The sequence below is a fragment of the Erythrolamprus reginae genome, chromosome 3, assembly GCF_031021105.1.
Source record: "Erythrolamprus reginae isolate rEryReg1 chromosome 3, rEryReg1.hap1, whole genome shotgun sequence".
NCBI classification, from domain to species: Eukaryota; Metazoa; Chordata; class Lepidosauria; order Squamata; family Dipsadidae; genus Erythrolamprus; species Erythrolamprus reginae.
In genome coordinates this window covers 38,559,708-38,808,702 of record NC_091952.1, presented here as the reverse complement: position 1 = coordinate 38,808,702, position 248,995 = coordinate 38,559,708, and the positions used below count along the sequence as shown (strand labels likewise).

At 41.3% G+C, this 248,995-nt stretch overlaps 5 protein-coding genes and 2 long non-coding RNA genes across 9 annotated transcripts; 6 read left to right on the top strand and 1 right to left on the bottom strand.

The window, feature by feature from the left end:
* The first annotated feature begins 33,523 nt into the window (after positions 1-33,523).
* ITCH (itchy E3 ubiquitin protein ligase) lies at positions 33,524-115,741 on the top strand. Of its 3 annotated transcripts, none has more exons than XM_070744862.1 (24): positions 33,524-33,609; positions 61,030-61,120; positions 71,551-71,692; positions 79,670-79,794; positions 80,903-81,040; positions 89,155-89,197; positions 90,000-90,163; positions 91,415-91,640; positions 92,969-93,064; positions 94,102-94,276; positions 95,387-95,447; positions 96,866-96,950; positions 97,650-97,778; positions 98,364-98,436; positions 99,638-99,709; positions 99,865-99,953; positions 101,894-102,053; positions 103,038-103,171; positions 104,947-105,087; positions 105,812-105,932; positions 107,336-107,440; positions 108,376-108,472; positions 112,516-112,588; positions 113,105-115,741. In XM_070744862.1, the coding sequence occupies exons 2-24, from the start codon at positions 61,051-61,053 to the stop codon at positions 113,202-113,204; spliced, it is 2,619 nt and encodes an 872-aa protein (XP_070600963.1). In that variant the 5' UTR covers positions 33,524-33,609; positions 61,030-61,050; the 3' UTR covers positions 113,205-115,741. The 3 variants fall into 3 exon arrangements, with proteins under 3 accessions (XP_070600963.1, XP_070600965.1, XP_070600964.1); XM_070744863.1 differs by lacking the exon at positions 33,524-33,609 and adding an exon at positions 60,534-60,550; XM_070744864.1 differs by lacking the exon at positions 61,030-61,120 and having other exon boundaries at positions 33,570-33,609.
* A 6,179-nt stretch (positions 115,742-121,920) lies between these two features.
* On the top strand, positions 121,921-136,013 carry DYNLRB1 (dynein light chain roadblock-type 1). The gene is made up of 4 exons (XM_070748825.1): positions 121,921-122,023; positions 130,033-130,108; positions 133,801-133,968; positions 135,652-136,013. The coding sequence occupies exons 1-4, from the start codon at positions 122,021-122,023 to the stop codon at positions 135,693-135,695; spliced, it is 291 nt and encodes a 96-aa protein (XP_070604926.1). The 5' UTR covers positions 121,921-122,020; the 3' UTR covers positions 135,696-136,013.
* A 5,513-nt stretch (positions 136,014-141,526) lies between these two features.
* On the top strand, positions 141,527-178,915 carry MAP1LC3A (microtubule associated protein 1 light chain 3 alpha). Its single transcript, XM_070744860.1, has 4 exons — positions 141,527-141,941; positions 157,388-157,443; positions 173,330-173,436; positions 177,857-178,915. The coding sequence occupies exons 1-4, from the start codon at positions 141,902-141,904 to the stop codon at positions 178,017-178,019; spliced, it is 366 nt and encodes a 121-aa protein (XP_070600961.1). The 5' UTR covers positions 141,527-141,901; the 3' UTR covers positions 178,020-178,915.
* A 3,508-nt stretch (positions 178,916-182,423) lies between these two features.
* On the bottom strand, positions 182,424-207,013 carry PIGU (phosphatidylinositol glycan anchor biosynthesis class U). Its single transcript, XM_070744859.1, has 12 exons — positions 206,793-207,013; positions 205,032-205,096; positions 202,759-202,818; positions 201,578-201,640; positions 198,820-198,929; positions 197,629-197,729; positions 195,841-195,938; positions 194,380-194,534; positions 192,465-192,608; positions 189,314-189,438; positions 188,186-188,328; positions 182,424-185,143 (listed from the first exon to the last, which is right to left on the bottom strand). Exons 1-12 carry the CDS (start codon positions 206,920-206,922, stop codon positions 185,030-185,032), a joined length of 1,308 nt encoding a protein of 435 aa, XP_070600960.1. The 5' UTR covers positions 206,923-207,013; the 3' UTR covers positions 182,424-185,029.
* LOC139163765 (uncharacterized) lies at positions 188,412-197,988 on the top strand. Its single transcript, XR_011558522.1, has 2 exons — positions 188,412-189,460; positions 197,395-197,988. It is a non-coding gene; the product is annotated as an uncharacterized lncRNA (long non-coding RNA).
* On the top strand, positions 206,836-215,915 carry LOC139163764 (uncharacterized). The gene is made up of 3 exons (XR_011558521.1): positions 206,836-207,110; positions 209,748-209,871; positions 213,677-215,915. It is a non-coding gene; the product is annotated as an uncharacterized lncRNA (long non-coding RNA).
* A 21,106-nt stretch (positions 215,916-237,021) lies between these two features.
* Positions 237,022-241,007, top strand: LOC139165618 (adenosine receptor A2a-like). The gene is made up of 2 exons (XM_070748824.1): positions 237,022-237,663; positions 239,313-241,007. The coding sequence occupies exon 2, from the start codon at positions 239,524-239,526 to the stop codon at positions 240,604-240,606; it is 1,083 nt and encodes a 360-aa protein (XP_070604925.1). The 5' UTR covers positions 237,022-237,663; positions 239,313-239,523; the 3' UTR covers positions 240,607-241,007.
* The last annotated feature ends 7,988 nt before the right edge of the window (positions 241,008-248,995 follow it).

Genomic DNA, 248,995 nt, shown 5'->3' with positions numbered 1-248,995 from the left:
AGTGTCTTCCATTTGAAAATAGAGTTAACTGCCTTCTGATTAAATGCTGAAAAAAGGAGTGTTCAGACCAGAGAAAACTATTATATTTGAGAACTCTTCTCCATATCAATCGCATCTCTGCTGAAACCAATTGCAAATGAAGTTGACATACAAAATGTCTCTGTATATATGACTTTATTGTATTCTGTAATAAAACCCGGTGTTTCTCAGCCTTGGGAACTTTAAAATATTTGGACTTCAAATCCCAGAATTCCCTAGCTGAGAAGATAACAAGGTTGAGAAAAAGCTTAGGTCTACTGTGACTCAATGTGTAGCATAGCTTGTCCACACATACATATGGGAAGATATCCTTAAATCGGAGTTAGCTACTTAACAACAGTATACAGTAGTTTGCATTTTCAGCTATTCTTTTAGGCTATAGACTTGAAATTTCCTAATGATTTCCCATCCAAGGAATACTGTATCCATTCCCAATCCCACTTAGTTACTGAGATCCAAATTCTAAGATTCTGGATTCCTTTAAAAAATAATTTTGTATATTTGTTCTGTAGCGCTTTATAGGAAAGTTTGTACAGATGACACGCAGAGCCATATCTGCTGGCACATGAGCTGTTGCTGTAGCTCAGCTCCAACATGCATGTGTGTGCCAGCCAGCTGGTTTTTGGTTCACACAGAGACTCTGGGAGGTGTTTTTGGCTCCCAGAAAGTCTCCAAGGGGATGGAGGAGGGCATTTTTACCCTCCCCAGCTCCAGGAACCTGGGGAGGGCAAAACACAAGTCTACTGGGCCCAGAAGTTAGGAAACAGTCCATCTACAGCGTCCAGAGGGTCTCCAAGGAGTAGGGGAAGCTGTTTTCACTCTCCCCAGCAGTGAATTATGGATATGGGCACTTGCACATGCGCAATAGTGCGCACTTATGCTATTTCGGCACCCGACGAAAAAAAGGTTCTCCATCACTGTTCTAGAGTCTCAAGATCTTTTTTACATTTTGACAATCAAAGCTGGATGCAGTATTCCTTACCAAAGCATTATAGAATGGTATTAACACTTCATGTGATCTCCATTCTATCCCTCTACAGTCTATTGGTTTATTTTTCAGCTGCAGCACACTGCTGCCTCATATTTAAGTGATTGTCCACTACATCTCTAAGATCCCTCTCAGAAATATTACTATTATTACTACTGTTGAGTCAGATATTACTATGTATTCTTTACCTGTTTTTCTTGCCTAGATGCAGAACCTTACCTTTTTCACTAATTATCACATTAAAAAAACCTAGAGATCAGTGGTAGATTTTGGAAAGGGTTTTAAGAAAAAATGAAATTTAGGGATCTCCATTTTTCAAGTTTTTATATATATATATATATATATATATATATATATATATATATATATATTTATATTTGTTTTTGTAGATTTTCACGGGTACAGGTATGACGGTCTTGGTATATTCGGGTTTCTTCCCGTGTAGGATTTGGAAATTTCTGGCGACGTTTCGATGAGGTCCCACTCATCATCTTCAGGCTGGTGTTTCTGTTCTTGTTCTAAGGCGAACACTGCGAGACCTAAGCTGCCTTCCTTCTATAAATACTGGTGGCTGGGTGTGGTTTGATGGCTCAGCAATTGCCTGCTGTGTAGAAACTTCCTGGTGAGTCAGTGGGGAAACATCTGGGGTCGTTGATGTAGCTGAAGTATGCTGATTAGTTAATGTTTGTTGATTAGGCGTGATATCCTGAGTAGTTGGAGCTTGCAGGATACTTGATTGTTTTGCAATATGTGTTCTGAGTCTAGTTTCTGTTTTTATGGCTGGGTTACGTTTGAGGGCTGGTTTCCAGATGTCTGGTAGGCGAGAGGTATCATCCCGCTTGTTCATATTTTGGGGATGTTTTTCTATCTCAATGGCTTCCATTATTATTCTTTTGTTGTAGTGTTCTGTTTTGGAAATTAATTTAGTACTGTCAAAATCAATTTCATGTCCTGTAGTTTTGAAGTGTTGGAAAAGGGAGGAGGTTTTTTCTTTTTTCCTTAATGCATTCTAATGTACCCGTGAAAATCTACGAAAACACACACACACACACACATATATATATATATATATATATATATATATATATAAATGTTATGTTGTTTAGGTTGTAATTAAGGTCCCTGCTGCTTTGGACTTAATTTTAATCCTTCTGGATAATTTGGATTTTTAAAAATTCCTGAAATGTTTTTCTTTAAAATGATAGCACTTATCCTCTGCCTAAACGTGTTTGAAAGTAGTTTGCACTTGAAATGAGAGAACAAAGAGAGAGAAATTTTGATCCACCCTAAACTGCTGCACATATCCTGAAATGACAACAATCCATTCATTACAGGCTATTCAAAAAGGAAAAAGAATAGATTGCACTTTGTAAGCAAGTTTACACTCTGCTGAAGAGAATGGGAAAACCCATAAAATGAGTTCAATTTCATCACTGCTTGGACTCCTGGAAGGAGTTGCAAAGTTCAGAAGTCAGGAGTTGTGCTTCTTGTTTTGCAAGTGAAGAAATGCAAAACAAAGCTTTCATATTGGTTTCACTGCAGTTGAGCAGGAAATAAACTCACCTTTCCAATATTGCCAGAATCTTGAGAAAATAGAGAGTTATTTACAGATTGACACAGAATCCTGTTCAGAAATGCCAAGGGCAGTACATTGATTTCTCTGATGTGCTTATATATATGTCAGTGATGGCAAACCTATGGCACGGGTGCCACAGGTGGCATGCGGAGCCATATCTTCTGGCACGCAAAGTGTTGCCCTAACTCAGCTCCAACCTGCATGTTCGGAAACTTCAGATCGTGCAGAATGCAGCTGCGAGAGCCATCATGGGCTTCCCCAAATATGCCCATGTCACACCAACACTCCGCAGTCTGCATTGGTTGCCGATCAGTTTCCGGTCACAATTCAAAGTGTTGGTTATGACCTATAAAGCCCTTCATGGCACCGGACCAGAATATCTCCGGGACCGCCTTCTGCCGCACGAATCCCAGCGACCGGTTAGGTCCCACAGAGTTGGCCTTCTCCGGGTCCCGTCGACTAAACAATGTCGTTTGGCGGGACCCAGGGGAAGAGCCTTCTCTGTGGCGGCCCCGACCCTTTGGAACCAACTCCCCCCAGATATCAGAGTTCCCCCCCCCTCCTAGCCTTTCGTAAGCTCCTTAAAACCCACCTCTGTCGTCAGGCATGGGGGAATTGACATTTTCCCTCCCCCTAGGCTTATAAAATTTATGTATGGTATGCTAGTATGTACGATTGGTTTCTAAATTGGGGTTTTATAAATTAATTAAATATTAGATTTGTTACATTGTATTATTGTTGCTGTGAGCCGCCCCGAGTCTGCGGAGAGGGGCGGCATACAAATCTGATAAATAAATAAAATAAATAAATGTGTGTGCTGACCAGCTGGTTTTTGCCTTGCACAGAGACACTGGGAGGGCATTTTTGGCTTCCAGAGAGCCTCCAGGGTGCTGGGGGAGGGCATTTTTACCCTCCTCTGATTCTAGTGAGGCTTTTGAAGCCTGGGGAGGGCGAAACACAAGCCTACTGGGCCCACCAGAAGTTGGGAAACAGGCCGTTTCCAACCTCCAGAGTACCTCCAGGGGGTGGGGGAAGCTGTTTTTGCCCTCCCCAGGCATTGAATTATGGGTGTGGGCACTCACGCACGCATGATAATGCACGCTTATGCTCTTTCGGCAGGAAAAAAAGATTTGCCATCACTGATATATGTTTTACCAACTGATTCGTCTTATTGGGAGAGGGGTTGTTTAAAAATAGTTATAAATTCACCTACACTTCTCTTACTTATATGAGAATGTTCTTCCCTTACAAGGGACTTTATGAAAAACATACTGAATTATAATATTTAAGATATGAGGCACTATTAAGTTTGGGGAATCCTAGGAATGCAAAATACAAAAGAGTCATTGTGAGCGGTGAATCCCAAACAATGCAAATAATACCCTGATTCTACTGGATGTAGGGGTGTTATGCTAGATGAAGATGAACCTAGAAATAGATGACCTCTCTAGCTTGTAGTGTAAGTTAACAGAAGTAAAGGATGGTAGATAATGCAATCAAAAAATCAAAATGGATAAGATCACAAAAGCAAGTTATGGAGGTCAGAGCTGACTTACTAGTACTGTCCGAATGCAAACAATGCAGGAGCACTCTCCTGAAAAAATATTCTGTATTTTTTTTTACTGTTCTTGTTTAATTTGTTGGAAGAAAACTTGCTGCCAGTTGTTGCTTTAAACAGCACATTCTGTGAAAATTACAATGAACGCACTATGGTTCTTGCATTTATTTATTTTAGTAAGGAGGTGCCCAAGGACCTCCTTACTAGGAGGTCTTGATTTATTGTAGAATTACATCGGGAATCATTCTGACCTCTACACATATTTCAGTTACCGTACATCTGTGTGTATATCTGTGTAAACACAGTTACCATACATCTGTGTGTACACGTTGTGTACACAAAGGATTGTACACAACACAAAGGATTGTTCCCATGAGACTTATCTAGATGAAGCAACCAAAGAATTTTCAGAGTGATGGAGAAAGCAACAGCGGAATTTTGCATCGCCTTTCAACAATAAAATCATCTTTAAAAGATCATGAAAATAAATTCTAAAATAATACTACAAACTGGGGGAGCTAGAGTTAATTAAAACCTGCCTGTCATGTGTTTTAGGATTGTTATTGATATCCATATTGATATCATATCCAAGTCCTTATATTTTGATGTGTTTTAACTATGTTTTAATTTTTATTTTGTAGGCTGTCCAGGATCTTTGTAAAATTACAGTAGATGGCCATAACGAATCTACCGCATTTTTTGGAGAATGATGCACTAGAGTATAAGACACATTTTGGGGAGTAAAATAGGGAAAAGAATCTGCTTACCAGGTATTGATCTGGCTAGCGTCCTTAGTCTGGTCAGCTTCAGTACATTATTTAATCCCTTGGTTAAGGGCTTAAAAAAATGTATTCTGAGATTGCAAGAAAGAGCTTGCAAGCCAGTAAGAGATGGGAACATCATTAGCACCTGGAAAGAAACAGTCTGAGAAGTAAAGCAAGGGAAAAAAAACCCTACAAAGACAGGGTTTGGAAATATTCCTTGCAGAGAGTAACAATGAAAGAGCTTGCAAGCGGGTGAGAACTGGGAACATTAATGTTCTGTCTGGGTCACTCCGGAAGCTATGACCAACCCAAAAAGATAAACCAGACACACCGGTAGAATTCAAATACAGTTTTATAATGTTAAAGAGAAACGAAGCTAACAGAAAATATCCTTACGAAGCAGGAAAACACTGGAACTCCAAATATATACACGAAGGCAATTGTCCATGCATCAATATAGGATTCTTGCTGCCAAGACAAGGCTGTAGATAACAGACATACACCTCCCACGGGTCTTCAAGACTGCTGGGCCACGAGCTAGGAACAGAAACGCCGAGAACACAATGCAGGTTACAGTAACTCCAAACTGATAACACTCCACATGGCTTCAAGGGTTTGCCTGCCTTATAAACCCTTCCCTGCTAATGAGGACCACACCCAAGCCCTGGTGTTCCTTATTCAATGCTGATAATATTTCTTCAATTGATCCTTCCTTTGATCTAGACGTCTCTGTCGCATGTTAATGACAGCTTGTGCTTCGTCACCTAATGACTCCAAAGACTCCAAGCTACTGGCTGGGAGAGCCCCCTCCCCGGGGTTCCCATGCTGTTCTTCCTCGTCACAGTCCTGACTATACTCTCCCCCGTCCGACTGCCCAGCCCCCTCCTCTTCGCTGTCATCCTCCTCCGGGCATGGAGCCAGCAGAGGACGCAGCTGGTCTTTGATCTGCCTCAGGCTGAACCACAACAATTAATAGCACCTGGTTAGAGTTGGAAAGAAATATCTGGAGCAGTAAAGGAATTTTAAAAAACTCTACAAAGGCAGGTTTTGGAAAACATTCTTGGCAGAGAGAAACAATGAAAGAGTTTGCAAGCGGTAAAAGCTGGGACCGTTGTTAGCCCTGGTTTGGGCTGGAAGAAACTTATTCGGAGCAAGTTAGAGCAATTAAAAAAAAACCTGCAAAGACTTAGGGCTTGGAAAACATTCTTCGCAGAGAGAAACAATGAGAGAGCCTGCAAGGTAAGAGCTGGGAAGATCGTTAGCAGCTAGTTAGGGCTGCGGGGGGGGGGGGGGCTACATTCAGAGTATAAGATGCACCCAAATTATCAGCCTCTTTTAGGAAGGAAAACAGTACGTTCTTATACAATGAAAAATATGGTAATATACAAAGTAATATACAAATGTCCTTTACCAAAGTAAAAATATTAGTAATATGTTGCCAGAAGTTAAGCTGTACCTCCTCACATATTCCTTACTCAATCCAGCTGGGGTGGAGTGTTCTTTAGGTGTGTTTGCATTGTTGCTTTTATTTTGTTTGACCAAGTCAATGTTGATAGATGTGAATACTGCTGTGACGTCAAATAAGACCATTATTTCTTTGTCATTTATTTTGACGTTTTTAATTAATGGGAGCTAAATGGCAAGCTCGGAGAGCAAACCACTGCCAGGACTGTAGCTTTTTAGAAATCAGGATAATACTGCATCACTAGTTATCTTTCGATTGAACCCATCTCCCTAATAACCTTGGTGGATGTTGTGGTTGGCTCTGGCCCAGCTCCTGCCCCAAGGAATGTGGAGGTGGTTGTGGGGGAAACATCCACAGGTCACAGGTCTGTTTTGCTTCTGATAGAATCTCCTGACGAAGGCTCCTCTGACGAAGGAAGCATGAGTAGCAGGGAAGGGGAGAGTTTGGCAGACAGCCCAGGAGGAGATCAATCATCCTTATCATCCCTGGATTCTGAACAAGAACTTATGACAGATCCACGCATGCGTAGAGTGATGCATAGGAGAGAACAACTGAAGGATTATTACAAGAGGTAAGTGAGGCCACCTGTGGTTGGGTGGGGCTGCTGTAATTAGTGCTACAGATAAAAGATCAGTGTGCTGGTTTAGCCTTGTGGCAGTTTATCTGATTCATAGTTTTGTCAACATTGTGGTTTTTGCTGTTTCCCTGTTCAAGTTTGTGTGTGGACTTTCTGGACTTTAGAATTGGACTCAATTTCCCAGTTATTGGGTGAGAAATTGGATTGCATTTAACCCGTGCCTTGTGTGTATCAGAAAATCCCTTTGACATTTGAAAAGGGAGCTGTTTCTGTTTTCTGTTGATAAAGACTTTTGGTTTTCCTTCTATCGTGTGGTGTGTGTCTTTCTGGACTAATTACCCTGTAATTACGGGTGGTTGGGACACGCCGGCAGAACAGTGGACTTGTTTTCATTAGCTGTGCCACTGTATAACTGTAAAGGCTCCATGTGAGGGGTATGTGATGCTATGTTCTCTCTGCTCTGCAATCAGTTTATCAGATCATTTATATGTTGTGCCTTACCTAAAACATGTAATTTCTTACTTTCTGTGATTTTGAGAACAGATTTTGGCACAGTTCATTTCTGGCACAATTAATGTAGTAAAAGTCTTGCTTCTATGTTACTACTTCCTAAAATGAAAGTCTTACTACTTATTACTACTAAAATGAAAGTTACGACAAATGAAAACAGATGATAGCTCCTCAAAAATAACTATATTAACTTGATCTTTCAAATATTTTTATTATCACTCTTCATCTTCTGAAATTGGGTCAAATTTAAAGATATAAGGACACAAATCTGACAACAATGTAATGAAGTATTACATGAAACATGAGTTAGATTGTATCCTTGTATCCTTATGGTTTATATTAATTGCTTCATGATTGCTTATTTGTACCCTATGACAATCATTAAGTGTTGTACCTCATGATTCTTGACAAATGTATCTTTTCTTTTCTGTATACAGTGGAACCCCGACATAAGAGCTGCTCTACTTAAGAGCAACTCGAGATAAGAGCTGGGAGGGGGAGAGATATTTTTGTTCTACTTACAAGCCCAACTTCGAAATACAAGTGCCAAGGAGCTGTCTCCTGAAGTCAAACGCTAACTTCCGCGTTCGGCTTCAGGAGACAGCTGCGAAGCGGTCGCGCGCGTGTTTTAAAAGGTTGCAGCCGGCCTGGGGGCTCAGGGGGGTGCTTGCAGCTTTCTTTCTTGCTCTTTTTCTTTCTCTCTTTTACCTTCCCTTCTATTTCTTCTTTTCTTTCTCCTTCCCACCTTCTTCCCTCCCTCCCTCCCTTCACTCATTTCCTCTCTTACTCTCCCCTTTCATAAGTTTCCTTGCTTCCTTCCTCTGTTCCTGTCCCTTCCCCCTTTCTTCTTTCTTTCTTTCTTTCTTTCTTTCTTTCTTTCTTTCTTCTTTCCTTTCTTCTTTCTTGCTCTTTTTCTTTCTCTCTTTTACCTTCCCTTCCTCTATTTCTTCTTTTCTTTCTCCTTCCCACCTTCTTCCCTCCCTCCCTTCACTCATTCCTCTCTTACTCTCCCCTTTCATAAGTTTCCTTGCTTCCTTCCTCTGTTCTCCTGTCCTTCCCCTTTCTTTCTTTCTTTCTTTCTTTCTTTCTTTCTTTCTTTCTTGCTTGCTTGCTTGCTTGCTTGCTTGCTTGCTTGCTTGCTTGCTTGCTTGCTCTTTTTCTTTCTCTCTTTTACCTTCCCTTCCTCTATTTCTTCTTTTCTTTCTCCTTCCCACCTTCTTCCCTCCCTCCCTCCCTTCACTCATTCCTCTCTTACTCTCCCCTTTCATAAGTTTCCTTGCTTCCTTCCTCTGTTCCTGTCCCTTCCCTCTTTCCTTCCTTCCTTCCCACCCTCCATCCATTCATTCACCCATTTCCTCTCTTGATCGCTTTAAAGCCGGGCCTGGTGCAAAAAGGGTTGGGGACCTCTGTCCTACAGGATTGGGTGGCAGAGGAGAAGTTGAACATATGTAAATTTAAAAGTTTAAGAAAGTTTACAAGTTAAGTGAAAGAAACTTCATTATTCATTTATATGTACATGTACATTTCTTCATTAAAAACATGTCTTTCTGCATAATTTAGACTAACTTTGTGAGTTTTTTGAGGGCTGGAACCAATTAAAATTATTTACATTAATTCCTATGGGGAAAAGTCGTTCGAGATAAGAGCTGCTCGACTTAAGAGCCCAGGTCCGGAACGAATTAAACTCGTATCTCGAGGTACCACTGTACTGAGAGCATATGCACCAATGACAAATTCCTTGTGTCCTATCACACTTGGCCAATAAAGAATTATATCCTATCCAATACAATCATTTTAATATGTTAAATGCCTAAGCAGCAACAAAATGTTTAATCATCAAATGAAAAAAAAAACCTATGTCAACACCAATCACATATTTGTGGTGAGTGTTTAACAATTAGGTGGCTACTACATATAATACTACAAATTTTTCCTTTGATAGAATATACCTTTGAATAGTGTTCAGAAACTTCAGATTGTGCAGAATGCAGCTACGAGAGCAATCATGGGCTTCCCAAGGTATGCCCATGTTACACCAACACTCCGCAGTCTGCATTGGTTGCCGATCAATTTCCGGTCACAATTCAAAGTGTTGGTTATGACCTATAAAGCCCTTCATGGCATCGGACCAGAGTATCTACAGGACCGCCTTCTGCCACACGAATTCCAGCGACCGGTTAGGTCCCACTGAGTTGGCCTTCTCCGGGTCCCGTCGACTAAACAATGTTGTTTGACGGGACCCAGGAGAAGAGCCTTCTCTGTGGCGGCCCCGACCCTCTGGAACCAGCTCCCCCCGGAGATCAGAACTTTCCCCCCACCTCCTTGCCTTTCGTAAAGTTCTTAAGACCCATCTCTGCCGTCAGGCATGGGGGAACTGAGACATCTCCCCCGGGCCTATACAGTTTATACATGGTATGTTTGTATGTATGCTTGCTTTTAATAATGGGGTTTTTAGTGTTTTATAAATTATAAGATTTGTTCTTACATTGTCTTTGTTATTGTTGTGAGCCGCCCCGAGTCTACGGAGAGGGGCGGCATACAAATCTAATAAATAATAATAATAAATAATAATAATAATAACCAAGGGAACGCTAAATTGGGCTCGCCGATGCGGCTCATGAGTGCTTGCAGGGCCAGCACGATTTTGCTTCTGCACTTGTAGAGACAGCAAAATCACGCACAGAGCTGCAGTTGCGCCCGTGTTTCCTTATTCAAAAAAACCTCGCTGAAACACGGCCGCACCTGCAGCCCCTTGCACGATTTTGCTATCACCACAGGTGCAGAAGCAAAATTGCACTAGTCCCGCAAGCACTCACGAGCCGCGGCGGTGAGCCCTAAATTCCGGCTAGCAGCCCACCCCTAAATATAACACATAAAATATATGTATGGATGATCTTTAAAACATGGGCAGGTCGCTTTGGATATTTTTAAGTTCAAGACTGGCTGAAGGGGCAAACATCAGCATCTTGAAATGAGTTGCAACTGTTGGAGAAGATTACAGATAGAGAAGTCTAGGTTTCAAGTCAAGTTAAAAATAAGCAGACTATTCAGATGAAAGCGCTTAGTAGAGTATTTTCCTTGCAGGATTTTAAAGGAGACAGAAAGTAAGTTGGAATTACTATATCATAGAGACATATGCCCTTTTGTCGCTCTCTTTTTCTAAAACTCAAAGCACGTTCACCAGGTACACACATAGTGCTAAGCCTAATGTTAGAATTTTATATTATTGTGTTTTATGAACCCAGAGATTGTAATTTGTCAATCATATAGGAAATTATAGCTTAGTTAAAACCAGCCAGTTGTGATTTATTAAACAAATCATGATTACACAATGCATTAATGTGAAGTGCAAATACAATAGTTGAATAAATGCTTTTCCAAAATAGAAGATCCAATAAGAATTTATACAAACTTAAATAGTAATTTTGTGCGGTATAATTAATTATGTTAAGTGGCTAAATTCAACAATACAGGTTAATATAGTGTTGGGTAGTTTGTTATTCAGTGTGTGTTGCAGAAACCAGCCATTGCTTTTGTATGTTATATGAACCAGACCAATGTTTGTAGCCATTATATAAGTAATTATAAGTAGGGAGCATAATATGTTACGTGAATACAAGAATTATATATTTATAAATTAGGTGTCAATTTTCACATAATTACAAGAACTTGACTTAATACCTATAGCAGGCCTGTCAAACTGGCGGCTCATAAGCCAGATGTGTTATGCGTAGGCCATGCCCACCCAGCTCCACATTGGCAAAAAAATGTGATACATCACAATTCGTCACATGGCACAATCGAATATGACACCTGGGCTCCACTATCTACTGAGATGAACATAAGATATTAGATTAACTACTATTACCCCATTTCTTTTAAGTATATCTTTTTCCTTATAATTACATTGAAGAAAATTTTAGTACAGTACTATTGAAGATTGCAGCCCCGCAAGTCCTACTTAAAAATCTCAGAGTTGTGGTAAGATCTATTCGCTGGAAATTCCAGCACAGATTTTATCCATCAATATGGATCAATAAACCACATTAGATAGGCTTGGCTTAATAGGTTCATAGAACATTCATGCTGACTCCTGCCAAGCACTGCATTGTTTTCTAAAATGCTTACAAGCAACTGCTTAATAAACTATTCCAGAGTTTTGCACAATATCAGTATCAGGTTAATTATTATATGGAAAATCATGTTTCTTCTCCTTTGTGATGATAGGATCATTTGTCCTTGAATTTTATTGCACTATGCATACAGTACTCTCCACTTTTTTCCTAAAGTTGTAGTAAAGAATTTTACCTATATAATTACAACCTGCCTGGAATCTTGGGAAATCAGAGATATGTCAAGAGATGACTCAATCAAACACACACTTATTTTCTCATCATCTCCACCTCAAACTAGAAATTTGAAATAATATATTTCTAAATGGGAACCACAATATACAAAACACTTCTTCCACTCCAATAAAAAGAGGATTTGCTTAATTCCACCTCCCTCAAACATTCCATCTCACACCTGACATGGAAATATATCTTGACTCTTCAGACACTTTATTCCATATTTGAGAAGTAATTTATACCATACATTTGTAGACAAGACCTAGCTAGCAAAATTACCTTTTCCTTGGAATAATCATATCAAATGACCTAAGTGCCAAAGCCCACTACAACAACATCGCCAAAAAGGCTTCAAGAGTTGTTAACCTAATCCTACGTAGCTTCTGCTCCGGTAATCTTACACTACTAACCAGAGCATACAAAACTTTCGCCAGATCAATCCTTGAATACAGCTCATCTGTCTGGAACTTACACCGCATTTCGGACGTAAACACTCTAAAAAATGTCCAGAGATACTTTACTAGAAGAGTTCTCCACTCGCAACAAAATACCCTATACAACTAAACTTACAGTCCTAGGTTTAGAAAGCTTAGAACTACGTCGCCTTAAACATGACCTAAGCTTAGACCAGGGGGTCGACAAAGTTGTTCAGAATCTAGGAGCCAGCCAAAAAATTTAGGAGCCAGAATTTTTTTTAAGCAAACTTGGTTTTTTGCCGAGTCTCCACCTGACATCGCTTTCACCCCCTCCCCCCCGGCGCAGGCCTGGCTCCGCCGAGCCGGCTCTGCTGTACTCCCGTCGGGATCCGAGGGGAGACCGTTAGTCAGAAACCGAAACAGAGAAGAAGGAAAGGGAGACCGGGCCGGGGACGCGGGGGAGGGGGGGAGGGGGGGAGGAGGGGTTACTGGTCGGAAGTCACCGCGCACGCGGCCGGAGGAGGAATGAACAAAACCTCACGCCGGGAGGGGAGGGGCTTCCGCTTCTCTCCGAAGGCGGGTGAGCGGCCAAGATCGGAGCGTCTGTGTGCGGTGGGGGGGAGTGAAGGGGTTCGAGTAGGAGGCGGAATGGAGGCAAGGGGGGGAGGGAGAGACGCACGCAAGCGCAGGGGACGCTGGGAAGAGCAGCTCGCTCCGAGGTTGATGGGCGGAGCTACGGAAGCCAAGATGTACCATTTCTGGGCGTAAACACAAGGCGGGAAAAATATACTGTATACCAGTGATTTTCAACCTTTTTTGAGCCGCGGCACACTTTTTATATTTACAAAATCCTGGGGCACACCACCAACCAAAATGACACAAATCTAATAAATAAATAAATAAATAATAAATAAATACAGTACATACATACATACATACATACATACATACATACATACATACATACATAAATAACCCCCTCATATATACAATCCCATGTAACATCCCCTTATAAATACAGTCAATCATCAATCATCCCTCCTGAAATTTATACCACTGTCTCATTTATGGGTACCTCTCCTGTCTTTCCCCCTTTTCTCTCTCATGTTTCTCATTTCTCTCTCTTCCTCCCTTTTTCCCTCATTCCTTCTCCCTCTCACTTCTCCTCTTTTTCCATCCCTGTCTCTCTCCCCCCTTATGTGTGTGTATGTATACACACTCCAACCATTTCCAAAACCAGTTGAGGGCTGGGTTTTTTTTTCTCTTTTATCCTTTTCAAAAACAGGTGTGGGCTGGGGGGGGGGTTTCTTATTATTTGGATGCTTTTTACCATATGCTTCAAGAATCACCTCTCTCTCTCTCTCTTTTGTTTCTCTCTCCTCTCATTCTCTGCCTCAATCATTTTATCATTTCTCCTTTTTTCTCCCCTTTTTGTTCTCATTTCTCTCACTCTCCTTTCCTCTCCCTATCTGTCTTGCTTTCTCTCTCTCTTGCTATCTTTTTCTCTCTCTTGTTCTCTTATTTTCTCTCTCTCTCTCTTGTTCTTTCTCTCTCTCATGCTTTCTCTCTCTTGTTCTTTCTCTCTCTGTTGCTCTCTCTCTTATTTTCTCTCTCTCTCTCTCTTTCCTTTCTCTCATTCCCTCTTTCTCTCTATCCTTTCTATCTCTCACTCTTTCCTTCTCTCCCTCCCTTTCTCTCTCTTTCCATTCCCTCTTTCTCTCTATCCTTTCTATCTCTCACTCTTTCCTTCTCCCCCTCTCTTTCTCTCTCTTTCCTTTCTCTCATTCCCTTTCTCTCTATCCTTTCTATCTCTCACTTTTTCTTTCTCTCCCTCCCTTTCTCTCTCTTTCCTTTCTCTCATTCCATCTTTGTCTCCTGGGGCTGACTGCGCCTGCCCTGCACCCCCCACCACGGAGGGAAAGCATTTGGCATCGGCACCGCCAAACCCCCCCCCCTCCACAAGCAGCAAAAGCCTCTGCGACTGAGCCGGAAGGCAAACGGTGCACCCCGCCGCTTAGGCTTTTGCTGCTCCTGGGGGGGGGGAGGATTTTCTCCTCCCCGCCCCCCCGGCAGCCAAACGTCGCTGGTGCAGGAAAGCAGCGTGTTAAAAGGCGCGCTGCTTTCACGGAAAACAAACCCGGCTTTCCTGGCAACGGAGGATGACAAGCAGGAAGAAGCGGGGTGGAGCAACGCCAGGCTCAAGCAGGCAGCTTCCGCGCGTTTCTTTCAGCGGAAGAGGAGGAGAGGGAGCGGATCGGGTGGGACGGGGGCAGCGCCTTCTACTGCCGGCGCCTCCCCGCCCCCGCCCCCCCCCAGGCAGGCAGGGGAATGGGAACTGCGCGCCCATGGAAAAGGGCACGCAGGGGGGTATTTTGGGGTGTGCGGGGTAGCGGCGGCGGGCAATAGCCGGGGGGCGGCTTCTGCAAGTGGGAGCTCCAGGGCTGAAGCCTCAGCCCTGGAGCTCCCACTTGCAGGAGCCACCTCGCGGCACACCGGTTGAAAAACACTGCTGTATACACATACAGTACAGCAGGCAACATTTTCTAGGCGCCAGACAACATTTTCTAGGCGCCACTGGCGACCAGGCGCCTGGGTTTGTCGAACCTTGGCTTAGACCATAAAATCATCTGCTACAATGTCCTTCCTGTCAATGACTACTTCAGCTTCAACCACAACAACACACGAGCATACAACAGATACAACCTTAATGTAAACCACTCTAAACTCGACTGCAGGAAATACAACTTTAGTAACCGAGTAGTTGATGCCTGGCACTCACTACCAGGCTCTGTAGTATCATCACCTTACCTCCCCCCCAACTCTACCCTTAGACCAGTGTTTTTCAACCAGTGTGCCGTGGCACACTAGTGTGCCGCGAGACATGGTCAGGTGTGCCGCGAAGCTCAGAGAAAGAAAACAAGAGAGAGAGAGAGAAAGAAAGAGAGAGAAAGAGAAAGCAAACAAGAGAGAAAGCAAGCAAGAGAGAGAGCAAGAGAGAGAAAGCAAGCAAGAGAGAGAGAGAGAAAGAGAGGGAGGGAAGGTGGGAGAGAGAAAGACATAGAGGGAGGGAGAGAGAAAGCAAAAAAGAGGAAAGAAGGAAGAGAGAAAGAAAGAGGGATGGAGAGAGAGAAAAAAAGAGCAAGGGAGAGAAAGAGGGAGAGAGAAATAGAGCGAAAGGGAGGAAGAGAGAGAATTTTTTTGTTCAATATTTTTTTAGCCGCCCCCCCCCCCCTCCACTCAATGTGCCCCATGGTTTTGTAAATGTAAAAAATGTGCCGCGGCTCAAAAAAGGTTGAAAATCACTGCCTTAGACTATCTACTGTTGACCATAGTTCCCTCTAAGCTGAGCAGTGAGCAATCGCTCACTTAAAAATCATCATCAACTCAGAGTTTTCCAAACCTGCCCAGAAGCCGAGAGGGAAAGAGTGAGAGGGAAGGAGAGAGAGAGGAAGAGAGAGAAACAGATAGAAAAAAGAGAGGAAGGAAAAGAGAAAGAAAAAGAATGGGAGTAAGGAAGAGAGAAAGAAAATCCAAATCTAGTTTGAAACTAGCTCAACTATTTAAGTGGTATTTTGATATTGATAGAGTTGCCCTATTATGAGCTCACTGTTATAGACACACAGTACAGTAATTTATTTTGAAATTCTCTAAGGCAAAATAGGGTGGGTTTTTTATTTGTTTGTTTGTTTGTTTGTTCATTCATTCAGGGACTGCCGCTCAGACACTATACTTTTCCGCCCACCCCCCAAAAAAATTAGAGGGAACACTGCTGTTGACCTATCAAGATTCCTAAGAGATCAGTAAAGGGCGTACATAAGTGCACCAACATGCCTTCTGTCCCCTGTCCTAATGTTTCTTTTTTACTAGTATCATGCATATAAATATCATTATATCTTTGTATACCACCAATATGTACTTTTCAAAACAAACAAACATGTAGAAAACATATACCGGTATACACAGGAGATCTTCCAATTCCAGAAAAAAGAATGAGAAAGAGAGACAGGTTTACTCTAGGATTTAAGTTCTTCAGACTGTCTCTTTTTGAGTCAACAGAGATTTGAGTAATGAGAGTGGAAGACCACAGCAGAATTTTCACATACCCTGTTTTCCCTCCTCCTCCTCCCCAAAAATAAGACATCCCCTCCCTAATAATAAACCCTATTGGGCTTTTGAGGGTGGCAATAAGACCAAGATTCAAAAAATATATAAGATGGGGTCTTATTTTGGGGAAAACATGATAGCAGTTTTCAAGCTACACAATCTATTAACTTCTAGCCTTATTACAAGTAGTGCTCAGTTAATGGCCGGTCATTTTACATTTTACAATGGAGCCAAGTTACAACAGCAATGGAATATGTGTTTTATGGCCCATCATAAAAGGTAGTGCTACCACACACCCATACGTTCACTTGATCACATTAAACTGGCCAATTTTATGACTGTTGTTCCACAACCAGATGGCCCCAATTAATGACGGGTTTTTTGCCAGTCTCCAGCAAAAAAAGCCCAATCAAATGAATAGGTTCACTTAACAACCATGGTTTTCACTTAATGGTCATGGTGTTCATTTAATGGTCAACATATGAAAGACTGGAAAATTACTTCCAGTCACATGGGTCCCTTGACACAAGACTGCAATGACTTACAACTGTAATTTGGGGTTCAATTATAGTGGTAGGTTGAGGACCTGGTTATAATCTTGCTACTGAGATAAGCAATAAAATCCATCCAAATTTCATAAGATTGTGGTTCCTGCCTCTGATGTCCCATTAATTGAACATGATAATTTTTTGTCTAATATAATAATTGAAGAGGCCTTGTTAATTCGCAGTTCAATCAAAACACCAAATTCAATCTGCAAATCTGTACTTTTAAATAAAAATTAAATAATTCTTTATTTTAAATCCTTTTATTTTTAACTTTATAATTAAATAAATAAATACTGAAAGCCCAGCCGTATAATTCTTCAGGGGTTTTTAGTGATGGTTTTTATTTTCCCCACCTCACACCCAATAAAGTGTATACTTTTTAGATGGTGTCATTTCCTTTTTAAGACACCAGAAAATTATCTCTGTTACCTACCAGTAGTATATTGGAGAATCAGACATTACTGACATACTTGCAATTGCTAGGTTAATTACCTGTGCTTCTCTTCCGTTGTATTTGTTCTTCGGGAAGTGATCATTACATCCATCCTGAAGAGAAGACTTAGGTGTTGTTGTTGTTTTTTAAAATTAGAACTAGGTCTGGTGTTGTTGTTTTTAATTCACCTGAAAGTGGGCAGAGTAGCTAAAATGGAATGTAAAATATGCTTATTAACTGAAGTAGACCCAGAGACAGGGTTTTGAGCAATCGGTACTTTTATTCAGCTCAGAGAACAAGTGACAGCTCAGCAAGGTAAAGTGACAATTCAGCGAGTACCGACTGGCTCTGCCGGGAGAAACCGCTTCTTTTATACTTTTGCGGTTCCCGCCAAAGCTAGAGCCGGCCGCGTCTGAGCCAATCAGGAGCGACTTCCTGCTTGGGCTCAGACAGCGCTGGAAAAGAGGAACAAACTATTTACAGCGTTACAAGGTAGCCATTCCAGGATACAACACCCCTCCCCTCATAGTTGGACTCATCCATCAAGAAAGCCATGTGACGAAGTCGTCCAATCGGTGAGGCCTCCGAGGCTCTCGCGCTGACCTGCGCAGTCCAATTTCTCCTTCGCCACTGACTGTGGAGGATGGCTCGCCGCTGCTCTCCCGGTGCGGCGGACTTGGCCTGGCGGGCCCAACGAAGGCTTCGGAGGACGAGGATGGCTCGGCGTCGCTGGATGGTTCCCCCTGGCCCGATAAGTCTCTTTGCGTGTTTATTAGTTCGGGCAATGTACTAAAGTCTGTTGAGGGGGGAGAGTCCAAGTCAGCGGCTTGTTGCAATTGATTTTCAGTTCATTTCCGAATGTGGTCTATGTGTCGTTTCCACAAACGACCATCCTCCAGTTTAACAACATAAGTCTTGGGTGCGTTTTGCTTAACAATAATTCCCTTCATCCAGTTTACATTTCCATCAAAACATTTTACATATACATTTTGTCCCAAATACATTTCTCTTTCTGGTTTCATACACATTTGGTTATTATTAACACAGAACCTTGGATTTAACCTGTCTAATGGTGACCTCAACTTTCTTCCCATCAATAACTCTGCAGGGCTTACATGTGTGTGCGAGTTAGGGGTAATGTGCTGGGTTAATAAGAATTGGTCCAAGTTCTGTTGCACATCCCCAGGGCCTGACCTGTGCAATGCCTCCTTTGCCACCCTTACGTAACGTTCTGCCAACCCGTTAGCCCAGGGCGAGTAAGGCGAGATGAGGGCATGCCTGACCCCTAGGCCATCTAGGAATAATTCGAATTGCCTGGCTGTTAGCTGTGGCCCATTGTCAGACACTAAGAGATCAGGGCAACCATGGGATGCAAACAGTCTGCTCAATACCTTGATAGTGGCACTTGTGGTTATGTTGTTCATTGCTATTATTTCCAACCATTTGGAGAAGGCATCAACCACTATTAGAAAGTACTGAGACCCCACTGGGCCAGCAAAATCAATGTGGATCCTAGACCAAGGACCAGCAGGCTGTTCCCACTCAGCCGGAGTTGTTTTGGGGGGACTGGGCCTTGACTCTTGGCATGGGTCACACTTTGAAACCCAACTTTCAATATCAGCATCTAGCCCTGGCCACCATAAATGCCCCCTTGCTAGGCTCTTCATCCTGACAATCCCAGGATGGCCCACGTGTAACATTCTGAGTACCTTTTCCCTTAGGCGTTTGGGGATGATCACTCTATCCCCCCACAGCAAACAACCTTTTACATATGATAATTCAAGCCTTTTGTTTTTAAAATCACACAATTCAGGTTTAACAATATCATTTTGCCATCCCTTTAGAACACAGTTCACCACTTGTTTAAGGATTTGGTCTTGCTGCGTGTGTGCAGCTACCTCTTTTGCTGTGGTTAGTGGGTTTTCCTCGAGTTCTATCATTAGCACATCTGTGGCAGGAACAGGGTCTTCTACTAAGTCTGCTATGGGGCATCTGCTGAGGCCGTCTGCATGATTGATTTCCTTCCCCCCCTTGTGGGTGAGCTCATACTGATACCCTGAGAGGAAAAGGGCCCATCTGATTAGTCTTGGAGACATAAAAGGTGGAGTGGGCTTGTTGGGGGCTAGCAGGCCTAGTAGGGGTTTGTGGTCAGTGACTAGTTCAAAGCTTCTTCCAAAAATGTAATTGTGAAACTTTTTTACCCCTGCCACTAATGCTAGAGCCTCCTTGTCTAACTGGCTATAATTCCTCTCCGTGCTGGTCATGGTTCTTGAAAAGAATGCTATTGGGGCCTCTGTCTTATTGGGTAGAACGTGAGCTAAGACTCCTCCTATGCCGTACGGTGAAGCGTCGCACGTGAGCCTAATGGGTAGGTATAAACCAGGCATGTTTGGGCTAAGAGAAAAAATCCACTCACCATCAAGTCTCATTCCCAACTGTATTCTCTGTTAAACAATTTTATTACATTTGTAGTTATAAATTCATTTGTTTTTATAACTGTTCAATAACTGGGTATACCCAACACATTTAGCCAAACCAAACAAACAGCATTTACAGGCATACAAGCACATAATTTATATTTATATTCTACCTTTCAGCCCAGAGAACATTCAAAGCAGCCAAGAAAACATTTTTAAATAAGCATTTAAAAAAAGAGGAAAATAGCTAAAATTGGTAGGTACTTATTCTACCTGGAAAGGTCTGGTTGAATAGAAAAATTCCATATTCCAAAAGGAAGAAAATTGAAGTGTATCAGAGTTGACTCTCAGATCCTATAGTCTTCAATATTTTTATTTTATTTTAATTTTATTTATTTTTATTTATTCATTTGTCCAATACACAATACATATGGAAGAGAATAGACATGAAGTAATATATATAATGATAATATGTAAAAATAGAGGAGAAGATATATGAAAGGAAGAAAATATATATGATATATGAGATAAAGGAAAGACAATTGGACAGGGAACGAAAGGCACACTAGTGCACTTATGTACGCCCCTTACTGACCTCTTAGGAATCTGGAGAGGTCAATCGTGAATAGTCTAAAGGAGAAATGTTGGGGGTTAGGGGTTGACACTATTGAGTCCGGTAATGAGTTCCATGCTTCGACAACTCGATTGTTAAAGTCATATTTTTTACAGTCAAATTTGGAGCGGTTAATATTAAGTTTGAATCTGTTGCGTGCTCTTGTGTTGTTGCGGTTGAAGCTGAAGTAGTCATTGACCTGGTAGGATGTTGCAGCATATGATCTTGTGGGCAATACTTAAATCGTGTTTTAGGTGCCGTAGTTCTAAGCTTTCTAGACCCAGGATTGTTAGTCTATTTTCGTAGGGTATTCTGTTTCGAGTGGAGGAGTGAAGGGCTCTTCTGGTGAAATATCTTTGGACGTTTTCAAGGGTGTTGGTGTCCGAGATGTGGTAGGGGTTCCAGACAGATGAGCTGTATTCAAGAATGGGTCTGGCAAAAGTTTTGTAGGCTCTTGTGAGTAGTGTGAGATTGCCGGAGCAGAAGCTACGTAGGATCAGGTTAACAACTCTAAAAGCCTTTTTGGCGATATTGTTGCAGTGGGCTTTTGGATTCTTTTTGCCAATGTGGAGGGTAGAGCATTTGTTGGTTGATATTTGAAGTTGCCAGGTGTTATTACTTAGATGAAGAGGTTGTTGCAGCTGGGTGAGTTCACCAATTTCAGGAATGAAGACCACAAGGAGATAGAGCAACACAGGTTTATTTGTGCGCACAGGTTCAGAGTATTCATGACAAAGTTTGAAACCCGGGTTGTGCCGGAGGTGAGATTCTTATACCTTATATGACACATGGATGACCAAGACACGTCATCCATCTGACAATAACAACTTATAGATAATATTATATCCATATATAGAAAAAGGAGAAGTTAGAGAATAAAAATCACGTAATCGGAAAAATATAAGCTCAATCTGTCATCTTGTAACCATATTTTACACCATCTGTTACTTTCTTATCTTGTGACATGTTCCTTGCGTGTTTCAGTAAGCAAAGGGATTTTCTGGAGGTTAGTGAAGTGTAAAAAGGGGAAGTTAGTAAAAAAGTCTTAGAGTGTTGAAATAATGATGAATGTGAAACAATGATTAATGTGAAGAGAAATTCAGAATATTGCCAAATTTGCATGTGACGTAAAATTGTGTAGGATAGCTAATGCTGTGGAAGACAGAAATAAAATGAAAAATTATCTCAATAGGGTATAGAAATGTACTAAAAGCAGCACAATGAAATTTATCTGAGGCAGGTGTAAAATACTTCATTTAGAAAAAAAAGCAAAGGAATTGGTATAGTTTGGGGAAGATTTGGCTTGGTAATACTTGTGAACTCAGTCATAGAATACCCTGTTTCCCCGAAAATAAGACGTACCCCGAAAGTAAGGCATGTCAGAGGTTTTGCAGAATTTGCTAATATAAGGCCCCCACCAAAAATAAGGTGTAGTCAAGTTTACATACGGTACGGTGGAAAAACATATGGTACCGTTCAAAGCTGTTCATAGCGGTACCGTAATAATGTGGCATCCCCTGCTGGCCCCTTCCATTGCTTTGTACCGTCCAGTACAGCAGTCACAGTCTGCTGCTATCTCACCGCCATTACAGTCTCCACTACAGTGCGTAGACTGTAGTTCCTCTGGTGGCCGGTAGCTGCAATAGCGGGAGTATACTGTTGTACCATATAAGTGCCGTCGTTTGTGTGTGTAAGTGACATAATGACAGGTACCGTACCGTAATCAGTGTACCGTATGGTACACTTTCTTTGGGGGTGTCAGCTTTTCTGCCTGTGAATTTGTCTTATTTGAGAATTATAAGGCACCCCCCTGAAAATAAGACATAGCACATCTTTTGGAGCAAAAATGAATATAAGACAGTGTCTTATTTTCGGTGAAACACAGTAGTTGATTGCCAACTAAATGCGATTCAGCACCTCTTCTCAAGGGTAGAAAATCCCAGCTCTCCAATTGTTCTTCATAAACATTTCCAGATCACCTTCTGTGCATTTATTCACATTTGTCTGAATCTGTCTTTAAAGTATGGTGCCTAGAACTGGATAGAATACTCAGAGGGATTTAATTCATAATTAAAATAAATATTACTTCCCATGATTTGCATTGACACAAATATATTTATCAAATCATGAGAAGTAATATTTATTTTAATTATGAATTAAATCCCTCTGAGTATTCTATCCAGTTCTAGGCACCATACTTTAAAGACAGATTCAGGGGAGTGAAATGAAGCAGGACAATGCTCTAGTTAAAAGTGGAAATATTTCTTTCTAAGTTTATTAAACAACTTTGGCTTATCGTGTTTATAATTTAAATACCTTTTCAGTCAATTGAAATTCTGAAAAGGAAATTGTTTTTTTTACACTTTGTATCGGCTGCATGAAATAAGTACCGTAATCCCAAACTTCATAGACTGGAAGCCAATGTTCTAATTACAGTACAGTGATACCTTGTCTTACAAACTTAATTGGTTCCGGGACAAGGTTCTTAAGGTGAAAAGTTTGTAAGACGAAACAATGTTTTCCATAGGAATCAATGGAAAAGCGATTAATGCGTGCAAGCCCAAAATTCAACCCTTTTGCCAGCTGAAGCGCCCGTTTTTGCACTGCTGGGATTTCCCTGAGGCTCCCCTCCATGGGAAAACCCACCTCTGGACTTCTGTGTTTTTGCGATGCTGCAGGGGAATCCCAGCAGGGGAATCCCAGCATCACAAAAACGAGTGCTTCGCTGGCAACGGAAGTCCAAAGGTGGGGTTTCCCATGGAGGGGAGCCTCAGGGGAATCCCAGCAGCGCAAAAACGGATGCTTCGCTGGCAACGGAAGTCCGGAAGTGGTGGTGGTGGGTTTGTAAGGTGAAAATAGTTTGTAAGAAGAGGCAAAAAAATCTTAAACCCTGGGTTTGTATCTTGAAAAGTTTGTATGATGAGGCGTTTGTAAGACGAGGTATCACTGTACTTGGTTACATTTAAATTCTGTTTCCTCAATCCTATAATTCCTGGAGTTTCCTAAAACCCATATTGGATTTTGGGAATTTAAGATAGAATTGGAATTATAATGTTTACTATTCCAAAGTAAACCTGAAATGTAATTATTGAATCTATGTAGAAGAGTTGCAGATTCATCCCATGTGGTAAATAATTGATAGCTGTAGTTTCTTTTAAGATTATTTCAGCACCATCCATCAGAACAATCATTTTTCATCTTCTGTTTTATTGAAAATCCTAACATGTAAAAATAAAGTATAATGTTTGTCCATGTGAAAGGTTCTTAACATTTGAATACATTCTGTACAACAAATTTGCTGTTTCAGCCAGATTGAGGTTTTTTTTATTGCTGAACTCAAGTGGTTTCTATCCTGTTTTAGCCATAAAATTTACTGTCTACTGCAAATCTCTATTCTGCCTTTATTACTTCTGTTCTTTGTCCCTGCTGGTGGCCTGGCTGACCTCTAAGTTAATGCTTGATAAATCCAAACAGAATTTTTATATCTTCTGGGTTACCCCATAGAGCAAGATAGAAATGCTATTTCAACACTAATGTAGCTAAGGACAATGTAAAGATGTTTCGCATATAAACTAGGGTTGAGAGGATAAAAAATTGCCAGAGCACGTTTGTGCTGTGATTGAGGCACAAATGGGAAAGACTTTAAGAGAAGGTTTAGACATTATGCTATGGCAGTCTAGAATTTAAAACCCTGACTTATTTCATAATTTCATTCTTGGATTTACATTTCATTACATACATTTAGTGCAAACTAAAAATAGTGCTCCCTTAGGTCTAGTTCATAAAAAACAAAGGCATACCTAAATAAGTAATACAAAGAAATTAAGGATAAGATGTTTATCTAAGAACACTATGGAAACTTTATGCAAAGATGTGCACAATAAAAACAAAGAAAAAAATATCAAAGAAGGACATATAAATAAGAGATATCATGAATGTAGGTAGGAGAGCTGTACAAAATGATTACAAAATCAATGTTCGTTATAGTAGTTTAATCAATGAACTAAAATAGGTATTCTGGAAAGAGAAGTTAAAAAGGACCAGAAATATATTCTTATCATCAAAGTTGCAGGGGTTATTTAAAAATCAGCAGAATTGTTTTAAACCTTTAAATATTATGCATTCAAAGTGCTACATGGGGTTTTCGAGCAGTGGCCAAAAGTCTCAAAAAAGGATCAATTCACATCCCCATGTCAAAAAGGAAAATATCAAAGAATTCACAAACTACTAAACAACTGCGCTAATTTCATTTGTTAGTAAACCGACCCTCAAGAGGTTGTAATGCAGATTTCAACAATGTTGAATGTTTTTAAAACTATATTGGTGCTTTTTAAGTCTTTTTAGTCATATTAATTGGAGTTTTAGATGTATTTGCTATGTTTTTTTGATATGTTGTGAGTGGCCCCGAGTCCTCGGAGAGGGGCAGTATACAAATCCAATAAATAAATACATAAATGTATCGAACAAGAATTGTCAGTTATACAAAAGGAATTTGTAATATGTGTTGGGAGAAATATCCTTTTGGATTCAGTTCCAAGAGGGGAGAAAGACACTGGAAACATGGTGGTTGCTTGGAAGAATGTTTTTATGGTGGACAAGATCACATGCCTTGAAGATGTTGGGAGAAGGAAAAAAAAAAGGAAGAGATGCTGAGAGTGCCTGTGTTTTATACCCTCTCTGGACCTCAAACTCAACCCAGACAAGACGGAGTGGCTGTGGGTCTTGCCTCCCAAGGACAATTCCATCTGTCCGTCCATTACCCTGGGGGGAGAATCATTGACCCCCTCAGAGAGGGTTCGCAACTTGGGCGTCCTCCTCGATCCACAGCTCACATTAGAGAAACATCTTTCAGCTGTGGCAAGGGGGGCATTTGCCCAGGTTCGCCTGGTGCATCAGTTGCGACCCTATTTGGACTGGGAGTCACTGCTCACGGTTACTCATGCCCTCATCACCTCGAGGCTCGACTACTGTAACGCTCTCTACATGGGGCTACCCTTGAAAAGTGTTCGGAAACTTCAGATTGTGCAGAATGCAGCTGCGAGAGCAATCATGGGCTCCTCTAAATATGCCCATGTCACATCAACACTTCGCAGTCTGCATTGGTTGCTGATCAGTTTCCGGTCACAATTCAAAGTGTTGGTTATGACCTATAAAGCCCTTCATGGCACCGGACCAGATTACTTCAGGGACCGCCTTCTGCCGCACGAATCCCAGCGACCAGTTAGGTCCCACAGAGTGGGCCTTCTCCGGGTCCCGTCAACTAAACAATGTCGCTTGGCGGGACCCAGGGGAAGAGCCTTCTCTGTGGCGGCCCCAGCCCTCTCGAACCAACTGCCCCCAGACATTAGAATTGCCCCCACCCTCCTTGCCTTTCGTAAACTGCTTAAAACCCACCTCTGCCGCCAGGCATGGGGGAATTAAGATTTCTTCTCCCCCTAGGCCGTTACAATGGTATGCATGGTATGTTTGTATGTGTGTTTGGTTTTCTATATTAAGGGGTTTTAATTTGCTTTTAGTATTGGATTATTATTGTATATTGTCTATGATTGCTGTTAGCCGCCCCGAGTTTTCGGAGAGGGGCGGCATATAAATCCAATAAAACTTGAAACTTGAAACTTTTGAATTTGAGCTTGTATTACGATTGTTTGTCAGACTCCCATGGGGCCATCTCTTTCTTTCTCTCTCCATGTCTGTCTGTCTGTATGTCTGTCTGTCTGTCTGTCTATCTATCTATCTATCTACTGTATCTATCTATGGGGCGGATTCCCATTATTGCCACCACTGGTGCGCTGCCGCATTGGTTCTCTTGTCCTGGCATGTTTTTCCTTCTGCGCATGTGCAGGAAGCAAAAATGCACTAAAATCTCACGAAGGGACATGCGTGTGTGTGAAATTTCAGGGTTTGCTTATGCACAGAAGCAAAAATTCACTGAAATTCTCACATGCGCATCCTCTCATGAGATTTTGCTTGTGTGCCTGCACACAAAGCAAAAATATTCTGGGCCGCATGTGCACGCATGCAAGAGAACCGAAGCTATATAATAATAAACTATATTATTAACTATATGTATAATATGTACTGTGTTAGAGTGTCATTTTGTGTCATTTTGGTTGGTGGTGTGCCCCAGGATTTTGTAAATGCAAAAAATATGCTGCGGCTCAAAAAAGGTTGAAAATTACTGCTCTACATATATATATGGTGGCTGGGTGTGGTTTGATGGCTCAGCAATTGCCTGCTGTATAGAAACTTCCTGGTGAGTCAGTGGGGTAACATCTGGGGTCGTTAATGTAGCTGAGGTATGCTGATTAGTTAATGGTTGTAGATTAGGCGTGATATCCTGAGTAGTTGGAACTTGCAGGCTACTTGATTGTTTTGCAATGTGTGTTCTGAGTCTGGTTTCTATGGCTGGGATACATTTGAGGGCTGGTTTCCAGATGTCTGGTAAGCGGGAGGTATTATCCCGCTTGTTCATATTTTGGGGATGTTTTTCTATCTCGATGGCTTCCATGATTATTCTTTTGCTGTAGTGTTCTGTTTTGGAAATTAATTTGGTACTGTCAAAATCAATTTCATGTCCTGTAGTTTTGAAGTGTTGGAAAAGGGAGGAGGTTTTTTCTTTTTTCTTTAATGCATTCTTATGTTCTGCAACACGTAAATTTACTCTCCTGTTAGTTTGTCCAATATATGTGGCTGGGCAGTTTATCAAATACCGTGTAAAATCTGCCCAGCCACATATATTGGACAAACTAACAGGAGAGTAAATGCACATGTTGCAGAACATAAGAATGCATTAAAGAAAAAAGAAAAAACCTCCTCCCTTTTCCAACACTTCAAAACTACAGGACATGAAATTGATTTTGACAGTACCAAATTAATTTCCAAAACAGAACACTACAGCAAAAGAATAATCGTGAAAGCCATCGAGATAGAAAAACATCCCCAAAATACCAGACATCTGGAAACCAGCCCTCAAATGTATCCCAGCCATAGAAACCAGACTCAGAACACACATTGCAAAACAATCAAGTAGCCTGCAAGTTCCAACTACTCAGGATATCACGCCTAATCTACAACCATTAACTAATCAGCATACCTCAGCTACGTCAACGACCCCAGATGTTACCCCACTGACTCACCAGGAAGTTTCTACACAGCAGGCAATTGCTGAGCCATCAAACCACACCCAGCCACCAGTATTTATAGAAGGAAGGCAGCTCAGGTCTCGCAGTGTTCGCCTTAGAACAAGGACAGAAACACCAGCCTGAAGATGACGAGTGGGACCTCGTCGAAACGTCGCCAGAAATTTCCAAATCCTACACAGGAAGAAACCCGAATATACCAAGACCGTCATATATATATATTTATATATACAGTAATACCTCATGATACGAACTTAATTGGTGCAAGGAGGAGGTTCGTAAGACGAAAGGTTCGTAAGACGAAACATTGTTTCCCATAGGAAACAATGTAAAGTCTATTAATCCGTGCAACAACAAAAAAAAAACCCCAAAAAACCGCTGTCGCCCGGCTGTCACCTTTTAAAACAGCCGGGGAGGTGGGGGGGCAGCAGCTGCCACAGCCGCCGGCTTCCCCGCCGCTCGCCCGCCCAGGATGCTGACCTGCTGCCTCGCGGGGAAGCCGGGCAAGAGCGATCTTCTGCCCGCCATGGGCGAGCGGCGGGGAGTCGCCCATGGCCGGCAGAAGATCGCTCTTGCCCGGCTTCACCGCGAGGCATCAGGTCAGCAAGAGCGATCTTCTGCCGGCCATTGGCGACTCCCCGCCGCTCGCCCATGGCCGGCAGAAGATCGCTCTTGCCCGGCTTCCCCGCGAGGTTTCCCCCCCCCCCCCGCCGCCCGCTGGCTGCGAGCGCTCTGCCAGGCGGCCAAGAAGCATTCAGGGCGAAGTCACTTCGCCCTGAATGCTTCTTGGCCGCCTGGCAGAGCGCTCGCAGCCTGCTCAGCCTTGCCTCGGCCTTTGTGCGCGGCTTGTCCCGACAGGCCCCCACCCCAGCACTTTGAATCCCGCCGCTTCTGATGAAGACGGGCGGCGCGGAAGCCAGGGGCTGTGGCAGCTCGCCCCGCCCACCGCCCGTATCCAGCAGAAGCGGCAGGATTCAAAGTGCTGGGATGGGGGTGTCCCGACAGTCCCCATCCCAGCACTTTGAATCCAGCAGCTTCTGATGAAGACGGGCGGCACGGAAGCCAGGGGCTGTGGCAGCTCGCCCCGCCCACCGCCCGTCTTCATCAGAAGCTGCTGGATTCAAAGTGCTGGGATGGGGGTTTCCCGACAGTCCCCATCCCAGCACTTTGAATCCAGCAGCTTCTGATGAAGACGGGCGGCACGGAAGCCAGGGGCTGTGGCAGCTCGCCCCGCCCACCGCCCGTCTTCATCAGAAGCGGCAGGATTCAAAGTGCTGGGATGGGGGTGTCCCGACAGTCCCCATCCCAGCACTTTGAATCCAGCAGCTTCTGATGAAGACGGGCGGCACGGAAGCCAGGGGCTGTGGCAGCTCGCCCCGCCCACCGCCCGTCTTCATCAGAAGCTGCTGGATTCAAAGTGCTGGGATGGGGGTTTCCCGACAGTCCCCATCCCAGCACTTTGAATCCAGCAGCTTCTGATGAAGACGGGCGGCACGGAAGCCAGGGGCTGTGGCAGCTCGCCCCGCCCACCGCCCGTCTTCATCAGAAGCGGCAGGATTCAAAGTGCTGGGATGGGGGTGTCCCGACAGTCCCCATCCCAGCACTTTGAATCCAGCAGCTTCTGATGAAGACGGGCGGCGCGGAAGCCAGGGGCTGTGGCAGCTCGCCCCGCCCACCGCCCGTCTTCATCAGAAGCTGCTGGATTCAAAGTGCTGGGATGGGGACTGTCGTGACACCCCCATCCCAGCACTTTGAATCCCGCCGGCCAAGAGCACTCGGGCAGAAGCTTCCCCCTCATCGCCTGTGTCTGGCAGAAGCTTCTGCCCGAGTCCTCTTGGCTGGCGGGATTCAAAGTGCTGGGGTAGGAGGTGTCCCGACAGCCCCCCCCCCACCCCAGTGCTTCGCCTCCCGCTGGGCAAGAGCGCTCGGGTGGCAGCCCCCGCTCCCCCGGCACAAAGCTAACCCCGCCCCCTGGGCAGCCAGAAGGCTCCTTTGGGAAGGCGGCCGCAGGGGTAGGAGGTGGAGAGGCAGGATAACTTTGCGCCGCTTCGGAGCCCGTTTCTTTCCTGCTGCCACTATCTCCTTGAAGGTTTTCCCAACGATGCGCTGCGCTGGGCTCCGAAGTGGTGCAAAGTTCTCCCTGCCTCCTCTGCGGTTGGGAGGCTCCTTGGGGAAGGTGGCTAGGCTTAGCAGATCAAGCCGCGCCTCCTGGATCAAGCCGCACCTCCCGGGCCTTCCGTCACTGAGCCTCGCCGGCCCGGAAAATCGCAACCCGTGTTGCCTGCGGCGTCGAGGGAAACCGAGCCAGGAGCCGCGGTGATGCTGCTCTCGGCTTGGCCTCCCTCGCCGCCGCAGGCAACACGGGCTGTGATTTTCCGGGCCGGCCAGGCTCAGCGGATCAAGCCGCGCCTCCTGTCACTGAGCCTCGCCAGCCCGGAAAATCGCAGCCCGTGTTGCCTGCGGCTGCGAGGGAAATCGAGCCAGGAGCCGCGGTGATGCTGCTCTCGGCTTGGCCTCCCTCGCCGCCGCAGGCAAAACGGGCTGCGATTTTCCAGGCCGGCCAGGCTCAGTGACGGAAGGCCCGGGAGGCGCGGCTTGATCCACTGAGTGGATCAAGCCGCGCCTCCCATCACTGAGCCTCGCCGCCCCGGAAAATCGCAGCCCGTGTTGCCTGCGGCATCGAGGGAAACCGAGCCAGGAGCTGCGGTGATGCTGCTCTCGGCTTGGCCTCCCTCCCCGCCGCAGGCAACATGGGCTGCGATTTTCCGGGCTGCTCAGCAGATCAAGCCGCGCCTTCCAGATCAAGCCGCGCCTCCTGTCACAGCCTCGCCGGCCCGGAAAATCGCAGCCCGTGTTGCCTGCGGCTGCGAGGGAAACCGAGCCAGGAGCCGCAGTGATGCTGCTCTCGGCTTGGCCTCCCCGCCGCAGGCAACACGGGCTGCGATTTTCCGGGCCGCTCAGCGGATCAAGCCGCGCCTCCCGTCACAGCCTCGCCGGCCCGGAAAATCGGAGCCCGTGTTGCCTGCGGCTGCGAGGGAAACCGAGCCAGGAGCCGCGGTGATGCTGCTCTCGGCTTGGCCTCCCTCCCCGCCGCAGGCAACACGGGCTGCAATTTTCCGGGCCACTCAGCGGATCAAGCCGCGCCTCCTGTCACAGCCTCGCCGGCCCGGAAAATCACAGCCCGTGTTGCCTGCGGCTGCGAGGGAAACCAAGCCAGGAGCCGCGGTGATGCTGCTCTCGGCTTGGCCTCCCTCCCCGCCGCAGGCAACACGGGCTGCGATTTTCCGGGCCGCTCAGCGGATCAAGCCGCGCCTCCCTGATCAAGCCGCGCCTCCTGTCACAGCCTCGCCGGCCCGGAAAATCACAGCCCGTGTTGCCTGCGGCTGCGGGGAAAACCGAGCCAGGAGCCGCGGTGATGCTGCTCTCGGTTTGGCCTCACTCGCCGCCGCAGGCAACACGAGCTGCAATTTTCCGGGCCGCTGAGTGGATCAAGCCGCGCCTCCCATCACTGAGCCTCGCCGGCTCAGTGACGGAAAGCCCAGGAGGCACGGCTTGATCCACTGAGCCTGGCCGGCCCGAAAGTTCGCAACGCACGTTGCCTGCGGCGGCGAGGGAAGCCAAGCAGTCGGACGCACCCTCGCCGCCGCGCCCAGCCGCTGCCCGCCCTGTCCTAGCCTGAGCCGGGCCCGTTCGGTCACGCCTCGCCCGCCGCCCGCCCGATCCTGCGCCTCCTGCTTCCCCCCCCCAAGCCAAAAATACAAAGGCGGTCTGCTCCATGCTGCTCCGCCCTGCCTGTCATGCGGCAGCAGACCGTCTTTGTGTTTTTCACTGAGGGGGGAGCAGGAGGACCTTCCTGACTCCCTTCCCCAGCGCCGGACCTCCTGCCTTCCCTCCCAGCCAAAAACCCAAAGCGGCCTCCTGAACGTTTTCCGTCTTACCAACCTGCTGCCGCCGCCGCCGAGAAGCCCCGCAGCCCGGCTGTCACCTTTTAAAACAGCCGGGTGGCTTCCCAGCAGCCTCCCGAACGCCAAACCCGAACTTCCGGGTTCAGCTTCGGGAGGCTGCTGGGAAGCCCCCCGGCTGTTTTAAAAGGTGACAGCCGGGCTGCGGGGCTTCCCAGCAGCCTCCGGAATGCCGAACCCGGAAGTTCGGGTTTGGCGTTCGTAAGACGAAAAACGTTCGTAAGAAGAGGCCAAAATTTTCTGAACCCCGGGTTCGTATCACGGGTTGTTCGTAAGACGAGGGGTTCGTATCTTGAGGTACCACTGTATATATATGTCACATGTTTTTTTGCTGAATTTGAAAATTAAGGGAGACTAGGATAGATCTATTTCGGCCTTATTTTGGCCTCATCAGCTAGCCATACCCTCACTGGGACTTGAATTATATATTATATATATATATATATAATCAATATCTACTTGACAAACTAAATAAACTCTGTAGGGTGTCCTGGGTCCCAAGCTTGGTTGAGCTTTGCTGAGTGATATAATCTTCCCAGTTGCCATACTGTGAGTTCTGTTGCTAGATACCACTGTGCCTACGTCCCTGTCCTATTGTCTTCTTTTGTTACTTTTGATCATTACTGTACTTATCTAATGTTTAATTTGTACAAATTATCACCCTATAATTGTTTGACAAAATAAAAAAAATAAAAAAATAAAAAATAGATAGGCAGAGGGCTAATCCTATCTTGGTTGGATCTTGGGTAAGGGCATTTGCCTATGAATAGACCTAGCCATCTCTGTATCTCTTAAGTGCAGACATCTGCCAAGGTGGTGGAGGCTATTACTGCTTCCTGCCTAAAAATATATTTCTCCATTTCTCATCCAGGGAAATGTATTGCCTTTTTAAAAAAAATTAAAATATACATTTTTATTAGTTAAAAGCAAAGTAAACAACCATTGTATTTACAAATCTGCATAGGGATAAAAGAAAACATGGCTACAAAAAACAAAGAGAAGAAAGAAAAAGTACAAAAACATACAAAAATTCACTTGGTTAAAAATAAGAGAGAAAGCTCCCTTTCTCGCTTGGCTATCAAATTCTTATTTACGGTATATCTTTTCCCCCCTTTTTCAAAGAATTGCCTTTTTAATATTTCCTAGAATATTTCATTTTTCTAGTAGAGAGGTTAGTGCTAACTTCCTAGAGATGCAAGTGTACCAGTAATCGTATACTGATTTCCGGTTGACAATGAAAAAGGCAAGGGAAACACTCACACCCTATTTTTTAATTGATTACACAATATTTCCCACTGAGTCCAATTGTACAAATTACAGTAACCCTTTAAAAATAGGGTAGTAGGCCAGGCTTTTTCGTTTGCTGTTGAAGACTCTGTATGATGTTCCGGAAATAATGTATATACCGTAATTGTGCTACTTTTACAGATAGAAACGAGGAATACTGTACTTAAAAGAACTTCTGGCTGAACATGAGGAAAGAAGCAGAAAGAAGTACAGAAGCAGACCTGCTGCGGAATATTAAATAAAGGTAAGATTATATTGATAGGCAGCACAAAACATATGCAAATAAAAGGGAGGGTGGAGTTGAAGAAGTAAACATATCTTCTAGAATCAAAGATTTCTACGACCGTAATAGCAAAAGGTCTAGACCAGTGTTTCCCAACCGTGGCAACTTGAAGCTATTTGGACTTCAACTCCCAGAATTCCCCAGCCAGCGAAAGTCCAAATAGCTTCAAGTTGCCAAGGTTGGGAAACACTGGTCTAGACAAATATTTTAGGGAAAAACACCCCTAAAGGAATATATTGTCAAGCCTCTCAATGATTTTCTCCAATCGCCACAACTACGAAAGCAGTAAGAAAGCAGAAAACAGCGATCCGTCCCCCGTCCCCCCCCACCGCGCCAATCGAAGCCGCCTCCTTTGTCCAGAGACTGTTCTACCCGGGAGTCTGTTACAGCACGCCAGCGCTCTCCAGCAGCTTCCTGGGAATTGTAGTCCTCTACGGCTCCGTCCGTATGACAATGCGCACCCACACAAGGATAACTCTCTGAGCATGCGCCCTTGGCTCCCGGCTTTGGGAGTCGCTCTCTCAAGCTTGGACTTGGACTGGCTGCCATCTTAGTCGAGGTGTCGTCGCCTTCAGGGGCTGGTGAGAAATCCGTTGCGCGGGCTGGCGGTGGGCTGGGCTGTGAGGGACGGCTGGTTTTCCGGCCTGGGTAAACGCTCTTCGGGATTTGTCGGGAGGGAGGTGTGGGGGAGGGGAGCCTGAAGTAGGCCCTGTTTTTTGGGGGCGGGGGGCGGTGGTTGCGGAAGAAGAAAAGCTTGGTAGCAGGTGGTTCTTCCAGGTAGGCGGGAGGAATGAGGGAAGAATTGGGGAGGGTCTCTCCTCTCCTCAGGGGGAACCAGGCTCCTTGCTTATCCCTTCAGGGCCTCCGAGCGCGGCTTTCCCCACGTTTCGCCGGGGGTCGTCCATTGAATTTAGTGTGCCGAGCGGGATGAGGAGGATTCGCTTCCACAGAGCCTTCGCTCCTCCTCCGCCATATCCGCGGCATTCGGAATCGGTGCATTGTTTTCCCCGCCGAAGCTGCCTGGGCTGTCCCGAAGGAATATTTAAAATTACGTTCCAAGTCGATGCGATATGACCGCTTGGCGCACTTTTAGGACCCGAGGGTGATCCCATCCTCGGGCTGACAAGCCCTGCGATAAGAGTCGATAAGACCCTGTTATGATTTACACGTGGCTGGGCGATCGGGATGGTGGTTGGATGCAGGACAAAGGAAGGGCTGATAAAAAGCTTCTGGAATGGCCTAATCGATCGTCTGCACAGATAGTGTACCTTGAGCCATTTCCTCCTCTTCTTCTTGACCTTGTTTATTTTCCATTGGCTTCGGATAGCTGCTACTTGAATGTTTCCCCTCTGCTTTTCCCTCTCTGATTAAGATTTGCACTGGAGGTTAGCCCAAAATGTGGCTGGGTAGCTGGTGATGGATTGTACAGTATTGTGTGAAACTAGGCAATTGGGTTAACTCAGTGCCCATAGGTTACTGTGTGGGCAAACACTGCCTGGGACTGACCTCTGTCAGTATGTAATGCCTTTCTAATTGATGAATACACCAAACTAATGTATGCCTCTCTGAGTCCATGGAGAGGAGCGGCATACAAATCTAATAAATAAAATAATAATAATAATAATAATAATAATAATAATAATAATAATGGTACAGTACTGCAAATCCATCGCCTGCTCTCTCCAACCGAATAAAATAGAATAGAGTAGAATAAGATTCTTTATTGGCCAAGTGTGATTGGACACATAAGGAATTTGTCTTTGGTGCATATGCTGTCAGTGTACATAAAAGAAAAAGATACATTTGTCAAGAATCATAAGGTTCAACACTTAATGATTGTCACAGGAGTCTAATAAGCAATGAGGAAACAATATTAATAAAAATCTTAAGGATACAAGCAACAAGTTACAGTCATGCAGTCACAAATGGGAGGAAATTGGTGATAGGAATGATGAGAAAAAACTAGTAGTAGTGCAGACTTAGTAAATAGTTTGACAGTGTTGAGGGAATTATTTGTTTAGCAGACTGATGCGTTTGGGAAAAATCTTATTGTGTCTAGTTGTCTTGGTATGCAGTGCTCTGTAGCGAAGTTTTGAGGGTAGGAGTTGAAACAGTTTATGTCCAGGATGTGAGGGGTCAGTAAATATTTTCACAGCCCTCTTTTTGACTCGTGCAGTATATAGGTGCTCAATGGAAGGTAGGTTGCCAGCAATTATTTTTTTCTGCAGAAAAAGAAGGCAGCAGATGGTTCGATTATTAGCTTGAGCAGTGCAGTGAACCTTAATTCAGTTTCTTTTCTATCCTTAAAGTGTTATGCATTTTAGAAGGTTTAGTGGACCTCAGTTGTCATTCCCATGACACACCTCTTATGTTTAATTTGCTTTGACACTTAGACTTAAGATGTTAACCATTCCAAATATATCTGCTACCTAAAGGATGAAGCTTCTTGGTGCAAAGCTAAAATGCTTCCCTGAGCTCTTAGAGTTATGTGATAAGTACTAAATTTAGTGAATAATTAGCAATGAAGTCATTATTTTGAAAGTGAGTTGTGCAATTGCTGTGTTTTGAGCATGCTGTTAATGTATAACTGAAAATGGGGGTTTCTTTTGGTTTAGATTCAGTTCAGGTAATCTAAAATATTGAATTGCGCTAAAGAGCAATTTGTAAATTACTTAAAATATTAATAGGATAGATTTGGAAAACTTTATATATCAATATTGTCACTGAAGCAAACTTTTTTATGTGAAGTATTGCATATTTTTCCACATATTGTAATGTGAAGAATACCAGAAAAAATTATAAAGATATTTTAAGTCTATTAATTAAAGGATTTTGTTGAAACTTTTATTCACACAGCTGAATATCTGTTTTATTTTGTCCAAAGCAACAATCATAATTAAACCATTTTTTCAAGTAATGGACTTTGACAGTTGACATATCATATACATCCTTACTTGGAATAAAAAGATCTGAATATAGTTTCATAGAAATGGAGTAATGAAACCTTTTAATTCAATAAAATATGTTTAATTTGTTTTATACCTTACTTCAGTGAAGGTCTAACTGTGATTGGATTGGTTGAAGAAATGTTTTGCTATGTGGAAATCATGGGCTGAAAGTTGGCCTGAGTCTGTTGAAGAATAGGATCACTTGTCTTTTAAGAAAATGTGCTAAGTATTTGATAAATAAATAAAGGTATTTGGATTCTCTAATGTAAAAATATTTTGAAATATAAGACTTCCTAAATTTCAAGCAACGGTACAACATTAAGACTGTTAACATTAGTATTATTAATGTTGGCTTTTGTTTGTTTTTTTAAAAATGGATATCACATGATCTTGAATCTGCAGCTCTGATTATCCCTTATAATTGTTCTTCTATCTGGACTAGATAGTTGAACAATATTCCAGTCACATTAAAGCAATTTATGAGAATTATCCATTGCAGGTTTTTTTGTATCTATGCTGAGAGTCACTTTGTTAGGTAAACAGAAATAAGTTGTTCTGTCCTATTTTGAAGCACAATACACATGTGGGAACAGATAGTATCAAAAGAATTCCAATTTGGACAGCTTAGAAATATAATTAATGATAAATATTGCATTTTAGTTTCTTAAGGGGTGCTTATATTTGAAATATTTGAAAACATTAATCAATTGGAACAGAAATAATACATGGAAATTGACTAGATAAGAGGTTTTTAAGTTAAATGGGAAGAGTTCTAGAGGTTTTAATTTTTTTATTTTATTATTACAGATTCCCCCTTAACTTGATCAGGATTAATATTTATATTTCCCAATTCTAAAATAGTTTAGGAGGAATGGGAATATTTTAGAGGCATTTTGTGACATTTTTTGTCTCTCATCTCACAAAGGCAAGTTGTATGGCAAATTTGCAGATATAGAAGATTGAATTTCCATTTCCAGAGATGGATCTCTTTCCTAGAAAGGAGTGGAGGTTATTAAGCAATGTTTTGTCTGTTGAACTTCAGTTTATATGCATGGGTCAACATGATAAACCCCTTAAAAGGTAGAACAGATTATTGCTTATGATTATTGGTTAATACATTTAAGCTTGTACTTTGCTATTTGTTTAGGTATATAAACATCTTTCAAGTTGATTGAATGTCTTTTTATGTACCGTATATAGATTGACTTCTCAAAATATGCACTTTTGTGTTGAATGCCCTCAGATATTTTTTAAATTTTCTTTTTGAAGTTTCACTAATGCAAGCAAATCTAAAGTGATGTTGCTAAGTATTAATAATTTAAATACACTTACCACATTTGAAAAAAACCCTGTGATTTTTAAATGTTCGTCTTTAGAATGAATTGTAATTATCACTATTATAGTGTAAAAAATATAAAATTTTACAGATTTTTATTCCAGTGCGTCTGCTTTTTATTAGCACAGCAATAATCAATTTATGTTCATATCAAATCAGCAGGATAACACTTTAATTGACCAAATTATCATGGTTTTGTGATAGGCTAAAAACATAATGTTTCATTGTCCAGATTAATTTGGCAGTCAACAGGTAGATATTTTAATGGATCAATTATTAACACCCTGGTGGTACTGTAGCCCAAACAATAATTTTATTATGTAGAGCAGTGTTTCCCAACCTTGGCAACTTGAATACTGTATATCTGGACTTCAACTCCCAGAATTCCCCAGCCAGCATTTGCTGGCTGGGGAATTATGGGAGTTGAAGTCCAAATATCTTCAAGTAACCAAGGTTGGGAAACATTGATGTAGAGGTTTCATTAAGGTGAGCAGTGTTATTTCAAGAGCAGACTATGTAATTGAAATGCTGCAAAAAGTCTAGCTCTCTACTGTAACAGAATTTTAGGGGGGAGGGAAAACTGCATTGACTTCAACAGTGTGAGGTTTGGTATCTTCAGTATGTTGATACCCATATACAGTAGCTCCATCCATAGCCAGACAAGAGATACCGTGGCTTGTTTGCAGAGGAACACCCAACTTTGAATTAGCCCTAGCAAGACTGAGTGGCTATCAGCTTCTAGATCCCAAAACCAGATGGTCTTTCATCTTTCACTCTGGACAGGGTGGCATTTCCTGAACTGAATTATGCACAATTTATGGGTCCTCCTGAACTCGCAACTACTGCTTGAGGAGCAGGTGCCAGCTGAGGCTAGGGAGGTCTTTGCACAAATTTGTCTGATGTGCCAATTGTGCCCTTTCCTGAACCAAGGAGGCCTTGCTCAGGGTCTGTTAGGTCTTAATCCATATGGATTACTCTAATGCATTCTGTATGGGACTGCCCTTGAAGTCACCTGCAAACCTCAACTAGTCCAGAATGCAGCAGCACATTGAATAATAGAGAATCCTAGGTTTGCCTATATAACATCATTATTGAGTGACTTCTATATGGCATGATATCCTCAGGACTGCCTACTAATTTAGATATGGTGACATTGCTCCTTGTCCTTTCCACTAATACTGTATTGTCATAGGAAGCTAGGAAGCATGTCTTTTCCATGGCAGCTCCTGTCCTATGGAGTACTATGCCGCCTGAAATTATTAGACCTCCACTTTTAGCCTTCTTTAAGGCTTTGAAGACTTGACTTTTCCCAGGCATTGGTATGAGATTAGATAGCCCATTAAAACTGATTTAGCACCATGGTGTTTTTTTGTTGTTGTTTTAATTAGTTGAGTTTTATAGCTTTAATATGGCTTTATGTATCTTCTAATTTTTTGTTGTGAAGTTCCCAGAGTTTGTTGAAAGATGGACAACTATATAAATGTTTTAAATAGTAAAATTGAAAAAGCAACACCATAGAATCCAATAATCCACTGTTATTCATAAGGACCTTGGAAGCCCTCTAAATATTGAAAATTGTAGTGTTCTAAGCATTGGTTTGTGGATTATTAAAACCCAAGGGATGGTTTTGGTACTGCATTTAATAGCCTGATATAAGTAATTTTGCCATTAATTTAGGTAAACTAAAGTCATTCATTATTTTGCCTTGTGACATCAAAATCTTTAAGGTTTTTTTGCATCTTATGCTAAACATTTTCTTTTTTATCTGTTTTAAGAGAGAAAGCAATACGGTAATACAGTTAGTGAAATTTCTCAAATACAGTATATATTAGTTTAATGATCTGCTAATTTTACAAATTGAAGTTATGAGAAGGACATTTTATAAGGAAAGTGTCAATTGTTACAAGGAGTCCTATCCAGTATTATTATTCCAATAGCACATTTTATTCTGATAACAGAATAAATTCTTACTTAGCTATTTTGTGCTCTCAAATATGCCCCAGATTTCAAGCATGGAGTTGGCATACATAATGGGATAAGAGAAGGAAACTGAAGTGTAATTAATGGATGCCCAAGTAATGTATAAGTAGAAGCCTGTGAATGTAGTATTGGATGCAGTTTATTATTACAAATATATCTTGCAGCTGTCTAGCATTTGCATTAAACTCTTTAAACATTAAAATTCACTGTACATATGAAGAAGGTTTTAAGTTGATAGAATATATTTGTTGCTACATATTCAATATCAAGTTCTAGTCAAGAACTCTCAATTAAAAGAAAATTATCTGAAACCTGGTCTGCTGATTACATGTGCTACTGTACTGTATACTGTATATCTAGAGGTAACTTTGACAAAGTAATGGAAAGATTGAAAAAGTAAGCAACAGTCCAGGAAAAGTGAGAAGATAGGAACATAAGAAAAGACTCAAAATAGCTTCTCAATTCTGTTGTAAGTGGGAGTGGAGGAAAATGCTGGTAAGTTTTAGAGATTCTGTGATATCCTACAACAATGAACTAGTACTCCTTGTGCTTGTTTCCTGACTGGATTGTTTTGAAAGGGTGACATTAGAATATTTTTTTATATCTCTTTTAACAATGATGTCTCAGATTGTTGGGGACAATATGCTGACATAGTAAACTGCCCTTAGAGTTCTATAAAGCAGTAGTTCTCAATCCTTCATGCTCCGTCGACCGGGGAGGGAGGGGAGAGGGGATGGTTTCACATATGCCTCCACTGCTTGTACAAATGGAGCTTCACGTGCTCACCCACTGCTTGTACATCCGGGTTCCCAATGGGCCGCGGACCAAATCCAGGTGGCGAACTAGGAATTGGGGAGCCTTGCTGTAAAGCACTGGGGAGCTATATAAGTTTAAGTGCTATTGCTACTGGTAATTAAAATATAAATACAGATAGTCCTTGACTTACAACCATTCATTTAGCAGCCCTTCAGTTTTACAGTGCCACTAAAAAAGTCACTTATGACTGGTCCTCACATTTATAACTGCTACAACATGTCTATGGTCACATGATAAAGATTTGGGCACTTGCCCACTAGCATGTATTTATGATGGATGTATCATCCGGGGTGTGTGTGTGTGTCATTTCATTGCTATTGGTCATCTTCCCAACTGGTTTCTGACAAGCAAATCTAGTGGGGAAGCCAGATTTGTTTAAGGACTACATGATTCACTTAACAACTGCAGTGATCTGCTTAATAACCATGGCAAAAAAGATTATAAAATCAGATGTATTACAACCCAATTGTACAACCACCTTGCTTAGTACTGGAAATTCTGGTTCTAGCTGTGGTTGTAAATCAGTGATTACCTGAACAGTAAAACCTCAGTTTAACCAATCATTTAGAAGGAAAGGATGTTGTTACATCTGAATTGTACTACATGACTTTATGTCATCCGCATAGTTACAATATGATGTAAATTACAGCAAACAGCATAAAATATTAATGTAATTCTGCAAATTACAAACTTCGCATAAATTTATGTGAGTTGTTTAGAGTAATTTGGATTCATTGTATTTAATCTGTTTGAAATACTGAAGAAGAAACCATTGTTCCTTGTATACAAAATCTGAAATTTTGTTTTAGATTCTACAAAGAAACAGCAATGAAATTCTTCAATGCTTTTTGGATGAATTTTGGAATTCAGATTAGTTTAGAGATTACTGCCTAGCTATTTCCTTAATTTGTGTAATCTCCATGCATATGAGCCATGTAGCTGAAGCTAAGTAAACTCAAAATACAATTACCAAATTTGCATGACTTAAAAATTTGTAAACTATCGTCTATTTTTATATAATAATTCCTTTTATTTGGGAGAGTTCATTACAATATTGAGTATCTGTCCATTATGGTTAAATGTACTATGCTGGTATTCATTCTGATAAACATCCAGATAATGTGTGAAATTATTTATAGATTTATGATTAAAATGTGTTGGACATTAATTTTTCCCAATTTGGTATGTTCAAAAGTTTGGATTCATATTCTAGAAATACTTTTTTATACATAAAATATTTTATACATAAAATATTATCAATTTGTAACCAGTCATTAGATGTCTGTTTTATAGAGGACAAAAGAGATGTTCCAGACTATTTCGGCAGTTCTCCCACCTTCAATCTCTGACATATTTGGTCAAGCCAGGAATGGACAGCCTTACTGTGAAGAATGTTCAGAAGGCTATTTGTAACATTCCACAAAGTTTTGTCTTTTGGTGGATCCAGGTCCTCTTTTTTTTTTTTCCTTCCAGAGAAAATTAGTTTATTACTAGGGAGCCCTGGGGTTTTCTGAGCTCAGGATATTGGTCATTATTTGACTTGGGCCAAGTGTAGCAAAGGACAGATTTTTATCTGACTATAAATTAGACATTCTTAAGTGTTTTGGTCTGAAACATGAACTTGATATATCATAGCTGTTGATTAACTAGTTGATTAATGGTGTGAGTCCAGAGTTTCATAAAAATGTACTGTAGTTCCAGACAAGTGTTTGGAATTTAAAATTATATCTGTTTATTGGAGTACAAATATTTACATCTTTAAAAATAATCTTAAAAACAAATAATAATATACTAATATACTTAATATACTAAAATATGAATTCCCTGCGGTATAATTGCAAATGTGTATGGCATCTTTACAAATAGAAGCGCTAAGTAATATTGTATGTAGTTGTAATTTGAAGCAGCTTCTGGCACCACTATGCTAATTTTGAGGCGTATTCTGGATATTCTCTCATATCTCTCTGATAATCATTTTATGAATAGGCAGATGGGTTGTTGTCTATTCATACAGTGCGTACCAGTGTAGGCATGGTCAATCATGATTTGAGCATGATTGACTGAAAATGATGATTTAACATCCAGAAGATTAAATCAATGTCATTAAATCAATGTGAAGGGACGGGATATAAAATTTGTCACAAATACTGGAATTGTCAATCCCCTCAACTTCCCCAGAGTGTTTCCTCTTACATACAATCCCCCTTTCAGAAGTTGGCGTGTATCCAGTCATGACGTTACATCCATACGACATTTTTATGTTTTAAAAATGTTTACAGTACTCAGAGGCATTCTTCTGAATAAAAATACAGGACTAAAAATACAGGACAGCTTGCCTTGCAAATATAATAAAAACCAAATGAGGGAGGGTAGATTGAAACAATAGATACTATATTCTATTCCTGTCTCTTAAGTACTCTTGGTAGTAAAATTATAAGACAGTGTATGTAAAATAGAAGTTTTACCTAGTTGAAAAGTTTTCAGTGTACGTTTTATAAATCTTTTCTTTCTTTGCTGTATTTTGTTTATTTATTAAATTTGGAGACCGCTTGATCCCTGAAAGACTCCAGGGTAGTTTGTCATTGAGAAAATTACAAACATTGTATAATTGTGTGATAATTTTAATATAGAGAAAAACTAAACAATAAAAATACATTTATATATATGGAAGAGGAAAAATAAACAAATGTACCCAAAATGATAATCAATAACAAAGTTTCAGCATTCATCCTAACCCAGGCATAGGAACAGATCTATGTTTCTAACAACATCAGAACAGCTATAGTATGGGAATCATATGAATCTCTGTGGCATCATAAGAGAGAAAATGTATTACCTAGATCAGTGATGGTGAACCTTTTCAGGCTCAAATGCCAAAAGGGACCCTTGCATGCCCACACTCATAATGCAATGCCCTGTGCATGCAAACCCCCCCCCCACGCTGCCCCCCCCCCCACCTCAATGTGCACAAGCCTCATTGAAGCCTCCTTTCTAGTAGGCTCGTTGGGCTGTTTTTCGCTCTCCCCATGGTTCAGTAAAGCTTCCTGAAGCCTGGGGATAATGAAAAATGGTCCAATGAGCCAATAGAAAGTTCAGAAATGAAAGGAGGTGGAGCTGCCTTAGTACTTATCTTCAGATAGTTACAACTAGGCCCATTTCTTCTGCAACCAGAAGGTTTCCCTGAAGGCCTGTGTATCCGATAACAGAGCTCCAGATCGATTTGGAACTCTATTTATTTATTTATTTTATTTATTAGATTTGTATGCCGCCCCTCTCCATAGACTCAGGGCGGCTAACAACAATAATAAAACAGTTATTCCAGATGCACTCGTCCACCAGCTGATAAACTCTGTTATCAGCTGCAGAGGCCTTTAGGAAAGCCAAAGAAGTTCCTGAAGATCTCTGACAGTGAAAAGGAAGCTGAGAGTGAGCACACAAGTGAATTTTGGGTTTGCCCGTTTTTGCTGTGGTGAGAGCAAAAGTGGCTAAAAAGAAGGGTGAAAATCAGCTGGCCAGCATGCACGTTGGAACTGACAGGCAATTCCTTGCATGCCTTTAAATATGGCGCCACGTGTGTCATACTTTTGCCATGATTGACCTAGATTCTGATAGATGACGTTATTTGGTTGAAAGAATCTTAACCATGCCCTTTCTAGCATTGATGATGTTACCTAGTTTGCGTAATGAAACATCTATAAAAAAATAACCTAGCTCAAGGAGCACTAAGGGCCCCTCATGCCCTTTCTGCTGAATCACCCTGAATGGGCAGAAACAGTTTTCTTCAGAATCAGGCTCTATACCATGTACAGCTTTATAGCTGATAATCAGCACCATAGTTCCCTCTAAGCTGAGCAGTGAGCAATCGCTCACTTAAAAATCATCATCAACTCAGAGTTTTCCAAACCTGCCCAGAAGCGAAGAGGGAAAGAGTGAGAGGGAAGGAGAGAGAGAGGAAGAGAGAGAAACAGATAGAAAAAAGAGAGGAAGGAAAAGAGAAAGAAAAAGAATGGGAGTAAGGAAGAGAGAAAGAAAATCAAAATCTAGCTTGAAACTAGCTCAACTATTTAAGTGGCATTTTGATATTGATAGAGTTGCCCTATTATGAGCTCACTGTTATAGACACACAGTACAGTATTTTATTTTGAAATTCTCTGAGGCAAAACAGGGTGGGTTTTTTATTTGTTTGTTTGTTTATTATTTCTTTGCCGCCCAGTCCTGAAGGGACTGCCACTCAGACACTATACTTTTCCGCCCACCCCCCAAAAAAATTAGAGGGAACACTGATCAGCACCTTAAATTGCACCAGGAAGTGAACTAGTAATGAATACAATTCAAGAAGCAGGGATGACATAAATATGTGACCATCCCCTCCTTTGATGAAGCTGACTGAAATGGACCCAAATACTGGTCATTTAGCAGGAAACTTTTAACAACCCAGGAAGGCCCTGGATCTAATAATTAGGTGGTTGAAGTCATATATAAAAGGACCTTGTCCACTTCCTTTAGAACAGTGATGGTGAAATTTTTGTGGTTTGCATGCTGTGTGTGTGTGTGTGTGTGTGTGTGTGTGCTAGCATGTGGGCACGTGCCCATACCCCTTTCCTTGCCCCCATGCATGTGCACCCCCCCCAACTGCACTGCTCCCGTACATGCACACAGGCTTCACTGAAGCCTGGAACGTGAAAAAATGGGCAAACCAAAAGTTTGGAAAACAGATTTCCGGTTTGCCTGTTGTGCTGTTTTTTACACTCCGGGTCTTCAGAAAGCTTCCCTGAACCTTCTGGAGGGTAAAAAAAACATCACAACGGGAAACCGGAAGTCCGTTTTCCAAACTTCTGGTTTGTCTGTTTCGTGGGGTTTTTTGCACAGGGAAGCTTTTCTGAAGCGTCCGGAGGGCAAAACGGCCTTTTCGAAAGCCAAAAATCAGCTGTCCACCGTGCACATACGTTCTGGAGCTGGCATAAGGCAAGGTTTTGCATGCCCGCTGAAATGGCTCCATGTGCCACCTGTGGCATACATGCCATAGGTTCGCCATCCTGGCTTTAGAGTACAGTGGAACCCCGACATAAGAGCTGCTCTACTTAAGAGCAACTCGAGATAAGAGCTGGGAGGGGAGAGATATTTTTGTTCTACTTACAAGCCCAAATTCGAGATACAAGCGCCAAGGAGCTGTCTCCTGAAGCCAAACGCTAACTTCCGCGTTCGGCTTCAGGAGACAGCTGCGAAGCGGCGCACGTGTTTTAAAAGGTTGCAGCCGGCCTGGGGGGCTCGGGGGGGTGCTTGCAGCTTTCTTTCTTGCTCTTTTTCTTTCTCTCTTTTACCTTCCCTTCCTCTATTTCTTCTTTTCTTTCTCCTTCCCACCTTCTTCCCTCCCTCCCTCCCTTCACTCATTCCTCTCTTACTCTCCCCTTTCATAAGTTTCCTTGCTTCCTTCCTCTGTTCCTGTCCCTTCCCTCTTTCCTTCCTTCCTTCCCACCCTCCGTCCATTCATTCACCCATTCCTCTCTTGATCGCTTAAAGCCGGTCCCTGGTGCAAAAAGGGTTGGGGACCTCTGTCCTACAGGATTGGGTGGCAGAGAAGTTGAACATATGTAAATTTAAAAGTTTAAGAAAGTTTACAAGTTAAGTGAAAGAAACTTCATTATTCATTTATATGTACATGTATATTTCTTCATTAAAAACATGTCTTTCTGCATAATTTAGACTAACTTTGTGAGTTTTTTGAGGGCTGGAACCAATTAAAATTATTTACATTAATTCCTATGGGGAAAAGTCGTTCGAGATAAGAGCTGCTCGACTTAAGAGCCCAGGTCCGGAACGAATTAAACTCGTATCTCGAGGTACCACTGTAATAGGTTTGTCTCAATCCAGATAACTTCCCGAAATCATGTTCCAGGCAGTTCAATGAAACCTGCTCATTTGGAGTCCAGACCAAAATGGATCCAAATTCTATCCATCAGATAGCAAGAAAATTCCTCTAGAAATGTTTCAGGCACTCTAGTGAAAAACAGCACCAGGGGCAAACGGGAAGTCCATTATTCCCAACTTCTGGTTGGGCCCGTTTTTCACACTTCAGGGCTTCATGGAAGCATCCGTGAAGCCTTCAGAGGGCAAAATGGCCTTTCCCAAGGCAAAAATGAGCTGGCCAATGCATGCACGTGCGCCGGAGCTGACATAGGACAACATCTTGCATGCCCTCCGATATGGTTCTGCAGGCCACCTGTGGCACGCATGCCATAGGTTCATCATCATGGCCATAGGGGAAAGGGGAAAGGAATGGCTCTTTAGCTAACACCCCTGCAGTACAGTGATCCCTCGAGTTTCGCGATCTTGATCTTCGCGAAACGCTATATCACGATTTTAAAAAAAATATTAATTTTTTAAAAAACCACTTCCGGGTTTGGCTTCGGGAGTCAGCTGGGAAGCGGCGCGGCTGTTTTAAAAGGTCGCAGCCGGCCTGGGGGGCTTCCCAGCACCCCCCAGAACCCCCAACCTGGGTCTTCCCGGCCGCCCACGCAAAGGGGAAACCCCGGCTCCTCGCTGATGCCCGCCGCTCGCCCGCCCGCCAGCAAGAGGGGGAAGACCCAGGGAAGGTTCCTTCGGCCGCCCAGCAGCTGATCTGCTCGGTAGCGCAGCAGCAGCGAGGAGCCAAATCGGGGTTTCCCCTTTGCGTGGGCGGCGGGGAACGCAAACTCCACCATCTACGCATGCGCGGCCATAGAAAAAAGGGTGCGCATGCGCAGATGGTGTTTTTACTTCCGCAACCCTACATCGCGAAAAATCGATTATCATGAGGGGTCTTGGAACGGAACCCTCGCGATAATAGAGGGATCACTGTATAGTTGTTTCAGCTGCCAAATACCTGACACGCACATACCTCAACAGTTGTTCTTGCTCTCCATAGAGCTTCATCCTGAGAGGTGATAGCTGGATAGTTTATTTATTTATTTATTTATTTATTTATTTTGTCCAATACACAATGAGGGTTTTAGTGGGTATATATCTATATACACATAGTAAAATACATGATGAAGGTTATAGAGGAGATACTCATAGTAAAATGTATCTAAGAAATAATAGAAAAGAAGGTACAGTAATAGAACATATCAATGAAAGAATAGAAGAAGAGATATAGGAATAGAAGAAAGGTATAGGAGATATAGGAGAGCAATAGGACAGGGGACGGAAGGCACTCTAGTGCACTTGTACTCGCCCCTTACTGACCTCTTAGGAATCTGGATAGGTGAACCGTAGATAATCTAAGGGTAAAGTGTTGGAGGTTTGGGGATGTTTATGTTTATGTTTATTTAGATTTGTATGCCGCCCCTCTCCGCAGACTCTGACACTGTGGAGTCCGGTAATGAGTTCCATGTTTCGACAACTCGGTTACTGAAGTCATATTTTTTACAGTCAAGTTTGGAGTGGTTAATATTAAGTTTAAATCTGTTGTGTGCTCGTGTGTTGTTGTGGTTGAAGCTGAAGTAGTCGCTGACAGGCAGGACGTTGCAGCATATGATCTTTAGGGCAATACTTAGATCTTGTTTAAGACGTCTTAGTTCTAAGTTTTCTAGGCCCAGGATTGAAAGTCTAGTCTCGTAGGGTATTCTATTTCGAGTGGAGGAGTGAAGGGATCTTCTGGTGAAGTATCTTTTGACATTTTCAAGTGTGTTAATGTCTGAGATGCGATATGGGTTCCAAACAGATGAGCTGTATTCGAGGATGGGTCTGGCAAAAGTTTTGTAAACTCTGGTAAGTAGTGTGAGATTGCCAGAGCAGAAGCTACGTAGGATTAAGTTTACAACTCTTGAAAGCCTTCTTGGCTATGCTGTTGCAGTGGGCTTTGGCACTTAAATCTTTTGTTATTAGTATACCAAGGTCTTTAACCGAGTGGGGATTATCTGTGATAATTTGATTAGTCAGTTCGTATTTGGAGTTCAGATTCTTCTTCCCAATGTGTAGGACAGAGCATTTGCTAGTTGAGATTTGGAGTTGCCATGTGTTAGACCACTCAGAAACAGCGTCAAGGTCTTTTTGGAGAGTAGTTGTGTTATCGGTGGTGTTGAAGAGTTTTACATTGTCGGCGAAGAGGACACAGTTGCTTGTGATGTAATCGCAAAGGTCATTGATGTAGAGAATGAAGAGCGTTGGTCCCAGTACAGTACACTACCTTGGGTAACACCGCTTTTAACTGGGACGGGGGTGGACATGGTGCTTCGTATTTTGACCACTTGTCTGTTTGACAGGAATGCTCTAATCCAGCTATGGAGGGATCCTGAGATGCCATAGGATTTGAGTTTTAGGAGTAGTTTGTCGTGGACCACTGAATCAAAGGCTTTGCAGAAGTCAATATAAATTGCATCTGTAGATTTCCCTTGATCTAGATGAGTTGTCCATATATTTTTGCAGTGGAGGAGCTGCAGGTTGCAGGATAGTTTTTTTCTGAAACCAAATTGTTTGTTAGAGAGCAAATTATTAGTTTCTAGATGGAGAGTAATTGATTTGTTTATAATTCATTCCATGACTTTGCATGGGACGCAGCATAGTGAAACTGGTCTGTAGTTATCGACAAGAGAGGGGTCTCCTTTTTTGAAGATGGGGATGACCATTGCTTTCGACCATAGCTTAGGAAGTGTGCTGGTTCTGAAGGATTTTTTTGAAAATTATGCTTAGTGGTTCAGTTATTGCTTATCGCTTTCTTTCTTTTCCCCATGGTGCATGGTCATGGGACAGGAGAAGCAATGTGTGCTTTTTGCTTGCCCTCCCTCCGAGACCTTGAATTCAGCCTGGGGTTATGTTACTAGGTCTGGCAAGGTATATAAGAGGTTTATCTTTTTCTAACATTCTATGAAATATAATTTGGTTCCCTCCATTAGTGATACAGTGGTACCTCGTCTTACAAACGCCTCGTCATACAAACTTTTCAAGATACAAACCCGGGGTTTAAGGGTTTTTTGCCTTTTCTTACAAACTATTTTCACCTTACAAACCCACCACCGCCACTGGGATGCCCCGCCTCTGGACTTCCATTGCCAGCGAAGCACCCGTTTTCGCGCTGCTGGGATTTCCCTGAGGCTCCCCTCCATGGGAAACCCCACCTCCGGACTTCTGTGTTTTTGTGATGCTGCAGGGGAATCCCAGCAGGGGAATCCCAGCAGCACAAAAACGGGCGCTTTGCTGGCAATGGAAGTCCGGAGGTGGGGTTTCCCAGCGAGGGGAGCCTCAGGGAAATCGCAGCATCACAAAAACACAGAGGTGGGGTTTCGAGGATTTTGGTGTTTTTGCGATGCTGCAATTTCACTAATGCTCCCTTCGCTGGGAAACCCCACCTCCGGACTTCTGTTGCCAGCAAAGCACTCATTTTTGCAATGCTGGGATTCCCCTGCAGCATCACAAAAACACAGAAGTTCGGAGGTGTGGTTTCCCATGGAGGGGAGCCTTAGGAGAATCCCAGCAGTGCAAAACTGGGTGCTTCGGCTGGCAAAAGGGGTGAATTTTGGGCTTGCACGCATTAATCGCTTTTCCATCGATTCCTATGAGAAACAATGTTTCGTCTTACAAACTTTTCACCTTAAGAACCTCGTCCCAGAACCAATTAAGTTCTTAAGACAAGGTATCACTGTATTAGATTACTTTGTTAAGTAAAATATTTGGTTTAGATTTTGAAAATTGTAGGAGTTACAGATTTTGTTCTGGCCAAATAGTGAGAATCACATTGTTGCTAAGTTGATGTTAATCATTGTCATTGTGGGCCCACAGGATGCAAACTAATGTCATGTCAAAAGTCCAAAATATACTGTTTGTATATATTAAATTTAATACAATGCATTAATATATATATGTTATATTAAACAAACATTTATTGTAAAGTTTATATAAAGGTTTATATGGTATGCTTTGTTAAAAAAATCTTAGAATGCCTACAGAGAACCCTACTCTTTCACCAGCTTTAACCAGCTATTACTAGAAGCACTTGATTTTATTTTCTGAGATACTTGCAATTCATTTTTGTAGATTAAGATGGATCTATGTGTGCTGATTTTGTATTTCTATGTATTTGTTTCATATTATTTAACTTTAGATTTTTATTGTTTTCTTTTACTGATTTTCATAGTTAGCTTTAAATCTAGGTAAAATACTAGATTATTAATAAATGTAAATATTGATTTTTTTAAAAGATGGACGCTTTACTTCCATCTTTAAAAATGTGGGAAGTTGTAACATAAGAATTCCTTTAAAATTGCATTCCATTTCTACATTAAAAATTAAGCTGTCATATTTTATTTCTTTTCTTAAGGGGTGGATAAGTACTATATTCCTTTTTCCCATATTAGCAGGATCTAGGCATATTGTCTGAGAATTTCAGAGGCAGAACATGAAGTAATCTAAATAAAAGTGAAGGTCACACCTGATAGGAAATCTTGAAACATCAGAAGAAAATATCCATTAAAATGTTAATTTCCAATTTTTAAAAACATATTACTAGATTTATATTTTGCCTTTTGTATAGTGGCTTAAGTTGACATAGAGAGTGCTTCCTCCTCTATTCCTTACAATAACAATGCTGTGAGATAGGTTGGCCTAAGAGAGCACAACTGGCATAAATCATCCAGTGAGCTTCCACTGCTGAGGACAGACTAAAGTAGGAGCTTCACACTCCTAATCTGATATCTTGACTTCTATATATTGGTTCTCATTTTGAAAAAGTAATCATGATTAAATATTTATGAAAAATTCAAAATGTAAGAATTCTACACTAATTCCATCAAAGCTACAAAATTATTACAAATTCCTAATTCCCCAAATAGACATCACTTGTTTAGATTATGACCCAGAAATCATAAACAATAAATCTTTATGAATTATAGTAATTAAACTATACTTATTAATTACACAATACTGATACTTAGGAACTGTAATCAGTGTTACAAACACTGTTCGAAATTTATTAATAAGATTTGTAAGAGCTCAAAATTTAGGTTGTACAATAGTAAAGAAATAAAGTCTTCAGTGAACAAAAGACTCATTCATTGTTATAATATGTATAATAGTGGTATATATATAAGCTATTAAAGGGAAGGAAAATTATACTGCCATGATTCGTTTTAATTGCTTCTTAGTCTCCAGAAGTACTGTATCCCTTGTAATGAGATAATCTGTGTTTCTATAGAGCTGTATTCAAATCTTAGATATATTTATAGTTTGAGACCAATTAGGAATTTGCTCCATATTTTTTATATACAAGTGTTTGAGTATACATGCATACCAACATTATAACTGACTGTTTTTTATTTTAATTTCAAGTTTTAATTAATGGGACTTTAATCTCCCAGTATTATAGAGTAGTAAAAACTCAGACCTTCCAGTGAGATTGCAGGATTTTTCTGTGCCTCAGATAAGAAATACATTTCTAAAATAAGATTGCATAATTCTAGTTGTGAGATTTGAGAAATATGCAGTTTTACCTGTAAAAATGGATTTTCTGGTAATGTCCAGCTTAGGTAAAAACACGATTATGTTATAAAGATCTCAACTTTCTTTAAAAAACAGTGCAAAATACTGTTTTGTTTTTAAATAACAGAAAACGTAATGTTAGCTGCTTTTCCTTTAATGAGGTCAGGAATTTTGAATAATATTTTGGACAAAGGTAATCAAAATTGTAATCAGTAGACTGTGAGTTCTAATCCCATTTTAGGCATGAAAGCCACTGGCTGATATTGGGCCGGTTACTGTCTTTTAGCCCAACCCACAGGATTGTTGTTGTGAGGAAAACAGAAAGGAAGAAAATTAGTTCTGTTGGCCCCCTTGAGTTATTTATGAAAATAATGGTGGCAGGGTATATACAAATAAATTTCTCAAATATCCTTGCAATCATATTAGGAAGTGGCAATATAGGATAAGAGAGCACAGCCCTTAGGCTCTCAGCAGTGTCCTTCCAACAAGAAAGGTTAAAAAAAACCTGATTAATCTCACTTAATTGATTAGAAAATTAGATGCTTATTCATTTTGGTTTCTTGCAAGTTTACTTATTCCTGTCCTTGTAGTGCTGATTGAACATACATTGTGGCTTTATAAAAAAGCACTGCTTTGTGTTATTAAAATTAGTCAGAAGGGAAATCATTATGTTCAATTGTTTTTAATAAGATAACATTTTCAGAAGGAAGATTAGAAAGATGTGTATTCCTGGGTATGCATACAGATTTGTGGTGATAACGCCAATATTATGTTGAAACTAAATTACTGTTTGTTTAAAGTTAGTTGAGATAAGAAGCAGAATTCCTGAGCAGAATATTACATACTATAATTTGAAATTGGGAGGCAAATAAATTTAATACATCTATCATTATTATTTTGTATGAATAATTTACAGTTAGATTCAGTCTAAGGCTGATGGAAACTTAACAATTCAAGACCTAACTAAGGATTTATTATTTTTCATCATCATATAGCCATAATTTTAGGCTGGATTTGGCTTTTTTGCCCATCTTCTGAATCCTTCCCAAGTCCTTCAACTTGGGATAGGCTGATGTTGTTAAACATATAAGCCACAGGATGTAAGTTTTTCCAAGGAAAGCTGCCTTTCGCAATTGGTTATTTTTGTCAATGCCATCATCATCATCATCATCATTATTATTATTATCGTTATCGTCGCCATCATCATCATCATCATCATCATCAAAATATAAAAACAGACCTGCAGTTCTTTAGCTAGTATTGGCCTTCGTACACATTGAATTCTGGGATATTGTAGGATATTGTAATGTGCTAGTGTAATATACAGTATACTGTTTTGGAGTACAAGATGCACCAAAGTATAAGATGCACCTTAGTTTTGGGGGAGGAAAACAAGGAAAAACATGCTCTGCCTCTCAGTAATTTGACAAACAGCAAACAGCGCAGAAGATATACACTGTTTGCTGTGTATTTCTGGGCATGTCTGCCTGACCCATAGAAATAGCAAAGAATTGGAGAAATGTACAGTAATACCTCATGATACGAACTTAATTGGTGCAAGGAGGAGGTTCGTAAGACGAAAGGTTCGTAAGACGAAACATTGTTTCCCATAGGAAACAATGTAAAGTCTATTAATCCGTGCAACAACAAAAAAAAAACCCCAAAAAACCGCTGCCGCCCGGCTGTCACCTTTTAAAACAGCCGGGGAGGTGGGGGGGCAGCAGCTGCCACAGCCGCCGGCTTCCCCGCCACTCGCCCGCCCAGGATGCTGACCTGCTGCCTCGCGGGGAAGCCGGGCAAGAGCGATCTTCTGCCCGCCATGGGCGAGCGGCGGGGAGTCGCCCATGGCCGGCAGAAGATCGCTCTTGCCCGGCTTCACCGCGAGGCATCAGGTCAGCAAGAGCGATCTTCTGCCGGCCATTGGCGACTCCCCGCCGCTCGCCCATGGCCGGCAGAAGATCGCTCTTGCCCGGCTTCCCCGCGAGGTTTCCCCCCCCCCCCCCGCCGCCGCCCGCTGGCTGCGAGCGCTCTGCCAGGCGGCCAAGAAGCATTCAGGGCGAAGTCACTTCGCCCTGAATGCTTCTTGGCCGCCTGGCAGAGCGCTCGCAGCCTGCTCAGCCTTGCCTCGGCCTTTGTGCGCGGCTTGTCCCGACAGGCCCCCACCCCAGCACTTTGAATCCCGCCGCTTCTGATGAAGACGGGCGGCGCGGAAGCCAGGGGCTGTGGCAGCTCGCCCCGCCCACCGCCCGTATCCAGCAGAAGCGGCAGGATTCAAAGTGCTGGGATGGGGGTGTCCCGGCAGTCCCCATCCCAGCACTTTGAATCCAGCAGCTTCTGATGAAGACGGGCGGCGCGGAAGCCAGGGGCTGTGGCAGCTCGCCCCGCCCACCGCCCGTATCCAGCAGAAGCGGCAGGATTCAAAGTGCTGGGATGGGGGTGTCCCGACAGTCCCCATCCCAGCACTTTGAATCCAGCAGCTTCTGATGAAGACGGGCGGCACGGAAGCCAGGGGCTGTGGCAGCTCGCCCCGCCCACCGCCCGTCTTCATCAGAAGCTGCTGGATTCAAAGTGCTGGGATGGGGGTTTCCCGACAGTCCCCATCCCAGCACTTTGAATCCAGCAGCTTCTGATGAAGACGGGCGGCACGGAAGCCAGGGGCTGTGGCAGCTCGCCCCGCCCACCGCCCGTCTTCATCAGAAGCGGCAGGATTCAAAGTGCTGGGATGGGGGTGTCCCGACAGTCCCCATCCCAGCACTTTGAATCCAGCAGCTTCTGATGAAGACGGGCGGCACGGAAGCCAGGGGCTGTGGCAGCTCGCCCCGCCCACCGCCCGTCTTCATCAGAAGCGGCAGGATTCAAAGTGCTGGGATGGGGGTGTCCCGACAGTCCCCATCCCAGCACTTTGAATCCAGCAGCTTCTGATGAAGACGGGCGGCACGGAAGCCAGGGGCTGTGGCAGCTCGCCCCGCCCACCGCCCGTCTTCATCAGAAGCGGCAGGATTCAAAGTGCTGGGATGGGGGTGTCCCGACAGTCCCCATCCCAGCACTTTGAATCCAGCAGCTTCTGATGAAGACGGGCGGCGCGGAAGCCAGGGGCTGTGGCAGCTCGCCCCGCCCACCGCCCGTCTTCATCAGAAGCTGCTGGATTCAAAGTGCTGGGATGGGGGTTTCCCGACAGTCCCCATCCCAGCACTTTGAATCCAGCAGCTTCTGATGAAGACGGGCGGCACGGAAGCCAGGGGCTGTGGCAGCTCGCCCCGCCCACCGCCCGTCTTCATCAGAAGCGGCAGGATTCAAAGTGCTGGGATGGGGGTGTCCCGACAGTCCCCATCCCAGCACTTTGAATCCAGCAGCTTCTGATGAAGACGGGCGGCACGGAAGCCAGGGGCTGTGGCAGCTCGCCCCGCCCACCGCCCGTCTTCATCAGAAGCGGCAGGATTCAAAGTGCTGGGATGGGGGTGTCCCGACAGTCCCCATCCCAGCACTTTGAATCCAGCAGCTTCTGATGAAGACGGGCGGCGCGGAAGCCAGGGGCTGTGGCAGCTCGCCCCGCCCACCGCCCGTCTTCATCAGAAGCTGCTGGATTCAAAGTGCTGGGATGGGGGTGTCCCGGCAGTCCCCATCCCAGCACTTTGAATCCAGCAGCTTCTGATGAAGACGGGCGGCACGGAAGCCAGGGGCTGTGGCAGCTCGCCCCGCCCACCGCCCGTCTTCATCAGAAGCTGCTGGATTCAAAGTGCTGGGATGGGGGTTTCCCGACAGTCCCCATCCCAGCACTTTGAATCCAGCAGCTTCTGATGAAGACGGGCGGCACGGAAGCCAGGGGCTGTGGCAGCTCGCCCCGCCCACCGCCCGTCTTCATCAGAAGCGGCAGGATTCAAAGTGCTGGGATGGGGGTGTCCCGACAGTCCCCATCCCAGCACTTTGAATCCAGCAGCTTCTGATGAAGACGGGCGGCACGGAAGCCAGGGGCTGTGGCAGCTCGCCCCGCCCACCGCCCGTCTTCATCAGAAGCGGCAGGATTCAAAGTGCTGGGATGGGGGTGTCCCGACAGTCCCCATCCCAGCACTTTGAATCCAGCAGCTTCTGATGAAGACGGGCGGCACGGAAGCCAGGGGCTGTGGCAGCTCGCCCCGCCCACCGCCCGTCTTCATCAGAAGCGGCAGGATTCAAAGTGCTGGGATGGGGGTGTCCCGACAGTCCCCATCCCAGCACTTTGAATCCAGCAGCTTCTGATGAAGACGGGCGGCGCGGAAGCCAGGGGCTGTGGCAGCTCGCCCCGCCCACCGCCCGTCTTCATCAGAAGCTGCTGGATTCAAAGTGCTGGGATGGGGGTTTCCCGACAGTCCCCATCCCAGCACTTTGAATCCAGCAGCTTCTGATGAAGACGGGCGGCACGGAAGCCAGGGGCTGTGGCAGCTCGCCCCGCCCACCGCCCGTCTTCATCAGAAGCGGCAGGATTCAAAGTGCTGGGATGGGGGTGTCCCGACAGTCCCCATCCCAGCACTTTGAATCCAGCAGCTTCTGATGAAGACGGGCGGCACGGAAGCCAGGGGCTGTGGCAGCTCGCCCCGCCCACCGCCCGTCTTCATCAGAAGCGGCAGGATTCAAAGTGCTGGGATGGGGGTGTCCCGACAGTCCCCATCCCAGCACTTTGAATCCAGCAGCTTCTGATGAAGACGGGCGGCACGGAAGCCAGGGGCTGTGGCAGCTCGCCCCGCCCACCGCCCGTCTTCATCAGAAGCGGCAGGATTCAAAGTGCTGGGATGGGGGTGTCCTGACAGTCCCCATCCCAGCACTTTGAATCCAGCAGCTTCTGATGAAGACGGGCGGCGCGGAAGCCAGGGGCTGTGGCAGCTCGCCCCGCCCACCGCCCGTCTTCATCAGAAGCTGCTGGATTCAAAGTGCTGGGATGGGGGTTTCCCGACAGTCCCCATCCCAGCACTTTGAATCCAGCAGCTTCTGATGAAGACGGGCGGCACGGAAGCCAGGGGCTGTGGCAGCTCGCCCCGCCCACCGCCCGTCTTCATCAGAAGCGGCAGGATTCAAAGTGCTGGGATGGGGGTGTCCCGACAGTCCCCATCCCAGCACTTTGAATCCAGCAGCTTCTGATGAAGACGGGCGGCACGGAAGCCAGGGGCTGTGGCAGCTCGCCCCGCCCACCGCCCGTCTTCATCAGAAGCGGCAGGATTCAAAGTGCTGGGATGGGGGTGTCCCGACAGTCCCCATCCCAGCACTTTGAATCCAGCAGCTTCTGATGAAGACGGGCGGCGCGGAAGCCAGGGGCTGTGGCAGCTCGCCCCGCCCACCGCCCGTCTTCATCAGAAGCTGCTGGATTCAAAGTGCTGGGATGGGGACTGTCGTGACACCCCCATCCCAGCACTTTGAATCCCGCCGGCCAAGAGCACTCGGGCAGAAGCTTCCCCCTCATCGCCTGTGTCTGGCAGAAGCTTCTGCCCGAGTCCTCTTGGCTGGCGGGATTCAAAGTGCTGGGGTAGGAGGTGTCCCGACAGCCCCCCCCCCACCCCAGTGCTTCGCCTCCCGCTGGGCAAGAGCGCTCGGGTGGCAGCCCCCGCTCCCCCGGCACAAAGCTAACCCCGCCCCCTGGGCAGCCAGAAGGCTCCTTTGGGAAGGCGGCCGCAGGGGTAGGAGGTGGAGAGGCAGGATAACTTTGCGCCGCTTCGGAGCCCGTTTCTTTCCTGCTGCCACTATCTCCTTGAAGGTTTTCCCAACGATGCGCTGCGCTGGGCTCCGAAGTGGTGCAAAGTTCTCCCTGCCTCCTCTGCGGTTGGGAGGCTCCTTGGGGAAGGTGGCTAGGCTTAGCAGATCAAGCCGCGCCTCCTGGATCAAGCCGCACCTCCCGGGCCTTCCGTCACTGAGCCTCGCCGGCCCGGAAAATCGCAACCCGTGTTGCCTGCGGCGTCGAGGGAAACCGAGCCAGGAGCCGCGGTGATGCTGCTCTCGGCTTGGCCTCCCTCGCCGCCGCAGGCAACACGGGCTGTGATATTCCGGGCCGGCCAGGCTCAGCGGATCAAGCCGCGCCTCCTGTCACTGAGCCTCGCCAGCCCGGAAAATCGCAGCCCGTGTTGCCTGCGGCTGCGAGGGAAATCGAGCCAGGAGCCGCGGTGATGCTGCTCTCGGCTTGGCCTCCCTCGCCGCCGCAGGCAAAACGGGCTGCGATTTTCCAGGCCGGCCAGGCTCAGTGACGGAAGGCCCGGGAGGCGCGGCTTGATCCACTGAGTGGATCAAGCCGCGCCTCCCATCACTGAGCCTCGCCGGCCCGGAAAATCACAGCCCGTGTTGCCTGCGGCTGCGGGGAAAACCGAGCCAGGAGCCGCGGTGATGCTGCTCTCGGTTTGGCCTCACTCGCCGCCGCAGGCAACACGAGCTGCAATTTTCCGGGCCGCTGAGTGGATCAAGCCGCGCCTCCCATCACTGAGCCTCGCCGGCTCAGTGACGGAAAGCCCAGGAGGCACGGCTTGATCCACTGAGCCTGGCCGGCCCGAAAGTTCGCAACGCACGTTGCCTGCGGCGGCGAGGGAAGCCAAGCAGTCGGACGCACCCTCGCCGCCGCGCCCAGCCGCTGCCCGCCCTGTCCTAGCCTGAGCCGGGCCCGTTCGGTCACGCCTCGCCCGCCGCCCGCCCGATCCTGCGCCTCCTGCTTCCCCCCCCCAAGCCAAAAATACAAAGGCGGTCTGCTCCATGCTGCTCCGCCCTGCCTGTCATGCGGCAGCAGACCGTCTTTGTGTTTTTCACTGAGGGGGGAGCAGGAGGACCTTCCTGACTCCCTTCCCCAGCGCCGGACCTCCTGCCTTCCCTCCCAGCCAAAAACCCAAAGCGGCCTCCTGAACGTTTTCCGTCTTACCAACCTGCTGCCGCCGCCGCCGAGAAGCCCCGCAGCCCGGCTGTCACCTTTTAAAACAGCCGGGTGGCTTCCCAGCAGCCTCCCGAACGCCAAACCCGAACTTCCGGGTTCAGCTTCGGGAGGCTGCTGGGAAGCCCCCCGGCTGTTTTAAAAGGTGACAGCCGGGCTGCGGGGCTTCCCAGCAGCCTCCGGAATGCCGAACCCGGAAGTTCGGGTTTGGCGTTCGTAAGACGAAAAACGTTCGTAAGAAGAGGCCAAAATTTTCTGAACCCCGGGTTCGTATCACGGGTTGTTCGTAAGACGAGGGGTTCGTATCTTGAGGTACCACTGTACATTATAGCTGTATATTAATCCCAGAAAGTTTTCTTTAATGTAATCACATTAACTCCTCCCAATTATTAAATAGATGTACTCCAAGCATGTCTAAGTCAGAGTTTAACTCAGCTGCCTTATCTTAATATTAATACTAAAACAGGGCATTTCAGATTACACTTTTACAGATCTTTAAAATTGATGTGGCTTTCTGGGAGTATTCTCTGCTATTTAAAAGAAGATACAATAGAACTGGGCCTCTTCAGATCAAGCATTTAATTTAAAAAAACCCTACATTTTGTTAAGTTGTCTAGAACAATAATAAAGCAGTCTTTAAAAAATAAGTAATAATTTGAACGTTCTATAAACATTTATAGATATTGACTTACCTCCTTGCAGCCTTTGCCTTTCCCTGCAGCAATTTGCCTCTGTGCATCTTTAGTTTCACTTTCATTTTAGCACCAACTTCAATCAATTAGCGAAGTGTGGGGAGGAACATAATCAGTGGTTTGTGCTAATCAGGCTCTGCTGCTGTTTGCTGCAAAGAGGTAAATTGTTGGCAGTCCGAGACCAAAGAGTGGGGGTGGCTGGGTGAGGATACATTCGGTGTATAAGATGCACCAAAGTTTTCACTCTTTTTTGGAGGGTAAAAAGGTGCATCTTATACTCTGAAAAATATGGTATGTGCATCTAAGTAGTGTGGAGCTTTGTAATTAATTGTCAGTTGCAAATTTTGTCAATATGCATATTTTCTAAGAGCTTTCAAACAAAATTTTGGTACAGCACCCAATATGCCAATAACCTCTGGGACCACCAAGACTGGTTTATGCAGAAACCTTTTAATTATTATTATACTTTAAAATATTCAAACAGTCTTAAACACATTGTCTTTAATTGTTTCATCACTGCTTTAAACATCTCCATGTTGCAGCTGGAGATTGAGGGCAAAATAACCAGCCAACTTTTATCTAGTACTGGAAATAATACAATGAAGACTCCACCTTTAAGGGTAGTCATTCAAGACTTATGCCTACATTTTTTTTCTGTTAAAAAAACCCAAACAACTCACCAAAAAGCCCAATGAGAGAGTCAGTTCTGTTTTCTTGGGAAAGAGTACATACTTATTCCATTTGTCATACCATAGATCTGTTACAAGCAAAATCAGACTTGTTCTTTGCAAAATTAGTCAATTAAAGATTTTATGTATTCTTTCACCATCAGAAATATTTGCTTTGGGGAAGTAAAAAATTGAGAAATGATTGCAGGGAGGATGAAGGATACATGAGGTTTTTGCTTCTTTCTATGTTCTACAGTTATTATGCTCATTTGTATGAATTATTCATGGGTCCGTTTTGTGTAAAACAAAGCAAATGTTAATGGGTCATACTGCCAGACTACTCCTTCTCCTCAAATAGGAAGTCATATTACTTAGTAAGAAGAATATCTCCATTGTTGTTGTTTTTTGTGCATTTCCAAAAAAATGAAGGGATGGGTGGGTGACATAAAGATTGAAAAATTAACTAAAGAAAACACAGATATTCATGAACATAAGGATTTGGAAGTGGAACTTTAGATTCTTCTCTCAGTTCCTTTGGGATCTGCTAATATGTTTTGAGTTAGACATGCAAGTTTAAAAAGCATAGGCGTTTCACAAGAAAAAAAATGAAGATAATATTGAGTTTCTCCACATAATGTAGGAGCTATGAACATTAATATTTTGCCTTGCAAATAATGATCCAACACAAAAGCAACCAGACTAGGCAAATGTACTGGAATGGGAAAAATACAAAAAGTGCATATTATTAATATATCAGGTAAAATATTTGAATAATTATTTGGCTGCTGTGAAGGATTGCTCATTATTGATTTCTGTGGGATATCTTTGAAAACCTGTGTGTAACCACTGTAAGAAGTTGATGTATTTGAAAATGGAAGGACCGCCACCTACTTTAACTCCTAAAATGACAAGCAAAAATAATTTATACTGAGCTTCATAGTAGTCTTCCATTTACATAGATTTGGCCTTCACAATCCTAACATTTTTAAGAGATGTGGTGGCTGTCTAAATTTTAGGTATACTGTATATGTTGAATTAGGTGACATGGAAGTCATAAAAATAATCTAGTGGTTGTTTTTCTCTGTTTTATCAACACCTATTCTTTATTGATTGTGTGTGCCTCTGGTGCTCCCTTGATTTAGCCAGTTTATATACACACTCGACTGTCCTACCATGCTGTAAAGGAGTGCAGCATTTGTTCTTAAAATAGTATTTTTATTGAATTTTTTTACTTAGGTTCATGTTTCCTCCTATGATATGGCCGGGAATGGGTCAAAATCAGAGTGTACCAGTGGACCAACTATGAAATCACAGCTTCAGGTAACTGGTAAGTCTATCAGTCCTGTGGTTTGCTTCAGATCTCTTTGACATCATCACCAAACATATTCTGTTTCCTTTTTATTGTGTTTTAAAATGTTGCATGTTTTATTATATAAAACAACAGCAGCTAACAAACAAAATGATTGATTAATTGATTGATTATGTGCTATCAAATCAGTGTCACTTCTTAGCCACATAATTATTTTCCACAAATTAAACAAATATACAATAATAAAAATGTAAGATTAATAGTCACCAGTGCTATGGTATTATTCTCTCAAGGAAAAAAAAAGCTTGGTTCACCTTACATAATGCCACAATGCCTGAGGGAAGAACTATGTCTTAACAGCATTCAGGAAGCAGTTTTCCCTCTCTCAGATATGTATCTATCCTATTCCATACAGTAGGTGAAGCTATGACGAAAGTTTGCTTGCTATATCCCACCAGAAGACAACTGCTGCATTCTGGACCATTTGAATTTTTGGGGATGATCTTCAAGGGCAGCCCCATGCAGAGAAAGTGCATCTGTGTTTGAGGTCCCTGATTCTAGAGAGTTGCTGTCTTTGTCAATGAGTAGTACTCAATAGAGCTGTTGCACAGATTGTGTCTTTCTGGACTTGCTGCTCCTAAAGAGCAAGTAGCAGTCATGGCTTGGGTTGTGGGGCTTTATACAGATTTGTCCTCTGTGCCCATTCTTGGATGGGGAGGCTCTGCTTATTGTCACTTGATCTCTAATCACCTCATTTGGACCTTGTAATAATCCAAAGTAAAAGTACAATAGTCCATTGTACTAGAGAAGTACATAAGTATTGTTGTGAATATATGTTGTATCATCTTTTTAAAGTTCATTCTGTTTTAGAAATATTTTAGAAACCCTTTTTAACTACTCATGACTTCTGCATATATTGGGGAATTCTAAATGAAAGTCTTCCTTTAATCAGTTATGATACCAAAGGCAAAATGTTATACACTCTATTGGACAGATTTTATATTCTGAACTAGAAGATCTGAAGGCAATGCTTTTTTTAAAGCAGTTTTTATTTTTTAAACCTCTTCCATGAAAATCACCATCATTTATATGTTATTACTAATATAGCTGTTAGTGTTAGTATGGTTTGATCAGATAAGGACAGATTTTGGCCTGAAGAAACTGAAAAAAAGATTTGATGTACCATGTGATATCAGACTTACTACTATTGTTAATACGGGGATTCCTCAGGTGATTAAAATATGTACTAAGACTGACATTCCAAACTTTTTTAAAAAAAAGTATCTAGGAGAAACATAGCTGAGATGGAAGTCATCTTGCATTAAAATCCTGCTTAGGGGTATGACTTGGTTGGGCTGATCTACATGATGACCTACAGAGCTGCATTAGTTGTTGGGCACTCAACACTATCAACTATCGTCACCACTAGCTAATATTGAACTGTGTTGGTCTATGAGTGAATCAGCCCTCTGGAAAACCTTGAGGGAATGCAAGGGGATGGAGCCATGGATAGCCTCCTTTCTTTTGTGCCCTTGTCCACTCATATTCTATATTCTGCACTAGGGACAGTGCATCTGCATACATTGCAACCCTCGTAAAGAAGCCTTGTTGATAAATATGAATACATTTGGTCAAATAAAGAGGGCAAATAAAGGGAAATATTTCTGCCTCTATATTGGTTGATATAGGTACCCATTTGTTGGAGGTCAGGGGAAAGGGAGGGTCTTGCCTTCTCTTTCTGCTCAAGATCCCCATGGACAATTGGTGGGCCACTATGTGACCCAGAGTGCTGGACTCGATGGGCTTTGGCCTGATTCAGCATGGCTCTTCTTATGTTCTTAAATGATATTGGGGCAGAAAGTGAGAGGTCATTTTACCATGCCTTTCCTAGCCTTTCTAAGGACTCTGAAAACATGGCTTTGCCGTCATGCTTGGGAATCTGGCTGTGGTGTAAAACCCAGTAGATGGCTGTATTAATAGTCCTTGTTTAGTGACTTCCCCCTTTACTGACTGTTCACAGTGATAATGCTAATGAAAAAATAACTTTGCAACCAATCCTTGCTTTTACCACCTTCACAAAACTGTAAAGCAACGGAAAACTGAAGTTAGAGCTGAAATTATATTTCAGTTACCAACCGTTTTGTTTAACAATTAAGTTGCCAGTCCCAAATGTCTTTGCTAAATGAAGACTGCCTATATGAGTTGTGATGGGTTAATTGTACTGTCACCAAATACATTTTCCTTTTAATGTTTTTTATATACAGTTGTCTTTGTTTAATTTTGTTTACTGTTTCTTTGTTTTAATCAGTTGAGCCACAAGTCTGAGATTATTCAGCTATATAAATTTAAACAAACAAATGGTTTAACATTGTTGAAAAGAAAGTTATGTTATGTTGAGTATTAATCTTGTGGCAGAAGCTCAATTTCTTCTTGCTTGGCCTAAAAAGCCCTACTTAGCAGGAGTGTTCTAAATTTGGCAGGGATGACAAAAACTAATGTTCTCTTGCATTTTTGTAATTGAAGTGAGAGACTTGACAGTTTTTAAATCAAACTGAGCTCATATAATGATGTTAATATCAAAATAAAATGGTTAGGGGGAATGTTAGTTGTTAGCCTAATTCTGTCACTATTATTTTTTATATGTACAGTCATGTGAAATTAGATCTAATACTTAGATCTCTCTATATAATACTTAGTATATATAACAATTATAATAATATATAATACTTAGATTTAATATTGGCATTGCCCCATTTGGTAGAAACGACATCAGGTAGATGTTTCTTATAACTGTCAGTTGGTCTCTGACATTGACTACAAATATTTTTTCCCATTTCTCCATATACATTCTCCGTACTGAAGGAGTGGGTCCAGCAGTCACATGGGTTGCTCCTGTCCAATCCGTTGGAACTGAGCCTAGTATTAAAAAAGACTGCTGGATCCGCCCCTTCCCCAGAATTCGCTCAGTTCGCATATCCTGCGGTTGTATTGTGAATGCTCGTTCAACATTCTAACACCTTCCCTTCGATCTTTCCTTCAAAAAGTAGTAAGATTTATTGTCTTTATTTAATTACTTGCACTAATTGCGCCAGCCGTTTAAAAGAAAAAAAGAAAAAAACGCGGCTTGGCTTTATTTCCTTGGGAGAAGTTGCGGTTTCGTTTTCCCCCGGCGGTTTTGCCGGTTACGATTCCTGCGGCCGCTTGTGGATTCTTCTAATCCCTTGGCCTGGAGGTCCTAGTGCAAGTATTTATCCATTGAAATATTGATTATTTATTGTATATAAATATTTAAGGGCTTATAAAATACCTCCTGCGGAGTGAGACGCCTTCTAGTCTCCTGGACTTAGTCGATCGCTTTTCCCTTAAGAAATTCTCAGCAGCGATCTTTTCGGCGCGAAGGCCTTCGCGCCCTTTTTTTAAAAATCTAGGCCTCTCGTGTTGGCCTTCTGCCAGCCGCGTAGGCCTCAGTCCACCGCGTGGATCCGGGAGCGGGCCTTGGGGGTCCCAGGCTAAATTCTCCACCGGCTAAGCCTCCAACCAGAGTGCCTTGGTTTACTTAATTACAAAGTTTAGGGAGGCTGGCCCCGCTGGATTTGGGGGCACGAACTCTGGGTTTGCCCAGATTGTCCTCACGTTTCAGCAGCTTCGAGGCCTCGAAGCAGGATCCATTCCTCTTGGGAAGTCCTTGAAATCTTCTCCTTATAATTCAGTTATTGGCTCAGCCTTGTCTTCTGTTAATTGTCAGACTATGGCTACTTTTCCCAAGAGAGGCACAACTAAAGGTCCCAAAGAGGTTAGGCCTACTGGTAATTCTACTGAAGTTCCCCAGGCCTCTTCCTCCTCTTCCTCAGGCACCCATTCCTTAGCCAAGCCCACCAGGGCTGAGAAGAGAAGGGACCCAGCCCTACAAGAAATTACATGATAAATCAGCCAAACTTTTTAAGGTGCAGGCCCAAGTGCATATCAATCCAACCCCCCCGGAGGCCTCTAACCTGCCTCTTTCTGGGGTTCCTGTGCTATCCCTGGATGAGCCATACCTAAATCCACCCCAACCTAACCTATGGGGTTTAGGTCCAGAGGAGCCAGATATTACCGAGGGTTCCTTCCAGCCAGAACCTGCTCAGGCCCTCAGGGACCCTCCGGCTTTTTCGGCTGATATTTCTTCCTTGCCGGAGTTTTCAGTCTATCTTGACTATTCTGACTAACACCTTGACGCTAAACTCTCATCTTTCAATGTGCCTTCTCTGTCTCATCCCCCACCACGCTCCTCCCGTCCCGTGAGTTCTTCTCCTTCCTACAGAGCCCCAGCCATGGAGGTCTCTGACTCCTCTCAGGAAGAGGATGAGGATGGGGACGCAGAAGAGGATGATGACCCATTTCAGCGTCTGTCGGAATATGAGGAATCTCAGATTAAGATTCCAGCCCCAGCTGCTATCTTTCCTTCGCAGCTTTTCAAATCTCTCCTGTTTAAAGCTAGAGTATCCACGGGGCTAGCCGGGCAAGAAAAACAGGCTACTTCTTCCTCAGACCCTCCGGAGGAAAATCTTCCTTATTTCATGGAAGAACAGGAAGACAATGAGGTAATACCTATGCCCAAGTTGTTTAAGGATGCTTTGCTTAAACAGTGGGACCACCCAACCGTTGGCCTTACTCCCACTCCCAAGGACAAGAAACTCTACAAGCTCTTCTCCTCCTATGAGGAACTCCTAACATGTCCCAAGCCAGATGAACCAGTGAAGACACTCCACTCGACTTCTGCCATACCGGGCGAAGCAAAGGAGGTCCTCCGGCCAGAGGACAAACGACTTGAGCAAATGCTCAAAAGGAGTCTCCTTGCAGACTCATGGGCCATTAAGAGTGCTGCAGCGGCATCCTTCTTTTCCAGAGCTGTGCTCTTGTGGCTTCGTCAGCTCCAACCACACCTGCCGCCAGATGACTTACGGGGTCAACAGGATTTCAACAATATCTTCGCAGCTCCCCGATATGTAGCAGATGCTTCCCTCCAATCTTCCAGATTTGCAGCCAGGTCAGTAGCAGCCTCCACAACGGCCAGAAGACTTCTATGGCTCCGCCCTTGGCAGGCGGGAGTAAGACAGAAGTGGCAGTTAGCCATGGGTCCGCTGAAAAGTAACCTCCTCTTCGGAGACCTTCTGGACCCTCTCCTTACGGAGACCACAGACAAGAAAAAGGTCTTCGGACCTACCACCAAGAAGGCCCCTAAACCGCAGCCCTTTCGGCGCACAGGGCGTCAACAGGATCAGGGCTTCGCATTTCAAAGGAATCCAGGTCAGTATTTCCCTCGGTTTCGATCCCAATCTAGAACCACCAGGGGCAGAGGTTCCCATTATCAGAGAGGATCCTCTTCTACCAGGGCTTCCAAAAGAGCCAGATGGTAAGTTTTCCTTCTTTCCCATAGGCGGTCGCCTAGCCTGGTTCTCTTCCGACTGGCACCGTTCTTGTAAGGACCCCTGGGTCATTGACACTGTGGAAAGGGGCCTAAGGTTAGAGTTCATTTCACCTCCCCCTAACCGTTTTATTTCTTGTCCTTCTCCCAGTTCCACTCCATCTCGTATCCGAATGGAGGAGGCTATTTCTCATTGTTGACTATTAGAGCTTTCAACCGGTCCCCTCTCTCCAGAGAGGTTTAGGCTTCTATTCCATCCTCTTCATGGTCCCTAAGACCTCTGGAGGCTGGAGAGCCACTTTAGATCTAAAGAATTTGAACCGGTTCATAAAATATAGGAAACTCAAAATGCATTCCTTATCTTCCATTTTAGCAGCTCTACATCAGGGAGACTTTATGGGGTCTCTGGATTTCACGGAGGCCTACCTCCATATTCCCATTGCCAAGGTCCATAGGAATTTTCTGCGCTTTGCCCTTCAAGGCAGGCTTTTTCAGTATAGGGCTATGCCATTTGGGCTCTCCTCAGCTCCCAGAGTCTTCACTAAACTCTTGGGATCCTTGGCAGCTCATATCCGGGCCTCTCCCATTCATATTTTATGTTATTTAGATGACATTTTAATTCATGGAAATTCCAGATCTGGTGGGGCTGCAGACCTCTGTTTTACCATGTCGGTTCTACAGAATCATGGTTCTCCATAAATCTTAAAAAGAGCCACCTTGATCCATCCACTTCCATTCTGCATCTGGGATCTATCATTAATTCCGAGATATCCCAGGTTTTCCTCTCCACTGAGAGAAAACGCAGCTTTTTGGATCTCATTGCTCGCATCCTGCCCCAGCAATCTACCTCCATTGCCACCCTATCTTCCCTTTTGGGTAAAATGGTGTCATGTATTGGTATTGTTCCCTGGGTCCGTCTTCACGCCAGGGAACTACAGTGGCTCCCATTACACTTCCAGAGATCGGGCCACAGCAACTCGAATCGTCGCATCACCATCCCACCGACGGTTCGCAGATCCCTCAAGTGGTGGACTTCTCCAGCCCTAGACAAGGGATCTCCCTCCCGGTGCCCCGACCAGTTTGTAGTCACCACAGATGCCAGCCTCTCGGGCTGGGGAGCCCACGCCCAGGGTCTTTTAGCTCAGGGCACATGGGCACCGGAGGAGGCTTCCAGGCCCATCAATTGGCTAGAATTAAGAGCCGTGATCTCTAGCTCTAAAACAATTCCACTCTCACATCTCCAACCAACATGTGCTGATTCTCACCGACAATATAGTCACCAAAGGTCATATTTGCAGACAGGGAGGCACAAGATCCAAGGCCCTCATGAGGGAGGCCCGAAGTTAGGCCTTTGGGCAGAGAAAACTCTCCAGTCGCTTCTAGCCGACCACATCTCGGGGAGCCTCAATGTCCAAGCGGACTGGCTCTCGCGAGTGACCTTAGATCCAGGCGAGTGGAATCTCCATCAGTCACTGTTCCACCAGATCTGCCTCAGGTTCGGCCATCCAGTGTTGGATCTATTTGCGACCAAAGCCAATGCCCAGCTCCCTCGCTTCATCTCCAGGTTCCCGTCTCCGGGAGCAGAGGCTATCAATGCTTTCAGGAGCCCTTGGCCTCCAGGTCTATTGTATGCCTTCCCTCCAATTCCAATTCTGCCAGACTTGATCAACAAAATCCTCCTGGAGAAGGCCCGAGTAATTCTGATTGCCCCTCACTGGCCTCACAGGCCCTGGTTCGCGGACCTCCAACAACTGTCCGTCCAGGACCCCTGGCGACTCCCCGTTTCGGAGGATATGTTGCGACAGGGGGCCTCCTTCCACCCGGACCCAGAGTGGTTCCACCTCACCGCCTGGCTATTATCCGGAGGGACTTAGACCTGCGAGGGTATGACCCGGACACAGTGGAAATCATCCTGAAGTCTAGAAGAGGGTCTACCAACCGGATCTACGACCATTCTTGGTCCAAATTCCATCAGTGGTGCTCGCAGGAGGGTTTTTCAGCACCATCCGCCGACACCTGGCCGCCACTTCTTCCGTCTTGGCGGGGCCTCGCAGGCAGCCCCTCCGCTCTTTTCCAGAAATCCAAGAATTTCTAAGAGGAGTGGCCATCCTCAGGCCTTCTAAAATCCACAGATATCCTACCTGGGACTTGCCACGGGTTCTCCACTCTCTTACTCAGGCACCTTACGAACCCCTGAATTCTGCGTCCCTCAGGTACATATCCTTTAAGGTAGCATTCCTGGTGGCGATTACATCCGCCCGACGCATATCTGAGTTGGCAGCCCTTTCTATCACACAGGACCTTTGCCAGGTTTCACCAGGATAAAGTGGTTCTGCGACTGGACCCCACCTTTCTACCAAAGGTTAGTTCCATGTTTCACAGATCTCAGGATATCATATTACCTTCCTTCTGCCTCCAACGAGAGCATCCCCTGGCAACTAGATGGCACACTCTGGATCTCACTAGAGCGCTAAAGGTTTATATCCAACGCACAAGATCCATCCGGAGATCTGAAGCACTCTTCATAGCCTACCATCCCAGATCCTTGGGATCCAGAGTGTCTCCTACAGTAATAGGTCGTTGGATCAGAGGGACCATCTCTAAGGCCTACGAGACAGCTCCCCTTTCCATTCCAAGGAATATTACAGCGCATTCCACCAGAAGTGCTGCCACATCTGCCGCTTGGGCGACTCAGGCTCCGTTGGAAGAAGTCTGCAAAGCAGCCACTTGGGCCTCGCCAAATTTCTTCATAAGGCACTACAAAATCGATTCGTACGCATCAGCGGACGCTGCCTTCGGCAGAAGAGTACTCCAATCCGTTATCTCTCACGATAGCAATGTACTCCCACCCTAGGGACCTATCTCTTGGGTATGTCCCATGTGACTGCTGGACCCACTCCTTCAGTACGGAGAATAGGCGTTGATTGCTTACCTGAACGCCTCTTCTCGTACGGTGAGTGGGTACAGCAGTCACTTCCCTCCCTATGTGTGGTCTTCTTTACCTTCTATTCTATTTTCTTATAACACATGAGAGTTGAACATTAAAGAGCTTCACTTCTGAGCCTAGTCTATGGATTCGCGAATTCTGGGGAAGGGGCGGATCCAGCAGTCTTTTTTAATACTAGGCTCAGTTCCAACGGATTGGACAGGAGCAACCCATGTGACTGCTGTACCCACTCACCGTACGAGAAGAGGCGTTCAGGTAAGCAATCAACGCCTATTTTCCCCCCCAGCAATATTTGAGATCTTTCTTGCAATTTTGACTTGCCCATTACAGAAAATTTCCTTCCTTCCTTTCTCGTATTGTCACCTTGTGGTGACATGGCACCACAAGCATTGCCCATTACAGAAATTTTCCTTCCTTCCTTGTATTGTCACCTTGTGGTGAGATGGTGCCACAACCAAATAAATTTAATAAATAGAGACAAAAAACAAACAAATAAAATTTTGCGATGGTGGGCTTCTCGGGCCCTGATACAGCAAAACAATCCTTGACTAACACTTCCACTGATATTCTTTATAGTTGGTATCAGGTTCTTCTAGTGAAATGCTGACTTTATTTTCATTAAGCATTTGTTCTGGTACTGTGATCAAATAACTATCTTTGGTTTATCTTTCCAAAGCACATTTTTCTGTAAATCCTGGTTTTTGCCTAGATGTTCCACAGCAACTTTTACTCTTGCTCTGATGTTTTTTTCTCTGGATATCAAATGTTTCCTCCTGGTGTATCTTCTAGATAGATCTAATTGGTTCAGGTTTTTTCTAATGCTAGATGCATGCATTGTGACATCAGTTGTAAGCGCTACCTGTATGTCATGTGATGCAATTCTGGGAATCTCAAAGACTTCTTTCAATATCTTACAATCTGCTGTTTTGCTGATCTTACTTGGACAGACTGGCCTCGGTAGTGGTTTGAAATCTCCATGACATGTCCACCTGAGCTGAGCTAGCGATAAATATAGCAATGTGCTTACTTTTTTCTCCATGCAAAATTTTTCATCTATATTTATTTAAATTATACAATGGATTATAAAATGTAAATGATGCATAGTATTCATTGTATTCTATCCCCTTTATCAATAGAATTGAAATGAAGATCAAATATATATAGGTTGAAATGTATTGAAAAACTCCAAGATTTTAATAGGCTGTATACTTTTCACATGACTATGCTTATTGATATCACTATGTACTTTGAGTCTCATTCTCTTTACCCCAACTAACCTCACAGAGGAGTTGTGGAGACAATAAGAGGAGGAAGGTATTTTGAATATGTATACTGCCTTGAGTTATTTATAAAATTAATACAGAATACAAATACATACATACATACATACATATATAAATACATACTTTAAATCTGTTTACACTTACATTTAAGTTTCTAAGCACCCAAAATTAAGAATAAAACAATTTTTAAATAAAAATAATAGCCTTCAGAAACTCCATAAGAGCTACATACAAAATTAAAAAATGTTCTATACACAATACAATTTTGACTAATAAGCAACCTATAAATGTCAGAAACTATACATATGCACGTGGGTGGAGTGAATGTAAATATATATTAATATTCATTCTCATATTTAGCTTATTTAAACAAAATGCATGCTTCAGGAGCTATAACATACTTTCTAGCCTCCATGCTAAATAAAGTGAATAGAATTGAATTGAATTTTATTGTCCAAGTGTGAATGGACACAAAAGGAATTTGTCTTGGTACATATGCTCTCAGTGTACATAAAAGAAAAGTTCATCAAGAATCATAAACTACAACACTTAATGACAGTCCAGGTACAAATAAGTAATCAAATCATATCATCTGTATTATACATATTATATAATATAATACATATAATCTGTATTATGTTTCTGCTATCTGTTTTTAAAAAATTGGACATCTTTTCAATCTTTCAGGTTAGGTTTGATCTGGTTCTACCGTAAATAAATGCTTCATTCCTTGACTTAAACTGAATAATATGAAACAATGTGATACCTATCTGTAGGTCATTTTTAACCATGTTTTCTCTCCTATTTTTCCAAGTTATTTCAGCAAAGTTGAAAGAAAACAAAAACAAGTGGTTTGGACCCAGTCCATATGTGGAAGTTTGGGTTGATGGTCAGTCAAAGAAGACAGAAAAATGCAACAATACCAACAGTCCAAAATGGAAACAGCATCTCACAGTGTAAGTTTAGAAATATCATTTCATTCTAAGAAAAACAGAAACACAATCAGATAATACTATGGGATGAATGTTGATAATGGAAAAATGCAGTGTTTATAAGGAAAGAGTATAAATATTCATGGGCATACAGAATTTTGTTTATTTAAATTTGTTGGATACATTTAAACACAGTTTACCCAGTTTATATAACCTATCAAACATCTTAGAACCATGATGGCGAACCTATGCCACCCGTGCCAGAAGTGGCATGTGGAACCATATCTGCGGGCAGATGAACTGTTGCCCTAGCTCAGTTCCAGCGCACATGTGTGCGCTGGCCAGCTGATTTTCAGTTCGCACTGCCCATGCCGCCCCTCCCCTTCCACGAGTCTCCACAGAGTCCATTTTAGATGCCAGCTAAGTACAGGGCTTGCGTGGAGGCTCTGAGAGAGCATTTGTGGCCTCCAGAGGGCCTTTGGAGGGGGGCGGATGGAGTGTTTTCGCCCTCCCCAGGCTCCAGGAAAGCCTTTGGAGCCTGTGGAGGGCAAAAAACAGGTCTGCCGGGCCCACCGGAAGTTGGGGAATGGTCTGTTTCCGGCCTCCGGAGGGTCTCCAGGGTGAGGGGGGGCATTTTTGTCTTCCTCAGCTCCAGGAAAGCCTCTGAAGCCTGGGAGGGCAAAAAACCGGAATACCAGGCCTACTGAAGTCTGGAAATGGGCCGTTTCCAGCCTCTGAAGGCTTCAGGGATTCCTGCTAGTCCAAAACCGGGCATGGGGGTTGCATGCGCGGGAGGTGGGGCAGCGCGAGGGGATCACGTCCACATGCACGGGAGGGCATTGAATTATGGATGTGGGCTCGCACATGTGCTTTCGGCACCCAAGGGAAAAAATGTTCCCCAGCACTCACTGTCTTAGGAGTTCCTATTTTCGTTAGTCTGAGAGGAAGAACATAATTATTTGCTGCTAAAAACTCTATTGGTCCTTAAATAAATGGAGAAAAAGTCTCCATTTAGACAGCCTTCTAAGCTGAATAAATGCTTGAAGTTCTTGGGCTTGTGATGTTATGACTGTCTAAAATAATAAATGATTTTTTTCAAACCCCCTGACCCCAAAGAATAAAATAAATTACCTCAGTGGGATTAAACGGGGAAAGAAGTACATATATCATGTTTACTAAATGTTGATGTGTTTGTCAAAACAATGGCAACCGTTGCATAGAAACATAGAAACATAGAAGATTGATGGCAGAAAAAGACCTCACAGTCCATCTAGTCTGCCCTTATACTATTACTTGTATTTTATCTTAGGATGGATATATTACAACTTTATAAAAGAATATGGTTTAATTGGAAATGAAATTAACTATTTTAAATAGGAACCTTGCTAACTTTTCTATAACTCCTGAAATCTAGATTTCATGTTAAGGTAGTTACTTTCAATTGTCACTTTACATTTACTTTTTGATTGATTGACTAACACTTATAAATGGAATCAGTATGTTCATAGAAACACTTCTAAGATTCTGGATATTCTACTGTATATTGTGTCAGCAAAAATGCGAAAACATTTCAAGAAAAGCCAAATCCAGGAAATATCAATACTGTAATAGTTTGTTGCATGATCTGTAGGTATCAGACATTATAGTTTACAGAAATTTACTCCCTTTCAGTTCAATTAAAGGCCAAAATTGACACAGTACATTACAGTTTAAGCAAAGCAAATCTAAAACCTTGACAGCTTTTTTGATATAATATTATTGGCTGCTAAGAAAAAGAAGCAGTCCACTGAAATTACTTCTAGAGTAGGGTAAACAATTGTAGAAACCCCCCCCCTCAAAATTACTCATTAAATTGTTTTGAAAAAAGTTTAAAAAACTCAGATTTCTATGTTGGATAGTATCCCACACTAAATAGTCCAACAGTTGTTCGATATTTTCTTTCAGAAAATGCTTGCTCAGCAGCTGGAAATACTAGTATAAATCTGACTAATGTATGTTAAAAAAACCTAAACATTAAAAAGAAAGTTAACATAGTAAAGTGACTAGCACTTTGATTACAATTCATTTCTCCGTACTGAAGGAGTGGGTCCAGCAGTCACATGGGTTGCTCCTGTCCAATCCGTTGGAACTGAGCCTAGTATTAAAAAAGACTGCTGGATCCGCCCCTTCCCCAGAATTCGCTCAGTTCGCATATCCTGCGGTTGTATTGTGATAGCTCGTTCAACATTTAACACCTTCCCTTCGATCTTTTCCTTCAAAAAGTAGTAAGATTTATTGTCTTTAATTATTTACTTGCACTAATTGCGCCAGCCGTTTAAAAGAAAAAAAGAAAAAAAGCGGCTAGGCTTTTTTCCTTGGGAGAAGTTGCGGTTTCGTTTTCCCCCGGCGGTTTTGCCGGTTACGATTCCTGCGGCCGCTTGTGGATTCTTCTAATCCTTTGGCCTGGAGGTCCTGGTGCAAGTATTTACCTATTGAATTATTGATTTTTATTGTATACAAATATTTAAGGGCTTAAGAAATACCTCCTGCGGAGTGAGACGCCCTCTAGTCTCCTGGACTTAGTCGATCGCTTCCCCTTTAAGAAAGTTTACGCAGCGATCTTTTTCGGCGCGAAGGCCTTCGCGCCCTTTTTAAATCTAGGCCTCTCGTGTTGGCCCCCTGCCAGCCGTGTAGGCCTCAGTCCACCGCGTGGATCCCGGAGCGGGCCTTGGGGGTCCCAGGCTAAATTCTCCACCGGCTAAGCCTCCAACCAGAGTGCCTTGGTTTACTTAATTATAAAGTTTAGGGAGGCTGGCCCCGCTGGGTTTGGGGGCACGAACTCTGGGTTTGCCCAGATTGTCCTCAAGTTTCAGCAGCTTCGAGGCCTCGAAGCAGGATCCATTCCTCTTGGGAAGTCCTTGAAATTCTTCTCCTTATTATTCAGTTATTGGCTCAGCCTTGTCTTCTGTTAATTGTCAGACTATGGCTTCTTTTCCCAAGAGAGGCACTACCAAAGGTCCCAAAGAGGTTAGGCCTACTGGTAATTCTACTGAAGTTCCCCAGGCCTCTTCCTCCTCTTCCTCAGGCACCCATTCCTTAGCCAAGCCCTCCAGGGCTGAGAAGAGAAGGGACCCAGCCCTACAAAAAATACATGATAAACCAGCCAAACTTTTAAGGTGCAGGCCCAAGTGCATATCAATCCAACCCCCCCGGAGGCCTCTAACCTGCCTCTTTCTGGGGTTCCTGTGCTATCCCTGGATGAGCCAAACCTAAATCCACCCCAACCTAACCTATGGGGTTTAGGTCCAGAGGAGCCAGATTTTACCGAGGATTCCTCCCAGCCAGAACCTGCTCAGGCCCTCAGGGATCCTCCGGCTTTTCCGGCTGATATTTCTTCCTTGCCACCGGAGTTTCAGTCTATCTTGACTATTCTGACTAACACCATTGACGCTAAACTCTCATCTTTCAATGTGCCTTCTCTGTCTCATCCCTCTCCACGCTCCTCCCGTCCCGTGAGTTCTTCTCCTTCCTACAGAGCCCCAGCCATGGAGGTCTCTGACTCCTCTCAGGAAGAGGATGAGGACGTGGATGCAGAAGAGGATGATGACCCATTTCAGCGTCTGTCGGAAGATGAGGAATCTCAGATTAAGATTCCAGCCCCAGCTGCTATCTTTCCTTCGCAGCTTTTCAAATCTGTCCTGCTTAAAGCTAGAGTATCCACGGGGCTAGCCGGGCAAGAAAAACAGGCTACTTCTTCCTCAGATCCTCCGGAGGATAATCTTCCTTATTTCATGAAAGAACAGGAAGACAATGAGGTAATTCCTATGCCCAAGTTGTTTAAGGATGCCTTGCTTAAACAGTGGGACCACCCAACTGCTGGCTTTACTCCCACTCCCAAGGACAAGAAGCTCTACAAGCTCTCCTCCGTCTATGAGGAACTCCTAACATGTCCCAAGCCAGATGAACCAGTGAAGACTCTCCACTCGACTGCCGCCATACCTGGCGAAGCAGAGGAGGTCCTCCGGCCAGAGGACAAACGACTTGAGCAATGCTCAAAAGGAGTCTTCTTGCAGACTCATGGGCCTTTAAGAGTGCTGCAGCGGCATCCTTCTTTTCCAGAGCTATGCTCTTGTGGCTTCGTCAGCTCCAACCACACCTGCCGCCAGATGACTTACGGGGCCAACAGGATTTCAACAAAATCTTCGCAGCTGCCCAATATGTAGCAGATGCTACCCTCCAATCTTCCAGATTTGCAGCCAGGTCAGTAGCAGCCTCCACAACGGCCAGAAGACTTCTATGGCTCCGCCCTTGGCAGGCGGGAGTAAGACAGAAGTGGCAGTTAGCCATGGGTCCGCTGAAACGTGACCTCCTCTTCGGAGACCTTCTGGACCCTCTCCTTACAGAGACCACAGACAAGAAAAAGGTCTTGGGACCTACCACCAAGAAGGCCCCTAAACCGTAGCCCTTTCGGCGCACAGGGCGTCTACAGGATCAGGGCTTCGCATTTCAAAGGAGTCCAGGTCAGTATTCCCCTCGGTTTCGATCCCAATCTAGAACCACCAGGGGCAGAGGTTCCCGTTCTCAGAGAGGATCCTCTTCTACCAGGGCTTCCAAAAGAGCCAGATGGTAAGTTTTCCTCCTTTCCCATAGGCGGTCGCCTAGCCTGGTTCTCTTCCGCCTGGCACCGTTCTTGTAAAGACCCCTGGGTCATTGACACTGTGCAAAGGAGCCTAAAGTTAGAGTTCATTTCACCTCCCCCTAACCGTTTTATTTCTTGTCCTTCTCCCAGTTCCCCTCCATCTCGTATCCGAATGGAGGAGGCTATTTCTCATTTGTTGACTATTAGAGCTATTCAACCGGTCCCCTCTCTCCAGAGAGGTTTAGGCTTTCTCCCATCCTCTTCATGGTCCCTAAGACCTCTGGAGGCTGGAGAGCCATCTTAGATCTAAAAAAATTGAACCGGTTCATAAAATATCTTCCATTTTTAGCAGCTCTATATCGGGGAGACTTTATGGTGTCTCTGGATCTCACGGAGGCCTTCCTCCATATCCCCATTGTCAAGGTCCATAGGAAATTTCTGCGCTTTGCCTTTCAAGGCAGGCATTTTCAGTGTAGGGCCATGCCATTTGGGCTCTACTCAGCTCCCAGAGTCTTCTCTAAACTCTTGGGATCCTTGGCGGCTCATATCCGGGCTTCTCCCATTCATATTTTATGTTATTTAGATGACATTTTAATTCATGGAAATTCCAGAACTGGGTGGCGGCAGACCTCTCTTTTACCATGTCGGTTCTACAGAATCATGGTTTCTCCATAAATCTTAAAAGGAGCCACCTTGATCCATCCACTTCCATTCTGCATCTGGGAACTATCATTAATTCTGAGTTATCCCAGGTTTTCCTCTCCACTGAGAGAAAACGCAGCTTTTTGGATCTCATTGCTCGCTTCCTGCCCCAGCAATCTACCTCCATTGCCACCCTATCTTCCCTTTGGGTAAAATGGTGTCATCTATTGGTATTGTCCCCTGGGCCTGTCTTCACGCCAGGGAACTACAGTGGCTTCTATTACCTCCCAGAGATCGGGTCACAGCTACTCGAATCGTCGCCATTCCACCGACGGTTCGCAGATCCCTCAAGGGGTGGACTTCTCCAGCCCTAGACAAGGGATCTCCCTTCCAGTGCCCCGACCAGTTGTAGTCACCACAGATGCCAGCCTCTCGGGCTGGGGAGCCCACGCCCAGGGTCTTTTAGCTCAGGGCACATGGTCACTGGAGGAGGCTTCCAGGCCCGTCAATTGATTAGAATTAAGAGCCGTGTCTCTAGCTCTAAAACAATTCCAATCTCACATCTCCAACCAGCATGTGCTGATTTTCACCGACAATATAGCCACCAAAAGCCATATTTGCAGACAGGGAGGCACAAGAGCCTAGGCCCTCAGGAGGGAGGCCCTGAAGTTAGGCCTTTGGGCAGAGAAGAATCTCCAGTCGCTTCTAGCCGACCACATCTCGGGGAGCCTCAACGTCCAAGCGGACTGGCTCTCGCGAGCGACCATAGATCCAGGCGAGTGGAATCTCCATCAGTCACTGTTCCACCAAATCTGCCTCAGGTTCGGCCATCCAGTGTTGGATCTATTGGCGACCAAAGCCAATGCCCAGCTCCCTCACTTCATCTCCAGGTTCCCGTCTCCGGGAGCAGAGGCAATCACTGCTCTCAGGAGTCCTTGGCCTCCAGGTCTATTGTATGCCTTCCCTCCAATTCCAATTCTGCCAGACGTGATCAACAAAATCCTCCTGGAGAAGGCCCGAGTAATTCTGATTGCCCCTCACTGGCCTCGCAGGCCCTGGTTCGCGGACCTCCAACAATGTCCGTCCAGGACCCCTGGCGACTCCCCGTTTCGGAGGATATGTTGCGACAGGGGGCCTCCTTCCATCCAGACCCAGAGTGGTTCCACCTCACCGCCTGGTTATTATCCAGAGGGACTTAGACCTGCGAGGGTATGACCCGGACACAGTGGAAATCATCCTGAAGTCTAGAAGAGGGTCTACCAACCGGATCTACGACCATACTTGGTCCAAATTCCATCAGTGGTGCTTACAGGAGGGCTTATCTCCCCTGTGTCTTCCCATCCACAGGATAATCACCTTCCTCATGAAAGGCTCCCACCAAGGCCTCTCTACCAGCACCATCCGCCGACACCTGGCCGCCATCTCTTCCGTCTTGGCGGGGCCTCGCAGGCAGCCCCTCCGCTCCCTTCCAGAAATCCAAGAATTTCTAAGAGGAGTGGCCAACCTCAGGCCTTCTAAAATCCACAGATATCTCACCTGGGACTTGCCACGGGTTCTCCACTCTCTTACTCAGGCACCTTACGAACCCCTGAACTCTGCGTCCCTCAGGTACCTATCCTTCAAGGTAGCATTCCTGGTGGCGATTACATCCGCCCGACGCATATCTGAGTTGGCAGCCCTTTCTATCAGACAGGACCTCGGGCAGTTTCACCAGGACAAGGTGGTTCTGCGACTGGACCCCACCTTTCTACCAAAGGTCAGTTCCATGTCCCACAGATCTCAGGATATCATATTACCTTCCTTCTGCCTCCAACGAGAGCATCCCCTGGCAACTAGATGGCACACTCTGGATCTCACTAGAGCGCTAAAGGTTTATATCCAACGCACAAGATCCATCCGGAGGTCTGAAGCACTCTTCATAGCCTACCATCCCAGATCCTTGGGATCCAGAGTGTCTTCTACAGTAATAGGTCGTTGGATCAGAGGGACCATCTCTAAGGCCTACGAGACAGCTTCCCTTTCCATTCCAAGGAATATTACAGCGCATTCCACCAGAAGTGCTGCCACATCTGCCGCTTGGGCGACTCAGGCTCCGTTGGTAGAAGTCTGCAAAGCAGCCACTTGGGCCTCGCCAAATTCCTTCATCAACGATTCGTACGCATCAGCGGACGCTGCCTTCGGCAGAAGAGTACTCCAATCCGTTATCTCTCACGATAGCAAGGTACTCCCACCCTAGGGACCTATCTCTTGGGTATGTCCCATGTGACTGCTGGACCCACTCCTTCAGTACGGAGAATAGGCGTTGATTGCTTACCTGAACGCCTCTTCTCGTACGGTGAGTGGGTACAGCAGTCACTTCCCTCCCTTTGTGTGGTCTTCTTTTCCTTCTATTCTATTTTCTTATAACACATGAGAGTTGAACATTAAAGAGCTTCACTACTGAGCCTAGTCTATGGATTCGCGAATTCTGGGGAAGGGGCGGATCCAGCAGTCTTTTTTAATACTAGGCTCAGTTCCAACGGATTGGACAGGAGCAACCCATGTGACTGCTGTACCCACTCACCGTACGAGAAGAGGCGTTCAGGTAAGCAATCAACGCCTAATTTCTCCTAAAAACTCCAGTCTTCAAAATTTTAAACTATTAGCAACCTTTTTGAAACTTGTTCCCTCTGTAGTATTTTGATACATAATTTAAATGAAGGAAAGAAAAGTATGTTTGATATTGCTTCTGCTTCTTTTAGAATTGTATCCCCTGCTAGCAAGCTACAATTTCGTGTATGGAGTCACCAGACATTGAAGTCAGATATCTTACTTGGAAGTGCCACTCTAGATATTCAGGAGTCACTAAAAGCAAATGATATGAAACGTAAGTACGTAGCAACAAATTACTGAAAATTATATACTTTTACATATATGGAGCTCTGGTTTTTTTTAAATAACAGCATAGATGTCTGATACCAGCATGACAATAATTTCAAAATTAAAACAATTGAATTCAAAATGATTTGTTTGGAGGTAAAAACAGTTCTTTCAAGTTCAAATTGAGTTATCTATACATTTTGGAAATACTTTTGAACCTGAACTTGAGTTCTAAATTAGATTTAAGCAGGGCCAACTCACAAGGAGCAATTGTCTGAAGAACTTGTAAGCAATCTCAACTTATCTCCTTTCCTGAAGAGGAATTATGATGAGCCAGTCTATTTGTTGGCTCTTCATTTTATTGTGGTTATCAGCTTCACTTTCAACAAAGCCGTCTTCAGTTTGTGATTTTTTCCCTGGAAGGATGTTCCCAATTTTATAATGTTTTTATATATTTGAAAGTGTTGTTCTAATGTTAATCAAATTATCCAAGTTTTCTCTGTTGCATTATTTCTGCAGACTAGTGATGAGTCATTTCTTAGATTTTAAACAGTGTCTTCTTATTCATTCTCAACACTTTGAAATGCACATTAATGTATGGTGATGAACCTAAGGGATGTTGATACTCAAAATTATACAGAAATAAATGAATTGAAATAAGAAAAGTATTTGCAAAGAACTCTGATTTTTTTTAATCACATTAGTCATGTGATTTGAGTGGAAATCCTACTTTAAAATGCAGCAGCAAAAACTTTTGCAGCAACTTTTGCTGCTGAAGTGCCCATTCAGGTAAAAATCTGCTGTAGCACATCTGAAAAACATCTGTGGTCCTCTTGGTGAATGTCAATATATCTAAGGCTTTTTCAGTTGATGCAATAATGGAACAATTGTAAGAGCTCATTTCATCAGTGAGATTTACTTCCATAGGCCACGATAAGCAATGATATAAAGATAAGCATAAAAAAATAGGAAAGGCACATTGAATTAACACTATCAGTAATCCTTTAAAATGCATATGTGGGGCGATTTAAATACATTGTTAACAAATCTAACCCATTTGCTTAGCTTTAAGTAATTAAAATATTTTAATAGACTATTTTTGTTTTTTTATATAGTTGAGGAAGTGATTGTGAACATGGATCTTATTGGTGACAAAGAACCAACTGATGGAATCGGAGAGTTGTCTGTCTGTCTAGATGGTATGCAGGTGGATCCTGAGCTTCTGACTAATGGTGATGCCTCAAGCGGAAAAAGTGAGTAATATTTTCCTGTAGAGCCATGATGGCGAACTTGAGGCATGCATGCCAGAAGTGGCACATAGAGCCATCTCTCCAGACATGCCAGCCATCACCCGTTGCTCTTCTGGGTTCTAACACCACCAGCAGATCGTTATCCATGCCAAAAATCAGAAGACCACATAACCAGAGCGCATGCACACGCTGGAAACAGGAAGGTACTGATCTTCCGGTTTCCAGCGTTCCTGTGTGCGTGTGCCAGGTTTCAGCTCTTCCAGTTTCTGGTGCTCTCCTGTGCACACATACATGTGCTCCTGTTTTGGTACTCTGTGCCAAAAAGGTTTGCCAACACTGCTATAGAATATGCCACATAAACAAAGCCCTCAATCTTTGTTCAACTCACTGAGGTATTTCCAGTGAGAAAAATCTGTTGAAACCATAGATACTCTACCCTTCTGCTTTCACTTCTCCGTACTGAAGGAGCGGGTCCAGCAGTCACATGGGTTGCTCATGTCCAATCCGGTGGAACTGAGCCTAGTGTTAAAAAAGCTTGCCGGATCCGCCCCTTCCCCAGAATTCGCTCAGTTCGCATATCCTGCGGTTGTATTGTGATAGCTCGTTCAACTTTCTAACACCTTCCCTTCGATCTTTTCCTTCAAAAATAGTAAGAATTGTTTTGCCATTATTATTTACTTGCACTATAGCGCCAGCCGTTTGTGGCTCGGCTTTTTTCCTTTGGAGAAGTTGCGGTTTCGTTTTCCCCCGGCGGTTTTGCCGTGTACGATCCCCGCTGCCGCTTGTGGATTCCTTTAATCCTTTGGCCTGGAGGTCTTGGTGCAAGTATTGATTTATTGATTTATTGATTCATTATTGTATATTATTAAAGGGCTTAAGAAAACCTCCTGCGGAGTGAGACGCCTTGCTAGTCTCCTGGACTTAGTCGATCGCTTCCCCTTTAAGAAATCTTACGGAGCGATTTTTCGGCGCGAAGGCCTTCGCGCCCTTTTTAAAATTAGGCCTCTCGTGTTGGCCTCCTGCCAGCCGCGTAGGCCTCAGTCCACCGCGTGGATCCCGGAGCGGGCCTTGGGACGCCCAGGCTTAATTCTCCCCCGGCTAAGCCTCCAACCAGAGTGCCTTGGTTTACTTAATTATAAAGTTTAGGGAGGCTGGCCCCGCTGGATTTGGGGACACGAACTCTGGGTTTGCCCAGATTGCCCTCAAGTCTCAGCAGCTTCGAGGCCTCGAAGCAGGATCCATTCCTCTTGGGAAGTCCTTGAAATTCTTCTCCTTAATTATTCAATTATTGGCTCAGCCTTGTCTTCTGTTAATTGTCAGACTATGGCTACTTTTCCCAAGAGAGGCACAACTAAAGGTCCCAGAGAGGCCAGGCCTACAGGCGATGAGATTACTAGTATCCCCCAGGCCTCTTCCTCCTCTTCTCCAGGGGCCCGCCCCTCGACCAAGGTCACCAGGGCCGAGAAGAGAAGGGACCTAGCCCTACAAAGAATCCATGACAAATCAGCAAAACGTTTGAAAGTACAGGCCCAAGTACTCAGTAGTCAAGACCCCCCAGAGGCTTCTAGTCTACCTCCTTCTGGGGTCCCTGTGTTATCTCTGGATGAGCCTAACCTAGACAGACCCCAACCTAACCTATGGGGCATAGGTCCAGAGGAACCAGATATTATTGAAGATTCCCCCCAGCCAGGATCCTCCCAGGCCTTTAGGGATTCTTCTGCCATTCCTGCTGATATTTCTAGTTTACCTCCTGAGTTCCAATCTATTTTTGCTGTGTTGTCCAAGGCCATTGATGCCAAACTCTCCACCATCAATGAGCTTCCCTTACCTCCTCCTCCTCCTCGTCCCTCCCGCCCCTTGGGTTCTTCCCCAGCGGTTAGAGCTCCTATTCAGGATGATTCAGATTCCTCTCAGGACGAATATGAGGATATGGAGGATGATGAGGACCCCTTTCAAGGCCTCTCAGATGATGAGGAATCCCAAATAAAGGTTCCTTCTCCAATTACTATTTTTCCTTCTCAATTATTCAAATCTCTCCTCCTCAAAGCTAGAATTTCTACGGGATTAGCAGCCCAGGAGAAACAAGCCTCCACTTCCACTGATCCCCCGGAGGAGAATTTACCTTACTTCACAGAGGAACAGGAGGATAACGAGGTAATTCCTATGCCTAAATTGTTTAAAGATGCTTTACTCAAACAGTGGGATTTCCCAGCCTCTGGCCTTAATCCCTCCACCAAGGACAGAAAGTTGTACAAACTTTCCTCTTCCTATGAAGAGCTTCTATCTTTTCCCAAACCGGATGAACCTGTCAAGATCCTTCACTCGGCAGCGGCTGTGCCAGGCGAAGCGGAGGAAGTCCTCCGCCCAGAGGACAAGCGGATTGAACAAATGCTCAAAAGAGGATTCACCGCAGATTCCTGGGCCATTAAAAGTTCAGCAGCAGCTTCCTTTTTCTCCAGAGCCATGCTTCTGTGGCTTCGCCAACTTCAACAGCATATTCCTCCCGATGACTTGAGAGGTCAACAAGACTTCAACAAGGTCTTTGCAGCTGCCCAGTACGTGGCTGATGCCACCTTGCAATCTACTAGATTTTCTGCTAAGTCTATTGCAGCTTCTACAACGGCAAGAAGACTCCTATGGATTCGCCCTTGGCAAGCGGGAGTACGCCAGAAGTGGCAGTTATCCCAGGGCCCCTTAAAGCGCGACCTTCTTTTCGGTGATCTTCTGGATCCACTCCTCACGGAAACCACGGACAAGAAGAAAGTTTTGGGTCCAACCACAAAAAAGGCTACCAAAACGCAGTCCTTTCGTCGCCCAGGGCGCCAGCAAGATCAAGCGGCTTCCTATCAGAGATCTCCAGGTCAGTATTCCCCCCGCTTTCGTTCCCAAGGTAGGAACTCCAGGGGCAGAGGTTTTCGCTTCCAAAGGGGAGCGTCCTCTAACAGGGCTTCAAAAAAACCTAGATGGTAATCTTTCCTCAATTCCCATAGGGGGTCGCCTAGCCCATTTCGCCTCTAATTGGCGTCTCACCTCCAAGGACCCCTGGGTCATTGACACTGTTCAAACAGGCCTTCTTTTAGAATTTATTTCTCCTCCCCCGAAACGTTTTATTTCCTGCCCTTCTCCCAGGTCCTCCTCTGATTGTAACCGTATGGAGGAGGCCATTTCTCATTTATTGTCCATCAGAGCCATTCAACCGGTTCCTTCCGGTCAGAAGGGCCTAGGGTTTTTACTCCATCCTATTTATGGTTCCAAAGTCCTCCGGAGGTTGGAGAGCTATTTTGGATTTAAAGAAGTTAAACCTATTCATCAAATATAGGAAGTTTAAGATGCACTCCTTATCTTCTATTTTGGCCGCCATCCACACGGGAGATTTCATGGTCTCCTTAGACCTCACTGAGGCCTACCTCCACATTCCTATAGCCAAATGCCACAGGAAATTTTTACGTTTTTGCTTTCAAGGCAGGCATTTCCAGTATAGGGCGATGCCATTTGGCCTTTCCTCGGCCCCTCGGGTCTTTACAAAGCTCTTGGGGTCCCTGGCGGCCTATATCCGGGCGTCTCCCATCCACATTTTATGTTATCTTGATGATATTTTGATTCATGGGAACTCCCTAGAGAAAGTGAAAACAGACCTTTCTGTCACCATGTCAGTCCTTCAGGACCATGGATTTTCCATCAACTTTGATAAAAGTCACCTCCAACCTTCCACATCCATCTTACACCTGGGAGCCATTATTAATTCAGAATCCTCCCAGGTTTTTCTCTCTCCCGAGAGAAAACTCAGTATAGGGGAGTTAATTTCTAACATTTTATCTAATTCTTCAGTATCCATAGTAACTCTGTCATCCCTTTTGGGGAAGATGGTGTCATGCATAGGCATCATTCCCTGGGCTCGCCTTCATGCTAGGGAACTCCAGTGGCTCCTATTACCTTTTCAGAGATCGGGGCACAGCAACTCAAATCGTCGCATTGTCATCCCACCAAGTGTTCGCAGATCCTTCAAGTGGTGGAAGTCTCCGGCCATGGACAAAGGATCCCCGTTCAGGTGCCCGGATCAATTTGTCATCACCACAGATGCCAGTCTATCGGGATGGGGCGCCCACGCCCAGGGGATGATAGCCCAGGGCACGTGGTCCCCGGAGGAAGCTTCCAGGCCAATCAATTGGCTAGAGTTAAGAGCCGTTTCCCTGGCTCTGAAGCACTTCTCTCCTCGCATTCCCAACCGGCACGTTCTCATTCTCACCGACAACATTGCCACAAAAAGCCATATCTGCAGACAGGGGGGCACGAGATCCAAGGCCCTCATGAGGGAGGCCCTCAAGTTAGGCCTTTGGGCGGAAAAACATCTTCGGTCGCTCCTAGCCGACCACATCTCGGGGAGCCTCAACGTCCAGGCGGATTGGCTATCTCGAGCAACGATAGACCCAGGAGAGTGGAACCTCCATCAAGACCTGTTCCATCAAATCAGCCTCAGATTCGGCCTACCAATCCTGGATCTCTTCGCGACCAATGCGAACGCCCAACTCCCTCGCTTCTTTTCCAGATTTCCATCCCCGGGAGCGGAAGCAATCAATGCCCTCCGGAGTCCATGGCCTCCAGGCCTACTCTACGCATTTCCTCCAATTCCAATTCTCCCGGACGTGATTCACAAGGTCCTCACCGAGAGGGCCCGAGTAATCTTAATCGCCCCTCATTGGCCCCGCCGGCCCTGGTTCGCGGATCTCCAACAGCTGTCCGTCCAGGACCCTTGGCGACTCCCCGTTTCGGGGGATATGCTGCGGCAGGGGGCCTCATTCCATCCAGACCCGGAGTGGTTCCACCTCACCGCCTGGCTGTTATCAGGAGAGACTTAGAACTGCGTGGCCATGACCCCGATTCAGTGGAGGTCATTTTAAAGGCCAGAAGGGGTTCGACCAATCGAATCTACGACCACACGTGGTCCAAGTTTCACCAGTGGTGTCTACAGGAAGGTCTCTCTCCTCTGTGCATCCCCATACACAGAATCATTTCCTTCCTTCTGCAAGGCTTCCATAAAGGGCTTTCCACCAGCACCCTCCGGCGTCATCTGGCAGCCATTTCATCTGTCCTAGGGGGTCCCCGCAGACAGCCTCTCCGATCCTTCCCTGAAGTTCAGGAATTCCTCAAGGGCATAGCCAACCTCAGACCTTCCAAGGTCCACAGGTATCCATCCTGGGATTTGCCTCGGGTTCTCCATTCCCTCACGCAGGCACCATACGAACCCCTTAAATCGGCGTCCCTCAGGTACCTATCCTTTAAGGTAGCATTCCTGGTGGCTATTACCTCTGCTCGACGCATTTCGGAGTTGGCTGCCCTCTCAATCAGGCAGGACCTTTGTCAATTTCATCAGGACAAGGTAGTCTTGCGACTGGACCCCACCTTCTTACCCAAGGTCAGTTCCATGTTCCACAGAACTCAGGATATTGTCCTACCATCCTTCTGCCTCCAACGAGACCATCCCTTGGCAATTAGATGGCACACCCTGGATCTTATTAGAGCGCTAAGAATCTATATCCAACGCACTGGACCCTTTCGGAGGTCAGAAGCACTGTTTATAGCCTATCACCCCAGAGTCATGGGTGCTAAAGTGTCTTCAACAGTAATAGGCCGTTGGATCAGAGGGACTATATCTAAGGCCTATGAAGCGGCCTCCCTCTCAGTCCCAAGGAACATCACAGCGCATTCCACCAGGAGCGCAGCCACCTCGGCCGCTTGGGCGACTCAAGCCCCGTTGGAGGAGGTCTGCAAAGCAGCCACTTGGGCCTCGCCAAATTCCTTCATCAGGCACTACAAGATTGATGCTTACGCTTCAGCGGACGCTGCCTTCGGCAGAAGGGTACTCCAATCCGTTATCTCACACGATAGCAATCTAACCCCTCCCTAGGGACCATCTATTGGGTATGTCCCATGTGACTGCTGGACCCGCTCCTTCAGTACAGAGAATAGGCGTTGATTGCTTACCTGAACGCCTCTTCTCGTACGGTGAGCGGGTACAGCAGTCACTTCCCGCCCTTGTATGTGTCTTCTTTACCTTCTATAATCCTTTTTCCTCTAACAATAAGAGTTGAACACTACAGAGCTTCACAGCTGAGCCTAGTCTATGGATTCGCGAATTCTGGGGAAGGGGCGGATCCGGCAAGCTTTTTTAACACTAGGCTCAGTTCCACCGGATTGGACATGAGCAACCCATGTGACTGCTGTACCCGCTCACCGTACGAGAAGAGGCGTTCAGGTAAGCAATCAACGCCTATTTCTTTCCAGAACAATTCTATTTTTAAATAGCATAATTTTAAATAATCTATATTTTATTACAATGAACATGATGAATTAAAGTCTTAGCTATTAGATAATCTTAACCCTGTTTGGGATACTAAGGTGTTTTGGTTAGGGGTCCAGTCCTTTGGAATAATTCCTCTCCAAAAAAATAAATTCAGGACTTGCCTCTTCCTTTAACATCATTCCTAAAAGTAGTAAAGATAAAACTGTTCCAGAGGCATTTGGAAGTTATTTGCCATCAATTACTTATTACTGCAGTGTTATGGTTTCATGTTACATTGGATCATGATGTCAAGATTTTAAAAGTTAGATTTTATCATAAATTTATCACATATGTTTTCATTGTATAATTGCTGACAATACTGTTGGCATTTTAATTGTTGGTTTTTGTTACATTCCTGGCAGATTTGGAGGTGTAGAAATATAATAAATAATATTCAGAATTATTAAGATCTAGTGTAACCAGAAAACCAGCCAGCTTCTGGACAAACAACCATATGGCTTGACAAGGTTCTGTTTCAGATTCTTACAAAGCCTCCATTCTGCCAAGCTTTCAAGATTCTGTTGTTAACCTTTATAAACAATAAAATAGAGTTGCAGTATTTAATTCAGTTTCTGGTTCCTGATGTGGCTGACATCAGATGATTGACACTGGGACTCTAGTCTTAAGTATAGGAGCCATAGTGTCGCAAAGGATCAGCAACATCCCCCCTTCTAACTTTTGATTTGTGATTACTGAAGTATGAAAAAAATGGCCCAGATACTTTGTATATATGTTAAGCTCTTTTTTTAATAGCAGAAGAGTAGTGACAGTAATTCAGTTTGTTAGTTAATATTTCTAAATATTTGACATTATATTTGGCTGCCTCAGGAGGGCTGACTCCAACCTCGCTAATTCAGAGATGCGGTTGCATTTGGAGCGAGCATTTTAAGCCACTTTGTCTTCCAACAATCTGTTAGCTGCTGACCATTCCCCAGGGGAGCGTTTACACTCCTAGGTCAGCAGCCTGCCATGCCCCACTAGGGTACGGCATTCTGTGAACAGCAGAACCAAGCTCCACAAGAGCATGGCTAGACGAAGCCAAGCCCCATCAGGGCAGGGCCTGGCAAATTGACCCACTTCACGTGTGGCCAGGGCACAGCAGTTTCCAACACCTGAAGGTCTCCAACTGAAGCATTTAGAATTTTGGTCCCAGTGCATGTGACCTTGCCGTATTCTGGCATTTGGCAGTGGCTATCAGTGTAGCCATTCATCATGGCTTCAGGATGTCCTCCTCAACTGCCTCTGATTCCACAAAATGTTGCTTCATCAAAAAAGATACTAAACTGGATCACTATTGTTCCATTTTTTCAAGAAATAACTTTCTATATTGTGTTATCCATAGCCTTCAGTCTACCTGCTAATGTCAGTTGTTTATTTTCAGGTATCATCAATATATATTTTAATCAAAGGCAAGCAATGGTATCTACAAACTCCCTGTCTTTGCTGATTTTAGTTTATATAAAATCACAGAATTCTCTTTCGCTCTTCTCAGCTCTTACCTGATTTTGGGGCTAGGGTTCAGAACAGCACTGAAGGGATAAGGTGAAAGGAGCTATGGCTGAAAATTGCCAGCCTCCTCTGTTGCTCAGCTAAGAACTGTTTCCTGGATCCTAGTTCTGGATTCTTCTGTTTTGGTGGGACAACTATGGTCCCACTTTATCATATATTTAGAGTCGACATTTAGGTGCATAAAATTTCATAGTACAGTATAATTATGTAACATTTATATCTTTTCAGTGTCATAAATGTTGTAAATTTGTATTGTCTTATATTTAAGGTCCTGACCAAACTGATGGCTCCAAAGCAAAAAATGAAATAAGGTAAGGTGGTTCCAGTTCTATCTTACCATGAGTTCTAGATTATTGTTGTCTTAGCTATAGTTGACTCAGCATAAATACATTTAAAATTTATATTTAAATAGCTATTTAAAGTAAAAGGGGTAATTCAGAAAGATTAAGAGCAGATAAATATGAAGTGATTCAATGACACTGTAATCATATCTGGTGAATTGTATCTGTGTTCTAATGTCATAAATTCCTTTCAGAACTTTCAGCAATATTCAGAATTATTCATGCTACTCTGGCTATATGAAATCAAATACTACATACCATAACAACCTACACTGACTTCCTGCCTATTTGAGGATCCTGTGCAGACAGCTCATCCAAATGTCTCCATGGTGTTGCCCCACCCAAGTGTTTTTGATCCCAGCCCATTATTTCTTTTAACATCCGTTCTAGTATCTCAGGCAAAGTGAGATATATTTTCCAGACATTATTTTGATATCTCTTACGACAAGAATTGCTTTGCAGAATAACACATGAAATAACCTGTCATTATTGAAAGTTCACCTTTTTCATGAAGTTTGTACAATATACCTGCATATTTTATCTATTTTGCTCTCCTTCCCCTTTTTCAAAGCAAAATGATAAGAACGCTTATCATCTTCATTGTGGGGACATGGGCACTTTTGAAAGGGTATGCTGGAGGCATTAACTTTAGCGATCCTTTGCCCTATTAGATAGCACAATATATAGTATTTGATTTGGAAATTTAACTCACCCTTTTTATCTAGATGCACTTCAAGTTTCAAGGGTAAATTGTGTTTTCCTTTCTATTAAGGTATGTCAATGTTGACAATTATGAGCCTGCTGTTTCCAGTGAAAACAAGGAGGCTAATATTAAGGACTCTCCATTAATTGCAAATGGTGGCGTCAAACCTTCTAGACCTCCCAGGCCCTCTCGACCACCTCCGCCTACCCCGCGTAGACCTTCAGCTCCAGTTGGTATGTGAATATCAATATGAGATAACTTTTCAAAAAAAATTGAGTTCACAGTTTATTTTACTCACAAATATTGCCAGGAGTTTACTCCTGACTGGCTCATGGTTGACTCATCTTTCCATCGTTTTGAGGTTGGTAAAATTAGGACCCAGATTGTTGGTGACATTATGCTGACATTTGTAAATACTAAAGCACTATGGAGCAGTATATAAATCTAACTACTGTTGCTATTATTTTTCCACTGTGCTATTTAACTTTCTGACTTTCAGGAAACCTTTCTCAAGCTACCATACTTTTCAGAGTATAAGACACACCTTTTCCCCTCCTAAAAGAGGGTGGAAATGTCAGTGCGTCTTATGCATTGAATACAGCCATTTTTGGCCTCACAAAGCTCCCTTCCCATATCTCATTTTTGCAAAAAAATCCCCCCCCCTTTTTTTTTTTTTGCAGAACAGGCAGTTTTTCACAAAAACTAGTGTTTTTGCCTTTCCCCACCTCCCAGGAGCGCTCTGCCGGCCTCCAAAACCCTCTGTACACCCCAATTTTTACAAAAAACAGGTTTGTTTTTGCAAAAAATGAGGTGCACAGATGGTTTAGGAGGCCTGCAGAGTGCTCCTGAGGGCTGGAGGAGGCAAAAACATCCTCTGTTTTTGCAAAAATGGGAGTGTGCAGAGGGTTTGGGAAGCTTGCAGAATGCTTCTGTGGCCGGGGAGGACAAAAACTTTTTTTCTTATACACCGGTGCTCTTATAGTCTGAAAAATATGGTATATAAAGAGAAGTTGACAATGCTGAGACATGGATGATTAAAGTTTGGAAGATTTCACCATATCTAATAATTTTTTCATATTGAAATAACTTTTTAAAAAACCATTCATTCATTTACATGAACCTTCCCCAAACATGGCTCTGAAACTGTATATATTTATATATTTCCCTCTGAAAATTTGAATATTCTCATTAAAGACTTCCAAATTTTTGTGATCAAGAGAATGAGAAACTGCAGTTTCTCTGAAATGGAATTGTTTAAAATTTAACTGGGAACTACTTTTTCAAAACAATTGATCCCCAATTTTTAATGTTTTGTTATAAATAAAATTTGATATGTAAGTCTTTTTTACTTTGCCATTTTTAATTTTAAAAAAGTCTAATAATGATACTATTATCATCATGTACCAAGTAGAAGCTTACAGCTTTCTCTGATCTATTATAGTAAAAATAATCATTGCCTTCTTTCCAATCTATATTTTCTGCAGCATGTGTCAATGGCCCTTCTTCCACAGAATCAGAATCAGCTAATAAAGAAACTGTGCCAAACACAAGCATGTCAACAGCAGAACCAAATTCTAATGGAGGAACTGCAGGGACAGCTCCTCCTGCACCATCTCCTATAGATACACCACCCATATGCAGACAGGTTCAGCCAGCAACTCCTATTTCACAGCCCCATCCTACGGTTAGCCAAGGTCCTCTTCCACCTGGGCAAGTGTTCAATGTTCAATTTATTTCAAGTAGTTTTGTAGCTTAGAATCTTTTCCTTTGAAAGGCAGCAACTTTCTGGCATCTCTTTCATGCCTGAAGTCACCCCAAATATGGTTTGCATACTCAAAATTATAATTCTGTCACTTATAAACCAGTTTTTAAAGTTCTTTATCAAATCTCATATGATATAAATATCAAAATTCCTATAGCCGTGATGGCGAACCTATGGCATGCACGCCACAGGTGGCACGCGGAGTCATTTCAGAGGGCATGTGATGTATTGCCTTATGTCGGCTCCAGCGCACATGTGTGTGCTGGCCAACTGATTGTTTGCCTTGGGGAAGGCCGTTTCACCCTCTGGAAACTTCAAGGACACTTCCCTAAAGCCCTGGAATGGAAAAAACCATTCGACGGGCAAACTGGAAGTTTGGAAAATGGACTTCTGTTTTGCCTGTTTGGCCGTTTTTTGCACTCTGGAGCAGCTCGTGAGTGCTTGCACAACCAATGCGATTTTGCTTCTGCACCTGTGGAGGTAGCAAAATCATGCACAGAGCTGCAGGTGTGCCCTTGTTTTGGTATGCGGGAAGCAAAAAAACCCTGACCAAAGTACGGGTACACCTGTGGCTCTGTGCACGATTTCGCTACCTCCACGGGTGTAGAAGCAAAATCGCACTGGCCCCGCAAGCACTTACGAGCCCCGGTGGTGAGTGCAATTTAGCGTTCCGGCTAGTAGCCTATCGCTGATTGTAGTCCAACATTTGAATATATACTGCAAAAATATGAATAATATAGAATTCATTGACATGACAAGCAGATTTTGTCTGCTTTTCCCAAAAGTTAAAATGTGATGGGTAATGAATACTGCCAGAGTACTAGACCATACAGACAATGATTCAGATCCTAACTGCCAAATTAAGATGGGTAGTTGATCCAAAATTCTTATACTACATTAGTTTGTAGAATTACTGTGAGGTTAAAATGAGAAATTCCTAAATATTTGAGTTAGAAAGCAGACAGTACTTTGGAAGTTGAACGGCATATAAATTAAATTAAATTACATTAAATTACATTAAATTAACGTGACAAATATTTTTAATCCAGGAATTTTGTGAAACTGCAAATTGTTGAAGAATTTTATCAAAGATTGCACTATAGTAATAGCAGACTTACAAATGTGAAGTGAAAATTAGCCTTTGCTTTATATAATGTCTAAATATGAAGAAAATGCTCTTATTATATATTGCAATTGTTAAAGGGGTTGAGAAGCCACTTTCAAATAAGACAGAATGTGAATAAATTCAAACATAACAGTTTGTGTTTTTTTCCAGGTGGGAACAAAGATTAGATCAGCACGGCCGAGTGTATTATGTAGATCATGTAGAAAAAAGAACAACATGGGATAGGCCAGAACCTCTTCCTCCAGGGTGAGCAATTCTCGGTATATTAACTCATGGATTGTTTTATGCTAGTTTGTTATTGCTTTGGGAGTTATATGTTTTATTACTTTTGAATGTGGTTCTTGTAGATCTAGAAATTTGGGACATTCCCAAGCAGTTTTAAAAGAACCTATAGGTATAAATTCAGCATTCTTAAGTTTGCTGTACTGCCCCAACTTTTTTCTGGTTCAGTAGACAAGAAAGCAGTCAAATCTCATTTTTCATATACTAATATATTTATTAAAATACAGTCACACCTCGTCTTACGAACCTAATTGGTTCCAGGGGGAGGTTCGTAAGACGAAAGGTTCGTAAGACGAAACATTGTTTCCCATAGGAAACAATGTAAAGTCAATTAATCCGTGCAACCAAAAAAACCCCCCACAAGAAAACCCCCGCTGCCGCCCGGCTGTCACCTTTTAAAACAGCCTGGAGGCTTCTCAGCGACCTCCCGAACGCCGAAGCCAAACCTGAACTTCCGGGTTCGGCATTCGGGAGGCCGCCGAGAAGCCCCCAGGCTGTTTTAAAAGGTGACAGCCAGGCGGCGGGGCTTCCCAGCAGTCGCCAAACGCCGGGTTCGTATCACGAGTTGTTCGTAAGACGAGGGGTTCGTATCTTGAGGTACCACTGTATATACGATGCACTTGAATAATTTAAAAAGAAAAGCCTTATTTTTGCTATTACAAGCAAAGTAGACATGAATAAATAAAGTATAGCTGCTTTAATCAAAATGCTGGTATTGAGAAATATACTGGCCTAAGGATAGAATTAGATAAACTACTTTTTCCTCATGGTTTCAGTAAAATTGAGGAATTATTTTTCTTGACCCATTTTATTTATTTGAGTGTAGATTGATATCCTGGCTTTCATTCAGGACCTCCGAGTGGCAAACATAAGGCTCCCTATTTGTGTGTGTGTCCTTTATGCTGCATGCATTCTCCATTTTATTTCTTTTTTTATCTGATTGCTATGTACTTTGGGATCTGTGCTGCTTTCATTTAAAATATATTGTCCTTGTTCTTTAGTTGGGAGCGCCGAGTAGACAACATGGGACGAATTTATTATGTTGACCATTTCACCAGAACAACCACTTGGCAACGACCAACTCTGGAATCTGTCCGTAATTATGAGCAATGGCAACTTCAGCGTAGCCAGCTTCAAGGAGCTATGCAGCAATTTAACCAGAGGTTCATATATGGGGTGAGAACATTAAAGAATGGGTTGCAAATTAAATCTAACAGATCAGCATGCTACCATCTAATGAAAATTCAGAATTGAGATAACACTATGTTAATTTATTTCTATTGAAAATCCATTAAGTTTCCAAAAACAAAGCAATATAATAAAATTCAAACCGAATTTGCTTGATACAGTGTTCCCTCTAATTTTTTTGGGGGGTGGGCGGAAAAGTATAGTGTCTGAGCGGCAGTCCCTTCGGGACTGGGCGGCACAGAAATAATAAATAAATAAACAAACAAATAAACAAACAAACAAAAAACCCACCCTGTTTTGCCTCAGAGAATTTCAAAATAAAATACTGTACTGTGTGTCTATAACAGTGAGCTCATAATAGGGCAACTCTATCAATATCAAAATGCCACTTAAATAGTTGAGCTAGGTTCAAACTAGATTTTGATTTTCTTTCTCTCTTCCTTACTCCCATTCTTTTTCTTTCTCTTTTCCTTCCTCTCTTTTTTCTATCTGTTTCTCTCTCTTCCTCTCTCTCTCCTTCCCTCTCACTCTTTCCCTCTCGGCTTCTGGGCAGGTTTGGAAAACTCTGAGTTGATGATGATTTTTAAGTGAGCGATTGCTCACTGCTCAGCTTAGAGGGAACTATGGCTTGATATACATAGAAATCATTGTTCTTCCTTCTTACATAGTTTTGGAAAATTACCTCTGCTTACAATATTATTTTGAATAATTATTTACTTCAGCGTATTATGTCTTAGATATTTCAGACTATGTTTTATGTCTTTCATGGAACAATACAAGTAATGTTTAGCCTGGTAATGAGATTATGATCATAATTTATTCAAGGATTTTGCAAAGTCATGCCTTAAGTTTTGAACTCTAGCACTCCTTGTATTAATTTTGTTTATAAAGACACCTAAAGATTGACTTGATGAGTTTCTTAACTCCTGCTAGAAAATCTTAGCCAGTGTTGGATCCTTTTCACTCTTAATAAACATCTAAATTTATTGTCTTGAAAGAGAAATCTTGCTTTAAAATGATATATGTATAGCACAGATTTTAAAACAGCACTAGGACAGTTATTTAATGTTATTAAGATGTGTCTTCTGGTGATTATAGAATCAAGACTTCACACAGAATAAAGAATTTGATCCTCTTGGTCCCTTGCCACATGGATGGGGTAAGATGTTTTTAAGTTCAAGTTTCTAATATTACTTCTTTGGAATTTATTCTTACTCATTTCATTTAGTAATCATTGGGATATTTTTTTCTTATCTGACATTCATAACTCCAAAGCTTACATTCAGTGGCACTGAGATGCATAAGCCATATGTATAAGTTTTAAGTTTTATTAGATTTGTATGCTGCCCCTCTGCAAAGACTCAGGGCGGCTCACAACAACAGCAATACAATATACCAAGTATAAATAAAATATTTTTCCCCATTTATGGAGTTAGTGCATAATGTAATGTCAATTTATTTTTACTACTTTACATGCAGAACTGCATAATTGTTTAAAATCTTTAATCAGGATTAGACCTTTGTTTCTTAAGAGATGAAGGTGTGGTATTCAGCCAGATCAGTTCAGGTGAACCAGATTTTAATTTTACATCTGGATCACCGAACCGGTAGTTGTGAGGACTGACTGGCCCTGCCTCTCTCCCTTGCCCGCCCCCCCTCCGCTCCTCCCAGGAGTCTCCACGCAGCCTGTTTTGGATACAAGGTAAATGCAGGGCCCGCACAGATGCTCTGGGTGGCGAAAAACAGGCCTACTGGAAGTCTAGAAACTGGCCTCCGAAACCTGGGAGAGGCTATTTTTGCCCTCCTGAGTCTGCAGAGGGCAAAAAACAGACCTACCAGAAGTCCAGAAATGGGCCTGTTTCCAGATGTTGGGAAAGGCTTGAACGAAAGCCTCCAGAGCCTGGGAAGGGCAAAAACACCTCCCCCTTGGTCGTGGTGCAGGGGGCTGAGTAGACCATGCCCACCCAGCAACCGGGCAAAGAAATGGTCGCAAAACTTTTTTCAATCCCACCCCTGGTGAGCAGATGTATGCATCTGAAGGGGCATTAAATAGTGAGGCCTATTTTTCCCCCTGGAAGTAGATTTACTCTTTGTTGCTCTTGCACTGGTACTTTATAAACAGGATTTAAGCTTTTAGATCAATTTAAATACTTTATCTACATCATATTTCCAGGTAAAGTGTTTAAGATTAAAACCAACATAAAGTGATTTCAGAGCTGCCAAAATGTAGTTGGATGTATCAAAATTAATGCTTTCTCAGTAAGAATTTCCATACTTGCAATTCCTTACATCCTCTGAAAAGTTCCATTTGGGCAAGTTCATCTGTTCATTATTTTCCAGTTTTCATCTCCTATTACACATCCTAAGCTTTTTCTTAGAGGCCCTTGACACTGGTTTTGGGGGAAAGGGCACCCAAATTATTGTAGTGCATAATAACAATAAGATTTATATAAGTTATTGCTATTATGCACTACAAATTTATATGAGATATTTTCCATTAACAAACAGGCCCACATAAATATTACTTTTATATGTCTTACATCGAAACTAAGAACATATTACTGTATTTTCTCTCAGAAAAAAGAACAGACAGCAATGGCAGAGTATATTTTGTCAATCACAATACTCGCATCACACAGTGGGAAGATCCCAGGAGTCAAGGGTAAGATCCAGCATTGTTCAACCATGTCCAAAAGCTATGCACCTGTACTATAGTAATAACTCAAAAATGCATATTCACATTGAGTAGCTCATTATCATATCATATTTGTCTTTTCGGACCTCAGTGAAAATCTTACAAAGTTTAAATATTAACATTCAGTTAATATGCAGTATAATTATATATTACATACAGAATACTTGCAGCATCAGTGTTTGAAATATAAGCGCAAAGAATGGTGATTATTTCTCCTATCCGTTTTGTTCAATATTTAAATGATAAAAATGAAAAAACAACATGTACGTTAAGGTGTAACAAATGTTTACTACCTTATAAAATATTCAGATGTCATGGCATATTTTTAGTTTAAAAGGCCTTTATATGGAAGAACAGAATGGCAAAGACATACCAGCTGTAAGGAAAACAATATTATTTGTACTCTTTGATAATCTAGTAGATAAGGAAACATTGACCTGTGATCGCTGAGCAGGAGTAGCAGCATTTTTAATATTCTCTTACTAAATGTCTCTGGTTTTTCTCCCTTCTAATGGCACAATCCCTTTGAGTACCAGGTAAATGGTAGTGGACAGTTAAAGTTCTGCTCAAACAATTGCTAGTTTGGATTTAAGGTGCAGATATGATTTGCATAGTCATATCATAGTTGTAACATGCAATTCATATCTTTTGTATCTGTTTTTATAGTCAATTAAATGAACAACCTTTGCCAGATGGCTGGGAAATGAGATTCACTGTGGATGGAATTCCATATTTTGTGGATCACAACAGAAGAACAACAACATATATTGATCCTCGTACTGGAAAGTCTGCTTTGTATGTTTTTTCTCTCCTTAAATATCAATGGCATTTAGGCATCCTATAAAAAGGGATAGGGTTAACATAACACAACACTGGGGGGGGTGTCATATTTCATACTAACTAAGTTAGATTGCTACTTTCAGATCAAATATTTGACAACGGTTAATATACCAGTCTTCTATATACCCTTAATTCTGAAGGCAGGTCAGGTTTATTTCTGTTTTCGGGCAGTTTCTGAAACAAAAGATAATGCTTAAAAGGAATTACAGTATATTTCAGTATTTAATATGAACACTGTTTAATGTAATGTAAATGCTACATGGTTAAATCCATTTGAAACTAAAAGTGGGGTGACACTGAACATTAGAGATATTGACAAGTATATTTTTCTGTCCTTTCACTTTATAATTTGGAATTGTTCTCCTTGCTTTCAGTAAAATTAGAATGAAAAGAAGGCGGGTGGGCCAATTCCATTGGGGAATGATGGCATGCATTCTGATAGTATATTTTTATGTTCAATTTTATTCAGTTATTTAGGCAAAATCTTTAACTTAATATAAATTTGTGCTCAATCAGTGTCACCTTGATTTTTGCTTCCAGAGACAACGGACCTCAAATAGCCTATGTTCGGGATTTCAAAGCAAAGGTCCAATATTTCCGATTTTGGTGTCAGGTGAGAGATACTTCCCTTTAGAAATATAATGATGAAAGCTTTTGCTATCATCTGCAAAACATTTAACCTTGCCTGAAATCATGCAATTTGTTAATGCCATATTGTGATTTATGTAGGTTATTAGTACTATTAGTATTAGAATTGAAAATAATGTTAATAGAATAGAATAGAATAGAATTTTTATTGGCCAAGTGTGATTGGACACACAAGGAATTTGTCTTGGTGCATATGCTCTCAACGTACATAAAATAAAATATACATTTGTCAAGAATCATGTGGTACAACACTTAATGATTGTCATAGGGGTCAAAAAAGCAAATCAAGCTTATAATTGTCTCTATATGTTTAGAGCAAGAAATATTTATATAATGTTTTCTGATATTGTACATAAGGTACTTCAACTATGTTTCTATGTCCTGGATTTTTTGAGGCTGATGATGTATATTTAAACAGCTCCAGAAACATAAGGGTTGAAGAGGCAAAAAGGACAATTGGGTTCTTCTCATTCTGGAACAATTTTTCTTCTTTTTTTTAATTGTCTTGATCAGTAATGCCATGCAGACCTGAAACAAACAAACCACTCCTTCCCCACAACATTTGTTGATGACTCATTAAAGTAGCATGTTGGTCATTATTAAAACAGCCTTGTCTTTTTCTTGGTTGTACAGTTTCTATGAAGAGGCAGCCATATTTTGGAATCAAATTTGAAATATTCACAGTGCTAATTATTACTGAATTTCTGAATACTGTAAACATCAATGTGATTACCTATTTAATTATAAAAACATGTTAATGGGGAAATTACAGAATTGGCATGTCACCTTTTCCCAAAAGATTACACAATAATACTTTATATTCAGATCACTTGACCCTAAAGATATCAATGTTTCTTTATAGTGAGTTCACCATTTGTCCTTTGCATTATAGATTTGCCTTATTAGAGCATAACCCTTATGTGTAAAAGATACATTTCTTCTGTGACTCTGTAAACCAACTTGTCACATCTTCGAATGAATTAGAATCACTATGTGAGCATAAAATAAATGCAAGAAGCTTTCTTATTTTGTAATAAGAAAATTGCTGGGTATGAGCATAAAGTGTCTCCTACAGGTTAAGTAATTAATTTGTTCACAGTTCCTGCTGAGAGTACAATATGATTATCTAATATGTTTGTTTTTCAAATGTATTTCTTACATTTCAGCAACTGTCTTTGCCCCAGCATATAAAAATAACAGTGAGCAGGAAAACACTGTTTGAAGATTCATTTCAGCAGGTAAATGAGCAGAATTTTTTTGAAACTTGAGTGATATATTTTTTTCTAAAATTATCTGATCAGCATTTTTTCCTAATTTCGATTTGTATCTCTGCCTTACGTGAATAACTATTAACATTCTAAGCAAACATTTTAAATTTTCTCCCCCTGTGAAGATAATGAGCCTTAATGCCGTGGACTTGCGAAGACGCTTGTGGGTCATTTTCCCTGGAGAAGAAGGTTTAGATTATGGAGGTGTTGCACGGTAGGCATGATTGAATTTATAAAACCCATAAAGCTGTAAGATTTTGTTGTAGAAAGTTGCTTAAGAAATCTGAGGTTTTACTTTTTTTCATTATTGCCCCCATGTCAAAAGGCTATTTAAAATGCCGTATGTAAAATATAGGTAAAGTATATACTGAGAGGTTCAAATTTAGTTGTATTTTCTGTAAACTCAGTAAAAACAGAGATCAAGAATTATAATAACTAAATACTCACTTCTGAATTCTGTGCTAAAATATGATGATCTTTGGATTCAATTCAGTATTTGATCTTTTAGAAATTTGAGAATAGTTTGAATTGTTGCTAATTTAAGAAGCTACTGGCATGCAAAAAGTTCAGTGCAGTATTAATCCATAGGACCACATGTGAAGTTCCAATTAAATTGATACATTATTACTCCTGCCTATGTACAGGAATCTTCTCAACTACCATAATTAGGCATTGAATAAGGTTCAACAGCATTCAAGAGGAGTTGGATTTAGTCCATTTGTGACTACATAGAGACTCTAGGCCAGTAATGGTGAACCTTTTTTCCCTTGGTTGTCGAAAGCGTGCACGTGTAAGTGCCCACACCCATAATGCAATTTATTTATTTATTTGTTTATTTGTTTATTCAATTTTTATGCCGCCCTTCTCCTTAGACTCAGGGTGGCTTACAACATGTTAGCAATAGCACTTTTTTAACAGAGCTAGGCTATTGCCCCCACAATCCGGGTCCTCATTTTACCCACCTCGGAAGGATGGAAGGCTGAGTCAGCCTTGAGCCGTGATGAGATTTGAACCGCTGACCTGTAGATCTGCAGTCAGCTTCAGTGGCCTGCAGTATAGCACTCTACCTGCTGCGCCACCCCGGCTCCACCCCGCCATCCCAAAACAGCAGTGGGAGAGGGGGGAAACCTCCCATCCCCAAACAGAGCTGGGAGGGGGAAAGCCTCTTTCCCCAAATGGACCTGGGAAGGGGAAGGCAGCAGAAAGTGAGGAGAAAGCAAGAGCTTGTGTGACCTGAATATCAGCTGGCTGGCAGGAGGCACTTGCACATGCGCAATGGACAACTGTTCAGGTGCCTGCAGAAAGGGCTCCGCATGCCACTTGTGGCACACATGCCATAGGTTCGCCATCATGGCTCTAGGTTGATTCCTCTTTTGACTCATCCCCTAGATCAGTGATGGTGAACCTTTTTTCCCTTGGGTGCCGAAAGAACGTGTGTGCGCGTTATCGTGCATGTGCGAGTGCCCACACCCATACTTCAATGCCTGGGGAGGGCAAAAACAGCTTCCCCTGCCCCCCGGAGGCCCTCTGGAGGCCAAAAACAGCCTTTTTCCCAACTTGTGATGGGCCTAGTAGGGTCGTGTTTTGCCCTCCCCAGGCTCCAAAGGCTTTCCTGGAACCCTGGGAGGGTTAAAAATGCCCTCCCCATCTCCTCCGCAGCTTTCTGGATGCCAAAAATGCCCTCCTATAGCCTCTGTGTGGGTCAAAGATCAACTGGTTGGCAGACACATGCACACTGGAGCTGAGCTAGGGCAACGGCTTGCATGCCAGCAGATATGGCTCCGCCTGCCACCTGTGGCACCTGCACCATAGGTCCGCCATCACTGGGTTCTGCCATTCCTTCTCCTATAAATTTCATCCAAAAGCTGAACATTGTAAATTACTTGTTATTGATGCCTGAACTGCAGGTAGACATCACTGAATAACTCTAATGTTTCTTTGTTATGAACTTGTACAATGTTGTCTAAGATGCAAGATTTGTTGAAACTCATGGCGTAGATGCAAAAACAAAGGCATATTCAAGCTTGTTAGTGTTTTTAGGTATTAACAGCAAAGAAATATATACACAACTGTCCAAATTTTATGTTTGTTGCGTGTGTGCATGTGGTTTTATTTTTGTGTGGTGTTGACTGTGAGTTCTTTATGTGGTTCCAGGGAATGGTTCTTTCTATTGTCGCATGAAGTGCTGAATCCAATGTATTGCCTGTTTGAATATGCAGGGAAGGATAACTACTGCCTACAGATAAACCCAGCTTCTTACATCAATCCAGATCATCTGAAATACTTCCGCTTTATTGGTAGATTTATTGCTATGGTGAGTTCAGTGCATGAAATAATACCCATACCACATTTAAGATGTTATAAAAACCATGTAGCAAAGCTAAAAATGGTTAATTCTAGAAGATAAGAATCTCCGTCCATTTTCTTTCTTTTAAAATAGTAAGTAAACCGTATGTACATATGTAACTGGACATAAGAAAATCACATTAGTATCCTTGAAAGCAGTGATCTTTCTTGTGTTCCATGCAGTGTTATATATTTGAATGCTCAATATATTCAAAAACCTCCCAAGGTTTTAATTTTGCTATTCCTTTTAATTCCTGGTAAAAAGATAAACATTGCCTTGATTTTTAAAAATCTATCATATATTTTTGATAAGAGTGCTATTAAAATAATCCTTTTAAAAATATATATATATACTCTGAAATTTTCTTTAAAAATACCTTGAAATTATTATAGGTTGCCATATGTTTTGTTAAAATAGGCTACAGATTTGTGTGTGTGTGTGTCTACAGGAAAATTTAGAGATTTTCTAGTGCTTTTTAATTAAACATATCTAAATTATATTGACTTGCATGTTCCAATAACTGACAAATAAAAGTTAAATTATTGACATTGTTCATGGGTTAGATAACTATGGACTGATTACAGAGCAGATTGCAAACCATCTCTATACAAGTTCCAAATCAAGTTACAGCCGAAGAATAAAGTAAACTAGTTTCCATAATTTGACCTTGTGCTTTTAGCCTTCATTTTCAAGGAAAACACACACAATATCTTTGACATATGCAAACCATTGATTAGAAAACAAGAATTATTCAATGAGATAGTTGTTAAGGTGAACATGAACATTTGCCAAAAAGAAAGGGGGGGAGACAAAAGAAAGAAAATTGAGACTATATTCCATTGTAAGGATTACTTTCATTTTATTTCAAGGTGAGAAGAGTACTGTAAGCGTCAAATCAGATATGCAAAGTACAACTAGTGTAAGATAAGCAATACTTTCTATTCTTTTCAGGCATTGTTCCATGGAAAATTTATAGACACAGGTTTCTCCCTACCTTTCTACAAACGTATCCTCAACAAACCAGTTGGGTTAAAAGACTTGGAATCTGTAGATCCTGAGTTCTATAATTCCCTCATCTGGGTTAAGTGAGTTTCTTATTTCCACTTTTTGAATATTAACTTTTTGCAAATAAATATCTACATATTTGATCAAATTAGTAAATATTTAACCCTTACTGAAAACGTATTCTGCTATTCACATTTGATTGTACATTTTAATAGAAATATTTAATTTGTTTGTTTATACAATTTATGTAGCCTCCCATCTTATGTGTGACTGGGTGGCTCACTAGCTACTTTCCTCCATGGGATTCCCAGCCTGATAATAGAACCGTGTCTTTGGGATCCTCTGAAAGGCCAATAATATTTCATGAAGTTCAAGTATTTAGACAGATTGATACAGTGGTACCTCTACCTACAAACGCCTCTACTTACAAACTTTTCTAGATAAGAACTGGGTGTTGAAGATTTTTTTGCCTCTTCTCAAGAACCATTTTCCACTTACAAACCCGAACCTCCAAAACTGTAACCAGAAAAGGCAGGGAGAAGCCTCTGTGGAGCCTCTCTAGGAATCTTCTGGGAGGAAACAGGGCCTCCACCCTCCCTGTGGTTTCCCCAATTGCACGCATTATTTGCTTTTACATTGATTCCTATGCGAAAAATTGCTTCTTTTTACAAACGTTTCTACTTAAGAACCTGGTCACGGAACGAATTAAGTTCTTAAGTAGAGGTACCACTGTACTTCTAATTTTGATAGCCTGCAGATTTTTAAACCAGGTGATAAGTTGTAAAACAGGATATGCCACTCTTTGCCAAATAAAGCCTCAACATACTTTTTTGGGGGGAGCATTATGCAAACATTAAAATATGATAATGTATCATTGATTTTCATTGGTTTCATACTTTTGAAAGATTTAGGGATTACATGCATTGGCTTCAATACTATTGCTGTTATTTGCCCACTGCACTATTTAACTTTCTTTAGGAAAACTTTCTCAAGCTACTGAATTTTTCAGAGTATAAGACACACCTTTTCCCCCTTAAAGGTGGAAATATCAGTATGTCTTATACACTGAATACAGTCATTTTTTGCATCCTGAAGCCTCACCCCACATCCCATTTTTGCAAAAAGGGGGGGCATTTTTCGCAAAAATAGGGTGTGCAGAGAATTTGGGGGCCCTGCAGAGTGCTCCTGAGAGCTGGGGGAAGGCAAAAGCACAGACCTTCAGACAGGGGATGGAAGCGAGGACAGTACGTTCAAATGCCCTGTAGGAACAGCCACCGAACAGGGATGTCTGCTTCTCAAGCTTTGTGCTCATCTGGGCTGTGCCTATGTCAGTTTTAAACGCGTTCCTGTTTGCAAGCCCACAAGTGCAGGGCTTGAGAAGCAGACATCCCTGTCCACCACCCCTTTAGCTCTGCCTCCTACTGTCGCCTCCCTTCACTTGCTGGACTGGCTTGGCAGCTCTGGGCTGCCTTTGGCAGCGTTTTGAAATGTGCTCCTGCCTGCACTGAAGGGATCGATACTCACCTCCTTCTCTTCGTAGGCAGGAGTGCATTTCAAACTGACCTGGAAGAGCCCAGATGAGCCAAGTTAGTCCTGTGGTGTGCGTGCGCACCTGCCTCTCCCTTGCTCTCGCTCTCCTGGCCAAAAGAGTACTCGCTGGAGAAAGAGCGGCTCCTGGCATGTCCCCCACTTTCCCCGGAATGTTTTCGGGGTGTGTGGTATTTTCAAGGCAGGGCTTATTTCAAGGCATGTCCCCAAAAGCCCTATCAGGCTTATAATGTCTTATTATAAGGGAAACAGGGTAGTAAAAAAATAATTTAGTAACTAATTACACCACGTGCTATTGATTTTGTAGGGAAAACAATATCGAAGAATGTGGCCTCGAAATGTATTTCTCAGTTGATAAAGAAATTCTAGGTGAAGTAAAGAGCCATGACTTGAAACCTGATGGTAGCAACATCCTTGTTACGGAAGAAAACAAAGAAGAATATATTAAGTAAGTTTCAAAATTATTTTGAAGTATTTTTACCCACAATTTTCATTGGATTCAAGTTGCTATTCTCTGATTAGGTATCTTTTCATTCATGCATACAACTTGGACAGAGTAGAACTACTGCTGGAAGGGAAGGGGATTTTTTTTTCATCAATATCTTTTTTCTTTTGTATGCTATTCTGCAGAGTTGTTATGGGGAACTTCTATCTTTAAACTACAATATCCATCAACCATTATCATTGGTCATGCTATCTGGGATTGTAGAACTGTAGTTGAACATTTCTAGAGCACCACAAGTTTCCCACACTTGTTTCAGGGCCCTGATCAGCTAATATGTAAGAGAAAATGCATTTTTGGATTACATTTCAGTGTAAGTGTCCCAAGGGCTGCATATGTAATGCAGTTTGCCCATGTGTGTCTTAATTTTCTCCATAATCCCAGAAAGAATCTCTTGTCCAAACTGCAGTTCACTAGAACTGTATAATTGAATATAACAGAATATCTGTCCTAATTGAAGCGCACAAGGCTGGAAGTTAATAATGTCCTTTTGCCATGGTAGTAACACTTCGGCTACATGTTCTGCAAAGTTCTATATTCCTTTGTTTTTGTGTGCTATCTTTTCAAACAGTGAACAACTTCAAATTCCTACAATTGTTCATCATTTAATTAATATATTTCATCAAAGTGCATTGGATATTGTCATATGAGTGTATATTTTCTTTTGAAGGATGGTAGCAGAATGGAGGCTTTCCCGGGGTGTCGAAGAGCAGACACAAGCTTTCTTTGAAGGATTCAATGAGATTCTATCACAGCAGTACTTACAGTACTTTGATGCCAAAGAGCTGGAGGTAGACCTTTTAACCTGCAATCTAGACGAAAACTTCGGTTTCCAGGGACTGATAACTTGAGACATGGTTTATTTATTTGTTAAATTTATATGCCTCCCGTGTCACTATCCAAAGTGATTCTGAACAGCTACTGTTGCTACTGTTAAAGGCTACTGTACTTTAATCTCTGGGCTACCCAATTTTAGCAAAAGTTTTAGTTTCCCATGTTACTGCTGGAATGGGGAGAGTATAGGACCACTATTGCAGTTAGTAACTTGTCAATTTTAACCAGGCAAGCTGCAGATTAATTTTAGGATACTTTCGCACTGCCATTTCATTTACTCTCCATTTGTCAAAAGCAGTTTGAAGCTAATCCAGCATCCATGAAAAGGACATGATCTCCCCATTTACCAGCTATACAAGTGTAAATGTAGCCGGCAATTTTTTTTTTTTTATTCCTCCTCGCATCCGGAGACCTTACCTACAAAAAGATATTGACAAAATTGAACGGGTCCAAAGACGGGCTACAAAAATGGTAGAAGGTCTTAAGCATAGAACTTATCAGGAAAGACTTATTGAACTCAATCTGTATAGTCTGGAGGACAGAAGGAAAAGGGGGGACATGGTCAAAACATTTAAATATGTTAAAGGGTTAAATAAGGTTCAGGAGGGAAGTGTTTTTGGTAGGAAAGTGAACACAAGAAAAGAGGACACAATCTGAAGTTAGTTGGGGGAAAGATCAAAAGCAACATGAGAAAATATTATTTTACTGAAAGAGTAGTAGATGCTTGGAACAAACTTGCAGCAGACCTAGTTGGTAAATCCACAGTAACTGAATTTAAACATGCCTGGGATAAACATATATGCATCCTAAGATAAAATACAGGAAATAGTATAAGGGCAGAATAGATGGACCATGAGGTCTTTTTCTGCCATCAGTCTTCTATCCATGGTTTTATTTTGTATTATATGGTTGGCTAGCTGGTACTTTCCTAAATAAATAGAATGTCTGAAAAGCCATTAAAGTATAAGTTTTTATGAGGGTGGTGTTTGGTTTGGTTTTGTTTTGTTTTGTGGGGTGGGTTTTTTGCATTTTAAGTACTTTAATAGCAAATTGTATAGGTCTTTAGTAGCTGAAAGTTAGAGGGAGAAGAAAAAGACTGAGTTAACCTGAGATGGGTCAATGCAGAAATTGTCATCATTGAGAAATCTGCCTTGCCTCTAAGTCCGGAGTTTCCCCATTTTAAGTGAGGACTAGTATTAAAAGTCAATTGGAATGAACTGCAGCGGAGTTGGAAATAAATTGTGTGAAATTTGATCCATAAATCGAAGCACAAAACCCTTCTTTTTACAGCCTATTTTTATTTGCGAAAAGCTTCACTTCTGCTGTGTTTCTCCCACCTCTTCCCCACCCCTTTCCCCAGGTGCTTTTATGTGGAATGCAAGAGATTGATCTGGCTGATTGGCAAAGGCATACAATCTACCGGCATTATACCAGGACAAGCAAACACATAGTGTGGTTTTGGCAGGTTTGTAATGCTTGAGTAACATAATTTATCTTTATCTATCTATCTATCTATCTATCAAGAATAGTCCTAAAAATGCGAGTTCCAGGTACATACGTGAATGATGAGGCAGCAGCCATCTCGATCACCGGAACATAGAAACTTTAATAAAACCACTTAGCTTTCGTTAGCGTGCTGCTAACTTCGTCAGAGTTTTAAAATGCCGTGGGAGACAAACATCTTTATAAAGCATTACTCAGTCTGCTCATTGCCCGCGTCACGGGGCCACACCCTTCCCTCCCCCCTGCGGTAAGCCTAATTGTGGGCTTAATCCTGCTGGCTGAAGGGAGATCTACCTCTTAATCCTGCTACCTGAAGGGAGATCTACCAAAAGAGGTAGATCTCCCTTCAGCCAGCAGGATTAAGCCCACAATTAGGCTTACCGCAGGGGGGAGGGAAGGGTGTGGCCCCGTGACGCGGGCAATGAGCAGACTGAGTAATGCTTTATAAAGATGTTTGTCTCCCACGGCATTTTAAAACTCTGACGAAGTTAGCAGCACGCTAACGAAAGCTAAGTGGTTTTATTAAAGTTTCTATGTTCCGGTGATCGAGATGGCTGCTGCCTCATCATTCACCTATCTATCTATCTATCTATCTATCTATCTATCTATCTATCTATCTATCATCACCTAGCTGACTTCATTCCTAGGACATAACTGGTACTAACAGACTCCTAATTTTTAGCCCAGTGCCTTTTAGTCAAGTGGGTCACAAATTTTAGACCATTATGAAATTATAGAAATATTTAATATTTCCTTGTAAGCATTTTAGCTTGTAAAAGGCGGCAAGTGTATTAAAAATAATTCTTGATTTAAGAGTTATTTTGATATGTTCAATTATGGCTGTGAACGCTTCGTGAATTGGAAGCAAATTGTTTTAAATGATCTATTTTATTTCAGTTTGTAAAGGAAATGGATAATGAGAAGAGAATGAGATTACTACAGTTTGTTACTGGAACATGCCGATTGCCAGTTGGAGGATTTTCTGACCTCATGGGTAAGCATAATTATGTGAGCTGGATCAGCATGGGTTGATATTGTTTGGGCATAAGTTCAAGTCATTGGGCATTCATATATGAATTTTGAAACATTAACATCTATTTACCAGCTTTTTCCTTTTCACAGATAATAGCTTAACTAATTATCTTTGACGAGAAATGAGTTTCCAAATATAACCATTTTTAAACTAGGACACTTTGCGCACAGTTAGTGGATAACAGTGTGAATGAAGAGAAAAAATAAATGTTTCCTTTAGTTCAAATATTGCATACTGAAAATTCTGTTTCATATTGGCCACAACAAGGATAAAATGAAATCCAAAATGTTCCGGCTTCAGATAAATCAAACCCTGAAACAGTTGTGGATATTCTGACTATATAATACAGTGGGATTTAGCCTTGGAACAATCTTCTTTGGAACTATCCACATGACCATTAAATTAGAGCAATAGGTTTTCTGTATTTATTGGCCATTTTAGACAGTTGCTAACATGCTGTCTTGTCAGTGAGAACTTCTCTCCATGGTCGTTTTGGTTTGAGCTGTAGACAAGACTGGACAGCTGCCTGCCACAGCAACAGCTGCTTGTATTATAAACCAGGCTATTTTTATACACAAATGTTGCACTGTTTCAGAAGAGTGCTAGATTTGTCCTGAGACATGGCCTGACTGATTACAAGGCTGGTGCATTTGAGTATCTGCAGTCTGTCAATTGGGCAAATCAATCCTACATTGAGGAGGCTACACACATTATTTCATGCATATGAAGTTCAGCTTCCCCACACAAATCTTTACAAAACCACCAATCTGGCCCAGACAGAAATTGAATGCTCCATTCGCAAAAAGCAATTTCCAACTAAAATAGAACACAAAGTATTTTTTTAATATGTAGATAAGCCACATTCTGGATTCTGTCCATGGCAAAACATGTCATTCTATGCAAGGAATGGATTATGGAAAAAATATTGTGCACATCTTCAAAAGATAATTTTCACAATATAATTGAACAATATTGTACCTTACTTTAATAGGGAAAGTATTTTTATCTTACTTGAGCTATTTAAGGATTGATTCTAAGGATGGTTATTTTTACTCCTTGATAATTCTGACAGTTTATTATAGATAATTTCTGCTTCTTCCTCTTCAGTTATTGCAAAAGAAAGGTTGGGATTTCTTTAGAACACAGCGCTGAATATTGTAGAAGAAATAGGAATAGTAAAAAATAGATACACTGCCTTATTCTGCATCTTTGCATCATTTCACTCTCTGTTGACAGTAGAAATAACTGAATAAAATCCCATTTCTTTTTGAAGAAACATACTTCCTTCAAGTACATTCCTCTGAACTGTTAGAGGTATGGTCATTTATGCTGCAGAATGAATCACTTTAGAAATGTTAGAAGACTAGGCCGATCTATTGTGGCTGTGCAGTGCTTCTAAAAATACAGAAACACGCTCTCCAAACTCTTGAAACAGAAAGCACAGATAATATGTCTACAAGAAGTACATATCAAACTTGCACACAAAAAATATTTAGAATACACCAAATTGGGAGAGCTATACACTTCTCTAGATGAAAAAGAAAAGAAAAGAGGGGTAGCCACATATGTGAAAAAAGAATTAAACCCAAGAGAGATAAAAACTGACCCAAAAGGAAGATATATTATAGTAGAAGTAGAAATCAAAGGAGAGAAAATATTATTAGTAAATATATATGCACCAAATCATGAATTGAAACAATTTTATAAAAAAATACATGAAATATTATTACAATTTAACCAAACAAATATATGTATAATAGGAGACTATAACGGAATAGTGAACCAAAAATTGGACTACAAAATAGAAACCAAGAGTAAAATAAAAAGAGCCACACTACCAACCACATTTGAGAAAATGACAGATGAACTAGATCTGGTAGATATGTGGAGATTAATACATCCAAATGAAAAACAATTTACATTCTACTCTGCCCCACACAACTCTTTCTCTAGGATAGATATGGTATGGCTAAGTAAGAATATGCACAAAAAAATAAAATCTGTTGACATAGAACCAAATACGTGGGCTGACCATAACCCAATAACAATCACTTGGCAGGGGGAAAAGAAAGAATTTAGAAGATGGTCATTAAATACAAACCTACTTCGAGATGAAAAATATACAGAAATGTTAAACAAAGAAATAAAAATATTTCTAGAGGAAAATAAGAAACAACCCACCTCAACTCAAATACTATGGGACACACTGAAAGCATATACTAGGGGAATTACTATATCATATACAGCTAAAAAACAAAAAGAAGAGAAGGCAGAATATAATCACTACGTAAATAAAATAGCTAACCTGGAAAAAACTCTTCAACAAAACCCAACTAACAAACAGACACAAATATCACTAAGGGAAGCTAAATCCAAAATAAATATATTAGAACAGCAAGAATTTATTAGAAATTTAAAACAAACGAAACAAAAATACTTTGAAACAGCTAACAAACCAGGTAGATGGCTTGCACAGAAAATCAAAAAAATGAGAAGCGAAAAATTTATCAATTAGAGGATAAAGACGGGACAATACAACACATGGAACAACAGAAAAAGCAAATAATACAAGATTATTACAACAACCTATATAAAGCAGAACCAATCGAAATGGTAAAAATTACTAAATACATACAAAAATACAGAAACACGAACGCAACATCTGTCTGTGGATCATTAAAGCATCAAGAACCAGTTTCTGAATCCCAACCATTGCACATTTTATGGCCCATATTATTTTGTAATTAAATTGTTTTTTATCATAACCAGTGATAAACTATTTCTTTCCGCAACTCAAAATAATATTTGGTTAGCCAGCCCAATGACTTTGTAGTCATTTTCACTTCAGTTAGACTTCAGAAGTAGGTCTGCTCTACCTTTGTTCTTTACAAACAAACTTCTACAAAGTCTTTGTATGAGAGATCTGGTACCCTCATGCAGGTACAGTAAGCAAAGTTACAGTTAAGCAAACTCCCTATTTGAAGGAGATGGCCTTGGTATTAAAAAGCCAAAAATGACTTTAAGAAGCTATTACATAGTCAAAACACAAGAAAGAAACTTAGAATAAATCACTTTGACTAGGAGGGAGATAACCTTTAAAAAGCTCAAGTTCATCTTTGGGGGTGAGCTAATGTTCCCCCCAAAAATGGCCTTATTACACAGAGAAGGCCTGCCTGTGATCCCAATGTTTTTACTTCTTGAGGAAGCAAGACCTTGAACAGGCACTCATTTGATGATCTGATAAAAATGAGCAAAAACATTTTAGAGAAGCAGTCCCTAAATTCGAGCTTGGAGATGCACTTTGGTGGTAGGCTTGACTACCAGTAGTCTCACTCTTGCATTCTTACCAATTGCAGCTTCTGAGTCATCTTTATATAATATGTGTTACAGTAGTTAAACTACATGCTGGTGGATATGGGTCACCATCACCTAGACTCCCTATTCCAGTGCCACAAACAGTTCCAGTTTGTGGAACTGGAAATGAATTTCAGGTTCTATGTAAGTCAACACAAATGGAAGAACTTGGCATGGCATTGTTTTTAATACATTGCCCCTGATGGCACTCTTATTTATGAGCCGGGGTAGTGCAGCAGGTAGAATGCTGTACTGCAGGCCACTGAAGCTGACTGTAGATCTGTAGGTCACCAGTTCAAATCTCATCACCGGTTCAAGGTTGACTCAGCCTTCCATCCTTCCAAGTTGGGTAAAATGAGGACCCAGATTGTGGGGGGAATATGCTGGCTCTGTTAAAAAGTGCTATTGCTAACATGTTGTAAGCCGCCCTGAGTCTTAAGGAGAAGGGTGGCATAAAAACCGAATAAATAAAATAAATAAATAAATAAATATATCAGAAATTAATATGGCTACTACATAATAGTGACACAAACACAAAAGAACTTACTACTTCTTAACAAAAATATCTGCTCAGCAGCAGCTTTAATTTTCACTTTATTTAATACCACTTGTTTTGTCTCATATCTTAATTTAAAAAAAAAACATTTTAGGGAGTAATGGACCCCAAAAATTCTGCGTTGAAAAAGTTGGTAAAGAAAACTGGTTGCCTAGAAGCCATACATGGTAAGTAATTAGATTATTCAAGTTATGTGTCCATTCTGTAACAATTAGGGGTACTTTTATATTTTTGTAAATAAATAGCTAAACTGTTTTGAATCATAGAGAAAGTTGCATTGTGGTATTGGCCCACAAGATAATTTTTTCCTTTAGAAATAGGGCTGTAAAAGTTGTTAGATAATTACACTAAAAGTGTTTCTATTTCACTCTTGTCTACTCAGAAGCAGATCTCTTTTACACAGCATATCATGATATCATTCAAATCACAAATATTCAATAAAAGGAGTTAATTATATAATATATATAGGTAGTTCATATGTTACATAATAATTAAGCTCAAGAAATAGAGTGAAGTGGGTTAATGCATGATGTAGACATGGGAAAAAGCATGCTATTCGTCAGAGTTGCTATAAATCAACATCAAAGCAAAGAAAATCATTTGTTGAGTTGGATGCTCTTATTTTTCTTCTGCATTGTTTTGTTCAAATGTTCAGTGTTATTAAGATTGCTGCTTCTTTTCAGTTTCAATCGCTTGGATTTGCCACCATATAAGAGTTATGAACAGCTAAAGGAAAAGTTATTGTTTGCAATTGAAGAAACGGAAGGATTTGGACAAGAGTAACTTTTTGTAGAATTTGGATCAGAAGAACATAAATTCATATAGGGTGTGAGTTCTTCACTGCCTCTGCTAGTTGCACTTCTTACTGTAAACAGGACTTGATCTTCATTTATTTAAACAAATGTTAGTATGTAAGTAAATGAATGTTGCTCTGTCATTTTATCCTTCTATTTTTAGATTTCTTCCAAGTCTGTTACAGAAATCCAAAATGAAAAACTACAAATGAAATCTTCCTTGACCAGAGGTTGTTATACTTCTGGAGATATGTCTTGCATCATGTTCATTAACTGTAGTGGATTTTTTTCTTTTCTCTTTTCTTTTTTCTCTTCTTTTCTTTTCCTTTCCTTCTCTTCTTTTCCTTAACCTTTCCTTTCTTCTCTTCTTTTTCTAAAATAGTTCCTTTCTCTTCCTGTGTTAGTAGCAAAGTATTGCTGCTGAAGAACTGGGAGGTCCACTCATAGCTGTAGCATTGCAGCAAGCTTTTTCTAACAGCACTTGTTTGCATTCAGACTCTGGGGGTGCTAAACGCATTTCCATGACTTGCATTATGTGTTCTTTACCCACTGAGGCTTGACTGTTTCCACTCTCCCAAAACTTATCCCAGAGCCATCTCTGTTCAAACAGAGTAGAGGGATATGTAGACCTTAATGCACGCATCCATAGCATAGCACTTTTATTTATTTTTACCACTACGATCACATTCCTCAGGTTATTCCTCCATCTGAAGGTGCCTCTTCAAATTTGCAGGAATTTTAACCCATTTTCAACTAAGTATGTACTTAGTTTTGATGATGGTACTTTAATAGTAAATTAGAAAGATAATTCTTTCAGGTGGAAACAACTGGAAATTATTTCCAGTCCTCTTTGTAGCTTGAGTTTAAAACTATACAAATGGCCATTAACTGTCAATTCTAGTTCTTCTCTAGATGCGGGAGCATTGCTTCCTATTTCCCAGTGGTGGTCTATCCATTGCAACCAAACTGCCTCATGAATATATCTGGACATGCAATCCTGTGCATGTGTATTTGTAACTAAATCTTATTGAACAGAGTGAAACTTACTTCTGAATAAACAGGCATAGAATTCTGTTGGTAAGAAACTGAGGCACAAAAATTACATTCCTGCATACTTCCAAATACTGTTTTAAATCATTAACTTTTTTAGAGGGTGGAAATTATGTGTTGTTATGATTTAGACTGTTGACCAGCTCTTATTAACAACTTAGGCAGCACTTGGTTTTACATCTAATTTAAATTTCAATGATTATGTTTTTATAATGTCAATTAAAGCTTCAGAATGGTAATTAAATTATACTCCCAAGTTTTTAACAAATGCTCTTAGTTATTTTGCCCAGTTTTGCTACCTTGCATCTTTTCCTCCAAGTTGTTAAAATTCTGTGTTCTGCATGCTGCTCCAGAACTCAGTAGAAGAGGTGGTGACATTTTCAGAAATCAGTAATGCATGTTGATAGTTACATACTTGTATTGTCCTACTGCGTAAGAAGAGCAGAATCCTTTGAGAACTAGCTAGCATAGTCAAAGATCAAACCAATTGGTCAGTAAGAAAAGTGTTGCATATCTACCCATCCAGACTCTAAGAATGAATTAATTCAGGGCTATTGAATGCTTATGGGCTTAATCATTTTTATAACTGACTTTTTTTTAGAATTCTCCTTTGAAACAGTATAAATAGCCTATTGTTCTTCCATTTTTGTTTCTCAGAATTATGAAAACAATTTAATTTTCCTCCCCTTCAATGTACATTCAAAGGAATATACACAAAAACTTTTCTTATACAAATTATCTACTTGGATGGAGAAGGTCATATACTGATTCTGGAGAGAGATTTATCTGGCATTTACCAGAACATCTGAAGTATATATTAAAAAACCCTAGATTTTGGAGGAGAAAAAGCCTTAGAATTCTTTGCTTATTTGTTTTAATAACATTTAATTATTGAACATTTACAATTCAGACTTAAAATTGAGGTAACATAAGTATGGAATATAGTTGATGCTCTACACAATGTTACATTATTCATCTAGTGACCTAGAAATATTGTTAATGTATAAATATACAAAAGGCTTTCTGCCCTATATTTTTAAAATAAAGGATAGCTCTAATTAAAATAGCTGAGGCCCTAGTTCTATAGGGCATGGCTGTTTAATATTTTTATGGCTCAGATGATTAGTTCAGGAAAAAGCAAATGCTTGTATATATTTTTGCAGTCTGGAAAAGTGTAGCTTATTCAAACTTTTAATTTAAATAGCTTTTGTTTGTCTTTACTGCACTTCATTACAGGGGAAGTAGGGGCTGGATATCCCAAGCACAAAAAAAAATATTTTAAACAGTCGAACTCAGAATATTTAACAGAGTCTTGACCATGAAGCATTTGTTTAAAAAAAATATTGTAAGCATTGTGCTAGCAATATTTCTAAAATCAGAATGAAAAGTCATTTTTAAGGTCCCTTTGCATTGTAATTTCTAAATTTTGTTCTTATGCCTTGTTATGTTGCAATAATAAAAGTCATTTGAGCAGTTTGTATTTCTTTATTTATTGTGGAAACCTAAAGGCTTGTGAGAGTCTGGTACTGGTACTATTGCTGAGTATAAAATAGAAATTATATATGAAGGTCTTGGCATATTCGGGTTCATACCTGTACCCGTGAATATTCTTTAGGAAAGGTCATGACAGGATACATGACAGTATATTTCTTATTTTTACTGGATGAAATTTCATCAATTATGTTCATTGTGATGTTTAACAGATCATATTAGCACATCTCCAACAGACTTCAACTTAAGTTGAAGTTTAAATTGAATCCATTTAGTATCTTCAGCTCTTATTGTGAGAAGAAAATGTTGCACATTTCTTTCCCAGAATCACAAGAGAGATCAGAAGTACTGGACTGTAAAAAGCCCATTGTTAATTTTTTGTCAAAGTATAAATTCAGATGCTCAGGTAATTGTAACAATAAAAATTGCTCAAGAAGTCAAACTTCTATAAAGGTATTAAAAATATTATGGTCACATTTCTTCCCAAAAATTTCTCTACTGTTCAAAAAGTGACAAATGAGTACAGTAATACCTCGACTTACGAATTTAATTGGTGCCGGGAGGAGGCTCGTAAGTCGAAAAGCTCGTAAGACGAAACATTGTTTCCCATAGGAATCAATGGAAAAGCGATTAATGCGTGCAAGCCCAAAAATCAAAAACCGACCGCCGCCACCGAAGGAGGCTTGAGCCTCCCAATCCTCTCCCCCCCCAGCCAAAAACACAAAGGCGGTCTGCCAGGCGGCTCCCCCCGCTCCGTGCCTCCTTTCTGTTTGTTTTGTCTCTGGGTCTGCGGAGGGAGGGAGGGAAGCAGAGCGGCAGGCGAAGCGACCGCCTCTCCGTTCGCCAAGCACCGCGGGGAAGGAGGGAGAGAGAAGCAGGCGGGCAGCAGCCGCAGCAGAGGCCAAGTCTCGCTCCGGGCTGTGCCCCCTCCAAGCGCTCACCGCCTGTCCCTGTCAGCGGCCCAGCCACCTTCACCCGCCTGGACAACCGCCTCTTTCTCCCTTCCCTGTGGGAGCGCCGCACCTCTTGTCTGCCCGGCCCGAGAGGCACAAAACCGCCGCTCATGCCGGGCGGCCCGCCTGGAACGCCAGCACTGCCGCCGGGCCGATTGCCGAGCGGGGGCGGGGCGCGGGAGGAGGCAGCGCCGCACCGGCCCCCTCAGGCCGCTCCGCCCGGGATGGGGCTCCTCCCGAGACCCCATGCGTCCCTCCGGAGGAGCCCCATCCCGGACGGAGCGGCCTGAGGGGGCTGGCGCGGCGCTGCCTCCCGCGCCCCGCCCCCGCTCGGCAATCGGCCCGGCGGCAGTGCTGGCGTTCCAGGCGGGCCGCCCGGCATGAGCGGCGGTTTCGTGCCTCTCGGGCCGGGCAGACAAGAGGTGCGGCGCTCCCACGGGGAAGGGAGAAGGAGGCGGTTGTCCGGGCGGGTGAAGGTGGCTGGGCCGCTGACAGGGACAGGCGGTGAGCGCTCAGAGGGGGCACAGCCCGGAGCGAAGACTTGGCCTCGGCTCGTATCTCGAATTTGAGCTCGGGAGTCGAACAGAAATATCTCTCCCCTCCTAGCTCGTATCTCAAAATGCTCGTATATAGAGCAGCTCGTATGTCGAGGTTCTACTGTATATTTAGGGAAGGGCTAGAAACCAAACACTAAAAGGAGTGGTTAAAGGATCTATGCATATTCAATATAAGTAAAAGATGAGTGACAGGAGACATGAAGCGGTGAGTTCTTCACCAGAAATCTTCAAGAAGATATAGAATAGGTGGTATCTGGCAACAGTAGCAATTTGTGAGAGGGATCAAAGTGTCCTTGTAGACCACTTAATTAGGAACCAGAGGTTTGCTGGATCTGTTCAAAAAAGCTAATGCAGTCTTAGGTTGCATCAACAGAGCTAGTTTAAAGATCAAAGGAAGTGATACAGTAGTCCCTCGCTATACCGCGCTTCACCTACTGCGGCTTCACTTCATCGCGGGTTTCTGAGGAAGTCGATCGGCAGATTTAAACAGCCAGCCGAACTCGATCGGCAGGTTTTTCAAAAAATAAATAAATCTAAAATTGTAAATACTGTATTTAAATACTGTATCTAAAATAAATACTGTGTGGGAAGGGTTTATAAACACTTAAAACAATGAAAACTTACCAAACAATTACAATATAAATACTTAAATAAGTATTATCAGTCGATAAATTCCCCATCGCGGATTTCGCCTATCGCGGCCAGGTCTGGAACGTAACACCAGCGATAGGTGAGGGACTACTGTAGTACCACTTTTATACTGCACTTGTTAAGACTATACTTCGAATCCTGCATTCAATTCTGGTCAAGATGTTGAGACCATAGAAAGAGTGCAAAGAAGAGCAACAAAGATAATGGGTCAAGGCTAAACCATATGGTTTATGATAAATGATTAAGGGAATGAGGTATGCCTAGTCTTAATCAAGAGAAGGGCTAAGAGTGATCTTCCCAGTACATAAGGGGCTGTCATAGAAAATGAATCAACCTGCTCTCCAAACACCCAAATGCAGGACAAGAGTAATGAGTAGAAGATCATGAACTAGAACTATAGAGAAATTTCCTGACTGATCTATCAACAGAACAACTTAACTCTGGAAGTTGTAGCTGCTCTATCGCTGGAGGGTTTCAGAAGAGACTGGACACCCATTGGTAGAATGGTATAAGTCCAGAGGGTGGACTAGAAAAGGAGTCTGCCACCTCAGCAACTTTTAAGACTTGTGGAATTCAACTCACAAGTCAGCTGCCTGAGGAACTCTGTGAGTTGAATTCCACAAGTCTTAAAGTTGTCAAGGTTGGAGACCCCCGGAATAGACCTTTATAACTCTATTCCAGTGCTTTTCAATTATTTTCTGTTCAACACACACAGGAAGAAGTAAACATTTTGTACCTCCCCTGCCAACTCTCCGATCTGGGCCCCAATGGAATTTTAGTGTTAATATCATTTTACTTATAAGCTGCAAGCAAACTATTGGCTGGAGAAGGCTGCTCTACCCATTTACCTGGGAGTAAGTCACACCAAACTCAATGGAACTTGTTTTGGTTAGGCAGACATAGGCTACCATGGTTTTGGCCCTCTTGACACTGAGCCAAGCTACCTTAATCAAGCTGATGGTTTGGGGTCGCAGGCCTGACCTGTAAGTGCCACCTCTGCCAGGCATTCCCAGTGAATGGCATGGAAGGAGGCTTTAGGATGCCATTTGATGTTTTTGCCCAGCTGCAGAGAATGTGCCTTGTCCAGCAGCAGGTTCGCCACACCGTTCATGGCTATCACGACACCCACCAAGAACTCATGCAGCTGCCCCCCTCCCTGCCTACCTTCTGGGTGCAACTGGGAAAATACCGCTGTCTGGGGGAACAGATTGAGAGGAACCACCCATGTTCCCCAGGGTCACACAAACCCCCTGGTATCACTGCACCCCACTTTTTGAGAAGCACTGTCCTATATTCTGTGTTTACAGGTGCTCTAGTCCAGGGGTCCCCAACCACCAGGCCGCGGACCAGTACCGGGCCGCGGGGCATGTTGCACTGGTCCGTGGAGTCAGCAGCTGCCGGCCCTCATGCCGCCACCCCATCCCTCCAGTGTTTCGCCTCCCGCCGGGCAAGAGGCCTCGGGAGGCAGGTTCTGCCGGCCACAGGACGATGGACGGGACAGAGGGGCGGGAAGGACCGAGAGGCTCAAGCCTCTTTTGGCTTCTGCCGCGGGGCGCTTTTGCGTTTTTGGCTGGGGGGAGGCAGGAGGGCTAGCCTAACCCCCTCTCTCCAGCGCTTAGCTCCCGCTGGGCAAGAGGCCTCGGGAGGCAGGTTCTGCTGGCCACAGGGCGATGGCGGGAAAGAGGGGCGGGGAGGACCAGCACCCCCATGCTTAATCCCGCCCCCAACCACACCCCTTTCCGCCCCCACCGGGCCATAGAAAAATTGTCTTGCTGAAACTGGTCCCTGGTGGAAAAAACGTTGGGGACCACTGCTCTAGTCAATAGATTCTGCATTGATATGGATCCTTCCAACTATAATTCCATAGATGGGAAATTTTGAACAGATGGGAAAGTACTTCAAAAGTCTATAACTGAACTAAGGAGCTTTTGGATATTATGCCCAGTAGCCTGTATATATTAAAAGATTTTTAAACACTTAAAACATAGAAAGACTACTAGCATCTACCAGCATCTATCATGATTACATATTGTGTATATTAGTTGGCAAAAACAGGAGGTGCCTTTATGCTACTAATCTGCTTTTTACAGGCCCTAGTTAGTCATTATAGGAATAGAATACCGGCTTTCACAGAACACTGTTTTTCATTCTGTGAGGATTGCTGTCATAGTATGAAGATTTGAACTTGGCAAAAAAGCTCATTGGGACTCCAATCATTTATAAAACATCTGTCATGAAAACGAGCATTTGTCTCTGCTTGAATCCATAGAGAGCAAAAGGACAATTACACCAAACAAACTCCAGTAATGTATATTTTCTAATTTTTCCCCAGTGGTTTTCACATTGCCAACTTTAACGTGAACTTCCACTCTTGCTGGTTGTGGAATTCTGGGAGTTGAAGTCTATGCATCTTAAAAGTTATCACAATCCTTTAGGATGGGCTCCAGCTCGGGTCCGAAAGCTTGGAAGAATAAACCTCTGGTCTCAGGGACCAACTCAGACTGGACCCCACAGTATCTCTTTCCCTTGACTGACAGGCGTCTTCATTGCGTTTTCTTAACACAAAAAACCATTCTGCCCCAACTTCACACCCAAGACTGAAGCTCGCTCTCCCTGGCTCTGATTTCAAAACTCCATTGATACATCTCTTTATTCTGCATTTATCGTTTAGCTATCTCCTTTTAATACCAGGCTTTGCCCTGTTTAACAACACACATGCTTAACCAGGGGTGGAATCTAGCATGTTCTAACAAGTTCTGGAGAACCGGTAGCAGAAATTTTTGAGCAGTTTGGAGAAGAATTAATAATAATAATTTATTAGATTTATTTATTTAATAACTTATTAGACTCCGAGAACCAGCAAATACCATCACTGACCCCAGATTGTGACGGGAATGGAATTTTGCAGTATCTTCCCCTGGAATGGGGAGGTAGTATTTTTTCCCTGCCACGCCCACCCAGCCCCACCCACAGAACCGGTAGTAAAAAAATTGGATTTCATCAGTGCACTTAATTAACATAGAATAGAATAGAATATCATCACCTAACCCCAAAACTTGACCCTTAGACTATGTACTGTTGACCTCACCCAATTCTTAAGTGTTCAGTAAGGGGCATGCATAAGTTCGCCTACTATCCCCTGTCCTAATGTTTCTCTCCTACTAGTATCATGTATATAAACATTGTTATATCTTTGTATACTACCAATAGGTACTTGACTAAAGAAACAAACAAACAAACAAACAAACTGGAATGGAATAGGAATAGTGTGATTCAACACACAAGGAATTTTTGATTGGTGCATATTTACTGAAAGAGTAGTAGATGCTTGGAACAAACTTCCAGCAGATGTGGCTGGTAAATCCACAGTAACTATGTATGTATGTATGTATGTATGTATGTATGTATGTATGTATCTATCTATCTATCTATCTATCTATCTATCTATCTATCTATCTATCTATCTATCTATCTATCTATCTATCTATCTATCTATCTATCTATTTATTTAGATTTTGTCCATTACACAATGAAGGTTATAGTGGATATACTCATAGTAAAATACATAATGAAGCTTATAGAGGATATACTCATAGTAAAATATATCTAAGAAAGAAGATAAGAGAAGATATAGGAATAAAATATATCAATGAAAGAATAGAAGAAGAGAGATAGGAATAGAAGAATTGGTTGAAGCTGAAGTAGTCATAAACATGCCTGGGATAAACATATATCCATCCTAAGATAAAATACAGGAAATAGCATAAGGGCAGACTAGATGGACCATGAGGTCTTTTTCTGCCATCAATCTATGTTTCTATATGCTCTCAGTGTGCATAAAAGAATTCTCTTTCCTGCGCGCGTTTCCAAACGACGGTCCCTAACGCTTTCCTTTACGAACCTCTCGAACACGAAATTATCCTCGATCCCTACCCTTCAGAACCCGCCCCAAGCCTGCGACGATTGGCTGAATTAGGTCTCAGTCCTAAAAATAGTCTGAGAATGGCGCGCAGGCGCAGAAGCTTTCAGGGGGCTGGGCTGCGGAGTCAGCTGGCGGTCCTTGGCTTAAGAGGGAAGCCCCGGGTTGCTTTCCTTCTTGCAACATGGTAAGGGGCGGGAGGGAGGCGAGGGCGACCGGTGCATCGGTGTCGTTCACCGCTTTTGCTTTGCCCTATGGGGATAGGAGTGACGGTTTGGTCGTTAGTGGAGGTCCGGGCGGAGCCTTTCCGGAAGGCGGTGGGATGACCAAAGAAAAGCTGAGGATCCCCACCCATCCCACCACCCCCGTGGGACGCCGCGGTCGCCCTTTCGCTTCCTCATTCCCAAAATCTCGTGGGATGAGGCGAGGCGTGTCCTGTCATTGCTTTGCACAGGAGGCAATCGCTTTCATGTCTTCTGAAGGATGCGCCTTTTAGCTGGCCTTGTCACTTCCGGCTTGCTTAGCCAGGGAGCCCATCCTAAGGGAGATGAAGCCCACCCTACCTCTGGAGCCCATCCTAAGGCAGGGGTCTCCAAACCTTGGCCACTTTAAGACTTGTGGACTTCAACAGCCAGAGTCCCTCAGCCAGCAAAGCTAGCTGAGGAACTCTGGGAATTGAAGTCCACAAGCCATAAAGTGGCCAGCAAAGCTGTCCGAGGGATTCTGGGAATTGAAGTCCCCAAGTCATAAAGTGGCCAGGGTTAGAGACTTCTGTAGGAAGGGAATGTGTCGTATGATTTTCTCAACCCTGTTTTCTGGTTTACGCTGTAAATTGAACACTAGGTTTTGTATGGCCCAAGGAAATTGAGATGTGACTGGCTAATAGTTCGGAATGCATTGTGTCCCAAAGAGCCACTGTGATAGATATGTATGTGTGTGTGTGTGTTTGTGTGTGTTTATGTACAAACATGTAGGTCTTGGCATATTCACACACACACACTCTCATATACGCACACACACATTCATATACACGCACATATACATAAATACATACATACAACATATTTTTGCTGATAACACAGATCTACAAAAATATATACTTTTTGTAATCATCACAGTTGACTTTGTACTTTTTTGAATCATTTTTTGGTTCTGATTTAAAAAATGTATTATAATTTTTCTGTAGCAGGTATAGTTTCCACGGAGCAGCATCATTATTGTAAGGTATAAGAAATATACTGGCAACATTAAGAAAACAATAATCTACCAATCAGAAATAACGTAATAACAAAAATGCTTCTATACCAGACACTTTATGCAATAGAGCAAAACAAAACATATTTTTGGAATCGACACATAGAACTCCATAAAACAGACATATTCCTTTTGTTGTTGATTCTTTGTGTTTGTTGACCAGTGTAATGAAAAGGAAGGGAGACTATATTTGACAGGGGGGGAAAAACATGTGTCTTTCCATGCAGTTGACATATAGGAACTGGTAGACTGTGTAATATTGCAGTAATCATCTTTATTTGACAGCTGAACCTTGTGATTGTACCAATATAAAATGTAGTTAGGGATACTTTGTGGTTTGGAATGTTGGGCAAGTCCAGCTGTTGTGTTATTGTGTTGTGTTGTAATGAACCTGGCCATTATGCTGAGTCACAATATGACTGTTCATTTAAACCTTACATGTGTTCTCTTAACTCAGCAACTGTAACTCATGTCACAAACATGTGTGTCTTGCTCAACAAAGCAGCCCTTTGATCAGTTTTGTGATCTTTTCTAGCAGTGTTTCCACACTATAGGCCCGTTGTTGAAAAGCAATCAGATCTATACACAGTTCTCCAAGAATAATTGGTGTGTTACCTTGCCTTAAAACCAGTACAGTATGTTGAATCTTGTTAGTATATCAATATTGCTAATATTGAATTAAAATGTAAAGAACTCATTGACATAGTTGAAGATATCATAATGTTTTCAGAAGTAGCTCTCTTCAAAGATTTCTTTGAGAGAACCAAAACTCAAAAGATTTCAGTGAGAATGAATTGTGCTCAATATCTATAGAATAGTGTTTCCAAGGAAACAAATCTTCACACTATAATTAATCAGAAAGTGATAATGGCACCCTTCTGGCTTCCATTATTTAATCATTTGTTTTTTGAAAGGAAAAAAAGTTGTTCTAACAGATTCTAATGGAAAACAGTGTCAGCTACAGGAAGTAAATTTCCATGAATTAGACAGAGTAATGGCACAATTAAAAAACAGTTTCATATTCTGCTTATGTAATGATTGTTTGGTTGAAGTGAAGCGTTCTTTTTTTGGAAGAAATATACATTTCCTGTGAATTTTCCCAGATTTCAGTTGTATATGTGTGTGTGTGCGTGCATGTGTTTGTGTATTCTATTTCAAGCTATTTTGCTTTCATCCGCTAGCCATACCCTTACCGGGATTTGAATCTGGGCAGTCTAGGCCACAAGTTCTCCTGTCTCAGCTTCTACCAGGGAAGAGTTACAGTGATACCTTGTCTTACAAACTTAATTGGTTCCAGGACAAGGTTCTTAAGGTAAAAAGTTTGTAAGACGAAACAATGTTTCCCATAGGAATCAATGGAAAAGCGATTAATGCGTGCAAGCCCAAAATTCACCCCTTTTGCCAGCCAAAGCGCCCGTTTTTGCGCTGCTGGAATTCCCCTGAGGTTCCCCTCCACAGGAAACCCCATCTCTGGACTTCTGTGTTTTTGCAATGCTGCAGGGGAATCCCAGCAGGGGAATCCCAGCATCGCAAAAACAAGTGCTTCGCTTTCAATGGAAGTCCGGAGGTGGGGTTTCCCATGGAGAGGAGCCTCAGGGGAATCCCAGCAAAAACGGGTGCTTCGCTGGCAACGGAAGTCCAGAGGTGGGTCATCCCAGTGGCGGCGGTGGGTTTGTAAGGTGAAAATAGTTTGTAAGAAGAGGCAAAAAAATCTTAAACCCCGGGTTGGTATCTCGAAAAGTTTGTATGACGAGGCGTTTGTAAGATGAGGTATCACTGTATATGGTTTTTTTCTGTCAAATCACCCTATACCCAAATATGGGAGGGAACATACTGCTTACTTTTTGTCACCCAAGCTGAGATAGGAGAAGAACCTGTGACCTAGAGATTAAAGTTACTGCCTTACAGGCAGACTGCCCAGGTTCAAATCCTGGTAAAGGCTTGGCTAGCTGATGAGAGAGAAATAGCTTGAAATACATTTATACTAGTCTCCCTTTCTTTTCATTATCAGCAAAAATATATTACACACATAGAATATAGTTTATTGGCTACAAAAAGTAACCGCCTTTAATGGCCCCTGGAAGGGCTGAGTGGCAAAAAGAAAGCAGTATGCTCCCTCCCATATTTGGATATACCAGGGTGATTCAAGAGAAAAGAACATATACTGTAAAGTGGTACCTCTACTTAAGACTGCCTCTACTTAAGAACTTTTCTAGATAAGAACTGGATGTTCAAGATATTTTTGCCTCTTCTTAAGAACCATTTTCTACCTAAGAACCCGAGCCCGGAAAAATTTCCCAGGAAATTTGAGAGTGGCACAAAGGCCCGGACAGTTTCCTGCCATTCCCCCTTTAATCCCGGGCTTTTCTGGGCTGCCAGAGGAGCCATTCAGTGGTGATTAAGGAGGCTTTGGCAGTCCAGAGTGAACAAAGCATTTTCCTTTCTCTGGGCACTTGGAGAGGGAATAAACTTCTGCCAACGCCCAGAGAAAAGGCAGCCCAGAGCAAACAGAGCGTTTTCCTTTCTCTGGGCGCTTGGAGAGGGAATAAACTTCTGCCAACGCCCAGAGAAAAGGCAGCCCAGAGCAAACGGAGCGTTTTCCTTTCTCTGGGCACTTGGAGAGGGAATAAACTTCTGCCAACGCCCAGAGAAAAGGCAGCCCAGAGCAAACGGAGCGTTTTCCTTTCTCTGGGCACTTGGAGAGGGAATAAACTTCTGCCAACGCCCAGAGAAAAGGCAGCCCAGAGCAAACGGAGCATTTTCCTTTCTCTGGGCGCTTGGAGAGGGAATAAACCACTTCGCTGTGATGACTCCCTTACGCTGCCTCCCACACACCCGGCGCGAGCTTGCCTCCCTGAGAGTCTGGGTGCAGAAAGGAAAAAGGGGACGCTTCACCCCAGCCGAATCAACTCAGCTTCAGCCAAACCGAGGAGTCTCCACAGTGAAGGAAAGGCACCGGCTACAAAGCAAGCGAGAGAGAGAGAGAACAGGGGAGCCCTTCAGCATGGGAAGGAAAAGGAAGCCGGTAGTAGCAGCAACAGCAGCAGCCTTTTGGTCAAAGGAGCGGGAGGTTCCCCCCTCTTGCCTGCCTGGGTTTCTCTCTATGGCGCAGTGTATGGGAGGCAGCCTTGCACCGGGTGTATGGGAGGCACATGCTCCTCCTCGCAACCTCAGAGTCCCACTTTTTTTTTTAAGCCTTAAAGTTTTGGATTTTTTTTTATTCCCCTCACTTCACCTTCTTCCTTCGGCAGCGACTATCCTTCTCCTCCTCTTCTTCCTCCTCCTCCTTCCACCCAAATTCCGAGCTTTTATTTCTTTCCTAATGGGTTTGCACACATTATTTGCTTTTACATTGTTTCCTATGGGAAAAATTGCTTCTCCCTACAAACTTTTCTACTTAAGAACCTGGTCATGGAATGAATTAAGTTCTTAAGTATAGATACCACTGTACATACATACTGTACATACATACATACATACATACATACATACATACATACATACATACATACATACATACAATTTATTTATATATGTATTCAAAATGACCTAAGCTGCTGTGTGTGCAGAGTCCCAGTCTATCTGATTTGCTTCTCTTTACCTCTCTGTCCTAGTGCGAGCTAAACTCAGTATTATGCTTGATTCAATCATCACTACATCATAGCATGAAAACAATGCATTAACAAGCACTGTCTTTAGCTGCATGGTTTCTTATTAAAAATGAGTTTATTTTCAAAATATAAATTCTGCTTTTTCAAGTGCATTTATATGATATAGCAGTTGGGTCTGTCCTTCTTTGAACATTTCTGAAGATGTCTTTTTTTTAAAAAAAAAATGTTCTTAGCATCCATTGCAAACCTCAGCTCACTCTTTTACATTCCAGATCCTTTTTTTTAATGAGCTCCTTTTTTCTTATGGCCTTCCTTCTTTCTTTCCATTTTCCCAAGTCTTTTTTCTTTTCAGTTTTCAAATCTTCTCCAAGTCTTTTTTTTTTTTATAATCATATGAGTTGCTTCTTCCATTTTTACTTCATTGGAATTGCGGGCAATCATGTTGTTTTTTTTCTTTTTAGAAAAGAAATCCTTTGTCTACCTCTAACCTTTTGTGGAATTGTATTTATTATTTGCTCTGAATCTAAACTTGGTTTCTTGACATTCAGATTTCAAGATGTTTAATTATTTTAGCTTTAATTTCTGTAAACATAAAGAATGAAATATAAAGAATTTAAAACATTAGTGTGCCTTCCGTCCCCTGTCCAATTGTCTCTCCTATATCTTTTCTTACATTCATATATCTCTCCCTCTTTTCTTCATCGGCGTATTTTATTCTCATATCTCTTCTTCTATCCTTTCCTTGATATATTTTACTACATGTACATTCTCTTCAACCTTCATTTTGTATTGGACAAAATAAATAAATAAAATAAAAATAAATAAATTTTACTTCTATGCCCATAAAGTAATGCACCACATTTTTTTCCCCAACTTACAGTAATAGTACGAATGTGAAACTTTAGATATACATTATCTGAATTGTCAGGAGTGTGTGTGTAAATTTTATGTTTCTTCAGACAGCGTAGCTGCAACAGTGTTTTGAAATGGCATCTGTAAGTGATGTACATTACAAGCAGCTTGTTGTCATTGAATTTCTCACTGCAGAGAAAGAAACTATTGGGAACATTCACAAATGTTTATGTATAGTTTATGGAGAATCTGCACTCGACAGAAATACGGTTAGTCACTGGGCACAGAGGGTGAAGCCATTAGAAGAACAGAACAGAAGAACAGAATGTGAGGCCATTAGAACAAGGAGTGGTACTGACAGGGCATTTCTTGCTAGAGAAAGACCAGAGAACGGGATGGAGATTACATGGAAAAATAGGAAGTGTAGGAGAAACATCCTTCTTTCTTGTGTGTAAGTTTCATTGTGTTCAATAAATAATTGTTGAAGAAAAAAAATGTACATTACTTTCTGGACGACCCTCATATTTTGTCTCCAAGCTGGATTCTTGGAGTTGGTTGTTTTTCTACAGAAGTCTCATTACCAGTCTAGCATCATTAGGGGGTTGGCTGCTGTGGCCTAAAGGTGGGGCTCTTGCCTCACAATCAGGTGGTTGTGAGTTCGATCCTAGGTAGAGGCAGATGTTGGGTCATCTGCTTGGGCAGGGGGTTAGACTAGATGACCTGCAAGGTCCCTTCCAACTTTGTTAATCTAAATATGAATCATCAATGCTTGGGAACAATGATGATGTGACCTAGCCTAAGAGAACATCAAGAACTCAACCGTCCAGCCCTGAGCTTTGTATATATAGTCTCTATTCCTGTCTCCTAAGTATAATTTCATCTGGCTAAAGGTTTTTAGGTTTCATCTGTGTCAGCATATCATTGTCACTAAAGCCATGATGCTCCAGATGCTGACTCTGCAATTTATTTATTTATTTTATTTATTTATTTTGTCCAATACACAATACATAGAAGAGAATAGACATGAGGTAATATATACTGTATAAAGAAAAATATAAAATACAGGAGAAGATATATGAAAGAAAGAAAATATATATGATATATGAGATAAAGGAAAGACAATTGGACAAGGGACAAAAGGCACACTGGTGCACTTATGTACGCCCCTTACTGACCTCTTAGGAACCTGGAGAGGTCAATTGTGGATAGTCTAAGGGAGAAATGTTGGGGGTTAAGGGTTGACACTATTGAGTCTGGTAATGAGTTCCACGCTTCGACAACTCGATTGTTAAAGTCATATTTTTTACAGTCAAGTTTGTAGTGGTTAATATTAAGTTTGAATCTGTTGCGTGCTCTTGTGTTGTTGCGGTTGAAGCTAAAGTAGTCATTGACAGGTAGGACGTTGCAGCATATGATCTTGTGGGCAATACTTAAATCGTGTTTTAGGCGTCGTAGTTCTCAGCTTTCAAGACCCAGGATTGTTAGTCTATTTTCGTAGGGTATTCTGTTTCTAGTGGAGGAGTGAAGAGCTCTTCTGGTGAAATATTTTTGGATGTTTTCAAGGGTGTTGATGTACGAGATGTGGTATGGGTTCCAGACAGATGAGCTGTATTCTAGGATGGGTCTGGCAAAAGTTTTGTAGGCTCTTGTGAGTAATGTGAGATTGCCGGAGCAGAAGCTACATAGGATCAGGTTAACAATTCTAGAAGCCTTTTTGGCGATATTGTTGCAGTGGGCTTTAGCACTTAGGTCATTTGATATTAGTATTCCAAGGTCTTTTACTGAGTGTGGGTTGGCTGTGAGAGTTTATTCAGTTCAAATCAGCATTTAAATATTTGCATTGCATTTTCAAAGATGAATCCTTTTTCAGATAGAAATTATCCCCCTATAGAAGATTGTGTGTGAAAAGACCCTTATTATTAGAGGGAAACTGCGCAAGAAAGATTTCACCACTATATATATCCTATATGTGGTGTGAAGCTTTGAGTGCAATAAAAAAAGAAAAACCTGCTTAGAAAATTACAGGAAACAAACGTCTGGCATCCAAGGCTTATTTCTAAATGATAGGCGGAAAATTATGGGTTTAAGAAAAGTAGGCATTGATACGGCTGATCCCAAAATAGCTGTGCTTTTGGCTTAGTATTTAAGAAGTAACTCTTTGAATCCTTTTATGCTCTTCCGATTCCAGATATTTTAGGGCAGAATGTGATCCAGAAACAAAAGATCAAAGGCAACATGAGAAAGTATTATTTTACTGAAAGAGTAGTAGATCCTTGGAACAAACTTCCAGCAGACGTGGTTGGTAAATCCACAGTAACCGAATTTAAACATGCCTGGGATAAACATATATCCATTGTAAGATAAAATACAGGAAATAGTAAAAGGGCAGACTAGATGGACCATGGGGTCTTTTTCTGCCGTCAGTCTTCTATGTTTCTATGTTTCTATTTCAAGCTGTTAATTTTTTTCCCCCTCCCAGGCTGAGGTAGAAGAAACAATGAAGCGAATCCAGAGTCAAAAGGGAGTCCAAGGGATCGTTATTGTGAATTCAGAAGGTATTGTGACAGCTAAGTTGATGTGAATGGAATCTGCTTTAACAAAGCACATAAGCAGCGCTCTTTGGGATTAAGACTCAGGCATGCGTTATGAAACTAAGGCTGAAATTACATGGCTGTGAGGGAGGAAGTGAATCCCACGGTATTTTATTTATTTATTTATTATTTAGATTTGTATGCCGCCCCTCTCCGAAGACTTGGGGCGGCTCACAACAAGATAGAACAAATCATAAATAATCCAAATAACATTAAAATATTTAAAGATTTAAAAGAACCCCATATACTAACAGACACACACACAAGCATACCATGTATAAATTGAACATGCCCGGGGGAGGTGTTTCAATTCCCCCATGCCTGACGGCAAAGGTGGGTTTTAAGGAGTTTACGGAAGGCAGGAAGAGTAGGGGCAGTTCTAATCTCTGGGGGGAGTTGGTTCCAGAGAGTCGGTGCTGCCACAGAGAAGGCTCTTCCCCTGGGTCCTGCCAACCGACATTGTTTAGTTGACGGGACCCGGAGAAGGCCCACTCTGTGGGACCTAATCGGTCGCTGGGATTTGTGCGGCAGGAGGCGGTCTCGGAGATATTCTGGTCCAGTGCCATGAAGGGCTTTAAAGGTCATAACCAACACTTTGAATTGTGACCGGAAATTGATCGGCAGCCAATGCAGGCTGCGGAGTGATGGTGAAACATGGGCATACCTAGGTAAGCCCATGACTGCTCTCGCAGCTGCATTCTGCACGTATCAAAAACCTTGGCAATATTTTGAAATTGTGCTATCTCTGATTATTAGGGTGCATTAATTTAGTATCTTCTTTTAGAAATGGTAATAAACTTTCTGATTTACATTTATTTAAAACATGTATTTTGAAACAGAGCTTCCTTAGCACAGTTATAAAGTAGCATTTTAAAATCAGTGGAGAGTACAAATCCAAGCTGTGAAAGTAGACAATATAAAATAACTATAAAAACAGCAAAATAAGATAGCTTCCGCCCCTCCCTGCCATGCCCCTTACCATGTTGAAAGAATTCAAGAGCATATAAATCAAATTATTTGATTAGGATAGGCTGCGCAATATATTTGCTTAATAAATATTTATTAAACTGGAAATATATTGGAATCGGGAACATCTAACTGTTGCAAGATCTTTTCAAAATAGCCAAGAAGCTATTCATGTCTATGCCCTTTTCAGAACTTGGATTCTTAATTCTAGAATGCTTCCTCTAAAGCAGTGTTTCCCAACCTTGTCAACTTGAAGATATTTGGACTTCAACTCCCAGAATTCCCCAGCCAGCATTCGCTGGCTGGGGAATTCTGGGAGTTGAAGTCCAAATATCTTCAAGTTGACAAGGTTGGGAAACATTGCTTAAAGACTTTCTATTTTATAAAATTCTGAAACATGCGCATGCGCAGAAGCAAAATCCAAGATGATGGCGCCCACAGAGACACCAACAGAACTGGCTCCATGACATCATCACTGAACTACTAATAGTTCTAAAGAACTGGTTAGAACTGGTAGGAATCCACCTCTGGTGTGATATAATGACTGACAGCAAAAACCATAATCCATTAAATAGCTCCCTATATTACTGTAACTTCAATTCCAAGCAAAAAAATAAAATAAAATATAGCTTTCCTACAACAGGGTGCACATCAGTGAATTTTCAGCCCTGTCTCAACTCAGTTATAAATCCTGGCTATATGTTGTCCTTAGGGGGCTTGTAGGAGCATTTCCAATCTGGGAAAAGAGCTAAACATCCCTTCTCCCTCTGTGATAAGTCTGGTTGCAATGTATGGGTTGATTCTTGTTAATATAATAAGGCAATGGTATCAATCCATCTTTACTTAAAGAGATGGATACTGATTCTGAAATGGATGATCAACATATGTGCTTGCTATGTGCCACTTTTTTTATAATAGCAACAAGCAAAGTAGATTGGAATTTTAAACATCTTAACTTAAAATCTTATTTTAGAAATTCAAGGTATTATTTCTGATATTTTTTCAAATAGAACTTGTGTAACATAGTGTAATTTTGTTCTGCCTTTAACTTTTTTTAAAGGATAAATTGAGGCTGAAAGAGAGAACATCTCCATACAAAAATTCAGTCTGCAATGGGCTATGCTAGCCAATGTGTGCATAACGGCTGTTGACTGCTAATTTTAGAACACTATCGTATTTATAAAATAGGCGTGTACGTTTATAGGTTTATTTCAATTTTTATGGCTACTAATCTCAACCTCAGATTTCTGGGTGCTGAATGGAAGTTAAGAAAATAAATCGGCAACCAAAGTAAAAATCATCCCATTAGTTCTGTAAGAGTGATCTAAATATTACTAACACATAAAGAGATTCTGGTTAAACAGTACTAAAACAGGGCACTGTATCATGTCTTACATCTTTGGATACTAAACTGCAAGAGTCATATGTGATTTGGGCGGCTGCAAATCTAAACACATCTGGGTTTGAAAACAAATGTGGTTTGAAAACACAATTGGGTGGCCACCTTTGGTTTAAGGTTTAAAAAACATCTGGGTGGCCACTTTTGGCTCTGCTCTTCATGACACAGGATGATTGAACTGAATCATGAATCAATTAAAAGAGATCTTTCTAAACCTCAGAGAAAAGGTTTATTATTCATTCATTCATTCATTCATTCATTTATTTATTTATTTATTTATTTATTTATTTATTTATTTATTTATTTATTTATTTATTTATTCGATTTGTATGCCGCCCCTCTCTGTAGACTCAGGGCGGCTCACGGCAATAATAAACAATATATAACAAATCTAATAATTCAATAGAAACACTAAAAACCCCGTTATTAAAAACAAACATACACACAAACATACCATACATAAACTGTATAGGCCTGGGGGAGATGTTTCAATTCCCCCATGCCTGACGACAGAGGTGGGTTTTAAGGAGGTTACGAAAGGCGAGGTGTGTGGGGGCAGTTCTAATGTCTGGGGGGAGCTGGTTCCAGAGGGTCGGGGCCGCCACAGAGAAGGCTCTTCCCCTGGGTCCCGCCAAACGGCATTGTTTAGTTGACGGGACCTGGAGAAGGCCAACTCTGTGGGACCTAATTGGTTGCTGGGATTCGTGCGGCAGAAGGCGGTCCTGGAGATATTCTGGCCCGATGCCATGAAGGGATTTATAGGTCATTAATTAATGCTGTTCATTAAACTGGAAGGGACTATAAAACTGATGCCACAGTCAGGCTGATAGTATGGAAATGGAGGAAAAGCAACACCAGTTGTTCCTTTTCCCAGGAATGTTCATTCAATGAAAATTACACCACTTATGATACTTTGAGAGGAATGAATAAGAAAAACACTGAACCTATAAACGTACACGCCTATTTTATAAATACGATAGTGTTCTAAAATTAGCAGCCAACAGCCGTTATGCACACATTGGCTAGCATAGCCCAATGCAGACTGAATTTTTGTATGGAGATGTTCTCTCTTTCAGCCTCAATTTATCCTTTAAAAAAAGTTAAAGGCAGAACAAAATTACACTATGTTACACAAGTTCTATTTGAAAAATTCCAAATTGTTGACATAAAATTGTTGTATGAAGTAATGGATTTCATATCAAAACTATTCCGTAAAATGGGAGATCTTAAGATTTTCTGATCAAGTCATGTCTTAAATAATTTATCCAGAGAATCCTTTTGAATTCCGCAGGTATCCCCATCAAAAGCACCATGGACAACTCCTCCACAGTACAGTATGCAGGCTTAATGCACAGCTTGATAATGAAGGCCAGGAGCACCGTCAGAGACATTGATCCCCAGAATGATCTTACATTCCTGCGGATTCGTTCCAAGAAAAATGAGATCATGGTTGCACCAGGTAAAATTAAAAAGTGGGGGGAGCTCTTTTGGAGTCTCTGGTAGAGTTGTCTTCAAATGCAACAGCAATAGGCAAATGTAGCACATTTTTTTCTGTAAAAGATTCAAGTAAGAATGGGTTTAAATCAGGAGTCCTCAATCCCCCAGGTCTGTGGTTCATTCAGAACTGCTCTGTGGAATAGAATGTGACAACTTGCTACACATCCAACTTGCTGTGGCCAACTCACCATGGCCAACCCGCCACAGCCAACTTGTTGCAGCCAACTCATCATGGCCAAGAAGTGATGTAAGACAACTTGCCATGGCCAGTTCGCCAAAGGATAACACACTGTGAGACAATGTAGCAATTCCATTTAATTATTTAAAATAAATAAAATATTTTATTTTTTCCCATTCACATTTTATTCTGTTCCTCCTTTTGCATCATTTCTTTAATTATTCTAATCTACCGTTTATTTGATATTCGGGTAACTCTTGTCCTGCAGCAAGTTGTCCTATGGTGACATGGCCATGATGAATTGTCCTTTGGCAAGTTGGAGATGGCGAGTTAGCCATGGTGAATTGTCATAGACCTTCTGTAGAAGTGATGGGCGAGCATGCGCATGTTGTGCAGCAGGCAAGCGCACACGCATGCACCTCTATTTAAACGAGCAACTGGCCCATGTGCTCACCACTTGTGCAAATGGAGCTGTGTGTGTGCTTGTATAGAACTATCCCCTCCCCCTACCACTGGTCCTCAAAGCCGGAAAAATTGAGGGCTGCTGTTCTAAATGATCTTTCCAGATATCAATCAAGCCTATTGCTTCATTTTAAGAAACAGTGTTGCAGTATTTGGCTTCTGGCCTCATCTGGTTTCACAGTGTTTTTTAAACATTGTTGAATATTACATCTAATGTTTGTAATATTTGAGTGAATTTTCTATGTAACTTCACATGTTTCTTATGTTCAGCCTTTTCTCGTGTCTTTATTTCTTTGGGTTGCTACGTCATATTTCCATTCTGTATAACTCTGCTTGCAAAAGGAAATTGAGTGAGGAATGTGTATGTATTTATAATCTGCTTTGTCCAGTATTGTTTTTTCCAACTAGTAGTGGTAGTCCCCAATTTACAACAAGTTACTTAGAGGCCATTCAAAGTTACAATGGATCTATCTTGGATTCAAACTTCCAATTGTTATCTCTCCCCCTTATGGCCCCAGGACTGATCTATGGAAATGACTAACCTGGCTACATTCCTGGCTGTTTGCAGCATCCTGTGGCTGTGTTTTACGAAAGTTTTGCTGAAAATTGGCATTTCAGGTTTTTAGCAAATCTGCACCCATTGAGAACCATTATTTGCTTATGGCATTCACTTTATCACTGCCATGTTTCCTTAATGACCCTTACTAAACAAGTCATAAAATCAACTGTCACCACTTATGACCATGATAGGCAGGCGTCATTATACTCCGAAGTCAAGGACTATGTGTACTATATTCACAAAACCTCATGAAGAAATCGTTTTAAGTATTTGTGCCACTAACCAAATTTCTTTGTAAGTGATAATACCAGGTTTAAGTGATAATACCATAATCTCTCTACAAAGCAATTGAAATAGTGTAACAGGACACAAAATAGTTATTACGAGTTAACAGTAACAACCATAACAACTAATTATTGAAACATAATTGCTTTATATTTTTGCAGATAAGGACTATTTCCTGATTGTCATTCAAAACCCAACAGAATGAAATCTTCCCCAACTGGCCTGCATTCCTTTTAGTTAATTGTATATTTTTATTTAACACAGATAATTATTATCCATGATAATGTCTGTGATTCCTTTCTTAAATATTAAAGTGGTAAGGAGTTTGTTCAAATTACTCAAAAGTTACTCCATGGAGAAGACAAAACATGAAATCAAAAAGAGGATCAAATATAGAAGGTTTCTTTAGCAAATATATAACTAAATAACTTTGTTGAAAACACTTGTAATAATTGTAAATCTTTTTTTACTTCCTTTTATTTTGCACTTGTTTCTTTTAAAGCAAATTAAAATAATAGAGCAACCTTTGTGTATTGATTTCAGTAAAGTTTTCTCATGCTTTTTGAAGTATTTTCCTCCTTGAAATTCATGCTATTGAAATATTTCTCTGAAAATCAGACTACCGGTATTTATAATATTTTGTGTACCCTTTCAATAAAACCCTTCCATTACTGGTGTCAGGAACATTGAAGACAATTTGTTGGTCATTTAGTCCTGGGGTCTTTTGGACCTCAGGGACCACTTAATTCATAATTTTAAATCTTGCGGACCACTAATATAATCTGCCTAATGACCGGTTGGGTGGGCGTGGCTAAATGATCGTGTGACCGGATGGGCGTAGCCAACTCAATGTCACTCACGCTAAGGGATCTCTACTGGCCTGTCCCCTCCCTGCCACTCTTCACCTGTCTGCTCAGGCTCCTTAGGGCCTCAGGAAGCAGTTGTTTGGACCTAAGCAGCTATCACCAGAAAGAGTTGGCAAAACAGCTCAAGTCAATTCAATTCAATTCAATTTATTAGATTTGTATGCCGCCCCTCTCCGAAGACTCAGGGCGGCTCACAACAATAATAAAAACAATATTCCAGCGAAAACAAATCTAATATTAAAAAGCACATAAAACCCTATCATATTTTAAAAAGCAAACAACATATACATACCCAAACATAAATATAAAAAAGCCTGGGGGAAAGGTGTCTCAACTCCCCCATGCCTGGAGGTATAGATGGGTCTTGAGTAATTTACGAAAGACAAGGAGTGTGGGGGCAGTTCTAATCTCCGGGGGGAGTTGATTCCAGAGGGCCGGGGCTGCCACAGAGAAGGCTCTTCCCCTGGGGCCCGCCAAACGACATTGTTTGGTCGACGGGACCTGGAGAACGCCAACTCTGTGGGACCTTATCGGTCGCTGGGATTCGTGCGGTAGCAAGCGGTTCCAGAGGTACTCTGGTCCAATGCCATGCAGGACTTTAAAGGTCATAACCAGCACTTTGAATTGTGACCGGAAACTGATCGGCAGCCAATGCAGGCTGCAGGCAGTCAAATTGGATCTGATCGAGAAGGAGGCTCAGTAGAAGCATCTCACTGAGGACTATGAAGATAGGCTTTCCAAGCAGAGGGAAGACCTGCAGGAGTGCAAGGCCAGGTATCGGCACCTGGAGGCTCAGTTAGCTGAGTTGGTCAGCCAGTTACAGGCCATGGGGCAATCACACTGGAACAAGGTCCTCTGGCTCTTCTCCACCAGTGGCGCTTCCCTCCAGCCTTTGCCCAGGAGGCAGAAGCGAACTCAACATCATTCACTCCCATCCAGTCATATGACACCCCCACAGCCACACCTACCCAAGTTTTGGGGCTCCCTGTATTTTCTTTTCTCAAAAACATCCATCCATCTCCCTCTCTCTCTCCCCCTCCCTCTCTCTCTCTCCTGTCTGTCATCTCTTATCTCTCTCTCTCCTCTCTTTTTCTCCCTGACTCTCATCTCTCTCACACATCTCTTTCTCTGTTTCTTTCTCCCTCTCTCATTTCTCATCTCTCATCTTTCTTTCCCTCTCACCTCTTTCTCCTTCTGACTCTCTCTCTCTCTCTCTCTCTCTCTCTCTCTCTCTCTCTCTCTCTCTCTCTCTCTCTCTCTCATGTGTTTCAAAAACCAGGTGAGAGTTGGGTTGGTTTTGGGGATTTTTTTTGCTGATAATAATAATAATAATAATAATAATAATAATAATAATAATAATAATAATAATTTATTGGATTTGTATGCCGCCCCTCTCTGCAGACTCGGGGCGGCTAACAACAATAATAAACACAACATGTACAATCCAATAATAACAAACAACTAAAAACCCCTATTCTAAAAACAAACATACACACAAACATACCATGCATAACTTGTAATGGCCTAGGGGGAAGGAATATCTCAACTCCCCCATGCCTGGCGGTATAAATGAGTCTTGAGTAGTTTACGATGTTCTTTCTTCTTCTTTGGTTGCTTTTTACCATATGATTTAAATCAAGAGTTATTTCAGGTACCCAGATAAATTAAGGTTTTTCGTTCCCTGCTGCGGCTTCCTGTCGGTGGTCAAGAGCACCACCACTGATGCCACCAAGAGCTGATGACACTGCTCTCGCTGCCTCCATGGTCTGCTCAGTGTTCTTGCAGCACCTTGCACAGCACATTTAAATATAGTGCACTTTACATGGAGAGATTGCATCCCCTCCTTCTCCTGGAACCCATTATGATGTGGAGCATCGGCCGCAATCAGGCTGGGCCAGTGTCTCAGGGAAGAGAGAAAGTCAAGTATCTCCCTGAGTGAACAAGCTACACACAGTACCAACAAGAGTGGAAAGAAAAGGCAAGTACAGGACTGCTTTGCTCTCGCTCTGGAATATGGAGTGAGTCTCCATCCACCACCGTTGTCCTTACCTTCTCAAGGAGTGACTGGGAGGGGAGAGTGTGAGGCAGGGCCAGCCAGTGGTGGGTTCAGCAGACAGGGAACCACAGCAGGAAGTTGAAAGAGCTGCATGTGGCTCCAGAGCTTCAGGTTGCTGACACCCAGATTAACCCATAAACATGCAAACTAAAATTCTAGAACTAGCTACGTTCTCCAAAAATTGTAATGTTAATGTGACAGAAGGCAATATTATGAAATCCATAATTCAAGATCAATCATATTAATATTTGGATGAAATGGAAGTGAAAATACATTTAGTTAAAGTAAATCTAGCTATAAGTGGTATAGCTCTTAGCCCTAAAAGCAGGTGCCTATCTTTCCAGATTTATCTTGCAATCAACGATGTTGCTGTACAATCAGTAGGTGGCTCTCTCCCCATACAAGAGGCATGCCAGCTTTCTAAGTTCAGACAAACTATAGTAGCAAACCCCATCCTATAATTTTGCCAACAATTACTAGCGGCACAGGAGAAACAGGGAAAATCAAATCTTCTTCAAGCCAAACTGTGCTCCTTGTGAATTCATGGACATAGTTTTCTTGACAAAAGTTCTTAATTGATTAGTCACTGACGTTGTTTAAAATATTTTTGAAATTTCCAATGAAACAGTCTGGGTGTTTCCTAGAGAATTCCCATTCAAATTCACACCTGTCCCAGCTTGTTTAGTTTCTGACCTGCTCAAGCTTCCTAGGAAAAACAGCCTTTGATAACTTCTGCAGCTGAGAACTTTGCTAAGTCAACAACTGCCTTTTTCAACAAGGCTAATTCTTTTCCTGGAATACGTAATTCAGCTGTTGAAAAACTGAAGCCGAAATGGTAAAGGGTGCTGCTTTGATTGAATCGTTTTAAAATGTCTATCTAATCAGACAGTGGTAAATGCCATATTTCAGGTTACTACAATAGTCCTAGTGATCACAGTTGGGACAGGCAAATGGGTCACTGAGCGAAAATCTGCAACTTGCAATTTTATTAAAGGGCTGGAAATTCAACTAAACTGATATGCAGCACCAATGATCTGTTGTTTTGACCACTGAAAAGATTACACCTTTTATAAACAAGTAGAAAACTAATTATATAAGGGAGTTTAAAGACCTACACATTCCAAGCTCCTACGTGGTAGATGTTGTTTATGGGAACTCAGCAAAGATTAATGTTTAATTTCTAAGCTATTAAGTGTTCTTGGCATAGTTACTTAGCCAAACCTACCTCAGGTTGTTCTCAGAATAAAGTAGCATTCTCAGTAGCTAGAAGCTATAAATACATCAAGTACATGCCAGAAGCTTCTTTTCAAATCCTTCCCATCAAGAAGCTTGAACCAGATCTCCACTTTGTCATCTAGTCACAAATACAAATAACTCGTCCTAAACAAGTCATTCTGGGTTGGGACCCCCAAAGTTGCTTTTCCAGGGGGCAACTGTACTTGGGTTTCTGGGGTGTACGTGTGTGTAATTCTTTGACAATGTTTTGCTTCTCACCCAAGAAGTTTCTTCAGTTAAGATTGAGAATATCCACAAACATTTTATGATAATATTCTCCCCGTGTTCAATGTCACTTCTCAGGTGCTGGGGCAGAAGGAACTACATGGCTAAGGATTAAGATCAGGGGTCCTCAAACTTGTGGACTTCAACTTCCAGAATTCTCCAGCCAGCAAAGGTGCCAAGTTTGAAGACTTCTGATCAAGATGTTCATCAATATACAAACAAAACGTGAACGTATTTTGATTCCTCCAAGCCTGATTTGATTAAAAGATATAATTCAGCAAATCAGCATTTTCAGTGAATCATAACAAAAACAGCCTTACATATCAAACATGTGATTCACCAAAGCTTATACAATAGTGTAATAATAATGTTAATTTTAAGATGACACTTCTGCTGCCATTGACCAGTTTTTCCAGTTGTGCTGCAACTGAGTAACATCCAGCTGAAAGCAGTTCAGGACAGGCTAAAAAAGAAGTATTCATTATAGCATTTAGACTTATATACCACTTCACAGTACTTTACAACCCTCTCTAAGGGGTTCACAGAGAGTAAGCATATTGCCCCCAACAATCTGGGCCCTCATTTTACCGACCTTGGAAGGACAGAAGGCTGAGTCAACCTTGGGCCTACTGAGATTTGATCTGCCAAACTGCATTTCATACATAAACAAATAAACAAATGTCCTTTCGGAAGTTATTTGTACAGTAGATGAAACTCCTGGCAATGCTATTTTATAGGTGTGTGTGTGTTTACTCATTATCTGTGGGAATAGAATAGAATAGAATTTTATTGGCAAAGTGTGATTGGACACATAAGGAATTTGTCTTGGTGCACATGATCCCAGTGTACATAAAGAAAAGATAAATTCATCAAGAATCATAATGTACAACACTTAATGATAGTCCAGGTACATATACTGCTCAAAAAAATAAAGGGAACATTCAAATAACACATCCTAGATCTGAATCAATGAAATATTCTCATTGAATACTTTATTCTCTACAAAGTTAAATGTGCACAACAGCATGTGAAATTGATTGTCAATCCCTGTTGCTTCCTATGGAGAGTTTGATTTCACAGAAGTTTGATTTACTTGGAGTAATATTGTGTTGTTTAAGTGTTCCCTTTATTTTTTGGAGCAGTGTATAAGCAATCAAATCACATTAGGGGCCAATCAATACAAATTGCATAAGGACACAAGCCATACAGTTACAGTCAAACATTCATTTGCGGGAGGAGATGGGTGATGGGAATCACAAGAAGATCTATAGTGGTGCAGACTTAGTAAACAGTAGTGCACAATTAGCAAAGGACATCTGCCCTTCATGCATATTTATTTTATTTATTTATTTTGTCCAATACACAATGAGGGTTTTAGTGGGTATATATCTATATACACATAGTAAAATACATGATGATGGTTATAGAGGAGATACTCATAGTAAAATATATTTAAGAAATAATAGAAAAGATATAGTAACAGAACATATCAATGAAAGAATAGAAGAAGAGATACTGTATAGGAATAGAAGAAAGGAATAGGAGATATAGGAGAGCAATAGGACAGGGGACGGAAGGCACTCTAGTGCATCCTCCTGGCTTTTCTTTCTCCGAGGGGGTGGAGGGGGGGTGCGAGTCTCCTGGCCGAACGCGCCGGCAAGATCACCGAGGGCAGCCCGGTGCGCCGCCGGCAGCGAGGCCGCACTGCAGAAGGGGCGGGATCGCGCGCCTCCCCCTTTAAGGAGGCTGCGGGATGAAGTCACCGCTGCGCTGCCAGCCACCTTCGGGGATCGGTGGCGGCTCAGCTATCTGATCCGGAGCAGACGGCGTCGGTCGAGCGAGGAAGAGGGAGGGCGCGCTTCGCGGCGATCGCTTTCGGGGATTCGGCGGCGGCGGCGGCGGCAGCGTTTTCTGAGCCTTTAAACGACGACCTTCTCGTCCCGTGCCGAGGCGCGGGGGTCTCGGTATCTTGTCCGGTTCCCGGCCGCGATGCCTTCGGAACGGCCTTTCAAGCAGCGGCGGAGCTTTTGTAAGTCCTGACTGGATTTTTTTTTTTGCGGGGGTGTTAGTCCGAAAGAAAGAAAGAAAGGCGGCTGGGAATGAAGCCAAAATTGTGGGCGGGGGGGAACTGGCTGGCGTCCAGGATCACCTCCCACCCGCCCCAGCCGCGGCCCCCCCACCTCTGGAAAGAGCACCGGAGAAGCCGAGTGGGAGGCTGGGGGGATCATTTGCAGGCAGCTGCCCAGCGGTGCCGCCTCCGCCAAATTTGACCACAGAATATTCTTGTTTTCCCCGGAGATGCTCCTTCAACCCCCCCCCCCCATTCCCACACTCCCACCCTGGAGGGTTTGGCGAGCCGGGTTGGTGAGGGGGACGGTGGGGTTTGAAACGAAGGGGGGGGGTATACGTGTGCCTTCGCCTTCAAGGTGGCCTCTTCCCCCAAAAGCTTCAGCCGTCGACTAACGGGACGGTGGGGATGAGGGGCCTTGTGCCTTCTCTGAGGCACCTCCTCAGAGAAGACAAATAGTGGGGGGAGGGGGGGGGAGAGAGAGAAAGAATCTGCCGCCATTTGTTTTGTACCTCCGGACTTCGCTGCCAGCCCAGAAACGCTTTCTTGTTTTGGCAGCTAGAAATGTATGTCTGGTGTGTAGGGCTATTAATGTATTTTTTTTAGCGCGTTTACTCTTGATGATTGTGGCTGTATTTTATATTTTTCTTACTGTAAGCCGCCCAGGGTCCGTGTGGAATGGGGGGGGGGGCATATAAATGCTACTAATAAATTAATAAATAGATGCGGCCCTTGGTTTTTGAGGTAAGAATTGTCTCTCCTCGCTTCGGCGCTTTCTCCTTTGGTGACAAGAACGCACAACAGCCGCTTAGCTCTCGGGCGCACCGGAGAAAGGCGCTTGGCTCCAGCGGGGATGGGAAGCGGAGCGTCCTCTTGAGGCCTGGTGCGTGCCAGACCCCGATATATAGAGTAGCATCTTGAACTTCTCTTTTTGGGTGGTCACGGTTTATTCGTGGTTAATTTAAAACACCCCCCCCCCCAATTTCCTCGATCCGAGTCTCTAGGAACAACAGAGTAAAAAAAGTGGGCTGCCATTTGTCCGAAATAATGTAGGGACTCCCGTTTTGAGCGGTGTGTGTGGGGGGGGGATGGACTAGATGACCTACAAGGTCCCTTCCAACAGAAAGGAAGAGAGGGAGGGAGGAAAAGAACGAAAGAAAGAGACAGAAAGAGACAGACAAAGACAGACAGACAAAGAGACAGAGAAAGAAAGACAGACAGACAGAAAAAGATAAAGACAGAAAGAACGAAAGAGACAGAAAAAGACAGAAAGAAAGAAAGAGAAAGAAAGAAAGAAAACTCCGAGCTCTGTCGTGCAAACCGACCCTTGCCACAGGCTCAGGCCCTTGGAGATGGCGAGGGGAGGGTATAACCCCAAATATTGCTTTTTAGTTGCCGGTTGCCCAATACCGAAGCTCCGTGAACTCGGGAGCCGAGCAACCGGCTGAGTCTTTGTTTAGCTCAGCTCCCGAGTATCCTACTGGGGTAGCCAGGTAATCAGGAGAGAAGGCAAGAGGTAATTAAAGCAGCCGACGACGACGAGACGTCGTGCCCTGCTGCTGATGTAATGACCGCCAATGGGATTCGGGGAAGCTTCCTGGCGTTTCCGCGATAGGCTTTGGAGAGCAGAACTGGGAGGCTTGGAAGAAGCCATACTGGGGTGGAGGTGGGGGGTGGGGGGAGGAGCGGGGTAGGCCTTTGAGGAAGAAACGTTCGCTGAAGAGAGAGAGACTCCCCTTCTGGTTGAAAAACTTTCTAGGGTCCAAAACGGCAGGCGTGGCCTTTCCTTGCTTTATTGACAGTCTAGTTATGTTTATGCTCTTAAGTTATTTCCACATCCTGTGAGTCAAGTATAAACTGGTGTAGGACCTTATATAATGAGAACTTAAGAAGCAATCTTCACTGTTGTTCCTTTTTCACTGTAAAATAAAAATAATAGCAAAAGCATATTTTCGGACATAAACCCATTGCGGGCATAAACACTCTGGAAAATGTGCAGAGATACTTTATAGAAGAGCCCTCCACTCCTCTACTCACAGCAGAATACCTTACCCAACTAGACTTATAGTCCTAGGTTTAGAAAGCCTAGAACTATGTTGCCTTAAACACGACCTAAGCTTAGCCCATAAAATCATCTGCTACAATGTCCTTCCTGTCAACGACTACTTCAGCTTCAACCACAGCAACATATGAGCACGCAACAGATACAAACTTAATGTAAACCGCTCTAAACTCGACTGCAGGAAATACAACTTTATTAACTGAGTAGTTGATGCATGGCACTCACTATCAGACTCTATAGTATCATCACCTTACCTCCCAAACTCTACCCTTACTTAGACTATCTACTGTTGACCTCTCCCGATTCCTAAGAGGTCAGTAAGGGGCGTGCATAACTGCACCAATGTGCCTTCCATCCCCTGTCCTAATGTTTCTCTTTTACTAGTATCATGTATATAAATATTATATCTTTCTATATACCACCAAAACGTACTTGACAAAACAAACACATTTAGCAATAGCATTTAGACTTATATACCGCTTTACAGCCCTCTCTAAGCGGTTTACAGAGATAATCATATTGTCCCCAACAATCTGGGTCCTCATTTTACCTTCAGATGCTATGAAAACTGACCAAAAGGAAATAAGTTATATGCAGTAAGAATGCACACTTGATTGTTTTTTTCCCACCCCAGCATAAGATTTATATAGTATGGAGGTGTTTGTGTTTTTTAAAATAAAAAGTTACCCCTGAAGGGCCTTACTGAGATAAAGTGGAAATAGAATAGAATATAATTCTTTATTGGCCAAGTGTGATTGGACACACAAGGAATTTGTCTTTGGTGCATATGCTCTCAGTGTACATAAAAGGAAAAGATACATTTGTCAAGAATCATGAGAGGCAACACTAGCAACGAGGAAACAATCAATATTAATACAAATCCTAATTCAGTGTTGAGATTAGCCATTGTAATCCATTTCTTCATGTCCCAAGGATAGAAGCAATACAGTGTCTTGAGAGGGTACCAAAGAGCTCTAATGAATCAATTATAATTGTGTACCACTGAATTTACATGATTGTAATTGCATTGTTTTGGCATTAAAGGTCCTCTTAATTATTCATTGTATGAATACATTTTGGGATCCTGAATCTCTAGTACTCAAACTGTCCTTGTTATAAACCATGGAAAAGGAGCTTCGTTTATTTCATTCATATCTTGTTTTCTACCCCGCAAACTACCCAAGACAGCACTAGCTTTTTTTCCTTGCTGTTCAAAAGCTTATCTTCCAAGTTGCCCCAGGTAAATTTTATCATTGCAAACAGATAAGATTTTAAGCATTTTTAGTCTCAAATATATTATGTGGAAGATATTGTTATCATTTGCCTTTTGTAAATGGAGAATTTGAGACAAGGAGGGATGGATGGAATTGAACTGCTTACCTGATGAGATCATGAAATGCAACTGGAAACTGTTTAGTGAAAAGATGCCACTTGTTTGTTTGTTGTTGTTATCTGAGATCAGGAGCAAAAGAGATAACGGCCAATTTGTGACCTGATTCCAAAACTGATTGGGGGAAGAGGTGAGGTTGAAATGAACTTTGATGTAAGGCTTCAATATTGTACATTGCTACCATCTTGGAATGTAAGTTCTGCATTGCTTAAAGGCAAGCCACAGCTGAAAATAAATAGTTTTCAGCAGCATTAAGTAGGACACTACCAAGTATAGTTTCTTTGTATTTACTTTGGCCAGTTGAAAATTTGATCAATTCTTCTATGTTGCTTTGCTCCTCATAAGCAACTAACGTGTAATCTCATGTACAGTGGTCCCTCGATTTTCGCGGGTTCGAACTTCGCGAAACAGCTATACCACAGTTTTTCAAAAATATTAATTAATTAGGTTTTTTCCCTATACCACGGTTTTTTCCCGCCCAATGACGTCATACGTCATCGCCAAACTTTCATCCTCCTTTAATAAATATTTTTTAAATAAACTTTAATAAATAAACATGGTGAGTAATAATCTAAATGGTTGCTAAGGGAATGGGAAAATGCAGTTTAGGGGTTTAAAGTGTTAAGGGAAGACTTGTGATACTGTTCATAGCCAAAAATAGTGTATTTACTTCCGCATCTCTACTTCGCGGAAATTCGACTTTCGCGGGCTGTCTCGGAACACATCCCCCGTGAAAATCGAGGGAACACTGTATACACTAATGTATACTGTATACCCTGCTAATTGTTTTGGCCTTTAGTCTACTATCACTGTTAATGTTGTGGTCTAGCTAAATGCTGTGTCCTTATTTATTCATATATGTATATTTACATCCTGCCTTTCATTCAGAAGCTGAAGACGGTTTTAGTGTGGCTTTTTAAAGGACAACATATCTATTATTGCATAAGGCTATATAGCATTAAATGCGTTGGTTTCTCAGAAGTTTTAAAACTGCCTCTGCAAGTGTCTGCGATTTTGACTTCCTCTAGAATCCAGACTTTCAGACTTTAACCTGCAGAATTATTGACATTCTCACATTTGGAGTGTCTAGGTTGGGAGGGAGCATTTTGCTATATATATAGAGAAGATACACTCAAGGAAATCTGTTTTGCTCTTGTGTTGTGGGCTGTCCTCTGTACAACCCTGACCCTTCCACATGCCACAACTGTGAGTGCACATCAAGCAGTTTGTTGTTGCTACACTCTTACTCACCCCAACATTGAGAAATACTCTGTATCAAGAGGGAAAAAACAAACCCAAAGAAAACACGTGCCATGTCCATTTCAGCTTCTACTGCCCTCTATGGAGCAGTGGGCGTCCTTCAGAAAAATCACAGGCTGCTGCCGTTTTCTGGCAGCAACTGCTTGGATGCCACGGGGTGGAGTAGGCAGATGGTGCTTGGTCTGCCTCCCTGGCTGTCCCAGCTCAAAAGCAAACAGGATGAAAATAGCTCAAAAGCAGCAGGGGAGGATGGGGGATGTGAGCTCAAGCAGCTGCAACTGTTGAGTGGCCTTTCAGCTTATTTTCCGCATCTCTTTTTTTTGCTTCCTCGGCTGACTGGACTTCTCTGTTTTCTGGGAAGAAAGGCAGAAGGAAAGAGGGTCAGACAGATAGCTGTATAGAGCCACAATTATGGGCAAGGTGGGGGAGGGAAGGGGGAGAATATTTAAGAAGCTGAGTAATATTCATTAAAGGATATTTATATTTATATATTGATTTCTATGCTGCCCTTCTCCTGAGACTCAGGGTGGCTCACAGTAAACAAATATAAAACATACAAGAAATCTAATATTTAAAATACTCCAAAAACCTCACTGCTAAAAACACATAGAAATCTAACTCTAAATTATTTTCTAAAACCCCTATATATTTAAAAACCAATCATCCACATTCCTCCTATCACATTCAATCATAGGGTAGATGTTAAAATTTCAGTGGTCGCAGGTCTGTTGGCAAAAGTGTGTTTTCAAAGCCTTATGGAAGACTGGGAGGGTGGAGGCGGTATGAATTTCCAGGGGGAGTTGATTCCAAAGGGCTGGGGCCGCCACAGAAAAGGCTCTTCCCCTAGGCCCCGCCAGATGGCATTGCCTGGCTGATGGGATCTGGAGAAGGCCAACTGTGTGGGACCTAAGCCGGCTGCTGGGATACATAAATGCCTTTTGATCCTCTGGGCCTCAGAATTTTTCAGGCTGCAAAATTTGTAGCATTCCACTAGCCTGAACAGTGTGTAAACTTGGCAGTGACATAACTGAATGTTTACAAAACACTTGAAAAACACTCTTACCTGCCCTTAGGTGCACTGCACTTAAAACTTGTTGACAATGAATTTCTAGAAAGAATTGTATTTATTTATTTTAAAATTCCTTTTAGTATTTTGTAACATTAACATTGCTTTCATCATTTAAATTACTTTTTAAACTCTTAAGTTAAATTAGAAAATAATTTCACCTTTTTTGTGATTTTTCTTTTTTGTAAGGCACTGTGAGTGACGTGGGTGATCTCAAAATTTGATACAAAAAATAAATTCATTAAATTAATGCAAATATTTTAAATGTAGTCTGGCTTGGTTTGAGGGTGGGGCTTGGTTAGATTTTCATTGTTCTTGTGCTTCAAAAATATTGCTGACATTCGATCTCGAAAAATATTCCCCAGGGTTGCATCTTTCCTTTTAGTATTGTCACATGGCAACCACTGTTGTTGCATTGTGCAAGTCTGTGAAATGCTTCAGAAAACTTAAAATGAAAGCACTTCCTTGATGGAAACTCAACAGCACATTCCACCCAAAAATAAATATAAAGCAAAAGACAGGCAAAAGCACATACATTTTCATAATCAAATGGAGGGGATTATCCCACTGATTTTTTTTTTACATTAACAGTTTCTCTTTTAATTATTTCTCAATCCCTCTGTTTGCTCTTTCCCTCATATTATATCTGCATCCCCAACCTCAATAAAATCTTAGTCTGCAATTTAATGCACACAATGAGTTGCTTCAGATAATTGGCTAGGCCATTATGTTTCCTTGGTTAGGTTTACTATAAGATCTTAGCTATTGTCATTTAAGATTTTTCATTATGTATTTTTCTTACCCGCTTCTTCATATAGGAAGAAATTAATATACAGTAATGCCTTACCTGGGGACCTCTTACCAAGTTCAAAGTTTATACATGAATTTAAACTATGGACCAAAAATCCTCATTCGTGTGCATGTGGTAGAGCCACTATTATTCCTTGCTCTTCAGCTAATTTTTAAAAAATATCTTTTGATTGTTTTTCATCACAACGCATCCATATACAGTGTTCCCTTGACTTTCGCAGAGGATGCGTTCCAAGACCACCAATGAAAGTCAAATTTCCGCAAAGTAGAGATGCGGAAGTAATTACACTATTTTTGGCTATGAACAGTATCGCAGAACATCCCCAAACACTTTAAATCCATAAATTACTATTTGCCATTCCCTTAACAGCTTTTAGATTATTACTCACCATTATTACTGGTACTCACCAGTTCTATTACTAACCATTATGATTGGTACTCACCATTGAAGAATGATCCTTATATTTATTAACATAATTATGTATTAACAATAATTTGGTGATGATGTATGACATCACAGACGGGGAAAATGTGGTGTAGAAAAAAAACGCAAAGTATTTTTTAATTAATAAAGTTAATTAAGACTTTTCGCTAATGTCAGACCGGCGAAAGTCAAGGGAACACTGTATACATCTTAATTCTTAACAAAATACAGTGATCCCCCGTTTATTGCATCCCCAACCATTGCGAACAGGGTACTTCGCTATTTTTCAACCCGGAAGTCAAAATACCATCTACGCATGCGTGCCCGTGGGCACGCATGCGTAGATGGCAACCGGGAGATCAGCTGCTGGGCGGCTTCCCTGAGTCTTCCCCCTCTTGCTGGCGTCAGCGAGGAGTTTCCCCACCGCCCACGCAAATTCCTCACTGCCGCCCGCCCTTCGCCCGCCCACGCCGTTCATTCTCGCCGCACGGGCCTGTCCACGCTGTCTCTCGGCGCTTTCGAGCTGAGTCGGGGAGCGAGTTCGCTCCCGGACTCAGCACGAAAGCGCCGAGAGACAGCGCCAAGGAACGGGCCTGTCCACGCTGTCTCTCGGCGCTTTCGAGCTGAGTCGGGGAGCGAGTTCGCTCCTGGACTCAGCACGAAAGCGCCGAGAGACAGCGCCAAGGAACGGGCCTGTCCACGCTGTCTCTCGGCGCTTTCGAGCTGAGTCGGGGAGCGAGTTCGCTCCCGGACTCAGCACGAAAGCGCCGAGAGACAGCGCCAAGGAACGGGCCTGTCCACGCTGTCTCTCGGCGCTTTCCAGCTGAGTCGGGGAGCGAGTTCGCTCCCGGACTCAGCACGAAAGCGCCGAGAGACAGCGCCAAGGAACGGGCCTGTCCACGCTGTCTCTCGGCGCTTTCCAGCTGAGTCGGGGAGCGAGTTCGCTCCCGGACTCAGCACGAAAGCGCCGAGAGACAGCGCCAAGGAACGGGCCTGTCCACGCTGTCTCTCGGCGCTTTCCAGCTGAGTCGGGGAGCGAGTTCGCTCCCGGACTCAGCACGAAAGCGCCGAGAGACAGCGCCAAGGAACGGGCCTGTCCACGCTGTCTCTCGGCGCTTTCCAGCTGAGTCGGGGAGCGAGTTCGCTCCCGGACTCAGCACGAAAGCGCCGAGAGACAGCGCCAAGGAACGGGCCTGTCCACACTGTCTCTCGGCGCTTTCCAGCTGAGTCGGGGAGCGAGTTCGCTCCCGGACTCAGCTCGAAAGCGCCGAGAGACAGCGCCCCCCGGACCCCCAACCCGGGTTTGGGGGGCTGCTAGGAAGCCCCCCATGCCGGCGGCAAACAGCCGCGCCGCCCCCAATCTTCGGCTCCTCGCTAGCGCTGTGGGAGTAAAAACACCATCTGCACATGCGCAGATGGTGTTTTTACTTCCGCATCGCTACTTCGCGAAAACCCGCTCGTTGCGGGGGCTCCTGGAACGGAACCCTCACAACGAGCGGGGGATCACTGTACATATAATTATATATTTCTATTTGATATAACATAAACCCATGTCTTAATCTGCACCTTTTATACTTTAATTAACCTCCTGTTTTCCCCTTTATGTCATATCTTCAGCTAAATTTTAAGGTATTTCTAATACCATAATGAAATGATAAGAATGGATCATTTCAAAAGGCCATAATGAAATAATGCCTCCAATGCCTTCTCAGTATTTTCTTTCTTTCTTTCTTTCTTTCTTTCTTTCTTTCTTTCTTTCTTTCTTTCTCTCTCTCTCTTTCTCCCTCGCTCCCTCCCTTCTTCCAAATACCAGATCAGTCACAATGATTTACAGAAGTCTGGATACAACAGGACCTGTAATATGCATTAGGGTATCTGGGATAAATATTATTATAGGAAAAATGAGAGAAGTCTGAAGTATTTTCAAAGCTTAGAGTCCAGCAGTCTTTATAGCTATACTGTATTAGCACAAAACGCTGAACTAAAATCAGTCATCCAATTTATTGTGGGGACCTGTTGTAGATGTTGCCTTAGCTTGTTCTACGATCACAGTAATCTTGTTTGTGAATTCAGGTTTAACTTGTGCAGTAAATAAGGTCACTAAGTAATATGCTTTTGGACATAATAGTACAATCCATTGATAAAATACTAGGATAGACATCAGGCATTCTGATTTTTGTTAAATTAGTGCTTCACAAATGCAGTTAACCTTAATGTATGTTATGTATCCTAATACCTCTATATGTTTTTCCTCCCTTTGATTTGCTTTACAAAGGTTTAGCCATTTGTAAGCATTCTCCTTTTAACATACCTTATTTTCAACTACAGTGATACCTTGTCTTACAAACTTAATTGGTTCCGGGACGAGGTTCTTAAGGTGAAAAGTTTGTAAGACGAAACAATGTTTCCCATAGGAATCGATGGGAAAGCGATTAATGCGTGCAAGCCCAAAATTCACCCCTTTTGCCAGCCGAAGCGCCCGTTTTTGCACTGCTGGGATTCCCCCGAGGCTCCCCTCCATGGGAAACCCCACCCCTGGACCTCTGTGTTTTTGCAATGCTGCGATTTCACTGAGGCTCCCCTCTCTGGGAAACCCCACTTCCGTTGCCAGTGAAGCACCCGTTTTTGCACTGCTGGGATTCCCCTGCTGGGATTCCCTTGCAGCATCACAAAAACACGGAAGTCCGGAGGTGGGGTTTCCCATGGAGGGGAGCCTCAGGAGAATCCCAGCATCGCAAAAATGGGTGCTTTGCTGGCAATGGAAGTCCGGAGGCGGGGCATCCCAGCGGCGACGGTGGGTTTGTAAGGTGAAAATAGTTTGTAAGAAGAGGCAAAAAAATCTTAAACCCCGGGTTTGTATCTCGAAAAGTTTGTATGACGAGGCGTTTGTAAGATGAGGTATCACTGTACCGGTATGTGCCAGTTTTCCTTTTAAAACCAGGTATAGCAATGCCTATCAAGTTAGATGGTACGTTCTCTAAGTCAGCCCGTGATGGGGACCACTTTGGATTTTATTATATTTTATTAATTAGGGTATTCTAGGAAGTACACCCATTCAGCTTCTTTTGTGGCAGCTGGCTCAATCCAACATGACTGCTTTCATCTGACTGTTAGACTCTCATTTATGGGGCTTTTGGTACACATGGGTAACCATTTGCCCTAACAAATATCTGGCTCGGTGATATAAAGTGCTTACTTGATATGTGCATATGCACTATCGAACTTATGGAAATTATAGACAGAATAATTGTTGTACTCCGTTTTAGCATTTAGCAATAGCATTTAGACTTGTATACTGCTTCACAGTGCTTTACGGCCCTCTCTACCCTCTACCCTCTCAGAGAGTAAGCATATTGCCCCCCAACAATCTGGGTCCTCCTTTTACCCACCTTGGAAGGATGGAAGGCTGAGTCAACTTTGAGCCTACTGACACTTGATCTGCCAAACTGCTGGCAGCTGGTGATCAGCAGAAGTAGCTTGCAGCAGTGCACTCTAATCACTGCGTCACTGATCCTTTCCAGATTTTCAGTTGTAGGCATAGCTGGATATTTCCACAGCATTTCCTTGTCCATTATGTTGATATGTACACACCCATTGTCTCTCTCTTTCAAAACTCTTGATTTTATGCAATCAGTTTGCAGAGATTGTGAGAGAGAACATAGGTTTCCAAGATGTCCTAGCCCCAACCCAGTGTTATCTTGGCTTACTTACAGGTCATTGTGTTCCTTTAGAAACTGTGAGCATCAGATAAAATTATCTACTCTCTGCTATTTTCCTGATGGCTAGCTGTGGGCTCGAAACCTAAGATAGCTCTGTTTTTGCTCGGAGTTGTTGACATTTCAATTTCTCTTCTCCCCTTGAACATGTGAGCAAATTGGAGGCTGAAATTGCTTGTCTCATGACAAGTGATCATGAAACAAGAGCTTTCCAAATGCCTTTGACTAGAGAACTTCTCGGAAAGCACCAATGTTATGACATAAAGAACTTCATCAGTGAGATCTCATTATTTTCAACTATACAAAATTATATTTTTGTATAAGTCTACATGGTAATGACCTAAAGCTACTTAAAAGCACCCTGAATAAGCCTGGGAAGAAGGTAAGCTTTTCTCAGATTTAGATTTATTTTCTTATTGGAAACCAGTATTTCTTATTAACAGAAATATGTTGTCCCTGTTAACGAGCAACAAACTCCAGGCTACATAATCAGATTTAATAAATCATAACCTTAATCTTAAATGTGAAAATGTTAGCTTCGTTGCAGAATGGCCTGTGTCAGCAATGGATAAGAGAGATATTGCTTATATATTTATACATCAGTAAATTATCTAATAAATAATGTCTTCTGGTTTTTGTTGGTCAAAGAATCTGTGAATCTTGATAGGATGAGAACAGGTTTTATCATTAGATCTTTCCAAAATGAAGGATGTATAAACATTTTATTACTACTATTGCTTTGGAAATCTCTTATTGATATCCTACTTGGTAATGTCAACAGTCAACCCCCCTAACATATTATTTCACAATACAAGCATGTAGAGAGGCCTCCACAATCGTTTATTTTTTCTTTATTTTAATTTTTTTTTAAAGAAAAGTTTGCCTAAGGAAAAATTTATGAAACTTAAACCTGAAATTATTGTTTACAAGTTCAGTTCACTAATATAGTTAGAGTATTGCCTATATATATTTCCAGAGGTGGGCTACTAAGGTGGAACGGTGATGTGTGCTTGCTCCTATGGCTCTAAGTGGTAGCGGAGTCCAGCGCAATTCTGCTACTGCACCTGTGCAGGTAGCAAAATCATGTGCGGAGACGCAGGGGAACCCATGTTTTGGCAAAGTTTTTTGCAAAAAAACGCACCAAAACAAAGGTGCACCTCTGTCTCTGCATTTGATTTTGCTACCTGTACAGGTGCAATAGCAGAATCTCTCTGGGCTCCACTACCACTCAGAGCCACGGGAGCGAGCACACATCACTGTTCCACCTTAGGAGCCCACCTCTGTATATTTCTATCTCTCTGTTTCTCTACCTATCTACCTAGCAGAGCTGCTATTGTTTTTATACTTTTTAATAAACATTACAGAACCCACATGATGGTCAGAGGTAAACATTTCTAGTAGACCAACCACTCCCTTTTCTGGGTAATATGGTTGAGTAAAGGCAGAAACCAATTCTTAGAATGTGTAGAATGGGCTGTTCTAGGTGAAAACACTCCCAAAGTCTGATTAGACACATCTGTAACTTTTAGGCAGCTTCTAAACAATGACTCATAAATTCCAAAGGCTCTTTGGAATCATCTAGATTCTAGGCAATCAGTTTTATGTTAAATAGCTAATATAATATGAATATTTACAGACAGGATATCAACTTTTAAGTCATATTATGTTAGATACTAGAAATGTGTGTTTCTAAGAAGTCCTAGTCTCTTTTCTAATTGTTGATTTGGGAACCATCAAGAGTTTGATATAAGATGGGCAAATGTATAAACATTTTAAATAAACAAACTGTAGAGTCCTTGGTGCTCTTTGAGCTTGATTGTTTTCTTGCAAATGTTTCATTACCAAAAAAGGTAACATCAGACTTATTTGTCATCAAACAAGCTGTATTTCTTTCCCTGTTGCATGTGAAATGAGAAACCTCCATAGTTGCTTAGAATATTTGTTTCAATTATTAATATGTTTGCAATCTAGATGTTGCTGTGGTATTCATATTGAATGTGTGGTAATTAGCATGTATGTGCTAATTACCCCTTCCCCAAGTTAACATCTTTTTTTAAGTCAGCATCCTTCACTGGTGCCAAAATCCACAAGAAACTCTGGAGCCAGTTCTGAATTTGTTCTTCAATAATCTGGATCATTCATATTGTGGAAAAAAGGAAGACCCAGCATGTAATATTTGCACTAACCTAATAACTTGGCTATCCTTCAATTACATGCTTGAATGTATTTAAGATTTCAAATTTATTTTAATCTTAGTATTTTGGCTAAAAATATCATGCTGGCTAATACTAATTGCATCTCATCCAGCGCCCCTTCCCCATTTTTTAAAGATAGCTTCTTGCATAAATGTTCACGTGATCCTTTGGGAGTAAACAAATCACCTATAAGTCTCTAACATTGGCTTGTTGATCATGAGTTAGGGTGATGTTTTGCTTCCAAGAAATGAAACTGTTCTTGCATTTAAACAAGTGGAACAGTTGACACTGAGCAAAGTTAATAAGTTATCTTCCCTGCTGTTACCGTAATAATGAAATTTCTTGTAAACATAGCTTTGAACTCAATGCTTTCTATCAACTTTCCCAGAATTCCTTTATTGTAGGTGATAGTTTGTTTTGTTTGCATTGGCCTTTTCTGTACTTGCCAGGTCTCTGTCTAGTCTACAATATTGTATTTGTAGATTTTACCAGTCAGGTGCTATCCTCTTAGTAGAATCTAATATATTACCTCTAAAAACTAGCTTGACCAGAAATATGTTTCCTAGTGAAATAAAAGTCACTTTTATGATGTAGTTCATTGACACTGACCTTCCTTATCCTGGTTCAAGGGGCTGAGCCAAATGATCACATATGAAATACGTATATGCAATTTAGGAATTTTAACAAAACATAGACTTCAAGAGCTGAAAATGAACAACGTTAGTCAAAATAAGCTAGTGTTCCTATTTTGCAGAAGATGGTTTTGAAATAAGCAAGTTAACATAAAAATCATGCAGAAGATGTATTTTTGCACCAAAAAAGTTCAAGGAATAGAAAGCCTTTGAGATCTGCTGGAAAGAATTCAATAGATCTGAGATGGTAGATCATATCTTACCTTCTGCTTACCTCTGAGGTTGAAGATTCAAAGATAGGAAAATTAAGGACAAGACTGCCTTTGAGAATTGTGGCTCAAAAATCCTCCGGAAAGAACAAGATTGAAAATAGTGGATTGTTATTGTTTGCTTGATTGTTTGTGTGTAACATAATAATATAGCACCTGTAGCATCCTTTTAAAGATGTCAAAATAAAAACAATAAATAAATAAAATAAAATGGGCCAGTCCTGTGTTTTGTGTTGATAGAAATTGTGCAGAGAGCTCCCTTTTTGGAACAAGACAGGCTGCATAATCCTTAAAATACATAATCTGATACTAAAAGTATTGCTGCTCAAATAAATGTATTTGGACAGAAGGCAGGACCTAATTTATTTTACATTCCACAATGTCAGATGTTTCAAGAACAGGTGGCTGTTACTGCAGTATTTTGTCTTTACCTTTCTTAGTAGATTAAAAGGTATTGGGTCCATTGTATATAAGGTACAAATAGAGCAATGCAGTGGCCTAGTGGTGAAGACATTCGCCCTCTCACTTGGAAGATTGAGGGTTCAATCCTAGGTACTCTCCCAGGGTGCAAAGAAAAAACATTTGCTGTGAACTCTGCGTAGGTGTTAGGAAGGGCACCTGGCCTGTAAAAGCTCAGTTCCATCTAATCTCTCTGAGTCTGCCCAGAATAGAAAGTTTAGAACTAAGACGCCTTAAACAAGATCTACCGTAAGTATTGCCCACAAGATCATATGCTGCAACGTCCTGCCTGTCGGCGACTACTTCAGCTTCAACCACAACAACACAAGAGCACACAACATATTTAAACTTAATATTAACCACTCCAAACTTGACTCTAAAAAATATGACTTCAGTAACCAAGTTGTCGAAGCGTGGAACTCATTACCGGACTCCATAGTGTCATCCCCAAACTCCCAACACTTTACCCTTAGATTATCTACGGTTGACCTATCCAGATTCCTAAGAGGTCAGTAAGGGGCGAGTACAAGTGCACTAGAGTGCCTTCCGTCCCCTGTCCTATTGCTCTCCTATATCTCCTATACCTTTCTTCTATTCCTATATCTCTTCTTCTATTCTTTCATTGATATGTTCTATTGCTATACCTTCTTTTCTATTATTTCTTAGATATATTTTACTATGAGTATCTCCTCTATAACCTTCATCATGTATTTTACTATGTGTATATAGATATATACCCACTAAAACCCTCATTGGGTATTGGACAAAATAAATAAATAAAAATTATGGGTCATAAAAAGGGAGTTATTTTTTAATGTGAGGTGCAAATGGGGAGGGAGTAGTAAATTCACATCCTTGGTGAACAAGTCAAGAGGGCTTGTATCCAGATGGCTTAACCAATTGAACAATGTTGTTATGGGAATATTAAATATTCTTCTTTACTGTTGACACCATAACACTACCTTGGAACGGTGAGATTCATGTGTTTTTTAGTTTAAAAAAACTGCTTAGATTCACCACTCCCTCTTCCATATTTTTTCCTGATGTTTATAAAACTATTGAATATACAGTAGGCTAGAAAATTATTTCAAATGCCTAAAATCAATTATGCTTCACTTTCACAGCGGATCGTTGTAAAGAGGTACAGCAGATCCGAGAACAGCATCCAAATAAAATTCCAGTAAGTAAAGATTATCCAATGCTTTTAAATGAATTTATATAAATCCTTGAATCATGATAAGTGTCTTATAGGTCATATGACAGGATCATGAAGCATTTTCCCTGTTTTTCTCCACGCTGTCCGTTTGATTGTATATATTGCTAAGTTTTATAAATGTTATTATTTTTAACTGAGACTTTCTGCAAACCTGTTCAATCAGAGTCAAGGTACAATTGAATCCAGGTTTTGGGTACAGGAAGGGTGTTACGCCTGCAAGTGTCTGAAATATTTTTCAGAAGAGTGGTGATTGGGATGATGTCAAGCTATGACATTTGTCTCCTCTTACCAAGGCATATCTCATGCCAGCTTAAGAACGAAAAGGAAGATGTTGCTTTTGGCCAGTCTCCTAATGGGTGTAAGAGGTTTAGGCCAACCTTATGAACTCCTGTAATAAATCACCTCTTATAATGACAGGGAGCAGAAAAGCAAAACTGCTTGTCTGTTTATTACATGCCTATCTGCTTGTCTGTTTATTATATGAGATGAACAGAAATGTTTTGACTCCCATAAGACTCATCCCATAGGACCTCTCTTTCATCCTATTTAATTTTTCTTTTGATTTTTTTCTCCCAAAAATTCTTTGAAACTGAATTTTTTTATTGTATTATTATTATTCATTTGTGAATATTCCATTGCTATAGTAATAACTGATTACGTGCATGGAAGTATCATGTTTTGCTTATTACAATATGTTAATATATAAACATACGGGAAAGCACTAGCACAGTACAGGCTTGTCCTCAATTATCCTCTATTTTTTTTCCCTTTCTTATTTTCCTTTATTGTTCTTAGGTAATAAAATAATTTAAGCGCCTCTTTCTTTTTTTCATTAGTCATACCCGAAATGTTTTTGCCCAAGGCAGAAAATTTCACAGGCATGTTCTGCAAACTTTTATTAATCTACAATTCAGTTATGTGAATATTAATCAAAAACTCGATCACATCAATATATTATACAAAGATATAATGTAGAATGTGGCAGTCAAAATAAGTATTCCAGAGACTCATTTCTGGGCAAAAAGGGAACAATAGATTAATGTAAAGATAATGTTGTCTGGATATTTAATCTTAATGCTATGCCTCAGTTTAAAATTTATGATGAAATAATTAAATGTAATGATGAAATTCTCTGTGTCAGTTACCTATCAAATACAGCATTTGTGTTTCAGCCAATATATTAGATAAGTGGGCCTTTGTTAATAGTATGAATCCTTCCTCTAAAAAAGTGCTTGGAAATATACAATAGTTCTCTCTCAAGCAGTGGTTCTCAACCTTTCGAATGCCGCGACCCCTTAATACAGTTCCTCATCTTGTGGTGACCCCCAACTATAAGTTTAGCGCCAATTCTTCCAACAGATCTTTAAGCTGATTGGGTCAGAGGGACACCCCCCTGTAAACGCCTGATTGGTTGGATTGTAAAAAGATGCCAGAATAGAAGCTTTAGTTGCTAACACCATTGGAAATTTGTCTTTTCCCATGGTCTTAGGCGACTCCTGTGAAATGGTCGTTCGACCCCCAAAGGGGTCCCGACCCCAAGGTTGAGAACCACTGCTCTCAAGCAATTGAAACATCCCACCCACTCCCAGCTCTCACCTACTTCAGAAGCTGTTTCTGGCAGTCTTTGAAGAACTAAAGGGCTGTTCGTGCTCATGCATGTACAGTAGAGATAGCTTGGAGCAGTTTTTAAAACAGCTTTTGAAACAACAATTTAAAAAAAGATGCACCTGATTTAACAATTCGAAAAGAGATGCTGTGCCATCTGAAAACTGTCTTTCTAAAGATTTGGCAGCCCTTGGGACAAGTGGTTTCATAATTATTATAGAAGTATGCTGAATTTTTTCATTTGTTTGTTTATCTCCCCTTTGTTGTTGCCAAGTTGTGTCCAACCTATCATTTACTGACCCCTCGCATCCTGGACATAAACTGTTTCAACTCCTACCCTCAAAACGTCGCTACAGAGCACTGCACACCAAGACAACTAGACACAAGAACAGTTTTCCTCCGAACGCCATCACTGTACTAAACAAATTATTCCCTCAACACTATCAAACTTTTTACTAAGTCTGCACTACTATTACTACTAGTTTTTTTCTCACCATTCCTATCACCCATTTCCTCCCACTTAGGACTGTATGACTGTAACTTGTTGCTTGTATTCTAAGATTTTTATTAATATGGATTGTTTCTTCATTGCTTATTTGACCCCTATGATAATCATTAAGTGTTGTACCTCATGATTCTTGACAAATCTATATTTTCTTTTATGTTCATTGAGAGCATATGCTCCAAGACAGATTCCTTGTGTGTCCAATCAAGAATTCTATTCTATTCTATTCTATTCTATTCTATTCTATTCTATCTACTCTACTCTACTCTACTCTACTCTACTCTACTCTACCCTACCCTACCCTACCCTACCCTACCCTACCCTACCCTATCCTCCCATAGACAATGTTCCTCCAGGTCTTTCTGACCTCTTCCTTCCCCTGGGGTCCATTTAAGTCCATTGGGTTCTTCTTCAGTGAATCCTTCCTTCTCATTAGGTGGCCAAAGTATTTGAGTTTCATCTTCAAGATCTGGCCTTCTAAAGAGCAGTCGGAGTTGATCTCTTCAAGGACTGATTTGTTTCCAGGGATTTCTCCAGCACTATAGTTCAAAGACCTCAATTCTTTGGCACCCAGCCTTCCTTATGGTCCACCTTTCACAGCCAAACATTGCAACTGGGAAAACCATAGACTTGACTATACACACTTTTGTTGGCAGGGTGATTAATGTCTCTGCTTTTTATTATGCTGTCTAGATTTGCCATAGCTTTCCTCCCCAGAAGCAAGCGTCTTTTAACTTCTTGGCTGTAGTCTCCATCTGTGGTGATCTTGGAGCTCAGGAAAATAAAATATGTCACTGCCTCCATTTCTTCCCCACCTATTTGCCATGAATTGACAGGGCCGGGTGCCATGACCTTAGTTTTCTTAATGTTGAGTTTCAAGCCAGCTTCACCCGCATTAAAAGGCTCTTTAGTTCCTCTTCACTGTCTGCCTTTAGAGTCATATCATCTGCACATCTGAGGTTGTTGACATTTCTATCGGCAATCTTAATTCCATCTTGTGATTCATCTAGCCCCACCTTTCTCATGATGTGGTCTGCATATAAGTTAAATAGGGAGGGCGACAGTATATAGCCTTGCCAAACTCCTTCCTCAATTTTGAACCAATCGGTGGTTCCGTGTCCAGTTCTTGCTGTTGCTTCTTGATCCGCATAAAGGTTCCCCAAAAGACAAATAAGATGGTCTGGCACTCCCATCTCTTTAAGAACAATTTGTTGCGATCCACACAATCAAAGGCTTTAGCATAATCAATGAAGCAGTAGTACAGTAGTCCCTCGCTATACCGCGCTTCACCTACTGCGGCTTCACTTCATCGCGGGTTTTCAAGAAATATTAATGAGAAAAATCATTTGCGGATCTTCGCTGGTTCGCGGGTTTCTGAGGAAGTCGATCGGCAGATTTAAACAGCCCGCGGAACTCGATCGGCAGGTTTTTCCAAAAATATATATCTAAAATTGTAAATACTGTATTTAAATACTGTATCTAAAATAAATACTGTGTGGGAAGGGTTTATAAACACTTAAAACAATGAAAACTTACCAAACAATTACAATATAAATACTTAAATAAGTACAATCAGTCGATAAATTCCCCATCGCGCATTTCACCTATCGCGGCTGGGTCTGGAACGTAACACCAGCGATAGGTGAGGTCTTACTGTAGATGTTTTTCTGGAGCTCCCTAGCTTTCTTCATGATCCATGGCAATTTGATCTCTAATTCCTCTGCCTCTTCAAAATCCTGCCTGTATTTCTGACAGCTCTTGGTCCACATACTGCTGGAGCCTAGCTTGTAAGATTTTAAGCATAACTTTGCTAGCATGTGAAATGATTGCAATGGTGCAGTAGTTTGAACATTCTTTGGCATTGCCTTCTTTGGAATTGGAATGTAAACTGACATTTTCCAATGCTGTGGCCACTGTTGAGTTTTCCAAATATGCTGGCATTTTAAGTGTAGCACTTTTACTGCATTGTCTTTTAAGATTTTGATTAGCTCACCTGGAATACTGCCACCTCCACTAACTTTGTTGTTGCTCAGACTTCCTAAGGCCCCTTTGATTTCACATTCTCACTGTAACCTTAGCATTCCCACCAATCTCTCGTATGCAAGGGGAATAGGGAAAGCTAAATTTACCCTTTGTTAAAACTTGACTTGTTACTTGAATACATCCCTGAAGCATCTACTTCGCCACCTTACAATCAGCTGATAGAACTATCTTCCTCCAATTTCATTTGTTCCAATTTAGATAAAGAACATGGTACTTTTTGGAGTATAAGACACACTTTTTTCCTCTCTAAAAGAAGGTAGAAATGTCCGTGTGTCTTATACACCTGATACAACCATTTTTGGCCTCCCAAAACCCCATCCTGCACGTCCTGATTTCATGAAAAACAGGCCCATTTTTTTGCAACATGGGGATGCCCAGAGGGTTTTGGAGGCCTGCAGAGTGCTCCTGGGGGCTGGGGAGAGCAAAAACTGGATGTGTGTGAGGTTTTGGAGGCCAAAAATGGTCCTGACTTTTTGTGAAAACACTAGAGTTAAAAGTTTATGAGTGAATTCAGGATGAGATATTCTTTTCAGCAGCTGATCTATCACAGGTTTGCTGTATTAAGTTCTCTCCAAGTGTCAGATGTCATACATCTAATACTGAGTCCAAGAAACCTGCCAATCTACATGTGAATCAGGTGTGAATAGCTTAGGGGAAAATAAGTTTTTCCTGCTTCTGTTTAAAAAAATTAGATTGTGCCATTTTTATTAGTAATGGTAGAAGTAACAGAAATGAAGGAATTAAACTCAAATTCCACATTTAAACAAACTTCCATCCTGGAGAAGGGAAATAAGGTGAATGCTATTGAGTGTAATTTCAGTCCAGCTTTCTTGCTAGCAGATGGTAAGGGGAGGGATAGACTAGGAATTCATTTTTAAGATTTTCTGGATGCTAAACTTGATCTCAAATTCACAGCCCCAGAGGAGTTGGCACCAAAGCTTCTGTGTACTTCAAAATAATCTTCTTTTGAAATGATTCAGTATTATAATTTCTCTCTCCGAAGCTATTTTCTCCTCATTAATTTTAGTTCCCCACTTGCAAATTTCTGTGCCCTTTGGGACCACATAACCTTTGCCTAAATATAATATATATTGGTAGACGGCTGATTTTAGAAGAATTACAGACATCTTATGCTGCCTAATCTGAGCGATGGGGGCATAGAGGAGAAAGATATTTTAAAAACATCACAATCTTGTCTATGCCTTTTGGAAGCAGCCTTGTCACAACGGTTGCAAGGCTTGAAAGTCATTCACATATTCTTTTAGTTTTGTAATTATTTGCTTGAAAGAAATATGTCCACTTTAGATATAAAAAGAAATAAAAACAACTGTTCTTATTCAGTTTTGCACATTTCTGGGTCAGACAATTCACAAACTTCAAAATGCAAACACAGAAGACTGAAAGTTAACACTGTTGAGTCAAGTTGGTTAAAAAGCTGTAGCTGCTTATAGCTGAGACCTCTCTGGCTACAAGCCACATGTAAGGGGCATACATAAGCGCACTAGAGTGCCTTCCATCCCCTGTCCTATAGTCTCTCATATATCTCTTATATCTTCTCTACTATATCTCTATAAGCTTCATTGTATATTATTGTGTATTGGACAAAATAAATTAATAAATAAATAAAAATTAAAAAATGTGCATAAAACCCAGTGCCCCCTTTTTTGGCCCTACAAATTGTTGCTACCCTGTTTCCCCGAAAATAAGATGTACCCCAAAAGTAAGGCATGCCAGAGGTTTTGCAGAATTTGCTAATATAAGGCACCCCCCGAAAATAAGGTGTAGTCAAGTTTACATACGGTACGGTAGAAAAACATATGGTACCATTCAAAGCTGTTCATAGCGGTACCGTAATAATGTGGCGTCCCCTGCTGGCCCCTTCCATCGCTTTGTACCGTCCAGTACAGCAGACACAGTCTGCTGCTGTCTCACCGCCATTACAGTGTGTAGACTGTAGTTCCTCTGGTGGCCGGAAGCTGCAATAGCGGGAGTATACTGTTGTACCATATAAGTGCCATTGTTTGTGTGTGTGGGTGCCATACTGACAGGTACTGTACCGTAATCAGTGTACCGTACGGTACACTTTCTTTGGGGGTGTCAGCTTTTCTGCCTCTGAATTTGTCTTATTTGAGAAAAATAAGGCACCCCCCAAAAATAAGACGTAGCACAACTTTTGGAGCAAAAATTAATATAAGGCAGTGTCTTATTTTCGGGGAAACACGGTATGTAGTTTCTTCTGATTTTGACCATAGGGGGCAAAGAATTGCTCTCACACATTCCTACTTTGGTTCTTGTTCAGAGAACAAATTCTATAGGTTGGTTAATTGGGGCTTTTTTTTTTTTGCTTGTTTGTGGTTTGGGTTATGTTGTTTTGTTTTTTTGAGAAAAGAGCATCATCATTTGGCAATCTGCTACATATTTAGGGTTAGGTTTTATTTGACTCCAAGTGTAACTAGGTGTTCCTAAGAAAGAATGGCAATGATCTGATAATATCTTTATAGTCCCTGTAATGAGCCACAGTGGCGCAGTGGTTAGAGTGCAGTACTGCAGGTTACTTTCTGCTGACTGCAGGCTGACTGCAATTTGGCAGTTTGACTCTCACTAGGCTCAGGGTTGACTCAGCCTTCCATTCTTCCAAGGTGGGTAAAATGAGGACCCACCCAGATTGTTGGGAGCGATATGCTGACTCCGTAAACTGCTTAGAGAGGGCTGTAAACGACCGTGAAGTGGTATATAAGTCTATATGCTATTGTTATTGCTATGTAAAAAATATGAGATCCCCACTCCCCAAGAAAAGCTGCTTATTTGAACACCTTTAGTAGCAGTACACAGAGCAAACAACCGTGAATTGTTGAATAGACCAGTGATGGGCCCCAGCTAAACAGGGGGGAACGCGGTTCCGGGGGTGGCCATGTAGTGCGTAGCCTAGCTCCGGTGGTGATGCCGGGCGCGCCCACACATGCACGCACCACCGGCGCTTCCCTGGACATACCCTGGCACGAGTGCTGCCTTTCCCCACCATTCACCCCTCACTCGCCTTTTGCGCCAGCTCCCCTCACCACCCATGCGGAAATGGGCAAACAAGTAAGTGCCTGCTCGCCACTGCCTGCCACCCTTTGCGCCCACCACCCGTTTGCCGCCATTCACCTCGCGCACCAGCTCCCCCACTGCCCGTGCTGCCGCCATTTGCCCCAAGAGCGAGAAGTGAGACCAAAGGCAGCAAGTGGGCAGTGGTGGTGGTAAACAGGGGTGGGCAGCGGCAAGTGGGCACTTACTTGTGTGCCCATTTTTGTGTTTTTCTCTTCTGCGCATGCGCAAAAACAAAAAGAACCCGGAAATCATGCGCTCAGGGTGGGGGGGAGCAGGGACAAGCTCCCAGCCCATTCCAGTAGGTAGCCCGCTCCTGGAATCATGGTTGTTTAGCCTAATATGGTTCTTTAGACATGCTAAGCCATCATTCAGTGTCTTCAAAACACAGCAGCTAGATTTATACATCACTGTGACTAAGCCACAATTAAGCAAGTCATGTTATGTGTTTGTGTGTGCGCAAATAATAATAATAATAATAATAATAATAATAATAATAATAATAATAATAATAATATCTTCAAAGTAGTGTTGATTCTTAGCAATTACCTGGACTAGTCCTTGCAGTTTTATTGGCAAAATCTCAGAAGTGGTTTGCCATTGCTTCCTTCCTATGGCTACTGAGTGAATGGCCCCAGACCACCAGCTGCTTTTGTGCCTAAGGAGAGAGTAGCACTCAGTGTTACCCAGTTTCTAGAAATTAAGAGTAATCTATGTAGCCAAAGCACCCCATACAACCCCACTACAGGTGAGTGATCAACTGTGTCCTTTGTGTGATAATGGGAAGGGTCAAAACCAATGACAGTCCTCTTCTCCGTACTGAAGGAGCGGGTCCAGCAGTCACATGGGTTGCTCATGTCCAATCCGGTGGAACTGAGCCTAGTATTAAAAAAGCTTGCCGGATCCGCCCCTTCCCCAGAATTCGCTCAGTTCGCATATCCTGCGGTTGTATTGTGATAGCTCGTTCAACATTCTAACACCTTCCCTTCGATCCTTTTCTTCAAAAGTAGTAAGATTTGTTTTATCATTATTATTTACTTGCACTAATAGCGCCAGCCGTTTGCGGCTCGGCTTTTTTCCCTTGGAGAAGTTGCGGTTTCGTTTTCCCCCGGCGGTTTTGCCGGTTACGATTCCTGCGGCCGCTTGTGGATTCTTCTAATCCTTTGGCCTGGAGGTCCTGGTGCAAGTATTAATCTATTGAATTATTGATTATTTATTGTATACAATATATTTAAGGGCTTAAGAAATACCTCCTGCGGAGTGAGACGCCTTCTAGTCTCCTGGACTTAGTCGATCGCTTCCCCTTTAAGAAATTTACGGAGCGATTTTTTCGGCGCGAAGGCCTTCGCGCCCTTTTTAAATCTAGGCCTCTCGTGTTGGCCTCCTGCCAGCCGCGTAGGCCTCAGTCCACCGCGTGGATCCCGGAGCGGGCCTTGGGGGTCCCAGGCTAAATTCTCCACCGGCTAAGCCTCCAACCAGAGTGCCTTGGTTTACTTAATTATAAAGTTTAGGGAGGCTGGCCCCGCTGGATTTGGGGGCACGAACTCTGGGTTTGCCCAGATTGTCCTCAAGTTTCAGCAGCTTCGAGGCCTCGAAGCAGGATCCATTCCTCTTGGGAAGTCCTTGAAATTCTTCTCCTTATTATTCAGTATTGGCTCAGCCTTGTCTTCTGTTAATTGTCAGACTATGGCTACTTTTCCCAAGAGAGGCACAACTAAAGGTCCCAGAGAGGCCAGGCCTACAGGCGATGAGATTACTAGTATCCCCCAGGCCTCTTCCTCCTCTTCTCCAGGGGCCCGCCCCTCGACCAAGGTCACCAGGGCCGAGAAGAGAAGGGACCTAGCCCTACAAAAAATCCATGACAAATCAGCAAAACGTTTGAAAGTGCAGGCCCAAGTAATCAGTAGTCAAGACCCACCAGAGGCTTCTAGTCTTCCTCCTTCTGGGGTCCCTGTGTTATCTCTGGATGAGCCAAACCTAGACAGACCCCAACCTAACCTATGGGGCATAGGTCCAGAGGAACCAGATATTATTGAAGATTCCCCCCAGCCAGGATCCTCCCAGGCCTTTAGGGATTCTTCTGCCATTTCTGCTGATATTTCCAGCTTACCTCCTGAGTTCCAGTCTATTTTTGCTGTGTTGTCCAAAGCCATTGATGCCAAACTCTCCACCATCAATGAGCTTCCCTTACCTCTTCCTCCTTCTCGCTCCTCCCGCCCCTTGGGTTCTCCCCCAGCGGTCAGAGCTCCTATGCAGGATGATTCAGATTCCTCCCAGGATGAATATGAGGATATAGAGGATGATGAGGATCCTTTTCAAGGCTTATCAGATGATGAGGAATCCCAAATAAAGGTTCCTCCCCCAATTACTATTTTTCCTTCTCAATTATTCAAATCTCTCCTCCTCAAAGCTAGAATTTCTACGGGATTAGCGGCCCAGGAGAAACAAGCCTCCACTTCCACTGATCCCCCGGAGGAGAATTTACCTTACTTCACAGAGGAACAGGAGGATAACGAGGTAATTCCTATGCCTAAGTTGTTTAAAGATGCTTTACTCAAACAGTGGGAATTTCCAGCCTCTGGCCTTAATCCCTCCACCAAGGACAGAAAGTTGTACAAACTTTCCTCTTCCTATGAAGAGCTTCTATCCTTTCCCAAACCGGATGAACCTGTCAAGATTCTTCACTCGGCAGCGGCTGTGCCAGGCGAGGCGGAGGAAGTCCTCCGCCCAGAGGACAAGCGCATTGAGCAAATGCTCAAAAGAGGATTCACCGCTGATTCCTGGGCCACTAAAAGCTCTGCAGCGGCTTCCTTTTTCTCCAGAGCCATGCTGCTGTGGCTTCGCCAACTTCAACAGCATATTCCTCCCGATGACTTGAGAGGTCAACAAGACTTCAACAAGGTCTTTGCAGCTGCCCAGTACGTGGCTGATGCCACCTTGCAATCTACTAGATTTTCTGCTAAGTCTATTGCAGCTTCTACTACGGCAAGAAGACTCCTATGGATTCGCCCTTGGCAAGCGGGAGTTCGCCAAAAGTGGCAGTTATCCCAGGGTCCCTTAAAGCGCGACCTTCTCTTCGGTGATCTTCTGGATCCACTCCTCACGGAAACCACGGACAAGAAGAAAGTTTTGGGTCCAACCACAAAAAAGGCTACCAAAACGCAGTCCTTTCGTCGCCCAGGGCGCCAGCAAGATCAAGCGGCTTCCTACCAGAGATCTCCAGGTCAGTATTCCCCCCGCTTTCGTTCCCAAGGTAGGAACTCCAGGGGTAGAGGGTTTCGCTTCCAAAGGGGAGCTTCCTCTAACAGGGCTTCAAAAAAACCTAGATGGTAATCTTACCTCTATTCCCATAGGGGGTCGCCTAGCTCATTTCGCCTCTAATTGGCGTCTCACCTCCAAGGACCCTTGGGTCATTGACACTGTTCAAACAGGCCTTCTTTTAGAATTTATTTCTCCTCCCCCTTAACGTTTTATTTCCTGCCCTTCTCCCAGGTCATCCTCAGATTGTAACCGTATGGAGGAGGCCATTTCTCATCTATTGTCCATCAGAGCCATTCAACCGGTCCCTTCCGGTCAGAAGGGCCTAGGTTTTTACTCCATCCTATTTATGGTTCCAAAGTCCTCCGGAGGTTGGAGAGCTATTTTGGATTTAAAGAAACTAAATCTATTCATCAAATATAGGAAGTTTAAGATGCACTCCTTGTCTTCTATTTTGGCCGCCATTCACTCGGGAGATTTCATGGTCTCCTTAGACCTCACTGAGGCCTACCTTCACATTCCTATAGCCAAATGCCACAGAAAATTTTTACGTTTTTCCTTTCAAGGCAGGCATTTCCAGTATAGGGCGATGCCATTTGGCCTTTCCTCGGCCCCTCGGGTCTTTACAAAGCTCTTGGGGTCCCTGGCGGCCTATATCCGGGCGTTTCCCATCCACATTTTATGTTATCTTGATGATATTTTGATTCATGGGGACTCCCTAGAGAAAGTGAAAACAGACCTTTCTGTCACCATGTCAGTCCTTCAGGACCATGGATTTTCCATCAACTTTGATAAAAGCCACCTCCAACCTTCCACATCCATTTCTCACCTGGGATCCATTATTGATTCAGAATCCTCCCAGGTTTTTCTCTCTCCCGAGAGAAAACTCAGTATAGTGGAGTTAATTTCTAACATTTTATCTAATTCTTCAGTTTCCATAGTTACTCTATCTTCCCTTTTGGGGAAGATGGTGTCATGCATAGGCATCATTCCCTGGGCTCGCCTTCATGCTAGGGAACTCCAGTGGCTCCTGTTACCTTTTCAGAGATCAGGGCACAGCAACTCAAATCGACGCATTGTCATCCCACTGAGGGTTCGCAGATCCTTCAAGTGGTGGAAGTCTCCGGCCATGGACAGAGGATCCCCGTTCAGGTGCCCGGATCAATTTGTCATCACCACAGATGCCAGTCTATCGGGATGGGGCGTCCACGCCCAGGGGATGATAGCCCAGGGCACGTGGTCCCCGGAGGAAGCTTCCAGGCCAATCAATTGGCTAGAGTTAAGAGCCGTTTCCCTGGCTCTGAAGCATTTCTCTCCTCGCATTCCCAACCGGCACGTTCTCATTCTCACCGACAACATTGCCACGAAAAGCCATATTTGCAGACAGGGGGGCACGAGATCCAAGGCTCTCATGAGGGAGGCCCTCAAGTTGGGCCTTTGGGCGGAAAAACATCTCCAGTCGCTCCTAGCCGATCACATCTCGGGGAGTCTCAACGTCCAGGCGGATTGGTTATCCCGGGCAACGATAGACCCAGGAGAGTGGAACCTCCATCAAGACCTGTTCCATCAAATCACCCTCAGATTCGGCCTACCAATCCTGGATCTCTTCGCGACCAATGCGAACGCCCAACTCCCTCGCTTCTATTCCAGATTTCCATCCCCGGGAGCGGAAGCAATCAATGCCCTTCGGAGTCCATGGCCTCCAGGCCTACTCTACGCATTTCCTCCAATTCCAATCCTCCCGGACGTGATTCACAAGGTCCTCACCGAGAGGGCCCGAGTAATCCTAATCGCCCCTCACTGGCCCCGCCGGCCCTGGTTCGCGGATCTCCAACAGCTGTCCGTCCAGGACCCTTGGCGACTCCCCGTTTCGGGGGATATGCTGCGGCAGGGGGCCTCTTTCCATCCAGACCCGGAGTGGTTCCACCTCACCGCCTGGCTGTTATCAGGAGAGATTTAGAACTGCGTGGTCATGACCCCGATTCAGTGGAGGTCATTTTAAAGGCCAGAAGGGGTTCGACCAATCGAATCTACGACCACACGTGGTCCAAGTTTCACCAGTGGTGCCTACAGGAAGGTCTCTCCCCTCTGTGCATCCCCATACACAGAATAATTTCCTTCCTTATGCAAGGCTTCCATAAAGGACTTTCCACCAGCACCCTCCGGCGTCATCTGGCAGCCATTTCATCTGTCCTAGGGGGTCCCCGCAGTCAGCCTCTCCGATCCTTCCCTGAAGTTCAGGAATTCCTCAAGGGCATAGCCAACCTCAGACCTTCCAAGGTCCACAGGTACCCATCCTGGGATTTGCCACGGGTTCTCCATTCCCTCACGCAGGCACCATACGAACCCCTGAAATCGGCGTCCCTCAGGTACCTATCCTTTAAGGTAGCATTCCTGGTGGCTATTACCTCTGCCCGACGCATTTCGGAGCTGGCTGCCCTCTCAATCAGGCAGGACCTTTGTCAATTCCATCAGGACAAGGTAGTCTTGCGACTGGACCCCACCTTCTTACCCAAGGTCAGTTCCATGTTCCACAGATCTCAGGATATTGTCCTACCTTCCTTCTGCCTCCAACGAGACCATCCCTTGGCAATTAGATGGCACACCCTGGATCTCACCAGAGCGCTGAGAATCTATATCCAACGCACAGGACCCTTTCGGAGGTCAGAAGCACTTTTTGTAGCCTATCATCCCAGAGTCATGGGGGCCAAAGTGTCTTCAACAGTAATAGGCCGTTGGATCAGAGGGACTATATCTAAGGCCTATGAGTCGGCCTCCCTCTCAGTTCCAAGGAACATCACAGCGCATTCCACCAGGAGCGCAGCCACCTCGGCTGCTTGGGCGACTCAAGCCCCGTTGGAGGAGGTCTGCAAAGCAGCCACTTGGGCCTCGCCAAATTCCTTCATCAGGCACTACAAGATTGATTCTTACGCTTCAGCGGACGCTGCCTTCGGCAGAAGGGTACTCCAATCCGTTATCTCACACGATAGCTAGCTAATCCCACCCTAGGGACCATCTATTGGGTATGTCCCATGTGACTGCTGGACCCGCTCCTTCAGTACGGAGAATAGGCGTTGATTGCTTACCTGAACGCCTCTTCTCGTACGGTGAGCGGGTACAGCAGTCACTTCCCACCCTTGTATGTGTCTTCTTTACCTTTCTATATCTTTCTTCCTCTAACAATGAGAGTTGAACACTACAGAGCTTCACAACTGAGCCTAGTCTATGGATTCGCGAATTCTGGGGAAGGGGCGGATCCGGCAAGCTTTTTTAATACTAGGCTCAGTTCCACCGGATTGGACATGAGCAACCCATGTGACTGCTGTACCCGCTCACCGTACGAGAAGAGGCGTTCAGGTAAGCAATCAACGCCTATTTAATATTTTACAGAATTAAGCAACTGTTTGTATATTGCATATGCCACTTAGGTTTCCTTCTTCTTTTGAAATAAAGAGTGCAGCTGCAAGCATTGTATATCTTTGGTGACCTGATTAAGAATTGGCACATAAATAGTCAGCACCTTTGATAGGTTAGGAAAGCACAGTTGAGGTACAATATTTGGATTACAAAATAGACAGGAAGAATTGTGAAAAGAGCAAGTTTAGCCAATTATTTAGCTGGTAAGATATAGCAAAGGAATATAAGCAGGCATAGCAAAACAAAAAGACAATCATCATACCATTATATGGTATATTTGGGGGTTTTGCATAGTGAAAGGAACACAAAACTGAATATGAAGAACTAGGATATCAGTGGGAAAATTAGGCTTAAGCTTGGCTTTCCATCATGAGTGTTGCTGAATTTGTGTCTGTCATTTCAAAGTGAGAAAGTCCTTTCTATTTTTGTGTCACATTCCAGTGTTAATGTCATGTAACAGAGTTTATGCTGTCCAATATCGTGTAGCTGAAGAAACCCCCCTAAATATAAGCAGTTTACATAACTAGGACCTCTGAATAGCTATTAGCATTACATAGAATTTATCTGGGTGAGCATCTCCTTTCAAGTAGAGATTCTTCAGCAGTCCATATTCCAAGGTAGAGTTTGATGATTGTATAGTATCATATGCTATCAGGTTATGGATAGAAGTTACACTTTGAGTAAGAACAGATGCAGTTGCTTATTGCAGAATTTTATTTTGGCCTTAAATATCTTTTATTGTACGAGAAACAGATTTCTGGGGTTTATTTGGATCATCATGGAAGTTTTTCTTTCTATGATCCCACAATAAGGAAGCACTAATAATGATAAAGCAATTCATCATTATAAATTAAGATAAATTATAATATGGCTTCGAGTTTACCATTCCTTTTGAACAATCAATTTTCATAGTACAGTATACCATCTTAGTATACTGCCCCGAGTCTTCGGAGAGGGGTGGCATACAAATCTAAATAATTAATAAATAAATAAATAAATAAATCTTTCTCTAGCATATGATTGAACACCATTTTAATTTGTTCATTTTCTGTTGATGGAAAACAGTGGTTTCCTGCTTTCTTTTTTACAGACAACTACATCATTATTAAAGAAAGCTTTTACAAACAGCTCAATTATACGCCACCTGCACCTTCAAAGCATTTCTTGGTACTTTTAGATTTTTAAAAAAATGTAAAATATCAAAACATTTCAAATCTCACAAGACCACTGGATTTTGTTTATTTTGTGTTCTCATTTGAAATTTAATTAGATTTTGAGTGCAAATGTCAACATCTCAGAAGATAATTTGGAAAAAATCTGTTTTAAAAGGACTCAATTCTCTCTAATTGAATATCTCAGAGACCGCCTTCTGCCGCACGAATCCCAGCGACCCATTAGGTCCCACAGAGGGGGCCTTCTCCGGGTCCCGTCAACTAAACAATGTCGATTGGCGGGCCCCAGGGGAAGAGCCTTCTCTGTGGCAGCCCCGACTGTCTGGAACCAGCTCCTCCCAGAGATTAGAACTGCCCCTACCCTCCTCGCCTTTCGCAAACTCCTTAAAACCCACCTTTGTCGTCAGGCATCAGGGAACTGAGATATCTCCCCCGGGCCTATATAATTTATGTATGGTATGCTTGTGTGTATGTCTGTTTCATAATGGGGTTTTTTAATATTTTAAATTGTAAATTATTAGATTTGTTATAAACTGTTTTTATTGTGTTGTGAGCCACCCCGAGTCTACGGAAAGGGGCGGCATACAAATCTAATGAATGAATGAATGAATGAATGAATGAATGAATGAATGAATGAATGAATGTCTGGATCTGAAAAACTTTTACTTGATCACCAGTAATGTTTGCTACCTTAAAAAGGATTGTCTTTTTGATTTTGTTGGGCAAGAAAGAATCTGACGGCACTGCATTTCTTCTTTACTAGGTCATTATTGAGAGATACAAAGGGGAGAAGCAGCTACCTGTTTTGGATAAGACCAAATTTCTAGTTCCTGATCATGTCAATATGAGTGAATTGGTAAAAATAATCCGGTAAGTGAAATACTTCAAAATAGCTGTTTATTCGTTTATTTATTTTATTAGAGTTGAAAGGGACCCTGCAGGTCATCAAGTCCAATCCCCTGCTCAAGCAGGAAATCCTACACCTACCCAGCCAGATGGCAGTCCAATCTCCTCTTGAAAATGTCTAGAGTTGGGGGCGTTCAGAAACTTTGCTAGAAGGCTGTTCTACTGGTTGATCGTTCTGACCATCAGGAAGTTCTTCCTTATTTCCAGGTTGAATCTCTCCTTAGTCAGCTTCCATCCATGATTTGCTTCTCAATATTATCAGAGTTTGTTGCATAAAAATCAATTCCAGAAGCACACAGAGTTAGCTGATTCAGCTGGATTAACTTCTTTATAAACATAGTAATATATATATACAGTAGTCCCTCGCTATACCGTGCTTCACCTACTGCGGCTTCACTTCATCGCGGGTTTCTGAGGAAGTCGATCGGCAGATTTAAACAGCCCGCGAAACTCGATCGGCAGGTTTAAAAACAATATATCTAAAATTGTAAATACTGTATTTAAATACTGTATCTAAAATAAATAGTGTGGGAAGGGTTTATAAACACTTAAAACAATGAAAACTTACCAAACAATTACAATATAAATACTTAAATAAGTACTATCAGTCGATAAATTCCCCATCGCGGATTTCACCTATCGCGGCCAGGCCTGGAACGTAACACCAGCGATAGGTGAGGGACTACTGTATATATACATATACATATACATATACATATACATATACATATACATATATACATACATACATACATACATACATACATACATACATACACACACAATACCACAAGTAGATTATTTGTTCAGGTAAACACAAGCAGAAGAGTTAGTTTCATTTCAGCAGAGCAGACAAGCACAGAGGACTGAGAGTACAGAGTGAACTGGAGTACAGAGTGGGGTGAGCCATGCCCAGCCTTAAGCTTTAAGATTTCAGTTTCGATTCTCTGCACAGACTCAGATGTGGTTAGCTTCCTTTGGTTGACTAAGTTGCTATGCCTATTCATTGGCTGATCGTGTTAATATGCTTCTCCCAGTTCATGAATATCTTAACACTCCTCCCTTCATGACTGGAAGAGACATAAATCAAATAATTTAATATTCTTCCTATGACCTGTATTTGAAGACCTACTTACATCCCACAGCTTTGCTATCCTGTGGCAAAGTCATAGATGTGAACACTTCATGCTCTCCCATTGATTTCATTTCCTTGTCTGTGGCTTCTTTCTACTTTTCTTGTACAATTTCAGGTAATGCCAGTACTTCCTTATAGATCCTTGGCTCATATCATACGTTGCACACTTTAACTTTACTAGCAGAACAAGGTGGAATTCCCTTCTTCCATTGCTATGACCTGCAGGGCATTGATGTGTCAATCAGTTTTTGCTTCCTATCTTGTTCAGCTTTTTCAGTTTCTCCTCCCTGAACGCTGACACTAAGTGGAGTACTGTCACTAAATGAGTTGCTATCACTAAGTGGATCACTTTCACTAAGTGAATCATTCCATAAATTTGCATCATTTCCCCCCCAATTTTGCTCTGCAAGACTAGCAGAGCTGGAAATCACTATTCTCTAGCTCCCATCACTATCTTTTTGAACCTGGCTCATAGCCCACAAATCTAGCCTTTGGTTGTCCCTTTTTTCTAATTCCTTTTGGTATATGCAACCATGCAGTACTTCTAAAAACTCTTAGATGTGCCAGAGGTAGTTTTCTCCCATATAGCACTGCATTTGGAGTATCATTAATAGATGAACTACAGAGCCCATTAATTGATTAGCAATCAGTATGGCTTCACCCCAGTACAATCTACTCAGACTGGAATCTTTCAGCAGTGTTTCATAAGACTCCATTCAGCCTTTCAACCATTCTCCACTGCTATGTATGGATTTGTGTGTCTATGCTTTATTCCCAACTGTCCCAACCACAAGAAGTTGAAAAGTTGTTGACATGAAATGAATTCAGTCAGTCTGCAACTGACCTACAGTATCTGTTCTTTATGCCTTCTTTCTACAAAGTTTACCCATTGCTTAAATTTCTGTAACACCCGCTTTACTCTTTAGTAAACAGCAGAATCCAAACCTGCTGTAGTCATCTACAATGACCTGCACATACTTTGCTCTTCCCAAACTGGCTTGCATTGGCCCAACCAAATCTGCCTGTACCAGCTCTAGACTCTTGTTGTCTGCCTTGTACTACTTTTGCTTACTGGGAATGCCTTGGACTGTGATACCTTGCATACTGCACAGTCCAAATATGCCTTACATCACTTTAAATTTAACCCTTCTGCAAACTGTTACATCATTTGCAAAACTCTGAAGTGGGCATGGCCAAGCCTTCTGTGCAAGGGATGAACACATGAATAATGCCGTGCTACATTTCTAAATGTTGGCGCACATTGATCCTTTCGTCCCTGCAACACACAAAGATTATCCTCTTTTATGGCCTGTGCACATACATTCCCATTTCTCTTTATGAGACCCCTCCCATTTACAAATGTGGTCTCAAATCCTTACTTATGCAAACTTTCAGCCAATTATGCTCCATTTCAGGCAAACATAATACATCATTAAACCTCATTTCCAGATATGGAATTTGAACTCTGCCTCTTCCAATGACTTTAGCCTTCTAGCCATTTGGCAAGGCTACTGCATCTTGAACAGCTGGAACTAACCTGTAAAATAATTTAGAATTATTAACAATTGTCTGACTTGCCACACTGTCTATTAACCATTTGTCTCTGCTATTGCAATAACCAACTTTTGCAACAACAATTTGTTCATCAGTGGATTGGAAATAATTTCTTCTTTGCAAACAGCTTTTTTTGTGTGCATACAATCCTTCTTTAAATGTTGCTGTTCTTGTTGCTTAGATTGTAATCTGATCTCTTCTGCTGATAGCCAGTCAGTGGAAATATCCATTGTTCTCTCTCTACTCCTTGGGCCCCCAATTCAGGAATGTCTTCTCGTGGCTCTTTCTAAAATGGCATTTATTCTCTTCTGCAATCAAACATACCTTCAAGGCTTCCAAGTGCAAGTTGTGCTGTAGTTTGCATTCAAACATTGCAGAAACAATGTCCCGTGTTTCATCAAGGCTATTTATTACTAACAGCAGGAATATTCATTCCATGCTGTTCTACAGATTGACCTGGTTACAAACAGGCTTCATATAATTTCCTTGATAACTCTACATTATTGCATGCTGACATTCACATGCAAAGCTTTTAATTTCAACCAGACTTCATTTGCAGCCTTTAAATTAGCTACCATATTTTTCGGAGTATAAGACACAACCCCCCCCCCCCCCCCAAAGAGGGTGGAAATGTCAATGTGTCTTATACACTGAATACAGCCAGTTTTGGCCTCCCAAAGCCCTGCCCCTGCATTCTATTTTTGTGAAAAATGGGGTTTGCAGAGGGTTTGGGAAGCCTGCAGAATGCTTCTAGGGGTGCGGGGAGACAGAAGTGCCACCACTTTTTCAAAAAAATGGGCAAAAATGAACCAGGGGCGTTTTTGCCCTCCCTCACCCCCTAGGAGCGCTCTGCAGGCTTCCAAAACCCTCTGCATGCCCTGTTTTTGCAAAAAAAAAAAAAAAAGAGGCAAAAAACCGGGCCATTTTTTGCAAAAACTGGAGTGGTTTTACCTTCTAATTACCCCATCTAGCATGACTGGAGGAGGAATTCTGGGAGTTGAAGTCCGCCAGCCTTAAAGCTGTCAAGTCTTAAGTTTGTAAAAAGTGGTACGTAGTTGTAAAAAGTGTACATAGTTAGTAAAAATTATACATGATTGCAAAAAATATATTAGTTGCTATGTCTATTCATTGACTGACCTTGTTAACATTGCTCTCCCAGTTCATGAATATCTTAACAGATATCATATGATCAAGGAGCATCTTTCTTTTTGAGAATAGTACTGAAAATATGGCATGGATTGGCAATTTTTAAGACTTGTGGACTTCAACTCTCAGAATTCCTGGATATGTTCATTCATTCATCTAGAATTAGCTGTGTTCCATTATGCCAGTGCTTCCCAAATAGTGGGGTAGGGCCCCCTGGGAATGTGCTTTTTTTGCTGCAGACAGTAGGACGCGCATCCTACCTGACGCTTCTTCTGGTACCTTCATCACTTGTACTGAAACCTCCTTCAACCAAACTTTGTGAACTTGCAAGACATTTTCTTTTAAAATGGGCTGCCCTGGACACAATGCTGAGGAACGCGACAGAGGTACCAGTACAACTGTCAGGTTGGAGGCGCATGGCAAATTGGGGGTGGGTGGGTGCACACAAAATTCTCCCTAGGGAGGGCGTAACAGAAAATAATTGAGAAGCACTGCATTGTACTGCTATTTTAACTCCGGTTCAATCATTTGCCTTCTGCACCTCCTCAGGCGCCGGCTGCAGCTAAATCCAACCCAGGCTTTCTTCCTGTTGGTGAACCAGCACAGCATGGTGAGCGTTTCCACCCCAATCTCCGAGATCTATGAGCAAGAGAAGGATGAAGATGGCTTCCTCTACATGGTCTATGCCTCACAGGAAACCTTTGGGTATTGAGTGTCACCACCAGAGGACTGATTCCAAACTGTCGCAGCAACATATCTGCCTCCTCACTGCAGCCCACCTTGGCAAACCCTGTGCAGAGAGCAGCTTTTGGTCCAGGGACAGCCTGGAAGCGACCGTGTTCCTCCAATTTCATAGCGCCATTAGACCAAGATAATTCAGTGTGTAGGTGTGTGAGAGACCCATGAATCTCTGTTTGCCTCTTGTCTTTTATGATTGCTATACATTGTCTCTCATCTTGTTCACGCAGGTGTGTTTGCTCTCTCTTTCATATTATGTCTTCTTTCTTACTCCAATGCCAAATTGATGGAGCCCCTGGCACTCTGGCAGATAAACTGTTTTCCTCTTAAACTTTTTAAAGCAAGGGATGTATTTGTTCTGCTATTAAAGGGCAACGTTTAAATCAAACGAAAAATAAACTATAACTTTTATTGGGGTTTTATTGGAGTTTTCAGTTATTGATTCTTGGTGCTACACAATAGATGTAGGCATCTTTTCCAGTACTTTAAAAAAATGTGTATTTTAAGTTTATTATCTTTAAGCACGAGGGGTATTATAATTTGCTTGTATGATGTAGCCTTTTAAAAAAACCGTATGCTTTTTTGCACTTTAAAATGTTGTAAAAGTGAGAATGAAAGTAGCTTAATTTCACAAAGGTGTCGTATTATGTGTTGTTTCTGACAATGTTTCTAGTTGCCTTTTATAAGGTTTATTTTTTAAAAGCCAGTCTTTTCCCCCCCTTTTTTGCTCTTAATGCATGCATTGATTTTTTCCTTCTTCTATTTTTAATCCCATTGTGGCAAACAGGCCATATGGCTCAAGGAATGTACTGATTTATATTGCTATTTTACCTGGTTATTTTATTAAAAAAAAACACCTGATACCAAAAAGTGTGTATTGACAGAGGAAAAGGATCTTCCCAGTGAAATCTATATAATTAAATAAAGAAATTAAAATATTCTTCTGATGAAAATTAGATTCCCTGCCCTGAACTCATCATCACATTAGCATGTCTCTGAAGTTTGGTGGAAAAAAAAGTCCCTCTATCAAGTTTTCTTATCACTTTGATTTTACTGCTATGATGCAGTTAGACTGTCCATAGTCTACTAGCGTTTTTCCCCCATAGATTTATTACCCGATTCAGTTTAACATGTAGCTAGCCCTTAACTTATGACCATTCGGTCAGCAAACACTCCAGTTTACAATGGCACTGAATGAAATGGAATTAGGTCCTCAGAGTGCCAGCTGTCTCAGCACCCCTGAGGTCTGCTTGGCAACACATTCACACTTAGAACCAGTTGCAAAGCACTCTGTGACCATGTGATCACCATTTGAAACCTTCCCCACCAGCTTCCTTAGAAACCTATTGGGGCAGGGCAGGTCACAAGTTGCTAAGGCAACACTCTTCCAACTGGAATCCCACCTTCCCCAGTCCCGCTAATACTCACACTGTTCCAGCCACTTGCATTACTTTCCCTGATACATGTGTGATTTTTGCAAATATGATTCGTATTTCACGCACCCTGGTCCGCTGTTCCTAACATACTCCTTGCAGTCTCGCATACCGTTCCGCTCTGCATTTCTTCTGCATCCTCCCCAACCCTCCCATGCACCTGTTGCTCCCCCTCTGCAACTGAATAGCCACAGCACTTATATATACTGCTTCACAATGTTTTACAGCCCTAAGTGGTTTACAGTGGTCAACATATTGCTCCCAACAATCTGAGTCCTCATTTTATCGACCTTGGAAGGATGGAAGGTTGAGTGAACCTTGAGCCGGTTACCTGCTACTTACCTACTGGTGGGCCTAGGACATGCAAATTCCTGCCAGTTTCCCTACTGACTTTAGTTGTGGGCAGATGGCAGGAAACGGCTTCACCTATCGACCATTTAATGACGGCAATTGGGACTTCAGGGATTGCCATCACTTAGCAATGTAGTCACGTTTTATGACCATATTGCTTAGCAATAGAAATTCCAGTTCCAACTGCCGTCATAAGTGAAGGGCTACCTGAACTTCCAGGACAACCCCCCCCCCCAAAAAACTGCTTCAGAAAGTTAGGTGGGGATGACTCAGTCACTGAGATGAAAGTCACCCAATTTATTGACCGAAAGGTAGACTGTTCAATGATTTGAATTTGAGTCAATATAGTATGCTCCATCTGGTGCCCTCTGCAAGATAGTAATTTTGCAACATATTTGGAGAGCATCAAGTAGAAATTGAGCTAGAATCGATCTTTGAATCTGATTCTAGATAGCAGGGCCATGTGCCAGACACTGCCCTGCATGTGAGTTACATTTTCTACAGCTATGAAAGAATGTTGCTCAATAATTCTGTTCCTTTGTGAGTGAAGTGGCGCCCTTCTATTTTCATTTTCCCAATTTTGCCTGGCAGGTGATCAACTTACATGCAGGGCAGTCTACAAATAGAGCCTCTGGATGTCTTTCAGCCACATGAAAAAGTAGTAATGCCACAACAACTAGAAACTTCAGAATACTACAAAGTTACAGGAATTCTGCATGCCAATCCAGATAAGTAATTATAATGTGGAGGTGGAAAAGTTTTAGTTAGGATATTGCCAGATAAAAATGATTACATTTAGCTGAATAGATTTTATAAGTGTTCAGTAAAACTCATGTAGGCATATGCAACTAACCATTGGATAGTCATACAATCCATACTTTGTGTCCTTTGTTCAATAAATATACCAAAATATGCAAACCTCTGCATATTTTCCCCTTCTCACTCAATTCATCTCCTTCATAAAGAATCTAATTTATCTAAGGCATTGACTCACTCAAGATGGCATTGGTTGTTGCTCATAGCATATAAAACCAGCATTTCTTTGCAGTTGACAAAGATAATACAAAGCAGATAATACAAAATGCCATTGAATGGAAAAGCCATTCCACAGAAGGGCAAATGAGTTGTATTTTGTAGTCCAAGAGAATCTCACTAGCATGTTATTTTCTATGTCACCAAAAGCTTAGACTTCAGACAAGGCAACTATTTTATCAAGCAAAATGTGTTTGATAATACTAAAGCTTTCAGTTTAGTTCATATCTACTGAGGAAATGAATTATTTCTATAAATAACAGATGTTTTAAATGTTATGAAAGACATCATAGTTGGTTGAACTGCAATTCCTGGATATTCTGGAAAAATGATAGGTCAAATTTATATCTGGGCAGAACCAGATAAAGGTACTCTGTCTCTTCTGATCACCTCTTACAATCTGCTCCAGAACATACATAAGTTTATCAATCACTGCTTTGCTTTAGTAGATACTACTAGTACGGTAGCAATGGAAAACGCATGATAGCACCATTAGCTTCTCACATTGACTGAGTTCATGATGTAAGTAATTGGGGGTGTATTACATACAATCATAGTAAGGAGGAAACCTATGATTGAAATCAAAGTTTACACCTTATTATCTTCCACTCCACACATCACATGCATCAAAAGTTGAGCGATCCTTGGTTCTAAAAATCTTAAGTTCCCTTTCTTCTATAATCTTTTCATACATAAAGCCTTCTTTTTTCCTCTCCTTCGTCATCGTCACCCTGAAATCTCCCTACTACCATTCCTTTTGTTGGAAAAGGAATCTTAATTGGCAGGGGTCCCCAAACTTGGTCACTTGAAGACTTGTGGACTTCAACTCCCAGAATTCTCTAGCCAACTATGCTGGCTGGAGAATTCTGGGAGTTGAAGTCCACAAGTCTTCAAGTGGCCATGTTTGAGGACCTCTGCTTAATTGGTGTTCATCTATCCCTTTATGGCAAGTTTGGTTTGTAAGATTGGACTTTTCAGATATGTCATGTTCATAATGGGCACAAATAAGTATAAATAAGCAGATACCATAATTATGCAAAATTTAGCATATAACTGGCACTTTTAAATTTTTGACAGTAACATATATACAGAGCTGACTCCTAAGACTGAACAGGCACTAATTTAGGGGCACCAAATTTTAAGAGATGCAAAAACCAAAAAGACTTCTGAAAAAAACATAGAAAAGCACAAAGTAGTGATGACACACTTCCTGAGCTGGTATGCTTTAACCCTACTTGAAGGTTAAATATAATTCCACAGCATAAACATGAAATAAAAATGAAAATATCCCCCAAAATAATGTCTGGGGCTGAAAATCATATATGGAAAACTGAAAGAAGAAAAAAAAAATCTAAGGGGACGCTTTTAAAAATCCTTATAAAAGTGAAAAATGAGCCAAACTATAAACCTATGGCAGCAAAATATCTAGAGAAGATCCTGAATATATATGTATTTCTTTCCTATTCTTGCCATCACCTTATTGTTAATGTTCACTGATTTAAAAAGTGGACTAGTAAAAGTACTTGCACTGGCCATGAAAAAAACTAGCCGAACAACAAAGATTCATATTCAGGCAATTGTTTATTAGGCCAACGTTTTATAAAATAAGTGGGCAATGCTAATTTATTCCTGGACATTTAAATTATCTTGTTTAATTCATAATTCAAACTCTTTAACACCAATTAATAAATCTTAAATCGGTCTAACAAAAATATAAATACCAGACTTATGTATATAATACAGTCCACTGATATTATTTCCATATTTATTCAAAAGTAGGAAACTGAATTGTTCTTGCTTTTTAAACCCTGGATAAGGTAGAGCAGAGTTCTAGAATAAGTTAGCCAAATGGAAATTGGATCAGTTACAAATGCAGCAGCTTCTGCTTTTCCTATGCCTATATAAAGTCACACATTAAAAGGTTTTCCTCTTATCAATATGTCCACCTTGCAACAGCCTTGAATTTGACATAAGATGCCAAAGGAAGACCCCTCAATAAGAGACAAAACAAAAGACTCTCTAGTAATGTATCCATTTCATTTCTTACTACTAAATTATTGTATCCAGATTAGTTGGAACTCACATAAGATTACATCTCTCATCAAGATGATTATCAATTTGCATGAAACAAGAAATTTGATTTGATGGTGAACTTTATAGTGCTGGGATATAATAGCAATAGTACTTAGACTTATATATCGCTTTATAGCCCTCTCTAAGAAGTTTATAGTCAGCATATTGCCCCAACAATTTGGGTCCTCATTTTACCCACTTTGGAAGGGTAGAAGGCTGAGTCAACCTTGAGCCTGGTGGTATTTGAACTGCCAAACTGCAGGTAGCCAGCAGGCAGCAGAAGTAGCCTGCAGTATTGCACTCTAACCACTGCGCCACTGAGGCTAGATATAAGCTCTTCCAATATATGAACATACAGATAATGAATGTAATGATTTTTAATATACTGATTGTTTCTAATTAATTGAGGCAGCTGGAATGGCTCTTTGTTTTATATACATGCACACTGCTCACAATCTTGGGATTGGACAATACAGATTTTTTTGGTAATACAACATAGAGTCCTTTCTAGACACAGCTGCGGTGTTCCACATCTAATACACTCTGTAGTTGAATAAGGCAAGATGTTTCTTTATTTTTAATTCCTTTTGAAAGAGCACCTAGTAGGAAATACATTGTAAAAAAAAAGCACGTATGAATAGCCTGCAGAATGGCTTTGCAAAAAGTTACAGATGGCATATTTAATACTAAATTCAGTGCCTCCCAATCTTATCATTTCTGCTCACAGGTTAAAAAAAAAAGAGTGTCCTTTTTCTGGGAACTGGGAGCTTGGTTAAATTTTGCTCTGCTTTCCTGTGATGAAAACAGACGGTGACTAAAATAACAAAGACACCAGGTACAGCTATATTAATTTGGAAAAATTATAATAGCAAGTACCATCCATCCATCCATCCATCCATCCATACATACATACATACATACATACATACATACATCTTAAAAGAAGAAATCTGCCCTGACAACACTGAAGGTAGATGGGAAGGGACCAGCCTTTTTGCACAGCCTCTTTTCTAACACCCTCACATTTCATTGCTTGTCCTGTCAAGAGGTAACACTTTGGGTGGAATCTGCATGAGTATTGTAAAGGATTAGCATCATGTGGAAATAGATTGGTCTGATTTGGAGAGAAGTTAAAACGTTTGTACTTTCTGATTATTTTTGCACAAAATCAGAAAATGTAAAAAAAAATACATATTATGGTCTCAAAATTGAATCAAGGTAGAGAAATTGTTTTATGCATCTCTTAAAAAATGGATTAGGTAGCTCAGCCATGACCATGTAGATCCGTGTGCATTCCACCGGGGGAGGGGGAGCAGGATAGATTTTATATATCATGCTGTGTTAATCTCTCTTCCTTAAAACTAATATCCAAATAGAATAGTGGTATCTCCAGACGGAGAAACACCATTTTCCCTTAAAGTAAAGTGAGCAAATTCTATCCGCCTTGTGACCTTAATCCTAATCCTGACCACTGTTGTTTAAAATCTGGGATTTAGCTCTCCCTGATTGCCAGACTGGTTCCGACTGGTGCTGAATCCACCATCTGTCTAGAGCACTTTGTTGTATCAGGCCTCCTAGCTACTCGTATTTGCACAAGAAGTTCCATGTAGATTCCCTTCCTTCAAAGACCTCTGTAAATTTAGGAGAAGATAAATGAACAATTACAGCAAAGGACGCAAAGCAGGAAAAATAAAAATAATGCATACTATTTGTTTCCTGAAAAAAAACTTCCAAACAGTACGGTATTCCCAGAAATCATCATTATCATCATCACCTACTGCCTTGCTTCTAGGTACAAAAGCTCATTTTGATTGTAAGTCCCAATGCAGTTTACCCGAAGAATCTCACGGATTGTTGAACAGGGTTCACAACAATGCTATGGCCGGAGGAAACAGCTTTAAATAGGGATACAGGATATAAATGCAGTCTCTTCCACCTTGTTCACAAGGATCCTGTATCAGGATTAGCGTTATTCCCATATCGCCACCTAGTCTCCATATGCAAAACAGTTCCTTCCCCAAAACCAGTTCCCCACCCACTTAAGTATTTTTTTTTCCATAAATGTCTATTCCTCAAGTCACATCCAATGCCAGGATTATTTAAGAACCAATATAGGATCTGTCCTATCTTTTCTTATTAAGTGGATTCCGTGAATGAGGTAGTATTCCCTCTGCAGGAAGGCATAAAAATAATCCGAGATGAGAAAAATCTGTGTGAGAGAGAGAGAGAGGGAAAAAAAGTTGATATAACTTCCTTTAAAACAAAAAGATTGCACTTAAGAAGATATTGTAAACATTAAAGCTTACCCCTGTATGCATTTAGTAGTACTGTATATACATATCAGACTGATTGGTGGAGATATGGATTTATTTATTTATTAGATTTGTATGTTGCCCCTCTCCGTAGACTCGTAGGATTTACTTTATATAAAGCCAGCTGACTGCATTATGATAATATTACAATCAAGAAATTCCAAATTCCCAATTTCAAATCATACCCAGATCCGTAGCGCAATCCACATCAGTATTTCCTTCAACTTGAAGATGTGTGGATTTCAACAGTCAGAAAACTATTCCCCAGTTGGAGAATTCTTGGAGTTGAAGCCCACACATTTTAATGTTCTCAAGTTTAAGGAATGTTTTATGTTTTTGCTTTTTGTAAAAATTTTAAAAAATCAATAAAAATTATATTTTTTTAAAAAAAAGGAATGCTGATCTATAGTATAGATAGAAATAGCACCAAATTTTTTCTCATTAAATTCTTCCGGTTGGAAATCCTTTGACATCAGTAGTTTTCTCTTTTCAGAGACAAATAGAGATTACAGGAAAATGCATTCAATTCATAGCTACCTGCCACTGGCAAAGGGTACAAAGGAAAATATATATGTGTGTCTTGGATCCTGTATTTGTTTGCACCCTGAAGAGTAACACCATCTTTTGCCAAAATAATAGCTTTAGTGGTTCTAATACAATCAGTGTTCCAAAAAGAACATTGCTATCTGTCTACAGTTTATATATGACCATGTGGGTAAGCTAAAAAGATGAAAGGAGGAAACTTTTGTGGATGGATGAGAACAAAACAGAACTAGTCTGGTTTCTTGCCTCTGGATCAGGATGGCTTGCCTCAATTGAGGGAACTATGAATTCTGAATTGCACCAGCAAATTTTACAGGAAAATGTCAGAATATCTGTCTATGAACCAAATCTCAAGAGAAAGTGGATTATGAACTAAGCAATGACCTACTGTAAACATACAAATCATATGGCCAAAGAATGATTAAAACAGAAGAAAGCAAATGTTTTGGAATCATCAAGTCAAAGGTTTGGCCTTAATCCTGTAGAAATATCGTGGAAGGGCATGAAGTAGGCAGTTCATGCCAAGAAGCACGCCAACAGCGCCTAATTTGAAGCTGTTCTGTAAAGAGGGATGGACTCAGATTCCTCCAAGTTGATGTGCAGGGCTGATCAACAATTATGATACCAGAAATGTATAGCTGCAGTTATTGCTACCCAAGGGGGACACTCCTCTTACTGAAAGCAAAGACTCACATTTTTTTGCTACACATGAATCATTTTCTTCAATAAATAAAGGTACATGTAATGTTTTGAGTTTGTCTAATTGGGTTCTTTTTATCTAGCTTTAGGATTGCATAATATGGCTTTTATGTATGAAGATATTAAAAATGCAAAAAGCTTCACACTTTTTAAGCACTACTGTACATAAATACATCTCAGTGAGATAGTCAACTAAATTTTGAACCAGTAAGGTGATTCTATTACTACAGTACTAGCATTCCTTCATCTATTATTCTTCTTTCGGTTATTTTTGCAAACCCAACAAACCATATTGCCAATGACAAGTTGAGCCTCAGCAATGCTCCCATTATGTTGAAATTTGGCTATCAGTTTTAGGAGATAGAAAAGCCAAAATCAATATAATAAGCATTTTTTAGACTAATAGATCAACACAAAAATAAAGGCTCAATTTCTGGATTTATAGAACTAAAACAATATATGAAGATAAATTTGGAGAGACAAAATATGGTATAGTATTGTAGAACCTTAAATTGAACAGACGAGTAGCTATGAACAGCTGATCTATTTGATGAGCTAATATTTCCACTAACACTGTAGATGAATGCTTTCAAATATTAAGCATAAGAGGAACAAAACAAGATGGATAGCTACATCACAGTCAAGAGTATTATGCATTGCAAAAATGCATCTTAGGTCCAATCGAGTACAGTCACATCTATAATTTTCACCTCCTCATCTATCTCTTGTCAGCAATACTGACTACTTACAGCCCAAACCAGGGATTTTTATATAGCAACACACTTCATCACAATAAGATTTAGTGATACACAACTTGCAGGAGTGCTACTTCCCTTTTCAGATGAACAACCATTAAAGAATAGGAGAGCACTATGAAGAGGACTAGTTGCACACTGGTGATTACTAATCATCTAAAAGCAGATGGGTTTAGAAAACTGGCAAGGCAGTTGGGAAATTCCAGCTACAACGGAGAAAACAGCTGTCATTCCAACCTGCTAGGCTGAACGAAATTCTCATGCAAGTAGTACTCATATAAATGAATATTGTGTTTTACTTTCCCATTTTCCCTAGAACTCTAATAAAATGTATTTGGATTTGAGGCATTACATTTTGCAGAAAATGGTAGATTGCTATTACTCCATGCATATGATGACAAAATCATGCAAATGCTATAATTACATATTTCAGGCAGGACAACTAATAAATCTATAGCTCATGCCCTCTGTGTAATTATATACATCACTGCTTGGACGCAGACCTTTGGTCATCACTGCTGATGCCCATAATTTGGAAACAAAGAACCAAAAAGTCCAATTCAACAACCCTGATTAATATTGTGATAGCACATTTGAAAGATGGATATTAACTAGACAAATTGTATTAAAAAAACCTGCCCTAGAAAAACTCTTATACAGACATACAAAGTTATTAAATTTGCCCCAATCATTGGAAAATGCAAGAATCTACATGGAGCCCTTATTAACTGAACTCCTATTTATCTCTACTCTTAACTCTGGAAAGATTTGCAGCACTTTTTCTTTTTGATATAAAAGAAAAAGCAAAAGCCCAAGGATATATGTTTTTACGTTTAGTACCGTAGTACTTTCAAATATATCTAGAATGTATAAAACAAAGGTTAGGAGTCAGGGAGTCTGTAAGGGATACTTAACCCACATGCAATATTTTGTTTCACTAACCTGGCCTACATTGAATGTCAATGTGATTGCATAATAAAAATTGGAGTTTGCACTTCCTGCATAAATCCAGAGATGCCATAAAACCGGGAACAGCAGGGAACACACAATGAGTACGCAGGAAAGTATGAAGACATTCCGCAAAACTACAACAAAAAAAGCAGAGACATCATTAAAGCTGGTTAATTGATACACTGAGGCATTGTTGGCTTGTCCTATCTTAGTTACAATGGGTGGCACATACTAATTTAGAGGGTGGCTCCAGAAACAGCTGCTACAGAGGTCCCTTTCTTAGAATCGGTAATTAACCACAGTTCCTGTGGGGGAGGAAAACTTTGACAGGTTTATTTGTGCAGTTTTCCCAACTGCACAGGACAGATTCCACTTCCGAAATTGAAGCAGGTGCAAATGACAAAATACAAGGCTACCAAAATATAATACGGGTGGGTAACTGGGTGGACAGCTAATTCTGGATTGAATTCTTCCTGTTCTGAAATAAAATTCTAAATGTTCTAAAATCTAATATTTTATAGAACAAAGTACTGTCTCCCACCACCCTTTTAAGATGCATTACTTAAGTCAATGCATAGCAATTAGAAATATATTTAACATTGATAAAGTACTTTCATTCATTGATTTATTTTTATTTTTATATTTTATAACAAGACTCCCAAAGTGATTCAACAATACATTGAATTCATAAAGCCATACACTATTCTCTGAAAAATCAACAATACATTGAACCCAAAAAGGCACACATTCTTGGAAAAATCTTACGTTTCAGTTAAATATATCAGAAGAAAAAATAAGTAGAGAATATTGTTCAGTTTTCATGAACCAACTATTCACATTTTTTTAACCTTCACAATTGGAAATGAGATTCACCATGTGATGAAATGAACACTCCATTGTTGTATCTGATTCAATCAGAAATGTATCCAAACAGTTGGAGAAACCAGCTACTGGAAGCAGGTTTTGGAGCTCCTTAGTACAGAGAAAATGGCTGAAATCCAAATAGATCCACTTATGAAAAATAATGATCTCTTACTAGATATTCTATATTACTCCTTGGCCCGTTGTCAAGGTAGCGACCATAATGCACAATTTCCACATTAATAATACAGAACTTACACTGATATAGGTGGCTCCAGAGAGGAAGGAAGGCCATGTAGAGAGCAACATCACCTACAGTTGGGTAGGACTTAAAGATGGAAATGATGGCCAACTGAATAAACATGAAGAACATGGGATGTTCCCTAGGAAGAAACAAGAAGGACTGTAAGTAATTGGGTGACTGAGGTGCTGCTGTTCTATATACAGTGATACCTTGTCTTACAAACTTAATTGGTTCCGGGATGAGGTTCTTAAGGTGAAAAGTTTGTAAGATGAAACAATGTTTCCCATAGGAATCAATGGAAAAGTGATTAATGTGTGCAAGCCCAAAATTCACCCCTTTTGCCAGCCAAAGTGCCCATTTTTGTGTTGCTGGGATTCCCCTGAGGCTCCCCTCCATGGGAAACCCCACCTCTGGACCTCTGTGTTTTTGCGATGCTCTGATTTCACTGAGGCTCCCCTCGCTGGGAAACCCCACCTCCAGAATTCCGTTGCCAGCGAAGCACCCATTTTTGCACTGCTGGGATTTCCCTGCTGGGATTCCCCTGCAGCATCACAAAAACATGGAAGTCCGGAGGTGGGGCTTCCCATGGAGGGGAGCCTCAGGGGAATCCCAGCAGTGCAAAAACAGATGCTTCGCTGGCAACGGAAGTCTGGAGGTGGGGCATCCCAGCGGCGGCAGTGGGTTTGTAAGGTGAAAATAGTTTGTAAGAAGAAGCAAAAAAATCTTAAACCCCGGGTTTGTATCTCGAAAAGTTTGTATGACGAGGCGTTTGTAAGACAAGGTATCACTGTATTTTGAATTACCACAATTAATTAGCTTTAATGCACAACACTCAGAATATTGAGATAAAAGGTACTTAAGACTTGTAAGACTCTACTCAACAACTCTAATATATATAGCTTCTGTTATCACTAGCACATTTGAGCTTTAAATTATTTATTCCAGGTGGTTAGGCATAAGACAGGAGTCCCTTCATTGATACTTTGAAGATTTGTGGAATTGTCACTTGGGAATTCTCCTATCTAAGAATTCTGGAAGTTGCGTTCACAACAGATCTGGAGGCAGACAGGGCTACATGAAGCAAAAAGTAAAATAAAATAATAAGGGCAGTTCTTTCACTCAGGTGGTCTGCAGTTTAAAGTAGTCTAAAATGGATTAAGTAAACTAAATGTATTTGGTGGTGTGAGTTGTCATTGGTGTCAATGAACAGTTTGCTCTTCCAGTATTAAAAATAAAGAGGCCATTAGAACTGATGACTGATTTATTTCATGTATGGATGATGTATGCAGGCATTTCAATCTGAGACAAAACAGAAATTTGGAAACATTACAAAGCTGGAGAGTAGTTTTGGTTTATTTCAGTAAAAGTCAATTAAAAGCAATTGTTTGGTATTAGCTTATGCCTGGAAGAGATAAAACCCTCAATTTGTGTAGCTTTTCTTCTAACGGTGCATTATTTGCCTTTGAAATGAAAGCACTGCTATATATTAAAGTGTTGCCACATCCTCTTTCAAAACAGCTTCTGAGAATATTCAATGAAGATTTCATAGAGAAAAATAGAGAAACAGAGAAGATTGACGGCAGAAAAAGACCTCATGGTCCATCTAGTCTGCCCTTATACTATTTCCTGTATTTTATTTTAGGATGGATAAATATTTATCCCAGGCATATTTAAATTCAGTTACCAACCACGTCTGCTGGAAGTTTGTTCCAAGCATCTACTACTATTTCAGTAAAATAATATTTTCTCATGTTGCTTCTGACCTTTCCCCCAACTAATCTCAGATTGTGCCCTTTGTTCTTGTGTTCACTTTCCTATTAAAAACACTTCCCTCCTGAACCTTATTTAATCCTTTAGCATATTTAAATGTTTCAATCATGTTCCCCTCCTTTACCTTCTGTCCCCCAGAGTTCATTAAGTCTCTCCTGATAAATTTTATGCTTAAGACCTTCTACCATTTTTGTAGCCCGTCTTTGGACCTGTTCAATTTTATCAATATCTCTTTGTAGGTGAGGTCTCCAGAACAGAGCAGTTTTCCAAATGTGGTCTCACCAGCGCTCTATACAGCGGGATCACAATCTCCCTCTTCCTGCTTCTTATACCTCTAGCTGTGCAGCCAAGCATTCTACTTGCTTTCTCTACCGCCTGACCACACTGTTCACCCATTTTGAGACTGTCAGAAATCACTACCCCTAAATCCTTCTCTTCTGAAGTTTTTGCTAACACAGTACAATACTCAGATTGAGGATTCCTTTTGCCCAAGTGCATTATTTTACATTTGGAAATATTAAACTGCAGTTTCCATTGCTTTGACCACTTATCTAGTAAAGCTAAATCATTTGCCATATTACAGATGCCTCCAGGAATATCAACCCTATTGCACACTTTAGAGTCATCAGCAAATAGGCAAACCTTCCCTACCAAACCTCCCCCTATGTCACTCACATACATATTAAAAAGAATGCTTAAAAAGAATGTTCATTGCTCCCCTAGGTGGCTTTGGCCATGGAGAAACTGCTTTTTCCAACAGCCTCTTGCTTTTTGAGATACCTATTACAGGTAGTCCTTGATTTACAGCCATTCATGTAGTGAACATTCCAAGTTACAGCAGGACTTTAAAAAAAGTGATTTATGAACATGGTTCACACTTACGACCACTGCACCACCCCCTTGGTTACCTGATCAATATTCAGATGCTTGACAACTGGCATTTATTTATGACAGCTGCAGTGTCCCAGGATCATGTGACAAGCAAAGTCAATGGGAAAGCCAGATTCATTTAACAACCCTATTACTAACTTGACCACTGCAGTGATTCACTTAACAAGTGTGGCAAGAAAGACCATAAAATGAGGCCAAGCACGTGCTTAGCAATGGAAATTTTGTGCTCAATTGTGGTTAAAAGCCAAGGACTACCTGTAGTGTGTGTATAAGACAAAGGAAATAGAAAAAAAAACCTATCGCTATATAAGGCCAGTAACTTATAAAAGTGTAAATTCTTAATAGGAAAAACTAAACTGTTTAAATTAGTTTGAATCAATTCTTGACAGTTTTAAATTTTTAGTTAAAGTGAGGTAATATAAAATATTACCAACAATGAATCTGACCTAAACTAGCATATTACAATTAGGCAAATAAATAAATAATTGTCAAGAAGCTGCTTACTTTAATTTTAGCGCCAATGGAATAGTGTAGAAGAAAACATTGATTTGAAAAACACACACAAAAAAGTGACTGAAGTGTTCAAACATTTCAGCAAAGAAGTACCAGAAAAGGCCAACGTTGGGTGTCAGGTCTGGAACAGACAGGCTGAAATTGACAGAATATAATCATTAGTGAATTATCTGTACTTATAAAATTATATTCAGATTCACAAATAACTTCAAAAAGATGTCTGGGTTACAAACAGGAAGTGTTTCTGTTCACTATGAAGACATGAAAATAAACACAGTGGTTTTTTAAAGATACTTTTAATATTCTTTTCTTTGTTAAAGAGTTATATAACTCCTGAAAACCCATCTTTGTCGTCAAGCTTGGGGGAACTGAGACATCTTCCCCTTGCCTATGTAGTTTCTGTGCACAACATGACTGTATGTATGTTTTTATTTACTGGGTTTTTTTAGATTTTTTATATGTATAATTGCTATTTTAGATTTTAATTATTAGATTTGTCTCTATGTACCGTTTTTATCACTGTTGTGAGCCGCCCCGAGTCTGCGGAGAGGGGCGGCATACAAATCTAATAAATACAAATACAAATATATTCAGCTTTTTCTTCAGAAGCAAAAGTGAATTGGTACAGGGTTCTCTCCCTCTATCTCCCTACAAATCATCTCTATGAGATAGGTTAGCTCAAAAGAGAGTGATTTTACCAATCATATCCAACAAAAATAAGGTATTAGGATTCACTTGAATTTTTTTTTTTTTTTAATTCAAGAAACTGAAGTCCACTATTGCTTGCCTTTTCACAGTAGCAAGTTTTGGGTTTTTAAAACAATTTTACTTTGGGTTTTAGACGGTATTCGGTTAAAAAAAATAATTAAAACCACTCAGTAATAAAAGAACAAAAGATTTTCAGTACTTCTAGTCAAAAGACAATTGTACAGATAATACAGAGTCACTTGGTTTAGATGGATGGTGAAAGAAATTGAATAAATGAAGAAAATAATACATTTGAATTTTATCATTTAATAATTTCCCATGGGTAGCTGTTATAAAATCTAAGATCATGTTGATCATAGAGTGAAACAAGTTGCAAAACAAATGTCAGCAATGATCATCTAAAACTACTGTTTGAAAATCATATTTCTTTTTTACTGTCATTTACACTGTCATTTCTGGGAAACAACAAAAAATCCAAAGACATTAAATAGACAACCTAGTGCAAAGCACAGTACTACATGGACTTTCCTATAAAAGTGGCAGGTGTCTCTGAAGATTTTCACTCATCAAGGCCACGGTTGTCCAAAGGATAGTTTTCAAAAGGTTAGTGGATTTTCTTTGTTTTTTTCTTTGAAAGCATTTTACTTCTTCTCTAGGAAGCTTCTTCAGTTCTTCCAGAACTGATGTTTCTTAGATGAGAAATGAAACATTTTCAAAGAAAAAAAAAGGAAGTCCAGGGGCTTTTTAAAAACCATATTTGGGACAATCTTGGCAAGTGCTAACCTAACCTACTTTTCAAAATCCACTGAAGATTTTTCATTTTTTATATGCAGCTTTTTACATGCACTGTTGCATTTGTGAACATAGCTTTTCCCATTCCACAGAATCTAAGTTGTGGATTTTTTAATCATGCAGTCCATACTTAGAATGCCAGGACAACTTAATCACACTTCTGTTTCACTGATCTAATTAAACACTTCTCAGGTCATTCAGATCAACAAAGAGATACTATTTATCCAAAATGCTGAAGCAAGAAACCACCTAATTAATAAGACATTGAGCAAAAAAAAAAAGGTTTTAAAAATAAAAGGTTTCATTCAATTGTTTTGTTTTGTTTCATACTTTGAACTCACAACTTGGGAAAGATCTTTGTCCTATATGTAGGTGGTTATAATGCAGACAAACAAGATCTACTTACATGAAACCATAAACAGATGGAATGAAATCCCATGAGTTGAGAACGAAAAATGAGAGAAAAATTATCACCATCAGACTTCCCAAATATAGTCCTGCATATTGCATGGCGTAATACCAGAACTCCTTGCTTTTCATTTTCACTGGTATGAACTGACGCTGGAGGGAAAAAGTGACAACAAAGTATAGTTTTGAAATGTCTGCATGCAATTTCTTGCAAGCAAAATATGTGAAAAAGGTTTCTTTCAATTATTTAATTATATTTATTTCTGATATTAAGTGAAGACATTAGAAGAAAAAAAATTCCTATCTCTTAAGCTCATATAGAAATCAGGAGGCTATTGCAGTGTTTCCCAACCTTGGCAACTTGAAGATATTTGGACTTCAACTCCCAGAATTCCCCAGCCAGCGAATGCTGGCTGGGGAATTCTGGGAGTTGAAGTCCAGATATCTTCAAGTTGCCAAGGTTGGGAAACACTGGGCTATTGTGCATATGAGTACAGTCTTTTTTACATAGGAAGGAAATGATCTAGGTGAAAAAAACCTGTCTGGATAGATATAGAATATGAAAATCCATCTTTCCAGGAAGGATGGTACAGGATACCTTGGAAGAAATAATAGTGGATCTATTCTTCTTTATTTCTTAATGGTTTTCTACACAAAATAGTGTTGCTGTTCACAAAATTGCTGCCTGCACATATAATTTTATTTATTAAATGTTTATGCTGCTTATTTCCCATATAAAATGTGACTTTTGGTGGCTTATAGTAATGCAAATTATGTACTCCATTACAATTCAGGTTGAGGCTTAATGAAGGACTTTATCAACTTTGATTGCCATAATGATTGGTCTTAATGGAAATTAAAAACCCTTTGAATTTTCTTGCTCTAAAAGACTTTGGAAAATATTAACCATGCTACTTTTCTGCACTGACTCTGGATTAGGAGTTGAGAGAAAAGTTTTACAGTAGAGGCTTTGTAAATTTTTAGTCAGAGAAGTAGGAGAGTGATAAATGGAAGAGAATCACTGCCAGCTGCAGTTCTTCTAGATCAGTGTTTCCCAACCTTGGCAACTTGAAGATATTTGGACTTCAACTCCCAGAATTCCCCAGCCAGCACATGATGGTTGAGGAATTTTGGGAGTTGGAGTCCAAATATCTTCAAGTTGCCAAGGTTGGGAAACACTGTTCTAGATGTAGTTGATTTTAGAGGAAGAGCTGCAAACAGTACTTCCCTTGCAGCAGCATAGATAATTCCCCAATAATTTTAGTTACAAGTTAAAATCTCTGATCCTATGAAGATGATTTGCAAGCAATTTACAGTTTGCTTTCTCATTCTAACCATCATCTAACTATCAATCTTGTAGGTATAGTTATTCCTCTGCAGGGCTGGTTAATTCATGGTGGCTAATCTTTATTTACTGAAGATATTTTTAAAAACTCATTTGCTCTTATGTAATAGATACCTGTACTAAATAGAGAAGGGCTGGTGCAAACAAGGTAAGAGGATACAAAGACTGGTATGTTGCTAATGCCAGAAATATAGCACTCAGAAAAGAACTACCTGCAAAATAAAGAGAAAAAAGGTGTAAATAGCCAGTAACAACAAACTTCTGGGTGAATATTATTATTATTATTATTATTATTATTATTATTATTATTATTATTATTTATTATACATAATCTCTTATATTTACATTACTTAATATTTATTGCAAATCCATATAAAACGTGGACTGGCACAGTAATTCTGAGTAGAGATTTTGTGCATTCTGAACTAAACCGTGAAGTCTAAATGTTGATGCCTCAAGTATAAGGCTTTAACGATCCCAAAAGGAATCTAGCTTTTAAAGGCAATGGCTACACTGGTTCCCTTTGTCAATTAAGTTAATAACTTTAAACTAAGTTAATAACTTTAAACTAATTGCAAGTGTAACTTTAAACTAAGAGCAAGTGGTCTTGGTGCCTGGATGGGACCTAACTCTTAAACTGATTAGGCTTAGCTATTAGAAACAAATGAAGACATGACAGAAACCTAGAGGTTTGTAATGATATTTGTATTAATAACAATTCTCCTCTTTCTCTGTCAGGAAACCATCAATAGCAATATAATCAATATTTCCTTGTGGTCCTTACAAACATTGTGTCACTTTTAGGGAAATCTAAGATGTCCGACATACAAACAAACCATATCAAACCAAACATAGAGTTAGAGCAAGTATAACTTGCTCCAACATGTTAACACATAGTAACTTATAATTTATGTTTGGAATGTATGTGTTGTTTGATTTTAATATGATAGGGTTTTAGTTATTTCTTTTAATATTAGATTTGTGCTACTATAATATTGTTTTTATCATTGTTGTGAGCCGCCCCGAGTCTACGGAGAGGGGCGGCATACAAATTTAATAAATTATTGTTGTTGTTGTTGTTGTTGTTATTATTATTATTATTATTATTATTACATATTCTGAGAGGAAATTATTCTAGAAGTCTATGCAGCCCAGGTGATTTGCTGAGCTTTGCATTATTTTTCTATTTGCTTGTTTACCCAGTTCTATATTTTAATGCTGTAGCAGAACTATCATGCAATTTTAATCAAAACGGATCTCAATATTCCATCTTTTAAGACATGATATGAAAGAATATATTTGAAAGAAGATGCAGATCACTGTTTTGAATTTAATCTGATACAAGCCACAAAAATGTTACACAGAAAAAAACTAAATATGGTCCATACAATTATTAACACTGAGACAAAGTTCCAATTTTACAAAAGTTTTGTTTTGCCAACTTCAATGTCAGTGAAACATGGAAGATGACCTGGCAGGTGGCACAAAGATTAAATGTGTCCCATTAAGTGCTGCCTTTGAAAGATTCTGCCATTACCTATCATGATTGTTGATCCTAAAATCCAGATCCTACATGCTGAGATCTTGCAAAAAATTAACTCATGTGAATACAGGACATTGTGATACAACAGAAGATGTGCTTCATAAGACAAATTTTATATCTTCCAGATCAGCTTCATGCCAAGACTAAAATTAGCTGGACAACATGCGAGGAAAACCAAAGAGATGCAGACACGATAAAACCTGCTGCAGAACATTCCATGAAATATGTAAATTGCTGATATCCCATTGGAACAAGCAGAAACATCTGCAGTTTATCAAAAACTTTGGAAACAATTTGCTACTTAATGTGCACAGCAGTACAAAGTGGGCTATTTCTACATGAAAAGCAAAGTACGTTACCTTTTATTGTTGCCAAAATGAAGAATGCAACTATAGCATTATTGATAGCACAGGTGGATTTTGCCACACAAGACAACACAGTGTATGGATTCAACAGGTAACTGGGGGGAAAAAAGACATCCAAGTTCACATATATATGTCAGTTTTCTTCCTCAAATTTGCCAAACAGATGCTTTATGAGGGGTTTACAACTGGAATTGATATAGAGATATTCTCCTCTTTCATTTTTATTACTCTGCAACTGTATTTAAAGGTATGCTATTTCGATCCATAGGTAAAATCGATTAATAATTCTTATTAATCTTGATGGATATGTACTCCATAAACTTATCCAAATCTGTGATAAATTCCATAAATCAATTATGTACTGTGTGAAGATGGATCATCCTTGATTTTAAACACCTTAATCATATATCCTTCAAGCCAAACATTTGGGATTCTGTACTCAATCACAAAACTGGTACATAAAAGAAAAGTGAGTGGGTTTTTTTACAATCGTGTACAGCATGTTCTGATAACTCCTGCAACATACCTGGAACAATCATTTTGGCCTTGCCATTCCTTTGGATTAATTTAGAGATGTGAAGAGGGAGGATCTCCTACTTGGGTAACAGTCTATCCTCCCTACTAACCTACCCAGGCCTTATGCTCTGGAGAGGTTCTCCGGCTTTTCATATGACATTTTAGGAATTCTTTCCAGAACATGATACCGTAGTCTTTCGAGACTGAAAGATGCCAATGAATGAATGAATGAATGAATTTTTGATGCCTTCGAGTCAGTCATGATTCCTGGTGACTGCCTGGACACCTCCTCTTTCCTTGGCAAGATTTTAGAAGTGGTTTCCCACTCATTGTTTCATAGCGCTGAGAGTGAGTGGCTGGCCCAAAATCACAGAGTTGGCTTTATGTCTAAAACAGAAGTAGAACGCAATCTCCCATTATCTAATCTGATGCCTTAATCACTTCACTAAACTGTTTCTCTTATTTGGTGTACGAGTCTAATTTAAACAAATCTCAAATTCTCAGCCAAGAAGCACTTCTCAATCACTCAAAGTCATAGACTTCTGAAAAAGCAAAATAAAAGGTCTTCAAAAATAAAATAAATGTTCCAATGCTCTCCGCATAAGGAAGATAAACTAAGATAAACTAATTACCGGTAGTTTCCAATCTCTATGCAAAAGCAATACTTACAACAATGCTACTTTGAGAGGAACATAGTACATTTCCATAGGAGTCCGGATAAGCTCTGAAGCATCAGATGCATATTTATCCAATTCTATTAGCAGTTTTTGCTTTTTAAACTGTATACAAAGAAAAATGTGAAAGTAAAAGTAATGTGTTTAGCAATTCTGCTCGTTTTTATGATTCCTGCAAGAAATACTTAACTTCCTGGATCGTTATCCAGGTTTATAAATTCAACATTTACACCAACTTGAATTATTATTGTATAAGCCCTGATTATTTTGTATTGACAAGATGCAATATATAGTAAAGTGCAGTATATTCAACTCATAACTGAATAACTTAATCATGCCAAGCTATCTTCAACCCATTGCCTAACATGTATTTCAAGCAGCTGCTGGTTTGTAATATTGTGTTCACTTCTTGTGATCATGGATAATGTGTTCCTAATACATTATCTAAAAGTTCTGTCTCCAGATAAACATACAGAATTATCCTAAAACAAGCCATGGATTATTGCACCCAGTTTCTCCAGTTGGTAACACTAGAAGGCACAGACAAAGAATACAGCAGAGAGAAAGGGAGCAGCCAGTTATTATTAAGAACTATATTCATGACTGTTCATAGAGTCTACTCATCATTAATTCATTATTATGTTCTCTAAATTGTAACACCAACTAATTGGCAATGACTCTGAGCACTGTACAGCAACATTTGGAAATGGCATAAAATATAAGATACAATAACAAAAGAAAGATTGAAGACAAACATCCAAATGGCCAAAGATCTGCCAAAAAAACCCACCTCTCAGATTTTAACATTTTCCTGAAGGTGAAGCAGGGAATATTATTCTACAGGGTAGAAGTAGCAACATAAGCAGCATATCTGCATGGCACTGGTGGGACACCGAACATGCTAACCCTGCCAGATCTTATGGGATAGGCAGAATATGTATAATTATATTTAAAGGTGTTGGTAAGAATTCATTAATCTTTAAGACACATTCGTTTCCTTGGCAAAAAAATAAACAAAACCCCCCAATCCATCACTTGTTCTTGATTTAAGCATGCACCCTAGCCTTTAAATATAATTGTGTATCTACTGCATATCCTGTAACATTTGGCAGGACTAGCATCAGCCCCATCATTCCCATAGAGGCAAGCAACTTATGTTACTATTTCTACCCCCTGAAACAGCATTCCCTGTCTTCACTTTCAAGAAAATGTTTAAAAAATTAAGGCTTGGGGCATATCCCAGCGACCAGTTAGGTCCCACAGAGTGGATCTTCTCCGGGTCCCGTCAACTAAGCAATGTCGCCTGGCGGGACCCAGGGGAAGAGCCTTCTCTGTAGCGGCCCCGGCCCCCTGGAACCAACTCCCCCCAGAGATTAGAACTGCCCCCACCCTCCTTGCCTTTCGTAAACAACTTAAAACCTATCTCTGCCGCCAGGCATGGCAGAATTGAGATCCTCTTTCCCTCTAGGCCTTTACAATTCTATGCATGGTATGTATGTATGTATGTTTGGTTTTTATATTAATGGATTTTTAATCATTTCTAATACCAAATTACTATTGTACACTGTTTTATTGTCGCTGTTAGCCACCCCGAGTCCCCGGAGAGGGGCGGCATACAAATCCAATAAATAAATAAATATATATTCTGAATAAATCTAAAACTAGAAGTGCTAGATGTTCAACATGGATGGAGAGTAGCTCTGCCAACAACTGACACATGAAATCATTCAAAGGAGCAGGTTGAATGGAATCCAACTCAGTGTAAGGCAGTTCCAAGTCAAGGTGTCTGAGCAGACCAGCCTTCCTCAGGTGGATACTCTGCAAATGTCTTCTGACAACTCCCAAGATTCTCAACCCAAATAAACAATACCCAGTGATCCCTCGATTATCGCGGGGGTTACGTTCCAAGACCTCCCGCGATAATCGATTTTCCGTGGTATAGTGGTGCGGAAGTAAAAACACCATCTGCGCATGTGCGCCCTTTTTCCACGGCCGCGCATGCGCAGATGGTGGAGGCAGGGAGCGACAAAAGTGCGGAAGCCGACAAAGATTGCTTTGAATGTCGGCTGCCCCCGCCCCCCCAGCACCCGCTCGCCCGCCCGACTGCCCGCCCGCTCTTTCGCTCGCCGCTCTCCCGTTCGCTCGGCCGGCCGCTCGCCGCTCTCCTGTTCACTCTCCTGGCCGCACGCTCGCTCGCCGTTCGCCCGGCCACCCGCCGTTCGCCCGGCCGCTCGAGAGCAAGAGGGGGAGAAATAGAGATGAGAGAGGGAGGAAGAGAGTGTGAGAGAGGAAGAAGCAAGATAGAGAAAGAGAGAGAGAAAGAAAGATGAGAAAGGAAGGAAGAGAGTGAGAGAGAGGAAGAAAGAGAGAGAGAGAAGAGTGGAAGGAAGAGAGAGAAATGATAGAAAAAAGGGGAGAAAAAAAGAGAAATGAGAAAATGATTGAAGCACAGAATGACAGGAAAGAAAGAGAAAGAGACAGAGAAGTGACTCTTGGTGATGACGTATGTCGTCATCGGGTGGGAAAAACCGTGGTATAGCAAAAAAACCGTGGAGTATTTTTTAATTATTATTTTTTGAAAAACCGTGGTGTAGCGTTTCGCGAAAATCGAGACCGCGAAAATCGAGGGATCACTGTATGTAAAATATCAGGAGGGGAAAAACATTGCTGAAATAGAAGCTGGGAAGATGATAACAGTATGAAGAAAATGCACTGGAAGTAATATAAATAAAAACAGGCACTTATCTACTCACCAAAACTTTGTTGTAATCCTTAATAGCTAAATAAAGGGCTAATGCTGTCAAAATATCTGTAAACTGAACAGAAAACAAATCAAAAGAATACCAAAACACAGGTTATTTTGCTCAATGCAAAATTGTACCTTTAGTGATTAAACAAGTAATTTGCTAACATCAGGACTGTCTGAACAAATTAGTTCATATGACTAAGTACTGTAATCAAACAATGCCCTGGCTATGTAAGTTAGAACAGGGAAGCCATGGATAAAATTAATTTCACAAGATTAGGTATCAAAATTTCTTGGTCACAGAAAGTATTGCTGGGAGTGGATTTATAGTATTTTCAACTTACCAGCAATGGGTTTTTCGCACACATCCCTATGGCTACGTGATTTCTATTTTAGATAGTTATGAATTGGTGATTATTCATATAAATTTGACATGTCCCGATTTCAATATAAACAACTGTGTAACTTGTTTTTACATACATGATTCAATGAATTATTTAATATGCTCTGGGATATTCAGTATTATCAAGAAATACTTTTGGAAGAAGATTTGCAGTAAATGTCAAGAAATTATGGTATACCAGAGTTTCTTAAACAATTTCCAATGCCTTGGATAATTATTCAGTGTAGGACAGCTTACTCTGAGTGAAACTAGACTTAATAGATCTGTGCTGCAAACATCCGGTCAATTACTAGATAAAAACAAAAGTATAAAGCTACAGATCTGGACAACCACAACAGGGCAGCAAAGAGAGACAAAAAAAAATCTGCCTGTATCTCTGTTGCCCCAATCTGTTATCCCAATTTTTGCACTCCAGATGTGGGATCCTATCAAAAATTTCTGGAAATATAGAAATGTACTCAAAGGGAACATGAAGTTGAACGAAGATGCTGCTGTAAATATAATCCCAACCAATTTTTCCATATATGTTTTTTAAAAATTACACATAAAATATCAATGTTATCCTAAACATGTTTCCCCCCCCAAGAATCCTACTAAGTTCCATAGGTTCCTAATGAGTTCAGTGAATTATATTTACTTATTAAGTGTGCTTATGACTTTCAGCCAGACTCAGATCTTTTAAAAAGTGTTTATCTTAAGTTAGAAAATGTATTCTATATGCAGAAGAAATCAAAGAATAAATTCTGAAAAGAGAGCCAATTATTTGATGGTTGAAAATTACATACCATAAACACTAGTTCCGCATAATCAACCAGGAAATGAAAGAGGTATATTATGAATGGTGTCTAGGAAGGAAAAAAAAGAAACAATGATCTCAGACAACTTAAATTTAGATCAAAGCTTATTTCTTTATTAATTGTGGAAATGATAGCTATCTAATATCTTCTAAGTGTGGTTTCTACAGAGAATACCCAAAATCATTAATGCAAAAGTAATTCAAAGTGTTGGTTATGACCTATAAAGCCCTACAATGGCATCAGACCAGAATACTTACGGGACCGCCTTCTGCTGCATGAGTCCCAGTGACCAGTTAGGTTCCACAGAGTCGGCCTTCTCCGGCTCCTATCACCTAGACAATGTCACTTGGCTGGGCCTAGTGGAAGAGCCTTCTCTGTAGGGGGGGGGGGTGGACCCTCGGGAATCAGCTCCCCCTGGAGATTCGCACTGCCCCCACCCTCCTCGCCTTCCGCAAGAGTCTCAAGACTCATTTATGCCACCAGGCTTGGAATCACTAGACTCTACCCCCCTGGCCAACGAATGTGTTGTGAGTAAGTCGATTGAATGGGAATGTGTGTCTTTTTATGGACTTTGGTTTTTTTAGATGATTAATTAAAATTAATTGGATTTAGGACATTATATATTGTTTCGTTATATGTTGTAAGCTGCCCCGAGTCCTCAGAGAGGGGCAGCATAAAAGTCCAATCAATCAATCAATCAATCAAGAAATAATTCACTGTACAAGTCTAAGGCTGATGTGACAGAAAAATATACTGAAGTAGGACATGGCAAGGCAAGGCATGACTTACAACCATTGATTTAGTGACGCACTGAAAAAAAATAACTTGGGATCAGCTTTTACACTTACAACCATTGCATTATCCTCTTGGCTGCATGATCAAAGTTCAGCTGCCAACTTGCATGTGTTGTCTCAGGAACATGGGATCATCATCAGTGTTGTGGCCCGCCAACAGCCAGCAGAGCTGGTAGCCGAATTGGACAGTGAGGAGGTTGAGGGAGGAACATGGGCCAGTTCTGGAGTCTGGGAAAGGCTCAGACGAGGGCTTTGCGTTGGAAGTAGAGAGGGGGACAAGGCCAGTTATCAGCTGCCTCTGGAGTCAGACATCAGTGAGGCAGAGGAACAACTGGAGCCTGTTCCCAATGTGCGCCTGTACAGAGCTTCCAGAAGACAAGAACAACTAAGAAAGCAGGGTCGACTTGGGAGTAAAGCCATACCTTGGAGATGATTGGCTCCTCCCATAGGAAATAAAAGAGGAACAAATGGGACGTGGGCTTTTGCAGGAAACTATTAGTTCCTTCAGTCATTTCAAGAGTGGAAAGTGGTGGTTTGTGACTCTAACAGACTCTGTGCCAAGTTTTGCCTTGCCCGCGTTTGGAAACTAGTTCTCTGGCAGTGTTGAGATAAGGTGTGTGCTTATAAATATTCCTCTGAAAGACTGTTCGACAAGCCCTGCGGACCGTGAATGAAAGGAATTCACAGTCGTGTAAATAAAAGAGGTGTAACTGGGACTAAGACTCTGCTTCATGTTTTCTAAAGAAGCCTAGGTCAGAACAATCTGTAACCTTCCAAGCCAGCTTTCTGTTCTGACAAAGTTCTGACCTCAGAAGACTGGAAGGCTGAGTCAACTATGAGTCCTGTCAGGATCAAACTCCTGGCTGTGGACAGTTTGCCTCCAATACTGCACTAAACCACAAGGGCTATTAGGTGACATAAACAATAACCCACCATTAAAGTTTCCTAAAACATTCTGCCAACATATCTATGAATTTTTTTGCTACTGAACTGACACAGTAAGGATAAAATTTGGTATTTTAAAAATACTTTATTAATTATACATGTTCCTGAGGAAAAAAAGACCTGTTCCTTTTCTCCTTATACCAAGAATATGAGATATATTTTTACTTCCTGTATTCACCATCTGCACCATATATTTATTTATTTCATTTTAAGTAATATTTTATATATCTTTTTCATTTTGTAAAAATATTCCAAAAGCAGGAAATAAATCTTTAACAAATAACTTGAGATGCCAAGTTTTGAGTTATTTCTATTATCAAAAAATTCAAAAATGAACATTCCCATGAATTGCATTTGTGTATCGACCTATGCATTCAGCAGCTCAAGTGAGAAGACGATATAATTCTATTGTCTATTGTCTATAGATTCTTTTACATTATATTCCCATCTTCAATATAAAAAGCATGTTATACAGGAGTAACAATATTGAAGTAGTTCACAGCAAAAATTGGATATACTTACCTCATGAAAGATATCTCCAGAATATGGAGATACACCCAAATCAAGTAAGGCTAGTCCTTCAACCACTGGAAAACAAAAAAAATAAGTTCATGTTTATGTACATAATTCTTAAACTGCATCACTCTGAACTGCACACAGTTCTAGGCATTTATCAAGAACAAATTATTATGACCCAAAGTTAGACAGCACATAAGCTTCTTCACTTTCTACATAATTTGGTTATTAAGTTTCTTACAAAATTTCTAGATGGCTACATCTCAGTTTTACTGCAAAAGACATCACTTATGTCCTAACTATTTGCATCCAAGAGATCTGGGATGTCTCAAGTGTCAAAGGGCACTTTGACTTGTAGAAATAAAAGAAGGTAATCCAGTCAGCCTATTCATGATACTTGGATCTAAAGTGCAATTTACTTGAAGCTTAGCATATTATATGAACCCAAACCTTTTTATTTATTAGATTTTGGTTTGGAATGTGTGGCTTGGTGAAATTCTAGAGCCTTTTACATCTCAGACTAAAAATTACAACGGCAAGTAGTAACTGTGAGAGGGATCTTAGAGTCCTAGTGGACAACCATTTAAATATGAGCCAACAGTGTACAGCAGCTGCCAAAAAAGCCAACACAGTTCTAGGCTGCATCAACAGAGGGATAGAATCAAGATCATGTGAAGTGTTAATACCACTTTATAAGGCCTTGGTAAGGCCACACTTGGAATATCGCATTCAGTTTTGGTCACCACGATGCAAAAAGGGTGTTGAGACTCTAGAAAGAGTACAGAGAAGAGCGACAAAGATGATTAGGGGACTGGAGGCTAAAACATATGAAGAACGGTTGCACGAACTGGGCATGGCTAGTTTAATGAAAAGAAGGACCAGGAGAGACTTGATAGCAGTGTTCCAATATCTCAAAAAGAAGGAGTCAACCTATTCTCCAAAGCACCTGAGGGTAGGACAAGAAGCAATGGGTGGAAACTAAACAAGGAAAGAAGTAACTTAGAACTAAGGAGAAATTTCTTGACAGTTAAAACAATTAATCAGTGGAACAGCTTGCCTCCAGAAGTTGTGAATGCTCCAACACTGGAAGTTTTTAAGATGTTGGATAACTAATTATCTGAAGTAGTGTAAGGTTTCCTGCCTAAGCAGGGGGTTGGACTAGAATACCTCCAAGATCCCTTGCAACGTTGTTGTTGTTGTTATTATTATTATTATTATCAATTCAACACAGCAAACGAGATCACTATGCTGGATTTCGTATATCATCACCAGTCAGGCGCTTCCCAAGCACCTAGGACTGCGTGATGTAGCGGCAAATTATCTGAATAATAACAACTATTGTTGTTGTTGTCATTGTTATTTATTATTATCATTATTATTATGACAAAGTCGTTAGGAAAACAAAATTCCTTGCAAAGAAACTCCCCAAATTCCTGCAGCTTTCCTTCTTCCTTCCCTTTGTCTATTTAACCCTTCCTTAGACTCAAGCCGGCGATCTAAGTATTCAAGGCTTAGTCCAAAGAAAAACAGGAACTCAATAAGTTAGAATGCATCGTGCCAGCCCTGCCAAAGGATCCTTGACACCGATACATCCTTCCCAAGGTAAAAACTTGCTGGGTCACGACCACTCCAAGGCTCGCAAGGGCGGCACTTGGAGGGAGAGCGACGTCCCCACGAAGGCTCAGTGCTTCTAGGCGTCGAGCTCCTGAAGATGTCCTTTGGCTTTGAGGACCACCACCAATCCCCACCCCTATCCGTAGGCCTCACCTCGTTTCCAAGCATTTAAAGGAGACGCCACCTCCACCCTCTCGGAGATGAGTCCGGCCAGGCTGGAGCGGAATAAAGCGGCCCGAACCGTTACGGCCACCAAAACCACCAAAACTAAGGGAGCCGCCATTTTAACGTAAAGCACCGGCCGAAACTAGCAGTAGTTCCCACGTTAGTCCGTTGCATTGGGGATCTACGGCACAGGTTACAGGAAGAACACTACAACTCCCAGAAGCCATTGCGCAACCTTTACTTCCTGAAGGCGATGGCGAAAGAGTTAGGACAAACTGGGTGAATGAGCAGAGCGAAACACGCAATGTATTGTATTGTATTTATTATTTATTTTATTTTGTCAAGTACGTATTGTCAAGTACGTACTATACATAGTTGGTAGTAAACATTGGTAGTATACATTGGTAGTATTGGTAGTATACATGTTGGTAGTATAATTTACTATTATTATAACTAATAATCTTGAAATGTTACTAAAAACATGATGAGGATGATGAGGATGATTGATTCGGTGTTTCGACTGGACCTTCTCTCTAGAACCAGAAAACACGCTATAATTTCTAAATAACAAGAATGATGCAACTTATTTTATTTTTATTTGTATCAAACCTTTATTATTTTAATAACTTAAGGCAGTGAATATATCCAACACATATTTTCCCTCCTGGGTTCCTTACAACAACAACCCTGTGAGGTGGGTTGGGCTGAAAGAGTGAAGGCCCATAATTACCTAATTATTCAGATCTTTGAATTCGATTTTTGAAAATAAGCCATCAGTTTGAGACAGTTTCATTTTAAGAATCCTATTAAGCAGAACTGCAATTCTGTTTAAATTTACTTGGAAATAAGTTCCATTAAATTTGTAGAATTAAAGAGGACTGTAAGGAGCCGTTTAGGTCATTAAATCCAATCCCCATTTCACACTTTTGCATAAATATACTGTCTAGCCTTTGGGTAGTTATTGGAAGGAGAATTCCCCTGAGCTCTCTAGGCAACTGGTACCACAGCTGAGCTGCTCTAATTATTATGGATGAGTACCCAGGAAATTTGTACTGTTGTCCTAGTAGAGGAAAAAGGAAGAGGTGAAGCCAAAGATAGTAATCCATTGCTGGAGACTGCAGCAATAAGAGACTGCAGACAGGAAGGAATTCAGCTTGCTTAAAGGGGGAAAAACTCCAAAATCAATCTCGAAAAGCACAACAGTAATTTATAATCAATTATTAAACCAAGATCTTTTAAAAAATATTCTCCATTTTTTACTTTGCATTTGATATTCAGTTTCCAAATTGAAAAACCTGGCTTTTTGCTCTTGTCAAATTCACTACTTCTAACCCATTTCTGTAACCCAATGTTTTTTCCCTATCTATCTGTCTGTCTGTCTGTCCGTCCGTCCATCCGTCCATTTTATAAGCCACTCAACTCCTTCCCGACTCTGGGCAGGATCTTAAAGTTTTAGATGCCCCTAGGGACTCTTTAAGACCCTCTCAGGGGTTCCTGAAATCAAAATTATTTGCCACCCTATCTGGAAAAATAATACAATATTAAAATCCCATCAAATGATTATGAGAAGCAATTGTGGCAGAAAATGTAATTAAAAGGATACTTACTGATGATGATAATAATAATAATAATAATAATAATAATAATAATAATAATTATTATTATTATTATTATTATTTGTTAGATTTGTATGACGCCCCTCTCCGAAGACTCGGGGCGACTCACAACAATAATAAAACAATATTACAATGAAACAAATCTAATATTAAAAAACATATAAAACCCCATCATTTAAAACCATACAGCACACACATACCAAACATGAAATATAAAAGCCTGGGGGAGGTGTCTCAGTTTCCCCATGCCTGGCGATACAGGTGGGTCTTAAGTAATTTGCGAAAGACAAGGAGGGTGGGGGCAGTTCTAATCTCTGGGGGGAGTTGATTCCAGAGGGCCAGGGCCGCCACAGAGAAGGCTCTTCCCCTGGGGCCCACCAAATGACATTGTTTAGTTGACAGGACCCGGAGAAGGCCAACTCTGTGGGACCTTATCGGCCGCTGGGATTCGTGCAGTAGAAGGTGGTTCAGGAGGTATTCTGGTCCGATGCCATGTAGGGCTTTAAATATAACCCATACAAACAAAACCTCTTTTGGGATCATCCATAATTTTAAAAAATGGAAAAGAGGCCTGAGACAAAACCCAAATTAAGAATGACTGCTCTGACCTATGAATATTACTTTGAATTTTATTCAGTATTCTAGTTTCTAGCTATACCATCTAGTTTTGTGTTTGCATGTTTCTTAGGGATTCCCTGTACATATCTGCATATTCTGTGTATGCATTACAAATAAAAGCAAATCAAACTTCAGCATTGGTGTATTGTCATGTTTTTTAAGTATATCCTCTCGATGGCCTGGGGTTCATAACAGAAATAGTGCCTTACCTTTAGTCCACATTCTGCAATTCAATGAATCTGTCTTAAGAGCTGAGAGCTGTCTGAATACCAGTATATAGAGTCCATAAAGCAGAGATGGACACTGTAGAAGAGATACATGTGTTATTTTAAAACTGATTGAGATACATTTGTGTACTGTATGTACACAGAAACTACATATATTTTTATATAAAAAGCCATTTTGTTGAAGCCAATTAGCTATGGTTAAGGCCAGGATGAAAGATGGTTTTAAAATAAATGCTTATTCATGATTATAAACAGCATATCTCACAATCAGTGTAATAGTATTGTAGACAATTAAAGAATAACATATTAAAATATACATTTTTTATAGACTGTAGTTAACTTCAGTTCCTTAAATACCTCTGGGAGGGGACGTTTATTAACAATAATCAGAGATACACAAAAAACAAAATGCAGGCAGTATTTAAAAATGATAAAGGGATGCTCAGTCTAAGTATATTTTATGTTATATTTTGTATGCACAGATAAGCCCTCGTGTAAGTTCACAGATGACGGAATTGAACATTATAGAAAGGAAACCTGAGGAGTTTTACATTGCACCTTTATTCTAGAATGAGCACTTCAAACAATTACCAAGTATACCAAGAGGTATATATTCTGGAATATACATTGCTAACTAACTTGTTAAAATACACAGTGTGCCTCTGTATTTGGTTCTGCGTACATATAAGAGATTATTTCACCATACTAAGTTATTCCACTTAGTATGCCTTAGTGAGACAAAGATGGAGGCTTATGAAACTTATTGTTTCATAAGCCCCCTATTTAAGTTTAGAATCCATTTTCCCCTCTTTATTTAGAGAAGCATGTTGTATATAATAAATTGCTTGCCTTGTTTTGGAGGATGTCTCCCAAGTAAACAGTTGTATGAACAGCTGTTGTGATTTTATACAAAATTTCAACATGGGTGGTATTTTTATCTTTTTCTGTTTCATATGAAGACTATTATAATAAAATAGTTTAATAGGTCTGAGTGGAGGAAAAAGAGGGAGTTTTTACAATTTCTCATAATAATCCATATTATAAATGAATTAGCAGATTCTAAAGTTTAAGATTTATTTTTTTCGTTTTCATTTGTCTAGACTCTAGAAATATGATATTTGTTTATGAAAGAATTAGATACTTGCTTGATACGGCTGGATTTCCATTGTAAACATTTCTTAAAAGGTAGATAGCCATGTTATTCTGCTGTAGGAAATAAATACATACATACATACATACATACATACATACATACATACATACATACATACATACATACATCTTTACTTCTAAGATTCCTCCTAACTGACCTTAATCTGGAACTCCATGTATGCCTTCTCTTGAATTTCATATAGCAAGGATAGGATAAACTTTTAAACCACATTTAAAAGTAATAAATAGAACTTTAATGTAGTATTTTTCTTTCACTGAAGGTGGCATCATATATCCTCTTTTGCAGCTCTAGTTACAGAAGCAGCCTGTCTAGAAAAGATAAAATGTATTTCCTTATTTTTTTTAAAAAAAAATGTAATTCAATCTGCAGAAATTTGCTAAAATTCAATATATATTTATTGAAGACATAAATCACAGTCACTGTGATATTAAAATGCCTGTAGTTTACTTATCAGGTTTCTTTGCTAGATGAAGATTTAGTGATCAATAAAGAACTATTTTCAGCATTTGCAGATTGGATTAGAAAAAATATTTTTTGAAAACTCTGGCAAGCTTCTACCAGTTAGCACTAAAATATCAATTTAAATGGTTCAGCAATGTTCAGCATTTCTGATTGGCTGGAAGAAGTAGAGATGCTATATAGTACCTCATCATATTTTTCAAGGTTTCTCTCTCCATACTGATATACATATATGTACTGAAATAGTGTAGGGTTTCTTGGCCAAGGCGGGGGTTGGACTAGAAGACCTCCAAGGTCCCTTCCAACTCTGTTGTTTTTGTTGTTGTTGTTATTTTACACAATTCCATTCTTCATGTAGTGATATTTATACAAATCAGTAAAAAGAAGTAATGCTCAAAATTAAAACATTAGATAATAAAAAGAAAAAGAAATACAGTGATCCCTCGAGTTTCGCGATCTCGATCTTCGCGAAACGCTATATCGCGATTTAAAAAAAAATATTAATTAAAAAAACCCCACTTCCGCGTTTGGCTTCAGGACTGTTTTAAAAGGTCGCAGCCGGCCTGGGGGGCTTCCCAGCACCCCCCCGAACCCCCAACCTGGGTCTTCCCGGCCGCCCACGCAAAGGGGAAACCCCGGCTCCTCGCTGATGCCCGCCGCTCGCTCGCCCGCCAGCAAGAGGGGGAAGACCCAGGGAAGGTTCCTTTGGCCGCCCAGCAGCTGATCTGCTCGGTAGCGCAGCAGCAGCGAGGAGCCGAATCGGGGTTTCCCCTTTGCGTGGGCGGCGGGGAACGCAAACTCCACCATCTACGCATGCGCGGCCATAGAAAAAAAGGGCGCGCATGCGCAGATGGTGTTTTTACTTCCGCAACCCTACATCGCGAAAAATCGATTATCGCGAGGGGTCTTGGAACGGAACCCTCGCGATAATAGAGGGATCACTGTATAGCTAAAACTAATTTACACCAATTCAGTTCATTGTACTTATCCATAATTTCCTATTCCTGAAACAGAGGAATAAGTAGGCTACAACATTAAATGTTGTTGAGCTATTGTTAGGTGCTCCTGTTTTAAGAACTCTGCATGTTGAATTATATTTGTTCTCATGTTATGCAGCTACACAGAAAGATCTACAAAGAAGCTAGAATATATTCATGTTTTGGCTTAGCACAAAATATACTAGAATTGAAAAGAAATTAAGGATAAGTTTCTTTTGTATCCTGCTTTTTATGTGCTAAAGATATCCAAAGTAAAGCACATTACTTTTCATAGCCTTTGCTATATCATCTTTGTGACATTTAATCACAAATGACATTCCCAATAAGATGAACTAATTTTCCTAGACTTTTTTTAAATGAGGCATGTACCAAGCAGACATAATTTCAATGAAGTCATCATTAAGACATAGTTTATATTGATCTTAATTCAATCAGTGCCAACATGCCATATTGATTAAGATCATGACTGGTAAAACTCAGGTTCCTACTTATGAGAGAGCTGACATTGTGACTTTGAGCCTATCATTGTCTTTTAACACAGACCTTTTTGAAAGGATAAAATTTAGAATGCAGAGTTTTTTGTTGAACTTCCCATAGAACTTCCTTTAACCCAAGAGCCTCACTAGCCATTGCAAAGGTCAAATTAAGGACTGCAATGAATATTCTAAGCATTTGCAAGGCTGAAAATATTTATATTGCACCTGACATATCTTATATTTGCACCTTATATTTGCACCGGACATATCCCACCCCAGCAAGAAACAGATCTAAGGTTTTAATGTGGGAAGTTAGCACCTCCCCTCCTAGAAGAATGAAATATTCTAGGAAATATTTTAAAAGCAAAATATTATATTTTCCTGACAAAACAGTTCCTGCAGCTCCCTGCCCTCCCTTCATCTCCAGGGTGATGGGATTAAGACATGATAGGATTAGTTCTCTACCCATGTGGTGACATGGCACCTGGGAAGCAGTATTGGGTTTCTTATCGGTACGGGCCACTCTGCACACAGGTAGTAAAAACGGTGATGCATGCACAACTCTGGCGAGTGGACGGGCACATCCCGGTGAGATTTTGCTTCTGCACATGTGCAGGAAGTAAAATCTTGTGAGAGGACATGCGCATGTGTGAGATTTCGATGATTTTTTGCTTCTGCATGTGGAAATGAAGAGCGTTCCAGACTCTTCATTTTCATGATTCATTCCTGTATCTCAATATTTTCGGGCATCAGCTGTGGGCATTCCGGCATAGGGACAAACTCAACCCCTATAGCAATATGCAATGGAGTATATCCAGTACTACTATGGACTGAAGTAGTATAAGCTACTTCTGCAAAGGGTAACAGAGCCACCCAATCAAATGTTTGAATTTGACATAGCACTGGATATGTTTTGATATAGCACTGGAATGGACCATTGCATTGGCCCACTCAACTGTGCCATTGGTGGAAGGATGGAATACTGAACCTAAGCTTTGGGAAGACCCTATCATGGCTAGGACTTCCCACCAGAATATGGCAGTGAATTGCATTCCTCTGTAAGACACAATTCTTTGCAGCACCCCGTATAGGTGGTATATATGTTCTATGAACATTTTAGCCAACTTTTAGGCTGATGGTAACTCTGGCCAAGTTTGAAAACAAATCAACAATTGTCCATATTACAGTTTTCAGGTAGGTGTATGATGAAGTCCATAACAATCTCCTCCCAAGGTCTTACTGGAGACACCACAGACTGTAGGAGACTGGGTGGTTTACCAAGCTTCTTTTTCATTGTTGTACAGGTTATGCAGCTATGAACATAGTCTTCAACGTCTTTCTTAAGCTGGAGCCACCGGAATTGATGAGTCATCAAATGTAACATTTGAGGAATCCAAAATGGCCGGCTGTGTGGACGTCATGACAACGACATAACACTTCAATCAGGAGAGCACTCAGGACATAAACTTTGGGTCCCTTCCACGCCAACCTATCTATGTGATTAAGAATTGTTTGGTTAGCTTGCTATTACTCATGAGCTAGCAACCCTTTTTTAAATATCAGTGGTTATACCTGTCATCAGTGCTTTCAGTAGGGGCTGTATTTACAGTCGGTGGAGTTTGACATTTTTGGGGGCCTGGAGCAGGGATGATTGCCTGCACTATTTCCTCCTGCTTACTAACATATTGTGACTTTCAGGATAAAGCACCAGCCAAAAAAAGTCTTCCAGCAGATGTCTCTGTCAGCAAAGCTCACTGAACCACAAAAAACTCCTTCTCCCAGATGGGCTATTTGCATTTGGTGTCATTGAGCTTTCAGGATGTGTAGGCACACGATTGTAACCTCCCCTGCTCCTTTGTTTGCAAAGGCACTGCTGCTACCACCTTATCACTTGTGTCAGCCTGCATGACAAATGGCTTGGCAGGGTCTGGATGTTTTAACACTGTCTTTTGCAAAAAACACTTTTAGCTGTTCAAAAGCTTGCTGACAGGACATTGTCCACTGTCAGGGAAGACCTGGACATGGCTTCTCACTTAAGTGTTTGGTTTTCCACCACAGTGGAGTAGCTCCACTCATCCTGAGAGATACGTCTTTCTCTCCATTGCGTAAAATGGCTCCTGGACAGTGTAAGTACAGGAAGGATGCTCTTGTAGGTAGCAAACTCCCCAAGGCTGAGCCACCCAAGATTCCCTCTTGCAGCTGCAGTATCTGGCCAGCCTCATCCACCTCTTGTGGTATGTCGGCTACAGCCTCCTTAGTTAGAATGCGTTCCTTCGGTCTCAATTCTCGACCAAGAGATAATGGTGGACATTATCTGCCATCTCCACAGACTCCTCTGCTCCAGGCCAACCTGTGTTCCCTCTTCCATGCTCTCTCTGTCCCTTCAGATGTAGAAGTAAGAGACACTGACAACCTTTCAGATTCTGGATAGCCACAGAGAAAGAAAAGCTAAAAAAAAAATGATAGAAATATGTTAGAGTACTTTAATTCCTCACAATCCCCGGTCTCCTGCACTACTCATTATCACTTAGTGTACATACAAAGAAAAATACCAGTGTCAAACTTTCTGTGCAACCAACACAATTTAAAGCTACCATACCTCAATCAGCAACTCCACCCCTCCACCCATGTCAGTGTCAAACAAGCCAAGTTCTAGCTTGTTCCTGCACATGGAGCTGAGCTCCACACATGCCCCAATGGCAGCAATGGTGACTCTCCTTGTTGCCTATCAGTTGGGCAGCAACGGCTGTTTTGGGAGGCTTCAAATGGCGTCACAGAGCTCTCTGAGCATCAGGAGATGGCAGGCTGCAAGCATTCTCTACCCCCGCCAAAATCGAAGCCCCAACAGGTTGGGACTGACACAAGGCCTGACCAAGCCTGGGGCACAGACGCCTACAAAGTTAGCTAAGATCCCCACCCCTTGGGAGTCTGACAGCCAATGGGATACATTTCTTGTACAGGAACAGGAAACTCTAAGGCAGGGACCAAGAGAGTGTATAAATATAACCATCTCTCCATTCCAGAGGTGGTTCCTACTGGTGTGTTCCAGTGCGGAAGTCCAGTAGGGGCCCGCCAATTGTGCAATTTGCATGCAACAACTCCGGTACTGTCTTTGCCAGTCCATGCACCATTTGTTGCACTTTCTGCATGTGCAGAAGCAAAATCATGTGAGGGGACACTCGCGTACGGGCACGATTTTCACCGATTTTTTACTTCTGCACATGGACGGAAGCAAAATCGCACATACTAGTATGCAGTAGGAGGAACCCACCTCTGCTCCACTCCATGTGCCTTTTTTTGTCCAGGACCTAAAAGCCATGTGGTCCTGCCCACCATTAAACCATCTTTCAAGCAGTCTACATGTTTCCGGTGTCTTTCTCCCCACTTGGAAATGAACCCAGATGGAAATTTCTTTCAATACACATCCCTCATAAAAGCTGCAGAAGGCATGCTAGCAGGATGTATCTCATCCCAAACTGGGCATCCAGGCATTTTCCTAAAGAAAGGCAGAATATTCTAACAAATAAATACATTAAAAAACCATTATATTGATATGTGTCTTTGGTTTTGGTATCGAATTTAGTATAAAAAAACCCAGGGTCAATCATCAAGTATCAATTGCAAGCAAAATTCTACATGATGGGGTTTGGAAACATTGGCAACAAAACAAAGGAGGTAAGATTCCAAGCCCAGAGCATCTCTGGAGTGTAATTCCAAAACAAATATTTATGTAGTGCATTACATCCAGCCAAAGTTTCCAAAGCCTTTGCAAGGATTTGAAACAGCAGCTGGACAACTTTTCTTTAAAAAATATCAGTGCTTAACTTCCTTTATTTGATTACATTACATTCTTGTTATGGCTATTCTAGGCACTTCAGTAACTTTGGGCAATAAATAAATAATAAGAGGAATACCTTAAATTGTAATTATCATCTGTGCAAAGTTCTCCGCTTTCATTCCATCATAATTAGCAAATGGAATTCAGATTAATGTATCAAGAATAATGTGGGTTTAAAAAAAAAAACACCAGCCAAGTATTTCATGCTTGCTATAAAAATAGGTTCTTCTTCTAAACAAATTTTAAAACTGAAGGTTAACAAATTTTAAACAACCAACTTCTCTGATTTGATTGCTAGATCAATCTCTGTCCTACAGACTGTAGCAAAACTGTATGATGATTGCTTTCAAACGTTATATTTCTATTCAATTCTTTCCTTCCATCAGCATTGTCCTTTTGGAAAAATCTGTTTCATAACCAAAGTGAGTTTTACATGTTTATAGGAAAACAATTAATTTAAGTCAGTCACACTAATGATTTTAACCAATTTTGCCAGCGAACTTATTAGGAACTTTTGTCTTTTGGAGCAGAGATAAACACAATACTAGCTAGAGAGATTCCGTTTCTTTTGAAAACAGGCAAGACTTCTTTCCTTTTATTGAAGCTATTGGTTAAGAAATTCCCTGTTATCTGAATAAAGTTACCACGGATGGTATTCTGAGCAGTAAGAAGTATAATATTACATGATAGGTGACAATAATGATTAAATAAAATGTTGTGCTTCTTCTGGAAATTGCAACTGACCAGTTAGCTAAAACAACTAAATAATAATTTCCTCTCATTGATTAATAGGAGTGTTATTAAATTCTCACACCAGGTACCTGAAAGAGCCAATGAAGAAGTATGTATTCAATTTTTTATTTTTTTTATTTTGCAAGACTGTTTAGAACATGGTTCTTAACCTATTTATTGCCTCGCCCCCTTAATACAGTTCCTTATGTTGTGGTGATCCCCAACCATAAGTCTAGTGCCAATTCTCCCAACAGAGCTTTAGCATGATTGGCAGGAAGGTCAGAGGGACACCCCTACTACCTGATTGATCGTATTGTAAAAATATGTTCCAAGGTTAGCTTTATTTCCTAACACCATGGTAAATTTGTCTTTTCCCATGTTCTTAGGCGACCCCTGTGAAATGATTGTTCGACCCCCAAAGGGGTCCTGACCCCCAGGTTGAGAACCACTGGTTTAGATTATCATAGTTTTTTTCTGCCTAGTCATGTAAAATTTGCTACTTTAACTATATTTTAATTGTTTCTCATATCATTGAAAACATATGAGTTATAGCAGGCACAAAGAATCTTGTTGTTTGTCTTAATAACAGTTTTCCAGCAATTCACACAAAGGTGGGTTGCTCCTGGTTTGGACCAGTTCTTTAGAACCAGTAGTGGGAATTTCCCTCTGCTCACCGAACCGGGAGCGACTGCTGGTTGTTCAAACCCCTAAACTAGCTCCAATAGCAGCTCCACGGGCACCGTCATCTTGTTTTTGGCTTCTATGCAGGTGCAGAAGCTGTTTATTGGATCTGTACATATACAGAAGTCTGTTTTTTAACACTGCATATGCATGTATGCACGGGAGGAAGCAAACCGGCGGCAAGGTAAGTTAGAACTCACCCCTGAAATCACATTGATATTATTGCTAATTTTTCCTGAGAGCCACAGATTAAAAACAATAAAGAAATTCCAGCACACATGCAGTAGAAACATTTTTTAAAAGGTTTATAGGATCTGAGAAGTGTACAGAAGATTCAGGATGTTCAAAAATTGGCAATTCAAACTTGAACATCTTGATTCTGCCTACGGATAGAAAGCAGCTAATAAATTTTAAACATATATGAACAGAAAGAACACAAAGTAAAATCCTATCAGATGAAAAAGAGATGTAAAATAGTGAAAAAATTACAGAACAAAAAAAATATCTTACTCTGTAAAACTCATTGGCATAAATCTGTTTTGACAAATGGAATGATTGCTGGGGAATTCTGGGAGTTCATCTGAAAGTCACCGAAATTGAGCAACACTGAAATAAACCAATCCTCACCTGTTTAACAACATTATGAAAGTCTGTTTGAAATTGGCTTCCCACAAGGAGACATTTTCAAGACAGTTTTTCTTTCAGAGTGAATAGTATTCTTTGCAGTTAGAAATTTCCCTTGCAAAGGAGAGCTAAATTCCTCTTTTTAAAAAATTCAAACTGCAAATCTAATCACCCTCTCTCCTCATCCTTACTACATATACAGTGTTCCCTCGATTTTCGCGGGTTCGAACTTCGCGGAAAGTCTATACCATGGTTTTTCAAAAATATTAATTAAAAAATACTTTGCGGGGTTTTTCCCTATACCATGGTTTTTCCCACCCGATGACATCATATGTCATCGCCAAACTTTCGTCTGCCTTTAATAAATATTTTTTTAAAATAAACTTTAATAAATAAACATGGTAAGTAATAATCTGAATGGTTGCTAAGGGAATGGAAAATTGCAATTTAGGTGTTTAAAGTGTTAAGGGAAGGCTTGTGATACTGTTCATAGCCAAAAATAGTGTATTTACTTCCGCATCTCTACTTCGCGGAAATTCGACTTTTGCGGGCGGTCTTGGAACGCATCCCCCGCGAAAAGCGAGGGAACACTGTATTTGATACTGATAATTTCGCTGTTAGCACTGGGCAATTGCAAAAGCATTGGTTTCTTTTATTCTATTCTCTGACAGCTAAGTAAAGGAAGCTGGTTTGGTTAACATGTTAGTGTTATGTTTAGACTTAGTTACGAAATGGGGAAAAGGCCCAACCCTCAAAGAGCAAAATGAAATGTCATCTTTATGACATTTCATAAAGTGCTTTATGATTTTGTATTAAAAGTCCCTGATTTTGAGGAACGTGGGTGTTACAACAAAGCAATTTAGGAGGAAGTAGAACCACCTTGACTTGTGTAAACAGAAAGGCAGGATATAAATCCAATAAGTAGATAACATAAACAAACAGGATTCATTCATTCGCTGGAATTCTTGAAACTGAGACTAAATAGCTATCTGTATGAAAGGCATCAACAGATCCTGCACCGAACAGGAACTTCAATTAGATGAACTCTGAGATTGTTTTCAACTATGTAATTCCATGATAATAAAATACGTAAGCATTATTAGTGTCGAAGAATAACTATGCACCAGCATTGGTCTTCTAGTTACATAAATCCCAGAAATAAATCCCATAAATCCTAAGTATTGCCCACAAGACTATATGCTGCAACGTTCTACCTGTCAATGACTATTTCAGCTTCAACCGCAACAACAGTCTTCGGAGAGGGGCGGCATACAAATCTAAATAATAAAAACACAAGAGCACGCAACAGATTCAAACTTAACATTAACCGCTCCAAACTTGACTGTAAAAAATATGACTTCAGCAACTGAGTTGTCGAAGCGTGGAACTCATTATCTGATTCAGTAGTGTCAACCCCTAACACCAAACATTTTTCCCTCAGACTATCCACGATTGACCTCTCCAGGTTCCTTAGAGGTCAGTAAGGGGCGTGCATAAGTGCACCAGTGTGCCTTCCGCCCCCTGTCCAATTGTCTCTCCTTATTTCATTTATCTTTTCTTCCTTTCAAATATGTTCACCTATAATTTTATATCTTTTCTTCTATTCTTTTCTTTACTTATATTATTACATATCTTTCTCTTCAATGTGTATCATGTATTGGACAAAATAAATAAATAAAATAAATAAATATAGTCATACAAAATCATGATTCCAAATAGTCAGGGGCTCTTTACTTTGTTCTATTTCATGAAACAAGAAAGATGTACCTAGACTCCTTGTTTAATCAAGTTTGGATTAACTCAATTAAACAAAGTTCACTTTTTAAATATGACTATCCCGAGTATAATTCTGACCTGGTAATACAGTGTGTTAAAATATGATTTGATTAAAATGGTTTATTGAATAAACTCAATTGGTTAGCTTTGTATGACAACCTAAAACTATAAGCCATTGTTTACAAGCTGCAAAGTTTGAGTTAACAACATGATAAATTAACATTTAGCAAAAAAACCCAAACACCTTAATATGATATGTGAACTTAACTTAAATCTAGAACAAATATTATGTTTACTTGTGACCAAACCAAGATAAAAATCTGGAAAGGTTGTGCTTCACGGAACACAGTACTTGTATCACTTTGGGAAACCTTGAAGCACACTATTGTCACTGCAAAGGTGGTGCCAAATGCATGATATAGTAGTTTCCATAACAGAAGAAAAGCTGTTGTTTAACAATAAAAGCATAAAGAGCTTTTTTTCCCTTTGCCATTTCCTCCAATTGTACAAATGTCTCAGAGCCTCATATAAATCTAGTTGAATTTGTCGCAACAAATAGTAGTACAGAATATTTCTAGAACAGCAAACATATCTACGTTATTCACACGTTTTATTCAAGCTATTTATTTAAAATATTAAGAATGAAAGCAATGTCCAAAAAAGCAGCAACTAAAACCAGAGAATAGTTAGAGAATAGGCCTGTGTTATAAATTAACCTATTTTATTTTTGACTGTATGGAATTTCAAGTGCAGATCAAGTGATTTCCAGTTTAACACCTGCAGTATGCTTAAGTATCGTCAGAATAGTTACATATATGAAACACCATCATAAAGCTGCACTCAACAGATTCAAACTTAATATTAACCACTCCAAACTTTACTGTAAAAAATATGACTTTAACAATCGAGTTGTCGAAGCGTGGAACTCATTACTGGACTCAATAGTGTCAACTCCCAACCCCCAACATTTCTCCCTTAGACTCTCCACGATTGACCTCTCCAGGTTCCTAAGAGGCCAGTAAGGGGCGTATATAAGTGCACTGATGTGCCTATCGTCCCCTGTCCAATTGTCTTCCCTTATCTTAAATATCATACATATTCTCTATCTATCTATCTATCTATCTATCTATCCTATCTATCTATCTATCTATCTATCTATCTATCTATCTATTATATATATTCTCTCCTTATCTCTTATATCATATATATCCTCTCCCTCCCTCCCATCCACTTCTCTTCTTTTTTACTTTCTATCTTCATATATATTACTTAATGTCTATTCTCTTCCATATGTATTGTATGTTGGACAAAAATAAATAAATAAAAATATTTACAAGGTATGGTCAACAAAGGAGATGGTGGACAAATGGCATAATCAACCCCTCTGCTTCTTGGAACTTAACCTCACCATCATGGCAACCATGTTGAGTTTTTTTACTGTATCTTGTGGACATCACAAGTGTTCAGGGAAGAAAGGTCATGGCTTAATATAGAGCTCATTCTTTATATATTAAAAATCTCCACCAAAAGCCCCGCTTACAAGGCAGATGTGATGCTGCTACTGTCTTATAATACTGGTTGTATATGCCAGTGATTTTCAACCTTTTTTGAGCCGCGGCACATTTTTTACATTTACAAAATCCTGGGGCACACCACCAACCAAAATGACACAAAATGACAATCTAATATTATCCCCCCATTGTGTGAGGGCTGGGTTTTTTCTCTCTCTTATTCTTTGGGTGCTTTTTATAATATGCTTTAAATCAAGAGTGACTTCTCTCTCTCTTTTGTTTCTCTCCTCTCTCACTCTGCCTCAATCATTTTCTCATTTCTCTTTTTTTCTCCCCATTTTTCTCTCATTTCTCTCTCTCCCCCTTCCTCTCCTTCTCTCTCTCTCTCTTGCTTTCTCTCTCTCTCTCTTTCTCGCTTTCTTTCTTTCTCTCTTTCTCGCTCCCCCTCTATTTTTTCTCTCTCTCTCTGTCTCTCTCTGTGTATGTCTCTCTCTCTTTCTTTCTTTCTTTTTTTCTTTCTTTCTTTCTCTCTCACTCTCTTTCTCTTGCTTTCTTTCCCCCTCTCTCTCTGGCTTTCTTTCTCTTTCTCTTGCTTTCTTTCTCTTTCTCTCTTTCTCTCTCCCCTCTCACGGCACACCTAACCATGTTCCGCGGCACACTAGTGTGCCACGGCACACTGGTTGAAAAACACTGGTATATGCAACCAGTGACTACTGGTTTGCTTAGTTCCTTGCTGCTGCATTCTGGGTCATATGCAACTTCCACAACATTTTCAAAAGCTCCCCACAAGGAGCACATTGCAATTAATTAATTAAGTAATTAATTAATTGTAATTAATTACTTAATTAATTGCAATGTGCTCCTTGTGGGGAGCTTTTGAAAATGTTGTGGAAGTTGCAGATGACCCAGAATTGTAATTAATTAATTTAGTCAAATTTATGTAGTATATATTGGAGGTGGTGACCCTTTGAGTGCTGTATTCAATGAAATTTCATTTTAATCTATACTGATTAATAATTAATAATAATAATAATAATAATAATAATAATAATAATAATAATAATTTATTAGATTTGTATGCTGCCCCTCTCCGAAGACTCAGAGCGGCTCGCAGCAATCACAACAATATACAAATCCAATATTTAAAAAGAAACAAAACATTTAAAAAACCCATCATAAAAACCATACAACACAGTCATACCATACATAAACTATATGTGCTCAGGGGTATCTCAATTACCCCATGCTTGATGGCAAAGGTTGGTCTTGAGTAACTTACGAAAGGCAAGGAGGGTGGGGGCTGTTCTAATCTCCGGGGGGAGTTGATTCCAGAGGGCCAGGGCCACCACAGAGAAGGCTCTTCCCCTGGGGCCCGCCAGATGACATTTAGTCGATGGGACCCAGAGAAGGCCAACTCTGTGGGACCTTACTGGTCGCTGGGATTCATGTGGCAGAAGGCAGTTCCGAAGGTATTCTGGTCCAATGCCATGTAATAATAATAATAATAATAATAATAATAATAATAATAATAATAATAATAATATATTAGATTTGTATGCCACCCGTCTCCGAAGACTCGTGGCGGCTCACAACATAACAGCAATACAATGTAAAAACAAATCTAATGTTAAAAAATTTAAAAAACTAATTTAAAATATATTGTTATAAAAAATTTACTTATGGCTGTAGTGCCATGTAGGGCTTTATAGGTCATTACCAACACTTTGAATTGTGACCAGAAAATGATCGGCAGCCAGTACAAGCCGCGGAGTGTTGACGAAACGTACATTCGAAGTGACAATAAGGTTAGTCTGTCTAATTGTCTGCATATGACTCGCCACAGGCCAGGCCTATTTCAGCAGTGGTTTATCAACCAATTTGGGTGTGGCGGGGCAGGGTGGGGTGAGCTGCGAGATGCACATCCTACCTGATACTTGCAGCTCCATCGCATTCCTCGCCATTGTGTCCACGCGCTTCCCTGGACACAACTGTGAGGAATGCAATAAAGTTGCAAGTTTCAGGTACAGTAAACTGTGTTTAAGAAGTTAAGTAGTTGGGGGGGCTTCTTTGGGGAGGGGGTTCTTTCCAGGCAGGGGTTGCCACTCCTGCTGCTACCAGTGCGCTGTACACGAAGCTTCAGGTCTCTGGCATGCGTGTGTGCGCATCTCAGTGAGATTTTGCTTCTGTGCATGCGCAGGAAGAAAAATCTCCTGAAGGGACGCATGTGTGAGAGAGATTTCTGCTCAATTCTGTCAGATTCCTGGAGATTTGTATGCCACCCCTCTCCGTAGACTCGTATAATCATAGTATACCATTTTTAAAACGGCAAGACCATAAAAATGTTTATTAAATATTCCTGTAGACAGTGGCGTTTTTTGAGCACTAGGTTCTTCTACTGTATATCCAGGGGTGGGAAGCAGGCAGGATGGGGTGGAACGCAATCCCACCGGCGGAAATGAAGATGCATGCGCAGCTCCAGCTAATCAGCGGCTGTCACTTCCTGGATTACTGGTCTCGGCTCAGCTCTCCTTTTTTCCCCTGCTGCTGCTGCTGCTGCTGCATCCGTGCTCCTTGCTTTTTCCTTCTTTCCTCCTTCCTGGCCTAGGACGAGCTTCCCTCTCTCCTGCCCGGCTCCCCTCCAGCCTCACACAGCCACCTCCCACCTGAGGTGCAAGCAGAAGGCATGGGTGGAAGCGGCGCTGGCAGCATTTATGCTTCTGGCACCACCCATTCGCCTAGCTACCCGGCGGGGGAGGGGTGTGACCCAGGAAGGAGAGCACGGGAAACGCAAAGCACATTGTCTCCCCAGCAAGCAACACTGGTAAGGTTGTAAGTCAAGGACTTAACAGTTCACTTGAATGATGATGATCATTCAAACCACTCCCACCTGATCACATGGCTAGCAAGCCACTCCTACACATTCACATGACCATTAAGCCACACCCACAAAATAAGCCACACCCACAGTGTGGCAGTAAAACGTTTGGCTGCCCATTGCTGTGTATATCAATTACTTAACTGATATACAGTAGAACAGTGTTTCCCAACCTTTTTTGGGCCGCGGCACATTATTCATATTTTCAAAATCCTGGGGAACATTGAAAGGGGGGGTGGGGGGTGGGGGGTGGGCTAAAGAAAAGTTTGGACAAAAAAACCCTCTCTCTTCCTCCCTTTCACTCTATTTCTCCCTCTTTCTCTCTTTTCCTTCCTTCCCTTCTTTCTCTCTCTCCATCCCTCTTTCTTTCTTCCTCTCTTTTTTGCTCTTTCTCTCTCCCTCCTTCCCTTCCTCTGTCTTTCTCTCTCTCTTGCTATCTCTTTCTTGCTTTTTTCTCTCTTTCTTGCTCTCTCTCTCTCTCTCTTTCACTGTCTCTTGCTATATGTCTCTTTCTTTGCCTCTCTTGCTATCTCTCTGTCTCTCTTGCTATGTCTCTCTTTCTTTCTTTCTCTCTCTCTGCCTCTCTTGCTATGTCTCTCTTTCTTTCTCTTTCTCTCTCTGCCTCTCTTGCTATGTCTCTTTCTTTCTCTTTCTCTCTCTGCCTCTCTTGCTATGTCTCTCTTTCTCTCTTGCTATGTCTCTCTTTCTTTCTCTCTCTCTGCCTCTCTTGCTATGTCTCTCTTTCTTTCTCTCTCTCTCTGCCTCTCTTGCTATGTCTCTCTTTCTCTGCCTCTCTTGCTGCCTCTCTTTCTCTCTCTGTCTCTTTCTCTGCCTCTCTTGCTGCCTCTCTCTCTGCCTCTCTTATATGTCTCTCTTTCTTTCTCTCTCTCTCTCTCAGCTGACTGCAAGCGGGAGCCCTGACGGCAGCTGGACGTGCTGTTGGACGCCGTATATGCCAAGCCCGCAGCGCCAGCAGTACGGCGTCCAGCAGCACGTCCAATCGCCACCGTCAGGGCTCCCACTTAAAGTCAGCTGAGAGAGAGAGAGAGAGAGCTCCCGCCGCCTGGAGCTCCCTCTCGCCGCCGCCATCTCCCCGCGACTGCCTGCGGCCGCTGCAGCCACCCCCCCGCTCCCCCCGCCAGTGCCCTCCCGCCGGGCCCCAAAGGACACTTGCCGCCGACGCCAGGGCCCGGCGGGAGGGCACTGGCGGGGGGACCGGGGGGGGGTGCGGCTGCAGCTGGGAAAGGCGCAGGGAGGGAAGCTGCCTGCCCGCCTGCCTCGGGGAGCCGCGCTTGCAGCCGCAAACCAAAAGGGCAACCCCCGCGCGCTCCCCAGCCCCGGCCCGCCTCTGCGCCCCCGCCCGGCCCGCGCTCTCTCCTGTCCTCTCCTGCCCGATGTCGTGGTTTCCAGCGCTCTCCTGCTGGGCCCCAAAGAAGGAAGGCGGGGAAAAAGGCGCAAAGAACGAAGCTCTCCTTCTTCTTCCTGCCTTCCTTCTTTGGGGCTCAGCAGGAGAGCGCCGGAAACCGCGGTATCGGGCAGGAGCCGGGGGACAGCTGCGAGCGGGCGCTCCAGGTCGGCACCGGCAGCGCCCCGCCCAGCTGGAGCTTCCGTAGCTCTGCGGCACACCTGGCAGTGTCTCGCGGCACACTACTGTGCCGCGGCACACCGGTTGGGAAACGCTGCAGTAGAAGAACCTAGAGCTCCAAAAATGCCACTGTTAGTTCATTCACATACTTTAAAATTATGACTTCAGGGAACACAAAATAGAGTAAAATACTTTGCTATAACGAATTGTCATCCTAGCTAAGTTAAGCAATGAATGGTTTGGGATTCTTATTTGAAAAGCATCTAATTCTGGTGTAATGTGATATATAAGAAAAGCTATTTTTACTGATTATCTTTAAAAGAAATGATACTGCAATGAACAATTCATGACTAGCAATTTCATAAGCATCAGTGAGTGCATTCATAAAGAAAAACATTTGAATGTGTCCAAATAATTAGCATTTAAGAAAAACTTCCACAAAGCAGGATGCAAATGAGTAATAAGGAAGAATAGACCAATTTACATGCAATATCCTCATTTGTGCCTGTCTGTTGCTGTTTTAATCTCTCGTCTTCTATGAAAATTCGATCATAGAAGCAAATGTCAAAACAATAGCCTCAAAGGTTTGAAACCACTGAGTACTTTTCAAATGTAATTCCTCTTGTAAAGTTCCTGTTGCTGTCCTTGATAATATAAAATAGTATAAAGAGTAACAATTAGATACAGTTTGGAAGACACATTCCAGGAAACACTGCCGCAGAATGCACTGAGTGGGATTTACCAATCTTTGAGTTGTCTTATAATTTTCCTTTCAACTCAAATTCACTGTAAAGTTGTTTTTCCACCTGATTGTTTCTCAATGAAAAAAATAGCACATTTATTGCAGCATACTTTTTTTTTTCAAGGGATTGCACGTGATGACTTGTGAAGTGGCTAACACAGATGGAAATTTCAAAGCATCCCACTACATCTCAGTCACACAGAGTTTCAAGATTGTCCAGGTGTAGTTGTCTGAGCAATGAGTGCATAGGTAAAAATTACATGTAGCTATAAGTGGAATGAACAAGGAGTCATTCTGCATTTTTAACTATTTCTGTTAGATGACCAAACATAAATACCTGACAATAAAGCAGCTTAATAATTTGAAAAGCTACTTTAAAAATTGTGACATTTTCCCACTTGTTTTCTAAGCAAGATTGCAAGTATTTGGTTGTTACACTGTTAAATAAAAATTTACTAGCTTATAAAAAGCTAAAAGCTAAAAGGTATGTGGGAAGCTGTAATACGCATTGTGAGTATGTCTGATAGAGCAGGTGGTGTTTTGACTAGGAGGGGTTTTGCATAGCTTCGTGTTGTGCACCAGTTGCACATGTTCCTATATCAGGATTCTTTGCTCTTGAAAAGTATAGAATTCTTTATTCTTTATTGGTCAAGTGTGATTGGACACACAAGGAATTTGTCTTTGGTGTACTGTATATGCTTTCAGTGTACATAAGAATAATAATATACATTCATTAAGAATAAAAAGATAAAACACCTAATGATAGTCAAGGTTACTAATAGGCTATCAAATCATACCAGGAAACAAATAAAAAACAATATAAATTGAAAGATAATAGCAACATGGTTTTAGTAATAAGAGGTAAGAGATGGATACTAGTAAGGAAGAAAAGAATAATAGTAATACAGTCTTAGTAAATTATTCGACAGTGTTGTGGGAATTAGTTGTTTAGCAGAGTGATGGCATTCAGGGAAAAAGCTGTCCTTGTGTCTAGTTGTTCTGGAGCGCAGTGCCTTATACTGTTGTTTTGAGGATAGAAGTTGAAACAATTTATGTCCAGGATGTGAGGGGTCTTGACTTGACTTGACTTTACAGATCCTCAATGGAAGGCAACTTGGTATGTCAGAAACAATAATTTGGACAAGATTTGTTCTGTAAAACAAAGGTAACAATGAAATTACATGTACTGTATCTGCTCATGTACGTATTTCCTTCAAAAATACAGCTGGCCCCTAACTTGATTATGCTTAAAGTTAATGGAATGCACATTAAATCTCTGTCCTGCTGATTTCAATAAACAAGATTAAGTCCAATAAAACCTCCCTTTTCCATTCCTCTTTCATAAATGCCATTTCTCATCCCTTAAATGTAAAAATTTGAATCATGTGCAGTAAAAGAGCAATAAATGATAATCCAATATCTGTTTAACTGTTTTAATCTATATTATTCAGCTATATTCTTATTAAATGAGTTTGATGGTAATCAAACATTACAAATATAATAGCACCAGTATTTAAAATAAGTGTGAATAATATAAATCAGATCGTATTTAAAGCAGTAATCTCATTTATAATTAAATGTAGCTACTTGCAAAATGATTCACTAAAACAGTAGGAATGGAGTAGGAACAGTACAATTGTTATACATCAGATGTCAGATAATGGACTCTCAAAAAAGAGTCTTTTAGATGATGTCATCTTTGTTGTGCAGTATTCTTCCCAAAAAATATCTATTTAGCTCCTGCTTTATCATCCTTTTGTTTTCACACTTAAGCAAAACCCTTTCCCCCCAATTAAGTTTTCAAATACAATTTCATTGGCTGTTTATGTAGTTAGCCTTTGTTTTATTTTGTGTATTTGCACTTTATTTTGTGTATTTGCACTTTAATTATTATTTTGCAGACAATCGTGGAATATTATTGAAGGCTCTTGTACAAGAAGAGAAAACAGTGGAATTAAAATATACCTATACACTGAAATAATGTAAACAAATAGCTTAATATTATTTCACAATGAAGATCTTGCTGTTTCCCTTCAAATGGACCTTTTATATGTTAGTTAAATAGAATAGAATAGAATTCTTTATTGGCCAAGTATAGATTGGGCACACAAGGAATTCGTCTTGGTGCATATGCTCCCAATGTACATAAAAGAAAAGATACGTTCTTCAAGAGTCAAAAGGTACCATACAAGATTTAATGATAGTCTGGGTACAAATAAGCAATCAAATCATATTGGGAATCGTAAGGATACAAGCAACAAAGTTACAGTCATGCAGTCATAAGTGGGAAGAGATGGGTGATGGGAACGATGAGAAGATTAATAGTAATGCGGACTTAGTAAATAGTATGAAAGTGTTGAGGTAATTAATTATTTAGCAGAGTGATGGCATTGGGGGAAAAAACTGTTAAACTCCTTCTTAGAATGTTTTTGGAGATAATAAACGTATGCTTGATGGATGGTCATTCAACAAAATCAAGTGAAGATTTCACTTCTTTTAAGAGTCATGTCCAAGGGCATAATTTACTGACTGAAGTAGCTTCTAACACTGACATATTATTATTACCAAGCTTGTTTATGACCAACAGTTTATGAAGGATTTGGAGATTAATAACATATTTTAGCCAAACTACAAAATGAATTTGTTCTGTAAGAACATAATAAAGCAAGATCTAGTCTTTCTCTTTCTTTTTTTTTTAAAAAATATTTTTTTTAAATATATACATTTAAAAAACATTGAAATACAAACATACATATATACAAAACAAAACAACACATTTACAAAAAAAAATACATATCAACCTCTATAATCTTTCCACGGTAAATCGTCCTAACGTTAAACTTTCATTTATATATCATTCATATAAGGCTTAGTCTTTTTCTTATGTGGCTTCTTGTGGGTTGAAGGATGAGATAAACAATCAGAAGTTTTTGGCTTTCATACCATGGGCCTGTTATCATTCTGGAGAAGGTCTGGTTTATTTCAACAGTGCTCTCTACTAAAGAAATAATTTAACTGCCCAGAATACTGAATATTTGCCATCATTGTAGACATTTGAGCTATGCAATTCCAGTACATACTGCTGCACTAAATTAGACCTCCTCTGTCTACTGCCCAATTTTGAGTAAAAATGCATTGGCTTCCAACATGCCTTCAATAAATGTGGACAATTAAGGAAATATACGGTAGATTAAACAGCCTCAAGATTCAAAAAAAATCTTGTTTATTCTTGGAGTCCAGGAGGAAAATTAGACTAGCCATTTCTTGCAACGTGGGGCGGGGAAGAAATATCTTTGGGCAGATGTACAAAGATCTCCATCTTTATTTTTGCCTTCAGGAAGCAGCCAACAAAATGTAGAGTGTTGAAACATTCAGACCTTACTATTGGATTGCTTCATGCAATCTGTCCAGTTGATGTAGAGTTCCACCACCCACAGACTTATACTTTTTAATACAAATGTGCTAGTTGAAATAAGGTGTTTTATAAGATTCCTGATTTTTATGGAACACCAAGTATCACCCTCATGTGCATGCCCTATTGCAGTCTTTTTCTGTATTTATAGTGCCACATATTCATGAGCTGGTATTTTTTAAATTTCACCCCTTTACATTTTCAGCACTCTGTTGAAAAAAATTTCTAGGTAAACATTGACACTTCAATAAATGCCCAGAAATGTATAGAACACCTTTTGGAAATAGCATGGCACAATTTTGATAGCCAGTTCTTAATATTGAAATTTTGCAAAATTTAGCACTGGATGTGATTTGTATGAACATTTTTTAAAAATAGTAGTTTGGGCATTTTAGACAGTTTTTCTTTATTTATCTTTCTGCTTTTAGAACATTCAAAGTTGATTATTATTGTTACAATTTCTGACCAGTCATTATGAATAAATTTCCCTGAGTTTTATGGGAATTAACTTATCAAATCTGCCTATCTTGAAAGAATCAAAGTTTTTGGCTCTCTCGCATGGCTTTTTAAAAATCATTAGTGCGACAGAATCCTCTTTCTGCCTGAAAGGAAACAATATATACCAGACATTTTCCGGGCACATTTTGGAAGCTGTTTCCAGGAGACATCTGCAGCAAATTTGTTTTACCAAAATGAATGGTTATGTGCCTTCCAGACAGTTGTTGTTAACTCTTTGATAGATAAATCCCTCCCCCCATGGCAATTAGTTCGTAACTCCTCTTCTTCTGCATTAGTGTTTTGGAAATAAATTTGGATAATTGTCATATTGAAGAGTTGTCCAAAAAGTTTAACTGATATTATTCACCTCACATTGCACTGTATCTAGGTACTGTCTTGCTATAGCCTTTATGACTGCAAAAGCAATATCATTTCTTGTTTGTTTTCCATGCCCAGAGTAATAAACAATGTAATTTTCTAACTGAAAATGTCCAATTCCAATACATCTAAATACCGGTAGCTTGTAACTAAATTTCTTTTATTTCATCTTTCAGAGTGCTATAAATACCCATACTTATGTTTCTTACTTTCCATTTTCTCACTGTAATTTGTTTTTTGCAGTTTTGAGAGTTTATTTTTTTAATTTGGTGTGGCAATATTAACAACTAGATGGCCTGAAGGCCTTAATCTAACCATGGCAGAGATACCATATATGATCTGAGGAGCTCATCAATTGGCTATATTTATTTATTAATTAAATAAATGTATAGGCTGCCTGTTTCACTGTAACACAACCCTGGGTTACTATATCATTCTTTTATATTTTCCATTCATATGGGTTTTCCTGGCAAAGGTACAGGAGTGATACCTATTGTTTTTTCCTATGCAATATGAATTGATTTTTTTTTGCCATTGTCATTAAAGTGATCGTCTGCCTATAGCATCTTTCTATATCTCTGCTGTCGAATGTAAGTATCTGCTTGCTTTAGCTGGGCAGCTGAGTTGACCTTCATGTCTTAGATGATCCTATATACCCTTGACATACACCCAGGGGTGGGCTGCTGGGGGGAGGGACGACACACAGTGGGGTAGCGAAAATGGAGCTGCATCCCAGAGCACCCAATTTGCACTGAAAGATGTTGAAAGAAAAGCCTGCATAAGCCACACCACAGTGTAGTAGTAAACATTTTGGTAGCCTTTCACTGCATACAGCTCATCTCATTTCCTCCAGGAACACTTATTAATTAGATTTTTTATCCCCCTTTGATTACTCTAAGTAACCCAAGGTAGACTAGATACATAATTCTCCTTCCTTCCTCCTGATTTCCCCACAATTTTTGAGAGGTGTTGATGATAATGCTATTGATTGATTGATGTTTTATTGTTTTGTTGCAAGAAGTCTCAATTTATCAACATAAAGCATTATCATATAATAAGAATAAATTCAAGGGCAAAAGCAGTGGAAGAGGAAATTTGAAATTTTATGCAAATGTAGAATTATATTCATCAAATCCAACGGGAATTACTTCCATCCTCAACTATGCATATAGATTGACAACAAACAAACAAAGATATGCCTCATTGAATATTATGAGGTATGCAAAGTGGAAAAAACAGAAGCTTACTATATAAGCATTACCAAAAAACGTATACAGTAGTCCCTCACCCAGACCTGGCCGCGATAGGTGAAATCCGCGATGGGGAATTTATCGACTGATAATACTTATTTAAGTATTTATATTGTAATTGTTTGGTAAGTTTTCATTGTTTTAAGTGTTTATAAACCCTTCCCACACAGTATTTATTTTAGATACAGTATTTAAATACAGTATTTACAATTTTAGATTTATTTATTTTTTGAAAAACCTGCCGATCGAGTTCGGCTGGCTGTTTAAATCTGCCGATCGACTTCCTCAGAAACCCGCGATGAAGTGAAGCCGCAGTAGGTGAAGCGTGGTATAGCGAGGGACTACTGTAAATTAAACGAAGAGAGACCAATATGGATTTCAGAGTGCCTATATCTGGGGTTGAGGATTATTTACTAATGAAAATGCTACTAATTTAGGCATCAAAGTTAAGATAAAATAGATGTCGAGACTCTGGGAAGAGTGCAGAAAAGAGCAACCAAGATGATTAGGAGACTGGAGGCTAAGACATGCAAAGAACTGTTGCAGGAACTGGGCATGGGTAGTCAAGTGAAGAGAAGGGCCAGGGGAGACTTGATAGTCCAATATTTGAGGGGTTGCCACAGAGAGAAGGGGAGAAAGCTATTTTCCAAAGCACCTGAAGGCCAGACAAGGAATAATTGTTGGAAACTGATCAAGGAGAGATTCAAGCTAGAAATAATGAGAAATTTTCTGATAGTGAGAACAATTAACCAATGGAACAGCTTGCCTTCAGAAGTTGTGGGAGCTTCATCACTGGAAGCTTTCAAGAAGAAATTGGACTGCTAACTGTAGAGATGTATAGGGTCTTTTGCTTGAGCAGGGGGTTGGACTAGATCAGTGTTTTTCAACCAGTGTGCCGTGGAACATGGTCAGGTGTGCCGCAAGAGGGGAGAGAGAAAGAGAAAGCAAGCAAGAGAGAGAGAGAGAAATCAAGAGAGAAAAAGAAAGCAAGAGAGAGAGAAAGCAAGCAAGAGAGAGACAGAGAGACAGAGAGACAGAGAAAAAAGAGAGAGGGGGGGAGAGAGAAAGAGAAAGAAAGCAAGAGAGAAAGAGAGAAAGAAAGCAAGAGAGAGAGAGAGAAAGAGAGAGAGAGAGACAGAAGGAGAGGAAGGGAGAGAGAAATGAAAGAAAAAAGGGGAGAAAAAAGAGAAATGAGAAAATGATTGAGGCAGAGAATGTGAGGAAAGAGAGAAACAAAAGAGAGAGAGAGAAGTGACTCTTGATTTAAAGCATATGACAAAAAGCACCCAAAGAATAAGAGAGGGAACTCCCCCGGCCCTCACCTGTTTTTGGAAATGGTTCAAGAGTGTGTATACACACACACATGGGAGGATAATATGTATAATATGTACTTTCTTAGAGTGTCATTTTGTGTCATTCTGGTTGGTGGTGTGCCCCAGGATTTTGTAAATGTAAAAAATGTGCCGCAGCTCAAAAAAGGTTGAAAATCACTGGACTAGATGACCTACTAAGGTCCCTTTCGACTATGTTATTCTGTTCTGTGAAGATACTTTGCTGGTCACCCTCTGCCTAATCTCAGCAGCTACGAGGCCTGGGGAGGGAAGAATTCTTTACAAGTAGCTCCCCTCTCTAGTGGGATATGAATGGCAAAAACTCATCCCATTCCAGAAATATTCTTGGCTTATATATTTATCATTACTGATAGAATACTGGTTAGGAAAACATTCCCCGCTAGTAAGATCACACCCTTCCTTTCCAAACACAAATTGACTTTATTTCACTACTAGAAATCATTACTTTATTGCACCACTTGATGCTATGAGATTAAATCTTTTAAAGGGTGGGAATGAAACCCCTTTATCATGAAATACATTTAACTTGAGGAATTAGGAATACTAAAGGCAGAACTAGAAAGAGAATGGCTTGTTGTACAAAGATTGGGTGGTTTAGGAAGAAAAAACCTTTAACTAAACAATACCTTAGTGTGTTGTTTCCCCTTAAGTATTACCTTCCTTGGCTTTACTTTCAATAAGCTTTTTCCTGTTTCAAGTACAGTAACTTCCTTTTGCCAATAAAGGAGAATTATTCAAGGTTGAAATTTGGGGTCCTTGTAGCTCTCTGAGCTTGGTTGTTTTCTTGCAGATGTTTCAGTACTCAAACTACGTAACATTATAAGTGCTCATCCCTGCTAGTGCTAGTTCTTCAGTTATCCTTTGATTTGTAAGTGCTTTATGGCTGAATTGACATTCAATAACAGCAGCAGCAGCAGCAGCAACAACAACAAGAACAATGAGCTGGAAGGAACCTTGGAGATCTTCTAGCCCAACCCCCTGCTTAGGTAGGAGACCCTATACAACTTCAGACAGATGGTTATCCCATATCTTCTTAAAAACTTCTAGAATTGGAATATTCACAATTTCTGGAGGCAAGCTGTTCCACTGGTTAATTGTTCTGTCAGGAAATTTCTCCTTAGTTCTAAGTTACTTCTCTCCTTATTTAGTTTCCACCCATTGCTTCTTGTTCTACCCTCAGGCGCCTTGGAGAATAAGTTGACTCTCTCTTCTTTGTGGCAACCCCTGAGATATTGGAGATAAGTAACTGAGATAAGTAATTCCAGAAATAATCCCCTAGAAAAAAATTGTGGAGAGTGTTCTGCCCATCTTGCCTATCTATTTTTCTCTTTCAATTAAAAACCTGAAGATTTTAATTGTAAACACACAGAACATGTGTCTGGCACATCTATACAATTTCGAGACTAGATTATAATAACTAAGGAAATCTGCAGTTCAAAACTGTCTTTTTTGTGTAGGAAATCTTAAATTCTACCTCAGGAATCTCCAGAAAAAGAATCTGAGGTAATGCTGGCTGGAGATAGTTTCTTACATCTTTTTGTTATTCTTTAGTTTAGATGGGGAGAAAGTGCTTGAGAAACTTCTAACAGGGAAGGGATTTTCAGATATTATTATTATTATTATTATTATTATTATTATTATTTATTAGATTTGTATGCCGACCCTCTCCATAGACTCGGGTAAATTCTGAAGAAGACAAAATAGCATTTTTGCATTTATTTGATTATAACATAGAAACATAGAAGACTGACAGCAGAAAAACACCTCATGGTCCATCTAGTCTGCCCTTATACTATTTTCTGTATTTTATCTTAGGATGGATATATGTTTATCCCAGGCATGTTTAAATTCAGTTACTGTGGATTTATCTACCAAGTCTGCTGGAAGTTTGTTCCAAGGATCTACTACTCTTTCAGTAAAATAATATTTTCTCATGTTGCTTTTGATCTTTCCCCCAACTAACTTCAGATTGTGTCTCCTTGTTCTTGTGTTCACTTTCCTATTAAAAACACTTCCCTCCTGGACCTTATTTAACCCTTTAACATATTTAAATGTTTCGATCATGTCCTCCCTTTTCTTTCTGTCCTCCAGAATATACAGTGACCATAATCATGGGGACTCAATAGCCTCTCCTCCCTTCCATGCTATTTTCACTCCATTGCCTTCCCATGCTTCAGTTCAGTTCTTGCTTCAGCTTCTATTTCTCCCATGAGGCTTTTGCCACTATGTGTCATAGCTAACAGGAAATATTTCCCTTGAGAAATTGCTGGAGACTTCCTTATTATTATTGAGAAAATGACCCATCCATTACACTATCCCTTTTGTAAATTCTTGAAAACTCACCTATGTCGCCAGGCATGGGGAAATTAATATACCCCTTAGCTATTATCATTTATGTATGGTTTGTTTGAGTTGTATGATTATTTTTATAAGGGTTTTAAACTGTTTTTTAACCATTGGATTTGTATATTGTGTATTGTCCTGTTGTGAACCGCTCGGAGAGGGGCGGCATACAAATCTAATAAATTGAAATTGAATTACTGTAAATTGAATAGCACTGAGACTTACATACATTGCTTCATAAATTGGGTATCTAATTTTAAACACCATAGCCCTCTCTCTGTCCACCAGACAATAGCAGCCAGCTGGTCACCCATATTGCCTGGAGTTGATAAGAACTATTATACCCTCTGACCCACCTGGAAGGCACCTGAATAGAGAAGGCTAGGCCATTTAAACCAGGTGGCGCAGTGGTTAGAGTGCAGCACTGAGGCTACTTCAGCTAACTGCTAGCTGTAGTTCAGCAGTTCAAATCTCACCAGGCTCAAGGTTGACTCAGCTTTCCATCCTTTTGAGGTTTGTTTGTTTGTTTGTTTAGTCCAATACATAATGAAGGTTAATGAGATTAACCATCTAGAATATATATCAAAGAAAGGAAAGAAAGGAAGGATAGAAGTGAAGACATAAGAATAAAATGCAATACATCAATGGAGGATAGAGGAAGAGGTATATGAGTGGAAGAAAAGAAATATGAGATACTGTATAGGAGACACAATTGGACAGGGGACGGAAGGCACCTTGGTGCACTTATGCACGCCCCTTACTGACCTTTTAGAAATCTGGAGAGATCAATCGTGAATAGTGTAAGGGGAAAATGTGGGTCAAATGAGGACCCAGATTGTTGGCGCGCAATTTCGCTACCTGTCCAGGTGCAGTAGCATCATTGCGCAGGACTCCGCTAGCACTCAGAGCCACGGGGGCGAGCCCACGTCACCCTCCCACCTTAGCAGCCCACTTCTGCCCAAAATACACAGAAGGACGCGGCGAGCATTGACGGTCTTCCCGCCTCCGGGCTCCTCCCGAGCGTCCAGCGCGCTGCAAAGGTTGCCGCCACTGGGGCAGACGCAGAAGCCGCGCGGACGGGCAGCCCCTGCCGGGCTGGCTTGCTTTAGGGAGCCGAAATCCAGACGGCGGTCGGCTGAGCGGAGAGGCTCGTTTCCACCAGACGGGAAGCGCCTGAGCGGACCCCACCTGCCCGCCGCCTTCTCCTCTGGCCAGCCAGGCGATGCTACCTGCCTGGGTAAGCAGCAGCAGCAGCAGCACCTGTTGCCAGCCGCTCTTGCAGCAAGTCGCTGGACAGCAGCGCGGAAAGCGCCCCAAGCGAGGAAAGGACGGAGGCTGGGGCAGAACGGGCTCTGCCTTGCAAAGCGAGAGGCTGTGGGGAGGCGCAGCGGAGGAACTGGTGGTTGGCTGGCTGGCCCGGAGTTTGTATTTAAGCCGCGAGTAGAGCCGGACTCTCTTGGCGCTTGCAGGAAAGGCCTCGGAGGGGTCAGCCGAGCTCCCTTCGGGGCTGGCCGAAGAGCTCAGACCAGCCATGCCGAGGGAGGCAGAACGCGCTCAGGCATCGCAATTTGGTCATGCTCTGGCGAACCGGTTGGCCCGGCTGATGTTGGACTTCATCATCCCCGCGTGAGGGTTACTCTGCGATGCTTGGAAGATGCCGGGCGCACGTTGTTCCAGTCGGAGATGCTTCTAAGGTGCGTTTTTTAAAAGCCACCTTATGTCTTGGGGTGGGCTGATGGACAGCATAAACAGGTCTGGGTGGGAGCACTGGGTGGGAAGATCCTCCTACAATTGCTTGCCCCCCCACTTTTAGGAAACCCTTCTGCAATTACTACAGGGAGGTAGCTCTAAAGTGGGTTAGAAGCAAAGGTGCAATTGGGGAGTCATAGACTCTGTGGAATAGAATAGAATAGAATAGAATAATTTATTGGCCAAGTGTGATTGCACACACAAGGAATTTGTCTTTGGTGCATATGCTTTCAGTGTACATAAAAGAAAAAGATACATTTGTCAATAATCATGAGAGCAACACATATGATTGTCATAGGGGACAAATAAGCAATGATGAAACAATCAATAGAATAGAATAGAATAGAATAGAATAGATTGGAATAGACTAGACTAGACTAGAACAGAACAATAGAATTCTTTATTGGCCAAGTGTGATTGGACACACAAGGAATTTGTCTTGGTGCATGTACTCTCAGTGTACATAATAGAAAATATAGATTTGTCAAGAATCATGTGGTAGATCGTCAATAGACTATTGATTGCAGGATCATCAGCCCTGAAGTTCTATTCTGGAAGGCTGCTGTCCAGGTTACTTGATTTCCCCTCCCCCCAAACAGAAGGAAAGGAAGAGCCTGGACATTCCATTGTATTCAGGAGCAAATAGCATCAAAGTGCTTCAAGGATATTCCTAATCATTTATAGGAATATGTCAATTCACCATATGTTACCAGCCAGGAGGAGAGAAAATGCTATACAGTGTTCCCTCGATTTCCGCTGGGGATGCGTTCCGAGACCACCCGCGAAAGTCGAATTTCCGCGAAGTAGAGATGCGGAAGTAAATACACCATTTTTGGCTATGAACAGTATCACAAGCCATCCCTCAACACTTTAAACCCCTAAATTACCATTTCCCATTCCCTTAACAACCATTTACTCACCATTATTACTGGTACTCACCATTGAATATGACACTTAGTGATCCTGATATTTATAAACATAATTATTTATTAACAATATTTATTTTTTTTGTTATTTATTTGCAAAAATTATTAGTTTGGCGATGACATATGACGTCATCGGGTGGGAAAAACCGTGGTATAGGAAAAAAACTGTGAAGTATTTTTTTAATTAATATTTTTTGAAAAACCGTGGTATAGGCTATTGGCGAAGTTTGAACCCGCGAAAATCGAGGGAACACTGTATAGCAATAGTAATAGCATTTAGACTTATACTGTATACAGCTTCACAGTGCTTTACAGCCCTCTCTAAGTGGGTTACAGAGAGTAAGCATATTGCCCCAACAATCTGGGTCCTCATTTTACTGACCTTGGAAGGATGAAAGGTTGAGTCAACTTTGAGCCTACTGAGATTCGATCTGCCAAACTGTTGACAGCCAGTGATCAGCAGAAGTACCTTGCAGTACTGCACTCTAACTACTAATAGGATGGTCTTGTGGCGGATCAAATATAGTGATTGAAAAGGTTGACTTAGTCCTTGAATATTGACACAAGCCACAGATCAGATTCCCCCCTTCTCTGACTTTTGGTTCCCCCTTTTGACATTTGAAGAAGGCTTGTTGTTTAAGAGCCCTTCCTGTTTTGATTTTGCTCAGGTGCTGCATGTACCTACAGACTATGTGACTGTACCAGCTGCTCTGAGCTTCAATGACTGAACCGTTTTATTGGCATGGGCTTCCCTATGAATTGGTCGTTTCCGAGCCAAGGTGCCCTGGAAAACTGCTAGCCTGTAGGTGCCTCTTCCACTTTGAAAGCGGAGCTGCCTTCTTATCTGTTTTGCCCTGTGAAGGGAAGAGAGTCTGATCGATGTTGGGAAACAGCAGCAGCAACAGGAATGCCAATAGTACAGACTGCAGACTGGCCTTCGCTGGAATGGTCTGCCAGCTGCTCTTCATGGTCCTTCTGATCGTTGCCACCACTCTTGGAAACCTGGTGAGTCTCCTTGTTTTCTTCTGGGTAAGGCAATTCCGGACACCCCTGAGTTATTTAAAAGCCTCTTTGGCGGTTGCCGATTTGGCTGTGGGACTCATTGTAGTACCTTACTCAGTTTATCAGGAGACGAACTTGTTGGCCAAAGGGATGGAGCAAGAAGAGAGTCCACCTGGCGGGTGGGTCTGTTCGATCATTGGCCCCATCTTTGCAGGGTCCACCTTCGTCTCCATCAGCACCATATTCCTGCTTTCGGTGGAGAGGACCATCACTGTGCTGAAGCCCTTACACAGGAAAGCTGTGATTACCAAGCGCAGGGTCACTTGGCTCATTCTCGGATCCTGGATCTTGAGTTTCTCCTTGGCGGTTATACCTCTGCTCTCGGTTCCGGATATAACTTTTGAGTACAATTCCTGCAGCAAGATGTGCATCTATGGCTTCCCTCTGGACAAGTTGCCAGAGTCTAACCTGAACGTCATGCTCCTGTACCCAATATTTGACTTCACTCTCTTGGGTGGCACTTTCGCCGTCAACGCCATCACCTTTGCCACTCTCCGGCAGTACCACAAAATGAGGAAGCAACTGAGGGAGGAGCCGCAGGGAACCCACAGGCTCTCTTACTCAGATGTCACTGCTGCCAGGACCATTGGCATCCTGACCTTCGCATTCTCCGTGTCTTTCGTCCCCATTGCTGTGTTTGTGGTGGGCACTGTGGCGGGATATGAATGGTGCCAATTCTCCTTTTATGCTTTCTGGATCCTTGCTTCCAACAGCTGTTGGAATGTGGCTATATACAGTGTTTGGGACCCCAAATTCCGGCAAGGGATACGGGAAATGTTCTGCAAGCACGTGCTGAAAGCTGATTTCCAGCAGCATTCCAGCCACTCACCGGAAGGACACGGTTCTGCACCTGCTTGTGTGATAGTCCTCAAGGAGATGCTCCGTCCAGAGTCCAACTAGTGGCAGAATTGGTACCTGCTCTTTTTAAAGAGACGGCTGCTTTTTGTTTCAGAGCAGTCTGGATATTTTAGCTGGAGATTCTGTGTTTTTCAATAACTATTTTCCCCTTCAGCTGTTGCAGATTAATGGAATGCTCCCCCCTCCAAAGTATGTACTTTTTTACTGCCAGATTTTTCTTTCCATTCATTGGATTGGAGCCTCTTGACCTTTGTATAGCAAATGTAGAACGAATTTATGAGGATGCATTTCAGAGTGTTGGAAGCACATTGCACTTTTAAAAACTGCTGCTAGATAAATGCTTTAATACAGAGCAGCTATTTATATTAGGGGCTCCTGGTCCGTGTAAAAATATCCCAGTTTTGATTTACAGGAAGGAAATAAAAAAAGAAGAGAAAGAAAAAGAAGTAAGTTATTTAAATTGATTTTATAAAATATGAACACACACATGACAAACAACAAGTGCTCTGTGATTGGTGCCCACCACCAGACAAACATTCACATCCCACCACCCAATTGGGGGTGTTTCTTCTATATACAATTTTAACTCAAGAGCAAAATATCTGTTTACATATTATAAAGTGATTCCAATTTGTTCCTTGTAGCTGGGTCTCGGATTCTACTAGCCATATATCGTCTTACCTTGTCCCATCGTCCCATCAGTTGTCGCAAATGAAAAAGATGTAAGTTTAAAATACATCATGAATAATGAATGTGTGAGTCTCTAGGCATGATGAGGGCTGAAATAATATGTTCTGTGTTCTATTTTGCAAAACTGATCCCATGTAATATATTACATTGTACACTTGAAAAACAATGGCCTCTTAACTATTGCTAATCTCAAATATGGTTATAAGAATCAATATATATTCTATAGTGTTTATTCAGAAATGTATTTGCATAAAAATTGCCTTTTTAAAAATGGTAAAATGGAACTTTTTACTCTTGCTGACATTTTGTTGACATTGATATTTGCATATTTATTTATATTTTCTGAATGCCAAACTTCTGGTTCTACACTTAAAAATCACATGTTTTGCAAGAAATATGGTATTAAAAAATGGTTCGGTTTTCCAATTCAAGTCCAGAAGTTCTTTCAAAAGGATTCAGAATGTTGCATGTTTGCAATCAGTGTTTGGTTGTACGAAACAGTTGATAGTGAAAGAATGTAAAAATGTAAAATCACAATAAGAAATAGGATGGGTAACATGCCTTTCATCTGAAATCTGAAACAATTCTCATGCTCTTATTACTACTTTTCCTGTTTTGATTGGGTTAAAATAACTTCAACATTTACTGTATGTGGTTACGTTGATAACAAACTTTCTGCATGTGTTCTGGTAAAGGTAAATATCCTTGATCAAATATTGCCACCAAAATAATAATCTGTTAAAAGGCACACAAAGTTTATTTGTAACAGTTGTCAACACTAAAACCTTTTCACAGAGAATCACCTTTTAAGTAAAAGCTTTGTACTGACTGTGTGGGAAGTAAATGAGCAAACACAACCTGTTACACTTTAGGTTCAAGGTTTCTTCAGAATTGGAAGTAGCATGCCTTGTGTTGAGTTACTCAACCATCTTTTCAATGTACACTTAGACACAGTTTTTCCATAACACACACATACAATAGTGTGTGTGTATATATACATGCACATATACATATTTTATACACACACATGACTGGCAAATATTTCATAACTCCTTAAAATTAGAAAAGAGAAGAACAACAGAAATAGAATAGTAAGCCTGATTTCTTCAGCCATGGTGGGTGGGTGGAAGACTTATTTGTTTGTTTGTTTGTTTATTATTTGTTTGTTTGTTTGTTTGTTTATGTATGTATGTATGTATGTATTCATTCATTCATTCATTCATTCATTCATTCATTCATTCATTTATTTATTTATTGGATTTGTATGCCGCCCGTCTCCGGAGACTCGGGGCGGCTAACAGCAATAATAACACAGCATATAACAATAATCCAATACTAAAAACCCATTATAATAAAAACCAAACATACAGACAGACAGACATACCATGCATAAAATTGTAAAGGCCTAGGGGGAAAGGGTATCTCAATTCCCCCATGCCTGGTGGCAGAGGTGAGTTTTAAGTAGCTTATGAAAGGCAAGGAGGGTGGGGGCAATTCTAATCTCCGGGGGGAGTTGGTTCCAGAGGGCCGGGGCCACCACAGAGAAGGCTCTTCCCCTGGGTCCCGCCAAGCGGCATTGTTTAGTTGACGGGACCCGGAGAAGACCCACTCTGTGGGACCTAACTGGTCGCTGGGATTCGTGCAGCAGAAGGCGGTCCCTGAGATAATCTGGTCCGGTGCCATGAAGAGCTTTATAGGTCATAACCAACACTTTGAATTGTGACCGGAAACTGATTGGCAACCAATGCAGACTGCGGAGTGTTGGTGTAACATGGACATATTTGGAAAAGCCCATGATTGCTCTCGCAGCTGCATTCTGCACGATCTGAAGTTTCCGAACACTTTTCAAAGGTAGCCCCATGTAGAGAGCATTATAGTAATCGAGCCTTGAGGTGATGAGGGCATGAGTGACTGTGAGCAGTGATTCCCGGTCCAAATAGGGTTGCAACTGGTGCACCAGGCGAACGCCCCCCTCGCCACAGCTGAAAGATGTTTCTCTAATGTGAGCTGTGGATCGAGGAGGACGCCCAAATTGCGGACCCTCTCCGAGGGGGGCAATGATTCTCCCCCCAGGGTAATGGATGTACAGATGGAATTGTTCTTGGGAGGCAAGACCCACAGCCACTCCGTCTTGTCTGGGTTGAGTTTGAGTTTGTTGACACCCATCCAGGCCCCAACAGCCTCCAGGCACCGGCACATCCCTTCCACTGCTTCATTGACTGGACATAGGGTGGAGATAATTTAGACTGCATTCTTGCTCAAGTTCTTGGATGCCATGATGTCTATTGATTCATGGAGTACAAAAACATGTTTGGAAAACAAATGGGTAATGCTCTTTGATACGCACAAATCATTATGATTCTGTTTCTCCTTTGCTGAGTTTCAGGCCTGGCATTCAACTTTATATTTCTAAAATAGACCATGTCTGAGGAGATATAAAATGATTTTTATGAAGTCACTCATTCCACGCAGTCAGAACTTCACACAAATGATTTTTATGACAAACTTGAAGAACCAGTTTCTCCTGAACTCAGGTCGGTATCCGAACCAAATGCAGAGAATGTACCAAAAAACAGAGTGTGTGTGATTATTCAAATTATAAGGAAGTCTTCTTGCTGCTTAACAACTCGCATAAATTTAACGGAGTCAAAATCTTTTTAAGGGGACTCATGTCATGAGTCAAGAGACTCATAATATCGAGAAAGGAATTTATAGGCACCATGGGTCCGAATGAGGAAACGAAGCCAGACCAAAAGTTTGGGCAAGAGCCATCAATATACTTCCATTGCACATTGTCAGTGCTGGAGAAAGAGTCAGTATCAGTTCAAATGGCTTTTGCACAAGCAGTGAAGGAAGCTGCCTCTTACTCTTACTAGGGCCCAGGAAGTTAAAGAGAAATAAAATATAGACATTGGAGCAGTGTTCCCTCTAATTTTTGGGGTGGGTGGGCGGAAAAGTATAGTGTCTGAGCGGCAGTCCCTTTGGGACTGGGCGGCACAGAAATAAAAAATAAACAAACAAACAAACAAACAAAAAAACCACCCTGTTTTGCCTCAGAGAATTTCAAAATAAAATACTGTACTGTGTGTCTATAACAGTGAGCTCATAATAGGGCAACTCTATCAATATCAAAATGCCACTTAAATAGTTGAGCTAGTTTCAAACTAGATTTTGATTTTCTTTCTCTCTTCCTTACTCCCATTCTTTTTCTTTCTCTTTTCCTTCCTCTCTTTTTTCTATCTGTTTCTCTCTCTTCCTCTCTCTCTCCTTCCCTCTCACTCTTTCCCTCTCGGCTTCTGGGCAGGTTTGGAAAACTCTGAGTTGATGATGATTTTTAAGTGAGCGATTGCTCACTGCTCAGCTTAGAGGGAACTATGCATTGGAGGTGTTGATGATGATTTCAAGAAGCTAGAAACATTAAAAAAATAAGCTTTATTGTGCCCAAATATTTTTAACAACTGACTAATATCTCATTTCCATTGAAAAATGAAATTCTTCCTCATTGGAGCAGAATTTGTTAGCAAAACGCCTCTCTCTGTTCTGAACATAATGTTCATTAACTACAGGAGACATGACTGATGCCTGTGTAAACTTTTTTTTTTTAAATCATCTAAAAATATGAACTCCAAGGATACTTTTTTCCATTGTTCAGTTAGATTAAGTTAGAGAATTTTTCCCTATCCTCTTGTAATTTAAATCCAAAATAGACTGATATATGAAGCTGCATATGAACTCTTGAGCATAAATGATTCAATTGTTTTTTTAATCCTTTTCATAACGGTTCAAAGTGTTTTGTACTGCAGCCTTCGGGAGATCCTGGCCTGATGGGGAGGGAGGGTAAATCTGCGCGAATGTGTGAACCTGTGTGTAGGTAAGAGGAGGCAGTTCTGTGGATGTACGTGGTAAAAACAAGGCAGGGCAAGCATGCGTAGAAGCAAAACCCAGCAAAAAATAGGAAGGAAAAACAGAAAACAAGATGGTGATGCATATGCAGTGCCAGAAACTCACCTTCTGCACATGCGCAGAAGAAGAAAAAACTGGATTTTTTTTAAATGAAAAAAAGATGGTGGCCCCTACAAACCAGCAATGACCGATCCAGTTTGGTGACATCATTGTGATGTCACCAGAGGGTTACTAGCGGTTCAGGAAAACTGGTCCAAATTGGGAGGAACCCACCTTTGGAACAATGGGTACAAAAGTAGTAGCTACCAGAATGTATGAGTGGGGAACTCAGAATTTTGGAAACAAGACTGAATTCCCTCAGCAGTAGATTTGGCTCCTTGTTATGGTAATAATAGAACAAGTCTTAGTTATATCCAAACAAGGAAAGTATGAAATTATTGGTGTTTTTCAAAGGAGTGATACAAAATAATAACAACAAAAGAACATGAAAACTGGGCTGAAGACCAGGCCTATTGCTGTACTGTCTTGAAAAATGAGAAATATTCCCAAGGTCACATAATTGCCCAAAAGGTCCCCAACAGTTATGCTATAGACTTAAAATGCTCTCTGTAGCCGTTGACTGCTGTAAAAGGAAGTTAATGGCATTAGAAGCCCACAGGGGAAAAATGCAATGGGGAAATAGAAAACTGCAAAGCTGTAGATTGAATCTAACATTTTGTGAAAAAAATATACAGCAGTTGTTTTTCTTAAGAAACACATTGAATAAATTATCTATCCAAGACCACTTACTTGAATTAATACTGTATGTGTTGTGAACCTGTATGTTTGAAATAATGTTTTGTATTATTATTATTATTATTATTATTATTATTATTATTGTTGTTGTTGTTGTTGTTGTTATTATTATTATTATTATTATTATTATTATTATTATTATTATTATTATTGGTAAAGCTGCTGTCTACATTATCCCAGATAAGAAGTTTGACTAAAACTTAACAGAGACTAAACCTTGTGTGATACATTTCCCAGATGTGGGATTCTTTCACAGGAGATTGATATTCTGATAGCGAACGGTCCATTAGGCTGATTAGACTTATGCTTATAGAAATAAAAAGGAAGCAGAGTTGATCTTATTCATCTCCCTGTCTATTTTAGGTACCTCCATAGCATCAAAAATGTGGAAGTGGTCAAATTTGCTTAGGATCTGGTCATTCAGAGAAGTAGCCCCATGCAGAGAAGTAGCCCCATGTTTATATGAAAACAACTCCTCATGTTACAACAGAGGTGGTTTCCTCCTGGTTCAGACTAGTTCTATAGAACTGGTGGTAACTTGGCGGCCTGAGTATCTGGAACCGTCAGTGACCCAGGCCAGCTATACCCCTGAACCGGCTCTCTTGGTGCCACCATAGGTACCACCATCTTGGTTTCTGCTTCTGTGTAGGTGCAAAGGCTGTTTTTTGCTTCTGCACAGAAGCTGTGTTTTTAGCACTGTGCATGCGCCCGCACATCACATCAGTGAGTGAATTGGCAATGAAGAAAACCGTAACTTACCCCTGTGTTACAAGTTATTCAGTGAGTCTATAACCAGAAAGGCTTCTTGACCAGATCCCATATAGCAACAAGACTCCTTTAAGTCTTTAGACAAGACTTCTAAAACAGAAAGCTCCTAAATCCTGCATGTAAGGATTTGTGCATTAAACATTTTGTTTTGATGTAGCCACTGCACTTTTTTTAAAAAAAGATTGTCTAGTTGTGGTCTTCAATTCCATTCACGATTACATTTTGTACAAACTGCAAGTTCAAAAGTATCTGGGAGGTTATAAATTCATGAATTACTTCTATGGACAAGGTTTCCTTGTTCAAGAATGATGGTAGCCACTGAACCCCATAGAACTGGAAGCAAAATGTTTGCAAAATGGCTATCAAGGGGCTCCTCCTTCAGAGAATGTGTGATCCCAAACTTTCTCCTAAGTTATGCAACCTTTTCATCGAATTGATCAGTGATGTTTTTAATGCCTGGGGATCTATTTAACTTCAAACTTTAGAACAGTTCTCCGCCCCCAAACCTGGCCACTTTGAGATACAGTATGTAGGCTGGGAAAGTCTGGAAGTTTAAATCTAGATTAGAAAAACACTACTTAGAGGAAATTACTTTTCTGCCTTTAGAGGTTTAGTTGTCCAACTTTTCTAGAGAAATTTGCCTGAGGAAATCTCTAATCTAATATAATTCTAACACTGGGCAATTGCTGTTACATTTTTATTAGATTTTTAACTTCACCTTTTCCATTGCCTGCAACTTACCCACTCAACCGCAACATAACAGCAGGTATATACAGGGCAATAGATGATCTAAAGGAGCCCATCACATTAGAATTTATGAACATTACAGAAAATGTTGCTGTACTTAGGGGTGTTCAAAAGTCCTGTGTTAAATGAATATGGAAATGCTTAGAAGAAAATGGAAACACTATGAATATTTAATGTCACATTTCATATTAAATTTCAAATTCTGTTTATATATTGTTTTGATCACCAGTCATAATAAATAAGATAAAACTGTAATACATTTATTATATGATACAGAAATAAGTAAAAGCAGTAAAACAGTGCTATTACAAAACATAAAATATTAGAAAAACATAAAACTGTTGATGTTCTCTCCGTCTAGCAGCAGCCCAGGCAAAGCTAGCTGATTTCCAAGAGCCTCTTCATTTCTCCCCTCTATTAATGAGACTGACCTCACACATATTGCACCCAAACACAAGCGATTCAGTTGGCTTTGACTAGTCTAGAATCTAGAGCTAGATGGTGTTGGACCTTGGATGGGACATCACAAGGAAATTCTAGGATTGTAGGCTAGGGGCTAGAGAAGAAAGCAATAAAAACAACCAAAATCCCAGAAAGAAAAAGCATATATTTTCTGATAAACACAATATCAACTTGCAAAGCTTTCAAGTTGCCATAAGCGGGAGGGGGAGAGAGCTGGTGGAGTATCTGATTGTGTTAACTGAAACTGCATTTCACAAATGTTTATTTTACTGACTGTGTCCTGGATTACCAGAGTCAGCAAAAGGAGTGTGGGTTTCATAGCCTGCCAATGTGGTTCATTGAAGAATGTGATTTATGACATGTCCAGTGAGGAGGGGGGAAACAAGGTCATGAGGACATGTATGTATGTATGTATGTATGTATGTATGTATGTATGTATTCATTCATTCATTCATTCATTCATTCATTCATTCATTCATTCATTCATTCATTCATTTGATTTTTATGCCGCCCTTCTCCTTAGACTCAGGGCGGCTTACAACACAGAGCTAGGCTATTGCCCCCACAATCCAGGTCCTCATTTTACCCACCTCAGAAGGATGGAAGGCTGAGTCAACCTTGAGCCGGTGATGAGATTTGAACCGCTGACCTTCAGATCTATAGTCAGCTTCAGTGGCCTGCAGTACAGCACTCTACCTGCTGCACCACCCCGGCTATGTGAGCTCAGTTCCGAATGCATCAGAGTACTGCCAAAACTTCAAACACAAATCAGCAATATATAATAATCAAGATGTATTTAATTAAGGAAGGGTTTTTAAAACACATTTGATTAAGAACTGAAATTAGTAATGATGTCCAGGAATAGTGTCCTGGAGCATAGGTGGAAGAGTTATGGGCTAGAAAATGATCTGATAAGTGAAAATTGAGAAGAACAGGTGGTGAAAGCATCTCAGAAAGAACCCTCACTGGTTTTGGGAAGAGAAAAACCAGGTGCTGCAAGTATAATTTCAGACTTGCAAAATTGTGCAAATACATCCTTTTAGTAAATGTAGAACTAGTATTAGCT

Coding starts and splice junctions, on each gene's coding strand:
- ITCH (XM_070744862.1), top strand. CDS start 61,051: ATGGCCGGGAATGGGTCAAAATCAGAGTGTACCAGTGGACCAACTATG. Junction 71,693..79,669: donor TGGAAACAGCATCTCACAGT/GTAAGTTTAGAA, acceptor TGCTTCTTTTAG/AATTGTATCCCCTGCTAGCA. Junction 97,779..98,363: donor CGTACTGGAAAGTCTGCTTT/GTATGTTTTTTC, acceptor TTTTGCTTCCAG/AGACAACGGACCTCAAATAG.
- DYNLRB1 (XM_070748825.1), top strand. Junction 130,109..133,800: donor CGTTATTGTGAATTCAGAAG/GTATTGTGACAG, acceptor TGAATTCCGCAG/GTATCCCCATCAAAAGCACC. Junction 133,969..135,651: donor TGAGATCATGGTTGCACCAG/GTAAAATTAAAA, acceptor ATATTTTTGCAG/ATAAGGACTATTTCCTGATT.
- MAP1LC3A (XM_070744860.1), top strand. CDS start 141,902: ATGCCTTCGGAACGGCCTTTCAAGCAGCGGCGGAGCTTTT. Junction 141,942..157,387: donor CAAGCAGCGGCGGAGCTTTT/GTAAGTCCTGAC, acceptor TCACTTTCACAG/CGGATCGTTGTAAAGAGGTA. Junction 157,444..173,329: donor AGCATCCAAATAAAATTCCA/GTAAGTAAAGAT, acceptor CTTCTTTACTAG/GTCATTATTGAGAGATACAA.
- PIGU (XM_070744859.1), bottom strand. CDS start 206,922: ATGGCGGCTCCCTTAGTTTTGGTGGTTTTGGTGGCCGTAACGGTTCGG. Junction 197,730..198,819: donor CCTCTCAAAGTAGCATTGTT/GTAAGTATTGCT, acceptor TTTTCCCCCCAG/TTACCTGTTGAATCCATACA. Junction 188,329..189,313: donor CTGGAGCCACCTATATCAGT/GTAAGTTCTGTA, acceptor TTTTTGTTGTAG/TTTTGCGGAATGTCTTCATA.
- LOC139165618 (XM_070748824.1), top strand. CDS start 239,524: ATGTTGGGAAACAGCAGCAGCAACAGGAATGCCAATAGTACAGACTGC.